The sequence below is a fragment of the Hydra vulgaris genome, chromosome 02, assembly GCF_038396675.1.
Source record: "Hydra vulgaris chromosome 02, alternate assembly HydraT2T_AEP".
In the NCBI taxonomy this organism is placed as follows: domain Eukaryota; kingdom Metazoa; phylum Cnidaria; class Hydrozoa; order Anthoathecata; family Hydridae; genus Hydra; species Hydra vulgaris.
In genome coordinates, this window is record NC_088921.1 from 29,825,760 (window position 1) to 30,077,500 (window position 251,741).

Consider the following 251,741-nt stretch of genomic DNA (forward strand, 5'->3'; position numbering starts at 1 on the left):
CTTGGAAAGAGAAAGATAAAGCAAGTTGAAGAAGCAGTTATTAAGAAGCTTGCAACTGATCTGGATATTACCGAATCCGAACTTGTTGCACCAAAAAATAAAGTTCTAAAGAAAATTCAAACCAAAGCTGGCGATCTAGATTTCCTTGTAGAATGCATGAAAGAAAAACTTAAGGTTTCTAACAGGAGACAGCAACTTCAAATTTTGAGGTTAACCCCAAAATCTTGGTCTATCAGAAAAGCAGCAAATGAGTTTTCAGTTTCTAAAACCAAAAAACAAAATTCAAAATTCAAAGTGTTTACGCGACCAAAAAGGCATCATAGCATACCCTGATGTGGTTAAACGGCATCGAAACAGTAAAGATGTTATAGAACTTGTAAAGCTTTTTTACTGTGACGATGAGTACTCAAGGCAAATGCCAGGTAAAAAAGACTGTGTAAGTGTTGGGTGAAAAAAATACATGTCAAAAAAATTGATTTTGTGTAACTTAAAGGAGCTCTATGTGGCATATAAGAAAAAGTACCCAGGTCATAAAATTGGATTTTCTAAATTTTGCAGTCTTCGGCCTAAATGGTGCATCCTTGCTGGTCCAAAAGGTACACATTCTGTTTGTGTGTGTACAATACACCAAAATGTTAAATTAATGTTGAGTGCTATAGGCCTTGAAACATCTTACCATGAAATTATTGAAAAGATTGTCTGCAGCAGAAAATCTAAAGTTTGCATGATTCACCGATGCAATAGTTGTCCTGGCATACAAGCTGCCCAAAATTATTTCCAGCAGTATCTCGCACAAAATGATGATCCAAAAGAGCAATATGACAGTGATGAAAATGAACAGTCAGTGGATTTCAAACAGTGGACAACGACAGATAGAACTGAATTATTAACAATAAAACTTCCATTAAAAGAATTCATAGAGCTCCTGTGTGAAAAACTTGATAATATTACTTCTCATTCATTTATAACAAAATCACAATCTAGCTATCTAAATTATCTCAAAGAAACAATTAGTATTGATGAGTACAAGACGAGATTCAGAGTAACCATTGGAGCAAGAGTCAATGTTCCCTTCATCCAGTTGTCATCTACTACAATAAAGTGAAATTGGAAATATCTTCTTTTTGTGTAATTTCAGATGATTTAAGTCATGATGTTGGATTTATCAATGAGGTTATGCATAAAACCATTAATCATATTAAAACCCATCTTGTCCCACAATTTAAAAAATTCATTATTTTTCTGATGGCTGTGCAGGGCAGTATAAAAACTGCAAACATTTTTACAATTTATGTCACCACGCTCAAGATTTTTCTGTTTGTTGCATCTGAAATTTCTTTGCAAGCCATGATAAATCTCCATGTGATAGAATAGGTGGCACTGTTAAAAGGCTTGTTGCAACAGCTAGCTTGCAGAGTCCAACCACAGGTCATATATTGTCTTCTCAAGCAATGTTTGAATACTGTCAAAAGTCAATCAGTGGGATTACGTTTGTGTATATCTCTGCTGAAGAAATGGAGCTAGTAAGAAACAAAATTACTGATAGACTTTTAATAGCAACCACTATTCCTGGGACAAGAAATTTCCATCATTTTATACCATCTTCTCATTCAATTATAAAAAGGAAAAGGGTATCCGATGATGATGATTTTGCTCTAACATTTGACTTCCTCAAAAAACAAAAATATGAAATTATTAAAATTGACAATGGTTTGATGCCACAATACCTATTTTGCAAATACGACAATTTTTACTGGCTTGGTATGGTTTCTAAAGTTGATAAAGAGAATGATGATTTTATGGTTAAATTTATGCATCCACATTAGCGGTCACATTTATGCATCCACATTATCGGTCACCACAAGTCGGTCGTACTACTGGCCAAAGCGGAATGATAATTGCTGGGTGCCAAGAATGAATGTTATTTGTCTTGTTAAAACACCTTCAACATCTTCTGGGCGTCAGTACCAAATCTCAAAAGAAAATGAAACTTTGTTTGAACAAGTTTTATCTTTTCAGTGAAAGTTATTTAATTTTTTACTTTCATTGTTTAAATAATATGAATTTCAATTTTAGTAATATTTGGTTATTCCTTTTCATTTTTATTTTTGAGCTTTTTTCAATAAAGCAGGTTTTTAATATTTTTCAAAAAAGTTTGCATTTTAGTTTCTTATTTTCTAACTCAACATTTGAGCATGTAACCTAAAATTTGAGCATGCAACCAATATTTTGAAATAGTATATAATTATTAGAATAATAATAATAAAAAAAATTGTTTAATGTGTTGTATAGTAAATTATATTTCTATGAATACTTTTGAAAAAATAGATAAATATGCCAGTTATGCAAAGCAATATAATTTTATATTTACTTTCACCTAAACTTTAATAAAACCTCTTATTTCACAATGAGAGTAAGGCTACTCCAGAAATAAGTGAAATGCAAGTTATGATTAAAAAAAAAAATGGACTGTTGACATATTAAAATTCAAAAATTATTTTAAAATATTAAGAATTGGGTTAATTTCTCTTCATCTTTGTATTTAACATCTTTAAAAATGGTCAGATACCAATTTGCAGTCATATTTCTCTACAAAAACTTAAATTATTCACACAAAAAGTATCGCTATAAAATCTATAATAGAGAATAGATGCCAAATAAAGAAATTTATTGTCTAAATTTCAAAATAAAGTATCTTTTCTATGCTTTAAGAAACCAAAAACTTCTTTTTTATAAAAATAGCCTAGGATCACCTTCTTCATTTGAAAAAAAAAATCGAATCAATGAGACTTGGGCAACTACGGGAATTAATAAAAGCACAACCCAATTTGACTGGCCATTTTAAAATAAAAAATAACTATCAAAAAATTTAAATTTCACTATTTTATCTACATTTTTGAAGTCAGCACCCTCAAAAATGGTCAGGTACAAATTTTTAGCCTCATTCTTCCACTAGATCTTAAATTATTTAATTATAAGTACAACTACAAAATCTATAATGGTGGAATTTCTAAAAAAATAAATGTTTTAGGCTAAATTTCAAAACATTATAACTTTTGAACCGTTTGGATATGGGAGCTCAAATTTTGCATTTTTTCATGTTTCCTTAATAGGTACCACTGGTAAAAATTTAAAGAGAATCCAAGGGGTGACTGAAATGACTGTCTCACTTTTACATGAAATTACCCATAAACACTTTCAGTAAAAAGTTCCTTTAAATCATTGAGAAAATACTGTATACAAGAAGTAGCATTGTCATAATAATGTTTGTGTGATGTTCCAATAAACACATACATAGCAAAATGTAAATACAAAAAATGATTATAATAGTTTAAAGGAATGATACCTTTAAAAAGAAGAGAGCCTGTATACAGTAAAATTGTTCGAAACTCTGTGGCTTTAAAACAATTTATATTACGAAAAGATCTTATTTTCGTATGAAATTCAAATGGCAAAGCTCCAGACCACAATTTAACTCTTTGTTCTAACAGTTCTTTTAGATTTTCACTTACCCGACAGTTTAACCGGCCATATTTGTTTGAAAAATATGATATTACAAGTCTCCTCATAACACCTAGGCAAACAGTGTGCATATATTCAGAGGGAAAATCACAACTTAAATTTGCAACTTCAGCTAAAGGAGATAAAAATAATTGATTCGATTCAGATAGTGATTTATAATTACAGTCAGTACGCGAAGGATATGTAAAACCAAAAGGAAAAATTACTTTCTTAGTAGCATACACACCTGGAATCCTGCAGTATGGACAAGCATTATACTCTGAGTGACTTTTTACACACTGTCAGAATGATCTTGCTGGCGCATCACATATAATCAAAACATTGGTTATTTTAAAAAAAAATCCAGATACATAAACATAGGATTTAAACAAAACTAACTCTTTGTGTAATTGTTCAATAAACCCAGAAAAATTTGGCTTGCATAAACCAGCATGAACAGCAATAGGAAGAGGTTTATTAAAACCTTCCTTTCTCATAATGAATAAAATTGGCAATATATGTACCGGTGAGTTTTTAAATATTGGAATACCATCAATTCCAATTTTAATTTTAAGATCTACATATTGCGTTTTGAATACCACTAGACTATTTTTAATACAGTAAAATAAATTTTCAAAAATCGATAAGTTACCAAAATTTCCACCGCAGTTATGAGTATTCTTTAACACCTGGACCTTCTTTGCAACTTGAGGTTTTTTAAAAAGATAAATGGAAACAGGAACATTGACTCCTTCCTCAGTTAAAATGGTAAGCAAACAAAGTATTGCACCATTGCTGAGTTTATAAAGTAAACAGAAATATAATAGTTTAGTATGCAGGGACGAGAAATTACTCTTGTATTCCTTGTTACTTTCATGGTTCTCCTCCAATGGAACTTCAACTGAAAAAAAATAGTTCATTTGCTAATCATCTTAGCAATTTATAAAACGTATAAATTGACTGACTGCACTTGATAAAATTACTGAAAAAAATCAATACAGTGTGTGCGTTTACTGAGTGATATTGTCAAACACTATGCATAGTGTTCGACCGAAACCGAAATTTGAGCCGAAACCGAAAGTACCAAAATTTTGGTTCAGTGAAGCCGTAGCTGAAACCGAAACCGAAATTTCGGCCGAAATTTGAAAATGAATGTTTAAAATCCCTGAACCTTTTATGATCACCGAATTAAAGCAAAAAATTTTTTACATATATGTAGCCAATCACCATGTAACATAGTTTGATAAAAACTCTAATATGTCAAGACATTTCAATAATTAAAGGTAATAATTGAAGTATTTTCTCTGCGAAATACATATTTTTTCATGTTTTCTGGCAAAAGTCTGTTTCTTTCATTTAAAAGAATTTCTCCAGCAGTTAAAAACAACCTTTTAACTTCGGCAGATGTTGGTGGAGGTCTAAGGAATCTCTTTGCTACTTTTGCCAAATCAAATATTGCTTTTAATGTTGTTTTCTAATATAAATCTATGAAACTTTTTTTTTTTTGTTATTTAGGTGCCCAAAGAAGACCTATAGGTCTTGTCACAGAGCACCACGGAAGTGCATTTAACCAGGAAGTTCACGCCTCCTTCATTACCGTGACGCAAAAATATATCCAAAGCTCGTTTTGAGCCTGAATCTCCTGCTTAAAAGGCAAGCGCTCTAACCACTGCGCCACGGTCGCACAAGAAAATGCAGACCTTCTTTGAAGTTTGAATCAATTTTTGAGATATATAGGACTGCCGGTAGTTGTATTGCTTTTTCAGTTAAGAGATTTTTTAGAGTAAACCACTTCTTAAATGTGATGAAAGTCCGCTAAGTGATTGAAGTTTTGGATTGTGCAATCCACGAGATATTTTCAAATTGCAAGTTCCGTATTTGAAATCACTAACTGTCACCGTAAAATGATTCCATAAAACAGTTTTTTATCGATTATTTTCCATTGTAAAATTTAGCACTGAGAAACTTTTGATGAAACTATTGGTTTGGGTTGCTTTACTTAAATGTTAATTCATTTTAAGAATGATTTGATAATAGTAACTTAAAACTATTATGTAACGTAATTTCAATTAAAATTTTTACAATTGTTATAATTAAAAATTGATTTACTAACAAACGATTACAATTAGGAAACTGTCATGATCCCACTCTATATTAAAACTAAAAAAAATCTTTTAAAAGTTTCGGTTTATTTCGGTTACGGTTTGAACCGAAATTTCGGCCGAAACAGTAAAAGTAAAAAAATTGTTAAAGCAGAAATTTCGGTTTCGGTTTCGGCCAAAACTTCGGCGGAAATTTCGGCAGAAGCCGAAAGTTTCCGTTCACTAACTATGCACACATTGTGCAAAAATTGCAACAAACAATTGATCTGTTTAAATTAAGAAATTACTTTCATTATTTTCATCCTCAGTTGAATCACATATTCCAGTCACCTTATCAAAAATAGAAGATAAACTTTCATCATCATAGTCATCTTTGCCAGTTGTGATATTTTCTTCTTCTGCTACAGTTTCAAACTGCGTTAAATAATTGTCAGTTTCTCCTAAAATAAATATGTAAAACATAAAATATTTCAAACTTGATAATTTAAAATTCGAATTTTAAATAATAAAGAATTAAAATAATAAAGAATTTTAAATACAGTAATAATAAATTAGCAGAATATTCTGCTATGTAGAATATCTTTCTAATCTCTGTTAAAAGATAATCTTTTAATAGAGATTAAAAAAAAAACATACTATAAAGACTTTAAAAGATTTCCTTTATATGATTATGAAGATTAAAAAATTATACACTGGATATAGAAAAACATTTTATTGTTAATTTTTGAAAACCAATAGTATTATTTAAAACACGATATTAGATATATTAAAATTGTAATCATATAATAACTACAAATATATGACTTAATTGTGGTCTTTTAGCGTATTTGTTTCCAAAGAAGTTCAAAAAACCATGCTTTCAAAATCTTACCTAATCATTCCGTAAAATATTTTTTTCCGAGTTTTAAAATTACAGAAAGTTCTAGTCGACTTATAGGTAAGGGCTAGCCCTGACTTTGCACTAACCGATCCCTTTTTGGAATCTGCCCTAAACACACCCTAACGTTTAAGAATTACTAAATATACACTATATTAAGGCAAAAAATTATATAAAGTATTATTTATGTGTTTTGTTGAAAAAAATCTAATAAAAAAAATAACCCTTAACACACCCTTAACCGTTAAGGGACCCGTAAGGGTCCCTTAAGTCATTTTAAGGCGGGTAACGACTTCAATTTAGGATATTTTTTTATTAACAACGTGATTATTAAAGCTGTTTTATCATTTGCTTTATTATTTTTATTGATTCTGATATTAAGGAATTATTTATAGGAGCTTACACCTTAAGTTTCTTGTTTTTTAGCCTTATTTTGCATAATTTTTTAATTTTTATGTAAATTACATTTTCGTTTTATATCATTTAATCATTTTTATTTACATCTTTTTGCATACTTTTTTTAATTTCAGATCCCAAAATGAAACGTGTTCAGTTAAGTAGTGCACAAAAGAGAAAACAAGCTAAAGAAAAAGAGCACACTATTTCGGTTGTGAAAGCTACGAGCAGAAAATTAACAAGTTATTTAGTTTAAGATCAGCAACAGGCAAAAAAGGATTTTACTAACACTATCGGCCCTCTTGATAAGTCTACCATAGGCTGTTCTGCAAATCCATACACTGCAGTAGAGCTTGATAATGAAATTTGTTGTAAGTATAACCCTCTTCAATCTGCTGAAGATGATGATAAAGATGCAGATGATAAAGATGAAAATGATAAAATTAATCAAGCAATAGATCCAGGGCTGTAGATTGACTTTTCCGCTTATGATGTGGCTTACTGGGTTGACTGGGACCTACTAACTGTCAGCATCATTTTGGTCCCTTTGATGAATCTTGCCGTATTTATGCTGGAGGAAAAATAACAAGATAATGTTTCCAAAAACTTTTCTATGGCACAAAAGCGAATGGTGAGCAGTACAGGAGAGAGTGGTTACTGTATTCACCATCCACGGGATCTGTGTACTGGTTTGTTTGTAAACTTTTTGCATCTACAGGTTCCACAAATTTTGCTGATAAAAATGGGTTCAGTGACTGGAAAAATAACATTTATGTTGATAATCACGAACAAAGCGCTACTCATAAAAACTGCATGTTAGTATACCTAACTCGTCGGCTCCGGTGTACTACAAAAGCTAGAAGAGCAAATAAATGAAGAGTATAGCTACTGGTAACATGTTTTGAGGCGAGCGAGAGCGGTTATTTGCACTATAGCTGGTCTGGCTTTCAGAGGAACAAATGAAAAATTTGGATCTTTTTAAAATGGAAATTATTTAGGGATGCTAGAGTTGGTCAGTCAGTTTGATCCATTTTTAGCATCAGACATTGCGAAATATGGAAATTCTGGAAAGGGAATCCCTTCTTATTTATCCAAAACTATATATGAAGAACTGATCGAAATTATGTCCAAAAAAGTCCGTGAAGTAATTGTAGATAAAGTAAAGGCTTCCGGTTATTTCAGCTTGTCAGTAGACTCAGCACCCAATATTTCACATATAGATCAGTTAAGCGTTGTTCTTCGATATGTAGCAGATGCCCATTGAACGCTTTTTGACTTTCTTGGAGTTGCAAAATCACACTGGTGAAGGTACGGCTAAGCAAATACTGCAGTAGTTACGTGAAGTTTGCAATATTGATCTTTCGAAATGCAGAGGTTAACCCTACGATAATGCAGCTAATATGTCCGGGTGCTACCAGGGCATGCAAAAAAAAATTCTAGAGGAAAATGAGTTTGCTATATACATACCCTGTGCTGCCCATTCACTAAATCTTGTAGGCAGAAGTGCCGTTGACTCCTGTTTAGAGGCAGTAAACTTCTTCCATACAGTGCAACTGATCTATACTTTTTTCTCAGCTTCAATCAGCAGATGGAAGATTCTGAAAGGATGCCTTGTGAATGAAACGCTGGTAAAGTCTCTTTCCGATACCAGATGGGATGCACATGCTGTTGCAACTGAAGCTCTCCTAAAGTCTCATCCTCAGATTTTAAAAGCATTAGAATGTATACAAGAAGATCAGTCACAGAAAAGAGACACCAGAAGATAAGCAGAAAACATTGCAAAGAAGATGCAAAAATTAGAATTTGCTTTCATGCTTGTTTTTTGGAAAGAGATATTACAGCATTTTTAAAGGGTAAGTCAGGCTCTCCAAAAAGAGCATGTGAACTTAAAAACGTGTGCTAATTTGTATTCTTTACTAGCAGATCACTTGCATAAATCTTGAAATGAATTTGAAAGATTTGAAGAAGCTGCAAAAATAATGACACCAGGTGTAGATTATAAGTCAACTTTGACCCGTAATCGTAAACGAAAGACAGTGTTCAATGATGGTGATGCCCCTGAAGTATCTCTGAATGCCAGAGGCAAATTTCTTATATCTGCATTCTACGCCATTGTTGACAAACTTGAGGCAGAAATGAGTAGACGAAGACGAGCATATAATGATGTGGCAGTTTGCTTTTCTTGTTTGGTCGATGGATCATTATCACAAACATCTCAGTGTTGTAAAGTACTAATAAATGCTTATCCTAAAGATCGAACAATAATTTATATACTGAACTACAACAGTTTCATTCATATATTTGACACAAGTTTCCAGCTGCATCAAAATCGGAAAACAACACGTTCAATCATGGAGAATTATACCAAGTAATAGTTAGAGACAATGCTGAGTGTGCCTTTCCAAATGTTGAAATCGCCTTCCGCATATTTTTAACATTAATGGTTACTAACTGTTCAACTGAGCGTTCTTTTTCTCAGTTGAAACGTAGAAAAAATCCAAATAGATAAACAATGAAACAAGAAAGGCTCAATTCCTTATCTCTGCTTATGATTGAGGCAGATATGTTGCGCAAAATTAACTTTGACGATATACTCAAAGACTTTGGTAGATGTAAATCTAGAAAAAAAAACTTTAAAATGTAAATGACAATATCTTTTTGATTTTTTCATCTAATAAAAAATACAGTTTGTCTATTATTATTTCAAAATTTATTAACTATTAATTTTAATACAGAAATACTTTATTGTAGATTTTATATTAGTGATCGTAGTATAAACTACAAACATATTTGTTAACAACTGTTTTCTTTGCATAATATTGAACATACCAGCGGTCACAGTCAGCAAAAAATCAGGGGCCCCGGGCAGAAGGGGTACCAATGTGGGTTTGCGCCTTGGGCACTAAAAAGGCTTAATCCGGCCCTGGGTATGTAATATGCATGATACATACTATATACTACAAGTGAGTAGTGTGTGCAAATTTTTTTTTCAAACATCAGTAAAATACGCAACTGCTAATACTTAAATCAAAATCTTTATTTGATTTTTTTTTTATTTAAACTTAAAATTATTTGTCAAACAGTTTTGTATTTTGTGTTTCAATATATCTAAATTTTTAATTCTAAAATTTCATTGTTTTTTCATAGTCACTAAAGAAATCTACGTGGATTAAGTGTAATTGGATTGCGAAATTAAAACATAATATATTTTGTAAAATATTGTTTCAAAATAATGTTGTTCATTAAATATTTTATTATGTAGATCTATCCTCAGAAATGCTTTTTACAAGATGCTATCAGAACTCGTCGCGTTGGTTTGACAAGGTTTTCACTGAAGTTTTTTCATTAGGAGAATTTAGGAAAAAATCTTCTATTTTTTTTAATGTTTAATTAAAATTTTTTATATTATTGTTTTTTGATTTGTTTGTGTATTCTTTTTTTGATTAATGCATAAAAACACGTAAATGAATAAAAAATAACCATTTAAATATTTTTATTTAGACATTAAAAAAAGAAAGATTTATTTGCTATTCTCCTAACATTAAAAAAATCAGAACCCGTCAAACCAACGCGACGAACTTATAAAATAAAACAGAAATACCAAACTACCCCTTTGCTGCAATCCATTTAAAAACGATATCCCCAAATAAACTCGGGGTTTTTCACTAATAGAAAATATGAAATGACCATAAAGTTATAACATAAAACGATAAAGAAATTAAAATAAATACTTTAAAATCAAAAAAACATAAAAAAACAAAACAAAAAATATTATAGCAAAGTAATAACATATCCTGTTGAGGGAATACCCATTTAGAGAAATAAAAACGCATTATTTAGGGAAGCCAAACATTTTTAAAACACCAGAGCTCTGGATAATAGATTAAAGCTCTGAATCCTTAACATATCCCATATGTTGAAAATTGTCAGGATTTAGCCAAAGGATGGTAATAAAAAAAAAATGTTTAATATAAATGTAATATTTTATAAGCATAAAGATTCTTCTGAAAAGGGGTTTCCTTATCTGGAAAATAAATAAAATCTTTAGATTGTAGAAATATAATGGACATTGAAGAATTGTTAAATGTACTAGGTTCTGATAAAAGAATTTCAAGCACTAGACAACAGTATAGCGAACAATAATCCAAGAAGGCCTAAATAATAAGACTCAAAAATATGGTTGATTTATTAATACAGGAATGTCAACATAAGGGCGGTAGTTATTTGCACTAAATAACTGAGTTTTGTTAAAATTCACAAGGCACTGCAAGCCCCATAATGTTGCAAAAGTAGAATCAAATTCAAGATTGGCTGCCTATTCTAAGGGGTTTAAAAGAAAAGGTTTTTCGTCAAGACAGGAGTATATAGTTGAGTCTTCAGTCAATAGAGCCAATTGAGATCTAAGATTGTCAGGAAGATCATTTATGCTCTGTAAAAAAGGCTATTTACCCCAAAATTTTCTCAATCTTTTTATCAATAAAATTGAAATAAAAAAACTTTTTATTACAAAATTTTTATGAATGTTTCTCAACAAGAACATTACATGGAAACCACATTTGACTATATCTTTTCAAATTTAAAAGGAACGGAGTATATATTTATTTATGGAGACAAATAAACTAGTACTTACGAACTCAAACGTTTATAACGTTTTATGCTTTACATATATGTGGAAAAACAATTTAACATTACTCATCTTTAAAGACCTTTAAACCTAATTAATCAATATATTCTTAAAAATAACAAATTTGCGTATGAACCAATTTGCAGAACAAAGTTTAACAGATTTTGCATTATATTTTGTGCACTATATCTCCGAAATAAAAATGTTATATCTATTTTAAATACATTCAATACTTTTCTAATCTTTAAAATCAAACTTAAAAGTTTTATTCTATCTATTGATGATATATTTAAATACTTTTTATAATTATTGCTTATTTGTTATTTTAATTGTAAGGCTTTTATTGCACTTTCTCTTTCTTATTATAAAACGATACCTAACCTTGACAAAGTAAATGCAGTATACTGTATTTACTTTGTATATATATTTACATATTGTAATTGTGTGATATTTGCGCTTTTATAGGTTCTAATAATAAATGTAACTTTTTTTTTCATATATAACATTTGGAATTTTTTTTAGATTTAGAGGTGAGTTGCCATAATTGGAACAGCGCCTTAATTGGAACACTTCCATTTATTTTTGAAAAAAAAGTGAATTATGGCCATATTTTGCATTTTTTTAGTAAAACGGCTTATTTCTACGTTTTGACACATTTTGAAAGTTATTCCTCACAAAATGCATGTGTACTATTGGTTTAAAGTTTTTTTGCGTCATTTTTTTTTGGTAATCTAATTTTGTGATAAATATGTTAATTGCGCTGGGTAAACTATACTGCTCTAAGTAATAGGGGTTTTTTGTGTTTAATTCAATGGGATTTAAAATGCATGATGTATGATGTTGCAGTGATATAACAAAATAATCCAAAGTTTCCTTGACTGGAAATAAAAAGTTTTCCATACTTAATTCGCATTAAATTCAAAGAGTTTTAGAAATAGTTCAAGCTTAATTTACTTAATAGCAACCATTAACCTTAATTAAGTCATCAAAACATAAAATATTTGTTTAAAAACAATAAGTATTTGTTTGAATACTATAGAAAAAAACTTTACGAATACAAAACAAAAACCAAAAATTTTTAAGTGTTTCAAAAGTAAATTTAATCAAAAGGTTGATATTAAATAATACTATTGAGTGCAGCTTTGGCATGATCCAACTTTTGTCTACCATTCGATTTCGCTGGTACTCATGAGTAAAAAGAAACATTCTCGCCTTTTCTCTTCTGAATGTACTTTGTTAATAAGTTGTTGAACTAATTTGACTGTTCTTTCTGAACAATCACTCACAACATCAAGGTTTATGATGGTTGTTCAAATTCTCAATAGAAATCATTTAAAATATCATACTCTGGAGGAAGCTTTATCCATTAAACCTCAGCTTTTCCATGATCAAGCATAGACCTCTCTGTAACTAGTGGAACTAAACTGGGAGGCTCATCCTGTAAAAAGTTTAAGATCATCAGAGTGTCTTTACCCAACACCAGTCTTTCTAAAGAATATAGGGGTTCTTTTAGACCAAATAGTCTCTTAGCCTTGTTGCCGCGTTCTTTAAATTTCTGATCTGCAATTGCTATAATGACTAAATATGGGTCAAGGTACCAAGCATGTTGCATTATGGATATGGAAACAGCTTGAGCCCCAGCTTTATTCGATTTCTTAAACCTTTTCATCTGCCAGTGTGCTTATATATCCTAATAGTTAAGGCTTAGATTTATCAATGTTTAATTTAAAAATAAAGAATATACCTATTTTATGTATTTATTTAAAATTATACCTTTATTTTAAAACAATTATTTAGACAGTGTACCTGCGTTGGTGCAGCTAAACTTAGCTCCGCTCTAAGAAACCAGTCAGTAACCAAAAATTGGAAAGGAACTTTGTCATTTCAGTGGTTTCATCCCTGTTCTCTTCATCAATTTCAGAGATTTTTAATAAATAAACTTTTACCCATAATTCTGGCATGATGAACAGCTCCAGAGTGTGAAGTTAAAATCTCTCGATGTGTGACAGTATCATCAATATAAGTTCAGCCAATTTCTGATCTTTACGAAATTTTCCATACAAAGTTTTTTCCTAAGTTATAATAACTTAAGTAACTTACTACAAAATTATAAAACTGGAAAGTTATAAATAAAGTACTACTTTACAATACTATTTTTTTGGAAAAAGTAAGAGATAATCAGATTTAATTGAATTAACTTATAAAGGTTATATTACTCACCATCTTAAAAACTTTAGTGCCCATTATGTAACTACAAAACTGAATAAAACTTAGTCTTTGTTCATTAATCCAGGAATCAGTAGGAGTTGATAATCTTTTTAAATCTTGATTTTCAGTATCTAGATCATTCCAATGGTTCTTAAGAACTTTAAATAATTTATTTTCTGGTCCTGAAATATGACCGCTTGGATAAAGCTCCGAAAAATGGGTAACATGACGCTCAAAAACATAGCGCCGACATGCAGTTAATAACATAGGGCGCTGTAAGTGCACAATGATTCTGCTACAAGGTTCTTTTGCTTTACATGTGTTAGCGCTAGTGGTATCAAAGCAAAGACACCGAAATTTATTCTCTAAGGCAAAGTTAGAAATAAGTTCTTCCATTTTGGTGTTCTCCAGAACCTGAGTCAATTCCTGGAATTTTAGGTTTTCAGTTCTCAATTGCTGGAATTTTAGTTTGAAATAAGTTCTTCTTTTTGGTGTTCTCCAGAACACCAAAAAGAAGAACTTATTTTAAACTAAAATTTTTAGAATTTTAGGTAACTCGGTTTGTCCTTTAATTCTAGCAAGAACAGCTAACCTATATTTTAAAAACTGTTTTCCTTCAGTAATTTCTTTCACAATTTTTCCATCAAAGTGAACTATAATTAGAGAATTATATGGTCTCTGATTGTAATTTGCACCCATTAACACAACGTTCTCTGCTGCTCTGTATGATAAGGAGTTAGAGCATACAAACATCCATCCATCCATATCAACATGCATCCATCCAGAATTGACAATAATGCTGCAAATAATATTGCTGTATGTTGATGTAGAGTTACACCCTCTCCAACTACCTTCTAAGCCTTATGGTAAGCCTCCTTCCTTACCGTAACGCAAATATATGTCCAGAGTTGTAATTACTTCAAATCCACCACATGTACATGGAAATACAAGTTTAGGTATTATGCCGCAATGTAACTTACTGGTAGGACAATTTGGCGAGAATGATACACTTTTGTTTGGACATTCTACAATAAAACCCAGTTTAACTTCACGTTTAAATTTTTTCGGAAAGTTTTAGTGTTGAAGAATTTCTCGTGTAGTCGCAGATTTGTTGTTGGGAATAGTAGAATTTATTTTTCTCACTTAAAAAATAACATCAACTCTTTCAATTTTCTTTTTGGGTGGCATCATATAAATTATAATTATTTTATGCTAATCTAAAATTAAATGTTTACATAAAAGTGTGTTAGATAAAAAAATTATGTAAGATTAAATTTTAATTTTAAAAATAATTTTTTTTTTTAATTTAAAACCTTTTTTTTTTCAAATCAAAAATTGTTCAGCAAAAAAAGTTTGTTTTCAAATATAAAATTGTACACAAAAATTGAAATGTAAGATATTTTGAAAATACCCACTAAAAATCCGCTTTTTGTTGAAAAAAACAAATACTTTGAATGTTTGTTTATGAAAAGAGCCCCTTAAACTTAAGTTGTAAAACTCATTACCTGATTATTGGATTTTTTTTTTAATTTGGCTGAAATTTAATGATCCCACTAGCGGGGTAAATTTTTCGTAAAAATTGACCCTTTTGCCCTCTGCGGGGACCTTTCCAATGATCAAAAAAATTTTTTTAAATATTTTAAGTACTAATTTGGGGTCAGGGCAGATCATAAACTAGGGCTCTTTTCAAATTTTTGACATGACCTATTTTTGAATAACCCTAATATAAACACACATGCACATAACACACACACACACAAATATATATATATATATATATATATATATATATATATATATATATATATATATATATATATATATATATATATATATATATATATGTTTGTGAACAATAACAGAACTAAATTTTTTTTTTTCTTGCTCTCACGATTGACTTTTTTATACGTGAATAAAATATATATAGTCAAAGCATATATTTTATAACTTTAAATATTTTCTTTAAGCACTTTAAAAATAAATATGTTTTTTAACGATAAGAAAAAAAATATCATAAGTTTATGAAAGTTAACAAATATTTTACTTACTTAAAAAATATTTTAAATTTTTTTAATTATTTATTTTTTTAATTATTTATTTATTTAATTATTTATTTTTAATATAATAAAATTAATTTTTAAAATTAAGTTTGTCAAAGTGGAAAGTGTTCCAACTATTAACATAAAAGTTTTTGTTCAAGACTATTTAAACCACAAAAGCTTTGCAGAAGTTTTTTCTCGCTCCTTGATTCTCTATTTTTGTCTTCACACGATATAAGGCATGTATTGTAATCAATAGCTAGGTTATTTTAAAAAAATATGTATAGAATACATTTACCATACTCTTTTACATAAAGTCAATAAAGCAAGCATAAAAACTTGATGCAATAAAAATTATAGCATCTAAAGCTCTTGTTCGGACATAATACGTTGACAGAATCATGCTAGTTCTAAATAAAATAATTCAAATTACTAATAAATCGCCTTAACTACAATGAGGGTTTGATTGTTTTAGTTTGACGTCAAAGCGACTTTATCTATAGAAAATTTTTATCATATTCTTTTACATAAAGACAATAACAAACTAACCTTAAAAAAGTAAAATCATTTTCACATGATTATTAGCAACGGTACTTACTAAACATTTAATTGAAGTGTCATTTTTCGTATTATGAGTTTTTCACACTCGATGGTAAAAATCATTGTATTTTTAAAAATCAAACACTTTGTAATTTCGACAAATAAAAACATCTAAACAAATCAAGGTTTGTTTTTCAGATATTAAATACTTCATATATATTCATTTTTTAAAGTTGATAACGTATATTCTAATAAACTCAAATGTTAAAAAACTATTTGTATATAAATATATGTATATACACTAGTGGCCATAGGAATGGACACCCCTTCAAAATATATGAAAACTTCACTTTGGAGTGTTTTTTAAAAGAAAATAACCATATTTATGCGGTTTTCTATATTGATTATTATTTTTTGATGTGTTTAGATTTAAAAAAAAACGAACATTTTGATTAAAAGTCACAATTTTAATATAAAAATATAACAATTTAATGACAAAGTGGCAAACTATGGTAAATTTACGTTTTACAGCTTACAAAACATGTTATTAGAAAAATGGCTTATAAAAAAAAAACTTAATATTTTGTTGGATATCCATTATTTTTTATTACTGCAGCAATCCTACGAGGCATTGAGTCCACTAAATTGCCCATATCTTCAGTGCTGATTACGTGAAACCAGGACTTGATTATGGCCTCTATTGATTGTCGCTTGTTCCCAGGTTTTTCTTTCCTTACAAGTTTTTTCAGTTGAGATCACAGGTTTTCTATCGGATTCAGGTCCTGACTGTTCCAGGCCACTTTAAAACGTTTATCTTTTTGGCTTTAAACCAATTTTTGACAGTTTTTGCGGTGTGGCATATACACACAGGTTTCTGTTTTGCCCTCAAAAAAAACATCAATAAATTGGAGTAATTGGCTTCTAATATGTTTTCTTGGTATTTTTTGGCGTTTAAAATACCATCCACAATGCGGATACGACCCACAGCATCTCTGGTCATGCACCCCCACACCATTACACTTATGGGATGCTTTATTGTAACCAATGTGCACTCAGGTAAATGATCTACACCGAGCCTTCTTCTCACATAATTGATTCCATAACTTCCAAAAATGGAAATCTTGCTTTCATCACTCCAAATAACTCTTGCCAGTCTTCCTTTGTCCACTCCTTGTGTTCTTTTGCCCAAATCAAAGGGTTCTTTCGTTGTTTTTTGCTTAAATATGGTTTTTTTCTGGGTCTTCTTAATTTTTTCTATTGTTTAGCATATTTTTGATGGTATTGGTTGCCTTAAACCTTTCGCACACCTTCCTCACTCCAGATTTTGTTGCTCCGTTTCCCAACTTTTCGGCGATTTCCATGTACAAATAACCTTCTCCACGTAATGTAACAGCTTTGCATCGCTTTTTAGGTGACCGATATCCTTTCGCCATTGTAAATAAAAGTACAATTTTAAAAAACACACTAAATCTTCAAGAGCACTGTCGACTTTTCACCAACTATTGTTGAAACTGAACTAAATGACTACAAAACAATGATCTTGTATTTATAGCTTAAAGGATTTATGGATAAAAATGTTAATTAATAACGTAATTAACTATTAGTCATAACAATAAATAGACTAATTTTCACAAAAGCACAAAAATAATGAGACATTCACCTTTTACTAGAGAAACCCATTAGGAGAGCAATGACTCATTTTTGACACCAATTAACAATAATAATCCATAATTATGTTTAAAATTGATATAAATAATTAATATTTGCAATTTCCTATAAGCCAAATAATAGATGACGTGGTTTAAATATAAAAATAAATAATTGAATCCAGCAAATGTCAACTTTTCTATGAAAAATGGTAAAAATTACAGGGGTGTCCATTCCTATGGCCACTAGTGTACATATAAAGTTTTTTCTCAGATATAAAGTTTTTTTATACAAAATTGTTTGTGAAGATTAAAAACAGAAGATCTTTCGTTTTGTGTGGTTTAAAATGTAATTTTCTATTTCTATCTGTAAATAATCTTTGTTATTTTCAGATTTGATATAGTTTTTTTTTATTTTTCATTATTATTATATTTTTTCAATTAATTTTATAATATTTATCCATAGTTTATACTATTTTTTAGAACAACTGCTGTTCAAAACTTAATGAAACCAAATCAAGGAGATTGCAATAAAAGTAGTTCTTTGGAAGGTAATATTTTATATAAAATGATTTTACTATGATACTAGTAGTAGTAGTAGTAGTAGTAGTTGTAGTAGTAGTAGTAGTAGTAGTAGTTGTTGTAGTAGTAGTAGTAGCAGTAGTAGTAGTAGTAGTAGTAGTAGTAGTAGTAGTAGTAGTAGTAGTAGTAGTAGTAGTAGTAGTAATAGTAGTAGTAGTAGTAGCGGTGGTGGTGGTGGTTGTAGTAGTAGTAGTTGTTATTGTTATTGTAGTAACGTTTTTAATTCTTGTGAAAGCAATGGTTTTTAGTTTATGCGTTTCATGGTGATCAATACTGTTTTTTAACTGCTCAAATTTATGATTTAAAAACTAATAACGACTTTGATTAAATCAAAATGACGTAATAGTGGTAAACTCAACTATTTTAGGGTCATATATATATTAAAATAAAAATATTTTATATATATATATATATAAAAAAAACAGCAGAAAGAAAGAAGAAGAAAAAAAGAAAAAAAAACAAACAAAGCGTTTAATTACATTTTTTTATGTTTTTAAATGAAAAACAAAAATAATTTAAAAAGATTGATGTCTGATTCGGATTTCTCGGGTGAAACGACCAGCAAAAGTATCTTTGGTATACTTGTGTCGACCAGGCACTAATAAAATGTTACAATTCATGCAAAATGTTAGCAATAATATCTATGCAAAAGTTTATTTGGACACATTAACCAAAGTAGCGATATTTATTAGAGCTGGGAATTCATCTCTTGTCAAATTTAGATTTTAAAAACTCTAAAAGACGCGCTTCTGTTTACCTACTACATTTTAGGGGTTAATTTTTTTTACATGAACCATATTAACTCTTAACATTATTAAAACCAAATGGATTCTTTTGCATTCGCTTTATAAAAAAAAGGCTATTTACAAATATTTATATTGGTGAAACTGAAATAGAAGAGATTTTTGTTACGAAATTTTTAGAAGTAGTTCACAATGAGACAATACCTGGAAACCACATATTCACTAAATCTCAGATAACATATCGGCAACGGGCTGACATAGGCGCGACATCTAAAATAAATATATAAAAATTACACGAAGAGATGTAATTTTTACATACTTTTGATGGGCGACTGCTTATCGGCAGGATGTAAACAGAGACGTCAAAATAAATAGAGTGCTGCTATATTTACTGACTTATACCTGCCACAACCAAACCCCTTAGTAGATGTAGCAGCATTTCCTTGTATGTTCTATCTAAATCAACCAATGTAGCAGCGCTCTTTTACATACTTTCGTTGTACCCTAGCATGGTGTAATTGAGCACCTTTTTAATCGCTTTTTTCAAAATAAAATAAAAACTTGTAGCTTATTTTAGAAAAGTGAGATATGTTTTTTTAGTACTACATTAAATCTTTCTTAGAGGTATATTGGATTTAAGAAAAATATAAAACGAAGAACTTATGTTAAAATTATACGGGTGCGCATTAACCCACAATTTGGGGGTAAACGAGCACCTAATTATTTTTATGATAAAAATATCGAATTTTTATATATATGTGCATATATATATATATATATATATATATATATATATATATATATATATATATATATATATATATATATATATATATATATATATATATATATATATATATATATATAGAACCCTTAGATGTTGTCCGAAAGTTTTTTCGATATTTTGTTGACAAAAAGTAAAAATTAAAATGCAAGACCGGAATTTTTTTTTTTTAATAATGATAGACTGCCTGCCCCAACCAAACCCTCAGTCGATGTAGCAGCACTCCCTTGCGGGTCAGGCTATTTGTCAGTCGATGTAGCAGCACTCCCTTGCGAGTCAGGCTATTTGTCAGTCGATGTAGCAGCACTCCCTTGCGAGTCAGGCTATTTGTCAGTCGATGTAGCAGCACTCCCTTGCGAGTCAGGCTATAAGATAGTCGATGTAGCAACACTCCGCGCATGATTTACAGTAAAAAAAAAAAAAAAAAAAAACATTTTATTAAAAAAAATAAAAATAAAAACATTTTATTAAAAAAAATAAAAATAAAAACATTGTTTATATTGTTAAAAACATTCAAAATGTTATAAAAACATTCAGAATGTTTTTAAAAACATTCTGGTCAATTAAATTTGCGTTTTTGTGGTTTTTTTAAAAAACGATTAATTTGTAATTAAATTAATGGTTTTTACTTTCGTCCAACACGGAAATGTTGGACGAAAGTCAAAAGTAATTAAAAGTGACGTATGTGTTGGCGTAAGAATCACTTTTTTCCTTCCGCTCTTCCTAAAGCCAACAAACTATAGAACTATATATATATATATATATATATATATATATATATATATATATATTTGTGTGTGTGTGTATACATACATATTTGATAAATATACAATAAGAGCTGAATTAATCAATAAGCTAATGCCAAATAAAACCATAAATAAAATTATCAATAGGCCAGACTAGGCCTTGGCATTGGCCCCGAAGATCTCCTAAAATTGGATTTCTACAAATTTTTAAATCTTATTATTTTTATATATGTATATATATATATATATATATATATATATATATAAATTATAATATTTAAAAAAAACATATAAATATATGAAACACACTAACATAATATTAACGCATATACAAGTTACCAATAGTTTCTTTCAAAAAAGGTATTTTGTTTTTTTCATATAGGGGACACGGAAGATGTTTTATGATTGATTTTCTTTCTTGACAAAGTAATTAAGAACTTGTGCTTCTTTGGAGGAGATGATTCTTGGATTATTAGTGAAGCATCAAAATCTCGTCTAAAGTATTTAATATTCCAACTGTTATCTTTTTCTATATTTACAACTTGGCCTACAAAATGATATGGTGTCTTTTTTCCTTCAAATCTTACAACAACATAAGAGCTCTCTGCTAGTAAATATTCAGAGGCTGCAACCACTCCAGGATTACATATTCTTTTAGAGCAAAGAGATTCTAATGCGTAAGTGCTTTCATTTGAGTCGTTTTCCATCAAAAACAAGCACACATGCAAAAATTTTTTTTGCATGTGTGCTTGTTTTTGATGGAAAAGCGAATCTTCAAAGTCATAATCATCATCATATAAAACACTTTTTTCAGTAAATAAATCTTTTTTTTTAACATTTCACTTTTTTCTTTCTGTATACGACCAGATTTTTTATCAGAAGCTTTTTTTTGGAGCTCAATATACATTTTGGAGCTTAAAGTTATATTATAATCAATCATTTTGAAGTTCTACAAGATGTTCAAGGACTAATGAGGATACTAAGTTCTTAGAAGATTTAGATATACCTGTTTTTAAAATCTTGTTAATAATTTTTTTTCTGTTTAGTGGGTAGATACCAGACGTTTTGGACCCATTTACAGCAAACTTTTGTATGTGATTCATATTAGTCAAGAGATTAAGGAACAATCTTGCAAAAACATATTTTAGTAAGGATGTATGAAATCTTCCTTTACCAATTTTCCATTCACTAATTACTTTTCTCCATGTTAATTTCATAGGTCCATAAACTGCAAGGTCAAGAATTGTAGCTAATGCGTACAATTAGGAGGTAAGAAGACCATTCTAATGTTGTTAGCTTCACAAATTTTGATAACATCAATAGATAAATGGCATGCTAAATTATCACCTATAAGAAGTTTTGGTGTGTTGTTTTCAACATGCCTGAAGTAAGAAATTACTAATGTTTGCATCAAATCTTTAAAACAGTTGCTATCAAACCAACCAGATTTTGTACGGTTATAGCGTGCACCAATTGGACCTCCAAGTATTCAAGTGTCTATTAGACGCTCAGCTTTATACACTGTATATGGAGGAAGAAAAAGATAATCAGCAGAACATGCAAACATTATAGACACTGATAACTTTGATGTATTTATAACTCATTCAGTATGTTTAGTAACTTTCCTTAATATCATTTGTTTTGACTTTGGATCATCAGAAAGATTAGTTTCATCATAGTTTATTATGTTTTGCGGTTGAGCATTTTTTATAGTATCTTCTAAGTTGTTAAGAGTCACATGAAATCGCAGCTTGTTTTCTACAAATATTTTGACATGCTCGATAAGACAAAAGACTTTTATACCGCTCTAAAAATGATCTTACCCAATCATCACCAAGCAAATTTTCTTTAAAACATCGGCAGTCTCATCCATATTTGTTAAGAAAACTTTGTACAAATAATTTGAGGTTTTATCAAATGCATAGCCAAAATCACTAAAAGTTGCAATGTGTTGTTCTCCTCCTCTGGTAGCAATGAACTCTTTCAACCAACCACATTACTCTTGAGTATACCACGTATGTTTAGTAGCCTTGCCACACGTTTACAAGGTTCTCCATCATTAACAAGTTTGATAGCTCTTTTAAGTTCACTATCAGAGTAAGTTTTGGACTGTTTTTGAGTTGATTTTATATAGTTTCTCACCATTTCCACAAATCTGTTTAAAAAAATGAAAAATATAAGCTTAAAAACTCAAATTATTTGTGTCTTTGAGAATTAATTTTATTATCAAAAATATTATAAAAATAAAAATCAGCAAATTCAAAAGGTGCTCATTTACCCATATAAAAGTGCTCAATTAACCCACCTTACTTTAAACACCAATATTTTATGAACAATTCAGTTATAAGACTTGAAAACATATACGAGTTTACTGCAATATATGTATAGTATACTAAAAAAAAGTTCAAAATTCTAAGAAAGTTTTAACTACAAATGCTTACCCTTAGTGTTTCCAGTTAATAGTTTTTACGGAAATCTATGAATCTAAACCGTGATATAATTAACTTGTTCTCGTTTATTTATTTTCTTCCAAAAGAGCTCTAATCAACAACTTATACTTTCTTAAAATTACTTTATGTATTTTTAGCTTGAACATGTACTAAGCATTATTACTAAATGTTTTATTTGTCTATTAAAATGAATATGTCAACGGGTGCGCAATTACCCGGTGAAGTGCTCAATTACCCCACGCTAAGGCATCAATTTAATGTCTGATCTGCGTGTTTCAAAACCCTCAAAACCTCGTTTTGAGCCATACTATCTTTTGCTTACGGTGTCTTTGTTTCCCTAAAAATACACGTATGCAAAATGATAAAGTTTATCATAAATACATAAAGTTTGTGTGTGTGTATATGTATATGTATGTATATATATATACAGTATTGGACAAAACATTTGCAACCAATATCGAACAATGCTAAAAAGTGTTCCTAATTTTACATGTCTTAAAAACGAAACGAACAATACTACCACAGCAATCAGTTCAGGAGTCTGGAGTCATAGCATGCCATGACATGAGCAATCAGCTAACATGTGACAGCACACAGGCAGAATTTCGTTGACAAGTGCCATTTTGCAGCGAACAAAACAAGTGCAACTTTTTTGGTTTGTTTCATTTTCTTAAATCTGGTCTGTGTCAACGTCACGGAAGTTTTTTAATAATTAAAGGAAGTTTCCAGACGCATGCAGAAGCTTCCAGAAGTTTCCAGAAGAAGCATCAGGAAGCATCCAGTAGCATCCAGAAGTATCCAGAAACATTCAGAAGCATCCAGACACATCTAGAAGCTTTCAAAAGCATCGAAAAGAAGCATCTAGAATCTTCCAGAACAGGTTCACACAGGGTCATTTTACTATATAAGAGACATGTAAATCGACATGTAATTCAGTCAGTATATGGAAGTCAATCAGTCAGTATTATCAAGACAGTTTATCGAAGTGAGTTTTATCAAAGAACATCAATACAAGAAGTGAAATACAACAAGTGTTTCATTACATCAATATAGTCCACATCCAACCAAGACGTTGTGTTCTACAGAGCATTATTGTATCATTACAAGGTAAATGTAACACGGTAAGCCTTGAGAAGCGTGATTTTTATTATTTTTATGACATTTTTATGAAGTGCAAAAATGGCTCCCGACAGTCTTGGATTGGAACTAAGAAAGAAAATTATTGGCGATTACGTAAGTGGAATGTCACAAAAAAGTATTTGTGATAAATATCGCGTGAAAAAATGGACCGTATCAAGACTATGTTCCAAATATCGTTCTACGGGCAAGTTGGCAGCAGATAACAAAGGTGGAAGACCGCGTTCCACCACTTCTAGAGAGGATTCTATGATCGTCAGATCCGTCAAGAATGATCCCTGGATATCATCAGTCGAGATACAAAAGCAATTAGAGCTGCCTGTATCGGACCGAACAATCAGACGACGTGCTGTTGAAGCCGGATTGTTTTCTCGACGCCCTGCAAAGAAACCGCTGATTTCACTAAAAAACCAGAAGAAAAGACTCCTGTTTGCTACATCTCATATTGACTGGAATGTGCAGAAATGGCGAACTGTCCTGTTTAGTGATGAATCGAAGTTCAACATCATTGGGAGCGATGGCATTTGCCGTGTACGTCGACCGGCCGGAAAACGCCTCGATTTACTTTACTGCCATAAGACCGTGAAGCATGGTGGAGGCAATGTAATGGTCTGCGGGTGTTTTTCTGTTAACGGTCTAGGTCCAATACATCGAAACGATGGAATAATGGACCGTTTCATGTATAAAAATATCAAGAAAGATGTTATGTTACCTCATGCTGAATGGAATATGCCGATAAAATGGGTTTTTCAGCAAGACAACGATCTGAAACACACTGCAAAAGTAGTCAAGCAGTGGTTTCAAGACAACCACCTATCGGTGATGGATTGGCCGCCTCCGGATCTCAACTCTATCGAGAACCTGTGGGAGATTGTCATCCGCAGAATTAATTGTGAAGGTGTTCGTAATAAGGATCAACTGTTAGAACAAATCCAAAAGGCCTGGGGAGCGAATCCACAAAGTTTCATTGATCACCTGATCGAATCTATGCCTCGAAGATGCAAGGCTGTGATCGACAACAAAGGATTCGCCACGAAATATTGATAGCAAAATACAGCTTGGTCAACATTTTGTCGGGTTGCACTTGTTTTGTCCATAAGGAAATCATCTTTTTTTAATACTTTTGATTAATTTATTAATTTTCGTGTACAAATAATGAGCTTTGTGATGAATAAAACTTGAAGAACTTTGTCTCTAAACAGTTACATAGTTATTTCTCTAAATTGAAAAAATGCAGCACTTTTATATAAAGAAACTAAATTAGCATTATTTGGTTGCACTCGTTTTGTCCGATACTGTATATATATATATATATATATATATATATATATATATATATATATATATATATATATATATATATATATATATATATATATATATATATATATATATATATATATTTAAAAATTTTTTTAAAAAAAAAGCAAAAGTAATCAGTTCTCAAGAATTCTTTTTTCAATAGTGTCAGCATATTCCACAAATGTGTGAAAATTTACAATAGTTAAGACATTTGCGACTTCCTGTAATTTAATTTTTAGTATAAATTAAAGTTTTATTAATTTAATCATTCCTTTCCGATGAGTCTTTATTGATGAAACACAGTGAAAATGTGTTTCATCAATAAAGACTATATAATATAAATATATATATATATATATATATATATATATATATATATATATATATATATATATATATATATATATATATATATATATATATATATATATATATAGAAATATTAACTTTATGAAAGTCCAAACATGTATAACAGATTTAAAATAAATGTTTTAATTCATAAGCCGAAACGTAAGCGCTAAAATTCAGTTAAAAAATAAATATAGCGCAAAGTTGTGAATGATTAAATTGTATTTTTGCTTGTATTCTCCAGAGTAACAATAATTACTTGATGTTTTTTAAATGTTAAGTTAGCGAAGTACATTTCATTAAGTTTTGTTAACGAAACCTTTTTTAAATTTATAAAATTGTTTAAACATAACATATTTTTTGTTTTTAAGCAAGTATACATTTATGATTTTTTAAGCTAATTATTATTAGTCGAATTTTTTTAAATTCGAATAATAATAATTATTCGACTAATAATAATCGACTAATAATAATTATTAGTCGAATTTTTTTTAAATTCGACTAATAATAATACGCTTTAATAAAATACGCTTATAATAGCGTTTGAAAAAAAAAAAGGAAAAAACTTCGTTAAAAATTACAACATTTTATTGAATAAATGATTTAAATTTTTTTTTAATTGAGACAATGATTTCTTATAATTTATTTAACTGTTTTATTTTTAGGTGTTCAACCTTATTCAGAAAACTTATTTTCACGGGAAACACTTCTTCGTGAAATTCAACATTATTTTCTACAAAATGCGAACAAGTCAACTTTAGTGTTATATGGAATGTCAGGTGTCGGAAAGACACATATTGCCAGAAATTTTTGTAAAACTTATTATAGCTTCTACAAAAACTGTGTTTGGATAAATGCAGCGTTTGGAAACATAAAAACTTCAATGAGAAACCAATGTCAAATACTAGGATTCGAAGTTTACGATTCGAAAGGTAATTATTTGAATATAGAAGTGATTGTTGAAAAAATTCACAACTACTATAAAAATGAAAAGACTTTGTATATCTTTGATAATGTCGATGACGAAAGTGTTAAAAATTTATCAATGTACATTTCAAGAAAACCGAATTCATTCACTTTGATTACTTCGCAATGGAGAACGTGGTCGAATTATGTAAATAAAATGCTAGTTGATGTTTTTTCTTTTGAAGAAGCATTCGCTTATGTAAAAAATAGTATTAAAGAAAACAACGATGGAAATATAAAAAATTTAATAAAAGAGCTTGGTTATCATCCGTTCGCTTTAACTCAGGCAATAAAATATATAAATATACATAAAATTTCGATAAAAAACTACTTAGATCGATATAGATCAAAACCATTAGAAATATTAGACAATAATAACCTTCCAAACGAAGAAGATTCAAAGTCTGCAATAAAAACGATTAACTTAGTTTTAATAAAATTAAAAGAAAATAAACCTTTTTTATTTAAAATCTTAAACTGTTTATCTTATTGCGACGGTCAAAACATCAGTAAACAATTTATAATCCAAATTTCAAATCAAATAGAAATAAACGAAGAATATTTAATAGATGAAGCTATTGCAGTATTAATAAGTTATTCTTTACTACACTGTTTTGAAGATAAAAAATATTCAATGCACGAACTGACACAGTTGACGTGTAGATGTTTTCAAAATAGAAATTCAAGTACAAATACATATCTAGATCTAATCGAAAACTATTTTAAAATTGAAATGAGCATTGTGAAAGATCACATGGATTACGGAAATCATTTTGTTTTTCATTTCATCTATATGTTTCGTACTAACGGAGAAAGACTTTCGAAAACCTTCCATAATAAGACAATAGAAATTAAAAAATTTTTAGCATGTAAAGGTTTATTTGAAGAAGCAATCGAAATATTAAAAACTATTCAAAGTTTTAACACGAAAACTTACGGTGAAAATAATAAATTCACGCTTTACGCAAAACTTAGTATTGCAAGCTGTTTGTGCAATATGGGAAAATATAAAGAAGCTTTAGAAATGTATTATTCCGTTTTTAAAATATATTCTAAAATTTTAGGTATCAACCATCCAAATATAATGACAACAAAGCATAATATCGCATTCTGTTTACACAATATGGGAAAATATAACGATGCTATAGAAATTTATTATTCTGTTGATAAAATATATACTGAAATTTTAGGTATCAACCATCCAAATACAATGACAACAAAACATAATATTGCAAGCTGTTTAAACAAAATGGGAAAATATAACGAAGCTTTAGAAATTTATTATTCTGTTGATAAAATACAAACTGAGATTTTAGGTATCAACCATCCAAGTACAATGACAACAAAACATAATATTGCAAGCTGTTTGGACGATATGGGTAAATATAACGAAGCTTTAGAAATTTATTATTCTGTTGATAAAATAAATACTGAAATTTTAGGTATCAACCATCCAAGTACAATGACAACAAAACATAATATTGCACTCTGTTTAAACAATATGGGAAAATATAACGAAGCTTTAGAAATTTATTATTCTGTTGAAAAAATAGATACTGAAATTTTAGGTATCAACCATCCAAGTACAATGACAACAAAACATTATATCGCCCTTTGTTTAAACAATATGGGAAAATATAACGAAGCTTTAGAAATTTATCATTCTGTTGATAAAATACGAACTGAAATTTTAGGTATCAACCATCCGGATACAATGAAAGCAAAACATAATATCGCATTTTGTTTAAACAATATGGGAAAATATAACGAAGCTTTAAAAATTTATTATTCCGTTGATAGAATTCAATCTGAAAATTTAGGTATCAACCATCCTGATACAATCACAACAAAACATAATATCGCAAGCTGTTTAGACAATATGGGAAAATCTAACGAAGCTTTAGAAATTTATTATTCTGTTGATAAAATACGAACTGAAATTTTAGGTATCAACCATCCGGATACAATGACAACAAAACATAATATTGCACTCTGTTTAAACAATATGGGAAAATATAACGAAGCTTTAAAAATTTATTATTCTGTTGATAGAATACAATCTGAAAATTTAGGTATTAACCATCCAGATACAATGACAACAAAACATAATATCGCACTCTGTTTAAACAATATGGGAAAATTTAACGAAGCTTTAGAAATTTATTATTCTGTTGATAAAATACGAACTGGAATTTTTGGTATCAACCATCCAAGTACAATGGCAACAAAACATAATATCGCATTCTGTTTACACAATATGGGAAAATATAACGAAGCTTTAGAAATTTATTATTCTGTTAATGAAACACAAATTGACATTTTAGGAATCAACCATCCAAGTACAATGAGAACAAAACATAATATCGCAAGCTGTTTGGACAATATGGGAAAATATAACAAAGCTTTAGAAATTTATTATTATGTTGATAAAAAACAAACTGACATTTTAGGTATCAACCATCCGGATACAATGAAAGCAAAGCATAATATCGCATTCTGTTTAAACAATATAGGAAAATATAACGAAGCTTTAGAAATTTATTATTCTGTTGATAGAATACAATCTGAAAATTTAGGTATCAACCATCCAGATACAATGACAACAAAACATAATATCGCACTCTGTTTAAACAATATAGGAAAATATAACGAAGCTTTAGAAATTTATTATTCTGTTGATAAAATACGAACTGAAATTTTAGGTATTAACCATCCGGAAACAATGACAACAAAACATAATATCGCACTCTGTTTAAACAATATGGGAAAATATAACGAAGCTTTAGAAATTTATTATTCTGTTGACAAAATACGAACTGAAATTTTAGGTATTAACCATCCGGAAACAATGACAACAAAACATAATATCGCACTCTGTTTTAACAATATGGGAAAATATAACGAAGCTTTAGAAATTTATTATTCTGTTGATAAAATACGAACTGAGATTTTAGGTATCAATCATCCAGATACAATGAGAACAAAACATAATATTGCAAGCTGTTTGGACAATATGGGAAAATATAACGAAGCTTTAGACGTTTATTATTCTGTTGATAAAACACAAACTGAAATTTTGGGTATCAACCATCCGGATTCAATAACAACAAAAAATAATATCGCGAGCTGTTTGAATAACATAAAAAAGCAGCAAACATATTGTTGTATTTTCTAATAAATATTTTAGTTTTAATATATATGCAGTGAATCTATTAATAGAATATAATTGACGAACGTTTTTTTTTTAACGGTTTGAGAACTCCTTTTTTAATTCTTAGAAATAAAATCCTAATTTTTATTAGCATTTTTAAATATGAAGAATAAAGTTCGTTTATTTTATAATTTAAAACTATAAAATTTCTATATTTTTTAAATTATATGTATTATTGATTATAAATTAAAAGATGAAATTAATTTACGGTTTAAAATTAATATATATATATATATATACATATATATATATATATATATATATATATATTTATATATATATATATATATATATATATATATATATATATATATATATATACATATATATATATATATATATATATATATATATATATATATATATATATATATATATATATATATATATATATATATATATATATATATATATATGTATATATATATATATATATATATATATATATATATATATATATATATATATATATATATATATATATATATATTAGTGTGATAACAAAAAAATTTTTTTATGAACCCACTTGCAATCGAGGAAAGTTTATGAGTAATTGAAGAATATAAATTTGATTTGATTGCATTTTTGATTTTTTTAAAAATTTTCCCCCCACACCCATCCTCTTCTGAATAAAAATGTGAAAAAATATTTTTTTTTTTTAAATGGCATGTGTTTCTTGCTTTATTTAAAAGAGTAATAGTAATAACTAAGCAACTTTTATTAACAAATAAGATACAAAACAGCTAGCAATTTGTCCAAAATGTACAAGAAATGTTTAAAAAATAGTTTTCGCTACGAACTTCGCATGAAGTTCCTCCTTCAGTTTTACAGCACGTTCAGCAATTTTGTTAGATCTGGAAATGTCTTAATAATGACTCTTCGACTGACCAATGCGTCTCCAAACACTTAAATGCTTTCTTGCATTTTATCTTCATGAGTGAGGTAAACAGTTCATTGAAGGACGCTTCATTGTAGTGTTGCGAATGGAACCAAGCATTTGCCCATTCGTAGCAGATGAAGTCACATGCTGGAGCGAGGATACTGCGCCACTCTGGTATCAGAAATAATGCTATAATAGCATATATCGCACGTGAGTTCCATCTTGCCTGGTGTAAATTTGGGAGTTTCTTCCAGCTGATTCTAGGCCAACGTGAAGTTGTTTTGTAATGACGATATGCCTGACATAGTTCATATGAGAACTTAAAATCATCTCGCCATCCAGGGTACTCGCCTGTGTTGACATCAGCAACGAGGTGGTAATCAGCCTGAAGAGAGACATAGTTTTCTGTTAATTTGTTAATGAAGGAATAGTTGAGCTCTGGTTTGGTCGTTGGCTCTTGAATAAGAAAATCCATGACATGCTTCAGAAGGAGGAGAAATATATTCACAATATATTGGCTGTCGAGCATATGGTGCTGACAGCCAATATATTGTGGCTTCTGAAAGCACTACCCAGTGAAAAAGCGCATATGGGATACGCATGGATTTTTTCCATATGTAACCCATGTGGGGATTATTATTTTGTCCCATGTGGGTTTCAAATGGTAAATCCCACATGGATTCCATATGGTAAATCCCATATGGGATACGCGTGGGTTTTTACCATGTGTAACCCATATGGGAATTATTATTTTGTCCCATGTGGGTTTCATATGGTAAATCCCACATGAGTTTTATGTGGTAAATCCTACATGGGATATAGGTGGAAAATACTAAACGTTATAGATCTTAAATGCCACATATTTTAATCCAAATGGTATAAAAGTAGTCAATACTAGACAAATGAAAGTCCGAATGCTTCTATGATAATTTTTAAAATTCTTTTAATTTAAAAATTACTTAAATAGTAATTTAAAATTAATCATCGAAGCTTTCAGAGAGGCTTAACTTAATCTGGTATTTGCTACTTTATCCCATTGGGTATTCAAAATGTGTAGCATTTTTGATCTTTTACATGTGATGTTTTCCACCTATAACCTATGTGGGATTTACCTTAAACTATTATGACAAAATTTTATAAAATTAAAAAGCGTGTTGCAAAATGAATTTATTTTAAAATAAATGCTATTAATCAATACACCCAAAATGAATATTAAAAATATTTTTTTTTCTTTTGCGATTTACACGCCGTTTTTTGTCGATTAAATTAATTAAATCGCTTCGGCTTGCATAATACCAAGGTTTTTAGTATCTTCTAACATTCTTCAAACATTTTCTAAAAATAAAATATAAATACAATATTCTACAAATATTCTATAAATATACAAATATTCTATAAATACAAAATTCTAAAAATAAAATATAAATACAAATATATATAAATATATATATATATGTATATGTATATGTATATGTATATGTATATATATATATATATATATATATATATATATATATATATATATATATATATATATATATATATATATATATATATATATATATATATATATATATATATATATATATATAACACATCGCTCAATAAGTCCGTAGGATAGCTAATAAAACAACAACATTTTGACATAATTTGATTTTATTCATCAACATAGTCTCCTTTTAAGGCGATACAGTCATTCCAGCGCTTCTCTAACTTTCAATACCATGTTTGTAGAACGATTTATCTTTTCCTTCAAAATATGCAGTTTCGGCGATGACCTCCTCATTCGATCCAAATCTCTTTCCCTGGAGCATCCTTTTGAGATCTGAGAACAGCCAATAATCGCTGGGGGCCAAATCAGGCGAGTATGGTGGATGGGGCAACAATTCGAAGTGTAATTCATTCATTTTTACCATTGTTTTCATTGACTTGTGACACGGTGCATTGTCTTGATGAAAGAGAATTTCTTTCTTCTTCATGTGCGGTCGCTTTTCGTCAATTACAGCCTTCAATCGTTCCAATAATGCCATGTAATATTCGCTGTTGATCGTTTTACCTTTCTCAAGATAATCAATGAACAATATACCATGGCTATCCCAAAATATGGAGGCCATAACCTTGCCAGCAGAAGTTTGAGCCTTTGGGCGCTTTGGGCGGCTTTCACCCGCTGGTGTCCACTCAGCCGACTGTCGATTTGACTCAGGAGTGAAATGGTGGATCCATGTTTCATCCATTGTGACGTAGCGACGCAAAAAATCCTTTTTATCTCGGTGAAATAGTACCAGACATGCTTCAGAATCATCGATTCGTTGTTGTTTTTGGTCCGGTGTTAGCAAACGCGGCACCCATTTCGAACAAAGCTTTCTCATACCCAAATGTTTGTGTAATATTGTAAACACACTGCCTTCTGATATCTTTATGGCCTCGGCAATCTCCTTCAATTTCAATTTGCGGTCGGATAAGACGATTTTATGGATTTTTTTGATGTTTTCCTCAGCAACTGCCGAATTTGGGCGACCGGAGCGTTCAGCATCATCGGTGTTTGTACGACCACGTTTAAAGTCAGCAAACCACTTTTCAACCATTTGCCTCGATGGAGAGGAGTCCGAATAACACTTATCAAGCCATTGTTTGGTCTGCACCGTGTTTTTTCCCATCAAAAAGCAATGCTTAATGAGCACACGAAATTCTGATTTTTCCATTTTTTTCAATTCACAAAAGTTGATTCAATCGTTCACACACTAACTTGGTAAATAATGGTCCGATTGTCATGAAACTTTGACAGATATCGTTTGAAAGTTGGTACTTTCTAAAAACAATACGGATTCGGTATTTGCGTTGCCATCTATATGTCATCCTACGGACTTATTGAGCGATGTGTTATATATGTATATATGTATATATATATATGTATATATATATGTATATATATATATATATATATATATATATATATATATAATATATATATATATATATATATATATATATATATATATATATATATATATATATATATATATATATATATATGTATATATATATATAGGGGGAGAGGGGGAGAGAGAGAGAGAGAGAGAGAGAGAGAGAGAGAGAGAGAAAGAGAGCAATTTTAATAAGGAATCTTATTAGTCGAGCAATCTTAATTATGAGCCAGGTTGAAGTCATTAACGACTATAATATTTCACAAACAATTATTTCCTAATTTATTACTTACAATGACTAACGTATTACAGGTAATTGAACACATATTATGCGTAATGAGCTTGAACCCATGAGGAGAATCCTGAAAAAAAAATGATCATTTAGGATAAGTAGTTAAACAAAAAAACAAAAACAAAAATGTAAAAACTTACTTTACAATGATGTAGACATTGGGTGCAATAGCCACTGGATGCAAAAGTATCTTTACTTTTTCGTCACACACACGGCCTTCTATAATAACAGGCCTTGACATCGCGCAAAATGCCGTAAAAACTGAAGGCCGACTAAACTTTCACTTTTACTTATATTGATATATTTTTATATTAGGTAGGGTGTAATGGCAGTCTATGTTTTCTAATAATAATCTCTAGTAAAGACGGAAATATAAAAAGAAAACCAAAAAATTGTTAAAAGATAATCATGTTTTTCGTATTTCAAATTTCATTAAGAATATTTATGTAATGTTAAATAGTATCAATAACAAGCAGAACCATAACAAAGTATATATCTATATATTAGAAACATAACTGTATTTTTAATTTTTTTTGCTAAAAATGGTATTAATAAAAATCACCAACAATAAAAAACACCAACAAAAGTTGATTCAAGCAAAAAAAAAAAGTTTTATCAATATATCAGGGTAAATATTTACAAATCCAAACATATTGAGAGACATATAGGCTAATGAGAAAATAAAAAGCATAACAAGTAAATAGCATAATAAATTACAAAACTAATTTTCACATAAATTATGATAGCTTTAGTATTTTGGGAGTGGTAATTAGTGAGTAATTCTTTAGCAGAATTTTAGAATATACTCTGCATTGTTTTTTTGTGATTTTAAATTTATATTTAGCAGCAATGAACTGAAACTGAGTAACACAAAATGTTCTGCATAAAGGGTCAGTAGCACCTTGAAAAAAAAAAGCAAAATATTGACCATTGGACAAGAGTATCAGAACGAATTTCAAGTCCGCCTCTGTTTAGGCTATTCAGATAACTTCCATATTTATAATAATAAATGGTAGAATCATCATAAATTTTTATTTCGCTTTTTTGCACATAGCCAGCTATGTAAACTATAGCCACTAATGTAGATTTATTAACTGAGCTTTCAAGATCATGTATATTATCCAGAAGTTCTTTTTCATCAGTAGAAATATCTCTAAAACATATGTCACAAGTATGACCATCGATACCATCAACAGGAATGTCAAGTTGTAATACCAATTTAGTATGTTGAATATTAATTTTTACAATTACAGATTTAGCGATTATAAAGTAAGTACCTCCAGAACCCTGTTGAAGCTTAGAAAAAGCTTTTTAAAGTGGATCTGTTGAAAACCAACCTAATAAGACATACTTTGCTCCATTACTCAACAAAGTTTCTACGAGATCAATAAAGCCATAACATGAATGCGCTATTGCATTGCTAGTATCTAGAGTAAGCTGTTTTACACGCTTACCTGTAGGTTTCATAAAATTTGACAGTTCAGCAATATCTCGTTATTATAGAAAGTCTTGGTCACACATAATATAAAATTCTAAAACTAATAAACAAACATCTAATTTCTATAAGTAAATTTATTCTTTGATCATTGCCTTCATATCCTATCTAATTTTCATATCATAATCTATTATGGTATTATTTATATAACATATCACAACAATATTATTAAATTTGTGATGTTCAAATATCATATGAACATTCTCTAACATGTTCATAAAATATTTGAATATAGTTCTTAAGTATATTATCTGCAAACAATTAACTGATGCAAGTTCAAATGTTGTCAAAAACCAAGCATGCATGCATGGGACACTGCAGTGTCCCACAAAGAAATGCTGGTTTGAAAGTTAAAGAATTCCCAATTTTCTTTATTAAAAAAATATTGATATAGGGGGGAGATAGGGAGGTTTATGAACCTTATTATATCAAAACTTTTAACTTTAGATACAATAAGGTTCATAAAACTCAAGGGACTTACGAAGTACATTGAGGAACAAAAACAGGATATTTACAGAAAACTTTTCAATTTTTAATCTGGAGTACCACAGTGATATTGGAAATAAAGTGTCTGGGTCCAGTATTTAAAATAATATGATCTAGAGTAATATATAAATTAAATAAAATGCTTTAAAATGCATGCAGTTATACATATAACTCCTGATAGCTAACTATATGTAAAACTAGTTATACATAAAATTTATTATATAAACTTATTTTTTAAGGTTATGCTTGAACAAATTAGTACCAATTAATTCAAATTCAAGATTTAGTTCAAGTTCAAGTTCTTATTTGTTCATTGTTTTTTCACTATTTTATATTTATTTGTTCAAATTTGTTAACTAGTACTAATTCTTACTACAGTAAGAATAATTATCATTGATGAACGTGATTTTATTTGTAACTTAATTTTACTTTCAACATATATTGACAACACCCTTTACATTTTAAATGATGACAGCTTTACTTTTCTATTGATGTTAAATTTATTACGTATCAATAACTCAGATTGAATTTTAACTGAACTATTGTAACCCCATAGCCTAAATACTATAAATATATATATATATATATATATATATATATATATATATATATATATATATATATATATATATATATATATATATATATATATATATATATATAGTATTTAGGCTATGGGGTTACAATAATTCAGTTAAAATTCAATCTGAGTTATTGATATATATATATATATATATATATATATATATATATATATATATATATATATATATATATATATATATATATTATATATATATATATATAGTATTTAGGCTATGGGGTCATCCATAAATGATGCTAGTAGATAGAGGGGCAGTGTGAGTTTAACAATAATTGACAATGGGGAGGGGATGTTGAGACCAAAATAATGTAAATTAAAAAATTGAATTAAAAAAAAAGTAAAATATTTTATTTAAAAAAAAAGTAAAACAATTTATGCTAGCTATGAGGAGGTTTTAGAGATATTTACACCAACAATGTGATCTAAAAACTTCTTGCTTTTGTTGCTTAAAACTGTAGAGGATCATAGGAAAAACAATTTAAATTCAGAAATTAGCTTACTTATCTGAAAGAACAATTTATGTTTGTTTTTTTACTTTTAGTACTGTTGAGAATAAATGTATAATTGAACCAGAAAAAAATCGATGGTATATGCATTTTTTATATTATATTAACAATTCAGATATACCATCATAATATGATAATAAAAACTGACATCATTTTCAATGGGAGATGGCAAAAATTGACTGAGTCTGATAAAGAGTGAAGGTGTTCAATAAACCAGGTCATCATCTGACATCATTATGCATAGATGACCCTATGATTTAGGTAAAATAAGTAATCAATTTGCCATATTTCTCTTTAGAAAGTGTAAGAAAAATGCATTGTTATGCTGAGAACCTACCTATTAAGCAAGCTTTGACCACCTATTTTATAAATTTGAGAGACAGAAGATGACGTGCGAATTGCAAAAGAACTAATAAAAATGCTCCAAATTGATTTTAACTTTGAACACTAACATTAATATAGTATTTAAAAATAATAAATGAAGTTTACATGATTTTTATAATTTTTATTTATTTCCATTAATTATCTGTTGTCAGTCTCTATTTTATAAAATGAGTTAAAAAACTATTTATTTATAGTATAATAATAATACATAAATACTAGTTTCCTAATGCAATTATCATCACAATGTTAATGGTATTCGTTTTAAAGTAAAATTTTGAATCAGTTTTAATGTTATATATATATATATATATATATATATATATATATATATATATATATATATATATATATATATATATATATATATATATATATATATATATAATATTTTTACTTTATTTACAACACCATTTGATATACAACAAACCCCTACAAAGCTTACAATAATTCAGTTAAGATTCAATCTGAGTTATTGAAACGTAATAAATTTAACATCAATAGAAAAGTAAAGCTGTCATCATTTAAAATGTAAAGGGTGTTGTCAAAATATGTTGAAAATAAAATTAAGTTACTAATAAAATCACGTTCAACAATGATAAACATTCTTACTGTAGTAAGAAATAGTACTAATTGATAAATTTGAACAAATAAATACAAAATTAACAATGAATAAATAAGAACTTTAACTTGAACTTTAACTAAATCTTGAATTTGAATTAATTGGTACTAATTTGTTTAAGCATAACTTTAAAAAATAAGTTTTTATAACAAATTATATGTATAACTAGTTATACATATAGTTAACTATCATGAGTTATATGTATAACTATATGCATTTTAAAGCATAATATTTTATTTAAACATTACTTTAGATCATATTATTTTGAAAACCGGACCCAGAGGCTTTATTCCCAATAACACTGTGGTACTCCAGATTAAAATCTGAAAAGTTTCTGTAAATATCTTGTTTTTGTTCCTCAATGTAGTTCGTAAGTCCCTTAAGTCTTAAGGACCTTATTATATCTAAAGTTAAAAGTTTTGGAGAATAAAAAAAGTTACAGAAACCCATCTCCATCCTACTTTTTTCTTTATTTAATAAAGAAAATTGGGAATTTTTTGACTTTCAAACCTGCATTTCTTTGTGGGACACTGCAGTGTCCCATGCATGCAAGATTGGTTTTTGACAACATTTCAACTTGCATCAGTTAATTGTTTGCAAATAATATACTCAAGATCTATATTCAAATAACTATTATATTATCCTAATAATACGTCTATTTGCACAAATCTTAATCTTATTTCTATAAGGAAAGATAAACATTATTCGTGGTACTTACATACTTGCCTGCCATTCTCTATATTAATGTAAAATATTTTCACGCAATATAAATGCAACGCAATGCAATGTCGATTTAAAATTTTTTTTTAGTTTTTTTAAAAAGTTTTTTTTTAGTTTCCAGCCTTCAAATTAATTCCCATGCAAATCCCACAAGAAACCCACGTGGGATTTCCCATGTGTGTAAATACCATATGGTTCCCACATGTAACCCATGTGGGATTACCCACATGGGTTTAAGGTGAAAAATTTCCATACGGATACCACATGGGAAAATCCGTCCCACGTAAATCTCATCAATCTCACACGGAACCCACGTGGAACCCATGTGGGACGCGGTTTTATTTTTCACTGGGCTTGCTCAAGACATCATCCTGTATGAGCTTTACAATCCCGTGCAAACGACCAGTATTTACTGCGGTCGTGTAGCAGATTATCATGCGAATATTTTCCCAAACATCGTATTCATCAATTAGCTGATGTAGTTCCTTGTGAATGGCCGCGGCAGAACCATTCTCACATTTAAGAATACCGAGTTTGATTTCGGTTGTCAAATTTTTCAGCAGAACGACTTGATACTCTTCCCCTTGCATTCTTTTACCATCAAACTGGAGACATTAGGGATCTTTGCTTTGAAGTTTTTGAACAATTTTGGTTATCATTTTCTGTCCTTCAAAGATTACTCGTTTCCAGACACTCGCTTGACTTGCAACCGGCACATCATGACCATGTTCAGCAATGGTTGCAAGAACGTCATGTGCTTTATGTGTAGAAATGTTGTTTTTTAGTACTAGTAAACCCGCTGTTGTAGTGCTTGATCTTTGGTATTTCGGTTTGCATTCAGGAGAAGATGACGTGGAAGAAGAGGTTGGCGACTCGGGTGAAGAACCCGAAGATTTTTAGTCACTTTTATGTGTTTGTGTGGGTTGGGATTGAGAAGAGCGGGGTTGAGGTTGAGTTGTTGATAGTCGGATTTGTTTTCTTGGATGGATTGATTCCAAAGGGGCTTGTTTGACCATTAAATAACCAATCTTTCCTCCACTCTTAACTTGCCTCTGGTAAAGTTCTCTTGCCTCTGGTAGAGTCCTCCGTAATTTCCATTCTCCATTAACGTTAGTGACATCAAATAACTGAGAAAGTGTTGTAGTGAATTTATCAGACGGTTTCTTTTTGTTTTTGTCATATAGATCAATCAGACTATTTAGCTTCTTTCTGATGAGTGCGCTGAATAATAGTGGAAAGTCTAGAGTTTCCCTCCAGAGCAGTTCTATATCCGTAATCATAATTTTGATTTGATCCAGTCGCCGTTTTTCGCTGTTGAACAGAAAAGTGAAGTTTCCAAGAATTTGACGGTTTGCCGGCATCCGTGTGAGATTGGTTAGCTTTTCAACAGATGGAATACTTGGATCCCTTTTCTGTTTAGAAAAGGAGGGTAGATTCTTCTGTTTGACTTTACACTGTTGCTGGAATTTCTATAAGACATTTTATTGACAATCTTGCACTGAAAACAAAAATATTCAAACGAGTTCACACTTCACACGGTATAGCTGGGATCAAAACAAAGATAATAAACAACATCTATTAACAAACTACTAAACTAAAAACCATCTGTAAATGTTTTCTTTATAAACAAATGAAAACAGCTGACTGGAATGTACTTAAAAGCAGTATAGAATGTCATATAAAAAGTCAGTGTGAAATTAAAACCGATGGTCAAACTGTGCGATGTGTGCACAAAAAAAAAATAAAAAGGTGGGGAAACTTTTTTCAATTTTTTTAAAAATTGATGTTGCTACTGTCATCTACCTACAATTGTTCCTCTAATGTAAAGGGTTTCAGTTTCGTAACGAATGTTTCAATGTCATATCTTGTTGTACGTGAATATATATATATATATTTTTTTGAATATAAAGCATAAAATAACAGCTGCGTACAAACTAAATTTATTTTTCGTAATATTTCGATCTGCTTTTGCACAGATCGTCATCAGACGTAAAATATAATACAAAAAAACCGTTACAAATTTACATAAAAACGTCATACTACATAAAAACATCATAAAAACGATTACATAATAACGTAAATATAAAATTAGCAAATATTATTTGATTCCTTTTTTTTTTTTTTGAATAATTTTTTTAAAAAGAGGTCTCCAACTGTTTGTAGAAATTTTAATGCCATTGTCACGGTTGAGAAGTATTGGAGCATGTTTTATTTCTTGATATGTTGAGGCGTAATTAATTTCAAGTGATTCTCTAACTTTACGTTTATCGTACTCTGATTTTATTGCTAGAGTTTTCGGATTTGACCAATCAAACCATGTTCGGTTGCACCAGATGCATCCCATTTACCTTTTAAATAGTTTTTTTGATGTTCAATGCGTCTCGTTAAAATTTTCTTTTTTGTCTCACTAATGTATATACTGCCACAAGAGCATGTGAGTTTAAAGACATCGGGATTGCAATTTGGAATTAACTAAGACTTGTTGTTGCATAAGATGTTTTTAAGGTGGTGTAGTAAATATTATTCTGACGTTGTAAGTTTTAAGTTCTTTTCTTAGTTTTGGACCTAATCTTGGGAGTCATGGAAGTTTAACTGTATATTTAAATGTTTCTGTTTTATTATAATTTATTTTAGAAAGGTTGATTCTTTTCTGAATATAGTTTTTAGCAGTTGTTTCAAGCTTTAATCTATCGTGTCCATTTTCTGCAAATATGTTTACTAAAAACTGTATTTCATCATTAAGATATTTTTTGGAACAAATTTTAACGGCACGAGAAAACGGCAAAACCTTTAAAAACACCCATAACTGTTTTTGAATTAACGTTTGATGTAGGTTTTATTTGTATATTAGTGATAGCCGATTTTCGATGGATTTTGAAGTTATAGTATGAGTTATTAGTATTGGCTACAGTTATATCCAAGAAGTTTAATTCTTTTTTATTGTTTTCTTTTTCCGAAGTTTATTTTATTGCTGGATCTTGTTCATTTAACAACTCCAGAAACTTATCATGATTTTGTATTGAGTCGAATCTTGCATGACTGTCATCTACATACCCTTCTGTAAGTCTTTGGCGAAAAATGACTAACCTCAGCAATAATAAGAGCTTTTGTTTCAAAATGCTGTAAAAACGCTTCAACAGCTACGACCATTAAGGACAGACCTATAGGTCCCGAATTCGGTATAGATCTTATCTCATTTTTGTATAAAAAATAAGATTGGTTAAGGCAGAGTTCGATCATTCCATGTATATCACTAAGAGTTAGTTTGGTTCTTTTTTTAAGATTATCAATATCGTTGTTTAAAATATCGATAATCACAGGAATCGCTCTGTCAATTAGAATGGAGGGATATAACGCCACCACATCAAAAGAGACTTGAATTTCACAATGTATACAAAAACGTTCTAAGTCATAAAAACTATTTTTTCGGGGAAAGAGAAAAAAGTTATTAAACCCAAAATTATTACTTTAATAAATTCAAAAAAAATTCTGGGTGCTTTTTGACATCTTTAAATATTAGATTTGTTAAAATATATATAAAAATTTGTGATATATATATATATGTGTTATACATAGTTAAAGTTGTCTGACTTAGAACCTTTTTGTTTACATTTGTTAAAGATAATAACAAAAAGCTTGTCTTTTATATATTTATTCATTTTTTGTACAAAAAACTATTAAAAATCAAAGTTCAAACTATTACACATGTTAAATCACACAATGTATAAAAGGACCGATTACAAAGCCTTTGTCAGACACCTCACTGGATATCGTGTTCCTCTTCCCCGCCATTCGTCTCGTCGGTTGTTGGCCAGCTCATGAGTTCATCATAAAAACCACTGAACTCATCTGGAACATATTGCATTAGCTTCCTAATATCCTGCAGTTTCACTCTTTTTATTGAAACATTACCCAATGGGTAGCACACATTTTGCGGAAACTCGACGATGCGATCGATGACTTGAGACACCTTGTAAGTTTGGACCATCAGCCCATCAATGAGTGGCCTACAGACAATTAAATAGAACAATATGGAACGTGTTGGATTAGTTTTGTCTAAGACGTTTTTATGAAAACATGTTGCATGGTATGCTATGATAGGTCTAAACAAATTATTAAAAGGCTAATTGGGTATCGAAATTGCAATACAAATCTCACATGTAATCCGTTCCAACAGTAGTAGTAGGTACAGTTCTTCCTTTGTAGTCAATGTACTCTTTACCTTTCACTCTAGCTTCTTTAACAGCATTCCTTTTCCACATAGCCTCATTTTTAACCTTTCTTCCACTGCTAGTACTAGGTTCTTCATCCATTATAAGTCTTTTTCATTAAAACAACGAGATGAATTGTAATAATTATAATTCATAACGCAATTTAATTATTAAATTGCGTGGGAGAAACCCTGTACGGCAGATTTGGCTGACGTAGTTTCCTTGTGGAAATATAAGTATAGTCTAAACGGTTTTTTTATGAGCATATTTGAGGTGTTTTTTAAAGTATAAGTTGAACGAGGAATTTTTGTAGAGGCAGTTTTTTTTAATGAATTAAAAAGATCTGAAATCGAAACATTGTGTTCACTGCGAGAAAACTACATGAATAATAAAATAAGCCCAAATAACCTCAAACTCGTAACCAAAACAAAACAAAAATTGGATTAAAAACATCTGAAAGCTACCAGCAGAACACAGCTGGTTTTCTCAGTGCTGCAAACAAAAACCTTCTAAGTCACTGACCTGGAACCTTTTAGTTTACAGACAATATTTTAGCTCTCTATTTAACGTGTACGGAGAGGTCTGATTTAGAAGTTTTACTATACTATGGTGGAACTGTCTTCAAAGAACAAATTTTTATCAAAAAGTCAAATATTAAAAAAAATGACTAAGAACGTTTTTGTATACATTGATTCAATTAATAACAGGCTAAACCACAACTCCTCTAATGAAAATGTATTCAATTCCTCTAATATTTGAAGATGCCCTTAAAAATAGTTTTGAACTAAAGTTTGACCCTGATAAAAAGAATACAAAAAAGCGAAATAGAACTAGAAATGTAATTTGGTTCAACCCCCCATATAGCAAAAATGTTTCCACAAACATAGGAAAAGTGTTTTTAAAATTGGTCGATAAACATTTCCCGCCCTCTAATAAATTACATAAAATTTTTAATCGAAATACAATTAAAGTTAGCTACAGTTGCACAAAAAATATGGAAAGAATTATAAAAAGTCACACTAATGCTTTGTTAAACGGAAAAGAAATCCTAAATGAAAAAAACTACAGAAACTTGTAATTGTAAACAAAAAAAACAATTGTCCAATGAGTGGAAGTTGTTTAAAAAAATGTGGTATATAAATATGTTATTTCCTCTAAGAATGTACCTGATAAACTATATATTGGCATAACAGAGGGTGAATGGAAAAAACGTTATACCAACCATAAACAATCTTTTAAAAATAAAAAGTATTCAAAAGACACCAAGCTGTCGAAATATATATGGGAATTAAAAGATAAAAATATTGATGATTTTATACTGAATTGGTCCATCCTTTAAACAGCGCCTGCATATAACAATATTTCCAAAAAATGTATACTATGCCTACAAGAAAAATTTGAAATAATTACGCATGCAAACCAAGAATGTTTATTAAACAAAAAATCAGAATTAATTTCTAAATGCAGGCACAAAAATAAGTTTCTCCTAAAAAAAACTATAATGATAAATGAGCTCAAATAATAGTTACATTAAGTCCCCCCTTTTAAAAAATATTTTTCTAAAAATGCACAAGGAATTATTTCCAAAGAATTCTTTTTATAAAAGTGTCAGCGAATTCCACAAATGTGTGAAAATTTACAGTTTTTAAGACATTTGCGACTTCCTGTAATTTAATTTTTGGTATAAATTGAAGTTTTATTAATTTGATCATTCATATAATTCCTAAAAAAAAGTATATATATATATATATATATATATATATATATATATATATATATATATATATATATATATATATATATATATATACTTTTTTTAGGAGTCTTTTAAAAGATAAACCAATAAATTCAATTCAATAATGATATATAGTATGGAATGCTTAAATAAAACATTGTTTAATATAGTTTTTAATTCTTAAGATTATAGTTAACTTTATGCTAGTGAAAATGTTTTTATTCTTAATAATTAAAATTAGAAAACATGTCAATCAACATGTATTATATTAATTTTAAAAAGAATTTTAATAATTAATATATTGTGATCTTAATGAAGTAGTTACACGAATAAAATAGTCTCGACAAAGCAGTGGGGATCTTTATTAAATAGTTTTTGTTTTAAGGCTGTATTTGTTTAAAAAATAAATGTAATATTTTAATGATACAATTTTTTCTAATTTTATTTTTTCGAAATAAGTGTTGCAATAAAGTTATTTGCATATGGATGAGAATTTCGTTAACTTTACAAAAAGAACGCAGAGACTCACGTAAGGTTGTATTTAGTGTTGATAAGCCATCCATAAAGTACTTACTCTGATAGGGGGAGAAGGGGTCTTCAAATAGCGTAGGAAAGCGTACGGAGGAGGAGAGGGAGTGTGGTTTAACATAAAAGTACGTATGCACTTAGAAACGGATCTACGGAAGGAAGGAACGTTAAGAGTGTCATGTTTAAGCATCTTCTCTCCATCGCCCGAAAAAGACTTTTTTAACGAATATGGTCGGATTTTTTACAAATTGAAGGGTGAGTTTTAGTTTTGAGTACTTTTTTTTATTTCGTAAGCAGTCGGGTACTTTTTAAGAATTTGCTTCCCCCTCCCCTTATTTTATTTCTAGAACCGAATCTGTACGCATTAATTAGAAAAAAATTACTTGGTAATGTTTGCTTTTCTTATTTATCACAATTAACTTGTTAATAACTAAATTTGAATAAATAACAACTTTAAAAAATTAATAATAAAACCATACGGTTTCATCTTTGTCCACAAATTGCTATTTAACCCATGGAAAAGTTAATTTTCTGACAAAAGTTCCTTATTTCCCAACATAAAAAGATATATGCATCGGGACGGAGTTGGTATTGTATCCCTCTATGCACACACATGCCTTTCTTTATACACTGACTTTTAGTAAAGCGAACCTGTTTTTCAGTCAACCCCTTTTTTGAGTCCGCAAAAAACAGTTCTTTGGCTTAGTTTTCAATATTACTCTTTTTGTGTGACACGTCGTTTACGGATTTACTAAATGATGTTTGCCTGAAAAAACGGTTGTCCTAAATAAAGTTAATTTATTTGTAAAATAACGAGAACTTTTTTTTTATGATCTTAGTTCGCAAAATATTTTTTTTGGTCTTAATCGGCAAAAGCAGATCCCCCTCCCTCCCTTTTAAGATCTCTTCGGGACGGCCCTAAACTTGACTACAACTTGATCACGGAGCTTTCAGTATAGAATCTCGTGAATTGACCTCTCGCTCAAACTAATCTTTTTAAACTATTTAATTTATATATATATATATATCTATATATATATATATATATTTATATATATATATATATATATATATATATATATATATATATATATATATATATATATATATATATATATATATATATGTATGTATATATATATATATATATATATATATTTATATATATATATATATATATATATATATATATATATATATATATATATATATATATATATATATATATATATACAGTATTGGACAAAACATTTGCAACCAACATCGAACAATGCTAAAAAGTGTTCCTAATTTTACATGTCTTAAAAACGAAACGAACTATACTACCACAGCAAACAGTTCAGGAGTCTAGAGTCATAGCATGCCATGACATGAGCAATCAGCTGACAGGTGACCGCACACAGGCAGAATTTCGTTGACAAGTGCCATTTTGCAGCGGACAAAACAAGTGCAACTTTTTTGGTTTGTTTCATTTTATTAAATCTGGTCCGTGTCAACGTCACGGAAGTTTTTTAATAATGAAAGGAAGTATCCAGAAGTTTCCAGAAGTTTTCAGAAGCATGCAGAAGCTTCCAGAAGTTTCCAGAAGAAGCATCTGGAAGCATCCAGTAGCATCCAGAAATATCCAGAAACATCCAGAAGCTTCCAGAAGCATCGAAAAGAAGCATCTAGAATCTTCCAGAACAGGTTCACACAGGGTCATTTTACTATATAAGAGACATGTAAATCGACATGTAATTCAGTCAGTATATGGAAGTCAATCAGTCAGTATTATCAAGACAGTTTATCGAAGTGAGTTTTATCAAAGAACATCAATACAAGAAGTGAAATACAACAAGTGTTTCATTACATCAATATAGTCCACATCCAACCAAGACGTTGTGTTCTACAGAGCATTATTGTATCATTACAAGGTAAATGTAACACGGTAAGCCTTGAGAAGCGTGATTTTTATTATTTTTATGACATTTTTATGAAGTGCAAAAATGGCTCCCGACAGTCTTGGATTGGAACTAAGAAAGAAAATTATTGGCGATTACGTAAGTGGAATGTCACAAAAAAGTATTTGTGATAAATATCGCGTGAAAAAATGGACCGTATCAAGACTATGTTCCAAATATCGTTCTACGGGCAAGTTGGCAGCAGATAACAAAGGTGGAAGACCGCGTTCCACCACTTCTAGAGAGGATTCTATGATCGTCAGATCCGTCAAGAATGATCCCTGGATATCATCAGTCGAGATACAAAAGCAATTAGAGCTGCCTGTATCGGACCGAACAATCAGACGACGTGCTGTTGAAGCCGGATTGTTTTCTCGACGCCCTGCAAAGAAACCGCTGATTTCACTAAAAAACCAGAAGAAAAGACTCCTGTTTGCTACATCTCATATTGACTGGAATGTGCAGAAATGGCGAACTGTCCTGTTTAGTGATGAATCGAAGTTCAACATCATTGGGAGCGATGGCATTTGCCGTGTACGTCGACCGGCCGGAAAACGCCTCGATTTACTTTACTGCCATAAGACCGTGAAGCATGGTGGAGGCAATGTAATGGTCTGCGGGTGTTTTTCTGTTAACGGTCTAGGTCCAATACATCGAAACGATGGAATAATGGACCGTTTCATGTATAAAAATATCAAGAAAGATGTTATGTTACCTCATGCTGAATGGAATATGCCGATAAAATGGGTTTTTCAGCAAGACAACGATCTGAAACACACTGCAAAAGTAGTCAAGCAGTGGTTTCAAGACAACCACCTATCGGTGATGGATTGGCCGCCTCCGGATCTCAACTCTATCGAGAACCTGTGGGAGATTGTCATCCGCAGAATTAATTGTGAAGGTGTTCGTAATAAGGATCAACTGTTAGAACAAATCCAAAAGGCCTGGGGAGCGAATCCACAAAGTTTCATTGATCACCTGATCGAATCTATGCCTCGAAGATGCAAGGCTGTGATCGACAACAAAGGATTCGCCACGAAATATTGATAGCAAAATACAGCTTGGTCAACATTTTGTCGGGTTGCACTTGTTTTGTCCATAAGGAAATCATCTTTTTTTAATACTTTTGATTAATTTATTAATTTTCGTGTACAAATAATGAGCTTTGTGATGAATAAAACTTGAAGAACTTTGTCTCTAAACAGTTACATAGTTATTTCTCTAAATTGAAAAAATGCAGCACTTTTATATAAAGAAACTAAATTAGCATTATTTGGTTGCACTCGTTTTGTCCGATACTGTATATATATATATATATATATATATATATATATATATATATATATATATATATATATATATATATATATATATATATATATATATATATATATATACATATATATATATATATATATATATATATATATATATATATATATATATATATATATATATATATATATACACATATATATATATATATATATATATATATATACATATATATATATACATATATATATATACATATATATATATACATATATATATATATACATATATATATATATATATATATATATATATATATATATATATATATATATATATATATATATATATATATATATATATATATATATATATATGTATATATGTATATATGTATATATGTATAAGTTAGTAGAAAATCACTTAACAAAAATTTTTCTCATTTTACACTGTGTTTCATCAATAAAGACTCATCAGAAATGCATTGCTGATGAGTCTTTGTTGATGAAACACTGTGTAAAATGAGATAAATTTTTGTTAAGTAATTTTCTATTAATGTATAATTGCTCTGTTCTTTTAAGAACATTGAGCACTTTATTTTGTGGAATACATTTTAAAATTGTTTAAATACAAATTGTATTTTACTATTACATTATCAAAAATAGCAAAACTGTTTGCGGGCTCTAAAAATAATTCAAATTGATGTTAAAACAATAGGAAAAAGTTTTTATCGATATATGATGCCTATGATGACATACTTAACTTTGAAGCTTCATTATTCAGTATCCTGTAAACTAATAATAAAAATTATATGATATGGATACATTCCTTGGTACATTTAGAGCAATAATAACCCTCGGAATTTTCATCAGTTTTTTTTTTTATGTTATTCCTATTTAAAAAAATGCACAAGAATGCCATTAAAGGCAACCACTGCTTCTATGATGGCATTCGGGAGGATGGGGCTGGTTAGGATCAAGGGTAACTTGATGATTTCATTTAATTTTAGATTCTTCCATCAGAAAAACCAGAAATTACTCGGAACCATCCTAATTTACCACTTCATGCTACACAGCAGCATTGTAAGGTTTCGCGCATGCGCATAGGATATATTCCGTTTTATGTATTTTTTAGACAAAAAAAAATCTTTTTTTTGTCTAAAAAATACATAAAAGGAAAGCGGAGCACCGCTTTCTTTTTACTTTTTTTAAAAATAAGTCTTTCTTATAAAAAAAAGAAAAAAGATTTTTCTAACACGTCAATATTGCAACACACCCAACTCGTCAGTATGCCATCATGGGAGGAAGTCATCATTTTCATTAAAACAAGCTGTGTCTCCCTTGCTCAAAAGATAAAATTAAAGTAAGTATTCCACTAAAAGCATAAAATTTGGATAAAAAATGTATGAGAAATTCCCTTTCTGCACAGTAAATAATAAAATCACAATCTTAATTATATGAAGCGAATAATACTACAACAGCACATCCCAAAATCAATTTTTGTTGATTATAAAAACAATATGTGTGCACAAGGGACGTATTTTCACTAAAACTTATGTAAAGTCAGTATGGTCATGTAGGTCTAATCACTTTTTTACCAAAACCAATTTTTATGGATATATGACCGGTATGCCATCATAGGCGCTATGTCATTATAGACGCCTTTCCCCTAGAAGAATTGAAGCATAGCTTAAACTTTCATGAAGAGCTAATCGATGAAAAAGTTAAGAAAGCAAATACTTTCAGTAAAGAAGACAATTTAGATATTACACGCTTCATAAAAAAATTAAGGGAGATGAAAGATCGATCGAGACGTAATAATTTAAGAGTAGATGGAATTAATAAAAATGAAGTTGAAAGCCGGGAGGAAAGCGAACTTTAGATAAAAATATTTTTGAAGAATTACTATCTGTTTAAAATGTCCAAATTAAACGGGCCCATAGAACTGGAAAAAAAAAAAGAATCAAATAAGCCGAGAACAAAAGTGATAAAACTTTTAGATTTTAAGATAAAGTCGAAATTTTGAGCAAGTCAAGCAATCTGAAAGGGAAAAACATGTATGTAAACGAGGATTTTTGTACTGAAACAACGCAAATCGGGAACGGTTTGAGGGAGAAAATGAAAACCGAACGAGCAGCTAATAAGTTTGCATACGTATCATATGATAAATTGATAATTCGCAATTGGGTTGCAAAGAAAACTAAAATTCATTTTTATAATACTTGTCATGAAATAACAGAATTTTGTTTTTACTATTACTTATTTTAAAGCAACCTGTATTAAAGATGGAGGAAACTTTATATTTTCGGATGAAAATGACGTTCTCGGTGATAATGACGCGAATTATTATATATAATAATTCGCGTCATTATCACCGTTTTTCTGTTATGTTTTTTATGTGAATATTTTGTTATTTAATAAAATCACAGTAAAAGTTTGTAAAAATTTAGTAAAAGGGAAACTGGAATAATAATCTTAAGAGAGTCAATTCGAAATAATATTTTTAAATGATTATTATTATTTGCTTAATAAAACAATTATTTAAAATCTCCATATTATAATATCCATATTATAATAATTTATGTATTTATATATTTCAAATCTCCATATTATAACAATTCGGAGATTTGAAACAACATGAACATGCGACAACAGGAATCTCATGTTTATTTGTACATCTAAAAAACATTTATATATTGGACAATGGATTTAACACTAGAAAACATTTTTATTTTTTTTATAATTAAAGACCAAGTCAAATTGGATTGTAAAATAAAATTTATTTTTGTTAATTGTTTGAAAATATTATATTTAAAAAGATAGTTTTTTTTTCTTTATTTTTTTTTTTTTTTTTTTTTTTTAATTAAGGTTTTACAATAAATTGTGTAGGCATAAACTGCCTGTCAACCTAATTATATAATACTTGACAATTACAGAGTTTGTATAACTAATATAAAATAAAATGTGGATTAGTCATAGAGAAGCCATTCATTTTTTAGATGATTGTCTAGAAGCAGTTTAAACGTTTTTAAAGATAACGCTGATACAATGTGATTAGGAAGAGAGTTCCATTTATTTATTATTCTTAGAGAAAAAAAATTCATACGTAAATTTAATCGCGAAGATTGTTTTTTTAGTTTATATATATGACCACGAGTAATAAATTTACTATCTATTTCAAAAAGACTTTTGTCACTATTGTTGTTTTTGCACCATTTGTAGACATTGATTAGGTCTGCACGAAGTAGCCTGTATTTTACAGTTGTCATATTTAATGCCAACAATCTTTGTTCATACGGTAGATCCTGTAATCCATTGATTCGTTTCGAAGCTCTTCTTAACACATTTTCTAGTTGCCGTTTGTCTTTGAGAAGTCCAGGGTTACAGATTGATCCACAGTATTCTAGGTGAGGGCGGACTAGTGCTGAAAATAGTTTTTTGAAGGATAATAAGTCTGGATATGATGTAAATGTTCTTTTTATTATTCCTATTATTTGTGTGGCTTTGTTGACTTGAATAGTTGTGTGTTTGGAAAATAATAAGTTCGAATCTATGTGAACACCTAAATCTCGTTCGCAATTTGTGGTTTTAATGTTTACTCTTATATTTTTTTCTGGATCATGCATATTATAAGTATGGGATTTGTTGTTGTTTCCTAAGTGCATTACAGAACATTTATCAATATTAAATTTCATTCCCCATTTTTGAGACCATGTAACAAGAGCGTCGATGTCATTTTGTAATTCTTGCGCAGATTGAGTATTTTCAATAGAACGGAAGATTTTGGTATCGTCAGCAAAAAGAGCAGCTTTTGATTTGATTACTTCAGGGATATCGTTGACATATATAATAAAAAGTAAAGCTGAAAGGACGGAGCCTTGGGGAACTCCACTTTTAACGGGTACCCAGTTTGAATAATTTCCATTAACAACAACTCTTTGTCTACGGTTTTTCAAAAAGTTTTTAATCCAATATAGTATTGATCCATTTATACCATAAGCTTTAAGTTTCGAAATAAGAAATTTATGTGGAACTTTGTCAAAGGCTTTTTCAAAATCAAGATAAATGTTGTCGATGGGAATATTATTATCAAGTGATGACGTCCAATAATTAATTACAGTTAAAAGGTTAGTTAAACAGGAATGATCTGGACGAAATCCATATTGGTGTGGACTTAATAAGTTATTTTTAATCAGGTGTGTCATAATATGACTTTTTATAATTTTTTCAAAGATTTTTATTAAAGTACAAGTTATACTGATAGGTCTATAATTAAGTGCTTTTGATCTGTCACCTTTTTTGAATATGGGTGTAATTGTTGCGTCTTTCCATATTTGGGGTATTGATCCACTCTCAAGTACTTTGTTAAAAATAGTACATAGATGTTTAGACATTTGAAAGCAAGTTTTCTTAAATATTATTGGGTGTAATGCATCAGGGCCTGGTGATTTATATGAGTTTAGACTTTTGAGGTATGTTTCGATATTTTCCGGACTTAGATCAATATTGTTTGTTAGTGGATTTACATTTTTATATGTTAGGTTAAATGGTGGTGTTGCTGTTATTTTTTTGTTTGAAAAAGTATCAGCAAAAAAAATATTGAATAGATGAGCTTTATCTAGATCAGTAGTTGCAACAATATTATTGTATTGGATGTCAGGGAATGCTTCTTTGTTTTTTCTTTTTGATTTGACATACGAGTAAAATGCTTTTGGATTTTGATCTATGTCTCTCGCCAGTTTTTTTTCAAATTCAATAATTGCTTTTCTGCACGCAGTTTTTGCTTTGTTTCGTGAAATGCGGTACTCATTATATGTTTCTTCATTTCTGTTCAATATATATTGACGATATTTCTCTCGTTTAAATTTAAGTTCGTTGATTATTTGAAAGTCAATCCACTTTGAGCGTTTTTTATTATTAAAGTTAGATTTTGGGATATTATTGTTGATAGTAGTTTTAAGTTTATTGAAAAAGATACTCCATAGTTGGTCTGAGTTGGATGTTGGACAGAGTTTAATATTTGCAAGGTCTTCATTAATTTTGTCATAGTTCCCTTTTGTGTATAAATGCTTTGTATGGTATTGTGGTAAATTTATAATAGATTCAATCGATACAGCAAAGTAGAGTAGTTGATGATGACTTTTGCCAATGGGTGCTAGATGAGTTAAAAAGGAGATCATGTTTTCATCAGAAGTAAATAAGAGGTCAATTGTAGAAGGATTTTATCTTAGTTTAAGGATTTTATTTTAGTTTAAGGATTTATTGCCATATATTGAAATATATGTTAAATATTTAGGAAAGTCATTGTTTACATTTTAATTTTAGCGTTAAGCAACTAGCTTAAATATCTTAAATAATTATTGTTAAATATTAAAAGTCTATTAAATATTTATATATTATATTAATATTTAATAATAAAAAATGTTCAAGAAGTCAAAAAAAGTATCCGTGCAACGTTAGCAACAATGCAAAAATATCGATGAAGAACTATAACGGGTTCTTTAAAGAACCCTTTCAAAGAGTTCTTTGAAGAACCTCTACGGGTACTCCACCAGCGTCAACGCGAAGAACCCTTAAAGGTTCTTTGAAGAACCATTCGGCTTAAAAGTGTAATCACAAAATGTTAGTAAGTAAATATTACTCTGTGAGCAGTGCCCATTATAGTATTTGTAGAAAAGAGAAAGAGAAGCAACATTACGACAATGTGATAATGGTTGGAGGTTGGCTGCAAGAGCAGGTCCAACTATGTTTACAATGCGTTTTTGCACCTAGCCTAAAAGAGAAAAGGCATCATTAGAAGATCCGCCCCAGATATGAAAACAGTATTCCATACAAGGACGGATTTGAGATTTATAGAGATAAAGAAAAGAATCCGGTGTAAGAAAGTGTTGAGCTCAATAAAGAAATGCAACCGTAGCGGATGCTAATTTTGCAACGGATTTGATAAACGGTTTCCAAGAAAGATCGGAAGTAAGAGTTAATCCTAGAAGATAAAGGGTAGATGGCTTATCGTGTACATTACCGTTCATAAATATAGGAAGATCTAAATTATTGCGATAACGATTGGCTGAAAAAAAACTAGTTTTTCTGAATTAAAGTTTACCAGCCACTTTGAGCCCCATGCTGTAGCTAAAGTGAGATCCTTTTCAAGCTCAAATGCCCCCTCCAAGCAATCAGAGAGTGTTGGCATTTTATCATGACAAGAATAAATGGTACTATCATCAGCGAACAGTGCCACTTTAGATGTGAAAATATCTGGAAGATCATTAATGTAAATTAAAAACAGTAAAAGGCTAAGGATTGAACCTTGAGGAACCCCTGAAGTTACAGAATATGAAGAAGAGTGCTGTTCATCGAGGACGACTTTTATACTACGATTGGAAAGGAAGGATTTAATAATCTTAAAGATGTTACCAGATACACCGTAAAAAAAAAGCTTATGGAGAAGACCAGCATGCCAAACTAAGCTAAAAGCTTTAGAAATATCAAGAGCGATGGCCTTAACCTCTCCACCTTTATTTAATGCACGATAAAACCTATCGGTTATTACTGTTAGCAAATCAGCAGTAGAACGCAAAAATCGAAATCCATATTAATGATCAGAAAGTAAGTTATTAGATTTAAGATGGGAGATTAAGTGTTTGTTAATTAAAGATTCAAAAACCTTGCTTATGATAGAAAGAAGACTAATTGAACGGTAGTTAGAAAAATCAGATCGCTCTCCAGAATTTTTGAAAATAGAGATAACAGATGCCGCTTTCCAGCAAGCTGGAAAACAAGACTCGGATAAGCACTTGTTAAATAGTTTTGAAAGTATAGACGACAGATCCGGAAAATAATTCTGCAATAACAGGTATGTTGTTTGAAGCACAAGCTGAGAATAGTCTAGGCAGGAAATCACTTTAGATACAGAAACTGGAGTAATACAGAGGTCAAGCAACGGATCAACCTGTTTGACGGCTAAATTAGGTAGAATGCAACTAGTGGAATCAAGAAATGATATTGATAAAAAGTTCTTAGCAAATAATTCAGCTTTGTCTTTAGGTGAGGTGACAAAGTCTGAACCATACAAGAAAGGTAGAATAACAGGTTTGTCCTTATTATTGATACTGTTAAAGATTCTCCAGAAGTCACGAGAGCCTAACGTTTGTGATGAATTACGAGATTCCATCACGTCAGATTAGCGGGCTTTGGCGTTAGATAAAACCTTTTTACAATGGATTCCCAGCAGTAATAAACAAACGTCTGTTTTCTGGAGAATTGTTTTGCTAATAGGTATGGAAGTAACGGTTTCGATTGGAAAATGAAGCAGCACAATGTCAGGAAAACCATGGGGAAGAGTGAGACTTGACTTGGAATTGTTGAGAGGGAATGAAAGATTCCATGCCAGCCTGAATCCACAAAGAAGCACATTTGTCAGCAGGATGACGAAAGATTTCTACCCAAGGGGCTGTCACGAAGAAAATCACGGAAAGAGTCCCAGTCAGCTTTAAGGTAGTTGTAAGAGGTACAGTTATATGGGGATTCAGTTAATGAAGGAGAATGAGATAATGGTTTTAGAGAGATCAAATTGTGATTAGAAGCACCTAAGGGTGAATGTGGAGAAACTGAGCACTTACTAGGATTAGAAACAAGACAAAAGTTGAGTAGAGAAGGTAAATGATTCGGGTTGTCTGGAAAGCGAGTTGGAAAGTTGACTATTTGAGTTAGAGACTGATAAAGGCAAAAGTTGTGGGCTTTAACGCCTGCAAAGTCACTAACACTTGAGCCAAGCCATTCAGTGTGATGGGCATTAAAGTCACTAACAACAACAATATTGGCTGATAGATAAAGAGAGAGGGCTCGGTCAACTTGATCAGAAATAACACCAAAAAGAGTGCAGTCATGAAATGAAGTAGAGCAATACAGAACAAAGAGAAAGGTAATAGAGTGAAGTGGTGCTAAACAAAAGCACATGAAAGAATAGTCTGTGGATTCAAACTTAGTTTCTCGACAAATGGGTGAATGTCTACAAATGTAAATGCCCGGACCAAGCATGTGACTATTGGAATCTTTACAAAAAAAAGGAATATAACCATCAACACTAATATCACAAGATGAGACAGCTGAACTCAAGTTAGTCTCACAAAGAGCAAGTAGGTCTGGTGAACTTTGCAAGTGATAAGACTCAACGGAAGAAAAGTTACTTTAAGACTACGAATATTAGTGAATGATAGGTTTAGAGAACTTGGTGATGACGATGGTTTTTTGTGTTTTATAGTTTTTGGTACTTTAGTTATTTTTAAATTTGTTAAAGAACTTAACTCAAAGCATAGATAGTACTCAGTACACTGTTTAATATTCCAAGCAATTGCCTCATTACTATTAACAAACCCTTAGCCGTTACAAAGGGCTCCAAATGTGGCCTTGACAATGCACACCAAAAGTACAAACAGAGACACCATCCATGCGCAACTAGGGCACTGCTAGTACTCTGATATTTTTTAGCTGTTGATGGAATCATCCTTCTGTGAGCTACCACAGAGTTCAAAAAATCTGACCACGAACCGGCCTCAGAACTACAAGACTGAGTTTTAGAGCTGTACCCTCATTAGGAGATAATATAATGAGTTGCCTAGTTTTAAAAACAGAGACACAAGCTAAACCCAAGCATTGAGTCAAAAAGATCCAGCATTCAACATCCTAAACTGGAAATAATGTATAATAAATACATCTGCGCCTGCCTAATAGATGAGGAAGGGGTGCGAGGCTAGTCAACAAATAGAATCTGTTTACCCCTTAAGTCTTTGCCTAGGAGGCCTTCTACAAGACAGTAGCCAGATGGATTTAACATCTGCCCAAAATGAGTAATTTTATCGAGACATCATCTCTTGCATTTACTTAACCAAGTGCCCCAAAGCAGGGGGTATTTTGCATAAGTAGTTTATAGTGATCTGTGAAAGGCTTTCCATACCGTAAATCACATACTAATAAAAAAACTTGAAAACAACGAAGTGAAAAATAAAAATTTCCTTTGATTCAAAGGATATTTGACAAACCAAAAGAAATTTTTATATTATGATTAAAATAACACATTTCCATATTCAATAACTTGTGGGATTCCTCAGGGCTCTATTTTAGTACCACTCTTATTTCAATTGTATATAAATGACATATACTTAACAACAAATATTTTAGACCTAATTTTGTTTGCTGATGATTCCAATCTTTTTTTTTCTCACAGAGATGTTAAAACACTTTTTAAAATAGTTAATGAACAATTATGTAAAACTAATGAATGGTTCATAAGTAACAAATTTTCGCTAAATGCGGATAAAACAAAATAATTTCCATAAAGTAAGTAAATCAAAAAACATTCTTCTAAAATTACCAAATCTTATAATTAATAATACTTATATTAAAAGGGAAACATATGTAAACTACTTAGAAGTAAAACTGGATGAAAATTTACTGTGGTGTTCACATATAAATAGTATTAAAACAACACTCTCAAAAAATATCGCAATGATGTTTAAGGCTAAACCTTTTCTAAATGTAACATCTCTGAAAAAATTGTATTTTGTCTTTATTCACAGTTATTTGTCTTATTTTAATATTGTGTGGGCTAGTACTGACCATATAAAACTTAAGAAAATCTACTACAAACAAAAACATGCGAGCAGAATAGTATTTGGAGTCTACAGAATTACTCCTTGCGAACCACTTTTACGTGCGCTCGGTGCTTTAAATGTGTATAAACCCAATTTACACCAAGTTTTATTGTATATATATATATATATATATATATATATATATATATATATATATATATATATATATATATATATATATATATATATATATATATATATATAATGTCTTATATATATATATATATATATATATATATATATATATATATATATATATATATATATATATATATATATATATATATATGTATATATATATATATATATATATATATAAGACATGTATATACACACACTTTTCTGTAATTGCTCTTACAAAGACAAGTTTATGAAAAAATCTATATTTACGGAGATAAAAACACTATTAGGACACTCAGAGGCGTAGAAAGAATTTTTTGGTGTTCGAGATAGGTAACTTCCAGACATGAAGCAAACTCCAAACATTTATATGTTTATACTTATGTCAAATAATGAGGGTTTGCAAAAAATTGCGATGATTGGAGGCTGGGAACAAAAAAGCCCCAAAATTTTCGCCCCCCTGCCCCAAACGTGAGAGCAACAAGTTGATGAAGTATTTTTTGTACTATTCTTAACTAGACTTATATTCATCGATAAATTTCAAGTTTCATAGTATTATCTATTAGCGTTTAAAAATTATTACCATATAAAATTTGCAACCCCCTCAAATTGAGGGGGGTTTAAACTTTATATGTTCATAATTTTTGAACGCTAAAATAATTTAAAATGAAATCTAAAATTTATCGATGAATATAAGTCTAGTTAAGAATAGTACAAAAAATACTTCATCAACTTGTTGCTCTTACGTTTGGGGCAGGGGGGGGGGCGAAACTTTTGGGGCTTTTTTGTTCCCAGCCTCCAATCATCGCAATTTTTTGCAAACCCTCATTATTTGACATAAGTATAAACATATAAATGTTTGGAGTTTGCTCCATGTCTGGAAGTTACCTATCTCGAACACCAAAAAATTCTTTCTACGCCTCTGAGGACACTTGAGTGTCCTCATAATGTTTTTATTTTCTCTCACAAGTTTAGGGGAGAAAAAAAGCAAGAAACTCTGTTCGTTCTATTAAGAAATATTCATGGAAACAAGCTGAGTGCTTAGAAGAAGTTTCGTCATACCCTAATGGTTTTAATATTAATTTTTCTGAATTAGCACGTAAATTTTCTGTGGCAAATAAAAAAATTAATAGCTTTAAATAGCTCTTTTATAGCATTTTATCAAAAACAATATATGAAAATAGTTACACTATTTTAACAGTAATGAGTATAAATAAAAAAACAAGAATTATTAAAAAATATTTTTAAGGTATTACACCTGCTAATGGAGTACTAAAAAAACTTTTAGAACATATGAATTGTAACTTAAAAAGGCTAAATCTACAAAGACAAATGTCCGATATTAGAAACCTTGATAACCAAAATATTAATAATATACAATACAGAAGAAAAAAACGAAGGTATTTATTACCTTTATTTTACTCATTTTTTAAAGATTAAACTTTCCATATTTTATTAACCATTCATAGTTTAACTCATTTATTTAATAAATTTATAGGTTAAACCTTCCATACCTCAGACATATATCTTTGCAATGCAAGCCAACTAATAAAAAAATAAGGAATTTAATGTTTTGGCATGATTGCTCCAGTATCTCTTATCTCACCCACTTTATTGTTACAGTTAGAGTTATGTATTATACAGCCATATTTTTAAGTAACTTTGTATATAAACAAAAGTATAGTGAGTTAATAAATGCAGAGGTTGAAAAGCCCTACTTATACATATTTGGTAGATGTCCTTCCCACACGTCCCGGGAATCATGAGTAACTGTCACAGAAGACTCCGAAAAAATCCTTTGGAGGGAATGATCCTCACACTGTTCTCAAAAATGCAAAAAATGAAATCTTTTATGACCGTCCGAGAAAAAAAAATCAGTCTGGATTTTTTTCATTTATTCTTTAAAATCATGAAATGACAACTCTGACTCTTTTTGCATTTTTACAGCATATCTAAAGAAATTCTACTCAAGCATTCTTTAGATATGGATATTAAGACGAATGTGTACACAATAATCTTTAAAAAGGATTCCTAAATCAAGCCATACAGATTATAAACTCTTGATGACTTTAGACACTCTTGCTGCTAAAGTAAACCATGCATGTATTCTTCAGGTTGTTTAGCTTCTTGAACTCCGAGGCTGATCTTGAGAAAGCCTCCTCCACCATCAATGCCAAGCTTCGACATATTCTGAGTAAATTTTCTTTTGGAGCAGCAGCTGATCAAGAAGGTCTGTTAGTTTGATGCAGTGAACAACAATTTGACTTCTTTGTTCTGTTTTGTCAGTGGTGATCTCAGTTGTAGATTGGGTAAAGTATTCTGCTAAGCTCTTGCCAAGCTCAGCAAACTTTGCGTGAATGTTTGGCTACAAGACTCGAGCCTGGGAGAAGTGGTTAAGTGTGGACACTAGCTTCTTTACAGATTGATTTGACAATCCGGTGTTGGCTTGAAGTTGTACTAAGTCTCGACCGCTCAAAACATCAGCTTCAGAGAAGAGATTTTTGGCACTGGATGGACCTAGGATCACAGAGGAATTCTCATTACTAATTTACAAAAATCTCTTAAGTATTTAAACCACGAAAATAATGTAGCAGTACCTATTAAGAACAATAAGTTTTACCTTTCTTCACTCGCAAAGAGCGCCCACCAGAGGCTTGAGCCAGTTTCATAGTCCCATGTGGAGAGGCTTCCTTGGCAGCAACTACAGATGCTGCAATTTGTTCTCCAACCTTATGGTTTTCAAGTGCAAGTGCTGTCATATTTTCACTGAAGGAGGCATTGCTGCAGTTGTGTGGCACCCCTCTTCCAATGATTGAAAGGCAGTCTGAGCACCTCCGCTGTGTTGCTTGAGGCTGTGCTGAATTTGAAGACGGTGGGTTGTCCAGAGGATGCTTTTCAAGGAACTTCATCAAACAAGCATGTGACTGTCTATCTTACAGATAAGGCAGTCACATGCTTGCTCTCTTGTAACTGGTTTCATCCTGATAGAGGAGAAGCCAAAGACAAGAGAAATGGTGACAGACTCTCCCTTGCTTTTTTCCCAAATGCAAGCCTACATGTGTCACAAATGCCTTTGGGCACTCTTGAGTCACTAAAGTCTATAGGAGTTGGAAAGGTTTCTGGCACAACTTGTATCAAGTGGCCTGTCACCTCTCTGACACACTTCCTCATGCAGAGAAAATAAACTGTTTTCCTGCATTCATCATGGGACTTGACTGAATCATGATCAGTGCTTCAAGGAATCAAGAATCAAGGCTTTGCGATCATGCCTTTTTTTGACAAAAGGCATGATCGCAAAGCAGACCTAAAGAAAATCACTACTTTTATGCATATGATTAGGGCTGTCATTGGTGACTAGCAAAAGTTGACATTGAAAATGTATTTAAAAATTAAAAAGAAAATGAGTTATTGGTCAAGAAACACCTTGTCATCATTAGATTTTTTACCTTTAAAATGGGATCGAAGCAGATAAACTCTCATGCACAGATATGTAGGTATTGCACACTTTATTTTGTCAGTGCTATTTCCCGGAATTCAAAAAAAAAATTTGATTAAAAATATAGCACAAAGCAAGTATTTAAAGATTGGTCCTTTAGACATATTGGGAAGAACCATAGATATATAAATTACTGGATACGGCATAGGCAGAAATAATTGAAGCCGGGCATACTTTACCTTTATGACGTAGAGTGAGGCAGAAAAATATAGTTTAATCAGCGTATATATTGAACAATGTTTACAATTTAATTTCAAGTTATATTTTGTATTGCATATAAACAATAACTTCGAAGAAATTTTAAATTATTTTCTGGTTTATATATATTTCAATTACAGATGATCTAAATAAAATAAATCTTAGTTATAAAATTTTAAAAATCTACAAAAAAAAAAGAAAAAGCTTTTCAAATACTCAATATTAGTATAATACTATTAGTTTAATAGTGCAATGCAAATAAAAGTTTTATTAAAATAATATGTCATGAATTACCTAACTAACTTGTATATGGTTGTATAATGCAAGATTTATATGGAGTTTTAAGAGACTAATATTGAATATAAAATTATACATCTATATTTATGTATAATATATTTATTTATAATATACATATATATTTATGTACAATATATTTAAAGATTTAGTCCTTGTTTTAAAATGGTTAATTCGTGCAGTGCTTTTGGGTGTACAGCTAGATCTGCTAAAGAGGTTTCCAGAAGTTTTCATAGGTAAGAATTAAGTATCTATATAAATTGTTTTGATTTTAAAGATTCAATAGAAATTTAATATATTGATTTTAAAAGACAAACACTGTATGTTTAATAAATTCTAGCTATCCATTTTTAAATAGATTTCCAGTGAATCCAGATAAAAGAGCAGCATGGATTCTTGCAACAAAACGAAAGAATTTTGTCCCCTCTTCCACTAGTTTTATTTGTTCAGATCATTTTTCTAATAATTGCTTTGACGAAAGCAAAACATCAGGTTACTGTTTGAGAAAATATCTGAAACCTGATGCAACACCAACAATTTTTGATTTTCCAAAACATTTTAGAACAACCACTAGTAAAATTCGAAAAGCACCAACAGAAAGAATGCTGAAAAAACAGGTAAAGAAAGAAAAAAATGACACAGTTTTTGAGAATACTTATGAAGAAAAGGTGATTAGTACAAATAAAAAAATGAGTGAAGAAGATTGCATGGAGACTGATTCAGACAATTTGAAAACTGTCAACAAGAAGTTGTCATTTGTATTAAATGTTTATAAATTACAGAAAAAATGTATCAGATATGTAATGCAACAAATGTGATAAATGAATTACAAGAAAAACGTTTAATTAGTGATGAAGCCACAGCAACTTTAAATCGTCTTAATCCTGGTGTTAAAGATTTAATTCAAAGAGAACTGAAACCCAAAAGCAAATTAAAATACTCTCCACCAATGCGAACTTTTGCATTAACATTGCATTTTTATTCAGCAAAAGTATATGATTATGTCAGACAGTCCTTCAATACTTGTCTTCCTCACCCAGACACTTTGAGAAAATGGTATAGTAGTATCAATAGACAGCCAGGCTTTACTCATGAAGCATTCCAAATTTTAAAATTGAAAAATAATGAATCTACCAAAAAAATTGTATGGAATTTGGTGATGGACGAAATGTCAATTCGAAAGCAAATTGATTGGGATGGGCATACATCCTATGGCTTTGTTAATTATGGAACAGGATTTAACGATGACAGTGTTGGTGTTGCTAAAGAAGCTTTTGTTTTATTGTTAGTTGCTGTTAATGGACATTGGAAAATCCCAATAGCTTATTTCTTAACAGATGGACTTAATTCAAAAGAGAAAGCAAACATTATTTGTCTCATTAAAGTTCATGAAACTGGAGTTCAAGTTATTTCTTTAACTTTTGATGGTACAGCTGCAAATTTATCTATGATGAAAATTCTTGGTGCTGACTATAATGATATAAAAAATCTGAAACCGTACTTTAAACATCCAGTAAGTGAAGAACCAGTATTTTTAATTCCTGATGCTTGCCGTATGTTAAAATTAGTTAGAAATTGCTTTGGTGAAAAGAAATTGCTATAAGACAATAACAATGGTATTATTAATTATGCTTTCATTGAACTATTGTATGAGCTTCAATCAAAAGAAGGAATTCATGCTGCTAATAAACTGAAAAAACACCATATTGAATGGAAGCAACAAAAAATGAAAGTGAAATTGGCAGCACAAACATTAAGACAAAGTGTTGCAGATGCTCTTGATTTTTGTGCAAACAAGTTAAAATTAAAAGAGTTTCAAGATTGTGGACCAACTATCAATTTTATTCAGCTTATAGACAAAAGTTTTGATTTATTAAACAGTCGGAATTTTATTGGTAAAAATTATAAAGCTCCTATCTCTTTAAGCAATTTGGAACACTGTACAAATAACACAAGTTCGAAACAAACTAACTAAACTTGTGTTGTTCAAAAATCAGTGAAAGAAATTAATATCCACATTATATATATATATATATATATATATATATATATATATATATATATATATATATATATATATATATATATATATATATATATATATATATATATATATATATATATATATATATATATATATATATATATATATATATATATATATATACTATAAAATAACATATAGTATTTTTATTTTAAGAAAAACACTGAAAAATTACCTTGATCCAACAAAATAAGTACTTTGTCAATGCACGATATTCCAAACATGTATTTTATACATAAATATAGGTATATATTATAATAAATATAATATACATAGATATAGATGTATATAAAAATGAATAGATAGTCTTCAGAAAACACCATTTTTTGAAACCAAATTAATATTCAATAAAAGTATAACGTTAAAATTTAGACTGTATATTTTATTTGCTAGTACAACTTCACTTTAAATAGCTCATTATCAAATCCTCAGGTGCTGCTGATAAACTGTTAATAGCCTCAAGTCATGAGCCTAATTAAAATTATACAAATAAACAAATTCTCTTGAAACTTATTAATATATATTACTTTTAATAAACTTTTTGTAATAGTAATATGCTTTATAATATATTTATATATATAATATATATATTATATATTATATTACATATATAATATATATATATATATATTATATTACATATTACTTTTATTAAACGAACTGTTTTGCCTCACTTACGTCACTTTTTCAACGATAGCTCGGCTTTAAAATATTTTCCAAAATTATATGGTCGGGCATGCCTATGCCGTATCCAGTAATTTATATATCTATGGGAAGAACTTACAAATCCTGTCTAATAAAAAATTACATATCAGGAAATGGTATCATTTACGGCTTGTTAGAATAGATATAAAACTTTAAAAAGGATTTATATTAATATATTTATATTTTACTTATTTTTTCTAAGTAAAGATGTTTTTGGTCAAATTCATCTCAGTATCCATATCTAAAGAGTGCTTGAGTAGAATTTCTTTAGATATGCTGTAAAAATGCAAAAGGAGTCAGAGTTGTCATTTCATGATTTTAAAGAATAAATGAAAAAATTCAAATTTTTTTTTCTCGGACGGTCACAAAAGATTTCATTTTTTGCATTTTTGAGAACAGTAATGTGTGAGGATCATTCCCTCCAAAGGATTTTTTCGGAGTCTTCCGTGACAGTTTCTCATGATTCCCGGGACGTTTGTTCCAATGACCAGCAACTCTTATTTTTTTTGTTTGGTTTTGTTTTGTTTTGTTCTTTATTACAATGTTTAAGATACAAATACAAAGAAGAAATACAAGTGAAGATATTGCAAAAATAAATAAAGAACGCGGATACTCAAAGAAGACCTTTAGGTCTTGTCACAGAGAACCGCTGATGGAGAACTTAAAATTTATACAGAGTATAAAAATTGTTATACAAATAAATGAAATCGTTAAGACTTAAAATTTCTTTTACAACTAGAAAATATAAATAAACAAAAAATATACAAGTATTTGATTCAATAACCAAAAAGAAAGCGGACACTCGCAGAAGACCATCAAGTCCTTATCAAGAACCGCTCACAAATCTAAAAATGTCATAAAAACCAAGTTTATGCATACATGGTTAAGTGTATAAAGCACAAGAAAAATTAAGTGCATTCATATACATATTCAGTTACATCACTGCATGAAAAACAAAAATGTAATTTATTTAATGTTTAAAAATACAAAAATATAACATCAGTAGACAAAATGATTTCCGTTAGCCTTTTTATTGAATAAGAGGTAACTCCATTCCAAAGAAAAATCAAAACGTTTCATAACTATTTTATTCCAAAGAGAAGCTCCACGAAATGAAATGCTTGATTTTCCAAAATTAGTTTGAAATAATGGTAGACGAATTAAATTATCATTTCTTAAGTTGTATTTATTTTTATCTTTCAAGGTATATAAATAATGGAAAGAAACTGATTTATAGTTAGTTTTACATTTGTACATAAAACAAAGAATATTAAAAACATTTAGCTTATATATAGCAAGAATTTTCATTTCAAATAAGAGAGGTTTGGCATGAGTAAATCTATCTTTAAAATCAATAAGACGAGCAACATGCTTTTGTTGACGATAAAGAGGCCTAAGTTTGGATTTATTAGCACTACACCAAGCAATATTTGCATAGTTTAAATGGCAATGGATAAAGGAGTAATTTTATTGAGTTAAATTACTTTTATTTAAAACACTTCTAGCTTTATACAACATTCCTATACTTTTAGCAACTTTATTACACAAGAATTCTAAGTGATATTTCCAAATAAGGTTTTCATTGATATAGATACCCAAAAAGTTTGTATTAATTACTCTTTTTATTAGAATTTTGTCAATAAAAAGTAATGGTAAATCGCAAGGCAGAAGTTTTTTTTTAGAAGCTGCATGAAAAAGTATCCAATTAGTTTTTTCAACATTAAGTGAAAGTTTGTTTATTTTAAACCATTCAGAAATTTTTATTAATTTGAAATAATGATGTAATATTGTTATCAGATAAAAAGAGGTTAGTGTCATCCGCAAACATGACAGCAATCAAGTTCGAAGCTTTATGTAAATCATCGATGTAAATGAGAAAGAGAAGAAGCCCAAGTATAGAACCCTAAGGAATACCACAGGTTATATTTAATAGATTGTGTGGGTCAGTTAAATTACTACAAACTAACTGTTTACGGTTGCTTAAATAGCTTTTAAATAACAGTAAATCACCAGCATTGAAAATTGGAGTCACTTTAGCTATTTTTAGAAAATCAGGAAAAACGCCCTGTTTTATTGAACAATGTAAAACTTTAAATAGAACATCCTTTAGGGGTTCATAAGACTCGATGAAAACATTACCATTTATATTATTATAGCCAGCTGATTTATTACACTTAAGCATCTTAAAAGACTGCTCAAAATCTTCGTAAGATAATTCATAAGATGTTAAGACCAAAGTTATCGGAAAATCATACTCATCTAATTTATTAGCCTTAAGAGGAATTTTATTAGCTAGACTAAGGTTAACAGAAACAAAAAATTTATTTAATTCATTACTTATTACAGTTGGAAAGAGGAAAATTTATCATTAACTTTTATAGTTTTTTGCAGTGAGCACGGTTTTATTTTTTGCATGCATCACTAAGTTCTCAAAGAATTTCCCATGTGCGTTTGCAATTACGTTTGTTCATCTCAAGTAAATTTGAGAAGTACAATTTTTTTGAATTTTTCATTTGTCTTTCAAATTTTTCGGCATAATTTTTAGAAGGAATCTTAATTTCGTTTGTTTTGGTTTTTAAGTATTTGATTTATAATTTTTGCTTAATTTTAGAGGATCTACTAAGATCTTTTGTGATCCATGGTGACATTAAACTCTTGGTTATTTTATTTAATGTACATTTCGGAAAGTTTATGTCTTATATTTTATAAAAAGTTTTGAAGAAAGCGTCATAAATTTGATTGGCGTCTGTAGATACCTTAATTTGACTCCAATGAAGCAGAGATAACTGCTCCTAAAAAGAATTTAAATTTGCTGCGGTAAAAAAGCGTTTTAAAAAACTTATTTTCTGTTGGGATATTTTTTCTGCGGTAGTGTTAATCAAGATAAAAATGGGGAAGTGATCTGAGATGCTGCCTAAAATTATACCTTTTTTTAGAGAATTATTAAAAATATCATTTGCTATGATATTGTCAATTAAAGTAGCTGAATTTGACTCTTGTTGGCTTATTAATTAAAGGAATTGTCCTATATTCAAATACATCATTATAAAATTTATTAATTCCACAATCGCACAGTGATTAAGAAACACTTGAAATTTTGCCAAAATATAGTTTTTTGAGTAGCGAAATTTAAATAATGTTATTAGCTAACTATTTTCTACAGTTTCTTATATTTCCAACGGTATAGAAAAATGAGTACTGAAATAATAGATTTAATTGTTAATTTTTGTTTGAAAATGACCGAAAACAGCTCTTTTTTATCATTACATCGTTAATTTTTTTTATAAAATGAGCTTTTTAAACCTACATTATTTCAAAATGGGCAAATTAGGGCATCTAACTTTTTTAGTTTCTAACAGAATGATACAAACACTCTTTAAAAAAAGAATTGGCTTCACTAAGGAAGTCTAAGGAAAAAGTCCTAGCACTATAAAAATCAGTTTAAACTTATAAAAATTGCATTTTTTTAAATACATTTTTTATAAGATGTATAAATACATATTTACATTTTTTTTATAAATTAAGATAAATTTATCTATTATCTTTGTATATAATAAAAATTAAAATGAAAGGTTTTCTATTTGGGGAGAAAATTAGGTTTTATATAATGATAAAATTTTAATGATAAAAAAGAGCTATTTTCGGTTATTTTCAAACAAAAATTAACAATTAGGTCTATTATTTCAGTACTTATCTTTTTATACCGTTAGAAATATAAAAAACTGTAGAAAATAGTTAGCTAATAACATTGTTTAAATTTCGCTACTCAAAGAACTACATTTTGGCCAAATTTCAGGTGTTTCTACATCACTGTGAATTGGTGTGGAATGGAAAACTTATTTAAAACAAATTAATATCACCTATTAAATAGTATTATTTTTTTCTTAACTGCTTTTTCTTAAAATATCATTAATAAATATATCAAAATTTCCAATTTGACCCGAAGATGGGCGATAGCAACAACTTAAAATTAAGTTTTTGTTTTTTTGTGGTTATGATTTTAATTGTTTAAACCTCTTTGTCGTCATCAGAATTACTCATGTTAGGCCTCATAAATACATCAAAAAATTTTTAATATAAATTACTAAACCATCACCTCGCTTTCTATTTTTACGCTCTAAAGAAATTTTATTAAAACCTTGTAACCAGTTTCTTCGTTAGAACTTACGTCAACTGAGCTACACCAAGTTTCCGACATTCAAATTTAGTTTAAAAAACTAAGAGATTCTTTCATATTTATACAAAAAATTTCAAATTTTTTTGATATGCTTCTTATATTAATGTGCAAAATGTTTAAATTTATGAGTTTTAAGAAATTCTTTCATTTCATTGGAATAATAATCGGAGTAGTTGCTTAGTGAAGCACCGGCTCCGATAAAATAATTTAAATACTGATCCGATTCATGGTTTTGTAAAAAGTTGTCAGTTCAACTAAAACTTTGTTATATATTTTTTAAGAATTGCCATATTTAATAAAAAAAAAAGAAAAAGAAAATTGTAGAAAATATGATAAAAAGCTCATTTAATGGAATTGAAGCAAAAAGCTCTGCAAATTATCGAAAAAGTTTGCTGGTAGTTACAAACTGATTTTCAGATCAAGGTTGATCACTTTTTTTACTCACGTTCTGCAAAATACAAAACATTCTCTATATGACTGAAGATTCCAGATCAACACACAGTATTTTTCGATTATCAAATATCACATTTGTACATGCAATGATAATAAAAGAAAGTTTAGAAACAAATTTAAAAAATAGTTCGCAAAAATTTTTTAAAGCGTATTATCACTTAATCGTATCCTGTGCTCCTCTACATTATAGACTGATTTCAGGTCGTACATCTAATGTTGAAATAGAAGAAGCAATGTTTCAAAACTTGAAACTATCAACAAATACATCTTTTAATTATCATTCAAATAATCCGATTTAATGCAATAATCCGCAACCAAGAAAAAGAAATTTAAAGAAAAGAAAAAAGTTATGCGATAGTATCTCAATACTTCACAAATTCTACCAACCCTAACAAAGTCTTTTTAATGACATAAAAATATAATTTCCTTGGATTAAAAGTAATAGCAGTGATTATCAAAAACTTTTAGAAAAATCAGCTGATTATTTATTAGAAGATACTAATGTATCGTGGAAAGAAGTTGAAGATGGAGTAATATTTTTTGATATAAACTATCCAAATGATTCAAAAGAAAAAAAAAATTTCCCGTTTTCGTTCCTCTTCAATGCAACAACAGTCAGAGTATTTAGAAAAATGCTGGAAACATTGTTTGGAAAACAAAAAAATAATTCCTGCTTACAAAATCACAAATGGTACAAATGTTTTTTATTTAGATACACTACAATACTTCTAAATTTTAAACACTGAAAATATATATAAAGACAGTATTATATCAGTTAGTATAATATTGACTTGATAATATTAAAGCTCTTCAAAATATCATTAAGAATAATTATATCAATGAATCAACTGTATAATAACATTTAATATATAACTAATACTATTATAGTTTATAATATTAACTATAATATTATAGTTTACATGATTTCTTTATATTATAATAACAAATATTTTATTTTAGTATTTATATTGTATTTTATTATGTATTACTTAATTTAATGTTATAATTTATAATTTATAATTTATAACATAATATTACCATATAATAAATGTTATCAATAATGTATAATTTAGTTTTACAAAATTATATTTGATAACATATATATTTTTTTAATACATCTTAATTATGTTAAATCATTAAACAACCGTAGTAAATATGTTGCGGACCGGAAAATTTGTATGTTTGTTGCCACAGAGAACAAGCGAGTCAAAAAATATGAAAACTTGCATTAACACATGGGCTGAAAAGTTCCAGGCCTAACAAAGAAAACACGGTTTTTTTTGTTCATAATTAGCTTTATTCATCAACGTAATCTCCATCAAGAGTAACACAATCATTCCAGCGCCGCTCTAACATTTCAATACCTCATTTGTAGAACGATTTATCTTTTGCTTCAAAATAGGCCTCAGTTTCAGTGATAACCTCTTCATTCGTGCGAAATTTCTTATCACCGAAAATTTTTTTGGGGTCTGCAAACAGCCAGTAGCCGCTGGGAGCCAAATCTGGCGAGTACGGTGATGTGGGAGCAATTCGAAGTTCAATTCATATAGTTTTGCCATTGTTTTGATTGACTTGTGACACGGTGCGTTGTCTTGATGAAACAAAATTTTTTTCTTTGCCATATGCGGTCGTTTTTTTGCAACTTCGGCCTTCAAAAGGCTCCAATAACACTAGATAATATTCACTGTTGATGGTATTTCCTTTTTCAAGATAATCGATGAATATTACACCACGCACATCCCAAAATACCGAAGCCATAACTTTTTCAGCCGATTATTGTGCTTTCGGGCGCTTTGGACGAGGTTCACCAGTTGCTATCCACTCAAATGACAATTGTTTTGATTCAGGAGTGAAGTGATGGATCCATGTTTTATCCATTGTCACATATCGACGCAAAAACTCCGGTTTGTTACGTTTGAACATGGCCAAACACTGCTCAGAATCATCAACACGGTCTTGTTTTTGGTCAACAGTATGCAAACGCGGCACCCACTTTGAACAGAGCTTACTCATAGCCAAATGCTCATGCAATATTAAGCCAACACGTTCATTTGATATATTTACGATGTCAGCTACCTCACGCAACTTTACTTTTCGATCATTCAAAACGATTTTGTGGATTTTTTTTTATGTTTTCTGGTGTTACCGCCTCATTTGGACGTCCACTGCGTTCTGCATCATCGGTGTCTCTACGACCACGTTTGAAGTCAGCAAACCAACGTTTTATTGCTGTTTTTGATGGAGCGGAGTCACCATAACACTTTTCAAGCCATTGCTTCGCTTGAACGGTATTTTTTCCCATCAAGAAGCAGTGTAAAATTAAAACACGAAATTGTATTTGATCCATTGTTCTGAAAATAAAAAAAGTAAAGTTACTATTAGCAAAATAACTCACAAACTAATGAATAGAATATAATGAAATTTTAACAGCTGTCTTTTGAAGGTTAGTATTAACTGAAAAAAAGGTGACTGCAATAAAACTCGCGCTATCTATGTGTTAGGCCCGGGACTTTTCACCCCATGTGTTAAGTGTGTTGTGTAGTAAGAAATAGTAATCTAAATTTAGGTCACATTTTATTATTATTGTGCTATATACATAACACCGCAATAATCGTCAAATGACACCCGTCTAGGTAGTGCAATAGCGGTGCAGCGGTAGTGCGTTCGTCTCATAATCAAGAAGTTCCGAGTTCGATCACCACCATGTCCCTGGTAGTACCGCGTTCAACTTGTTTCTCAGCGCAGCGGCCTTGTTCGTCATGGTTTGTGTTTTGAAGTTATAGAGTTGACAGGTGTTTGTAAATTAAAACACACACACACACAAAAGGCTAGATATCAATAAATAAATTCTCTTCTTTTTGCTGCAAAAACGTTAGAATACTTTCCTTACTAATTATCTGCGTACAATTACTTTTAATCAAAAAAGCAGTTAAAATATTTAGAAATACAGTAAATTTGCTCGTCAGATGTCTATTTTTTAGCTATTTTATTTAATATCATCAAAGCATGTCTGATTTTAGTATATTTATCCACTGGGTGACGTAAGATAAAAAAAGCTTTTTCTTAAAAATATGTTTTTTGTCATACTATAAAGTTAAAAATTCCGACTAGATTATGCACCGTGAGTTAAATATTATTAAAAGTAGTAAATTGACATATCCCCTTATTATTATTTCACGCAATGCATTATGGTGTTTGTGTGTACTGAAAAATCAAAAACTGTTCATAGTTTTTTTAATTTTTCATTATTTCGTGGCTCACTCGTAGTTTTCTCTCTTATAGTTAATTACATTTACGCAAAAATCTTTTACAAACCTCATTATCTCCTCAGGAGAATAAGTGCATTGTAGTATAAAAAAATATTTCAACGCAGTTGTAGTTGAATTTCGTTAGGGAAGCTTGTTTGGCGCTACTGCAGTTTCTTCCCCCCCCCCCCCTCCTTTTTTTTATGATTGATTATGATAGAGAATTTTATGCTGATTAAGAATCGTATAAAAACATAGGTCTGAAAATCAACGAAAAGTGCTCTAATTTGACGTTAAAGTTTAAAAAAATCCCGATATAAACGCTAATATTCGCTATTTTGAAAAGAACTGCTGAAAGATGTTTTAGCCACTATAATTAACTTGTAATTAACGTGGTATTTACGTTAAAAGGTAGTGTTCGGCACAAATTCAAACAGTTTGATCAAATATGCGTCAAATGTTTGAAATGGTCAAATTCAAATCTTCCTATTTTGAATTTAGATCAAATTCAAATCTTTCCAAGATTTGATGTATATTTGAACGTTATTTAACTTATTTCATTTATTAATTTTAGTTATCTGAATCTATAAATTTTATTCATATTGCAGCATTTGTTACTATTTCTCACACATTACAGCTTCTTTTATTCTTTTTAATCCAACCAAGACTTCAAGCACTGGCAAGCTTGAATGGTATCTGCAGAGAGAAGATTTCTTTTGTCAGTAATAAGATTTTTTCCTAATGAGAAGAGCCTTTCTGATGATACAGATGTAGCAGGAATGGCCAGGTAATCTCTGGCCATTCTAGATAGGTTTGGATATTTGTCAGATCGAGATTTCCACCAAAGTAATATGTTGCTATTATTGCCGCCATCTATCTTATTTGTATCATTACAATAGTTTTCAAACTCATTACATGGGTTTGATGAAACACGCGATTTGAACGGGGTATATTTTGAAACGTTTTGAATGCTTGTAGCAGTTGTACCATTGCTTGGGGCATAATTGATTTGATATTCACAATTGACTGTGTCCATAATCTTTGTATACGACTCGCTGTTTGCGCCCTTATCATTTTTGTAATATTCAATACCAAATCTTGGGTCCAGGACAGTGCAGATAGTAAAGCAGTCACTAGTCAAATTATAATATTTTGAAATTTTTGCGAGCGCTGCAACTGTAGAGCGGTGTAGATTATCTTCAGGGTTGGTTTTTGTGGTCATCCATTCAGTAATGTGATCCAAAAGAATATTGAAGAGAGGAACCACCAAAGACAATGTGGAATATGAATCACCACTAATGAGCTGGGTAAATTCCTTGAATGGTTCAAGATACAAAACAATTGTTTCAAACCTGTTCCAAACATCTGCTGAAATTGATAGACAACAGTCTGGATTGTTTGCAGTTGAGTCAAAATCGCAAAAATACGCAATGAAACCAACTTTTAATTCCATTGCTCGTTTAAGCATATCAGCTGTTGAGTTCCATCTTGTAGGGACATCAAGTATTGGTTTTAAGGTGCAATTTGATTGCTGGAAACCTTTGAACCTAGAATATGATTGAGGACTGGATCGGATTTTTTTAATTCCTGTTCTAAGTTTTACAAGATCATCTTTCAAAACATCCAAACCTGCTTGCGCGCCCAAATTCAGCACATGAGCAAAACACCGGATATGCTCAAAGGTGGTTTTAATTTCGTACTTGGAATTTAAAATATCCATAAATGAATTATTATTGGAAGCATTATCTAAGGTAATGCCCATTCCTTTGCTTGTAAGACCGAATTCAATCAAAACTGACAAGAATGCATTAGATAAATTTGAACCTGAATGGGAATCAGGCAAGGATTTGAAATCAAGAGTTTTGGCATGTAGGTTCCAGTCTTTGTCAATGTAATGAGCCGTTATGCCCATAAAACCAATGTTGTTGGGTGATGTCCAGCAGTCAGTGGTGAATGAAACCTTTGAGTCAAGATTCAAAAAAAGGGTCTTTAGCAATTGTTTTTTGGTGTTGTAAGTGTCCATTATCTGGCGTTTTAATTGGCGCGCACTCATGATTGACAAATTTGGTTTCAGTAGAGTGAGTAGTTTACGAAAGTGGCTGGACTCTACCTCATTAAATGATTGATCATTCTTGACAATCCAGCTAACTAAGTATTCATTGAATAGATCTGGAGAATAAACGATTGGTGTCATTATCATGTCATCTAAACGTCGTTGCTTTGGTTCTCTGTCCCCAAGTAATTTGCTTTTGTGTTGAGAATTTAAATGGTTCATTAGATTTGTTGTCCCACCTTTATTGTAAGCATACTTGTTCTTGTGCTTTGGACAATGCTGGCATATGGCCTTGGTTTTGTCATGCTCATCAACTGTGAAATGATCCCATACAATTGATTGTGAACGTTTGGTGGTTTTTGTAACAGAAAAAGATTCGGGTTCTGAATTATCCGACATAATTAGGAATGTAATATATATTTCTGAAATAGATACATTTCAAGGTTGTTTACAAATAGTAAATATACTAATATTAAGTAAACACCTAATGAAAATGATTAAAATAATAATGGTTTAAATAATTAAAATAATATTAATAATAATGATAACAATAATAATAATTATATATAAGTCACTTGTCTTTATAAATACAATAGCTACATAAACAAAGTTAGACAGTTACAAACAGTTAAAACTGATAAAACGTTAAAGTAAACAATGACATATAGCAACTATTATAATGAAAAACAAGGAAAAATAATTAATGAAAATAAGAATAACGAATATTAAAATAAATTTGAATTTGAATACACGACGGAAAATACAAACAATAGACAAACATACAAGACAATATACAAAAACGCACAGAAAATTAATAAAATTAAAAAAAAAAATTCTTTGCTTTCAAGCAAGCCATTATTATATTTTTTTATTATTTTCTTTTTTCGAATGATTGTTTCTTTCAATGAATGTTTTTCGATTCGTTATTGTTTTACTTTTTCCATTTTTATTGTGGTTAAATTGTATTTGCAATTTTTTCTTTTGATTTTTACATATATTTTTTTCTACGTTTTTTCTTTTAATCTTGTACTTTGTTTACATTTCTTTTCTTTTTTTCTTTCTCTATGCTCTTTACTTTCTCTTTAATATTAACAAACTTTAATTAAAAACTCTTTTTTTTTTTTTTTTTTTTCCGTTATTGAAAGGCGACCGCCATTCCGGAAACCACTGCAAAGACCCCGGAATAAAGTGATATATATGTTTGCGGGCCTGTAAAATTTGGCGTTTTTTTTAAAACGCAAAAATTGAGAACAAATTGAATATTTGAAAATCAAATCCAAATCCTCCAGATATTTGTCAAATCAAATTCAAATCTATCCCCTCAAAGAACAGTTCAAATTCAAATCTTTAAAGGTTTGACGTATATTTGATTTTGCCGAACACTATTAAAAGGTAACTAAAATATGTTCATATTGCGAAATTTGCACGCACATTTAAAAAAATTCTTTTGTGCTAGATAACAGAATTTCAAAATTAAATTCTTAAAAAAGAAACTATTGTAAATATACAATGCAATAAAAAAGTAATTAACATATGATGTGTCATTTTTTTTTTTATTTAAATTGTTTTCATAATTAAGCAAGACCAAAGAATAAAATTATTCTAACTAATTGAGATTTTAAAATAATAAATTTTATTAATGAAACATACAACTGAAATGAATGAAACATTCAGTATGTTTATTTCAAATTTTTTTTATGAACATACTTCAATAATGTTCTCTGCAAAAAATGTTTTTAATAAACTTTTGTGGCTATGAAAATAGCCGTTTTTGGTTTACGATGATCCTAGAGTATAAATTATAACGCACGTGATATTTCTTATGCACACAGTAAGCACTACTCTGGTCCCACTAGGTATGCTGTTACAACCTGGTCCCAAAAATGATAAAAACGATGTTCGTTGAATCTTTGCATCCACATGAATTCTGATAAATAATCTGTTATCATTTCACAATTAGTCGAACCCATCATTGATTTGAATTTTGCTTTAGCTCGAGACCACATAGCTTCCACGTGATTTGATGTTACTTCTGTCTGCGGATCCACAAAGTTGTAAGTGTGATTAAAAGTGCCATGTTGATATTAAGGCCCTTACAAACCATTATATGCTGCACACGTATCACTCCAGATAGTAGTGCCAGGTAGGATCACTCATGTATGATTGGAATCAATGTTGCTCCGTCGCGATTTTGCACTGGAAATAAAAATCCATTTTTAGTCGCAGGTTCATAACCACCAAATACCCACTGTTGCAGAAATATGCGACCTACGTGGTTCTTTATTTTACAAAGAAACAAATTCATCTACTTCAACAATGCACCCAGGACTGCCTATTGGGTCAGGGTTATTAAGGAAATACTCGACGCAAATATCTTTGCAAAATTGATTCCAATCAACAATAGTGTGATCAGGCACTATATATTTTATAACTTTTCTATTAGATCAGGGAAATTTTATTATAGCCAGGTAAAAGTCAGGGAAAATGAACATGAAAATTTTCTGGCCACCCTGGCCTTAACTTATAAATATTTTGAAGTTTAATTGCTATTGATACTTTTCTATAGATACTTTCTTACTTTTATAGATCTAATTTCTTAGATATTAGCAGTTGCCAGCAAAGGAGGCCAAACCTTAAAGGAGGCTGTTCAAGGACTGACATTTACGTTGTTTACTAACAATCTTTGCCGTAAATTCAACTAGACTGGCGTGTCAAGAAATGATAATGAAACTTGCAAAACAAAGTCTTAGACTTACAATGTCGCCTTGTGCTCGAGAGTAATTTTAATGATTTAATTAACTTATTTATTTATGAAATAATGTCAAAGTATACTATGTAGCTACTTTTCGTATCGGAAAAAATAAAATAAAACTTATAAATTCATTCTTAGGAGCTGTAAGAAGAAATCCTCCAACAAGTGCAACTTCAGAATCCGGTTTCCAACATGAGGTTTAAGCGTTTTTTACGTAGTGCGACAGACCGAAACGATGGATGCAAATTACGGCAACATCTCAGGAAACAACAGAAAAACAGAAGGCTGCTGTCTAAATCTAGTCTATTAGCATCGTTATATGAAAAGATTTTATTTAGTTCAGAAAAAGAATAATTTATTTTATTTTTCATGTTCGTTTATATGTTTATTTTGTATTCCAATATTTATTATATTTTAGATGTAAAATATGCACTTACGTTATGTGATATAATTAATCATAGTCTTAAAATAATTTTTATTATTTTCTGATTATATTTTGTTCATATTTTTCAGCGGGCTTAAAAGTTGCTAAACGCGTGCGTATATAAGTATAACGTATCATACTTTACGTGCCAATCTTTATGCTTGATCTATTTTGGATGACTACGCGAGAAAGAAAAAATATATATATATAGTACAAAAAAATAATAAGTACATATCTATTTAAACTAAAATATGAAAATAGTAATATTAAATCCGTGCTTGCAAATAATAGAACTGAAGGTCATCAGACCGCAATCGTTCCATCATCGATTTGCCGCCAACGTTCTGTGCTTTGCCGCCCTCAGTCCGCTGTTGAGCCGCCTTCAACTTGCAAACAACAGACCGATATAAATACCATGTGCAAGTCAACACGGCGCCATGTCGGACGGCCGACGTTGGCACGGCATTTGCGCTGACAGCAGCCTGTTGCCGGTCCAACTACTTAATGTTTGCTGGGCCGAGACCTAACGAGGACCTTTTTTTTTTTATGATCTTAGTCCGCAAAATATTTTTATTTGGTCTTAATCGGCAAAAAATAGATACGTCTCCTCCTCTTCCTCCCTACTCTCCTTTAAGATCTCTTCGGGACCGCAGTGGACTTGACTACGACTTGATCACAGAGCCTTCAGTGTAGAATCTCACTAACTGACCTCCTGGCCGAACTAACTTGTTAAACTATTTTATATTTATATATATGTGTGTGTGTGTGTGTGTGTGTGTGTGTGTGTGTGTGTGTGTGTTTGTGTGTGTGTGTGTTTGTGTGTGTGTTTGTGTTTATTATTTATATATAATTTCTTATATTGATTTTCAATCATTTTAGTTGAAGTTGTTTTAATTAATATTTTCTTTTAATAATTTTCATTGTAGTATTTTACTTTATTTGCTTTATTTGATATGATATCAATTTTTATAGATACTTTTATAGAGGTAGTTTACTCTTTGTAAAAGTGGTGGAAAATTCGAGTTTATTAAGTGTTTTATTAGTTGCAACTGAAAGTTTTTTAATGGATATTTATTGCTTTTAATTTTTAACCTTGCATTCTTGACAATTAAGAAGACTTTGTAGCATTTTAATAAGGCTATGCAGCATAAAAGTAATTTATGTTTTCTAGGACAATTTTGACCTTATTCTTCTTCGTGCTTTAAATGCTCAACAATAAAATCGCCTTGTTTTTCAAATCGTTTATAATTGATATGAAATTAAAAAAAAATTTCAATATTTTTTTATATGGTGTGGATATATTTTGATTTTCATATGATTTGATATGATTTTCATTTACACGATGACGTCAAGTAAATGAAAATCACAAGGTCTTTAAATCAAGATAAAAAAAACTGAAATTAAAAAAAAACATAAAATCAAACATTGATGTCTGGCTTTTATGTTTTTTAGTTAAACTATAAATATTGCTACTTATTAAAACCGCTTGTCAAGGGATCCCGCTATTTTACTTATATTTACAACAATCTCTGGTAATTTAAAGACCAGATTTTTAGTTTAATGGTATTATGGCATAATAGGGGTGATGCATATCGCTAAAATATTTAAAACTTGAATTTAGACTTTTAAATAAATCTTAAGAAGGTAAACTTTTAAAGTCTTACCAGCTGTAAGTCAAATTTTGTGTTCATTACATTCAAATTAGTAAAAACTTAAAAAAAAAAGTTACACTTTTGGGTATTTATCGATCTTTCGAAAGCGTTTGAACGATATCTACTCATCTTCTTACATACTTAACTTTGTTTTTTTTGCTGATGATACACAAGTGTTATTTACCACACAAACATCAGCTCATTGTTAATCGGTTATATATATATATATATATATATATATATATATATATATATATATATATATATATATATATATATATATATATATACAGTATGCGGCTAAATTATTAGTTACACTTGCAAAAAATATCATAACAACAAGCTTTCTTACGTTTTCTTATGTTAAATTTTTATATAAATATTAGTGCTACTAGCTTAAATAAGTATATTTTTTTATAAATTAAAACTTTTATTTAAACACTGTTACTATTTTTAAGCATTTATGTATTAAAACTCATAATGCAAAATATTTTTAGTATATCGTGGGGGCGCCTTTTGCATCAATTACTGCTTGTATCCTTCTTGGCATACTTTAGATGCAATTCTTTCTATATGCTTTTAATTCCTGATCATTATGCCAGGGATTATTTTGTAAATCTGTGAGAATTTTTTTGTTGGTTTTAGTATCATGCCCAACTATCCGCTTTAAAAGTTCCCAGGTGTTCTATATTAGGTTTAAGTTGGGAGAATCGCCAGGCCATGGTAAAACAGTAACATTTTTTGACTATAAATATCTTGTCACTGATTTAGCTTTATGGCATTGGGCAGAATCATGCATTAAGATGCATTTGTATGCATCAGGAAACCAATCCTGTAACTGAGGAAATAGTTTGGTAGCTAATACTTTTTTATATTTATCCTTGTTTTTCATCCCTTCAACTATATAAAGAATGCTACTGCCTTTACCACTTACAAGTGATCACACCATCACCTTTAGAGAGTGTTTTACCATCTCCATAACACAGTCTGGGTTATATTTATCATTTTTAGGCACCAAAGTTTAAATATTTTTATATAATCACAAGTTGACGAAAGTTTCGTTTATTACACATGCATTGTCGCGCAATTAGTAATTTTGCAAAGAATATTCAAAAAGACGTATTTCGCAGGTTTTTGCATATTCTAGCTTACCACTGCTAAAAATTGCCACAAAAAAAAAACTGTAACTAATAGTTTGGCTGCCCACTGTGTGTGTGTATATATATATATATATATATATATATATATATATATATATATATATATATATATATATATATATATATATATATATATATATATATATATATATATATATATATATATATATATATATATATATATATATATACATATATATATATATATATATATATATATATATATATATATACGGTATACACGGTTTATCAAGAACTTGAGAAAGGGAATAAATGGTTTAAGGCCAACAAACTCTCCCTAAATATCAAGAAAAGTAAACTTACTCTTTTTACAAAACTATCCGAATTAATCACCCTCCCTATAAAACTATTAATCAATAAAACTAAACTTAAACGAGAATACTCAATCTAGTTTTCGGGCATAATTTTTAATGAATATATTATTGGAGTAATCAGATCAAAGAAGTAGGGAAAAAACTTACTATGTATACTATGTTACTATGTATAAAACAAAGCATCTCATGAGCACAAATTCTTTTAAAAATATTTATTTTGCATTTGTTCATAGCTACATCAATTATTGTAACATAATCAAGTACTTATCCATAGAAGTTAAATGCAATCTTCAAATCTTCAAAATATAAAAACCAAAAAGTTGCTATATATTATATGCAAACAAACACGCTTGTGCCAGACCTCTACTAAGAAAAATTGAAGTGCTCAATGTGTTCCACCTCGAGTTTGGTTTTTACGCAAAGCCGGGTTCGGGTTACCCAGCATGGGGTAGGTACTTCGAGTTTGACACGTATCACGCCAAGTACGGCTATCGAAAGTTTTAAAAATATTTATTTTTGAAAATTGTTGATTTTTTTCAGAAATTTTTTTTTACGGATTCATCCGTAATATAAATTGAAAAAAAAATTTTTTTTGATAGTTAAGGATTTATGATATATTAATTAGACAGATATTTTTTTTTGTCGATGATGGATTAGATAGATAGACAGATTTTTTTTTTTGTCGATGTGCTGTTTTTCTATCTGATAGGAAAAACTGTCTAAAGTACAGTTTATCCTATCGCATTGAAAAATTTGACAATCGACATTTATTGACTTTAATAAATATAGTTAGAATATATTACAAATACATATTTGTAGTATATTACAAAACTAATATACAATACTTTTTATATCATTATAATATTAAACGCAGAGGCGGATTTAAACCCCGTCAAGTGCTACAAGTGACGGGGTAAAAAAAACAAATATAAATATTGGTACTATGACGTCAAACACCCGCTTAATACGAATTGGCGATCTTATATTTTTGTTATATTTTGTTAGAAAATACAATTAGCAAGTTTCATACGGGAAGGTCTGGGTACTAATAATTGAGCTGTAGGGACAAAAAATTTTATTGCGTTTGTTTACATTTATAGCAGTTTAAAGTGCAGCAAAATATAGCTAATATAAATATAAACTAATTTACTATTACTGTTATAAATGGAATTAAATATTAAAGTAGTTAACATTTCAACTGCATCAAGAAAGATTTGTGTTGAATGGCTTGTTAACCACGGACTGGGTGTCACAGGCTCTGTTATAGAATTGCAAGGCAGAATTTTGAAGTTCTTACCATATCCAAAACTAGTTAAGAAACTTTATCTAAAAGCAAAAAAAAACTATTATTCAAAACAAGCTTATATGTAGACGAGATACCACACATGTCTCAAAATTGGACTGGAAGTGAAAACCTCTACCCTTGTGTAAACTCTGAACTTTTTAAAGAATACATACTCAATAAGAGAGAGGGACATTTGGACAACAGCAAAAAGCATACCAAATGTTAACTAGCAGAAAAATTATATCAGTTAAAATACATTCAGATAACAATATAGTATATGTAAGAGCTTTCATAAGAAAATCTTATAGCCATGATGCACGCCCTGCTTATTTACTTTTTGTAGGAGGGACACCTCATAAAGGTTATTGTGAATGCCCCGTTGGTCTTAGTGGGCTTTGTTGTCATGTTTTAGCTATCCTTCTTTACTTAAAGCAATATGATGATACAAAGACAACAATTTTAGAATTAACGTGCACACAAATGATACAGAAATGACATAAAAGATCAAAAAAAGGTTCTATTCCAATGGTCCCACTATCACATATTAAAGTAAAATCAGCAAGAAACAAAAGCACAATTGAAAACTTAAAAATTACTTCAGCAGATCCAGAAAGTTCATCTTTTAAAAGAGGTGTTTTAAAAATGAAGCAAAAAATTAAGAAAGGGTTGAAAAAGGAACCCAATTTTGAAAGACACGTATATGATACTCTTTGTTCAATAGATCTTGGATATGAATCTTCACTAATGGGGCACTTAAGATTTTGATATGACCCTGAAAGTTTTAAATCCCAATTCAATAAGTTAAGTTCTATAAATGCAAAAAGTCGTACTTTAAATAAACAAGCAGTAAACTCACAAAAATGTCAAGATAATTATAGTGAAATACCAACAATATTGCAAATACTAAATCAAAATAAAGTAAACACAGAGGTATCGTAGTTTCGCCTGAACAAGTTATTGTTTTAGAAAAAATTAATAAACAACTTTTAAATGAGGATCCTGTTATTTGCATTGATTTGACAAATCTGATACCATCACAAGAACAATACACAAATCATATTAATGTCAAACAAAATACCCAGGAGTGGATGGACACAAGAAAAGGGAAAATAACAGGGAGTCGATTACCAGCGTTGCTAGGAATATATGGACAGGAAAAATTTACAAATTATTGGAAGTTAGTTAAGGAAGGATTAAATGAAAATGATATTTATAACACACAAAACATAAAAAATTTTGAGTGTGGTCATAAATATGAATTTATTGCACTTCAGCACTTTGCAAAGATGTCAAAATGTTCTCCTGAAATGAAGATTAAGAATTGACCAATCACGTACGCATCCTATGAATCTCTCTACATGAATACGGGTAGAAGCTATATTAAAATTACCAGCTACATCAGCTTGTGGGAACTGATGGCTTGATTTTTGAGATGGTCGATTCAGATATATTCCTTTTGAAGCGCATAAATCTTGAATTGAAAACCCTCTATCTGCCATAACTTCGTGTTCTTTCTCAACTAGTTCTAAAATATGAGGTTGTTCTGTTAATTCATTATCTGTGATCGAACCAGGGTATATGTTTCCAAAACGCAATCCTGACCCATGTGGAGAGTTTTTATACACTTGAAAACATTAAAGAGTTAAGGTCATAATTGGTTGGTTGTTGAAACTTTAATTCTGTAGCATCCACAACAATATCGGTTTCACCATGGCCAGTTTTTTTAAAAACAGAAGGCATCATCAGGGAAATATAAGTGCTTTTGACTTTTAAATTTATCTCTAAAAATATTGTGCTTAGAAATACAACCCATCCAGTGAAAACACGATACATGATGCTTTTAGAAACGCCAGCCATAAATCCAATAACACCAAGATAAAGTGCATGTCTGCACAATGTTAAAACTGAAAACAATTCGGTTTTCTTTTCAAGGAATCTGGTTCCTATACCTTTGCAATCGGGATATTCAATTAAGTGGCAGTATGGTGCTACACAATTATAAAGGAGTTGAAATTGCAGGACAGTTAAACCACATAAATATTTAAACTGCTTTGGTTTGTCTTTAAGTTTGGAATATTTAAACATTCCTTTTTCAAATTTGTCTAGTTCTTTTTTTTAAATTTGATTTCTTACAGATAAAATTAAATATTTTTTATGTAACATATCATTCTTTACTTTGTTTATTTTTTTTTCTTTTTTAAGCTGTTTTATATAATTGTTTGCATTGTTTATTTTTTCTAGAGGAATTTTGTTAGCATCTGCTCCTTTTTTTAATTTAGAAAATAACTGTTGTTTTGTTGGTTTAAGTAATGATAAAGGAGATTTTGTAACATAAGAAGGTCGGTTTGTTGCTTTTTTACGAATAGGACAAGGTTTAGACAAGGATATCATCATACTAAGCTTACGTTTTAACCCTTTCAAATGTTTTTTATCAGCTTCAGTCGTTTTTCTTGATTTAGTTAATTTGGCCAGAGCATTTGCGTATTTTCGTTCCATTATAGCAATTTGGCTTGGTGGTGCAGCTATGTCTGGAATATCAGTGCATAACTCTCTTATTCCAGATGAAAAATGTTCACAACAAATATGCCCATTTCCGAAATTCATTCCCTTTGTATTTAAAACTCGGATATATTCTTTCTGAATAGAAACATCTTTGGGAAGCTTGTAAAACTTTATACGTTCTCCGTTAGTAGTTTTGGTTCTTAAGTTGTTGAAACATAATGCAGCGCCACAAAACCAGTTAACCATTTCTTTTAAGTGATACAATCAATATAATTTGATATCTAATAATGTTTAATATCTTTTTATTAAAATAAATAATAATTACATATCGCTAACTTATTTTATTAGCATATTAAAAAAAATATATTTGTTTTGATTTTTATATATATTTTTGACTCGATTGTATCAAGTACTACGCTATTTTTAGTAGTTTAATCGAGAGAAAAAACTGAATATCGCTTAATCTAGAAACATTATCTGATTGGCTAGAATTTTGTCCCTACAGGCAATATTCGCTTAGTTAAACCGCGTCGTATGACACTTGCTAATTAGGAAAAAGTTCACAGCGAAAACTATGCTTTGCAGAGGTTTCAAAAATTGTTTTATAAAAATAGCTAATGTAAACTATACTTTGCAGGTTATGAAAAAATTATTTTATAAAACTTGCTAATGTAAATTAAACTTTGCAGGATATGAGAAAATCGGATAAGGTTTACGCTATTAAAAGCAGCAATCTGATTCGTTTAAAAATAAAACTTTTTTAAAAATCGTAGTGTAAACAAAACTTTGCAGCATTTTTTGATTGGTTGCAAATATACAACAAAGCAATTCCTTTAAGAGTCATTTTTTGTAAGAATCAGGCAGTCAATGGAAGTGACCTCCTCCAAATTGCTTGAATTTTTTATATATTGATCAGAATATAGAGAAAACCTGTTGGGGAAAAAAAAATTTTCAAAAATGTTTCGTTCACTCGGAATCTGGGCTTAAATTTTTGAGATTTTTTTAAAAATTTTTAGAAATTTAGTTTTTGCCACCTTTGAACCCATTTTTTTGGCAAGGCAAAAAGTTGCACATAGCTTTTGTAGTTAATATCAGACGTAACCCAAAAGCTCTCTCCAAAAAATATAAAAAAGTTGCGTGACACTGTGCGGTTGGCTAATTATCATAGCTCAAAAGTACAAAATCAATCAGTTTTGTCAACTTTTAATCGGAGTTAATTCTAGCGGCGAAGTGTTGCACACAATTTTTCTTTTAGGATTTGAAATTATCAAAGGTATTGAGTCTAAAAATGCAAAGAAAGTTATGTGATACCTAAGGCCTATTAATATATTAAGACTTGAAATTGGAAAAAAATGTTTTAGTATACTTACAAAATGAACCATTACGGCAGAGGCGCTTAGTTTTGTAAAAATGTAAACATATCCAACTGTCAATACAAAAAGGTCCTAACATAATAATAAAAAAAATTCGTGTGATCTTTAGATATTAAGTTAAAAATAAAGGTACAAATTGTTAAAAATGATTAAGTACGAAGAGATATTTTTTTGGACACACAGATGAGGTTTTCGCTCACAATAAAATTTCTATCATCCAAAATTAGCATTTAGCATTACACAAAACATTGCACGTAATGTTAAGAAAAAATTTAAGCGTTTCTGACTATGATATAGAAATCATAACAATTGAAATAAATAATAATAAAAAACAATACATGATCAGAAGTGAATTATTTAAATTTACGTCATAACCAAATAACTTGTGGTGATCGAATGGAAGAAGAATCGCTGATATCACGATTGTGGAGAAACAAGTTAGTGGGCAGTTGTTTACTTTACCATAAAAATGTCTTAACTTTATTTTAACGATCTTTAAAATTTGCATAAATAGAGTAGATATTTTATCATTGCTATTGAGAAATAGGTACTGCATAAATAGAACTTGTTTTTAGTTGAGTATGAAACAAAACAAATATTTTTATGAAAACTGTTGTTGCTTTTCAAAAGGAAATTGTGGATCATTCAAAAAACATAAAATTATAAACAAAATGTTCTACATTCATCAGCTGGGAGATGTTGATGTTAAGAAACACCTCATCAACTTAAAGGTAATTATGTATTTTAAATTTACGCAGACTGTAATATAATTTTTATAATTACATACTTTATAACTTCTCTGCAATAAGATTTTGAGACAAAGTTCTTTAAACAAAAAAAAATAGCTCTTTTAATTAATTCCTCACTCTTTTAATAAATAATCACTAAATTAATCACACTCTTGCAATATTGTATTTTAATAATAAGAACAATGTATTTTAAACTTGTAAACATTTTTCGTGGAGTCAGATTATAAACAATGCTTTAAATGACACACTTAATAATTGTTTAAAAAATTGTTTTTAGGTCATGCGATTAAACGATAATAATATTTGGGAAAAAAATGGACTTATTGCAAATAGACTTAAAAGAAATCTTAAAAAGGATGAACAAATATGTGCTTTTCACCGGTACACGTTTGGTATTGCATGGAGTCCTCCAAAAACATGCTTTCATCCTCACCATCTAAATATAAAAGGAAAAAAATCTCCCGCTTTAAGGGCGTCACCAATACATGTCGTCATATCAATGTCAAAGCGATACAATGAAGTATTTTCAGTTGGTGCAATGCTGTGTTTTACCCATTTAAAGCAAGAAACTGCTTTATCTAGAGTCAACGAAAACACCAATTTATGTACAGAAACACAAACACAACAAGAACAAACATATATGACACCTGCTACTCCAGATGAAGAATTTGATCCCGGTGAAATTAATGTTTCACAGGAGATTTTGGACGAATCTCTAAGAAGCCGTGAGAGTGTAACTGAGGTTCTTAATGCAAGTCCAATAAAATTTAGATTAAAAAGGAAGTTCGAATATCTGGAAGATACTACTAAAGATAAGTTAAAACGCAAGTATGTTCGCCTAGAAAACTTATTAAAGAAAAAAATTTGCGGAAGCTGTTGCTCCTGGACAAGAGGAAACACTTATAGATTTTCTTAACAGTAAAAATGTTGATGAAATAAATAGCCCTCTCCCAATTGAAATTATTCGTGCTCAGAAAGTATATAAGCAAAGTGATTCCATGGGAAAGTTAGTTATCCTCTCATTATTAGACCATACCAAGTATACCAAAAAGTTTATAATGAACACATTTGAGTGTACCAAACATCGTATAGAAACAGCAAGAAAATGGCATGCATCTCATAAAGGGTTAGCATTTCCAGAGAAGAAAGTATTCGTCCGATCTAGTCTTGATCAAACAAAGTGTGAACATTTCTTAGACTTTATATTTACAAGCGGTATTTTGCATGATGTTGCTTATGGAATAACCAAATTAAAATACGACAGCGGTGAAGAACAAAAGATAGTGCATGCAATACTGACGACAAAATATAGCCACGCTATCATGTTCTATCGAAAAAGTTGTAGTGAAAACAGTTATATACCATTATCTGATTCAAGTTTGTGGAAAGTATTGCATGCAATAAAACCTTCAAGTCGAAAAAGCTTAGCTGGATTAGATGATGTTACTGCTTCAGGCATGAATGGTTTTCAAACATTACAAAAATTGGCACAAAGATTTAGTTCTAAATCTCTCGAAGCTGCCCTTGAAAAAGGAAAAAGGTATTTGAAAACAAGTTATCAAACCAATTGTAGTGTCAATGACTCAAACATTTCTTCTCATAGCTCAAAACATGCCTTATCAGATCCATCTGAAAAAAATCTTCAATCCAACACAGAGATATCAGAAGTGGTATGTGCCGATTGCTATGATTTGTGCAAAGCTATCGAGATGATCAAAGAACTAACAATTCAAAATTCTGACGATGCTGATTCTATTTATGATTTGGAAATTGCTGTAAAGGATGTATTCAACTACATAAAACACCTGATGAGAGATTCTCAACAGAAAAAGGCAAAAATCGAAGCTTTTAAGCAATTAAACGATGAAACTGCTTTCTGGCTTAAAGATTTTTGTCAAAAAATTCTTCCGGTTCGATACAGAGAGGGCCAAAGAGAGTATTTTGGCAAGAAAGGAATGAGTTTACATGTGGATATATTCTTCATAAAAACAGCAGGAAAGTTATTCAAACGTGTTTACTTTACTTCAATGTATAGGTGTGATCAGGGAATAGGTGATGTTGTTTCGTTAGCCACTGCAGTTTTAGACCAATTCAGAATTGATCAACCGCATATCAAGAAAATGTTTACCAATTCTGATAATGCCGGCTGCTATCAGGGAAATCTTTCAGCTGAAGCAATCTACAATGTATGCAAAGAGAGAGATATAAAGTTGCTGAGATATGATTATAATGAACCCTGTTGTGGAAAAGATCAATGTGACAGGGAGAGTGCAGTTGTAAAGACAATTTTAAGGAGTTACGTTGACTCTGGTAATAATCTTTTGACTGCTGAAGATATACACAAGGCTATGCATTATAGTTTTGGCGCTAAAGATGCAAAAGTAGCAGTTGCTCAAATTAGCAATGATAAAATGTAGTTACTGGACCAAAGATTAAGAACATTAGCAACTATCACTCATTTGAGTTTGGTGAGAAAAGTATGAAGATGTGGCGTTATTTCAATATCGGTGAGGGAATTGAACAAGAGTATGGAAATCTTAAAATTCAACCCTCGATTAAGTTGTTGTTGCCATATAGCAAAACAGATAATTCAATTAAGCGTAACAAGTCACTTAAGGAAAAACAGAAAAGAAGTGACAGGCAATTATATTCATTAAGATTTTGCACTGAAATGAATTATACTTTATCATTTGAAAGCGATGCTGAGTTAGAAGAACACATGCTATCCGGTCTTCATACAGTTCCGAAATCATTAACATCATTGGATAAAGTTCGCAACTCGTTTGTTCATAAGATGAAAATTACTTCACAACTAAATATGCCAATTTCTTCATCCTCTAACAGTGCTTCCGTAAAAGACAAACCACATTGCATGAACATTTTTCTATTGCAAGGTTGGGCATTACCAGTTCGAAGTTCTTTTAGATTTTCAAATCAGCAGAAAGAACTGTTGTATAAATACTTTATTCGTGGAGAAGAATCAGGTAATAAAATGAGCCCTGAGCAGGTTCACATGCAGCTGAGGAGAGAACTTCCGCCTGATCAATATGTAACTAGCCAACAGATAAGATCTTTATTTTCAAGGTAGGCATTGTTGCTATCAAAACTTTTGCAAATTAGATTATGTTTCTGACTGTTAAATAGTTCTTTTACAAATATGAAATTAAAATTTAGGTGAAAGTTATAATTTTGTGTGTTTGTTTACATATGTTTAAAAATATGTACAATTGATATTGTTATAGATTTAGTAACCTGAAAAGAAAAGGTAAGCTGGTAGAACCGACAACAGAAAATAATGAAAATAGTCAGGTTAACGATAACAAAGAAGTTTATGGCGAAAATGATGACTTTAATCTGGCAGGAGACAATGAAGATGATAATAAATATGAGGAAGACATCGCCAATCTTGCAAAAGAAATTTGTCTTGTATGGAAAGTGAATGATTGGGTTGCTGTTGCATATGAAAAACAATGGAATATTGGATATATTGTGGAGGTAATATTATTCAAAGTATATATTAGTTTCAAGTTTTTATTTTGTTTTACAAAACAGTGCTCTAAAATAAAAGGAATATAAATAAAATGTAAAAATAATTTCAGAATGACATTATATAAGACTTTACAAGTTTTATTGAATGTAAGCAAAATTAAACAAATCATAAACTCTTTATTATATTATTTTAAATGTTGCGCTAATACTTTTAGGTATCTATAACTGGGATCAGAGTTAATTGTATGATTAACGGGCAAGAGAAGAATACTTTTCGCTGGCCAGTTACTACCAAGGAGATAAATAACCAAACTGATAAAATTATCTGTTTAGTAAATGCTCCTTTTCTAATCAGTGGTTGTGGCGATTATTCATTATCCGAAGAAGACTATAATACAGTCATATCATTATTCTTAGAGAAACTTACTGCAGCAGAGTAGAAATTATGTGTGATGTGGTGGATAATGTGTGTAAATGACTCTATTAATAAATGAAAAACTAATTTTTAAATGGAAAAACATTTAAATGTTTGATTTATGTTTTATTTAATTAGCAATATAGTTATCTTGATGTTAGATTTTTGTTCAGTTTTTAATTCATGTTATATCATGCGTGTGACAAAATCACACGAATTTTTTTTATTATTATGTTAGGACCTTTTTGTATTGACAGTTGGATATGTTTACATTTTTACAAAACTAAGCGCCTCTGCCGTAATGGTTCATTTTGTAAGTATACTAAAACATTTTTTTCCAATTTCAAGCCTTAATATATTAATAGGCCTTAGGTATCACATAACTTTCTTTGCATTTTTAGACTCAATACCTTTGATAATTTCAAATCCTAAAAGAAAAATTGTGTGCAACACTTCGCCGCTAGAATTAACTCCGATTAAAAGTTGACAAAACTGATTGATTTTGTACTTTTGAACTATGATAATTAGCCAACCGCACAGTGTCACGCAACTTTTTTATATTTTTTGGAGAGAGCTTTTGGGTTACGTCTGATATTAACTACAAAAGCTATGTGCAACTTTTTGCCTTGCCAAAAAAATGGGTTCAAAGGTGGCAAAAACTAAATTTCTAAAAATTTTTAAAAAAATCTCAAAAATTTAAGCCCAGATTCCGAGTGAACGAAACATTTTTGAAAATTTTTTTTTTCCCCAACAGATTTTCTCTATATTCTGATCAATATATAAAAAATTCAAGCAATTTGGAGGAGGTCACTTCCACAGTTTCAGGAATTTGCCTGATTCTTAGAAAAAACGGCTCTTAAATCGCGAGAATTTTTGAATTTTAATGTCTAAGCATGACCTAAAACTTAATTGAACATGTTATAAAAAGATTAAAAGCCGACGATCTTGTTTGAGGATTATGTAAATTGATGATCTTGTAAATATGTTTCATGAAACTTTTTTGAATAAATTTATTAATAACAATAACAAAAATGGTTACTAATAAAGATCTTTTAAGTCATTTTGTTGATATCAACATCTTCTTATTGAGCCATTATGATGGCACAATAAGAATTTTGCATTCCGTCTTACTTAAAAAACAATAAAAAGCATTGTTATGCTCTGAGGTAAGTCACTTTACTTTTATTATCTTATTTTAATACAATTCGTTAATTTGTATTAATTGTGTAAGCAATTTTAATCTAGATATAAAAAACTGGGTTAAGGATAAGATGAAGCTTCTGTCTCTGAGTATATAAATGGTCTTTCTGCTCAGGTTCTAATTATAAATTCAAAGGCTCTGTATACAAATTGTTATAGCCATTGACTGAACTTATTTCTTTGTGAATCGTGGAATGTTCAATTAGTCTGAAAGGTTTTTTCTAATTATTCAGAATTAATTATTCAGAAAATAGATAAATTTTTTAAAAGCTATAAGAAAAATTATAGAATGTTTTTAGAACTACATGCATTGAGCGTAAAGATAATTTAAACACTTTTCTCGAACATTATTCATCAATTTTCCATGCTTTATGTATCATGGTTTTCCTTGAGAGTTCTGTTAACAAAGACACACAAAATAAATCTTCTACTTTTAAAAATTCCATTAGCACTTTTCAATTTATCTTTACTTTTATTTATTTTTTTAAATTTATCTTTACTTTCGCAACACGTGTCTTTGATTTTACTTTACCTGTTACTCTGTTACTGCAATCAAAAACCATCGATGTCTTAGACGGTTTGCACCTCATTACAGCTCTTCCACAATTTGGTGACTTCCTTGGAAATTTCCGCTATTCGTTCCTTTCTTCCTTTGATTTTTGGTCCAAGGAAATGGTAGCGTCCGATAATTTGCTTTTGTAGAGGCATTCTGCATTTTTCTTTAAGTAAATATTCTTCCAAAGGGACCATTCTTATTCTTTTATAAGTCTTCAAATTTTACCAGATTATTGGTCCAGACATCCTTGTTCTTCTGAATGCTACTATCGCTAGGCTTGTACGTTGCCATGTGTTGCTTCTATAATAACTATAAAATTAGATAAGCAGCTATATGTACACAGTCTAAATTGTTCTAGAATATTCTAAATTGTTCCAGAATGTTCTAAAGTTGTCTAAAATATTCTGGAATTTTCCAAAATGTTCTAAAGTTCTAAAAACTTCTAATCTAATCTATACAAGTTTTAATAGATTTTCACCAAAGCCACAAGTATTAGTAGTTGCAGCAATAATCGCGGGGTGACCTTTTTTAATAACCAAGAGAAATTGAACATGTTTTCAATGTTTTCTAAATAAAAAGTTTATCGATTTATGACATAGGAAATTATTAGGGGAAAGCGGGGCAAGATGGCGAATGGGGTAAGATGACTTTTCATATAGCAACTCAACAAAAAAACTTAAAAATGGGTGAAAACGAAACTATAATTTCACTTTGTATTTTAAAACACCAAATGATTTTTTTAAATACTAATAATGCAATTTTATACGCATAAGTTTACTTTTTTCGTTTCAAAAAAAATACTTTGCTTTTAAGTGTAACTTTTTTAAGAATATTTTTTTTCGACGCGCGTTTATTTTATGTTTCTTTAGTTAGATTAGTTAGTAATTTTTAAATTTTTATAAAGTTGGAGTCAGAAATTGCATTATAAGTCATCTTGCCCTGGTCACGTGACCAGATGACATATTTATGAACTTTTTATTTTTATTTTTATTTCAAGTTTTTTTACTTTTAAACTAAAAATTCATGCCGGCAATGAATCATTATGATAAAATGAACATACTGGCAAAGCATTACTGCTTCATGACTGATAGTTTTGCAATAACTTAGGGCTTTCAAAACATTCGCCATCTTGACCCGCTTTCCCCTACTTTTTTAAAAAGCCTAAAAGTCATCGCAAAAAGTTAAAGCAATGAACAGAAAAATATCATAAATATAGAACATGTTTATCTAAATTTAAAAAAAATAGTTATTGAAATCCTACAGTCAGATTTTTAGAAAATTGATTTCAAATAAATAAACAAATCTATAATTTTCACTGGTTATTTAAAGGTATTAAATAAAAATAAAGTTGAAACACCCTAAGATTTTTGCTTCTTGGAGCACTTAATAAACTAATAAAATAAAAAAAGTAAAAAAATTACCAATCACATTACAGTTTTCTTTCAAAAACTTGAATACTTGAAATCTTGAAAATTTGATATCTCGAACAATATTTTTCGCGGTCGAGCCAATTTCATCTTGTTATCTCAAACTATAAACAATTTTTTTAAATAAATGTTTTGATGACACTCCATTTTTAAAATTCGATTTTTGGAATTTTAAAAATTGAGTTTTATTTTTTTGCATTTTTAAATTTAAATACGCGACTTTAAAATTCCATTTTGAAGTCGCATATTTGAGTTTTGATTTTTTGTTTAAGTTTATATATAAGTTTTATATTTAAATTTTTATTTGTTTAAATTTATTCTAGATTCAGAAAGCATATACCTTTATATGTACTTAAGTATACAATTATATATTACAATTTAATTTTGTTTTGGTATGGCGCAGTCTTTTTAGCTTCTATTACAACAGTCTCAGTAACACAGAACTTTTTTCTTTCGTTAGCTAAAATTATATTTAGTACTCAGTTGATTTTTTAACTTTCAAATATGGTTTCTTATCATAAAGCTTACAGGAGCAGCATGTTTTATAGTTTTTTTGTAAGTTATTTTTTAGTTAAAATATCAGGCTTAGACACTTATATGACACCCGACAAGAATTTGCAATAAAACTACTAAAAAACTTTAAATATTGTATATAGAAGCATTTATTTCATAGTTCTAAACATAAAAAATGTAAAACTTAGATACTTTTTGAAGTTATTTACAGTTATGACCTTTTACCAGATAGAAAAAAGTAATATTTATGACCCTTTTCTGTTTAATAATGATTTAAATGATTTAAAAACACTTTCAGAAAATTATGCGTAATATTAAATGTTTATTAAAACAGGACCTGCGGCTGCTACACCTGACCAATCTAAGATTTTAGAATTTTGAGCAGGTTAGGTTATTTACTAATACTAATTTATTTTTATTTTATTAGATATTTAAAATAAATGTATCTTCGGGTCTGCTCCTCTCCTCGGTATTCCTCTACCTCTAGTAGATTACCCGAGAAAAAAAGACCAGCTAATATTGCTCGGAAACCATCTAACTTCCTAATATTCCTGTTAAGTACGAGCTATTCCAACTAATTATGTTAATTTTTTGTCTAATACGACTAAACTTATTAAGTTCCGATTAATCTGATGATTACCGAGTAATCCTAGTACGTACTTATTAAGCAGACCCATAGCTACCGGTAGGGGGGGGGGGGATGGGGTAGCAGAGGCATTTGCCTTCCCAATGATTTTTCAAATAAATAACTTTAAAGTTAGTTTTAAGAAAAAAGCAAGCGATTCCAAATTAAGAAATAAAATGTCAGAAAGGACTTAATTTGTTAGCCATATTTTCTGCGTTTTTTCCTTTGACAAAATAACTTAGACCAACTGCTTTTCAACCCACCCAGTAGTGTTCTCCCCCCACCCTCTCCCTTATGATTTTTTTTCCTGTGGGCCTGATAAGTACTTATCAGGATCAAAGGAAATATTTAGTAAGTACTTGCTAAGTTTTCAAAACTGATGCAAAATTCTGATTTGATTATACGCCATCTCTTTTTATCAGCTAAATCTAAAACAGCATTTTTGGATACAATATTTTTACTAACTAATATTCGTAATTCTATAGTAGGAAACTTTTTTCACTTAAATCATTAAATAATGATTGCTTGTCAATGTATTTATACTGCTTTTAATATTAATTTTGAAGGTTATAACTCAATATATATTTGACCATTTTTTAGCCAGGCTTTAAAGAATGAACTTTTCAACCTTTATTAATAAAGCCTTTCAGCCTTTCAGTGAACTTTAAATTCACTCTTTTAAAGAGCTTAGAGAAATATATTTTACTGGTAAACATATTGTTGTTTTCACTGATATCTTTTCTTAGAACAAACGATAGGACTATTGAATATTGTTTACGGGTGATGCAGATGTTATCGGACAAAATAAAAGCGTCAATAACTTATTTATAAATAAAAAAACAAACTACTATTACATATTTTTTAAATAAAGCATTTATCTTTTAACAAAAATATATTATTTTTTATATGAAAAAACACCACCATCTGCAATTGATCTCAATTTTGCTCTGACGCCTTTCATATGCGACTGTAAAATGTTTAAATCAATTTCTTGTAGTTTTAGTTTAATGCGATCAATCAAAACTTGCTCTGTTGAAGCTTGCCAATCTCCCTCGTAAACCTTCTGTGCTTAATGTCCCCAAAAATTTTCAATTGGTCGTGCTTGAGGCACATTTGGGGGATTGGATTCTTTATCAACGTAATAGACATATTGGTCCATCCAATTTAGAGAATCTTTAGAATAATGAGAACTTGCTAAATCTGGCCAAAATAAATAGTTAAAGTCTCTATGATACTTGTGAATAAAAGGAAGAAGTCGTTTTTCTAAACATTCATTAATATAGATTGATGAATTGATCGCTACAGCCTTGGAAGTGCAAAACAATGGCTCGGACATACCACGGTCAGATATGGCTATCCACATTAATAATTTTTTTGGAAATTTCTCTTTTCCTATAAAACGAACACTTTCTGGGCATGTCTTTTTGTTGATTGTGTAGTATCCAGAATTTCCAGGCATGTTGTCCCCTGCAAAACAAAAGTATTTTTTGTCATTGATGACTAGAAGCGATTTTGTGTTTAGAGTTGGTTAACTAGTTTCCTGCTTCTTTTCTTTGCCTTTATTTGTTGTTCTATAGTGTATTTTGGAGTCTTTTCTATAGTGTATTTTGGAGTCTTTTTACGATTTTTTTTTTTTATATTAGGTTTATTTACAAAATCATTTTTAGTCGCTTTCGAAAAGATTCTCGCTCAGCTGCATTTAACCTCATTTTATATAATTGTGTTTCAAATAATAAAGTTTATGTTTTATAGAACGTTTATGCCTACGCATAAAACCACAAAAACTAATTATTATGCTCAAATAATGAAATAAGGATTTGTCCGATAACTTCCGCATCACCCGTTATATTTTAACTTAATAATATAACTTATATAATATGTATGTATGTATGTATGTATGTATGTATGTATGTATGTATGTATGTATGTATGTATGTATGTATGTATGTATGTATGTATGTATGTATGTATGTATGTATGTATGTATAAATGTATGTATGTATGTATGTATGTATGTATGTATGTATGTATGTATGTATGTATGTATGTATGTATGTATGTATGTATGTATGTATGTATGTATGTATGTATGTATGTATGTATGTATGTATGTATGTATGTATGTATGTATGTGTGTATGTATGTATGTATGTATGTATGTATGTATGTATGTATGTATGTATGTATGTATGTATGTATGTATGTATGTATGTATGTATGTATGTATGTATGTATGTATGTATGTATGTATGTATGTATGTATGTATGTATGTATGTATGTATGTATGCATTTGTAAAACATACAGTCATGGACAAAAGTTTGCGACCACTGCAATTTTTTACAAAAAACACTCAAAATTTAGAAAAACAAGAAGTAAATTATAAATCAGTACATATATTTCCAATGTTTATTCACACTATACAGGTTAAACAGCATGTCAATTCATATTTTAGTATTTACAATGAAATCCTTTATTTTTGAGAATATTTTCAATACGTCCTGGCATCGATTCACACAGTTTCTTGCAATATTCCGGCGTAATCTCTTGCACCCACACGCGTTTAATCCACTTGATGAGGTCATCTTCAAAACTTGGGCTATGTGCAGCAATCTTCTGCTTCATTACAGTCCAAACATTCTCAATAATATTGAGATCTGGACTGTTGCCTGGCAAAGGTTCCAGTAGCGGGATGTTTTCAGAACGCAGCCAGTCCTTAGCAGCCTTAGTACCATGACAAGGTACGCCATCATGCTGGAAATGAGTGATGCCATGTATTGGTACAAATGGTGGCAGCTTCTCCATCAGTATACTCAAGTAAACAGCACCATTGATCGTTGTATTTTTAGGCATAATCCAAATGCCGGCACAACCGCTACCAGAGGCTGCTCCCCAAACCATAATTTTTGGAACCTGTTTGACTGTTGTTTTAACGTACTTTGGATTATGCCTCTGATTTGGTGGGCGTCTGACATGTCTACAAAATGAGTAGAATTGCGTGAATGTTGTCTCATCTGAAAACATCACTTGTTTCCACTGGGCTGGTGTCCACTGTCTGTACTTCTGACAAAACGCTATGCGATCGCAAATATTCTTTGGTGAAAGCTTCGGCTTCCGTGCTGGTCGGTAAGATTTCAAGCCTGCATCAAATAATTGTCTGCGTATTGTCCGACTGTTTGGTTTCTTGGATGGTGATCCAGGCAGTTTGTCTCTAATGGCACTTGAGGATGCTCTTGGTGATTTTTTTGCTACCTTTATTATAGCATTATCCATACGGTTGCTTGTAACCTTCGGGCGCCCAGCGCGTGAACCGGATTTAAAACTTTTCAGCTCTTGATTTCTCTTTACAGTAGCTACAACAGTGGAATGTGAAATACCGAGCTTTTTGGCTATCTGTCTTATAGAAATGTTCTCTTTGTACAAAATAACGACCTGAGCTCGCTTTTCAGATGTCAGTTCTTTACGGCGTACCATTTTAACTAGTACTGCTTCAAATAAGGTCTCCGTAATATAAAATGTTCCAAAATATTTCAGTTGTATCTGAAAATAAACATGTAAACATCAATTTTAGACTCTGATTGACAATTAGCACAAATTGGTACAAAATTGTAGCACTAAAGTAGCCCAAAAGCAATTCAGAGTAGAATACATTAAAAAATATGCGAAAATTGCAGTGGTCGCAAACTTTTGTCCATGACTGTATACAATGTTTAGCAAAGTTGTGTATGTTGTGACAGACAGTGTATGAAACATGCGCAAAGCATTCACTACAAAAATTCCAAAAGAACCCAGATGTGATGATGATTCATCTGCAGAGGAACTTCACAACGACGTAGGAAATCAAGATCTGTGGGAAGACATTATTGCACCTGACGCAATAACCCAAAATATCAATCAGCTTAACCCAAGACGAGAGGTTACCAGACTAAAATGTTTTGCTCACACCCTACAATTAGCTGTTGGTGATGGTCTCAAAGAAACAAAAGTTTACTCCACTTAAGCTAAAGCTTCCAAAATACGCCCTTTGTTGTATACTATTAAAAGATTTAAAGAGGCTTTTAATAAAACGTTTGATTCCATTCTACTGGTAGACATTCCTCAAGTAAAAGCAACATGGAGCATGCATTGCAAACGCAACATGAGAGCATTCCTCGAGTAAACGCAACATGATGGAATTCCAAATTCCGTCACATATAAATCACTGTCGCTTTGAATGAAAAGAAATTGAAAAACCTAATTGATGATTTAAGTTACCGCAATCTAATACTAAATTAAAGAGAATACCTGCAACAAAGAGAACTCGTTGACTTATTGCAACCATTCCTTGAAGCCACTGATATAACTCAATGTGAAAAAATGTGACATTTTCATAATTAGTTCCCCTTTATTGTTGAGCTGTATAGTCACTTGGAACAATTTAATACAACTTATCTGTCCAGTATGAAAAAGGCATTGTGAAATAGTCTTGAAAAAGATTTTCTGTTATATTTGCAAATGTTGACCTTATCCCATTAATGATGTCTTAATAAATGTTATCACCACAGTTTTGAATCCCAATTTTTGGTTTTTGGACTGAGAAGCTATGTCATGTCAACCCAGGTCAAACAGATAACGAAAAGACAATATTCTTTCAAAAATTGTCAGTTCTGCAACAAGCAGTTTAGTCATAACCATGCAGTCATGGACGGAAAAGTTGTTCCAGAAAATCTTTCCACTAAAAAGCCAAGGATTAATTCATCCTTGTACTTTTATTGCAGAGCTACTCCTGTCAGTCAGACTGGAACTACATCACAACCACCTGTTAAAAGTTTTTATACTTAGATTGTTGGTATGGGGAACTGATCAATGAAGTGTTTGCATCTAATTCTGACATCTTAGACATAGACTCTAATTTTGGAAAATGCATAAGCAAAAATTACCAATTCTTAAATGTGCTGCCATGTATGCTTTTGTGGTACCTGCAAGCAAGGCTCCTGTTGAAAGGGTATTCAGTCAGGGTGGCCTGATTATGCACGCAAGTTTAAATTTTGACATTGTTTTTTAGTTAGTGTTTTTAAAATATAACACAGATTTTACAGAAGTTACTATAAAAATTTTTATAAAAATCAGTATTAGTAATCGTTTTTAAAAGTTAATTAAAGAATCACAATTTTAGTTTATTGGCTTAATAGCTTAAGAAATGTTATTTTACTGTATTATGTATTATGAGTCCTTAACTACTATATTACAGAAGGTTTAGAGTACTTTTACAACTTTGAAGTATTTCTTTAACATAATAAAGTATGCAATTATAATTATTATCATGCCAGTGCTGTATTTTATAATTGCAACTTGACTGGTTGAATGTAAAAAGGGATCTGATCTCAAGTAATAGCCGCTCGTGTATCAAAAGGCCGTCACCATCTTTAAAATTTTAATGTTTGTATTTGACACTTCGCTTGCATATAATAACTTTCCACATCTAAACAACCGTGCATAGCTTGATAAGATTTTGATACCATTCTGATATCATATTAATATTGCGTCTTGTTTGGGAAATGTATCTACAGGTATGTAGTATGTATGATACATACCACATACACAAGTATTTAGTGTGTACAAATTTTTTTTCAAACATCAGTATAATACGTAGTTGCTAATACTTAAATCAAAATCTTTATTTAATTTTTTCAAACATCAGTATAATACGTAGTTGTTAATACTTAAATCAAAATCTTTATTTAATTTTTTCCTTAATCTAAACTTAAAACTATTTGTCGAACAGTTAAGTACTTTATATATTAATATATCTAAACATTAGATTTTCAAATTTCATTTTTTTTTTTTTTTCAGAGTCACTAAAGAAGTGTACGTGGATTTACTGTATGTGGATTGCGAAATTAAAACATATAATATGTAAAAAAACCCTGTTATTTCAAAATATTGTTGTTTATTAAATATTATGTTATGTAGATCTTTCCCCAGAAATGCTTTTTAAGAGATGCTATTTAAGGGCTCGTCGCATTGGATTGACAAGGTCCTAACTGAAATTTTCGCTGCTATGAAGATTTAGAAAAAAATCTTTTAATTTTTTTTTTAATGTTTAATTTAATTTATATTACTTTTTTTTTTATTAGTTTATGTTCTTTTTTTGGTTTATTTATAAAAAAGCATAAATAAATATAAAATGATCATATAAATATTTTTATTTAGGCATTGAAAAAAAAAAGATTTATTTGCTAATCTCTTAATCTAAAAAAAATACCAAACAACGCCATTGCTGCAATCCATACACAGTGGAAAATTAAATGGGCAAAAATTAAAAAAGTGACTTCCTTCAAACATTATGTCTGATAGTGGCTTTTGTTACTAACACCCTCACAAAGAATTTTTCAAATTATGAAGTTCTAAATGTGAAAGGCTCAATGGTAGTGGCTTCTTGAAGTTAGGTTTTTTAAAGACTTTTTAATAAAAGTTCATAAGATGCAGGGTTTTAGTTATTATTATTTTTTTAATATATAAAATTGAAAAATTGACAATAATTGGATAGGTTATAATATAGGCTTTTGAAAATAATTTCGAAAAATCGATGTTTTATAAACAAATAAAAAAATTTTTTAGAATAAAAACAACTTCTTTTTTTTATTCATTACTAAAACTACAAAAAAAAAAATACTTTAAAGCATGAAAAATAAAGTAAATTTGTTTTTGGGTTGTTATTGAAAGGGAAAAAAGTTATTTTTTAATATAATTTCATGTTTTAATGCATTATTAATTTAAGAAAAAATAATTCTAAAGTGCATTTTTGATCGATCAAAAACCACATAAATTTCTCAAAGTTGTTAAAAAGTTTCTTTTTACTTTGCTAGTATATTAATGTGTACTAAGAAATCAATTTAAGAATTTAAGAAAAGTTGCGCAATGCTTTCGGGTTTCGCACTTTCGACATTATCAAATACTTTTGATAATGTTGATGTGTGTTTAAATATATTATTACTAAGAGTCAAATCAGAGAAAAAAAAGTAAGTTTATTAAGAAAGAAATTAAAAGTAACGCTTTCAAGGTATGTTGCATTATACCATGCATAACACCAATAAAAAAAAATTAGATTGTAGAAACCAGGTTTGCCTTAATTCAGTTTTTTAAACAAATGATTTAGTTGAATCACCAGGTAATCAAGAGGATTTAATTAATGAATCAGCAAAAAAAGGTCAACTAACAAAAGAGTTTGACGAATCGAGTTCTCGCACCAAAAGACGATTGGCAAATATATCATTTGATTCAAAAATGGAAGCCGTAGAAAAAGAATAAAGTGGCGTTACAAGGAGGCGACGCAAATGTTTATTGCTTTACACTCAGTTAACCACGTTGCAAGAAAAAACGATGTCTAAAAAAGCTTTTCCATTCTTTTTCCTTTTGCATATTTATTGGATAACAAACTTTCAAAGAGTGTTTATGAAAATGCAGATTTCCATTTTTTCGAGTAACTTTCAAAATAAAAAACGAGTATTTATTTTTAAAATTTATGAATCACACTTCCAAGAAATTTATGAAACTACAGGAAAAGGAAATTTTAAAACAATTTTATAGAAATGACGGTGAAACTCATAAGAGCTGAAACTGAAATTACGTAGAATTTCAGTCATAACACCTAAAAAATTTAACAAGAAGTAAAAACAATAAAGAAAATCTGAGACTTGAGGTTACAATTTAAAGTATTTATCAATGTAGTTGTTAAATTAATTTACGTTTGATGACTCGATGATTTCTTGTGTTAGTACATTCCAGTCATTTGCAACTCTTTTAGTGAAATTTTTTTGTCTGATTGTGTTAAACTTGTCGTTATTTTGTGTTTTTGTTGACTTTTAATTTATGACCTCTTGCTCGACCATTAGTATTAAAATATTCAATTTGGTTATGCAAATTTATTTCGTCAATTCGTCACAACAACATCATCTCTTCGACTATATGTATAATCAGATTCAAACAATATTTTATGGAAAAACATAACGTGTCAGAGTATTAGATTCTGTAGAGCAATTATTCTAGAGTATGTAAAGGAAAATTAAGAAGTGGTATTATTTATTAATGAGGAAATTAAAAAAAAAAATTTAACTTGTATCCTATTAAAGTTTACCTTCCAGGACATAAGTATGGTTTGATCAATTATAATTTTATCCTTTCGATGATTGATGGAGAAATTTTAGTTTACATCTATGGCCGTTCGGAGGGTGGGGTTGTAGAGGAGGTTTGTCTAACCTTGACGAAAATCTAGAATTAGATACAGATTTTGAAGAATAAAGTTCTAAACTGTATAATCTGTATAATGTATAACTTTATATTTATTTGCCTACTATATAAATTTATTAAATATATAAAATAAATATTAAAATAAATTTTTAAAAATATCATTAAAAAAAATTGAAGTGATTTCGCTCAAATCATTAGAGTTTGGAAACAAACATACCCTAAACGTTCATTTATTAGTTGTTTTTATTTAAATATTATTTTTTTTATAATTTTTTTTTTAGTTAAAAACAACAGATTTTAATTCTCAACTAGTAATCTATTAAAGTTTGAAAAGATAAACTGTATAAAGTTTTCACCCAAATGTGAAGGTTGTAAACTTTACTTGATCATAACTTTCAAAGAATTAAAAGGTTATTCAGTGAAATTTAAAATTGTCAATGGATTTAAATTTAGTATAAAATAGCAAAAATCTTTTTTTTAGATTCATTGCATTCATATTTAAGTGGGAGCTATTTCTTTGGGAGTATTTTTGATCCCGGGCTTCAATCACAGCAATTTTTTTACAAAACTTTATATTTCGCATAAACGTAAGTTTGGAGCATTTGGAAAATTGTCCATTGTTTGGACAATGCTCGAAAGTATTGCATATAAAAAATCCAACTAGTGCCCCTAGCGCTCTTCCACATCTCCCTCCCCCTCCTTCACTTTGTTGTGCCAATGAGCTGGTTAAAAACAAAAGTAAAATATATTATCTTAAATCTTTATTTACTCAATCAGGGGTTAATATCCACATAAAAAATATTTTATTATAAAGTTTTTAGAAGTGGTTCTCAACATTAAATGGAAAGCACATATTGACTAAATCTGCTCAAAAACATCTAAAAGTAACAAAACATATGTTTATTTATGGAGGCAAAAATACTAATTTGAGAACTCCAACGTTTATAAGGTTTTATGCTATATACACATGTGGCAAAACAAATTAATATTACCCTTCTTTAAAGACTTTTATTCTCTATACCCAATTAACAAGTATATACTTAGAAATAACAACATTTTATATGAACTAATTTGCAAAACAAAGTTTAACAGATTTTGCATTATATTTCGAGCGCCATATCTCTGGAATAAAACTAATCTTAATATATTCAATGTTTTTCCGATCTTTAAAATCAAACTTAAAAGTGTTATATAACACTTTTAAGAATATAGAATATTCTATCTTTTGATATATATTTAAATACTTTTTATAATTATCACGTCTTCTCTCTTCCTTATTATAAAGAAACGCCTGACCCTGATAAAGTAAATATAGTATACTGTATTTTTGCCATGATGTAAAAAAATTTTAAACTTGTAAAAGATTCTGATTATAAGATCATTATAACCTTCTTTCAGAAACCTTGTTTCTTTGTTTTTTTAAACAAATATAAACAAGTATAAACAAACCAGAAGAAAAAAAAAAAGGGTCATTTATTCTAGAAGCCTCGTAAAGTGAAACTTTTTGAGGCAAGGACTAAGAAATTAATAGTTTATGATAAAACAAGTGAAAAAAGAATATTTGTATTGGTTTAAAAAATGGCGAATCTGGGTGTTTTACCTTGTATATATATATATATATATATATATATATATATATATATATATATATATATATATATATATATTATATATATATATATATATACATAAATATACTGGTTCAAAAACTATTAAAATGTCATAAGCAGTTAAGGCCGGCGCAAAGGGGGTGTAAACCCCTCCACCTCCCCCCATTAATGAATTTGTATATATATATATATATATATTTATATATATATATATATATATATATATATATATATATATATATATATACATACATATATATATATATATATATATATATATACATATATATATATATATATATATATATATATATATATATATATATATATATATATATATATATATATATATATATATATATACATATATATATATATCTTTGGCCATAAGAGATAAATAAAATTGTCATAAAACTGTTACCATCATGTAAATAACATAGCTAAAGCTTCTAGCAATTTCTATGATTATTTCAATGCAAACACATTTACCATATCGTCACCGTCTACTGCCACATCTTGAAATACCGTTTCGTAATCAAGTACTTCTTACAACGTTTCACCATTGTTTGCCTTTCAAATGCCATTTCATTAGTATTTTTTTTCATTTCAACAGCGTTATTTACTGTTTCGATATAGGCTTGTAATGGTGTGACTTTGAAATACTTTTTATTTTATAAATAATTCAGCGATTTTGAGTATTTTAAACTTTAGTTTTTTTTTGTTTTATAATTTTACAAATGTTGTTATAACATATATATATATATATATAAACACACACACACACGCACACACACACACACACACACACACATATATATATATGTTATATATTTTTTAATATATGTTATAAATAGTGAACGATAATAAAACTAAATTTGTCTTTTTCTAGCTCTAACGATTGGTTTTGTTATATGTAAATGATAGATATATATACTCGAGGCACATACTTTATAACTGTAAGTATTTTCATTAAATACTTACTCTATAAATAAATATGTTATTTAACGACAAAAAAAGAATAAAAATATCATATATTTATAAATGTTAACAAATATTTTACTTACTTAAAAAAAGTCGATAATTTTTAAAAGAATTAAAATTAAATTAGTCAAAGTGGAAAGCTTTTCAACTATTAAAATTAAAGTCCATTTAGGGACTTTAATGTTGATAGTTTTATATTTGATCGCAAACGCAGCAGCCAGCTTAGTTTCTTTATTGTTCAAGACTGTAATTTAGTATTTAAACCACAAAAGTTTTCGTTGAAGTTTTTTCTCGCTCCCAGATTCTCTATCTTTATCTTCACGCCATTTAAGGCATATATTATTACCAATAGTTAGGTTATTTTAAAAAAATAAAATTTATATAGAAGGTTTTAGAATATTGTATTTTACAATTTACAACAAGAAGATTTTACAATATTATATAGTTCATCAAAGTACCATAAAGTCAATAACCAACTCTTAACCTTAATATAGTAAATCATTTTCACGTGATATTTATCAACGTGACATACTTAACATTTAATTGAAGTGTCATATTTCGTATCATTTGTTTTTTTCTTAATGGTAAAAATGTTTATATCATTGTTTTTTGAAAAATAAAACACTTTGCAATTTCACCAAATAAAAACATCTAAACAAACAAAGGCTTCTTTTTCAGACAATAAATGCTTTATAAGTATTCAGTTTTTAAAGTTGATAACGTATTTTTCATATAAACTCAAATGTTGAAAAATTATTTACAAATCATCTATACAGATATAAAGTTTATTTTATATATAATTTTTTGTGAAGTTAAAAAATGGTTTTCTTTTGAAGGTAATATTTTTATATAAACGGTCGTTGTTTTAATTCTACTTTTCAATGATATTTAGATTTAGTTTTAGTAGTAGTAGTAGTAGTAGTAGTAGTAGTAGTAGTAGTAGTAGTAGTAGTAGTAGTAGTAGTAGTAGTAGTAGTAGTAGTAGTAGTAGTAGTAGTAGTAGTAGTAGTAGTAGTAGTAGTAGCAGTACTGTTCTCTTTAAAACCTAACTAATGTGTCACCTATTCTAATAGGGGTAAGTTGAGCAGCTTTGAAAAAAATAAATAAAACTAATCTTTCAAACACAAAGACTTTGATAAAAAATTAACTTAAACCCCGCTCTACCCTACTTTTTTTCAGAAATGTAGTTTATGTTTTTAAATGAAATACAAAAATATTTTAAAAAGTTCTGATTTGGATTTTTTGGGTGAAACGAACAGCAGAAGTATCTTCGGTTTATTTGTGTAGATCAGACACTAATAAAATGCTACAAAATATACAAAATGTGCAATTATATGTATACAAAAGTTTATGTGGACAAATCAACCAAAGTAGCGGTATTTTAGAGCTGGGAAACTGGTTTCTTGTCAAAGTTAGATTTTAAAAACTCCAAAAAGGCACGCTTCTGTCTACCTACTATATTTTTTTTTACATAGAACATATTAACTCCTCACATTAATAAAAGCAAATGGATTCTTTTCCCTTTGCTTTCTTAAAAACGCTATTTACAAATAATTATACAGATGAAACTGAAATAAAAAGAGATTTTGTTACAAATTTTAGAAGTGGTTCACGACGAGAACAATACCTGGAAACCACATATTGACTTTATCCCAAATAACACATGGGCATCAGACCGATATTGGCGTGACATCTAAAATAAAAATATAAAAATTACAAAAAGAGATGTATTTTTACATACTTTTGATGGGCGGCTGCTCATCAGCAGCACGTAAACGTGAAAACGTTAAAATAACATCAACCTGACGTCCGCATCCGATCAAAAATGGATATCTGATGGATAAGCAGAAAATAGTATGGCTCAAAATAAGGTTTTGAGTTTTGAAAAAAACGTAGATATCGTTCTGTTTTTGGGAGAAATGTAAGAGAGCGCTGCTACATTGACTACATTGACTAAATACCTGCCCCAACCCAAACCCTCAGTCAATGTAGCAGCATCTCCTTGCATGTTTACCTAAATCATTCGATGTTGCAGCGCTCCCTTACATGTCCTTGTTGTATCAATATAATGTTTGATCTGCGTGTTTTAAAACTCTTAATACCTCATTTTGAGCAATACTATCTTCTGCTTACCATGTATTTGTGCTCCTAAAAATACATGTTGACCAAGTGATAAAATTAATCATAAATATATAAAGTGTTTGTGTGTGTCTATATATATATATATATATATATATATATATATATATATATATATATATATATATATATATATATATATATATATATATATATATATATATATATATATAAACATACATACATATATTTATTCAGTGCTGCTCAAAAGTTTAGCACGCAGCCAAATTAAATTTACTTTTTTTTTTTAAAACCTAAAAAGTTGAAGTTAAAATTAAAGTTTTTCATTATTTTAAATACAAAATATATTTTTTAGAATATAAGGAATATATATATATATAAATAAACAAACAAACAATGAAATAACACTTTTGTTGTTGTTTTTTTGTCAGAAGTTAATCATATATAAAAAAGAAAAAAAAAGCTGCTCATAAGTTTACCATGCTTAGTTTTAAATTCATTTTTAGGCCAAACCTCAATAAGGTATGTGACAATCTCTATTTTTTTATGCATAATGCACATCTTCTTATAGAATCAAAAAGTTTACGACAATATTCAACTGTTAAACCGTTAAATGATAATTTTAAATTTTCTCTTAGATCATTAGCTGAAGTTACTGGTTCTTTAGTAAGTTTTTGGTCCTGCACAGCCCAAACATTTTCAATTGGATTTAGATCAGGTGATCTAGCTGGCCACTGAGGTATTTTGATATTGTTTTGTTCAAACCATCCTGCGACAGATTTTGCTTTATGGTAAAGAGCGTTATCTTGTTGAAACATCCACTCAAGCTCGTTACTAAAAAAATGTCTTTAGTAGGCATTAAATAGTTTTCAAGGGTGTCAATATATCTATGTTGATCCATTCGACCATTGTATAACATTTGTAAACCTGGGCCATCATATGTGATACAACCCCATATACCAACTGAGCCACCTCCACCTTGTAACCTTGTTACTATAAAGCGATAATTATATTTTTCGTTGTGGTGCCTACGGACAATTACTTTATTCTTCGATTTAGGACGGTGTAGTTTGATTCATCGCTAAAAACAATTCTTCTTAATTCATAGTCACTCATTTTTAAAAGTTTTTTACAAAATTTAATTCGTTTTAAACGGTCTGACGGTTTTTTAATGGTTTTTAGCAGCAACATAGCAACAAAGTTTACGATCTATTAGTCTTCTATTAACTGTTTGTCATGATATTTGGCTTTTAAGTGCCAGGTTCATTTCTTGTGCAATCTGTTTTGCTGAGTATTTAGGATTTTTTCAGGCGATTCTATAAATAGAATTGCCATCAGTTGTACTTGTCATTCATTGTCACCCAGAACGCTTTTCGTCAGCAGTACTACCAATTTCGTTAAATTTGGCAATAGTTCTAGTTGTACATGAAGATGAAACACACTTTAAAACTCGATATATTTCAATTTTACAGTAACCTCCCATATTAAGGCCAATAATACCCTATTTGATTTCTTGACTAATTGCTTTTTTTCCCATGGCAAATTTTTATACAAAAACTAAACAAAAAGGATGAATGAATTTAAAACAAACATTCAAAATTTTTATATATTATAACAAAATTTTTATATACAAAATATTACTTTAAACACATCTTTTAGTATATTATTAAAAAGGAGAGTTTAATTTACTATTATGCAACTTTTTTTAGCAATAAAAGATAAAAGCTCTCCTTAAAAGCTTTAAAGAGAGTCAGTATGCTAATCTTATGAGCAGCTTTTTTTAAGTTAAGAATACCAGCTAATGTATGTATTAAAAACGAAGGATGTGCTTAAGCATATCTTTTCAATTTTTTATCTTATTAGGTTTGGTCTAACTAATTGATAATTAAAAAAAAAAAAATTAAAGCTTTCTTGACTTAGAAAATACTTTAAATAAAAAAGATAAATTTAATTCTGCTGCATGCTAAACTTTTGAGCAGCACTGTATATATATATATATATATATATATATATATATATATATATATATATATATATATATATATATATATACATATATATATATATATATATATATATATATATATATATATATATATATATATATATATATATATAAATTAGTAAAAAACATTTATCTAATTTTTTTCTTCAACTTGAAGTTTCACCATTGCTGGATCATCAGGAAGAGTTCTCTTCCTGATGCTCCAGCAATGGTGAAACTTCAAGTTGAAGAAAAAAGTTAGATAAGTGTTTTTTACTAATTTATTATTGCTCTGTTCTTTAAGAACATTGAGCACTCTATTTTTAAAATACACTAACATAATTTAAACACACACACATATATATATGCATATATATATATATATATATATATATATATATATATATATATATATATATATATATATATATATATACATTTATGTTTATTATAAAGTTTGGTAATATATTAATGTTTAAAAAGTTAAATTAAAGTTATTTTTAAGTAAACATTGAAAAGGTTTATTAAGAAATACAAAAATATTAAAATTCAATAAAAAATCGAAATACTGATTGAACTGGTTCATAGTTAAAACAAATATAATCCAAGTGATAAAAACTTAATAAAAAATATAAAGTTCATACTTTCATTTTGGATAATAAAGTTTATTACACTTTAAGTAACTGTACACTTGTAACAATCGGTTCTTCGCAGAAGAACCGATTTGTTTCAAAGATTGTGCGGAAAAAATGAATTTTAAATTTGGATTTCAAACTTTCTTAAAACTATCATTAAAGTGGTATTAAATCAACATCTTTGCTCGAAAGAACTGAGCAATGTTTAATTCCTATCTGGCAGTCGTAAAAATTGAATACTGTGTATTTCTTGACAGTGAAAACTGAGTATGTAAAAAGAATTAGGCTAAGCAGTTAACACAAAACGTTCAACGAACGTTGCAAACATTCAAGAACGTTCTATGAACGTTCGCAATGTTCGTCAGACGTACTTGAACGTTGTGTGGTAGATGGGTGAGCTAATGTTCCTGAAGCTTGTTCAATTAAAGGCTTTTCGATTGATTTAAAAACACTACGTTTACTATAATAATTAGAATATATACGTATATAATTTTTTTATTTTTATTTTTTTTTTCATATATTTTGCAGTTCATGCAATAATATAAAAAATTATTCCATAAAAAAAAAGAAAATATATATATATATATATATAAATATTTATATAAACAGACAGGGGCTCATAGAAGATATGAATGACCAGAGTCACCACAATCTTGTCATAGAGCCCCTATGCGAGCTTTAACAAGTGCAAATAAAATAAAGTTATTATAATGAAATGAAATAAAAAATCAATAGAAAAAAAGCTCCGTTAAAAAAAAAGTCTTCAAAAAAAAAAAAAATTTTGTAAAAAAAAATAAAGAAAAAAAGACAATAAGAGGAATAAATTCCTTTGAATATATCAAAAAAATTAGGCTAAAAACGATAGTGTATATTAAAAAAACGATAGTGTATATGTTAATTTTCAAAGCTGTCATTTGATTTCAAAATTTTTTTTTTATATAAAATTCAAATGAATTTACTGTTTTTACCATATTGATGTGGTTATTTTTAAAACTGTTCTATATCTTTGGCCCTCAGTATGTCATACTAAATTCTTTGTATTTAGTTAGTTTTCGAGGTAGTGTGTATGTGAGCCTCTCGTTTGATTTTAGAGAATAGTTATTGTTTTGATTTATCTTAAGTTTTGTTTCAAAGTTTTTCGGTGTGAGATTTTTTAATTGATAATACATAAAGATAATGTTTTGAAATGTATTTATCTCTTATACATTTATCATTTTCATTTCCCTCATTAAAGAATTTGCATGCTCAAATTTGTTTTTTCTATATATAATTCTGCAAGCATGTTTTTGTACACTAAATATCCTTTTAAGTTTAGAGGATTGTGTGCTTGCCCACGCAATGTTAACATAAAAAGACTGAAGTATATTAATTGAAGACTTTGAGTATTAGTTAAAGGACTAACTCTATTCTTTATACCAATAGTTTTTTAATTTTTGGTTCAATGTATTTTATGTGGGAAAGCCAAGATAAGTTTTCATCTACATAGACTCCTAGGTACTTTAAACATTCTTGTTTTTTAATTTGTTAACTATTTATAAAAAGAAAAGGTAATTTAAGTGGCAGGTTTTCTTCCTGCGTTTTTTTATAAAATAATGTACATTGAGTTTTGTCTACGTTTATTGTTAGTTTATTGGCTCTGAACCATTTATTTACTTTTAACGGCTCAATATTCATTTCACCATATAGCTGATTCATATCACTATTGGACATAAACAAATTAGTGTCATCAACATACATAATTGCATTTAAATTTGCAGATACATTACAGAAATCGTTTATATATATTAAAAAAAGAAGAGGGCTGAGATTTGAACCTTGTGGTACTCCACACTGAATAATTAATGTACCAGAATCTGGATTTATCACATATTGTTTTCGGCCAGTAAGGTAGCTTTTTATCCAAAAAAATCTTTTGTTTGTTACACCATATTAAATTATTTTTTCTAAGAGTATAGGGTGGTCTAGTGTGTCAAATGCTTTTGACAGCTCTATAAAAATTCCTAGTCTTAACTTATCTTTTTATAATGAAGTTCCTAAATAGTGATTTAAAAGGATATTGCCAATCGCAGTTGCTGAACATTGAGTTATTCTAGTTGGTTTATTAATAAGTGGGCATATATTTTATTTAAAAAGCATACCAAAAAACGATTTTGTATTTAGAATTTTTTCACAAGTAAGTGAATTTAAATTTATATCCCCGATAATGCATAGTTTTTTATTATTATTATTAACTTTTTTACCACTTCCTCTTGTTTGACTAATTATGCAGTAATTTTGTAAGATAAAATTTGAATTAGTCATGCCAAGTTTCTGTAATAGCTATGACATCAAATATGTATTTTAAGATATTTAAAAATTCCTTAAGCTTATCAAAATTGTGCTGCATGCTTCGTATATTGATGTGCAATATAGAAATTGAATTAAAACCATTTGATATTTTGAAATCATAAGGATCTATATATGGTGAATTCAGTAAATTCATTTGAGTTTCATGAAAAATATTTAAATTCTCATCAGAAAAACTATTTAAAAAGTTATTAAGGAAGGGATCGTTTTTCAAAACCTTTGTCGTTTAAAGCATGATTGTCGTTTAAAGCATGATCCATGATAATTTAGATAATTATTACAAATAAAAAAAAAACTAAGAAATAAATAAAAGATCGTTTAGGAAATATTCAATCATAAAATGACAATAAAGTTCTATCTCCATAAATCGTTTTAACGTCTCCAGCATAATTGTTCTCTTTTGCTTTCCATTTGCGAATGACCAAATTATCATAAGTAATGAAAGCAAATTTACCAGATTGACGGGCAACTTTGATTTCTTCTCTTAAAGTTTTTCTTATTTTATTTGTTTCAGCACAAAAGTCTTCATTAATATATATTTTTACCTTTTAACATAACAGATGTTTTCAAGATTTTAACTTTATCTTCATAATCCAAAAGTTTTGAAACTATTGTCCTAGGTTTATTTTTCTCCCTAAATCCAGTCCGGTACGCTCGTTCAATTTTTATATCCTTTAAAGCTAAACACTCATCGAATAATTTTTTAACCTTCGTTTCACTTACATTCCAGTTTTCATTTTCTGTTTCCTTTATTCCATTTACACGTAAATTGTTCCTTCTGGACCTGTCTTCATCTCACTTAGCTTTTTTTTTATATCCATATATTCACTGTTGTCTTTATTGGTTCCGTTGCGAAAATTTGTCTCTTTGTCAAATGAAACAAGTTTTTTTTTTTTTTTTTTATCAATAGGTTCTTCGTAAAAGTTTAAACTTTTTTTTATTTTCATTATCTCAGATTCAATCGATTTGATTTTTTGACTATTGTCAATTATATCTTTTTTAACTCTATCCAGTCGCTGGTTTGTCATCTTTGTATTTGCACTTATCATGTTGACGAAATTTATTTCCTATTTTTTCATCATCGTCTCGGTTTTTTTTTTCAATTTCATCAAACATTTCCTTTATAAGCTTTATAAATTCAATTAATGTAACTGCCATACTTAGTAAATCCTGTTGCTGATATATATATATATATATATATATATATATATATATATATATATATATATATATATATATATATATATATATATATATATATATATATATATATATATATATATATGAATATATATATATTATGGGCGGATCCAGCCTTTTTTGATGTTTGAGATTTTTGATATATGAGCTAATTTTCAGACATGGAACAAAACCTAAACATTTATATGTTTATACATATGTCAAATAATAATGCTTTGCAAAAAATTGCGATGGTTGGAACCTGGGAACAAAAAAGCCCTCAAATTTTTGCCACAACTTCCCCAAACGTGAGAGCCAAAAGTTGGTAAACTATTTTATGTACTATTCTTAAATAAATTTATATTCATTGATAAGATTTAAATTATATATATATATATATATATATATATATATATATATATTATATATATATATATATATATATATATATATATATATATATATATATATATATATATATATATATATATATATATATATATATATATATATATATATATATAAATATATATATCACTAGTTATAACAAATATTTAATAGTTAGGTATGGAACTTTGAAAGTTTGAGAAGTCTAAAATACTTCAAATTAAAGTTTACAAACTGAGTTTAAAAAACCTTAATTAAAGATTTTAAATACTATTTCTAACTCAAAATTCAAAGACTAGCCAACTTAATTTCAACTATTAACCTGACGTATTGACGTACTTCATGTACTTAAGTGTTTGAAATGCATCAATACTCGTAATTAGTATATTCTTCATTTCGTTAGGTCTGTACAAAGTAAAAATTCAAAGATTAAGTCTATTTATAGTGTTTGCAAACATCAGACTTATGTCGTTTGCCGATGGAACATCTTTAGTTTATTTTACCTATCGGGCTGACGTCGGCCCAATGAAGTAAAAAGATGCCCATCTAATACTGATATAAAAGGCCGACGTCCATGTGATTTCTGTAATTTACTCAAAATATCTAAAAGTAACGGAGTCTTATATAAATTCAGATCTTATCTGAACAAAAAAACTCAACTTTATTTCTTATTTAATCACATCTATATAAGTTATTTAAATGTAGTTTTGGTTAAAATAACTTAAAGTTATTTTACCGCCTTTAGAGGCATGCGATCTGCTTAATTATTTTTGCGGATTATTTTACTCATTCTAAACCATTATTTATGGAGAGAAAGAGACATAATATTTACAAACTCAATGCTTATGGAATAAGCATTGAGTTTGTATTTAGTTGAGTGAGTATTGTTTTGCGGAATTTTAATCTAAATTTCTTTTGTCTTTCCTAACTAAATCTTAAATAAAGGATTCTTTTATTTGATAATATAATCAGATACTTCTAATATTGTTTGAGTATAAAATACTAGTTCTCTCAACAGAGTTAATCAACTAATATTACTTAAAATTAAAAGCATCTCTTCATCCATTGAAACTAAAATCGGCAAAAACTTTTGCAAAGATATTATTTGACAAGCTATTTTTTGGTTAAAAGATGATTGTTTTCGTATAATGATTGATGAAGCATTTCATTTATTGTATTCATTAAATAAAAGTTTCTCTGATTTTTTTCTTCTTTTTACTACACCTGCTACAGGCTCTCGCATAATGACAATTTGTCCTAACTTAAAAACTCTTTGTTGATAAAAAGATTGTATCTAAAAATTTTAGATTTTAGTAAAATGTAAAATTTATTTTATGTAAAATTAGATTTTAGTAAAATAAAAAATTTTACATTTTAGTAAAATGTAAAATATAGATTAGAAAGTAAAGTAAGTATAGATTTTTGAGTTTTTTTAAAAATACGACAAAAGTTCTTTTGTTATACATGATTCGCTTTTTTTTTTTTTTTTTTTATCTCTCTGTTAATATTAAGCTACCCTTCGAAATGTTTCGAAAGAGTCTCAAAACATATGCTTTGAAACGTGTGACATTCTTACAATAGTTTGGGAGCTAATGAGCCAAGACCCAATAAAATCTTTTTAATTGGATTTCAGCAAGTAAAGCATTTTACTTGAGTAAGTAAAGCATTTTTTATCAACTCAAATAATCCTGTAACAAAGTCAACATAGATTTGATTCAATTTTAGAGCCTGGACTCAAACTAGCTTCTGATTTGTATTGTTCTATTATTTTGTATAAAAATTATATTCATAAAAACAATTATTATAATAAATTGAAATAGCAATTGCTACACTTGCTATACTCTTGATCCGCCTCAACAAACAATGTCTAATGTTTAACATTTAAACGTTGGTCTTGCGTTAACGTTTATAACTAGTTGAAAAACCATCATAACCAGTGGCGGATCCAGCATTTTTTGATCTTTGATATAGCTAACTTCCAGACGTGAAGCTAACTCCAAACATTTATATGTTTATACTTATGTCAAATAATGAGGGTTTGCAAAAAATTGCAATGATTGGAGGCTGGAAACAAAAAAGCCCCAAAATTTTTGCAACACCTGCCCCAAACGTGAGAGCAATAAGTTGATAAAATATTTTTTGTACTTTTCTCAATTAGACTTATATTCATCAATAATTCGTAAGTTTCATAGTATTATCTCTCAGCGTTCAAAAATTATGACCATGTAAAAATTAAACCCCCCTCAATTTGAGGGGGTTGTAATTTTTATATGGTCATAATTTTTATGCCTCCAGCCATCGCAATTTTTTGCAAACCCTCATTATTCGATATAAATATAAACATATAAATGTTTGGAGTTAGCTTCACGTCTGGAAGTTAGCTATCTCAAAGATCAAAAAATGCTGGATCCGCCACTGATAACGATAACGTTGGTCTTGTGTAACAATAGCAATATAAAAAATGTTCAAAATATGCTAAAGCGACGTCTAAGAACTATTACGAATATAATTACAAATTTTATAAATAGATAAAATAGAAAAAATGATTTTATGAAAGTCCGAACACGTATTACAGATCGCTAGATAACACGCATAAAAAAATGTTCCTATTCATAGGCCGAATGAATATTAAACTCCAAAAATCAGTCAAAAATAAAACTTAGTTCAAAGTTAAATTGAACTTTGGCTTGTATTCTCTAGAGTAATTACAACAATTAATTACTTAATGTTTTTAAAATGGTAAGTATACGAAGTAAATTTATTTAATCACATTAAGTTTTGTTAACTTAACTTTTTTTAAATTCATAAAGTTGTTATAGTATAAAATAAAATTTTATTCAAAAAATTTTTTAAAACTTGTATAATTTTATTATAACTTTATTCAAATCGAATAAAAGTAATACGCTTTTAAATACGCTAATAATAACGCTTCGCGTTTGAAAAAAATAAAAATTGTTTAGTTTAAATTTATAACTTTTACTGAATTAATGATTTAAACTTTTAATTGAAACGAAGAGTTTTCATAATTTAACTAACCGTGTGTTTATTTTTAGTTGTTCTACCTTTTTCAGAAAACTTATTTTCACGGGAAACACTGCTTCGCGAAATTCAACATTATTTTCTACAAAATGCGAACAAGTCAACTTTAGTGTTATATGGAATGTCAGGTGTCGGAAAGACACATATTGCCAGAAATTTTTGTAAAACTTATTATAGCTTCTATAAAAACTTTGTTTGGATAAATGCAGCGTTTGGAAACATAAAAACTTCAATGAGAAATCAATGTCAAATACTAGGATTCGAAGTTTATGATTCGAAAGGTGATTATTTGAATACAGAAGTGATTGTTGAAAAAATTCACAGCTACTATAAAAATGAAAAGACTTTGTTTATCTTTGATAATGTCGATGACGAAAGTGTTAAAAATTTATCAATGTACATTTCAAAAAAACCGAATTCATTCACTTTGATTACTTCGCAATGGAGAACGTGGTCGAATTATGTAAATAAAATGCTAGTTGATGTTTTTTCTTTTGAAGAAGCATTCGCTTATGTAAAAAATAGTATTAAAGAAAACAACGATGGAAATATAAAAAATTTAATAAAAGAGCTTGGTTATCATCCGTTCGCTTTAACTCAGGCAATAAAATATATAAATATACATAAAATTTCAATAGAAAACTACGTAGACCGATATAGATCAAAACCATTAGAAATATTAGACAATAACAACCTTCCAACTGAAGAAGAATCGAAGTCTGCAATAAAAGCAATTAACTTAGTTTTGATAAAATTAGAAAAAAATAAACCTTTTCCATTTAAAATGTTAAACTGTTTATCTCATTGCGACGGTCAAAACATCAGTAAACAATTTATAATCCAAATCTCAAATCAAATAGAAATAAACGAAGAATATTTAATAGATGAAGCAATTGCAGTATTAATGAGTTATTCTTTACTAAACTGTTTTGATGATAAAAAATATTCAATGCACGAACTGACACAGTTGACGTGCAGATGTTTTCAAAATAGAAATTCAAGTACAAATACATATCTAGATCTAATCGAAAACTATTTTAAAATTGAAATGAGCATTGTGAAAGATCACATGGATTACGGAAATCATTTTGTTTTTCATTTCATCTATATGTTTCGTACTAACGGAGAAAGACTTTCGAAAACCTTCCATAATAAGACAATAGGAATTGAAAAATTTTTAGCATGTAAAGGTTTATTTGAAGAAACAATCGAAATATTGAAAACTATTCAAAATTTTAATACAGAAACTTACGGTGAAAATAATAAATTCACGCTTGATACAAAACGTTATATTGCAAGCTGTTTGCGCAATATGGGAAAATATAACGAAGCTTTAGAAATTTATTATTCTGTTGATAAAAAACAAACTGAAATTTTAGGTATCAACCATCGAAGTACAATGAGAACAAAACGTAATATCGCACTCTGTTTAAACGATATGGGAAAATATAACGAAGCTTTAGAAATTTATTATTTTGTTGATAAAAATAACATTGAAATTTTAGGTATCAACCATCCAAGTACAATGACAACAAAACGTAATATCGCAAGCTGTTTGCGCATCATGGGAAAATGTAACGAAGCTTTAGAAATTTATTATTCTGTTGATAAAAAACAAACTGAAATTTTAGGTATCAACCATCGAAATACAATGAGAACAAAACGTAATATCGCACTCTGTTTAAACGATATGGGAAAATATAACGAAGCTTTAGAAATTTATTCTTTTGTTGATAAAAATAACATTGAAATTTTAGGTATCAACCATCCAAGTACAATGAGAACAAAACATAATATCGCAAGCTGTTTGCGCAACATGGGAAAATATAACGAAGCTTTAGAAATTTATTATTCTGTTGATAAAAAACAAACTGAAATTTTAGGTATCAACCATCGAAGTACAATGAGAACAAAACGTAATATCGCACTCTGTTTAAACGATATGGGAAAATATAACGAAGCTTTAGAAATTTATTATTTTGTTGATAAAAATAACATTGAAATTTTAGGTATCAACCATCCAAGTACAATGACAACAAAACATAATATCGCAAGCTGTTTGCGCAACATGGGAAAATATAACGAAGCTTTAGAAATTTATTATTCTGTTGATAAAAAACAAACTGAAATTTCAGGTATCAACCATCGAAATACAATGAGAACAAAACATAATATTGCACTCTGTTTAAACGATATGGGAAAATATAACGAAGCTTTAGAAATTTATTATTCTGTTGATAAAAAACAAACTGAAATTTTAGGTATCAACCATCGAAATACAATGAGAACAAAACATAATATCGCACTCTGTTTAAACGATATGGGAAAATATAACGAAGCTTTAGAAATTTATTATTCTGTTGATAAAAAACAAACTGAAATTTTAGGTATCAACCATCGAAGTACAATGAGAACAAAACGTAATATCGCAAGCTGTTTGCGCAACATAGGAAAATATAACGAAGCTTTAGAAATTTATTATTCTGTTGATAAAAAACAAACTGAAATTTTAGGTATCAACCATCGAAATACAATGAGAACAAAACATAATATCGCACTCTGTTTAAACGATATGGGAAAATATAACGAAGCTTTAGAAATTTATTATTTTGTTGATAAAAATAACATTGAAATTTTAGGTATCAACCATCCGAGTACAATGACAACAAAACGTAATATCGCAAGCTGTTTGAATAATTTAAAAAAACAGCAAACAAGCTGATTTATTATTTGATTATTATTATTTTAGTTTAGATATATATATACAGTGTATCTGTTGGTAAAATATAATTGACGAACATTTTTCTATAAAATTTAGAGCTATAAAACTAATTTTTATAAGCATTTTTAAATAAGATAAGTAATGTTCGTTTATTTTATTAAGACAATAAAATTTTTATATTTTAACTTAAAAGTACGTACTTCAATTTTCTAATTTATCACAATTAACCAGCTAATCAATAGAAAAGTTCAAATTTAGACTAAATATCCTAGGTTGCTAATATAAAAAGATGTATGGTATAGGGAGCAGAGGGTATAGTTTCCCTCTATGCATGGGCGCAAATTTTCCAATCCTTCTCCCCCTCCCTTCCCCCTCCTTTCCTCCTTAAAAAAAAAAAAGAGGGGCTTTAAATTTTGCATTGTCATAACTTTTGTAATTTAGAATATTTTTCAACTAACTTTAAAATCTGTCGATAAATTTAAATTTAGTTTAAGATATTAAAGTTGAAAATTTTACTACATTAGTGCTCTTACATTTTTGGTTGTGGGCAAGCATTTCAAGGTTTTTTGTTCTCAGGCCTCCTGGGAACAAAAACCCATACTAATTTTTTGCAAGGCCTCCTCATTTGGCATAGGTATAAACATACTTAAGTTTGAAGTTTGCACAATGTGTGAAAGTGTCCCATGGGGTGATCCATAAAGGACGTCACTTTAAGTTTAACTAATGGCAAGAAGTAGGAGAATGTTGGCTCTCGTGCGCAGAGACTTTAAGACTAATATAGCGCCTTATGTTTGATGAAAATCTCCGCGGAAAGGAGCTAATAAACTTCTACTACTGGTTATTAATTAAATTCTGAATGACGTCCTTTATGGACGACCCCTATCTGGAACATTAAAAAATCCTGCGGGCGCCCATGCACACATGCCACCCCTTATATACTGGCCCTGAGTAAGGCGTATTTCAGGCAATCTATTTTTTGAGTAGACAAAAGACAGGTTTTAGAAGGGCCGTGGCTAATGGGTTTGTGACCCCCCCTCCCCCCCCCCCCCCCCAAAAAGAAAAACGTGTCAAAAAGCTCCTTAAATTAGCAAAAGGGCACAAAATTTGCTGCTCCCCCCCCCCCCCTAACAATTAAGGGGTATGGGTAGACTACCCTCGGCACTGGGTTTTAGGCTTTGTTTTCAATATTAAAGATCTCGCGTATGATTCAGCTTTCGGGTCGTATAAAGTATCTAAGGTACCTCCACCTTTTTTTTTTTAATAACTTTATTATTGATAAAAAAAAGTGAGGGGGGGATTTAAAAAGCATGCATACTTTTTAAGGGGGAGGGGACTAAAAAGTACGCATGGCAACAGGGGGAGGGGGTGTCAAATTTCAAAATTTTTGGCGTACGTACTTTAAGAACGACCCCTTATACAAATTAGGAAATGTCTAACCAAATCAGGAAACGAGCAGCTGATAAAAAAGCTGATATAGCTAATAGAAAAGAGCTTCAAATTGCTGCAAAGAAATGCAAATCGTTAGCTGGATATTTTAAGTAAAAAAGTTATTTTGATCTTCTTTTTATAATAATTAGTTTGATATTGACTAAATATAGATATTAACTAGATATAGATATAGATATTATCTGTACGTTAAATTTTTTTATGATAGTACTTTTGTTATTAATTGTTTTTTATTGTAATGTTTTCGCGAGTTTTTTTAATTTTGGTATAGTTTAAGATTTGAAAGTTTATTATTAATTACTTACGTTTCAAGTGTTTTTTATTATCGTCAGTTCTCAAAATGTAACCGATAAAACGTTACCCGAAGTTGAAGAAAAAGAGGAAGTCATTAAAGATGATAATAAAGGCAAAAGTAATTTTGTAAATATTTTTCTTGTAAAGAAGAATATTTACAAAATGGATTTGTCTACAGCAAAAGTGAAGTCGCAGTCTACATATACTGCACCATATTTCTAAAGCAGAATAAAAAAAATCTTTGGGAGCTTTTGTTAACCGTGGATATAAGGAATGGTACAATGTTTTAGAGAAGCAAAAACTACATATAGGTAATAGATACCATAAAGAAGCTATCAAAAAAGCTAATGGCATTTGTTGTCGTTTTGAAGATCCAAGAAAAACCATTCCATTACAAAGCGATAGCACTTTAAAAAACCGACAACAAATGTACTGGTACATTGTTGAAACATTAGGTAGAATAGTGCATTTGATGGGGAAACAAGGACTTGCATTTCGTCGAACTTATGAAAAGTGTTTGGAAAACTCAGACCAAAAAGGTAATCCTGGGAACTTTCTTGCATTTGTGCAAGAAATAGCTTGCCATAACGCTGAACTTAATGCATATATACAAACACCATTACGCAAAAATGTTAGCTACCTTGGTCCAAGAGTTAAATGAATTAATTGATATAATTGGAAAGAAATGTATACAAGAGCGGCTTATTAATGAAATCAAAGCTGCAAATTACCATTCAATTTCGGCAGACGAGGTAACAACTGCAAATCAACAAATTCTATCAGTATGTATGTGATACGTAAACGGAGAAAAAGAAATTAGAGAAGTGTTTCTTGACTTTTTGAATCTTGACAGGATAACAGGCAAACATACTGCGGAAAGCTTGATGAAATTTTATAGCGAAAGTGGAATTGATCTTAGTTCTTGTTACGATGTCAGTGTTAGTCAGTGTTACGATGGCGCACCAAACATGCAATCTGTAAAAAAAGGTGTTGCCAGCTATATTTTGAAAAGATCACCAAAAGCAATTGTAACACATTGTAGCTCACATAATTTGAATTTATCAATTGCTGCAACATCAAAAATAGCAATGGTTGATAACATTTTGTATCAATAGTTATTATGTACATTTTTGTAGAATTAACGATTCCAAGAATCACTATGAGACAGGCCTACAGAATCACTATGAGACAGGCCTACAGAATCACTATTATACAGGCCTAGAGAAATAACGTTCCTGCAGAAAGTTCCCATGAATATTATAAACGGGCCTTGATTATACCTTTTCTTGACACCATTATTTCAGAAATCAAAATACGATTCTAAAAGACAAATTGCATTGCTGCTAAGGTTTTATGCTTGGTTCCCTCGATAATTTGCAGTGAGGAGATAACTGCTTTCCAGGAGTTAGTTGAAATGTGTAAAAGTGATCTTCCAATCTCAGAAGCAGTACATCAAGAACTCATGTTTTAGAAAAGAAAATGGCCTGTTATTAAACCTGAAAATAGGCCTAATACTTTAGCTAAAGCTAGTAAAATCTGCGATGAAAATCAATATCCTTATCTCTTTGAGCTTCTAAAGATCATATGTACACTATCCGTAACGTCCGCAGAATGTGAGCACAGCTTTTCGGCAATGCTAATTTTGTTATAAATTTACAGCGCTGAGTCAAATTTGTTTAATTTGTTTTATTAAATTATGGCTTAATATAAGCTTTACAGTATTTTTTATAAAATAAAAATATAAAGGCAAAAATATATTGACCGGAGCCAAAATAAAGTACAAAAATAAATTTATTATTAAATGTAAAACTGCAAATTAGATTGTCTAATTTGCAGTTTTACATTTCTAGGTATGGCAAATTATTGGTCCTACTGATAAGCTATCTGCTTTCAATATAGTCTTAACATAGCATTAAATATTTTAGGTAGTTGTGTGTGGTGTTTGACTTCCGCTAATAAAGTTTACATATTTTTGCAAATATTTCCGTACGGTTTCGTCAAAAATGTAATAACCTGTTGACACAATTTTTTAATAAATTAATCGGTTCGTACTATTTCAGTAAAGGTGAATTTCAAGATTGCATAGATTTTACAGTTTTATGAAGCTTTCTGTTTTTGATAAGATTTTACTCTCATTTTACACCTCACACATACATTTAGTTTGTCCAAAATAGATATAAATTAGTTTGAAAAAATAAAAAACTTGCGGAGAAATATAAACATAAAATACGGTGAAGTCTTGTTTTAACGTAAAATACTATTTAAAACACAGTAAAAACACGAAATGACGATTTTATGAAAGAAAACCGCTTAGCCTACTGTAAAAATACCTCGTAATAATAACACCGAAAAAATGGTACCCAGATTCGTAGTCAACTTCTTTCTATCGATTAGATAATCAAACTCTTTTTACTGCATATTCCCCGCAATCTCAAAGATAATTAATCGAGATAATTAAAGCTAATCTGTAACAGTTGTTTCAATATTGAATCATATGCTTTTATGTTTTTAAAAATATGTGACTATGAAAATAGCCGTTATTCAAAAATTTGATAATCTTTATTTCAGCGAAGTGAAGCTTTTTTCATTTCATTTCTCAGTATTCGCACTGCTCCATTATTGTGTTAGTTTCTATAAAAATATTTAAAAAATGAAATAGTAAAAAAGTTTTTTTACTTGCTAAAACTATAAAAAATATTTATTACTTTTTTGTCTGCAGACTTTTTCTTGTATTTACAGCTATTGCAACACCATACATTCGATCTTGGCACTGATTTTAAAGATATACATTTAAAATGAAACCAGTTATCACATGAATCACAGCCTACCATTGTATCACCATTTTCTGACCTTTTAGATTTACAAATACAAAACACATTATCATCTTCATTGATAGTTTAATTTAATATTAAGGCGGGCAACTTCATTCCGGATTCAACTTCTCTTGTTACTAATTCCCTCAAAATAAACATATTCTAAAAAATATCACATTTATTAAACACGTATTGAACCTGACAGCAGATAAAAAATATTTCAAAAAATATCATATTTATTAAACACAGATTCGATAAAACTGCTGTCAGGTTCAATAGGTAAAACTATAAACTCACTGGGTGTTCATATCATAAAATCACAATAACTAACTCAGTAACTCTCATTTCAAGCTAAACCTGGAAAAAATATTTGTAAAAAATATTTCCTATCTGCGTTTACACCAACATAAAAAACATCTTTCAATATTTCTTCGTTCAAAGATTTATGCTTTAAAATATAAGGACATTTAATTTTTAAAAAAGTTTACAAAACAAGAGTTTTTAAGTGTTAAATTATTATACTCAAATGCTCAACAGACACTTACCCAGCCTTATGATTAGGAGATGTGATTCTATATGAACGTCGAACATCACATTTTAAGAACATGTTATCTTGACTTATTTTAATGTGAACAACAGTTGGTACCCAACCTTCTTTAAAGGACTTCCAAGCCTCTAATGACTTGTAGTTTTCCATAGCTTCTGCAAATGATGCCTAAACTATGTTGAAATTTAAAAATAAGCGTAAGCAAACATAAATATTCACAAAGCAAAAATAAATATTCACAAAGCAAATATAAATATTTACAACATCAGCCAATCTAACTAATAGATGTTGGAATTAATTTGACTTTTAAACGGCTATTTAGAAATATTCCTTACATGGAGTCTTAGTCAGGTAATGATAAAGATTATAATAACTTAAAGAAGGCCATTGATTCGGATCTTCTGTCCAAGAATCGGCTGGATACTTATATGGACACTTGTCCAATTTTAAAACATTAAAAATGCTATGTTCTGTCTTCCTTTTTTTTTAACAAAAATAATTTAAAAAAGTAAATTAACAGATAAACTAATCACCTAAAAAACTTTTTGCTGCTTCTTTTGATAAACTTTCAAAATAATTGAAAGACATTATAATAACTTTACGAGCGTTTTCTTATCTTTACGTACCCAGCTACCACAAAACGTTCAAGTACGTTCGACGAACGTTGTGAACGTTCAAACACGTTTCATGAACGTTCTTAAACGTTTGCACCGTTTGTTAAACGTTTTGTGTAAGCTAGGTATAAGATATAATAATTTGTTTTCACTCATTTCAATATGGTTCCTTTTATTGCGCAATTAAGTCACGTGATTCCGACTAGATGGGTGGGTTTCAAATAAATTAACTTTTTTTTCAAAATCATTATTAACTGTTTTTTTTCCGGATAACTTAGATTTGGCAATAAATAATAGTGTGCCACAATTTGAAAGTCTTTTAGGAAGACTTAGTGATTAACTTATTGCATACCACAAAAAAAATTTAGAAAGATAAGATAATACTTTTTTTAAATTCCAATCCCAAACATTAAGTTTGTCGTATGAAATATACGCGTATTGCCAGCTTGTCTTTCGATATTCATTTTTTTCGCGTAGCGTCTTTCGTATAACATTCGTTTCCTTACAGTAATCTTCATATACGAAAATGTTTTTACCTTTTAATTTGGAAAAGTTATTGAGAATTTTAGTTTTATTTTAAAATCCAGAAGTTTTAGGAGTATTGTTCTATGTTTGTTGTAAACTACTTTGCCTATTCTATGTGAACTTTCGATGCTTACACTTTTGACTCCCAATATGTCATTGAATATTTCTTTTGCCTTTTTTCAAATTCACCCCAGCTTTCATTGTCATTTTCAGGAACACCATCGATTCTTAGAATATTACGCCTTGACATATCCTGAATCCCTCTGAGTTTGTTATTTATTTTTATAAGTTCATTGTTGTTATTTTGTATTTTGATGTTTCGCAGATTTTCTTTTGCAAGACAATCAATGGCGGTTTTATTTTTTATTGAAAAGATCTTCATGAAAATTTAAACTTTCTTTGATTTATTTTGGTTGAGTTTTGAAAGATGTTTAGGTGGTACATAGCTATATAAAACTGAAAAAATCAATTTTTGAAAACTATACTTATTTTATTCAAAATTTACTCTAGATTCTATTTATCGTAATATCTTTTAATAAAACCCTCTGTAAAGGCTTAAAAATTTGAATTTTATACTAGTACTTTATTTTAAAATCATAGCAACGCCCTTAGCAACAAAATTTTACCCTGACATTAACCCTATAAAAAGTAGTTTATTTTATTGATTTTGTATTTATTATCCTTTATAAAAACGTAGTGTGTATGTAGCTTTAAATAAAATTATTATATAATGACTAAACAATATAATTTCAAACTACTAATCAACCACGTTTGTTAGTTTTAGAGAAATAGTATTTCTTAAGAACTATTTTTTCTTGGTATAATATTTTTATATGGGTTCTTCTAAAAGAAGAGAAAAAAAAGATCGTCGGTTCGAAAGTATTGGGGACGTAAAAAATCAATAGATATATCTTCTTCAGAAACAGGGTCGTCTCTAGATGTAAACAAAACATCAACACAAATAACAGCACCACTCATCATATCCGCCTTAGCATCAGCCAGGAAGCTGCAATCAGATTCGTCAATTATAAAAGAAACTGAAACTGTAGATGACATTGAATGTTATGTGTTAATTAACACAGATATATTGCAAACAATTGTTAATTATGTCCCAGTTGTCAATCAAAAGTGTGTCTTGCTCATGATATTAAATCTAAAAAAGGGTTGCCACATTTATTTGTTTTGCATTGTGTTGTATGTAAATAGTCAAAAAACTTGTATAGCTCTAAAGAGATTGCCAATCCTGATTCAAAGAGAGGAAGAAAATCAACTGTAGCTTTTCGAGAGATTGGTAAAGGACATAGTGCCATAGAGACATTTTGTAATGTCATGATAATTCCACCACCAATGAGTTTATCATCGTAAAATGATATTGTAGAAAAAATGCACACTGCTTATTTAAAAGCTTGTTCTGAAACAATGTCTGTGGCATCTCTGCATTGTGTTGACAATAGTTTTGCAGGTGATGCATTATTTAACAATGAAGGGAATGAAATAAAAAATGTAACTGTTAGTGTTGACGGAACTTGGCAGCGTCGCGGATTCTCTTCATTAAATGGTGTTGATACTTTAATTTCTAACAATAAATGCATTGACACACAAACCTTAGCTAAAATATGTAAACCTTGTAAATGTTGGGAGTCCAAGAAAGGATCCCCAGAGTACAGTGAATGGTTTGTATCTCATACCTGCTCAATTAATCATTTTGGTAGTTCTGGAGCAATGGAATCTGTCGGAGTGCTTGAAATGTTTAATCGTTCTCTTTCAAAATACAATTTACGCTATATAAAGTATCGAGGTGATAGAGATAGCAAATCTTATAAAGCTATTGTAGATGCTAATCCTTATCCAGGTTATAAAATTGAAAAGACTGAGTGTGTCGGACAGGTGTAAAAACGAGTTGGTGCACGGTTAAGAGCACTTAAGGTTTCATATAAAAGAAAGTTGCTGAGTGATGGCAAAGAAGAAATTGGCAGGTAAAGGTAGAATGACTGACAAAGTTATGAACAGTCTTCAAAATTATTATGGAATATGCATAGGACAGAACAAAAGTTATCTTTATGGTATGAAAAAATCAATTGCAGCACTAATCCATCACTGTTCAGAAAACAATAATGATGACGACCGGCACATATAGTGCCCAAGGGATAACAACACTTGGTGTAAATATCTATTAGATAAACTAATGAAAACATCTAAATATAAAAAATCAATAAACTTACCAAAAGCTGTGAGTGAATTTATTAAACCAATTTTCTCGTGGAAGGATTTAGGTGCTGACAGTTTACTTGAGCGATGTCTAGATGGAGAAACACAAAATGCAAATGAATGGCTAAATAACCTTGAGTGGATGCGAGCCCAAAAAAATATTTATGTTGGTCAGACCATTAGTGACATAGCAGTTGCATCAGCTGTTTTGACATTTAATGATGGAGGAATTGTAATTTTGTCAGTTTTAAAAAACTTAAACGTCTCTGTAGAAGTTTTTGCAACTCGCGGTTTAAATCAGAAAAAAAAAACACGCATTCAGAAAATGAACATTAAAGGTTTATTGACAAAGATAAAAAACAAGGAGAGAGATTGAGAGCAACTAGAAAAGGTTTTGATGACAAAATTAAGAACAAAGAAAGTTTATAGACTAGGAGAATTTTAAATTTAATATTTGTTTTTTGACTTTTGATTTTCTCCACTCAAGATTTTTGGGTCTTTGGAAAGAATTCTGAAATAAGTACTTGAGCTTTCTATCAAATTTGGACTTTAATTTTATATTATTCAATTTTTGTCTTATTTATTGTATACATCTGCGGTGGAGTAGTGTGAAGTAAATATTTTGAGAACCATTTTATTTTTAATTTCAGCACATAAAGTATAGAATTAACTTTGTGAAAGTTTCAGATGCTAACTCTTTTTCGTTTTTTAGTAATCTTTGCCAGAATATAGTTCCATTTTAGCTAAAATTGGCTTTAATTAGTCCTAACTAGATACTTAATTTCTTCTTTATTTAATATCATTTCAAATGTCCAATAACAATTCAGAAACATAAAATATCAAAAAAATACTATAATAAACTAATTCGTTTATTTACCTTTGTACCACCCTAAGTTCAACTCTGTCTGATCGATCATTTAACATTTTTGAGTTGAATTTTGAGAACTATGTTTATAAAAGTATTTTCTTGTTGCTTAAGCATTTCTTCCCTCTCCATCTTAATCTTTTGTAACATATCCGTTCTTAAAGCAGCAAAAAAAGCGTACGTTCACTTCAGCGTTTATTTACACTTGATTTAATTTATTTGATTCGTTTAAACTTACATTTATATTTGATAAATATAAACTTAAATGAGGTCAAACTCGTAACTGACAAGTTACTAGTTTGATCTCATTTAATTTTTAATTTGAATAGAGCTGTTTAAGGGTTTCCGAAGAAAACCCTAAAACAGAATCACGGGCCGTGTATACTACATATTATTATAGATAATCCACGAAAGATTACAGACAGAAGACTATGAGAGATAAGCGATAGCTCGTTGCAAGTATTCGAAGAATGTAATTTTTTTAAAAATCGCTGAAGACAAAGATCGTTTTTGTTTGTTATCTTTTAGACTATTTTTTTTTAAAGAAGCTTTTATCAAATCACCATAAAGATATCTATTTTTTGGTCATATAGGATAGGAAGGTGTAAGGGATAAGGCTCAAAACAAATAAATCCAACGATTACAAGAAGACAATCCACAAATTGTTAAGTTATAAACAAATTTTAACAAAATAAATATTTTCTAAAACGTTGGGCTTTTTAAGCAAAAATATATATATAAAAATATATTTGAAGACTCAGGACAAGAGAATCTACTCAGTACCAAACCGTCATTTATATAACGACAAGTAAAAACTTTAACCCACTAAAAAGGACTACAATTTTACTAAATTATAATCAAAAATATTATCCAGAAAGAAAAATATCAAATTGTATAACTATATATAATGTACAAACGATAGAATTAAACATTTAACGTTTCGTAGAATTTGAATCTGAAAGCGAAAACTAATTTTTAAGTGTTTAAAATAAGACTAATTATTTTTGATTATTTGTTCAATGTAAAATGAATTTACAAATTCATATGTATATTCCATTTTTTTATTGAAAAAAAACAAGAGAAATATGCAACTAATGTACACTAAAAGAAATTTTTAAAAAAAATCTGCATTAATGTAGAAAAAATTCATTGCACAAAAACTGGGAGGAATTTCCCGTTTATTAAAAAAATATATGCAAATATATGCAAGCAAATTAACTTTTTTCTTGCACAACCTCTTCCTCTGGAATGTCGATAGCTAAAGCTTGAACAATCCATGGATCACATTTTGAACCTTCCCTAAATTCCTCCATCGTTAGTTGACCATCAAAATTCTAAAGCACAAAGAACATTTTATTATTATATCAAGCAAAAAATTTCATTTTATTAAAAATTATTTAAAACAGATACACAAATGCAAAAACTTAATGTTATAAGTTTCTCTGTTTTACGGTTTTAGTACTTAAGACTTTAAATACCTTAAAGACTTTAAATAATTTAAGTTTTTAAATACCGCTTTTTTGGGGTTACATTGATAAGCTTTTTAACTAACGTTTCATTGATACTCTATAATATAAAGCGTATGAATGAAACGCTATGTATAAAACCGTTTCATTGATACGCTTTTTATCACTTTAATTGCAATTGGATAACTTTCATCAAAACAGCGCACACTGGAGCAGAATAGCTTTAAAACTAGCCAAGAAACTTATATTATTTTTAACTCAAAAAGAAAAAATTTTTAAGATTAACTTTCTTTAAAAAAAAATATTTTTAAGATAAACTTCCTTTAAAAAAAATTAACAATCGAGAATTATAACGAATAAAAGTTAAAAATTATCATCATCATCATCATCGTAAAAATTCAAATGCAAATAACAGTATCAGTCTTGTTTGCTCTTATGTTTTCTCTAATAGTTCTCTATACTTTTAAAGTATAATCTCTGAAACACGTATCATATATTCATATTATGTAGGGGGCTTACTGTACCACGGATACTTTTCAACAAAGTATCTTGGTGTGTCATGGACACCATCTAAATGTTTTTATTTGCATCATACCCACTGCTATCATAATTGTTTGCATTTTAATAATCAAACCTATTTTTGTATAACAACTTATATCATAATACCATCTTCTGTAGTAACAACTATTGGGTGGCCACAATGCATTTTGGGATGCATGTGCTTAACATTCTTCTGCATCACCTCAAGGCACTAGTTTACATTAATTAAAATTATTTTTAAATACTAAAGCAACAGAATCATTTAAAGTACTAGGTACATTTATTAAACTTACTTAAAAAGACATCAAAACATCCTCATTATTAATATAATGGAAACTCTTTTTTTTGTTAAAACTTTATCCTCATTTGAAATCATATGAACTCATCTTCATCTAAACTCACCAAAAGATGATTCAAAATGTTGATTCAAAATCAGCAACTGATTTAGACAAAAAGTACTCATTCTCACTTAATCTGTTTAGCATTTTTGCTAGCAGGAGAAGGAAATAAAATCTATAATTTTCCAATATATAAAATATGATTACTACATACTGCTTTAAACCAAATTTTAATGTAAAAATAAAAACTCAGTTAAAATAACCAAAATTCTTTATATCAAAATTCAAGTAAAATTGCACAAAACGCTGTATATATGCAATCAAAGGCTATTCTAGACCGTTTTTGACAACACTGTATGTAAAGCTTAAATTTAGTGCACTAAAATAGAACATAAAAAACAAGCATAAAGAATTAGCACCCTAAACTTAACTTCACTAAGTGACAGAATTAAATATGCTGATCTTATCCATAAATCCTAATTTAAAATAAAAGAAACTGCTATATTAAACCTCTATTTATGACCATGCAAATGCTTTCTGGGAAATTGACAACTGCTGGTTCAGAAATCAGCAATCGCTAGACGTTATATAAACGTTACTTTTAAAGAGCTTTGGAATGTTTACATTCTTGAGTAATAAAAAACTAGTTTGCTTCTCAAGTAGAATTACACCTTTATTACAGTCTACTGTTTGTAACTGTTGCAACAAACTCAAGTGCAACAATGGATGCCGTTGATTATCATTTCTCAATAAAGTTCATCACAACATTACATTTGACCAGTTTTATAGGCAAATTTAGAAACGCCAAGCAATTTAGGGATTTTGCATACAAACCAGCTCACTTTTTTTTTCAGTAGCTTGCTTATTTTTTTAATTTCAACAAATTTCTGAAAATTTATTTGTAACACAAGTATCTTCCATTCTGATTAATGACTTTGCTTTGCGAACTGAAGTCGCTCCATCTACAACTAAAGTGCTTTCTAAAAACATGTTGTTGACTAATACTCCACCATCATTTAAATTTTATTAAACAGTTCTATTTTGAGATGTTTTATTGTTATTGAATTGCATCAATGCTATACTTTTTTTCTTTTACACAGAGTTTTCCTCCTTCAGTAATATCTGAAGAAAATTCAGTATCGTCATTGGCTTCATAACTATTAATAATGGTTGAGCAAAAAGATTTTCATTAAGCTGCCAAACAATCTGATCAACACATACCTTCCTGCTTAACTTAATTTGAAATCAGCCTTGTTTTTTTTTTTCTCTTTGAAAGGAATTTTTTTAATAAAGCATTTAATAGTTGTTTTCTTTTTTTTCAAATTATTTGAGAAAATGAATTAAATGAGACAGTCATCCGCCTCATCATTGTTAAACTAGATACACTATTATTCTGAAACTGGAATGTTTATAAGTCTATAATATAAACATGTGGAAAAGAAACTTTTATTGTATATATTTTCTATAACATGTTTGTATATAAACTTTATAAAACTGCAACTGAGCAGCGTAAGAAGCATTGAAAACAATATATTAAACTGTAGCATCTTACTTGAAAACTTTGCAGCAAATATTCAAAAAGACTCCTACGTGCAGAGACAAGCTGCTTTCATATTTTTAGAAAATAAGTTTAGGGTTTATTAAACTTAGAAAACAAATTATTTAAGATACTTCCAAAAAACTTTTTAGTTTTATACTGTTATATTGGTAAAGGAAATATCTGGAATATTTTTTCTTCTTCGAATGCGGTCTGATTTTTTGACATAATAGGCATTGTTGCATTAGTTAAATATTTTAATTTTTAGATTTTTCCTTTTTTTAAAGACAATTAGGTTAAAAAAAAATTATTTTTTAAAGAACTTTAATCATGTCTGCTGAGAAGAGAAAAAAACATTGTAAGAGCAGAAGATAAAATAAATTGTAAAAAGAGGAGTTGAATTAATAAATAGTATTATGGTTAATGTAATTTTTTCTAAAAACTATAAAAGGTTTAAAGATCATAAAATGTGTAATACCTATATAAAAATCATATGATCGCTAAATAAAGTACAAAATAAATAAATTTGGTTTTATTTTAAAAACAAAACTAATACTATATAACAATTCAATTTAAAGATATATAAATTTAAAAATCCAGACAAAAAAATTGTGAATTTTTTAAATAAAAGTAGTTTTTTTTCGAGAAGCTTCATAAAAATTTATTTATTTCATTTTGTAAAAAGTCTACAGTAACATCATAAACTTAAATGACTTGTAAATTAAAATGCAGTGCAAATGTTTTAATTTTCAATTATCACCAAAGAAAAAAAAAAGAAAAATACGTGTTCATGAACTAAATCACTTAAAATATTTTTATATTAATCAAACCAGATATTTTGACAAATAAAAATTTATACAGAATTGTAAGAATTGTATCTCAATAATTGCTCAAATAAAAATGTTATATGAAACTTGTTTCAGCATTCAGGAATCCCTTTAACAAAGAATATTTCCTCTTAAGAATTAAAGACAGACTTAATGATATTATTAAATGCAACTTCATAACATTGAATATATTGGAATGTTTAACTGAATTTTTAACAGATAATATAGTATTTAGTGCAACATGAAAACAACTAAGGGAGACATGTGCAATATAGGGTAAGTTTAATGTAATGACTAAGAACCTTAAAAAAATACTACTAGTTCTCTCTAAACCAGAAAACAAGAACCTTTATTTTATTTTCTTGTTATTTCAAACTTTCTTATTTGAGAAAAATACCTGGTTTTATTTCCTTACTTGTGAAAACTCGCTTTTTGGAAAAAACAACTAGAATAGGTTAAAATCATCACATTTTAGTTTTTTGAGTTAAATTACATTGACAAAAAAATGGTCCATGGTAAATAAGTGTTTTCTACATTAAAAATATTTATACAATTTTTTTCTGATCTATAGATTTAAAATTGTCTATAAATTTGTATATGCAAGATATATCTCGTATAGGAAAGTGAAAGGTATCTCTTAGACATGGATGAGTGAACACTATTTTTAATTTAAAATTTAAAAGAAAGTAATTTTATCAAAAGGGTACAACTTGATATAAACAAACAAATAAACAATAACAATATCAATAAAGCTTTTAAGCTCTTCTTTAATTTACCATATCATACAAAGATTTGATTTTCCTGATCAAATTTTACTTAAATTTATCATGAACTTTTATCATGCAGATAATCATACAGATAATCACATTTTATATAATTTTTAACTATTGATAAAAGTAGTCAAACATTTATTTTAACATGTAAAATAAAGACATATTGAAAATTATGAACCTTGTCAACATAAAACAGCTTTGAATTTAAAAATAATTAAAAAAAAAAGAGTGAAAAGAAAAAAGCATGTTTGGGGTTCAAAAAAATAGTTTGAAACAGCATTTTAACCAATAATATAAAACTGCTTTAATTAAAAAATTTCATATTTTTACCAAATTTGTAGAACCAAAATAAAACTACAGATTTCAAATTAACTAACCGGTAAAACAAAACATTTTTGTGTTTCCAAAACTTGCCAAAAAAACCATTTATTACTTAAACAAGAAATTTAATCTTTCATGGAAAAAAAATTATAAAATATTTTTAAGAAAAAATTTAATTTTTACCTTATCCATTTTCTTGAATATTTTATCAACACGTTTATCAGGTGTATTTTCATCTTCCGGTAAGTCAACCATTTTCCCCTAAAATATATATATACATACATACCGAATATATATACCCATTAAAAAACATATCAAAAAATCGAAAAATTTGAATGATTTTAAATTTTCATTTAGTTTAAAAAAATAGTGGAGTAAAAAGGGGTAAAACTGAACACCAGGGAAAATTGAACACTTATGAAAACAAGTATTCCTAGGAGGCATATGCAATCACATGCCTTGTTTGTCCATGTTTAAAGTAATATTTTTAAACAAAATGACCATATTTTTATATAGTAAGCATTTTAAGAATTTGTGGCAAAATATACGAATAATATACGAAGTAGAAAATCTAAACAAAATTAACTAAAAAAAAATTGAGAATTAAAAAAAGAAAAATTTTGTCAAAAAAATAATATACCAAAATATTTTAGAGCATTGGTTAATTTCCACTACCAAAATAAATACAAGTCAAGAAAGAAAGCAGATAAGAATATAACGAAAATAAAAATATTTTTTGAAACAAAATTTATTCACAACCTTGTCAATCAGTATATTAAGGAAACACTTTATTATTTGCGCTAGAAATATGGACAATTTTGAAATTCATATTTTAAATGTTTTTGTTAAACTTTACTGTTTTTTATCAATGCACAGAAAAGCAAGAAAAGTAATTGCTATTTATTTGTAAAAACATTTTTTTATTTTTATTGAGTTTTTCATGTAAAAAAATAAAGTCATTTATACTAATATTCAAATATAAAATAATTGGTTGGTTTCACTACCCTGATTGAAATAGTCAGCACTTTCGCTGCATTCTCCAAATTGTGCATTTAAACCCGATTTTATTTTCTGATGAAAAATTGTTATTCCAAAAGCTTGTTTATTTTGTTTATAATTAGGGGCTAGTGTTTTGTAATTTATTGAACTTTTTTAACGAAATTTTTAAGAGCCAATTTAAAACATTTTTTTAAGTTTTTAAATACATTTTTTAAAATAGAGCAATTGTTATGATCATTATCTCTAGTACTTCATGTTAACATTGGAAAGTGGGTAATATAAAGCAAACAATTTCAGACAGACATCTAATGTGGTAAATACATTTATAAAGAAATCATGCAATTCTTTTTTTTAATTTTTTTCCGCCATTGCATAATTTATTATTCAAATAATAATTTTTACAAATAAATAACAAACAAACTTATTTTCTTATTATATAAGTATTGAGAAAACATGTCAAATGTCATATATAACAAAAATATTTTTAAAAGCGAAAAAACCTAAAAGCGAAAAAGCATAAGGAAAAAAATTTACAATATTTCTCATAGTTCAAGCATACATAGCAAATTAGTTTCTTAATTATACGAGCTGATAAAAATCGTGAATAAATTGCATATCAAAAATTTCAATTGTTATTAAATTGTTATAAATATATGCTTTTTTCCTCAACTTGTATCAAAATTGGTTGCTAAAAATAACAACCACTCTAAAAAGAAGAAGTTTAAATTTTTTAATTTTCTTTTTTAGGATCATTAAATTTTTCTACTTAATTTAATTTTATATTAAATTTGATACTTCATTACAATTTTAATTCCCTCTATTAGAATTGTTTTTTCTCAGTAGTTAAGTTAAGCTCTTTACCACGAATTATTGAAACGCTTAGAAAGCTAAAAGATGCGAAATGCATTGGTCAGTGTGTCTAAAAAATCACTTTAAACATGGATGAACAAGGCATGCTACTGCAAATGCTTTCCGGGAAGGCATTTGAAAATGCTTTTAATTTTGATTAAATTTGTTTTGAACTAAATTATTTAAAAACTATTTTAGTTCCATATTATGGAGAATTGTGCGCTCTATCTAATGACATAAAAATAAAAAAATGTCAATTAATGATTTTCGTATCTAACTCAGAAGTTTGAGCATGAATATTAAATTTTTTTTAATTTTATTAAAATACCGACAAAAAACTGGAAAATAAAATGAAATAACATTGAAGTAAAAAGATATATTTGCAGTAAAAGTTTATGCTGATTAAGAATCTTTTTTCAGAAATGAATTTGTTATTTCCTGAAAAATTATAACGGAATTACAGAAAAGTAATATTTTTTGGTTAAACTGTAAACACTTAAATATTCACACTTATCTTATTTTAAATTAATATATTTATGTTAATACTAAAATTTTCAGACACACTTATTTGCAATTAATTAACTTTTCAACTCTATTAATAATTATCTATTTTTATCATTATTTCTTATTCTTTACTATAATTTACTTATAACAATTTCCTGTACAAATCTAAATCAATTAAAATCAATTAACAAAACCAAAATCAATTCAAAATGCTAAAACATAAAAAAAAAAACTCAAAAAAATACTGAGGAGCAATATATTATAAGTATATAATACATATATAATATAAATATGGCATTTGAAAGAATAAATAGTGGTGAAGTAAGTTTATGCAAAGCATCTCAAATGTACAATATTTCAAAAGATACCTTGTCAAATGTGTGTAAATAATCGTGTGAATTTACAAGGGTCTAATGCAGTAACAAATCTAAGTAGTGTGGTGGAACACAAAGTTAAACTAAGTATATTGTTGCCGGTTATTTAAAAGTTACAAAACCTGTTTATTTAAAAATGACTGACCTGGAAAAGACTGGTATTATCATTTTATTAACAGATGGAGACACAAATTAAGCATTAGAACTGCAAGCAACATATCAAAACTGAGAGCAGCATCTTGCACTAAAGAAATTGTAGCAAAATATTTCCAAACATGTGAAAAGTGTTGTCTTGAAGAAAATATTAATAAAAATAGTTTGTGCAAACTATAGAATTTCTGTAAAATCAGGTTTTCTGGTGACCAAGGAGGGCAATCAATAATTTGCAGGCATGGTGCTAAACGTCCATTAAAATTGGTTGATAATAATGAAATATTATATTATACTCCTGTAAACTGCATCAATTCAGCTGAAATAAAAGTTATTACATTTATAATATTCAAATCAAAACAACACCTATACAGCAGTTGGTGTTTAGGTAGTCCATGAAACGCTGAATATAAAACTTCGCCGTCAGGATGAATGTAAGATAAACAATTTATGCAATGGCTGAATAAATTATATATACCAAAAATTAAAAATACTCTAGGTACACACGTGTTAGTATTGGATGGTCATGTCACATCAACATATCACACATGTAACATCAAGTTGTACTAATGGGCATTGAGAATAACATCAAGTTAATATGTTTACCAGCTCACTCTTCCCACGTACTTCAACAATTAGATGTGGGAGTATATTATCATGTCAAAAGGTCTGGGGAAAATAATTCTAACAATTTATGCAAGCACATTACACAACAATTTATCAATAGAAAGTTTTGTTCAGCTTCATGACAAACTTTTTAACAGTGTTTAAGTATTTACACCATTACAAGTAATTGGAAGATTTCAAAAGACTGGTTTATTTCCACTTAATATAAAGAAAATTGATAAACCTAAATTACAAATTACTAAAACATTTGAACCACGACAAACTCAACTTACACAAACTAAATCTAATAAAAATCTAAACACAACAGTTTTACCTATTTTTACTCTATTTTTTGACAATTTCCACAAATTATTTTATAATTTCAAAATGAAATTGTAGACCCATTGTTCACAAACCACTTAACTTTTTAGTTAGTAAGTAGCACGTGTCCATCTGTTTTTCAAAAATAACAAAACCGCAAATAATAAAACCATTGCAGTACGCATAATATTTTGAATCTCGCACTGATAACAATTTATTTTAAGAAAACAAATATGGCAAAAATAGTTCAAAAAGAAAGTGAAAAAGGATAATATTTCATGGATGTAAGCTTTTAGTGATTTTTCCATGATTAATTTTATATTTTTTATTATTGATTTATGACCATTACTTTATTCTATATTACTACCATTAATCTATATATGTCATTAAAAAAATAAACAACAAATCTAAATAAATAACAATGTAAAATTGCATTTTAACCCTTAGAGCATGAAGAGCCACAATTGTGGCTTTAAAAAGTGATCTTTGAAACTATGATTTTTTACAGCAAAATATTGCTGTTTGTACATTAAAAATGGTAGCATTGAATAGAGCACACTTTATTCAATCTTTTGGTATATTGTTTCTATATATATTTGGTATTGAAAATGAGCGACAGTGAAGAAAGTTTTATGGATGACAAGAGTTGTACCAGCGAAGAATTTTTAAGTTCCAGCGATGACAGTTTATTTGATGAAGGCGCGATAACTTTAATTTAAAAATTGTATACAATATTATTTAATACAAATATATCACCTAATATGATAATTTAGAGTTTTTTATTTTAATTTTTATATAGACTTCAGTTCTGATGACGATGTTGATCTAGATGATGTTAGTGGTTATAAACCAGTGGGTATTTGTTCTAGGAGATGACCATGGTCCTGATGTTGCTCACTTTAATAGTGAATCAGGACCCAAACACTCAATTTCACCTGAGCCTATTGACTATTTCGACTTGTTTTTTACTTAGGACTTTTTGCAAAATATAGTAAATTTTACTCATAGTTATGCTGATACATGGATTCAAAATAATCAACAACATTTGAGGTACCATCCAACATCAAGAGGTCATGGATGGACTAAACAGGGAAAAACCAATCTTTTAGAGATAAGAGCTATCCTTGGAGTCGTAATCAACATTACGACTTCAAGGTCTTATCAAAAAAACTAACCTTCAACTGTACTGAGATATAAGTTATCCTTGTGCATCTTCTCCCTGTTTTGTTACCAACTTCAATTGTGACCGGTTTCAACTTTTAAAATTTTAAAAATTCAGTTTTTAGTTGAACATTTTAACAAGAAATTTCTTTATTATTATCATCCATAGAGAGACATTTTTAAAGGTGAGAGTATGGTTGGGTACAAAGGAAAGACACCACATCTGCGTCAATATATGCCAAACAAACATCATTCTTGATTTGGGATTAAGTTATGGTGTGTTTCAAACAGCACTAATGTTTATTTGTGTCATTTCGAAATTAACAAGGGAGGAAAAGACCCAGATGTAGCAGCCATTGCCTATGGTATGACTTATAGCTTAGTTTTTTTATCTTTTGCGCTAAACTAACTTCCTCCATCAAGGCCATCAAGGTATTGACAATCATTATACTATTATTAGATCTATATACTCATCAGACCGCTGCAACTATTATTAGATCTATATACTCATCAGACCGCTGCAACAGGCACAGTGAGTCAACAGGAAAGGCCTACCAGAAATCTGCATTAAATCAAAATTAAAAAACAAGGCTTGCCAATATAGACAAGGCCCTTTGTTGTGTGTGGCATACCAAGATGGTTAAAAAAAGCCTATATTACTATCTATTGTTGTCAAAGCACTGAAATACATAACAGAAGAGATACAGTTATGAAACAAATTGCTGTTGTCCTTTACAATAAAACCATGGGCGGTGTAGATTTGGGGGATGCACAGCTCTATGTGTACTTGTCAGAGTGTAAAACAATAAAGTGGACAATTAAAGTTGCTTTTTCTCTATTTGGTCGGGCAATTTTAAATAGCTATTTATTGTATAAGCTCAATACAAATAAAAATAAGCCAATGTCAAAAATAAATTTTATGATGGCAATAATGGAAAGTTTAGCTGGAGGTTATTTTCCAGCAAATGTAATTTCTAAAATCTAGACAGATTGAAGTGGCTAGAAGTATAGTTGTCCCTTACCAACTTCCCCAACATAATGGAAATAACAATCCATTATATGGTCACAATCTTGTGAAAATTGGTGCAGGAAAAAAAATAAAATGTGTAGCTGAACACCAAACTTGAGTCCGCACAAATTGGCAGTGTCATTTATGTGGTGTTGGACAGTGCCCTGCCTATTTTTCTAATTATCACACAACAGTTGTGCATTAAAATCATTAAACTGCTTTTAATTTTATATAACCTACAAAAAAATAAAGTTCAAAAATAGTTGTTTTCTTGTTTGTCTTTTAACAAATGGTTTAGAATGGTTGCTTGTTACTTTTAAATTTCTAATCTTTTAAAATAAAAATAGTGGCGTGTTACATAAAAAATATCATTAAAATTTCTTGAAATGAAAAATAAGACAAGTTAATTTAATTAATAAAAGTTTTTGTTGGTAAAACAAAAAATATGATAGTAAGTTCAAAGATGTGAGCACAAATAGAAGATTTGAGGCATAGCACTATTTTAAATTTTCTGAAAAACTACAGTTTTTAGTTCTAAGTGTAACTCTGTAAAATTTTTCTCAAAGCACCTGGCTCAACAAAAACAGCTATAAAAAAACAAAATGTAAAATTGAAATTTTTAAATGCAATAATCTGGCATCTAAGGCTGCAAAAAACATACCTGCGGCCAAAATAATTAAAATTTTGAGTTGATTAACAGCTATTGATGGATTACTCTTTCACATCATTGCCTAGTGAAACTTTACAATCAGCATTTCATCCTCAGAGATACCAAATTCCTTAAAGTCGTTTAAACCGTTTGCAATCTTGTCATTAAATACTTCAGCACTTCTTGTTTCTCAAAAGTTACAACTTGTTTCAATTAAGAAACAAGTTGTAAGTTTTGAGAAACAAGCTGTAAGCTCATAGAAACAAGTATTAAGTTCATAGAAACAAGTTATAGGTTTTTAGAAACAAGTTACTAGAATCCAAATCTAGTTTTTTCACCTCGATTATTCTGCCTTGGCTTCATGCTTTCCTGAACACAATTTACAGTTTTTAAGTTTCAAATGCTTTTTTTTTACTTTTTAATTCTTTTCTTTCTTTAGATAAATAGCAAATGTAAAAATTATTTTTAAAAATTTACAAATAAACATGAGAATATTTGCAAAAGAAATATTTTCTTTTACACTATTATTTTCCTTTATACTTATACAATATTATGTTTATTTTATTATTCGTAATATATATATATATATATATATATATATATATATATATATATATATATATATATATATATATATATGCAATTTTAATGTTTATGCCTTGAAATTTATATAAAGGCATAAACCTTGAATTATTTCCTTGGCATAAACATTAAAATTAAAAATAATGTGTAGTGTAAAATAACAAATAATAACAAAATAAAAAAATTTAAAGAGTAAGAAAATGTTAGTCTGAACTTTACATAAATATAAAAAAAATATAATTTTCGTTGATGTCATGAAAATTTTACATAAATATTTTAACAGTATTTTTGAACTTTATTTAAATTTCTAAATCTACTTACAACCATTCTGTATATAGATTCAACTATATGTAACATTTCATCCCTTGTAATATATCCATTTTTATCGAGATCGTATAATGAAAATGCCCCTAAATTTTAAGTAAAATAGTAAGAAGTTGCCAATACCTTTATTGTTGTAAAAACATTATCATTATACAAAAATCTTTCAAACAATGAAATATTCTTAAATAATACTAATAGTATATATGATCATATACATTCTAATTTCTCATCTAAAGTTCCTCTGGAAGTAATCGATAAAGCAGTAATGAATTCTTGAAAGTTAATACAACCATCCTAAAAAAACATAATACGAAATTATTATTTAACTGTATTGGGTTTGCAAATTTATAAGGGTATTCTTTGCTTGGGTAAGTAAACTGCAAATATTAAATAAATATATTAAGTAAATTAAATTTTAACTTCGGGTAGTTTGAAATAAAGTGGTAGGTTAAAAAGGTGATCAAACATAAACAGTTTAATTACTTTTCTTAAAACAGAAACAAATGAAAAAAATAAAAAAATAAAAATGTTAAAGAACAAAGCAAACTTTTTATAAATATATTGTATTACATATTATAATATATAGTGTTACCTAATTGTTGCACTTTGTATATTTCAATAAAAAATTTTTAGTAACATTTCCATATAAAATACTGAAAATATGGGAAATCAATTTTAAAAGGTAATTAGTCTATGACACCTTCACAGTGGTGTTTAAATCAGATATATATCCAAAAGTAATGAAAATTTTTTAATAAAACAAATTTCAGATACTTAATTATAAACAAAAAAAACATGTTAACTATTAAAAAAATTAAAATTAAGCTACCAAGCATCATTATTAAGCCAAATATATGGAGGTGACAGTTCAGTTATTATGTATCTACCAAACCAATTCAATAGCAGTTTAGTTATAAAGTGCACACTTTGTAAGCAAGAGATACAGAGTTCAAACCCTCTAAAAATATATATCAAACCTCCCTATAACAAAGGTTTTAAGGAGGTAGATATATATTTTTAAAAAATCTGACCCAGAAAAAGTAGCAAATGACATTGGTCAAAAACAAGAGGCCAATGTCCCAATTTTTAGGTCTAAATAATGTAGACTTAAAATTGACTGAAACTCTTTACAAATGTTGCCAACAGAAACAGGGTAATATTGTAATTAAATTAATATAATGTAAATTTTTCTATTTTGAAATTATTTTAAAGTCCAGACGAATTAAGAAGAATGGCTACTCTATGCACTATTTCTATTAATTTTTTCAATTTTGTGACAAAGTTTTCAGATAGATAAAATCTATCCAGCAGTGTAACCTTATCATTATCTGTTGGTATGGGATAACTAGTCCTTTTACGATTTAAAATAACCTTAAATGTTTTTATTTTCCCTAATATAAAAAATGTTATGCAGTATTAATGATTCTTTAAAGAAAGGTTATAAATAAAACTAAAACATAAAAATAACTTTAAATAAAAAACTGGATAAATTGCTCTTTTTTTAAAATAAATAAATGAAAATATATATATATATATATTTACAATTATGGTTCATAGAATGACTAAAACCATTCACTTACAATACACAATACATGTTTGCAAAATTTTTGAAAATATAAAACCATACAATTTTAAATCGTTTGAACCTTTTTATGGAATCAGAACTGGTAAACAAATACTTAAATCCAAATCAGAGTCAAACCTTTATTTTAAAAAAATGGTAAACAAATACTTAAATCCGAATCAAACCTAAAATTTTTAAAAAGTTGTAAAAGCTCAATTAAAATAATTTACATTTTTTTAGTTTTTTCAACCTTGAAAACTTTCAAAAAATTATTAAAATTTTTTAGGAACACTTTTTATTTCAATTTTAAAAAGAATGAAAAATTGACCTCAGGTTGAAATTCCATATTCTCTTTTTGTTGACGACTTTCTGAGCAATCTACAAGCCATTGAATAATATTTTCAAAATAACATTAGCTTCTTCATTTGGAAAAAAATTATTTTTCATATCTTGAATCTAAAAATGTGGCTAAAATGAGATTTTTGTCATTGAGATATTTTTCAAATCTTTCATTTGTTGATTTTTTACATTCTTTTAAAGTTGTCCTTAATCCAAAAGGGAGACTTTTCAGCTTGAACCAGCATGGTATTTATAACTTGTACAGTTGGAATTATAGCAGATGCAATTGCTTTACCTCACTTAGTAAATTTGAAAAAAAAAAGTTTAGGAAGGAAAAACGAAAAAACAATTGCAATAAAAATGAGCTAAATTTTTTCAAGAACAAATAAAATTTAAATTTTGAACAATATTTATTATTATCTTTAAATAAATTTGACAGTTAAGTTAAACACAAGCATCAACTTTAATTTTAATAAACTTAAATATATCTTTCAAATCAAAATTAAATTATATATTTTTTAAATCTAAATTGAAACATTTTTTTTTATGAGAATAAAATTATACATTTTAATAAACTACTTTTAAATTAAATCATATATTTTTAATCAGAATTTAATTATATTATAATGATATTTGCTTTAAGCTTAAAGTATTACCGTTTTTTAAGCGGAAAAATCAATTATTACAAAAAAAATAAAAACAGAATAAAGATATATTTTTAATTTTATTTGAGTTTTTTTAATTTGTAATTAGCACTTATATCTAACATAATTTGTCATTCAAACTTTGGTAACAAATATTTTTACATAAACATTATTTAAAAGTTAATGTGATATATATATATATATATATATATATATATATATATATATATATATATATATATATATATATATATATATATATATATATACATATATACATATATACATACATACATACACACACACAGGGCCGCCGTGAGGGGGGGGGGTCTACTGGGTTGTTTTGTCCCGGGCACCAGGTCGACAGGGGCGCACGAAGCCGAATATAAATAATTTTTTTTTTCATGTTTATTTAAAAAAAAGACGAAGTACTGGAAAGCAGCGTGGAAAATAAGAAATCAAAAGCAGCCGGTCAATTTGACCAGCTAAAACATATAATAGACGGTCAATGCTTTTTTTGGCCGGTCAATTTTTTTTAGTTTAAATTTTCAACTTTGTTATGAAGTGCTTCATAATTGGACTTTTTAAATAAAAAAAGTAATTAATGCTTTAAAACTAAGAAATTAGCATTACTTTCATAACATTAGTTTTAAATAAAGCGATTCTTTTTATATAGCGGAAACTCGCAAATAAAGTGAATACTAATGATTAATTTAACAACCCGCTGAATTAAATGTTTAAAATAACTTTAGTGCACGGAGATTTTCATTCAATTAAAAACGGAGATTTTTTACTTTATCAAAAAAAGAGATTAGATTAAATCCAAGTAGTTTGATATTGATATAAAATATTAAAACAATTTTATTAAATTTATTTCTCTAATTTTTAAAATCTCTCAAATTTGAAACAATTTTAAAACACGTGATATTGATGTGATAGTCTGATAGACCCAATCAAGAAGAAATTCAAACAGTTCTTTGCTTATGAGCGGATGTTGTTTCAAAAAGAATTAAAACATGTCTGGTTTTAAAAAGAAAGATTCTGGTTGTCAAGTAAGAAAGAATGCTGCTCAAAGAACTGCGAATGAGGAAAAGAACAAACGCACTTTTCAAGACTGTGGTATTACAGTTACAAAAAAAGGAGAAGATGAAAGTCCTACTGCTTCAAACTCTTTCCTGCCAAGTCAATCGATTCAAGTAGTAAATAGTTTTCCCTGTGAAAGGATATTTTCCCATTTGATTAATTCAATGTTATATAAATTTTTAACTTATTTTTATAGGTTGGAACTGAAAACGATGTCACTGACATTTCTGAAAGCTCGGGAGAGCCCCTATCAAAAATCGGAATGGTAGCTGTGAATGAAGAGAATATTTTGGTAAGTTCTACCTCTTTAAAAGAAATGATGTTAATAAACTTTTAAGCTAATAAAATAAGATTTTTTAAAATTTATTCTCAGGAGTTGCCAACAGAAGAACCCATCGCTACCATTCCTTCCAATGATCCTGCTTTGTGGGCAGCACATCTTTCCAAAGTGGAAAGAGATTCTGTGCTTCTACAGGGGCTTCCTTGAAATCCTTCAGCTTTCCCGAAAGATTCTAATAAGAAGAAGGTTCCTGAATCAATTTTCTACGAAACTTCTCTCAACGGGGAGACCAGAAAGGTCTTCAGCCGCTCTTCGAATCGGTCTGCATTTTGCTGCGCATCTTCAACACCATCCCTGTTTCTGTTGCGGAAGGCGAGAGATCTTTTAGTAAGCTTGCTCTAGTTAAGACAGCTTTAAGGTCTACAATGAGCCAAGAACGACTCACCAATCTTCTGGTTATTTCCATTGAGCATGATCTTGCCAAAAAGTTGTGCTACGGTGAAGTGATTTCCAAATTCGCCATGAGTAAAGCTCAAAAGATCAATTTCCTCTGAAGTTGAAACAACAATAGCTGTTGTATTCTAGACAAATTTTTTCTCTTAACATCCAATGATGTTTAATGATTGTCTTTGGTCTGTTTCTACCATGTTCTAGTGTCGACTTTATCATTTTATGTATGAGTGTATAACCAAGTCAAAAGACCATTGCAATTATCTAGAAATAAACTGTTCAAATGTTCATTAATTAAAATTAAAAAATTCTATATTCTTTTATCCTCTTTGATTTGTTATCAAATGGCTTATTATATGTATTGAATTATGGATCATTAGATCAGCTTTCACTTTCAGTAGGGCGCTTGAGAAATCTTGACCCTGGGCGCCGCAAAGGCTCACGGCGGGCCTGCACACACACACAAATATATATATATATATTATATATATATATATATATATATATATATATAAATATATATATATACATATATATATATATATATTATATATATATATACATATATATATATTATATATGTATATATATATATATATATAAATATATATATATACATATATATATATATATATATATATATACATATATATATATATATATATATATATATATAATATATATATATATATATATATATATTATATATATATATATATATATATATATATATATATATATATATATATATATATATATATATATATATATATATATATATATATATATATATATATATATATATATATATATATATTATATATATATATATATATATATATATATATATATATATATATATATATATATATATATATATATATATATATATATATATATATATATATAAAAGAGTACATCATACTTTCAAAGTTTTCAATTTTCAATTCGGCGGATTATTTTTATGGTGCCACTATATGTAAATAATAACTTGGGAAAAAAAAATAATTTTTACCTATGCATGATTGCACTTTTTGGGAAGATGATTTGTTAATTTAGGTACAAACGCAAAGATGGGGGGAGAAGGGTCATACTTTTTAAATCTTTGAAATCTAAAACTGTAAAGTTCTTTTTATGTATTACTATATTTTATGAAATATAAAATTTTTTTTTTTCGAAAAAAAAGTTATTCACGTTTAGCTGGGCAAAGGGCGATAAAAGATGTTTAAAAAAGCATTAAAATATAACACGACATAAAAATTTAAAACGATTATCAAACTTTCATTGTGTTAATGACGTCTTTTAAAGTTCAGACAAAATGACTATGATTGAAAGTATACTTTGTAATAATGATGTTGTCATTATACTTTGGGGTGAAGTTTAAATTAGTTTTAGCCTGTTAAATATTCGTAATGATGGCTTTATGAGTTTATCGTGGTTAACTCTAAACTATATAAAAAGGGTTCAATTTTTTATTTGCAGTCAATAGTGAAATTAATTTCTTATAAAGATAATAAATTAATGACTGCTTCAAAAAACACAAAACTCTCTATGGAAACAAAGTTATCTACTTATTTAGGCGGAAGTAAGGATCTTCTTCCATCAGAAGTGCCAACTTCAAGAGATTTCTTGAGAAAAGGTCTCCAAATCAAGAAACTTTACTCCAAGAAGATGGTAACAGGTAATATCTCAAGACACTGAAAATTTATTATGAAATAAAATATACATCAAAACAGCTTCTTCCTTTTTCTGAAAATTACACATTTTTGCATGATATTAATTATTTTTGTTCTTAGAAGGAATATATCAGTGAGAGACCTCTCTTGGCTGACATTGTTCTTCAGCAGTAGATGAAAGCAAATGTTCTTTTTAAACATTCAGTGGTTGTTAAAGGGAAAACTTTGATGGAGAAAATTGAATTATCTTGGAACACGATCAAGATATAGCACATGAGAAAGCTTCTAAGACACACGTGTCTTCTTGGGAATCAAAACTGGATCAGTTATTAGATACCACATGTCGCAAGTGCGAAATTGTATCATGTAACGAGTATTGTTTAAAAAATTATTCTTGCAGTGATCAAGTACATATTGAGTGTACTTGCATCAAAGAGAAAAAAATTCCCAAGGTTGAATTTTCTTGGCTTATTGCCTAAATGGAAAAAAAAGGATCTATTTCAAAGTATAGATAGGTTTAAATGATATTAAAGCCAGGCAGATTTCACTAGAGGAAAAAAAATGAAAAGGAAGTCTGGAGAAGAAAAAAACTTAGAAATGAAAAAAAAAAAGATAGAAAATAATGTTTTAAGCAAAGTATTTGACACCTTATATGTCTTATTTAGTAGTTGATCCTATGAAAGCAAGAAGAGCAAGGTATGCAATAATGGAAAGAGTAAGAATGTCTGAAGAAAGAATAATTGATGAAGAACCAATTGAAGGTTCTTCATCAATTATTCTTTCTAAATGTAAAGAGCAGCATTTGCTCTTTACATTTAGATGGTTCCAAGGGGAATCAAAGAGTCCTTAGAAATCGTAGAAGGGGATTCTACAAACTCCATAACAGGTTCCGGAAAAGATGAAGGTTTGCTATCAAAGCTGGAACAATTCGTTGGGAGGAAATTATTCTGTTCCATTTGTATACTGCATTGTAATGAATTACCATTGAGACATATAATTGTTGAACTGAATAACCCAACTAATTCAAAGGATGGTTTTACTGGCCCTGTTGGTACGGCTCTATCTAAAATTAATGACATAAAAAGACTTGAAACATTTGAACCTATAGAACAGCTGGAACCTTTGATTGAAATTCCAAATAAAGATCTCAAAACAATGCTAACAGTTGCAGCTCTCTGTTACAAGTTGATACAATGTTTGTCCACAGGCAAGATGGACATACATCTTTCAAATGCAAAGTGTGGAAATATTTTCCTATATTTTATCAAGGTATCATTTTCCTCTATATGAGTGATCACATGTTTACTGGTGATGTTTCTTTTAATCATCAAATGGGTAGCTCAAGTATATTTCCACATGTGGTATGAAATCAAAGTGAAACACAGTATTGTAGATGGCCCAGGTCACATAGTAACACTGTTACGATTGCTAAAAAGACAAGATAATGAAGTTCAAAATATTGCCACACAATACATTCAAAATGGTGATTAATTTGCCCACTCGGAATCCCTGACTTTAACTCTTTTATCAAGCTCAGATGAAGAATCGAGAACATTTGCCATTAAGACAATTAAAGATAAAGATGTTTGGAGACACAACTGTAAGGTCACGAAAAATGGTTCTGCTCAATACAGAAGCTTTATCTATCAAAGAGCTAATAGATTGGGAGAAGGAAATGATATCGGAACCAGTGTTTACTTGCCAAATCTCTACATATGATCTTGACAAATATCTGGTTACCCGTTTTCAAGCTCCGTACTTTCCTCTTCACACAGAACCTTGTGAAAGACCTGTAAAAGAGGTTACTGAAGCAGCAGTTTCAATTTGTGGTTTTGAAAAGAGACTTTATTTGAGTTTAATCCAAAAAAGATTTTAGTAGCCTTATTTTAACAAAATCCTAAACAAAAAAATAAAGATTTCAAATAACAAATTGACTTTTTTAAAAGTATATCAATCCCTATTAGATTGCACTCTACATAAGACAATTGTAATATTTTGAATTATTATTTGTGTTTATCTATTTAGAAATTTGTAAAGCTCAAATAAAAGCAACTAAAAATGTTAAATTTGAATACATAAATTAACATTGAATTGCTTTTTATGATTTTAAGCTAAAAAAGAAAGCAAAGAAAACTGCCAAATCAATGCATTTTGAGTAAAACTATCTTTTTTCAAACGCTCTTTGCCCTGCTGAGATTTTTTTCTTCATAAAAAAATTATTCACGTTTCATAATATATGGTAATATATAAATGTTTCAGATTTTTAAAATTTTAAAAGTATGACCCAAACTTGATTTATGCCTAAAATCAACAACTTTACCTTCCCAAAAAGTGCAATCCCGTATAGGTAAAAATTAATTTTTTTCAAATTTTTTCTCCCAAATTATTATTCACATATAGTGGCACTATAAAAATGATTTGCCGAATTGAAAATCAAAAATTTTGAAAGCATGATGTTCCCTAATATTTTTTTTTTTAATTTTAGGAAGTTCACACCTCCTTATTACCATGACGCGAAAATATGTCCAGAGTTTGTTTTGAACCTGGATCTCCTGCTTCTAAAGCAAGCGCTCTAACCACGACCGCTACTTATACACACATACACACACACATATAACACATATATATATATATATGTGTTATACACACATACATATATATATATATATATATATATATATATATATATATATATATATATATATATATATATATATATATATATATATATATATATATATATATATATATATATCAGGGGCTATTCTAGACCGTTTTTGACAGCGTCAACAGTATTTGGGCACTGCCCAAGTTTTTTTTTTACGGCAAATATTGTTTCTCACAAAAAAAAAACACCTATATTCGGCAATATTCCCGCTAAATTTCTCCAGGACAGAGGGCACCATCACCCAAATTTTTTTCCTAGAAGAGCCCCTGTATACATACAGATATATATATATATATACATATATATATATATATATATAAATATGTGCAATTCCATGAGATTGACAGTCGTAACATTAGACACTCTTTAAGCCAAATGAACCAAAAATGGAAATGACTTAAAATCTTTTAGAAATGTGAAATACTATCATTTAATTTAGTATGCAGAAGTTACAGCATTAAAGTCTTAAACTTTTTTCAAAAATTAATTCTATGTAGCCTGACTGCTGTAACATTTACTTTTTACCACTTCTAAACAAAACAACTTTGTCAGACTTAATGACTGAGTTTGTCAGACTGGGTTTCATAGTTTTTACTTGAAGTTTTGAATTATTTTTTTTGTTGTTGTGACCATCGTAATCGTGACAGTTGTAACGAAAAATCTGATATTAAAAACATCAAATAAAACAATGTAATCAATGATGTATGAAAAAAAGTATAAATGATTACTAAAAATGTCAATTATTTTTAAAAAATGCACTATGACATTATAAAAGTTCTCAATTATGGTTTTACAATTATAAATAAACCTTAAATCACAATTATACAACCTTTACAACTTTAAAACAATGTTATGGCATGATAAAATGATTTTTTGAAATAACTTTTTGGCATAAAAATATTTTTAGGAGTTAATAAAAGAGTTATGGAGTTTAGTATGTGTTTTCATAACTTTATCGCTTTTTTTTTTCTCTTTCTCACAGAAGTGCATATATATATATATAATATATATATATATATATATATATATATATATATATATATATATATATATATATATATATAATATATATATATATATATATATAATATATATATATATATATTATATATATATATATATTATATATATATATGTATTATATATATATATATATATATATATATATATATATATATATATATATATATATATATATATATATATATATATATATATATATATATATATATATATATATATATAGTTTACTAACATTAGCAATATTACTTGTTACAATAAATGAATTAAAGCTTTAAAAAAAATATTAGGATCATTTTAATAAAAAAATAATTACTTTGGTATTTGGAAGTTAAATTCTTTATTTACTTACAGCATTTTTATCAAAAACTTTGAATACAAATGCTGCAAACTTCGATGGGTCACCAAATGGAAAAAACTGTTGGTAGATTCTCTCAAACTCCTAAAAAATGTTAAAATTAATAAAATCCTGTAATACAAATTGGATAACACAGAACTACATCAATCAATAGTATAATGTAAAATTAATAATTTTTTTTATATATTATAACTTTATATATATATATATATATATATATATATATATATATATATATATATATATATATATATATATATGTATATTTATATATACATATATATATATACATATATATATATATATATATATATATATATATATATATATATATATATATATATATATATATATATATATATATATATATACACACATATATATACATATATATATCAGGGCTTGAATTAAGCATATTGCGATTGTGAATCACGATTGCTTTTCACACCTTTGCAATTAGTCTTTTTGTTAAAAAAATATTTTTGCAATTTTTTTTTTTTTTAAAATGGGTGATAACTAAAAAATGAGAATAATTCTAACCCTCTGAAATCAAACCAAGACGTACTAGTTCTATCAAATGCAAGAAAATCTCGGAAAAAAGTTTACTGTGAATCATTTTAAAACCGAAAATGTTCCAGTTTCAACTATTTACCGTATTTTGGCATCCTTAACAACCAATCATAAAAGCCGTAGTGGAAGACCAGCTAAAATAATGAACAAGAAGGGACTTCGCTTGCATCACTGTGCTTTTATCAACAATGATTTAATAAGTCAATAAGATGCTGCAGAAAAGTTCAATTGAACACAGCCTTATATCTGCAAATCATTATAAAAACAAGGAATAGTCAGCAGAAAAAAAAACAAGAGCACCGGAATACATTGAGCAACAAATATCAACCGTGAAATCTCAATGCTACTAGATGACCCGAAATTACTCTGGAAAATGTTTTGTTTTGGACGACGAAAGTTAGTTACTCCCTTTCCAAAACACAAGTTCCAGGTAATGATATTATGTAGATAAAAATTCTACAACACCTACAAAAGTAAAATACAAATATAAACACAAGTTTGAGTAGAAAGTGATGTTGTACATTGCCATATCTGAGAGGGGAATTTCCAAGCCATTGTTCAAGCCAAGTGGTTTGGCTATTAATCAAGAAGTATACCAAAATAAATGTTTGAAGAAAATATTGATTCCATTTCTTCAAAAGTATCATTCAGATGGCAATAACTTGATTTGGCCGGAAAAAGCATCATTGCATTATGCCAAAAAAATACAAGTCTTCTTGGAAAACCAAAACATCCCAAATGTATCAAAAAACCGCAATCCAACAAACTTGCCTGTGTCACATAATTGAAGATTTCTTTAGATATTAGAGTTCGTTAATATACAAAAATAACTGGAGAACTAAGAATTGCAAACAATTGATTATCCGAATCAAAAGATGCATTCGTAAAATTGATATAAATGCTGTACAAAGCTCCTGTTCCAACATCATGACAAAACTACATCGAACTGCTGATGGTAGACCATATTCAAATGTTCATTAATTTTTTCTTAAAGATAAGTGATCTACCTTCAATTAAAATAAATATAATTTTCATTTTCTAAATATTTGTTTTTATTATAATCAAATATGGAAATTCGAATTTTTTTGTTATCACTTATGAGTTTAGCATTTTTTTGGCAATTTTTAAAAGTATTGTTTTTAGTCAAAGTTTATTTAATAGGGTTCATAAAGTACATTATACTAAATTTATCTCTTGAATAGAAGCATGATTATTTGCTCTTTTGTGTGGAGATTTTCATTCAACTTAAAGCTTTTTTGAATTTAAATTCCTTTAAATCTCTGCGTGGAAGCCAATAGTACTTTAAAAGGTTGTTTATGGAAAAAGTTTAAAAGGGAAAATGATGTTAAAGCAAATTTTTTTATTCAAAGCAAATTGCTTTATTCTTTTTTTTAACAAAACAGCCTGGTTTTTCTTTGTTTTTAAAATGTTGCACCAAATTAATTTATTATTAATAATTTAAATTATTTTATCAATTTTATTTTAATAATTTCACTACTTTAAAAATATATATTAAATTTGGTTTTATTTTTAAAAATTTTTAATAGTTAATGTTAATGAAACCAGCAACTTTTTTGCTTCAATGTTTTTTGCTTTAATGACCCTGAACCTTTAAAAGTTATATTTACTTAATTTATTGAATGGATAAAGTACATCACAGTAAATTTACTTATAAACTAAATCAAAACAACCAATTAAGTTACTACAGTAACTTACAGTAAGTAAGTGTATATTCTCGCTTGTCATACTCTAAAAACTTTTTTATTTGTGTAGTTTTTCCCCCAAACTTTAACCCTTTGGAACTCTCTCCAATCTTTATGCTTTCCTGACTCATACAACGCGGTTGCTTGCAACCTTGTTGGGAGTGGAGTCAGAATAATAATAAAACTTGCATTAACTTGTACTATTTTTTATTCTTCTATCTAGTAAACCATTTTATCAGTATTGTCTTATAATTTTTTAAATTGTTTATCAAATAGTTTAAAATGGTTCTTCAATTACTTTTTTTTTTTTTGTTACTACCAGGGACATGCCTAAAAAACAGTTTTTGCTGTTATTGCATACCAATATTTATATGTAGATATACTTATATATTTTTTTTATCATATATACCTTTATTTATATATTATTATTATTATAAAAATAGTTATAACCGAGAATTTATTTATGCTTCAGTTTGCTTATATTTTTAAAGAGTTTTAAAAGTTTTTGTTTCTAATCTATTTGTTCTATTTAAATAAATATTGAGAATAATTTTTTCAGCCTTTTTTATTTTTTCTCTTTTATTTTATATATATATATTTTTTGTGCTTATGACAAAATCAAAAACTTTATTTGTTAATTAATAAATATATTTACGGAAAATTTATAATCATTACTTTATTTGTAATAGATTAAACAATATCTACAAAAGAAATATATATAATTTCTATATATACATATACAAATTTATATATATTTATATATATATATATTTATTATTATTATTAATTTCCCGCTGTCAATTATGTTCATAAAAATAAAACTGATCAAAGCCAGTACAACGCCCATCACTTGTCAATATGAACCTAAAGGATTCTCAAGCACAGGATCTGGTAAAAAAGACTATTTAATATTATCAAACTAGACTATATAATGTTTGCAGAATTTCTAGCTGTAAAAGCACGAATTGCAACTCAAGAAAACAAAGTCTTGACCTTAGAAGTGGAAAACAAAACCTTACAAAAATTTCTTAGCGAACTAAAAAAACCTCAACCAGTATCATTCTCATCACTCTTCAGCAGCAAATCTAACAAAAGTAAAAATGATCAGAATCTATTTCTAAATAAAGTAGCACATGAGCTGAAACAAAGACAGCAAAAAGAATCAAGTGTTATAGTGGTGGGACTAGAGGTCTCAGACAAGTATGACAAAAATAAACAGGCAACCAAGAATTTTTTTAGATCTGTTGGTATCGACACCTCAATTATCGTGAGAGTCAGAGGTTTTAATCATTAAAAAAAACCCAACACAGAACTCAGAAAAACCAAGCTCATGCAGGTCACAGTCAAAGACTCTAAATCGTATGCCTTGATCTTATTGAAAGCCAGGCATCACAGTCTCATCATACCTGAGTACAAAGACGTGTTTGCTAGAGAAGACCGAACGGAGACAACAACATGAATTCAACAAACTGAATTGCAAAAAAAAAGAGAGCAAAATGATGAACTCGCAAATTTAAAGCTGCTCGCCATTTCGTTTTGTCATCCATCAACGCATTTACTGTGTTAAGCTAACTAACGCACAAGAGTCAGCTGCTCACCAAAGATCAGTCTTTTTTAACATCAAGAACGTTGCAGCTGCTATCGCTAATACCTCAAAATCAAAACAAACATCGTTGATGAAACTTAACCCCCCACCCCACCCTAGATAGAACAAACCCTAAATCAGCCTCAACACTCCCAAATGGTACCAACCATCAAGCCTCAATGTTCAAAGAAAACACCCAACTCGACCATCACTATCAACAAGACATTTTACTGTCATATCTCATCAGCCCAAATTATCGAAATCTTGCTCAGTAAAGGTTTTCAATAACATCAATTTCTGGGCAAATAATCCATGTTCACTAAATCAAACGAAAATTGACAATTTGAAAGCCAGAATACAATCAACCACCAAGCATAACCGCCCACACCTTATTTTTCTCGCTGAGACGTGGTTTACTGAGGCTTCAGATACTGCTATTGCAAGATATAACATTTTTTCACAAAACAGGGCCGGGAAGATAGGTGTCGTAGCTATTTATGTAAAAAGCGATATTTAATGCACACTAACAAATATTAAACAACTTAACAAAAATACCATTGAACAGCTGTGGATAAAGCTCAAACTTGAAAATCACTCTTTTTAGAGTGTATCTACCAACCGCCAAATAAAGATTAACTAGCACTCCTTGAATTTACCAAATCAATTCAGACTGCTACAGAGGCCATCACAACAATTGGTTGCAACTCCTTATTACTTTATGGTGACTATTTTAGGCACATTAGCTATGAAAGTATTAATATTGGAGGAGGTGTTTTGACATCAGTCAACATACTGATCAACAGCTTAAATGTTATTCAGTACAAGTCTTATTTAAAGGAAAACCATGTTGTACAACTTGTCACTTTTCCAACCTTTTGAAATTCATGTGTTAAAGAACCAAACTCCATCTTGGACTTTTTATAACCAATTATAACCAATGAGCCAGACATTAATTTTCTTAACTCAAGCTGAACGTTTAGGGTCTACCCTGGAGGAACAAGCTTACCTAACTACTATAGGTTCAATTGCAATAGCAATAACAATGAACCACAAATAACTCCTAGATTATTGTGGAGCAAGGCAAACTACACTTTTATTTCATGTTATATTAGAAGGTATTACTGGGAGACATTATTTAAAAACATATCTGAGGCCAAAAAATATAAACTTTTAATTGAAAAATATAATGAAGCTATTTCACTCTACATACCAAGTACCATAAAACCATACCAGCCAAATAAAAAATCATGGGTTACTAGTGAGGTTATGGAAGCAGTAAAAAAAAGAGTAAACTCTGGGGTAAATGTGTCAGCAGGACCAGGATCACACCAACATATTAGAGCAGATTATAACAAAGCAGCAAAAATCATCACAAACGTGGTGAAAAAAGCAAAACTTGACTACGAAGATGCACTAACTTCTTTGTTTAAAGATAACCCAAAGGGACTTAATTCTTATGTCAAAAGCAAAATAAAAGTTACGATAAAATCCATTTACTTGAAGACAGCAATGGATCGGTGACTGATAACATATTTAACAAGTGTAAGACACTTAATGATTATTTTTATTCTATATTTGAAATAGAGCCACAAAGGACCACTACTTAAATTTTTAAATCTCTAGCTACTTGTGATAAAGGAGTTGATTTTATCACTTATGAAATAGTCAAAAAAATCGCTAAAACCTGATCTTTCAAAAGCAACAAGTCCTGATGGAATCCACCCTAGAGTCTTGAAAAACTGCGTAGAAGCTTTTTCTGTCCCTTTAACCATGTTATTTAGGTCTTATATTTTACCATCCTTTGTTCCAGATCAATGGAGAAAAGCAGAAGTAACACCTATATTCAAAAAAGGAAGTAAAGGCAAGCAATTACAGGCCAGTTTACAAAACCTCGGTACCTTTTAAGGGGTTAGAAGGTTTAATCCAAAATTGTATTATGCAGAAATGTGTCAAAAACAAACTTATTACTTCAGCTCAGCAGGGTTTAGTCAATTACAGGGAGTGCACGACAAACCTATTAGAACCACAGGATATTGTTACAGATGTCATCAATCAGGGTTTTACAGCAGACATAATTTATACAGACTTTTCGAAAGCGTTTGATAACTTACTGCACGAAAGACTCTTCATAAACCGAAGGCATATGGCTTTCACGGTCAACTACATAACTGGATAAAAAATTAGTTGACAAATAGAGAACAACGGATCAAAATAGATAATATATTATTGCTTTGGAGAAAAGTGTTTAGCAAAGTACCTCAGGGTTCGGTTTTAGGTCCGCTCCTTATTGTGCTCTACACTAACAATTTACTGGACTTAATTTTGAGTCATGTAAAAATGTATGCAGACGACAGCAAGATCATAGGTATTATCAAGTCTGAAAAAGATGCACTATGTCTTCAAAAAGATCTTGACACAGCTGTTAAATGGTCTAAAAAATGGCTTATGCCATTTAACATTGAAAAGTTATGCACATGGGCAAAAAAAATAAAAAAGAGCCAAACCATATATATACAATGGAATCACAAAATGGTCATCACAAACAACTTGAAACCATAGCAAAAGAATGCGATTTGGGGGCTATAGTATCTAATAATCTTAAAGTGAAGTTACAAGCTCATTTCATAGGAGATATAAATACAATTGAAAAAATTCAACATCAAACCACAAAATTGTTAAGTCAATAAGTCACCTAAAATACGAGGAACATTTAACACAGCTTAAATTGACTACCCTTGAAAACCACTGCACACGTATGGACCTTATACAGCATTACAAAATAATTAATGGAATTGATTCAATCAACTTTGTGCCGCCACAAACCACACCAGTGTATCAAAGATCTAAGTATAGTTTAAGAAAAAGGAGCCATGTCTTTGAACTAGTCAAAAAAATTTTGAAACATTATGAAAGACATAATTTTTTCACTAATTGAGTAGTTAAAAACTGATATTCCTTATTAACTACCACAGTAAACGCACCATCACTTAACTGTTTTAAATGTAGACTTTAATAGTATAGTTTATTTATGCTTTTCAATTTGGCTGACACAGCTATAATTGCAAATGTTGTCAGAAAAGAAGGGTCCTTGTCTGCCTCACTCCATCAATAAATATACAATGCATTTTACATGAATTCTTACCACTAACTGTTTTTACTGTGCATGATTTTAATAAGTTTGTAAATAATAATTATTGATGACTGAATAAATAAATATAAATATAAAGTTTATTAAAGTAGATCACTAGTTTTTAAAAAAAATATCAAAAATGATTTGAAATATTTAAATTTTTTCTAAAAAATAAATATTTGTATTTGTATTTAAAAATCTAGAATTAACATATTTGTATTTGATTAAATGTATTGAAGAGAATTAATACTAATAACCCTGAGCAGAATTTATACTATTAAAATACCATCACAACATTTTATATTTACTTTGTATGTATACTAATAATTTAACTAAATACTTTACATCATTCAAAAATCAGTAAATGTTTTGGGTAATAATGCATTCGCTTTGAATGTCTAGAAGATTTAGTTTTTTATCTTTTTATTGTATATAAATGTAAAGAGTTTAACTAGTAGAGTTTTGACCAAGACTCTACTAATTAAACTTTTAAATTTAAAACCAAACTACTTATATAATATTTAATTATAGATAAGAGACTTTTTTAAATTATTGATAAATGCACAATAAAAAAACTTTTTAATGGAGTTTTAATACGCAAAAAAACATTACTTCACTTTAAGGAAAATAAGAAAATTTCAAAAAAAAAAGCATGCAAAACTTTATTTATAATGAATTCATTTGCTTTAAACTTTTAATGTAATTGCTAATTACTTAAAGGAAACCATGCTTAAACATTATGATCGCTTTCTTCAATAAAAAAAAAAGCAATCGAAATGTTTAAGCATGGTTTCTTCTGAAGTTTTTGCAAAAGCATTCATTTTAAGTAAAATTTTGCATGCTTTTGTGAGCGCATGCAAAAGCCATGCTAAAACATAATTACTTTCTTCTATAGTGTACTTGGTTATTTTACTTAAAAGTAACGCTTTTGAAAAAAGTAATTATGTTTTGGCATTTGTTTTTAAAAGTCTCTGAAATTAATTGTTTTTTTATTTTAAATATGTGTTTTTTACTATAAATAAAAACTATCAATCGCAAAATTATTTTGAAAAAAAATTGACGAAAGTAATGCGTTCATTTTGAAAAATCTTAATCAAATGCCAACATTTAAATATGCAAAATTTAAGAAATGTGTTTTTTGTTTTTCTGTCTGTCTTTTAACAAATGCGAGCACGTTTGTCGCTTTGTTGCACCCTGTATCATTTTAACTTTTTAATAGTTTAAAATTTGCACCACAAAATTTTATTAAAATTCATGGCACTTTTAAAAGCCTAAGTTACTAACGTTTTAAATATCAATTTCTAAAAAAAAAAAAAATTAATCTGAGAAAAGGATAGGATGGAGGGGGGAGGGAGGGGTAGACGCATGACCCTTTCCCTCACTATGGATCCACCCTTGTATTAGCCAATTTAATCATGGGAGGGAATGATAAAGATTGATAGCGCTGAGACTTTTTTTAACTTTTTTTTTTTAATAATAAATGATTTAACTTTTTCTGGTTTTTCTGCTATTTATTTTGTTATTCTTTAAAATTTTTATTTTTTTAGTTTATTTTTTGTTAATTTAGTTTAATTGTTATTTTTTTAAATTTTATTCACTTTTAAGTTTATGGATTATTGATTTAATTTAAGTTTGGTTTGTTTTTTTAGCGTCTTTTTTAAAAGCGCTAATTGCCAAAACTTGCAAAGAGCCATAGCCAAGTTGTCAAAACAAAGTATTATATGTGTGGTCATATAAGGCGTATGACCGCACGTCTCTTACGCGAAGGCTTGGAGACTTGTGATTTATAGAAAGTGTAGGGAATATAATACTGAGTAAAATGATAAAATCAATTTGCTTAATTTGAACTTAGAACTACAATAAAAAAGAAACAGTAATTTTTTTAAAAGTTAACCTCTTGATGAAGTTTACCAGAAGGACAGTCTTTCATGAAATCTCTATACCTAAAAAAGAAGAAAAAAAAATCAAAAGTTGACAAATCATCATCCTATCATGATCATGACCACGATCATTATCACCATCAAGAATATAAATTTATGAAAAAAACTGATTATCCATTCAAAAGCTAGTTATTACTTGAAACAAAGGTTGTTACATTATTGAAGGTTGTTACACCTAGCTCAACACACAACAACATACAACTGAACTTATTCTCAGTTTAATTAAAATAAAAATTTCTGATACACCCTTAAACTAGAACTAAAAATATAATTATACTAGATGTTATTAAAAAACAAACAAACTAATAATTAAAAAGTACCATTTTTGAAGCTCTTTTTTATCAACTAAAAATAATTAAAAACAGATAAATGTAATAAATAATAAAAAATATTTTTACGAAGAAACATTAGATATAACAAAATAAAATAAAATAAAAAACTAAGTGTTAAATAAACTTTAAAAACACACAACTATTAATAAATTCTTAGAAAGCTAAATAAAAAAATATAAGAGATATATTTCTAATGTGTGTATCTGTGTATAGAAGTTATATATATATATATATATATATATATATATATATATATATATATATATATATATATATATATATATATATATATATATATATATATATATATAATGAACAATTCATATCTAAGGACCAACTTATTAAAGGGATCCCCAAGTGCCGAGACAAGTTGTACTCATATCATAGATAAACATTAAAATAAGTTAAAAGTTAATTAAACTTTCCAAAACAAATTATTGAATGAGATATTAACAAAAAACTTTAATTTTTAACACCATTTTGTTTCTGGCTAAGGAAAGTTCCGGCTCTTTGACTACTTTCATTTTTTAAATCAGGTCTGATTAATGCGCTTATATTAGACATTAATACAAAAAGTTTCTTTCAAAAAACTTAAATCAAGTTTAAATTGCAGGGGTTTACACCTTGGCGGTTAAACAAAAATATAGGATTTAAGTTTTTAATATCAATTTTATATATCTAAAAAATATATATTAGATCATTTTAAAAACAATTTCTTGAGTTAGAAATACAAATTCCTCAATTTATTAAAAAAATAAAGATTTTAAAATCTTTGAAAATTTAACCATGTTGGATTATATTGTACTTGGTGTTGTATATAAAAAAATTGATTACTAATTTTCTTAGAAAATATATTCATCTTGTTTTAATGTTTGCTTTGCCTAAATTACTATTTTTATTATGCTAGTTTATTTAACTCAAACACTTAACGATACGTTGAACAAAAAACAAAAACATGCTACAGCGAAACATTTTTTATAACCACTGCAGTCTAAATATAAAGGGGAAAATCCAATCTGATTGTGTCAAACTGCAGAGTTTTTTGAACTAAGTTTAAAAAACTCTGCGTGAGCAAAAACATTTATTAGATATTACCAGATTTTTTTTTAACAGAAAAGATTATGCAGATTTGAGAGCCTAAAATTAAACTCCAAACCGAAAGTCTAATGGCAAAACAACAAATGCTTTTGTTAATATCTCATTCAATAATTTGTTTTGGAAAGTTTAATTAACTTTTAACTTATTTTCTAATGTTTATCTATGATATAAACACAACTTGTCTTGGCACTTGGGGATCCCTTTAATATCCTTTTTGCGTTCTTATTCTTAAAACATGCACTTTTTTCAGAAAAAGATGGAAAAAAACAAGAATAATAAAAGAAAAGATTGCTGCCCCATGCCAAACCCTTAATCGATGTAGCAGCATATCTTTGCGGCAGCAGGCTAAAAGATAGTCAATGTAGGTACTGAAACCCCCGCAGCTATTTTTTTAGTATGACATCATCAGTGTGCGTCTAATGCTGCATTTATGTGCATATGTATGTATGCACGTATGTAAATATATATATTTTTTTTGTGTTGTAAATATTAATTTATACTAAAAAGAAATTTTTTAAAATTTTGCTGCAACATAAAATCAAAATGTTTGAAGTAAAAAAAAAACCAGACCGAAGATTCTTTTTTTCCTTCTTTTAATCTTCTAAAAACCATGATAGTTTGTTTAGATTTTATATGTGGTTTAGATGAAATGAAAATCATAGTTAAATGTTGATCATAGAAAATCATATGAAATGTTATGATCGTTTATTGGCAGTTTTTGTAGCTATAAGCTCTTTCGTAGTCAGAATTCTTTAACTTTTGTTGAAAAAATTGATAGAAATACTGTACTTTGACTACTATCTTAACATAATTGCTACAGAAAACGTTTAACATTTACCATTTAATATCATTTCATTAATTACTAGGCTTTGAAAGAGCGCATTTTCAAAATGCATGCAGTCATTGGAGAAAGATCTCTTAAGCGAGTTAAAACTTTTTTCCTTTTGAAATTTAATTATTATTTATTAGTTAAGAAATATTACATAAGGAGTCATATTAAGATAAATAATCATCATTAAGATCATATTATAATTGAAATAAGTATAGAAAATAGTTCTATATAACATTTTTATTAGATATAAAGTAGGTCACTCCTATTAATTTTTTAAATTGATTATATTTTGTTTGTTTTAGTTTTTCTTTTTGCTTTATTTTTTTTTTAAGCAGTTTTTATTATTCTATTTTTTAGAAGGAAAATAGGGGTATGGATGAGGCCTAATTATTTTTTATGCAACAAAAAAGTTATACTAATGCTATTTCCGTAATAGGTAATCTTAGGCCAAATAAGATGTTCCGCCGACATATTGTCAACTATACATCTATGATCCACTTGCAGCAGTATTAGAATGCAACAACGGTAATGATCTTTGCTTAAATGATTTAATGTTTCAATTGCAAACTATTATTAGTGAAGAGAACCCATTTGCTCTTGCATTTAATAACATGGTGGAAGTGGAAGATGAAGAAATTTGTCAAGCAGCTCTAGAAGGTTGCTCAGTGTCAGCTGTAAAAATGTCTTTACTTGAAGGGCAAGATAGACATCGCTTCTAGGAGAGTTGGATCAAAAACTAAGCATAAATTATATGATCAGTATAGTTAAATAAATGAAGCATTAATATCTGTGCCTCAGAAGTCATAGGTGGGTTGTCAAGTTTTAGAGATTGTCCAGGAAAAAGGAAATAGTAAAATTCTTTTTTGGCTTATTCTTGATGGTTAGATTTATGTTATTTTTTTCGTGTTTTATTTAATTTGTCTTAAGGCACATGAAATATAATTTTGACAAAAAATAAATAAAAAGTTAAATAAAAAAGGTGAAATGTCATTTCTGGATAACAAGCGTTTTTCCTTTGAACATTGTGGGGACACCAGACGTTTAATATTGACCTAACTTTGTTTGACATCGTCATAGGACAACAGTCTTTTATACTTCTGTAGATACTGAAAAAACTAAAAAGGTCTCATACATAACTCATTTTCAAAAAAACTGGACAACCGACCTTTGTCTTCTGAAGTACAGATATTAGGATTTAAAGTTTAATTTAGTTTATAGTTTTGGTTTAGTTTATTTTTAGTTTACTTTTAGTTAGTTTTAGCTTCAGTTATCTTTTTTCTTACTTTAGACAACTTTATGGAGGAAATGAGGGGAAAAGGTAAAAAAATTATAATTATATATTTATTTATATATAAATATTATTTTATCAATTATTCTGAGGTATGTTTTTTATCTTTAGTGTCTGGTAGAAGCATAACTGGTAGGGCTGTGTTTTAAATTTTATATACTTTGTATGGAGAAATATGTGCAATAGGTGAAAGAATTACTTAATATAAATGACACTTTGAAACTGTTCGCATTTTACTCATATTTTTATTAAAATAAAATTTTTCACACGTTTAACCCTTTTTAATTTACTCTCTTTTTTTTTTTAGCATCCTCTTTATCCTGTGAAAATAGTGAGGTTATGCTTTATATTTTGATTAAATAAAATTGCAAATATTAATCATTTTTATTATATTCTTCTATTTGTAATTTTAGAGTAGGAATGTCGAACCCAATTATTTGTTATTTGGGTATTTGGTGTTTTTAGCACTATTTGGGGTCACCCAAATATTTGTATACAAATAGTACAAAAATTTTTGAATTATTTTTAAGCATTTTTTTAAAAAATAACCGCCACATTTTTAAAAATCTAATTTGTTACGAACCTTTTATTTCAATTTTCGTGAATTTTATATCATAATTAATTCACTACTACTGAAATTTTTTTAAATCTATCTTTGTTTAATTGTGAATTTATTCAAGTAACTATTGAAATTATACAAAGAAGTACTATAAATACTCCTATCAGGTATGAGTCTAATGCATTTTTAGGTTACGTTGACTAAACTAAAATTTTATTTAGAAAATAAGAGTGAAGTGTGGAAACATTTTGTAAAAATCAGGCAAAATGTCAAGTTGGCAACAGTAATGAAGTTTGTAAGATTGTTAATTATGGAACAACGAATTTGATGAACCATTTAAAATTGAAACGTGGCATGGATATATCTCTTAAAAGAAAGAATATTTCAGAATCAACAGAAGGTCCAAGTAATCAAAAAATTCAACGTTCCAATAACAAGTTTTACAATTCCAGAGTCTAGAGAGTTGGTAATATCAAAATGTGCAGCCAAAGATGGATTTTCAATTAATCAAATAATAAATTCTGATGCTACTAAATCATATTTGTCATCACGCAATCATCAAATGCCTAAATCAAGATCAACAGTTTGGAAAGACATTAAAAAATACTACCAAGAAGTTTTTAATGAATTTGTGTTAAAAACTCAAGAGTCTAAAGTCATAGGAAAGAAATTTAGTACAATAATTGATGAGTGGACTGATAATACATTCAAGAGATATTTAAATATCAAAATTCACAACAGCACTGAATCTAAGCAATTTACATTAACTTCTGTTGGATCAGGTAGTTGTAATGCTGAAAAATTGAAAACAATTGTCAGAAAAAAACTCCAGGACATTAAACTTAACATTTCAGAAGATATTGTCTCAACTATAAAGGATGGAGCTTCTGTAATGAAAAAATATGCCACCTTGATGCCATTTGAAAGCCAACTTTGTTACAATCATGGAATAAATTTAGCTATTGTTGACTGTTTATATCAAAAAGATTGTGAAGAGATGGATGAATACAATGATAATGTTGAACTTGATGATGAAGATGAAGATTTTGATGAAAAACTAGATTTTGATGAACAAGAAAGCTCTTTACCAATGGAAAAATCCTACTTTGATGCTATATCAGTTGTTCGAGGATATGTGAGAAAATTTCGAAAATCTCCATTGAAAATTGCTTGCTTTAAAGAAAATGTCCAAGAAACAACAGGAAAAGAGTTAATTCTATTAATTGACTGCAAGACAAGATGGAATAGTGTACTTTCTATGTTGCAGAGATTTTATGAACTGAAAGAATTTGTGAAATCTACAATAATTGAATTTGAAGGTTCATATGATGACAGCATTGAAACTAAAGTTAAAGACATAATAGATTGTTTGATTCCTGTTGAAGAAGTTATTAAAAAATTAAGGTCTAAATGCTGCAATTTGATAGTGGCAGAAGGATCATTTATCTATTTATTCAACACACTCAACATACAGGAAAGTGATATTTCGCAAAAAATGCTAGAAAATTTAAAAACTCAAATTGATTCACGAAGAAATGTTGATATCAACATTGATTGTTCTTTACACTAGTGATTATCCAAAGGAAAATGATTATTTTAAATATTCGTCAAAATTAACTATTAGAAAAGAAATTAAGGAACTCAATACAACACTATTTGCAGAATCATTGTTGGAGGAAAATGAAGATGAAAATGATTCAAATACAACATCCAAGCTTGATGACACTATCAACCGCTTTGTAAACCATCAGAAAACAGTCAAAACTTCGATCAAAAATGAAATTAAGGCGTTTGAAGGAACAAAAGAACGTACAGATAAACTTCAGATGATCTACGATGCCTTATTAACTGTGCAAGCAACATCAACAGACGTTGAAAGAGTCTTTTCTGTAGCTGGAAACTTCAAGACTAAACTTCGTAATAGAATGAAAGAAGAAAAATTGAATATTTAAAATTGTATTTTTAAAATATCACTTCTTAAATAAAAGCTAAAATTTGAATTGAAATCAATTGATTTTTTTCATACATTTTACTATTTGATATTTGCACAAATATTTGGGGGATCACTATTTGGGGTATTTGGTATTGGTACAAATATTGAAAACCCAAATATTTGGCATCCTTATTTTAGAGTCATTATCATTTGAGAGCTTTTGTGATTTTAGATTCATTAACATTTGAGCAGTACAGAAATTATCGCTCCTAACACCCAGGGCCTGTTTTAAAGAGGTCCTTCAATCAGTGGTGTAGTAATAGCGGTATAGATGAGCCCTCTTTCAAATGGAGGGCTCATCTATACCCGGGTGTTGGGAGACACCGAAGAAAAAACGGCATCCAAAAGGTTGTAAATGTCTTCTATCAGTGAAGATATTTATAACTTTTTTGTTGCTGCTTTTTCTTTGCTGACTTATTTTTATTGATTTTTTATTTGTAATTTTTTTTTTTAATTTGTAATTTTTTTTTTTTAAATTTGTAATTTTTTTTGAATAATATGTTCTGTTATATTTGATTTGTTTTGGTCTTTTTCAGTTAAAACTTCTTTGTTTTTCACCAATTAAACTTAAATATAGTTAAACTGATTCATTACCCAATTTTCATAATATAATGACGCTACATTCTAATGTTAAAAATAATTAATTGGTAGTTTAATTTATGGAAAACACTGCTTTTAAAATTTACTATGAGCCAAGACAATATATTTAGCTATATAAATGCAATTTATTTATATCTCAATTTGATTTTTTATCTTTAATGCTTATATTTTGGCTCCTTGAAGTATTTGTTATTTTGCTTTTTAATTAAAATATTTTAAATCTATTGTGATGTCTTTTAAATTAAACTAAAGTTTACTAAAAGCCAACATGAAATAACGTCATAAAACAACACCGACAAGCTGCATGATAACAACTTAAGTATGACAACAGGCTACCGAAAAGGGTTTTTTTTTTCATTTTTTATAAATTGTTTTCCATTTTTGATTTTTTTTCTTTTTTTTTTTCTTTTATGTCTACTTATCTGTTACAATTTTGATTTTAGGTTTGTCATATGACGCATTAATGCAATATAATAGATCAAAGTTTACATGTTTTTTTCAATTTGTTATACACATGTTTGATTGTAAATTAAATTTTTTTTTGTTTCAAACTTATTTGTACTCAATTGCTTAGTTATTTTTAACAAATTTATTTAGTTGTGTGCATTTAACGTTTTAAAGACAAATTTCTTTTATAAAGAAAAATGTATCACGGGGATACCAAAAAATTAATAATTCCCATATAATTTACGTTCACTTATTATTATTTAATTATTATTCAATCTTATAAATTAATTAAAGTTCATGTTATAAAAAACATAACAAGAATTAAGCTTTAGTTTTTCGTCACTTTAAAGCAATATAAAGTGTTATTATTTTGTGTAACTAAAAACGTATTGTGTTGAACTTAGTAATGTCGAGGAAAATGGTTTTACCTTACACACTGATACCTATGTCATTTGTAAATTACTCGAATAATGTTAAATAATTGGTAAATTATCTTACCTCCTCATACTTTTTATGTTAATTTGACAGATGGTTTAATTTTTTCAATTTAAAGGCATTTTTCTAGAAGGGTATTAGTTAATATTTTGCAACTTTGAATTGTGGAAAACAGCCACAACAAATTAATTACGTAACAGACCGACTATAACCCGTATTACAGGTTGCTTTCTGCTAGTATTTAGTTAATACCATAATAGATTAGTTATTAATAAAACTAGGATCTATAGTGGGTTAATGCACTTTTTCAAATTTTTTAAAATTAAGTTAACGCTGTTGAGTAAAATTAAAATAATTTAAAAATTGCCTTAACTATACCAAGTTAAACTATTTATGTCTTACAAAAAACATTATGTTTACATAGTCAAACTTGTTTGTTGCTTTATTGAAAATATCAGAACTTCCCTCAATTTTCACTTTTGGAGATGAACACTGATATGATCTAATGGACTATAAGATCTTTTCACTTTTGTTATAGATGATGTTACTTACAATATGATTGTAGAAATTCTAGTGTAGTTTATGGATTACAAAATGAAAAAAACTTTTAAATCAAATTCTTGTTATTACCATTGGGGCATAACAAAAAAATGAAAACAACTGAAAAAATTTTAAAAAATTAATTCAATGATATCATAGGCTGAATTGGCTTTATTATGTAAAACTATTTTAAAAGTTTAAAATATTTGGTCTGCACCTTAGATGTACCTTACCTTAGTTGTAATTAAGAAGCAACTAATATAGCTGCATTTTAATATTGCTTGTTTGAGTAACTTTCTAGACAACTCTTGTTAGAGAAATTTTTTTACAATTTTTTTAAAATATTTTACTCTTTGACCAAAAAAAAAAAAATATCATAAGAGAAAATTTCTGACTAATGTTATACACATTATGATATGTAATAGAGGTTGGAAGTATAGCACAAAAATGCTAAAATTCATTTAACGCGGACAGATTATTTTATTTTCTTAATTTTTAAGTCATGATGCACAATAAAATGTAAACTAAATTTTTAGAGAGTGATCAATATATTATGTAGTTTAAAAACTCTCATAACTGTATAAAGCTTTAGGCTATGCCAGGTATATCATCAGTGATATTTATAGTAATCCTGCTTTTATGGGACTGTAGAGCTTTTGCGAGAGAAAAGAAAATAAAAAAAACCTAAATAGCTTGTTCAATAAAAACTGAGAATAAACTAGAGTTGTTAACCGGAATGTTTCGTACAATTCCGGAAAAATAAAATTCTTTCGGAAGGATATTGAGAATAAGGAATTTTCTTTTTTCGTACCGAATTTTACGAAACAAAAAAAACCGCCGATGTTCATTTCGCAAATGCTTCTTACGAAATGTAGTCTTCCGCAAGTTGAATTACAAAACAAAACTATTTTGCAACATACGAAAATAGGGCTTACGGAAGTTGCACTTGCGAAATGAGCTTTTCGCTAAACGACGTTTCGGAGTCTATAACAAAATTTTGTTGGCCAAACTGATATAATTGTAAAAATTAAATTTTTTATATACCAAAATGTTTATAATAAAATTTTATTTTCAGTATTGCAACATATGAACATTTTAAGGTTTTATTTTTTGAAATAATGATAAAAAACCAAATTTCTTTCGAAACTCTTTCGCACTGAAACTTGCGAAACAACTTCATTACGGAAAAACACTTACGAAACGCGGCATATTAAAAATATTTAAATACGTTTTATGAATCAAATACGTATGATTAGCTAGGTAACTAAAATACTAATTATTATAATAATTATTGATATGTTTCAGTTAGTAAATTTTTATAAATAAACCTAGACTTTCTTAAGATATACTAAAAATATCTTTCAATGAACAAGAGTTAAATAGTGAACATAACTTGAACAACATAAACTTTCCCATTTTGAGGGAAAAAAGAAAATTTAGAGCATGTAAGTCATTTGTTTGGGATCATGTAGATTTGCCTCAAATAGCAAATCGGTTAAAAAAAAAGGGTCGTTATCGAACTAATTTTTAATGTAAACTTGTCGTTAGCTTAACTCAAAGGCAGTTTTTCTCCTATTCCTTTCTTTATATTCATTACTTACCCGAAGTTGTGAGAGAGCAGTTAATTAGCCCCTGAGTCAGTAAGTTAATGGAAAAAAAGAAACGGTTTTATACGAATAAAAATGCGTGATTGGGAAACAATGCTGTCGTTGAAATCAAAAAAAGATATAGGTCATGTAGTCAATCCTAAAAAATAACTACTCCATAAAGTACGTATGCTTTAAACTTGATCCTCCCCTCCCCCGCAATTTTCAACATCCCAACGTTATTGGAACTATACAACCGCTGAAAGTTTTAAAGCTCTGGCTATTTTGGAGAGCAGTAAAAATTTAGTTGCAAGATTTTGCAGCAAAAAAGCGGGTAAAATACAACCCTTTCCTGAGTCTTTGCCCCGGGCAAAAATTTAAACATAGAAGCTCACCAGGATTATACAAGCGCTGAAAGTTTTAGAGCTGTAGATAGTCTAAAAATTAGTGATAAATTGACATAAAATGTAATGGAACCAAATATTTTACTAAGTTTTTATGTATAAGAATATAAATAGTAAACCTCCATTTCTGAAAAGCCAAAGACAATAAACAACCGAATGTCGGAAGTGAACCAAAGTCGGTACTTGATAAATATTAATGCATGTAAACACTGGTATAGGGACATGTTGCGGAGGAAGCGTTGTCCTTTCCCTCAAAACTAACTTAAAGTTTCAGTTTTTTCTATTTAAATTTTAGCTGCGTAACTTTCTTAACCTTTCTAGGTCACTGTATATATATATATATATATATATATATATATATATATATATATATATATATATATATATATATATATATATATATATATATATATATATATATATATATATATATATATATATATATATAGATATATATATATATATATATATATATATATATATATATATATATATATATATATATATATATATATATATATATATATATATATATATATATATATATAGATATATAGATATATAGATATATATATATATATATATATATAGATATATAGATATATATGTAAAAACTATTGAAGAATCATTTAACAACATTATTTTATTTAAATAATAAATAATAATATTTTTTTGTATAACAGTTTAATGAATACTTTCGAGTTTATTCCGTAAGCGCACATTCCGAAACACTCCTTCCGTAAGGAACTGTTTCGCAAATATTCTTTCGAAATGATTTGTTTCGCAAGTTTCTTTTCATAAAGAGCTATTACGGAATAATTTTTTTTTTTTTTTTTCGTATAACGCATTACGGAAGGTGAATTTGCGAAAGAACAATTTCCGCAATAACAACTTGAAATACGGAAGATAAAAATGCGAAATTTTCATAAGTTTTTGTTTACGGCGAACAACCCTAGAATAAACACCTTTTATTTTAAATGTATTTTATTTTTATATTTTGTAAAACAGACAAGGCTGTTTTACAAAACAACCTTGCAAAATTGTTTTTTTGATATACATATATAAACTTGGCATCTTATTATTTTAGATAACCAATATTACTTTACAGATACGTAATGCAGAATCAAAGAGCATATTCTTCTATCTATGCTAGCATAATCTTCTTTCTTTCCAGGTAACTTTTGAACAATTAGCATTTGTCATCTGATGAAGAAATATTTTATTTCTGTTTTTAAAAGGTATAAAATTTAGTTCACAGCATTAGAAATAAAATTAGATCTATTATTCTATTAGATCGCCTAAAAAATTATGATTTTTTGAAACAAATTTATTTTTAATTGATTTAACATTGATCATAAAAAATACATAATTATAAATAAATAAAAACTGTATAATATTCATTAATATTTTATTTAAAAAACCATTCGTAGTAATTTTATAGGCCTTTCAATAATAATAAACATTATTAAAGACTTAAGTTTTTGTTACAGCTTTCAAAAACATTTACCTATTTTGAATAAAATTTTTTATAAAAAAATATTACATGTAGCCATTTTGAGGCATGCGATCGCCTTCATGAATAAACCTGATGCACCACTATTGCCAATGACCTCTTGCTAATATTTAGGAACAATGGTAAATAATGTTGGTTACCTCAATTTTGCAATGTAAGAATGGTTGTCGTCTTAGAGAAAATAAACAAGTAAAATACACATGGCTTATGCTTGAATGAAAACTAAATATAAGCCATAAAAAGGTCAAAATAGCATTGTTTTTAAAATTTAAACCAAAAAAACCATGGTTTGTTTCTGAAAAAATCCATGATTATTAGTTGTTTTTTTTCAACCCTGATCTGTAAGCATGTAACTGCGGTTTGCAGACAACAAACACATCAAATGCTTGGGTGGTTTAAATGGGCATCTTTACTGCAATAATATTTACAGTAAAACAATAAGTTAGGAAAACTGAAGTTTATTGTATATCAACAATAAAAATAACTCATTTAATTTTTATTGGATAAGTTTATTTATACTTATTATTTAATTAATAACAAAAAGATTTACTTAATAAATGCTCTAAAATTTTCTAATGTTTTTAAGTTTAATGTTTTAAATGGTAAAGTTTTTTATGCTATTTTATGTTAAAATTTTTTGTATGCTAAATTTTAATTTCTAGAAGCTTTGCCGTATTTATTTACTTCTATTATTTATTTAAATGTTTTTGTGTTACAAACATTCTTTATTTTATAATCAACTGATACCATGTGTTACTGGTACATTCTTTACTTGTATCAATAAAAATTTTTAACAATAAACAAATGATTCATTTACTAATACTTAATTCCTTGAAACAAAAAAAACTAAACATAGAATAGAGCATTAAAAACATAAAATAATCACAAACTTAAATTGCTGTCTTCAGGGTTAAAAAAATTATTAGTTTTAAGTACTTAAAAATTAGATTTATAATTAGGGTGGACTTTCGAAAATTAGAATAACTTTTGAAAATAACAATTAACTAATTGGTTTGAAAATAACAACAAAAAATCCATGGCATAAATTCATTTAATTTAAATTTGTTTTGTGGATATTGTGATATACATTGAAAATTATTTTCATAAAGAGTTCTTTTAATAATTCTATAACTTGATTATTACATACAATAATATTTTTATATTTTATATTTTAATTCATTGCAATTGTCTATCAATATTTCTATTTATAATTCAAGCTTTTGTACTTTTTCAACCCTCTTTTACATATTTTTTAGCTTTAAACAAACAAAGCTAGTAAACCTGCCCCTACTTTTATGCTTATAAATATATACAATCAAAAAACATTTTCATTGAAGATACAATTATATTTGTAAATATATGCCCTTATTTTACTTTCCTGTTGAAAATTTCTTAACTTATTTTTTAAAATGGTTTAAACAATAATTTAAACCATTTGGTTTATTCCAAGTAACACTGTTTAGTAGGAATTAATTAGTCTTATATAGTAATGCTTAGTTTGAACAATTTACAGTTAAACATAAAAAACCTGAAAAAGTTAAACTTTTATTTTTTGTTAATCCAAATTATAGTTTCTTAAAGCACTGTCAAAATGGGTTTATTTTTTTAAAATCAAAATTTATGAATAAATTTTTAGGAACAAAATTGTTTAAATGAAATAAATAAAGTTAAAAAAAAAAAAAAAAGTAATAAGAACCATAGATTTAAGTCATTACTAACTACTAAATAAAAAAAAGGCCTAAATTAAAAAATAAAACTGTCGTTTATTGAAATCCTGTCGAAGTAGATCTTATAAAAAAATTAAGTTCTCTAAATAAGAATATCAAAAAGAATTTATAACTCACAAAGTTTTTTGAACTAAATTTAGACTAATAAAATGTTTATGAGTTTTTATTTGAATAAAATTGTCTATAATAGAAAATCTAAAGAGCATAAAAAGACTTTAGTACACAAGTGCACATAGCAAGTTAATGCTTTATTAAAACTTAACATTTGACCAAAAAAATATACATTTGACCATTTGAAACATGCCATATAAACCTTTCTATTTAAATACTGGATATATATTTAAATTATTAAATCAAATTAATTTATAATTAGAAAACATTTTTATTGATTAACATATATATATACATATATATATATATATATATATATATATATATATATATATATATATATATATATATATATATATATATATATATATATATATATATACATATATATATAAATATATATATATATATATATATATATATATACATATATATATAAATATATATATATATATATATATATATATATATATAATGTATATAAATAATACATAATGTATATATTATATATATATATATATATATATATATATATATATATATATATATATATATATATATATATAAATAAAATGTATGTATGCATAACTAAAATAACAGTAAAACATAAATAAAGAATAAACCAAATTTAAAATGTTTTATTGAAATCAAAATGTATGAATCTATAATATATTTGATTCTATTTTAATTTTTTTTTAAACTTTATAACTATGCCAAAAAATGCATAAAAAAAAGTAAAAACTTTTGTCTTTTAATATTTTGTCTTATTAATTTTATTCTTTTGTAAATATTAGTCTTTTTAAAAGCTAAACTTCTTTATTAACTTTTAATTAAAAAGTTATTAGAGTTTTTCTTTTCTTTTTTATTAAATATTAAACCTGTGATATTCAAAAAATCTTAAAAATGTCAAAATTAATTAAATTTTCAACTGCAAATAAGATTTCACAATTTTACTGAAAAAAAGGAGGCTCTACAAACATCTTATCAATAAATTTAAAAAAAATCATTAAGCCTTATTAAGATTTTTTGTTTTCTACAAATTTAATAATTAAAAGGTAACGACACCCAAAAAATACCATTGAAATAAATTAAAGTTTTAAGAAATTACAGTATGTTGCTTTTTGAAGTTCTTTAATTTCTTCTGGAGTAAGCTTTGTTCCCTTTGCACCCATTTTATTGTTGATTATATATATGTTTTCTAAATAAAATTTAAAAATTTCAAAAGATTGCTATCTCATTGTAAATAATTTTGAATCTATAATTATAAAAAAAAATATTTCATTTAAATAAAATGTAAAAAAATAATTTTCAATAAAATCTTTGAAAAAGATCTTTACTATTAAAATGAAAATTAAAAAAAAAATTGTTACTATTTAAAAAAAAACAACCTGAGAGCATCTGTACAGCTGCAGATTTTAAAACAATTTTAAATTATTAAAAAAGGAAATTTAAAACATTTTTAATAGAAATTCAAACAACTTTCAATATATAATTACCAAAAATAATTTTTAATTTAAATAGAATATAAGAAAATAATTTTCAATAAAATCTTTTAGAAAGATCTTTATAATTAAAATAAAAATTAAGAAAAATTTGTTTACTACTTTAAAAAAAATAACAACCCAAAAGCATCTGTACAGATGCAAAGTTTAACAACAGTAAATGACAAAGTATACAGTAATTAAAAAAACTTTGAATATCAAAAATGTAAAAAAAGTTTAACTTGTATATGTATGTACACAAAATATATATATATATATATATATATATACATATATACATATATACATATATACATATATATATATATATATATATATATATATATATATATATATATATATATATATATATAGACACATACATATATATATACATACATACATTTATACATACATACATACATACATACATACATACATACATACATACATACATATATATATATATATATATATATATATATATATATATATATAAACACACACACAAACACACACACACACACACACACACACACACACACACACACACACACACACACACACACACACACACAACAAATAATAACTATCTAAGGAAGTAAATATGCACTAATTTTTAAAGGAAAAAAAAAGAAATATTTTCAAAAAAACAATTATTACATTAACCCAAACACTAAGTCAATGCATTGCCTTCATGTTTTACCTAGATAGCTAGTTAATGTATATACTGAGGCTCATGCGGGTACCTATTTCAGTGAGGTCATCAGTGTCCAATTAATTAAATTCAAAATTGTAATTAATCATAAAAATTGCATCACTAAAATATCAAAGTATCAAAGCGAAATTTCGAAAAAAATTAAATAAATAATAGAAAATTATAATAAAAGCATATAATTCTAGTTACATTTTTATAATATAAAAATTTTCAACACGTTTTTCACCTATGCAATTTTGCTTTTTAAAATATTTACCAATTGCAGTTCAAAATGATTAACATTTAATACAACGTATATAAATTATGTCTTAACTCAGTCAGTGTATGAACTGAAGAGAGTTCATGTGCAGCTAAATATTTTTATATACAAATACATATATATTTATATCATAAATATATACAAGTTTGGATAATTTATATAATGGTGTTTTACATGTATTCTTAATCTTAATTTTTATAAGGACTGTATTTGTAGTTTTTATTTACTCTATATTTAATTGTACTTATGGACCCTGTGTACATGTTGTTTGAATTAAGTACATTAATAAAATAAAAAAATAATTAAAATTAAAATTATAAAAAACAAAAACAAAGAATAATGATAAAAAAATCTTTTTGCATTAACTTAGTCCTTCATACCTAGATAGTAACTACTTAAGGTAAAGCTACAGTTAAACGATCTAAAATAATTTTATTTTTCGCTTGTTGCACTCTCGTCAGAGGAGGCTTTTTTAACATTAGGAATATTAATTGAAATAATAAACGAAAAAAGATTGTTGCCTCATGCCAAACCCTTAGTCGATGTAGCAGCACTTCCTTGTAGCAACAGGCTATAAGATAATTGAGGTAGCAACACTCCCTTGTAGCAACAGGCTATAAGATAGTTGATGTAGCAGCATCCCCTTGTAGAAGCAGGCTATAAGATAGTCGATGTATGTACTGAAGCCAATATTCCTTATGTTTATATTAAAAAGTCACTACGTTGAGCAAGTCTTGACACAAGAGCGCAACAAGCGAAAAAATAAAATTATTTTAGGCCGATTAACTGCAGCTTTATCATTACCCAAACTCTCAGTTAATATATATACTTAACCCTACGCAAATGACTGCATTTCAGAATGACAATATCAAATAAAAGATGTCATATCTTTTATTTATGTATACACAAATATCATTGTGTGTATGTATGTATGTATGTATGTATGTATGTATGTATGTATGTATGTATGTATGTATGCATGTATGTATGTATGTATGTATGTATGTATGTATGTATGTATACACACACTCACACACACACACACACACACACACACACACACACACACACACACACACACACACACACACACATATACATACACACACAAACACATACAAACACATACACACACACTTAAACACGAACACACGTTTATGAGATGAAAATAACAGCAAAAAAAATTTTTCAATTTTATCTTTCTTTTTAAACTAAAAAATTGTCTAAGCATTCTAATATGTTGTTCTAGTATGTTGACCTTGACCTGTTATCTATTGGCACTAAATGCATGAGTACTCAAAATCCTTAAAATATAAAAATACTATTTACATCAACTGTAAAAGACCAAATTATGTAAAACAATACTTTTCATTACCACTGAAAAAAAATGTAATAACTTTTTTACCTTTTTGTGATGCAATTTAAAAAAATATAACAATATTTGAAGATTTTATCACAATTAACACGTTTTACTAAAACACACTGACAATCTTTAATCGGGAATGAAAAATGTAATGAAATGTTAAAAATTAACTTCAAGATTGTATCGCTTTTTTAGAAATAAATAATATTAGTATATTCCCTAAACAGGTTTGTGAATTTTTCTTTTTGAGAATTTTTAATTATACTTGAGCTACAAAGCGTAAAAATTTGCCATCAATTTTTAATAATATAGTTTCATAATTGTTTCGTCAAATTAGAGGGCGACACTGACATCAGCCATTTTAGCAGAAATAAGCTTTTTTAATGTTAAGCATGTCTCTATATCACTGCTCATTTAAACCCGGTACCGTAATTTTTGGGGTGTTATGACAACTGAATCGTTTAAAATTTTGCTCTGAGAGTAATCAGTTAATCTTGCTGGTGTTGAATTTGGTATTAAATATTTTGGTATTACATTATAAGGTTGCTTACAAATAATATAAACTTCTAACATTAAGTAAACACCTAATGACAGTGATTAAAATAGTAATAGCAATAATAATAATAAAAATATTTATAGTAACAATGATAAATAATAATAAATAATAATTATGATAATAATAATAATAACAATAACATGTTACTTTAACAATAGTAATACTAATAATATAGAAATTATAATAAACTAAATAAATCGGTATAATTTTCTATACAACAATCGTTTATACATACAAAGTTACAGTTACAAACAGTAATAAACTGACAAAACGTAACAACTGACAATGACATAAAAACGACTATTGCTAAAAAAGATTATAAATATTTAGTAAATATATTAATCATAGCTCTTATAATATAATAACCAAAATATATTGTAAATAATATGGCTAAATAAATAAATAAAATATAAACAGAAAAACACTGAGAAAATCAAAACAAAACAAAAGTTACAACAAACATTACTAACAAAACAAAAAATTACATTAAGTAATTTTAGCAACAAAAAATAAATAAAAAATAAAAACAACAACCACAACATAAAAATATATAATAATACACGGTAGAATAAAACATATAATAAATGGCTAAAATGAAAATAAAAACAAATAATATATAATTGTATAAAACATTATATGTCACTATTTATGAATAATTAATAGCTAAAAAATAAAACAATAAATGACTAACAAAAAATATCAAGTAAAACTTTGTATGCTAAAAAACTAAAAAAAAATTATTACTACAAGACCGCATAACAGCTTAACTAAAAAATAAATTGTAAATAAGAAACCTAAGAAATATATGAAAGAAAAAGTATATAAAATCTATAAGAAAATATCTAAAGAAATATATGAAATAAAACTAAAGAAAAATATTTTTTGTTTAATTTATAAAGGTTTTCTTTTTTCTTTTTTCCTCTTTTAAAAAAGTTATTTTTATCTGTTAGAAAAAAGTGTTCACCATTTGCAATGTCATTGCAAAGATGAATTGTTAAAGATTTCCGAATATCTTATATCGACATTGTAATTGTTACATCAAAAATGTCTCTGAATAAAAATTATGTTGCTTTAATGCAAATGATATTTTTAATGCTCTTATTTTAAAAATTATTTTTTAAGTTTTAGTAAATTTAAAATTTATGTTATTTTGTAAATTCTGGTATGATAAAGTTTTTTTGTAATTGCAGTATTTAAATGCATTTGAAATTAATTCAAAAAATATTTAAATTATATGAATCACTTTTAATGCGATGTGTTGCAAAAGTGACACAGAATGTATTAGTTTTATTTCCTTTTATATCACATTGACTTTAAATAAAATTGTTTTTTATTATTTTAAAATAATGCATTATTACTTTTTAATAGTTAATTTTTATTTTATTTTTGCATAATTATGTAATTAAAGACTTTCTTTATTTTTATAGTTGTGAGGATTGATTTACCATTTTACTATCTAAAAAAATGAGTATAGATTAGTTACTACAAACAAAAGTTATCAAATACATTTTTTTTAGTTTTAAAAAACCTAATATGATGAAAAAAACTTTTAATGCAGTCTGGTTGTATATCTTTATTTTTGGTGACTAAACTTATCTTGTTTAGTTATGAATCTTTAGAAAAGCGTTTTGATTGTTCATAAATGATATGCAATGGAAGTTACTACATCTCCAAAGAATTCAAATGAACTCACAGAGAAAAATATCAAATTAGCTGAATCCGCCATAGTGCAAAGTAATAAATTAAAATGTTTTAAAAATAGATATAACTCTTCAGCTTTACCATCTTTGAATGAAGATAGTATAGAAGTTAAAAATTATTTTAATCGTATTCAAGCTGATATTAGATCGAGTAGATCTATCATCTCAAAACTCACAGATACTCTCCTTAATGTTGATGAAGAAATAAAATCACTATTAAAGCTTCAAGAAAATGTGGAGAAAGTTCTTGGTCATATTAGAAAAGACTTGCTTTTAAATGAAAAGTCAATTAAAATAAGAAAATTGCGACCCCAAAGTGAAAAGGTGCACTATTTTATTAAGTACCTGTTATATATATATATATATATATATATATATATATATATATATATATATATATATATATATATATATATATATATACTTATCTTAAAAACATAGAGGTTATCTGTTTGTCTGTGGACATTTTTGTTTTCTGCAGTAAACTCGAAAACTATAGTTCTTTTTTACTTTTTTGCTAAACTATGTTTAGCAAAAAAGTAAAAAAGAACTTTTTTCTAATTTAATTAGTGGGTAATCTTGGCGAAAAAAAGTTAAAAAAATTAATTTATGAAGGAGATATGGTTGATTTAGGAAATAAAAAATGTTTTAAATAATTAAAAAAAGCACTATTGTACTTTTGTTTGACATTTTTTGATGTCATTAAACAGTTTTTTGTACCGTTTCATTTTGACATCAAAAGCGTCAAATAAAATTGCGTGTATAACTACTGATTTTACATTTAATTTTACATTGTACTTTACATTATATTTTACATTGTGTTTTATATCATATTTTATAATATTTTTTACATTATATTTTACATTTTATTTTACATTATATTTTATGTTATATTTTAATTTATACTAAATTATATTTATACGTAGTGGCTGGATGTTCAACAGACATTGTAGAAGTTTGGCAACAGGTTACATAGCAGGCTATGTAAGGGGCAGGTAGCCTGCCCCTTACATTTTAATAGTTGTGTAGCAGGCAATGTAACTTGTGATTTAGCGTGTGGTTAACCCGCAGGCTTTGTAATAACTATGAGCAGGATATGAGTTATGTAGCGGGCTATGTATATCGACTTTAAGTTACTTCAAGTAAATAGAAATGATTACATAAAATTTTAAATGTCTTGATTTTTTTTTTAATTAAATAGGATAGAGATGCTGCTGATGATTTTCTTCTCAATGAAAAGAATATTCTTCTGCAAATAAAAAAGTTGTCAGAGTTTCAGCTTAGATCTGTCCAAGTCCATCTTCAGGATCTTAGCAACGCTAGAAAAATATTAAATAATGTTGTTTCAGAATGTAAACATTCTCTTAACATTATTTCTCATGGGGAAACTTTATTGGGGTTTCCAAATAAATTCACACAAAAAAAAGCTAGTTTCAATATAGGTATAATACATTTTAAATTTAGATTAATGTGTTTTATAATTTTTCATTGTATTGCCAAAAAACATAGGCTAACATTTTAGGGTTGAAGAAGGGCTGAAGGTTTCCTTTCTTATATAATTCTAAGGGTATATTTATACATAGTTTTTTTTAGAACTACTATAAAGACAGGGGAATGGGCTACATACATTTATATGTTTCACAAAGTGTCAGCCAATGCTTTAAAGTATAGAGTTTTCATAAATTAATGTAAATACAGTTTTGCCTAATTTTGAAAGAATTAATAATTTCTTTTGACTGTTTAATATATGACTCAAATTTGTCATGTTGACATGATGATTTTTATTTAATCAGTGTGTCTTATTTAAAGTTATAAGAATAATTTTAGTTACTTATTCTGGTATTAACAATGTTGGTGCATACATATCTGAAGCCACACAAGCTATTTCAATGAGCTATGATGCCATTAAGAGTTCACATCAATTAAAGTCTACAGTTGAAATTAAAATGAAAGAAGTTACTGCACTTCAAAACGAAATACATTCAAGTGTTAATGAATTTTTAATGAAAAAAGTAGCAGAATCCGAATCAAAAATGGTAAGCATAAAAGTTTCTTTTAAATATATTTGCTGATTTATTTACTTATAGTTACAAAAAATAAATAAAATTAACAAATAAGCTGTAATGCACATTATAGCGTGTAGAGTCTAACAACAGTACATGTCAGATTGTAACAATTTTTTACAGTTTTGCACATAATTGTCATAAAGGGTTTTGAATATATTTAAATTTTTTGCATCCACAACATCTAGTTGTAAATGGTTCCATTTGTCCTCTATTCTATTTATACAAAAGTTATGTTGACTGTTTGTTTTTTTTCTTTGTTGTCTACATATTCTTTTATTGCGCCCTCTTGTAATTGAATTTTTTATAAATATAGGAGGATTGTACCAATTAGTTACATCTAAGTTATTCATAAAACTGTATAGTTGTACTGTATCATCCTTCAACTTTCTATTTTTCAATGTTGAAAGATTAATTTTATTTAATCTATTTTTGTATGGTAAACCTTTTAAACTATGGATACAAGTTGCTCTTTGTTGGACTTGTTCAATTTTATTGATATATTTTTGTAAATGTAATTTAATGTAGAAATATTAACTTTGATATATAAGGTATATATTTATTTTTCAAGCATGAAATTTCACATAATAAAAATAACACTCTCACATACATTGATGTCAAATATATATTTGTGTAAAAAGTTCTATAAAAATAATAACTCAGCATACAATGTCAATACCAATATTTTTCATTGATGCTAATTAAGATGCCAAAAAAATGGTTCTTCAGGGTCAAATGACAATTCCTTTTAGTTCCAGTTTAATTTTAGGCTAAATATTAATATTAAAGGGAGTATTAGTGGTACGATTTTTTTTTTTTTAATGTTAATTCACCTCCCCAAGGCCATGAAGGCCACTACAATCTAGAAGACTACATTATTTGTGATTACAACCCTCTCTCAACCCTATAACCCTGAAACACAAAGCCTGACGAACAAGGCTACTGCGCGGAGAAACAAGTTGAGCATGGTACTTCCAGGGACTTGGTGGAGATCAAACTCAGAACTTCTTGCTTATAAGGTGAGCACTCTACCACTACCACATAACAAGTGAAATGAAAAAAATACTGATTAACAAGTGAAAAGCCATTAAAGAATTTTTTTAATATATTATACAAATGTTTCATGTTATAAGTTTTATATACTGTTATAATAGAAAATAAATAAATTTTACCCCCATAATGCTATATACTAATATGAAGTTTTGTTCCTTATTATTATTTTTTTTTTTAAACTAACTTCATTTTAAGTTAGGGTTGCCAGATGTCTGGTTTGTACGAAGGAGAACACAATAAAATATTTATTTTTACAAATTTAGCGCTGTATTCTCCCTTATAAAAGAAGGACATCTGGTTACCCTAATTAAGTGATACTTTATTTTTTTAATTTATTGATTTTTTTTTTCTAAGGTTTGAAATTAAACTTTTATGATAATCATTTTTTTATTAATAATATTTTTATATTACAGAAACGTTTGCAACATTGGAATGGAGAAAATCTTATTGCGTTGCATCATGACTCAAGATGTCAGTTTATTACTGATATTGCAAGAGGGCGATCCTTGGTAAAAATCTGTCTTCTTTTTTCAATATTTTGAAATTAATTTTTTTTTAGTTTCAGGTATTTATTTAAATATGAACGTTGGAATTATTTTATATTATTTATAGACCTCAGTAACTTATTATTTATAGGATCTAGTATCTTATTATTTGTAGGGTCCAGTAAATTATACAGATTTAACATTGCCTGAGCGAAGTTGCCCAATTCATAGGAATAGATCAATACCATTACTACCTGAAACTAGGCAGCTTAATGAAAAAAATGCAGCACTAGAAAAGTACTTTAAGGCTATTTCTAAAAACGTAGAGATGCTAAAACTCACTCGGCAAAGATTAAAAAATGACTTATATGATAAAAGGGCTGCAATTCAAGTTGATGCTTGTGTTGTTCGTTATCGAAGACAAAAAATTAATCACTAGAATGATACATCTTTTTTATAAATTTAATATATATATTATATTATAAAATTATTTTTTATACAAAAATAGGTTTGTATCAAACAATAACTTTTTCAATATGTTGATATTATTTTTTTTATGAGTTTTTTTATAAATATTTTTATACATTAAAACATTAATTTTTATATATGATTGACTTGTGAACTTTTGTTTCAAGTATGATTATTTTCTTGTAATAAAATCTTTATTTTTCTAAAATAAATAAATTTTAAATCGAAAACATTTGTATGTGTAAAGAAGAAGAGATAAAGTCAAAAGTGTACATGTTTTCAAAATACTTATAAAGTATATAATGCAACAAGGGGTAAATAAACGAAGCTAAAATAAAAATTTTAGCTTCGTTTATTTTTTTATTATTATTTTTTTTTTCTTTGTATCAAAAATAACCAAAGAGTTTATAAAGTCATAATTTTTTTAAAGAAGTATTTAATTTATTTGTACTGTTTCTTTAAAACGTAATTAAAATCGTTTATTGATTTAACTAAGAATGAACGTTGTAAAAAATGAGTTGCTTGAGTTTGTGTGCGTGCGTGTGTGTGTGAAGCACTTCGGAAGAGCATATAACTAGAAAGTTTATGCCTGCTTCCTTACCAATGTCGCTTATAAGGCGAAAGCCGGCGTTGAGCCAGAACACTAACTACTGCGCCATGGCTGTAATTTTTAACTTTTAAATGAAATTTTTATTTTTTTGAACAATTGTTTAACATTATTTAAAACGAGTATTATATCCTTGTTATTCTATTTAAATTACATAAAATATAAAGAGTTTTAAGTTTTTTATTTAAAAAATATATTAAGTTTTGTAAAGATCTTTACATTTAAAGTGTTAAGTTGCTTAATTAAACTAAAATAAATCTTGCTTTATTTTGACACAATATTGTTTATTTTTACGAATCGAAAAAAATTTAAATCAATTATTATATTTGCCGTTTATATGGAGATACAATTTCCAGAGAAATCATTATTTTATTTACTATCAAAATCATAATGGCGTTTACAAAAACTGTATCGGCTAAGCTTAGTTTAAATTTTTATATTTTTGCCTAAAATATCTTTATTTTTAGACTAGTTAATAGCCATTAACAATCCTATCTCAATGTGTGACGCCTTTTTTTTAGAAAAGTTTATTCATTTTATTATACTTGTGAATCAAAGTGCATTCTTCTTATCAGTTAATGCAACAATATTTGAATATATAGCGCAGACAAGATAAGTTAGAAAGATAAAAAAAAGACAAAAACTTTTCAATATCAAAATTAGGGTAGCTTAAGCACATGTTTAAACGTGTATTCTACTAAATGTTTGAACGTTCATTTTATGGAGTTTAAAAAAGAATGGTTATATTTACTTATAACTCTCACTTTATCCCATTTACTACTTCAATTTGTTTTAGCCCAATTTATTTTTTAAATGACTTTTGCATTTAAATAGAAATTGAAATAACATTCTTGCGGATCAGTTCTTTTTGTGGTTAAGCGTTTACGGTAAAAATGCTGAATGCAAAAACGCTATCGTTTCTGTATCTTTACTAAAATTAAATTGATAGTAGGGTTAGCTTTTATGTTGAAAACTGTGAAAAGCAAGAACACTCTAACGGTAACAGTGTAAATATCAGCAACGTAGTGTTAGTGGCACATATATAGTGTTCTTGCATTCACCGATTAGAAGAATGCACTTTGATTCATAAGAATAATAAGATGAATAAATCTTTCTAAAATAAATATTTTTGTAATAAAGTTTTGGCTCTGAAACCGTCACCAAATCGCTAATATATATTATTGAGCGCTCATATGTACACCGGTCTTATTACACTTCTATTATTATTAAAATTTATTATTTAGATTTTTATCTTTGAGCTTGCGAAATTCGTGTAACCAAAAGCTAGATTTCAGACTCAGCATTATATTGGGCTGACTAAAAGATAATGAGAAATTTTTCTAAAAAGTTCTGACTGCTTTGAAAAGTTTTTCATGATTTAAGTTTATATAAAGGCGTAATTTTGCCTATAATAATAGGTCAATTAAAATTCTTTATGCTATTACAAGCTAAAAAAATAATTAACGCCGGTTTTAATTCTTTTTAAAACTAATAAAATGGAGATAAATTTTCTATCGGCGGATAAACGTTTTCTTTCGTATAACTTAATTCTAATTGAATAACATTAAAAATCATGCGCAGCGCTTCCTCCTTTATAAGTTGCAGTCAGGTTCGATGTGTGGAGCAACTTTCAAGTATCGGCTTCAATGCTTTTCAAACGGCAAGTTAACGTTGTATGATTGACTTAACTAGGGAGATCAAAACCGATATTCCTTTAAAACCGTGGTACCGTCTTAGTCGTACTTGGTAGTAATCCAGCGGCATGTCAAAATAGCGTCTTTGCGTTAAAAAAAGAAAATTTTGAAATGTATTTTGTAAGCTTCGAAAGTTGTAATCAAAGTGAATTATTGTCTTTAAAGTTAATTGGATAAGCTTTTAACAACTGTTCGAACTATCAAGAAGTAATCACAACAAAAATTATGATCTAAAAGTATCTCTACTACTTGTTTAAACTTTTCCTTTTGCTTCCCCGTTTAGCTATAGGTATGGCACGTTCTTAAAGAACGTTTTTTCGACAAGGAACTTATTATATCTCTACTGGATTTTATTTTGTGTTACAGCTTCTGTTGGATTTAAAAACACAAAGCTACATTTTAAAGATAGGAATATAAAATACTTTTTTGAAAATCCGGCCAAAAAAACTACCAATTTTAATTAAGACATTTATTAATTTATTTTTTATCTTGAAATCTATGAACAGTCAATTAAATCAGTAAACATTCTTTACCAATTTTTTAAAAGTTGAATGTGATTGGTTAACTTTAAGTTATGATAACTATGCGGTATTTTATTGAAAACTATTTTACTACACTGACTGTTCCTTGAAAAATGACGTATTTTACTTTGTTTTTTTCCCTGGTGTGTTATACCTCTTCAAAAAAATTTATATTATTAGGATAAGAATATGATTTATTATGAACGTAGGATTTATTTCGCTGATTTGACGTCATCTTTATAGCGTCTTCTTTACGATTTTTAATATAGCTTATTTTGTAATTAAATTAAATTAAAACATCTGTTTACGGTATTTAATATCTTATCTTTAATATCGGTATCTTATCCTTATTAAAAAAATATTATTAATGTACAATATAATATACCATATTTCTAAGGTTTATATATAACCTCGTTATTCAAGTAGTAATAATAATATATTACTTGAATAAAGAAGCTATAAATAACCCCTAGAAATATTTTATATTATATTAAAAATAATTTTTTAACAAGGATTAGCTTAAATACCATAAATAGATGTTTTAATTTAATTACAAAAACTTTTCCAAGATGTTAACTTAAATTTATTGATTTTTAATTTTTATTAGATTATTATATTACTTAGCATTATTATACGCTTATTGACTGTCTGTGCTTATAAATCAAATTAGTCAAGAAAGTTAATATAAAACATGTTTTGAAAGCTTACTTTTATTTTTAATTCAATTGCAATTTTGCCTCTTTTTTTTTTGTTTAAAAAAGATTCGATTAATTTATTCTAATAAGATAGCAATAAAATAAAAAATATTAAAAAAAAAACAAATTTATATTGATTTTTTTATTTAAATAACGGTGGACAAGTAAAGTGATGGCGGTCAAATAAATTATTAAATCTTAAAATAAGATATAATAACTTTACCTTTAACTTTTTGATAAAGTCAAATGAAGTTTGAAATAACAACTAAATCAGTAGCAATTTCTGACTTGAAGAAAATGAAATAGTAACGCAAACCATTTATTTAATAAAAGTTGTGATAAATTTGCTATGCGAGAGCTGAAGCTAAGGCATGCAAATCTGAATCTGAAATCGCTGAATTGTGTAGAAAGCAATATCTTAATAAGCAAAAAATCCCAGAATAGTCAAGCTAAAATTAAAAGATGGTTTGAATGATGACGAGTTGATTGAATTGCGTAGACAGCATTACCATCTCAGAAAAAAGTGACTTTGATTCAGAGTTATTTGTCCAGTGGGATTCGGTATTATAAAGGGTCGATGGATTCATTGAGGAACTAATGACAATTAATGAAAACATAAGACTTTAAAAAAATTGAGCAAAGGAAGTAGTATATCCTTTGCTCGTTTTCTCTTACCAACAATGTTGAAGTTGTTCAAAAAATTGAAAACATTTAACTGGAATTGTTCATTCGTGCTGACAAATTCTTTCAAACTATCGTATAAGATATCAAGATAACAATGTATTAAAACTACGTTCTTCTAAAATTTTTCGCATTTCTTCAATAAAAAAATTCATGTTGTTAAGATCTGTGTAGAACAATCTGTGATAAAAATTCTGGCGCTATTACAATTCGTGGAAGCATCACTTGACCGCCATGTCTCAATCCTCCAATTATACTGATAAACAAATTTTTATTTGTTTATCAGTATAATTGGAGGATTGAGACATGGAAATCTTGTTAACTAGGTAATTTTTTAAGATAAATTAAATATGCTGATTTTAAATATGCAACTCATTTTTTACCATCACGTCAAGTTGTAAAGATATTATGCTTCAAATCTTTAGTATTTGGGGTAATGTCCCTAATATTGTCGAAAAAAAAGTTATTCAAAAGTATGTCAACTTGGGTCTCAAAAGAAGCGTATTTTCATAGAGATTTTAAAAAACATAAATATTTTTTCTTAAAATTTATTGACAAAAAAATTATATGAAAAAATGCCAAAGACTCTTAAAAAAATTTTAACAGAACGTTTAATGTTTAACAGCAATAATACAAAGAGTACTCATTTTTATTACAAACGAATAACATTTTTAAAATCTTTATGAAAGCTTCTTTTGAGACCAATATACGCTTCTTTTGAGACCCAGGTTGACATACTTTTGAATAACTTTTTTTCCGACAATATTAGGGACTTTACCCCAAATACTAAAGATTTGAAGTTTAATATCTTCACAACTTGACGTGATGGTAAAAAATGAGTTGCATATTTGAAATCATCATATTTAACTTGTCTTAAAAAACCACCTAGTTAACAAGATTTCCACAGAAAAATTTTATTTGTTTATCAGTGTTATCGATGCAACAGTTGCCATTGCAAAATTCTTCATCAGCATTTAAATTTATGAGCGTTATATAAATGTAATCTTCCTTTGGAGTCAATAAGATAGCATGCCACTTGGTGTCAGGTTGTGCAAAATGGTCTTGCTGTAACTCAATAATTGTATCTTTGTTATTGCGCACCGCACTACCTATGCTGTAATACGACTTTTTAGTACCATTATTCTTTATGATAATTTTCTCTTTGTACATTCTCAAGTCTTAATTTTTTGGACACAATATAACACTCCTTGAATTATCTTTGAAGTTGAGCTTGGTAATGTCATTACCATAAATTTTAGTTTGTCAATATTTAATTGTTTTCCATTTCCAACTTCTAATACTCAGTGCATTAATTTATATTCTCCGACATTTGCTCGAATGTTTTCTGTTGAGTTTATAGTCTTAAAGTGTTTCCGCGTTTAAAAATATTTTAAAATGCATTATATAATTTTTGTCCCATAAAGACAGAATACCGAAATTAGAATCAATAGCTGTCCATAACATAAGTTATAACATTAACTTATCTTTGGCATTGAAAGCATAAACAGGAATACATTAGTCCTCCATCTACAGAGAATGCATCTTTTTTCATCGCTCATCTTTGCTTCTTTTTTACTTGCTTTTATTTCAGATATAAAGCATTCGTTAAGTCTTTCTTAGCTTTTGGTTGACTTTTCTCTTGATACTGACTTTCTACACAGTTCAGCTAATTCGTTACTAGATTTGCATAACTTCCCAGCAAACATTAAGATTAAAAAAGACGTTTTTAATGTGTATTTTAAACGCACTATACATTTTTTAAACGCATAAAAGACGTCTTTTTTAGACCACATGTTTGCTTGGTTTGTTTTAGCTTTCTATTTTTGCATCAATTCAGCCAATTTTATCTAAGCAACGCTTTGCGGCACCGCAAATACTTTTTTCAACCTGCTCAAAATGAGCTAATGCAAATTTATCTGCCCTCTCTGATTGGAGTATTGGTAACCTATTTGTCTGCTCTATAGCTACAGGTATAAATTGCCATAATGTCAGTTTTCAACTTTAAAACTTACCTTGAAGTTAATAAAGTCAAAGATCTAAAAAACACAGGTTTCGCCTCAATGATTCTTTGATGAAATTTTTGTAGCGATTACCAAAAACAAACACGTACTTTTATATGAAGATTTCTGAATGACAATCTTAATCAAGAACTAAAATAAACGAAACCTTTCACGGCAATCTAAATCAAAAAATTAAAGAAATTTTTCTGCTTAAAAACTTTCTTCATCTTAACTGAGGTTAGTTCGAAATGGAGCCACAAGTCCGAAATTAAGTCTAACAAATCCGAAATAAAGTCTAACAAGTCCGAAATAAAGTCTAAAAAGTCCAAAATAAAGTTTAACAAATCATGTGTATAACTAAAATTTGTACAACTTTCGTTTTTAAGTAAATAAAACTTTTTTTTGTACTAAGACTTTCTTGTTTTAAAAATAGTTCCTCGTCGAGTGCAGTTTTTTTTTTTTTTATGGAATACGCTGACCCACTTTTTATGGAATACGCTGACCCATTTTTTTATGGAATACGTTTTACTGTCATTCTTCTTAATGTAGTGGTTATTATTATTTTTGTTATATAGAATTGGCTAAAATGAAGAAACTTATTTAAAATTGTTTGATTTTTAAATGTTTTTTTGATAAAAGTGAACTAATAATAAAGCAATAGAACAATTCTATTTACAGACGTATTTATATTTATGTTTTGTACATAATATTTAATGATGATGATCATGATGATGATCATGATGATCATGATGGTAATGATGATTATGATGATCATGATGGTAATGATGATTATGATGATCAAGTTTTTTTTCTTCGTTTTTTAGAAAAACGAAGAAAAAAAAAACTATGAAAATAAAAGAGTAAAAAAAAGAATTTTAGAAAAAAGAACTTATAAAAAAAAAAAAAAGACAGAAAAATTATTTTCTCAAAATATTTTTGCGTGTTTTAAATTATAAAATGGCATTTTATAATGCCTATTGGCAGCAAATTTTAATGACAACCTATTTTCAATCTAAACTCTGTATTTCACGATAGCACCTGCTTTAAAGTTCTCAATGAACATCAAATGCAGCTGCAGATTATATCAAAATTGTTACAATCAATGTAAAAGAAAAAAATGAATGCACATTTTGCCTCCGTTAATAATCTCAATGAAGGTTAGCTCATACACACGAAACTATTAATCGTTAAACAAAAATTGATGAGAGAAGTGTTTGTTCCTCGCTGTTGCAACTTTTTAGATTTTATTCCGATTTTTTTATGTTAAGTTACAATTTTAGTTTGAAAAAAGTGTTTAGTTTTTTTCGATAATTTAAACTATTAAACTAAGTCTTGCAAAAATCAGAACTTTTACGTCTTGCAAAACAGTTCTTTAAAAGGAAGAGTAAGTAATTTTTCTTTGTATAGGAACCGCCCTCGCACAAGACTGGACGCCACAAGACCACTCAACAAAACGAAACACCACAGAGTCATGATATTGTACTTACCATCACAGAGTCATAATATCGTACCTTAAACGCACCTACCAAACGTACATATTATTATAATATAACAAAATCTTTAAAATTGTAGATGATTATGTAACGATTTATTTTATGTGTGATGTAAATATAAGTTGTTATGTACTCCAAATGTGCGTTTCCAAATGTTTATATATTTATATGTTTGAAGTTTAAAGATCTTTACTGTGCAAACTTTTCAATTTACAATTAAGAAACAAATGCCTAAATACTCGAGACAAATGCTGTAAACAAATATCTTCATAGTACTCTCTGAAGTATTATCAACTAAGTAAACTTTTCAATTTTATGTGAATATTTTTCAAGTTAATGTAAAACTTCCAAAAGTTTACTATCAAATAAATTATTTAAAAAAAAACGTAAAAATAAATTATAATTATATTTAAATATACAATAATGTTTATAATAATATAAAATAAACTTATTACAATAAATTTAAATATGTTATAAAGTATTTTCCACGATCGGGTTAAAGAATAATTGTAAACATTAAATGCAAAATATAAATTCCTTAAATTCCAATTAGTTTTATAAACTGAAAAATTTTATAGTTTATATCAGAACTTTTTCCATCTTTAAGATTGGAAAGCAATACGAATCTACTATACAAAGGTGTTAAAAAAAAATTAAACTTACTAAGATGGCTTTTCGATTTAATATAAATTGACGTAACTTTTATTTAGGGTGAGATTTTTTTATTACGCAAAACATTTTGCTCACCTTCTTATACAGAACACTTAAAAAAGATAACATGCGCGTAATAAAACGCTGCGTAAAGATGTTAAAGCAAGTAAAACAATGTTTACTACATTGTGAGTATGAACACGTATTGAAACCACTTTAGATACAACAAGAACGTTTTTAATAGTTCGTTCCACTAAACGTCCACACATAGTTTGTATGGGGTTTTATACTTTTGTAAAGTATTTAAAAAATTTAAAAACTACTCTTTTTTTTTCTGTTTTGAGCAACTGTAATTTAACTTTTTTATTTTTTTCTGTTCTCAATTTATTTCTCGGTTTTACATTATTTACAATACTCAAGTATTTTCTTTATCTAAATGCTATTTTAACGGTAGACATTTCAATTGTTTTAACCCCCCAAAAAAAAAAAAAATATATATATATATATATTATAAATTCAGGTTATGAGGTTGGTTATGCTGACATACCATTGTTAGATCTGTTGACATTTATGTGAACAGATCTAACAATGGTATGTCAGCATAATCACTTGATAATAAGTTTAAAAAATACATATCCCTCCAACATGACACCTATTTGTGCTGAAATGTTAAAAATGTTAAGTCAAGAAAACTACTATACAAGCCTCTTGTTTGTCCGCATTTAGAGTTTGTATTTTTTTTGTTGATTTTTAAAAGTTTCTTTAAATGAACTTGTGTCCTTTTTGAATTGAAAGGTTTAACTTTCTTTTCAGTAAATGATTAAAAAAAAAAATCCGAAAAAGCACTACTAGGTTCTTACTGAATCCAACATCGTATATTGGATTTGGTAAGAACTTAGCTTTAAATTAGCAACAACAAACTATTAAACTATTTATTAAAGAAAAGAAAAAATGTACAACCTACAGTTCTATTTTAAATTGAAACTTGCTCATAACTATGAAATAATAAATAGAATAAATAAATAAATGAAATTAACTGTGAAATACAAAATTTCAAGTTTGCAGTTGCTGTTCTAAGTAACTCTTAAAATGGTCATTTAGATTTAATTAGTAAAGACAAATTTTATTAATAAAGACTAACTCCTAAAAATATCGATAAAAAAAGACTCACTGGTCAATAGTAATAAAGATTTGCCACTCCCCCCCCCCCTTTTTTTCCATAGATTTTTTAGACTTGGAGAATAGATAGGTTAGGGTTTGTCAACATTTCTACTTTTTAGTAACGAATGTAACCCAGCAAGCACACAACGTTGAAATAACGTTGAAATAACGTTGATCAACGTTATTTCAATGTTGTTTCAACGTTGTGTGCTTGCTGGGTAAAGGCTGGCGAGATGTACTCTTACACCGTCACATAAGCACTGTTGTTTAACAATAAATTTTTCAAGAAAAAAAATTTATGTTTAAAAATATTTTTCAAAAAAGAATAATAGCTTTTAATTTTAGTTTTTTGATTTTTTTTTAAAGTAATTATTAATGCTGACAAATCAATAAGTCTGCATAATTCATTTGTTAAAACGAATCATAATTATTATCATTATTTTTAAGCACTTTGCAACCACAATTTTTAATTGGTTTGAATTTTTAAATTATAATATCTATATATATAAATATATTCAGAGTATGCCATCAACATTTTATTAGCTTAATATATTGTGTGTCGGTTTGGCCGAATCTGAAATAATCAAAGTTCTATTTTTTTTAAAAAAGATTATTTTCAAGTAATAAGTTGTAATTACTTTCCAGTAATAAGTTGTAACTAGTTTCTAGTCGTAAGTTGTATAAAAAAACTAATACTCCGCTTTTGATGACGTAAAGTTCTGTATGCACTTAAACAATTTCATTCAACTCGGAATACACAATGCAATAATAGACAGTCAGATTAAATTCGGTCAAGCTACACTCTATTTATTAGAAACTTGTCCATAAAAAACTAGTGTAAGAAGCCCAAAAAATCTCAAAAAACATTTAGTACTTAGTTAACTTTTTATAAGAATCATATTTTGTTAAGAGTTCGAGGAATATCTTATAATCTTTTATCTACATATTACATTAACATAACACAGTTAAAAAGCAAAAACAGTTTAAATGCGTATTTAATTTGTACGCGCAATTGAATGGAATTTCTTTTGGTTGCAAATAAAATACGTATATTATAAATAAAGTGAAGCTTAAAAAAAATTTTAATAATAAATTAGGGGTCGTCCAAAAATTGTCACCCTCTGGGGAAGTGGGGGAAGAGAGGTTAGTGGTTTTGCGACTCGTACGGAACTTGCTACTAAAGAGTTACGATGTTACAACTAGCGGGGGAGGGTGAAAAACTGCGTCACGTAATTTATGGATTTTAGGATCCTTAGGAAAGGAGCCTCGGTAAAATAGAACTGTTAAAATAAGAAACTTTCTAGTACTAATCCATTTACCTAGTTTCTTATTAAAAAAAAAATATTTGGATCTAAGTGTAGTTTTGAAGTACGGAATAAATTCCTTGCATATAATTTCTATGCGTGGAGTTTATTCCATGGATTTATATTATAAATAAATGCAAACAAGTTTCACGTATGTTGATTATACCACCAATGATAACTGATCATCGCTAATTAAGAAATAATTAATCTTTTATAGTTTCAAGATTGTATGCAATAGCGATATTAGAAATGAAATATAAACTAAAAAAAAAACGTTTAAAATTGACACAACTCCGATTAAAATATCCAAAATCGAATAGAACTACAGTTTTATTGCGGGACACATAAAATGGAAATAAGATGATACGTAAAAATTATTATGGGTAGGATCGTTAAAAATGCTCAAATAAAAAATTAGGTTTAATAAATTAATTTCAATTTATTATAGTTGTTTTTCAGTGGTGTCGCTGGAGTTGGTGTCACCTTGTGCAGTAAACTCTTGGTTGTCGTTTTTGACCTTTTCTGAGTGTTCTAATACTATAGACCATATACAATCGTTTATAAAATGTTTGTAAAATTAGTCAGAAAGTTAATATGGACATTAGAAAAAAAATTTAATAATTTAACATCAAGACTTTAGGTAAAACATAAATTAAGATAAATATGACAAAGTTCAGTTATTGTTATTTAACATTAAACTTTATTAAAAAGTTTTTCCTGGTATTCAAAGTTAAAAATTTGTCAATCGCATTGTCAAAATTAAAGTCTTTCATCATTAATAATAGAGCCATCATTAATAATAGAGCCAGATTAGAAAACCTTGACTGTTTTATGGTTAATTGCAAACAGTTCTTTATATTCCATCTTTGCAACAATACTACTTGCACAATCCAAAAACTCGTGAGAGCCCTTAGATATTGAACAGGTGTCGACGGAGCCACAATGAAATTTCCATCGTCCCATGGCATAGAGTTTCTTTCAGCATCCCGAGCAAGCAGTAATCGGCAAAAACTGACACAACCTTAATCATCTGAAAAGGATCCTGCAGCATTTACCTCAATGATATTTTTGGCGTATCAGTGGGACTAGTATCCAAGTAAAGGAGCAGACTTATATTTTTCATCAAAGCCCAGTCGCTCTCGCAAGACAAGGTCGCGAGTCTAAAAAGGGAGAGCCACCATTTACGTAAACTTGATGAGTATGGCATTATGCAACTTAACTTAGAAACTCATTTTAATTAGAGGCACTTTCCTTTTCATTCTGATCACCTATTTTATGAGAGTAGCCAAGTATTTCGCGTTGGCAACACTTACCATGCCTTTATTAGTGCAGGCAAGGGGACTAAAGGTAGACAGATACTAATTTATTGGCTCAGACTGTGGGTGTCCTTGACGCAAAGGGATTGTTCTTCCGTCCATCCCTTGCCCACGATTTGCTTGTTAAGATTCGCTAGAGGCCACCTGCCTCTATTGCCCAGTTGCAGCCACGAAGAGGTTAATAACAAGCTTGCTTCCACTCATACCACCGAAAGAGTCTTTCCAGGAGCACTCAATTGCACCCGAGGATCATCATTTTGGATTCAGCAGTTTAGGTTTTGCAATCTCTCATACGAAGCCCCAGACACACAAATCTTAAAAAATTGTTGTAGATTTATTGAGAGTATTGAGACTCACGGAAGTCCCATTCAGCTGCCCGACTAGCAAACTTACGTTGAGCCAACGTATGTAAATACATCGCAAAAGTTGGCTGTTATTTCCGATGCAAATACAACGTTGATCCAATGTTAGTTTTATCTTATTTATATTAATGGAAACTTTAATAATGACGCGATTAAAAATAGTTAGGAATATTACATTGGTCCAACGTATGTAAAAACATCGCAAAAGTTGGTTGTTTTTTCCGATCAAAACCCAACGTTGATCCAATGTATAGGGATCAATGTTGATCCAATGTATATATATATATATTTTGATTAAATGTGTATAACCCCAAATTGATTCAATGTATATGGATTGACGCTGATCCAATGTTTTTAACCCAACGTTAACCCAATGTGTATGGATTAACGTTGGATTATAGACATTGGATCAACGTTGCTTATTTACATTGGAACTACGTTAAATTATATACAGTGGATCAAGTAAAAGCAGGTATACCAATACCCAGCTAACACTCATACATTTAACTAACGTATGTAAAACCAATGCGAACGTCAGCTGTTTTTTCCGATGCAAATCCAATGTTGATCCAATATCATGTTTTTAACAATAATATAGATAAAAGGCTTAATACCGACGCAACGAAAAAACCTAGCACAGATACATTGGGCCAACGTATGTAAAACTTGGTTGTTTTTACAATCTAAACCCAAAGTTGCTCCAATTTAAGTAACCTAACGTTGATTCAATGTATATGGATTAAGGTTGAGCTAATGTATATAACCCAGTATTTATTCAATAAATATGAATCAACGTTGATACATTCTATACAACCCAATGTTGCGAGTGCAAAATTATAAATCTTACATAAAATCTTCCGTAAATAATAAAATGTGAAACCACAAGCAAAATAAACATTATTAATGTGAGGATATAAAATTGCTGAAAAGTTTGCTTCATTTATTACGTCAAACTTTAACTTTTTCCTACTTTATATATAGTTTCTATTTATTTTATATATTTTCTATATATTCTAAAACCATATATAAAAAATTATAAAAAAATACCGACAAAATCAAACTCTGATAAACAATAAATGCAACGTAAAAACAATGCTGTGCCAACTAAAAAATACAACGTTAAATCAACGTAAAATATAAAACTTCGCTAACTTAAAATACAACATAGTGCCAACGTTGGATTTTTGTTGTTTGCGACGTTGCATTTGTAACCAAAAGGATATAAAAACAACTTTGAAGACCAATGTTGTGCCAACCTAACTCGCAACATTGTTCTAAAGTTTTACCAATGTATGTGTGCTAGCTGGGTATGAACCTTGAAACATCAAATGCTGACCATTCTTCGGTTTTGTGGAGATGAGTATTTTCTGCTATCATGTGTCTTCTCAACCTTGGTATTTCTTTTAAAATCTCAACTTTGGATAATTCTTCATAGAAAGTGAACAATTTTGGAATTGAATACAGCAACGTTTTCTCCGTTGCTGATTAAAGACTCTTATTTAAACATTTTCAAATAAATTCACTACTTCCTTGATTGCTGTTGACCTGGTCTAGAATTGAGAATGGAAACAATCAATAGACTCCAGCGTGACCCTATTGTTTACTTTTTGCAGCTCAGTATTCTCTTAGTTATTCCTCTGCAATTTTCTTCTTGAACCTTAATTGTCTCTCAAATCGAATGTTATATTGGTCTGATTTTAAGAGTGTCTGTTCATTTGCATGCTCCACTAAGATAAAGTCTTAATACTTCTAACTTGGTAACCATTTTGTCAAGAGTTAACCCTTAAGTCTGAAGATACTGCTAAACAAGATCAACTTCCTCAAGTACAGCAGCCCAAAAGTACTGGTAGCAGAGAAATGTAAAATCACAGACAGTAGATAAAAAACCATGAGGTGCACATTGTGCGTCCACATTTTTTCAAGGATCTCATAGAGCTTCAATCGCCGCTACACATTGATCATACTTTTTTTCACCGCTTTAACAGTAGCATGATGATCATTCCAGCGTGTTGTGTATAGCTTTTTGACAGTCATTGCAGTGTGTTTAATTAAAATATTCCATCAGTGGGTGGAAGCAGCAAAGATGTAATACATTCTTTCAAGAGTTCCAAATAATGTTATACATGAAACATTTTTAGCAAAAGAGTGTTGATCACACAACGGAAGCAAAAGGTCCACACATCGATAAAAAGTAGCTTTCGTATTCTTTCTTTTCAGAATGACCCAAACACCTCTATAAATTTTAGACATTGTGCCAGCATTACTATATTATGTTAAGTTCATCACTTTCTAGATTTTTTTAAATGTCAGAACAAAGGAAATCAGCTTTTTTGCCCTTTAACGTGAAAAATCTTAGAAATACTTTTCTCACTTCAACTTTCGCGTTGTATATTTTTACAAATTTTATCATCTCAGACGGCTGGTCAGTGTGTGGTACGTTAGGTGTGCTGGCAAACATAATTCCAAAATACCTCTCAGTCTTTATTTCGTTGACAAAAATCTTCTTCACATAGTTTGCAAGGACATTTATAAATTTATTCTGAGTTTTTGGTGAAAGATAAGATACGGATGATTTTGATGTACCTTTCAGCACCGGGTTATATTTAGAAAGCATCTCAACCATCTCAAAAAAGTTTCATTAAGGTTCATTTTCCTTATGACCACGAAATGCCAAACTTTTCTAGCTAGAAACAATGTGAAATCTGTAACCTGTGTAAAAATACCGCTCCATTTTTTCTCTTCCTTTCCATCAGAGCAATACTTTTGGCATCATCATTTTATGCAGCTTAGTTATATAACGTTTTCCATTTTTCAAGCCTGTATAAATGGTTATCCGATATCACATGGTACATAATTTTGGGCTCAACTACCACCACTTCTAAAGCCCAGAGACAAACTTTGATGTTTTTTCTGTTGTATTAACAGCAATGAGTCTGCAGCAAAAGCAGTTCTTTCGAGTGCTTAATACAAGGGAGAGAGGGGGGAATAAAATGAGAAGGAGAAGAGAATTTTAGTCCAGATCTTATAAAAATGGTTGCAATTTTGTATTAAAATTGCAATCGTAATTTGCTCCCTGGCGTATTATAAAACGTGCTGCATAAAATCATTATTTCTAAAACGAATGCTAATTGCTCCTTAGCTGATCGAAGACATTAAAGATTTTCGACACTCAAAAATTATTGTAGTAAAACACTATATAAATTCTTTTAGAAAATTAAACATCAAAAGTAGGTAGTTTTATAATAAACAAACCCAAGATAATAAAATCAAAATCTACAAAACACTATAGTGTCTGTATAGTAAGACATCCGAAAAACAATCTTTTGTAAAAGATATACAAAATGCAATCAATAGTGAAAGGCAAACGAAATACAAGCTCAGTATCTCTCTTTCTCCTATCTTAAATAAAAGACAAAATAAAAACTTTATTTCTCCGATCTTAATAAGACACAAAAAATTTTAGTTTGAAATGGAAAAATATTATTACAGAACATCGAAAAATCAAATGCTGAAAACTATTGGTTTGGTCAAAGACAAAACATAATAAACACGAGCATGAGTAGTTCTGCCACGTTTTTTTATTTTGGTGTCACCTCTCTGTGTCAGGTCGTGATGGTGTCACCCGGTGCGGCCTGTACCCCCGCACCCTCCAAGTGACGCCACGGGTATTTTTACAAATAAGTTGCAGATTTTTACAAATAACTTGCAGATACATATTTTTTGATTATTAACCCGAGCTCTTCAAAAGGCTTCTGCCGCTCGATATTGTCTTCAATCTTATGTAATTCATAATTTTTAATATTGGTAGTATATAAATGTTATGAATATATACCACCTCAGGCCTGGTTGGCGCAGTTGGTTAGCGCGTCAGTCTCATAATCTGAAGGTCGTGAGTTCGACCCTCACACTAGGCATAATTTTGTTGGACAATGGATTTTTACTTAATGTATGCAACCGTGAGTTGCAAATTTTGAGGATTATAAGGTCTGTTTATACCTTTCAGTTATAAAAATGAAAATTAGGGAGAAATTTGTTGTTGAAAACCCTTTCGAACTTAAAAGCAAAAAAATAATAAAAGAAAAACCATAAGACGCGTTGACAATGAATTTTAGCTTATGCATTGATATGGCTCTGCATTTACATTGGTAACGATTTTTTTAAATTTCAAAAACATTTATAGTTAAGTGCTTTTTATTATTGTAAGTTTTTTATATTTATTTTTATACTAGTTTAAGTTCCGGAAAGATTATCTTTACAAACAATAGTAATAATACAAAAACTCTTCCTAAAAAATCAATTGCGTATAAATGATTAAGAATATCTTTACAAAAGATTTGTCTCTCAACTCCTTAACATTAAATGATATCAGCGTGTTTTTAAAATAATGTTCATCGATTAGATTTTATTACTTCGAAGCCGTATAAAGAACTCTGACAACTCAAGCAAATAAATAGCGAAAACACACACATATATTTAAAATATTTAATACAAATATACAATATAATATGCAATATTTCATGAAAATATAAAATAAAATTTAAATTCAACGCAGCATATAATATATGTGAAGTATAAAAAAAATGTTTCTTTTAAACTATTGTTCTGTTAATTTTCTAGATGAGACGATTAAAAAATCACAGCCGTTCCGAAGTGAACTTAAAGGGGACGATGTATCTGTTTTTTTGCCGAGTAAGGCCTAAAAAAATTTTTTGTCAACTAAGATCTGTAAAGAAAAAAAAAAAGATCATTTGCCGATTGCCGAATACAGATGTAATTTTGCCAACTAATTATTTTCCAAGGGGGTTTAACGCTTCCTATGCTCCTCCCTCAGCTCGATACGGCCCTGTAAAAGTTTATTGACCAAATGTTAAATTTAATATATATATATATATTTGAGTATTTTATAAAATATAAAATATTTATTTATCCATTTAGTAAAAAAATAATTTCTATAATATAGGTGAAGTATAAAAAAAGATTTTTTTATACTTCACCTATAAAAAAGTTAAAAAAAGTTTAAAGAAACTTTTTTTAACTTTTTTTAACTTTTAAACTTTTAAATTTTTAATATGCAGTTTATGAGAATTTAGAGTTTTATTTACTTATAAATAAATGTTGCTATAAATTTTGTTATAATCAAAAAATTTAATCGTCAATAAGTAAAAAAAAACTTAAAACATCAAAATAAAAACCTTTTACTCTTCTAAAAAAATTGTATTTAATGTATTTTTTACATAGATAACTCGTATTACCCAAGGAGTCGGAGGCGCGGGACAGATTTCGATATTTGAGATACTTCAAACTTATGTATCCAAATAAATTTACTCTGGCTTTGTTTCATTAAACAATGTAATAATTATATTAACTTATTAAGACTAATATGACTTCAGTAAACATTTAAATAATTATGTCCAAACTGCATTTTTTGAGAACGTTTTTTGTTTTGTTTTGGTTTCTAAATCAGCTTTTAAGTCAGCATGGCAAGTAACTTTTTAATTTTGTTTATAAGCTTTCATCTTTTTATCTTTAAAGGAGGAAACTTTTGATTAAAATCTTTGAGTAAAATCTTTTGATTAATAAAACTGTATGGAAAAAATATTTTCTAAAATCAGATTAGTTATGAACATTTATGCATGCTTAAGCTTCTATAAACTTAAAATCAAACTAAATACATTGCTATCCGCAGAATCGCCCCTGGCTTTCCGTTTAAAGCAGCGGCACTCAACTTGTTGTGTTAAAAACAGAGCTTTTTTGTAAAGCCCTAGAAAATGATTTACCAACAGGAAAGTAATTTTGAGGAAATCTGATTAATGTCCAAAAACAATTGGCTCTGAAAAGAGATTTGTTTTCGTAAAAAAAATGGAATTAATTTAATTTAAAAAAGAAATTATAAATAAATTTATAAAAATCTCTAATTTTTTAATGTTCTATTAAGAAAACTTAGCAACACGTATCAATAGCAAAATAGACAATTTAATAAAATATTTTTTTAATATAATTAATCACATTAAGCATACCTTTTTACATACCACAGTTTGATGCTTAAGAAGAGGTAAAGTGTTTAAACGAGTTTTTTCTTTGATGTAGGAAATTTATTATTATTATTTTTTCCAAGGTGATTGCCTAAAGACTGACAACTACTGACCAATCTCTCTAACCTCAATTGTTTGCCAGCCAATAGAAAGTATTATCAGAGAAACAACAATGAAGCATCTTGTTGACAATAACTAAATAATCAATGTTTAAGATGGCTTCATAAAAACAAAAAGTTCTTAAATTGGAATGAAATTGTTTAAAGTAATTATTACACAGACCGTGCAATGCATTTTGAATTACTGAAAACAAAGAGTAGTTCAAGAAAAATATGTATCAAAATGGGAGACTTCGGAAGGTAGATTACAAAAATCAGTTCTTAGTCCTTCAATTATCTCTTTGAATAGTCGATTATATGAATATAACTATCATTTTGAATGGTCGACTAAATGAATTAAACTATCTCTTTGAATGGTCGACTAAATGTATTCAGCTATCTGTTTGAATGGTCAACTAAATAGCTAAGAAGTTTTAATAGTTAAAAAACACAAGATAATGCAAATAAGCTTGATAACCTGAAAAAGATATTTACAATTAAATGCAATACTACCGCTTTAGGAACCACTAGAAAAGCGCTAAAAAAAGACATCGTTGGAAAGAGACCTTGGTCCAATTCTAATGATTTAAAATAATAACATCGTATTAAGGCTATTTTTAACAAAGCTAATAAAAAATAGGATTATTAAAACACATGCTCAACTATTTTGACGAAAAAACAAATAAGTTACGATACAAAAAACTCGTGGAATCCATACTACTCAAATGACACTATTCTTACGGAATTATTTCGTCAACGAGCAACTACCAAATTTGTTTTCCAAAATGTAACAACTGTAAACAAGGGTTAAAAAAGATGAAAATTTCAAAATTAGTTAATAGAAGGTTACATGGTGATCAAATTCAAATGTTTAGATCACAAAACAGTATAGGGAAGACAGGGCAAGATGGAAAAGTTTTGAAAGCCCTGAATAATTCAAAACTATCAGTCATGAAGCAATAGCGTCGTCAGTATGTTTAAGTTATTATAACAATTCATTACTTGCATGAATTTTCAGTTTGTAAGAAGAAAAATTTATTCAAATAAAAAGTTTAGTTTAATATAAATATTAAAATAAAAAATTATTAATTTGTCATCGAGTCATGTGACCGAGGCAAGATGACTTATGCGATTTCTGCCTCCAATTTTATAGAATTTTAAAAACTCAATTAAATCAACTATCAAACTAAAGTAACACAAAATAAATACGCTTTGCAAAAAAATATTTCTTAAAAAGCTACACCCCAAGGACACAATCTATTATGAATTACCAAAACTGAGGTACAAGCGCAATAAATAAATTTTTGTCCCATTTGCCATTTTACCTTATATAAAAAAACTGGCATGAAGAAGACAAAAGAATAATCATTATCACAAGAGCAGGTGCTTCGTGAAAAGCGTCCTTTTAACAATTTTAGCGGAATTTCTGGATTTCTATAACGAACTCAGTGGTTTTCGATCCTATTATAGACTTGGTAACCATCTGGGATTTGTCTACCCGGTTTTGCTCATCGGTTACTTAGTGGACTATAAGTGGCAGCCGCTGTAAATGGCCAGTTCATAACTTTCCCACATTTAACATGTTGTGGCCGGTCATCGGTTAGCCACTTTGTGCAGCTTCCACTAATGATCCCCTAAGTAAATGATAAGCAAAACTATAGTGGACCGCTCAAAATGCCTATATAGGTCAACTGAAATTTCGCTATAGAAAGTTTGCTTGATAAACACCGGCAGGTTTTGGCGGTTATAACGCATAGATAGCCCCTTCAACATCTAAACGCGTAATATTGATAATCGATAAAACACAGCTTAAGAAAAAAGATTTGGCGTTTTATGCCGGCAAAATAGTTTGAGTTGTATGTTCTTTCCATCGTTCAACTGATGACTTAAAATACAATAACTTTTTATTTGTTTATTGCAAAAAGTAGAACCACAGCTTAACAATAGTACTAAAAATATTTTTTTGATATTTTTATTTGTAGAGATATTTGATTCAAGAATTTAGGTCATTTTATACATAAATATTTTTGAAAGTATTTTGTGTTTTTTTGATTTAAATACAAAATTAATTATAGCATTATATTACCCTAAAAGTGTACATAATTTTGATTAGTAAGCATATTAGTATTACCATTTAATATAATTTTTATAAAGAAGTATTGTTACAGATTTATTGTGTCAAAGGTGGGTCGTTTCCTGGTCATTAAAATTCCAAGTACTATAGTTTTTGTTATTATTATATTCTTAGTTTTGAATAATAACGGTTTTTTGTTTTTTTAATGTTGGCTTTTGTGGTTATCGATAACCACAAAAGCCTCCCGATGTTTTGTTTTGCTAATATTCCACTATGCCCAAGTGGTTGCAGTCATTAGTTTAAAAGTGTTTGCTCATTAAGTTCATATGGTCTTATGAACTTAACGGGCGAACTTCATGGGCGCGTAAGGATTTTTTGATGTTTCAGATAAGACACTTTCACACATTGTGCAAACTCCAAACTCAAGTATGTTCATAAACATGTCAAATGAGGAGCCCTTGCAAAAATTTGGGATGGCGGAGACCTGGAAACAAAAGAGCCCTAAAACGTCTGGCCCCCCTGCCCAAACGCGAGGCCACTAATGAAGTAAAATTTTTAAATTTACTATCATAAATTACAAAAGTTATCACCATGCAAAAATTACATCCCCCTCATTTTGTTAGGTCGGAAAATTTGCATGGTCATAACTTTTGTAATTTACAATATTTTTCGACGAAATTTAAAATCTGTCTATAAATTTAAATTTAGTTTACGATAGTAAATTTAAAAATTTTACTTCATTGGTGCCCTCACGTTTGGGCAGGGGGGCAAGTGTTTTAGGGCTTTTTTGTTCCCAACTCTCCGCCATCCCAAATTTTTGCATGGACTCCTCATTTGGCATATGTATGAACATACTTGAGTTTGGAGTTTGCACAATGTGTGGAAGTGTCTTATCTGAAACATCAAAAAATTCTTCCGGCGCCCATGGCTAACTTTATTTTTTTTTTTGAACTAATAACTGCTACCAGGAACGCACTTGGGTATAGTGGACCCGGGTCTTGTGCATTTCTTTACCATGATGATAAATAAACCTAAAATAAAAGTCTAAATTAAAATCAAAAATCACTTGAAAAAAACTTTCTTATTTCTTTACTTTGTTTTTACCTTAAAAATATTGCAACATCAGGTGTTAAATAAGTTAAGTATAACCTTTAACTGTAAAATTATTATGTATAAAGTAATATAATTTTGAGTAAATACGAGTGTAAAAATGCATATTATTACAACAATTTTAATATTGTAGTAAATAATGCAATTTTTGTAAAAAATAATATTAATTTGGTAAAAACTCTGCCTAGTGTGAGGGTCGAACTCACGACCTTCAGATTATGAGACTGACGCGCTAACCAACTGCGCCAACCAGGCTTGTGTTATCCGTTAAACATATTATTAATAATACTATAATTTTTTATATTTACAAAAGGTAATGCAAAATTAACTATAGTCTGGTCAACATAGATATTTTAATTAACAATAATTCGCATAGAGCTGAAAGTTAGTACACACCTTGGAGACATTATTTTAATAAAATATTAAAAGTCCCCTCCAATCCCACATCTGCAAAAAAAGTTATTTAAGTTCAAAGTTGAAAAAAGGTTTTTCACATTTTTTTGGTAAACAGTAAGTTTTATCATGAGTAGATCAAACAAAGTTTTAGATTATTGTATCATCTACAAATTTTGTACCATTTTAGTTTATCAGAACGTATAACAGTGAAAAATTCTTCAATAAATCCCTGGTTAATGCTTTGGTTCATTAAATACTCAAATTGTAGCATATCATTAAATACTCAAATTGTAGCATATCATTAAATACTCAAATTGTAGCATAAACTTAGCATAAGGAAAATTTACGTAATAAATTTTACGTTGAGCATTATGCCAAAAAATAAACAATTTTCGGATTCACTTATGTTCTGGTACGTGGTGGACAAACTTTGAATGCACTGGCTTGATCCATATTTTGCTGTCCTTTTAATACGACAATAATACTCTTCCGAGTATACATTTAACAGCACTGTTAAATGTATACTCGGAAGAGTATTATTTGAAGAGTAATAACTTACTTTTCAGAAATGGAATCTGTGGAGACTTTTAAAATTTTGTTAGTAATAATGTCTCCAACTTCTGTACTAATTTTCAGCTCGATGAAAGTTATTGTAAACCTACAACTATTTTTTCGACTATTTTGACCGGACTATAATTTTATTATCTTTGCATAAAAAATTGAACGTAAAGTAAATCGCTATTTAAGTATTGTGACAGTTCATCAAACTTTTCATTTATGATAGAAGGAAGACAAAACTTAACATTTAAAACTAAGAGTCGCTATCAAATTGGACCGTGGTTTGTATGGTTTATTAGTAGGGCTATTAAGTTGGTATAACACTAGACGAAATATTTCGAGAAAAAAAAAGGGCTATCTTTCTCACTCGTTGTATTTTCAAGAAATTACCGTCAGTCGGTTATTAGTTTAAACAACCAAGATTCCCGTAAAATATCTGGTCTGTAAGATAAATACTTAGATTGTTTATAGGGAAAACACAAAAAAGCTTACTGGGACTACAAGCAATCTTTCAAAATTTATTTAAAATGTAATATGCCTATCAAAGTTTTATGTTATATAGTTTTAATTATGATATTAGTTATACTCATATTTATATAAATTAATAAATAAGATTCTGTTATATAATTTTGGTATTTTAATACATAATTTTTAAATGAGAACTTTGCTCGGTGTTGGAATTATTTTAACTGTTACATAGACATTTAGACAAAAGAATATTCCTCATTAAGGAACATTTCCATAAAGGAAGAAGAAAAAGAGAATTACCAGCTCAAAATTTTTTTGTTTTCTTTTACTTATTAGATGAAGGACATTAACATTTATAGACTTGAACATTTTGTAAAAGTTCTAGCTCTTTTGATTTATAATCATGTCAAAATTAAGGATGTCTACGTTAAGGACGTTTTTTAATTTTATTTGAAACACTTTAAGTAAACCGACGGAGAAAAATCCTAAAAAAGTTAAAAAAGAAACTTTATATTATTTATCTCATGTCTTAAATACTGTATAAACAAAAAAAACTTTAAGAACTTTTTTCAAACCACAAACAAAAGAAGTTGTATTAAACAAAAATAGATTTTCATTTAAAACCTAAAACTAGAGCAAATGCAGCCCTTTTTAACAGTTTGTTGAAACTAGGATCTATTGAATGCGTCTTTAATAACTTTGCCAAATTTTTATTGAACATTGCCGTTCAATAAAACTACGATCGCCCAACGTGGGGCTCGAACCCACGACCCTGAGATTAAGAGTCTCATGCTCTACCGACTGAGCTAGCCGGGCACGCCTCTAACGTAGATTCATAATTATCAATACATTTACCATAATATAAAATTTAAACGTGATAAACTTTCAGCCTTTTAATTATTATTAGTTCCATATAGTCTCTGTCCTCATTAAACATAAAAAACAGCATTGAACAAATATATTTTTCCTTTTTTTGATTTAGATTGAGCAAAAATGTGATTGGAACACTGCAAAGGGGCCGTCCATAAAGGACGTCACCATTTTTTGACTCCCCCACCTTCTTTGTCACTGCTTGTCCTTTTTTCCTATACCCCCCCCCCTCCTTTAAAAAGGACGTCATAAATTGAGTTCTCCCCTCCCCCTTCCCTATCAGATGATGAATGATATATCATTCAGAATCTGATTAGGTATTTCCACGTACGTTTTTGTTCTTTTGCCTTTCTGAAAAAAAAAAAAATTATTTAATATTACTTTAGTCTTATCCGACATATTAAATTTAATCAAAGTGTGTCATGGGAACTTGTCTCACTTATCATCTATCCAAGAATTTTTTAAGTAATCGTCAATTGTAATGATTGGAATGATTGGAATAGAACAGTCCGGTTCGCCTGAAACAGTTGAATCATTCGGAATATGAAGGCCCTCTGTTTCGATTTCGTCCTCATCGAACCATTCAGCAAAGACCGCGTTCTCTTCTACTACAATTACGACCATTAACTCTCTTTTGCGCTTGGAACATGCCTGACTTGCAAAAGAGTAATAGCCATTCGGTTAATAACATTGGAATGAGTAACTTTGACATGCTTTTTGAGCATGACTTGGGAGGCAAAGTACAAGTTACAATGCTTGCAGATTTTCTGAGATAAACTTGATTGCACAGAGAGACAAAACAGACGTAAGGAGGATGTTTGAATGATTTCAATGATCGAGGAATGGTGCTCTGAATATTGGAAACGATAAGAAAAAATACAGAAGGAAAACGATTCTTGCTGACGACGCTAAAATGGATACAGCTTTCAAGCAATCTTCTGACTGGCTAATTGAAAAAGGTAGAGGCAGAAATCGACCAGGAATAACATGGAAGTAAGAGTTTCTTTTCAAAGCGCAACATCCGGGATCTTCACATTTCACAATTTGCGTGAAATTTTGACTGGTGCGCACATGAGAGGCAAACCAGTCCTGATCCTTTGATAAGAGATAATAATGATCATGAGGTAGGATCAATCCCGCCAACTCTTTACTTAGTGGAGCCATTCTTCTCTCGGCTCGATTGAAAGCACTCCGTCCTGGCGCATTCGTCATGATGAATAAGGCATCCAAATCATTTGTATGGAAATGATGAATTGCTGTAAACAAAATAAACATTTAAATTAGAAGGGACATAATTATATTGATAGATCGCAATAAAAAATTTGAAAATGAAGGCTATACCAGTTTCGATGACTTTAGCGTATCGTGGATTTTCATCTGGTCCACCATCAACACTGAAGACAACCACTGGCTAGACCAACTTGGTCAAAGGCTCTTTTTTGATAGAATGAAACTCTAGCAGAGTCAAAAGTTGTTCAAAGTCCAATCCGTGAGCATACGCTATCAATGATGAATGCTTTCCAGATCGAATAGCAACATAAGTGGGACTGGAATAGGAAACTGTGTCAAATTTTCCAAGCTCATCTGGTTTGATTGCAATACCTGCGTAGACGAACGGGATCAGTTTGCACTTTGCAGCGATAACCCAATCATGATCAGGAAGAGAAACTCGATATTCCATTTGCATCAATATAGGAGCTTATTTGTTGGCAGCGTTGATTCCAATAGGAATCCGAGCTTTACCGTCTTGACTTATAAAGCACACATCCATGGGACCCAAAAAAGAGCAAGCTTCTTCCACATTCTTTATAGTTGCTGTACAAAATGGACCATCCACGTGACTTGAATGGAGGTCATTTTCAGTCCGCATCAACTTGACTGGAACCGTGTGGACGTGTCTCTTTCCTTCAAGCGAATCGCTCCGTTTTGGCAGCAAACGAGTATATAAAGCACTTCTGCTAAGATTGTAATCTCTCTTTTCGAGCTCGGTACCAAGCTCATCCAACGATTTGAGGCACTTTAGAATTAATTAAAAAATTATCAGTGAATAAGTTCAGAGGCTGAAAAGCTATATTGAGACCTAATATAGTCCATTAGAATTTTTTATTATCTAAAGTTGTACTCTCACCCTATACACTTCAGATTGTCTTTTCTCGTGGGCAACAGATCCGTGTTCAGCAAGTTGAATGATGACACGCAATATCTCAGATTGTTCTACCTCAATAGTAGGGTGACCGATTCCGTCACGTACTTTAAGAGCTTTTTTCACTTCCGGGTGCTTAGCGAACACCTACAGTACCGAAAGAATTATAAAAATTAGTTAATGTTCATTTTCTACAATATTATTATTGTAACTTATTATTACCATGATGCGATAAATATTACCTGATTCATGACAGTTTTCTTTTCAGCCCTTGATTTTTGTTTTGACTTCATATTGCCAATCAACTTGTTTAGATTACTCGTGAGCTCCTGGACTTTGGCCTTCTTTTTTTTAATGGTTTCTTCTTCAGCATTGGTATATAGGCCATTTCTTTTTCTGCTCTTCATAGCTTCTCTGCTTTGATTGTGTCTTGAGCCTGAGTCTTGGCATTCTTCGTCTCAATTTGATTTGTGCTTAGGATGTCGTGTCGAAAGGCATCTGACGTGGTATCAATGACATCTAATTGCCTAATAAACTGATCTGAAAAAAGCTGGAACTCTAAAGCGGAAGAACTGACATGGGAAGGAACATATTGCTTGGTTGTTTGATGGGCCCAAAATGATATTAAAGAACCTTTTTGTTTCAAGACCATTGAGGTATACTTTCGAATCAAAGTCTTTACTTGAACCTCCAAATCTTGCTTTTCCTTGATCTCATTCCATATTTTATGAAATTTTTTTTGACTATCGGCTTTTTTCTCGAACGGATGGATGAGCATTATTGTAAGATTTTATAAGCGAATTTAGAAGACTATTTTTATCCATTGTTTAATATACAGACAACAATGATCTTTGACACTTTTGCCACACATTGAAAAAAAAAAAAAAAAAAAAAAAAAATATATATATATATATATATATATATATATATATATATATATATATATATATATATATATATATATATATATATATATATATGCTTTATGTAATGATTGCTGAACAACCAATTCCCTTTGGACAATCATTTGTAATATTCGCTTTAGACAATAATTAATAATTGCTACACAAGCAATTCCCTTCGGACAAATATTTGTTAAACTCTATTTAAAAATCATAAATGATATTAACCCTGTCTTTAGGGACGAATTTCGCAAAAAGAATTAGTACAAAAACCCGTAGCGATCTAACGATATATATGATACGAGAAACTACCAAGGGTAGAGCAATATATAACTAATTGTAATATATTCACTATATACAAAAATAAAATTTAAATAAATATCGACGCGAGTTTTTTTTCTATATTACGATAAATAAAAACATAACATTCCCTTACGTTAACTTCATAAAAAACACATATTTACATAAAAAAATAATATAAAGTGACGTCCTTTTCTGATGACGCCCCCCTCCCCCTTGTCCTTTTATTGTCTTTTTATTCTGTACCCCTCCCCCCTCCCCCTACTTGCATGACGTCCTTAATGGATGGCCCCATACATACTTTATCAAAGCAATAGACTCTTATTTAATAAAAACTAGCGCCCAACGTGGGGCTCGAACCCACGACCCTGAGATTAAGAGTCTCATGCTCTACCGACTGAGCTAGCCGGGCTGTAAATGTGCTTGAAACAATAAAATTAAATACAACAATTTTGAATTTTTTGAGATTTTTATTTTTTAGTCATTTTTTTAGTCAATTTCTTCAAAATTATATATCTGAAAAATTATTGGAGGTAGGTGAAAGGGGGGAAGGGGTAAATGCTCCTGCTGTCCCCCGGTTGCTATGGGCCTGTTATACATATATATTTTTTAATGTTCATCAGTTATGCAAACATATCATGGACAAGTACTCAACCATCAAAATTTAAAAAAATTTTTAGTTACCAAGAAATGCGTGCAGAATTATATACTCTAAAAATAAGCCCGAACACGCTAAACCTATAATGAATGATATGAAAGTGATGGATATTTTTGAAATAAATCTCTATCAGCATTTTTATTTTTATGTATCGATTCAACAATAATCTCTTTCCTGAAAACCTTAACAACAAGTTTAAAATAAATAGAAATTATTAATAAAATTAGAAAAAAACTATTATCTAAGAGCAAATATAAATAATACATATAAACTGCCTCAAAAACATTAATAAATATTCTGAAAATAGGATTGCATATCGAGGTCAAAAAATATGGAGTATCTATCAAAAAGGATTTAAATGTAAGGCAAAGTCACTAAGTTCATTTAAGTTTCAAATCAAAAAAGAAATTTTTTAAGTTTGAGTAACTCTGAAGTTTGTTGATTCTAATTTTTCAGTTTTTTATCTTTATTTGACTTACTGATCAGCACAGCAGTTTTATGTCTATTAGGGTTATTAATATAATATCTATATTCTATTGAAAGTATAGGGGAAGCTGGGATACAGTGGATCGAGGGGCACAGTGAGTAAGAGGCATTTTTTCAAAAATTAGAATTTTGTTCATCTTGATAATGTAATCATTTTATGTGCACATATATTAGCCACCTTTATTTATAGTTGTTTCCACATAACTTTTGTCTACCGGTTTTTAGTAGGTAATTTTTGTTTTTAACTAATTAAAGTTTTCTTACCTTCCATATGCTTTTTACGGAGATCATGGTTAAAATAATTTTAAAAGCTGAAGTTTTTCATTTGGATTATTGATATAATATCAATGATATTTATGTTTCATTTTAGTAGTTTAGCTTTTTTTTAACAACACTCATGTCCCAAAAAATTAGACTTAAACTTAATTTGTCATTGTGGGGCACAGTGAATTGGGGTACAGTGAATAGGTTGATTCACCATGCCTTATCAATGATCTTAAAGATTAAATTTATGCATTTTTAACAAACAAACTACATGAAAATGAATTTATTAGTTTTAAGTTATGAATAATAATATTTAAATAATTTTTTAATATTTTTATTAGAATTGTTATCAATAAATTTTTTTTTTCTTCTCAATTTTCAAAATGTCTATTTTTTCGATTTTATACTAATCTAATAAATAAAAGTATGCCAAAAGTATAGTGTATAGTGTCTTTACTCCATTAGCCTCATAGTTATTTAGCTATGCCTCTATTCACTACAGTTAATTCACACTTGTATTCATTGACTCACTGTGCCCCATTATTGGGGCACAGTGAATAAAGTGACACAACTCACTTTTAATCTTTCTGTGACGCGTTAGATAATAAATATTTAGGTTTTAGTGATTTATTATCATCAAGGACATATATCTCAATCCTTTCGCCTTGAAAAAAATAAAATAAATATTCTAACTTTTGCTCAATTTAAAAAATAAAGAAATCCCATTCACTGTGCCCCAACTTCCTTTATATAAGGGCTCTATGAAAAGATTGTGACGACGAATTGTTATCTTCATCATCTTTGATCCCCTGTCTGTTTAATTCTTTATTTTATAAAGATCATTGTAATAAGAAATAATTATATATTATATTGTATATACAAAAACGATCTTCTTCGTTTTTACGGTCATGTTTTTTCTTTCTTGTATATAATATATACAAAAATAAATTATGTATGTTGATTATTTTTACTAAACAGCAAAATGAATGAAATACAAAAAATAAATGTATATATATATATATATATATATATATATATATATATATATATATATATATATATATATATATATATATATATATATATATATATATATATATATATATATATATATATATATATATATATATATATATATATATATATATAGTTAGTCATGTAAAGAAGCATAACTAGGGATGGCACTTTTACTTATTTTGATGTAAAACGCGAATTACTTTTACGCGTAAATTACTTTACATAACCCATATAAAAATATATAACTTACTTACATTTAAAAGTAATTCGTTTTATTTTTTACATAAATTATATAACGTGTAAAATTTAATTATTTAAGTTAAGTTTTTAAATGAGTAACTGTTACATGAAAAAGTAATTTACTTTTACAAGTAAAAGTTATTTGCATTTTTACTTTTACTTGTAAATAAAACTTGCTTTTAATGGTAAGTCGTGTAAAGTAAATTACTTTGAAAAGTAATTTTGGTTATAATTATGTAAGAAACTTACATTGAAATGTAATTTACTTTTTAAATGTAAAAAAAGTTATTTAGGAAGTAAACTTAAGTAAATATAATATTTAAAAAACGTAACACTTACTTTACAAAGTAAAATAAAACTACATCATAACAACAAATTACTTTTTCGTGTAAAAGTAACTAATTAGCAAAAACAATTTACATAACAGTAATTAGAAAAAAATTGTCATTTACATTTACAAATAAAAGTAAATTTTTTCTTTGAAATTTTATACTTTACTTTGTAAGTAAATAAAATGTAAGTTATATTATTTACTTTCTCAAAGAACAGTCATTTCATGTTGATTTAACATAAATTTTGAGATAGGTAGCGTATTCAAATCCATTGTCTATTTGAGGGCACTTCTGGGTAATACACTGGTTAATACTCTGGTGTATGTGGGCAGTGTTTGTGGTGGGGCATCGGGAAAGGATCTTTTTTCACATATATCATAAAGGGTAGTTCTATTATAATTAGGGACAATATAATATTTTTGGCATCCGCAAGGACATCGACTACTAAAACAGTTTTTAAAAAAATTATAAATCATTTAAACTATCTGATATAATTTATATGATTATAAGAGTGTTTATCTGTCATAATCTTTTATTGCGTTTTATCATACATAATCAATTTGAAAAAAGATAGTAAGGAAAGCTGTTTAATCTTCTACTATAGGTTGTGGGCACCCTAATAACCTCCTTTTTGTTGCGTTGGTGTCCAACCCGCAAAAGGATGATTAGAAAAATAAAATCTTATTTAATTAAAATAGTGCTTTAGAATAAACTTGTAATTTTTTTTCAATCGTCATTTTGACTTCACAAGATGTTTGTCGGCTATCAGTTTTCCCGGAATCTTGCAATTGATTTTTCACTACGTTCCAGATTAGCTAGAGCTCTAAATCTTACAGCATTTGTGTAAATTTAATAAAAGTACATCTTAAAATTGTTTTTAGAGCAAACCGGATAACTCCACTTTTTTGAATCTCTTTTTTTTTTTTGATTTTACTTTATCTTTCAGACTTTATTTTGATTTTACTTTATCTTGACAGCATTTGTGTAGTCCCGATGAACATGCATGTTAAATTTGTTTCCTGGGCAAGGGGGGTCGTACCCTTATTTTTTTCTCTAACTTTTTGTTTTCCTTTGAAGTTGGGGTTTATAACTTTTGAAAAAGAAAGATTTTTTTGCAAAAAAGCTCTGAAAACGGCTTTTTTCGATTTATTTGTTTTAGTATTAAATTTTTGTCAGGAGGAAATAAGTTAGTGGCCCTGATAAAAATTTACCGTAAAGGAGCCGGGCACATTTGTAACTATGATGCTTTTTGATTCTCTTAATCAGCGTGGTTGTTGTTAGGGCCATCCCGAAGAGGTCTCTCATGGAGGGGGGGGGGGATATTCGAATGTGTTTTTTACCGACTATAGAGACACACAGACACAAAAAAAGGTCCTCGATATATGACATTTGCCAACTATACTTCAAAACTTGCCAACTGAAATGCTAAATGTACAAATGCTCTAACCTAAATTCATATACAACAGCTGGGGGAGGAGGGGGTTTCCCCCAAATGAAATAACATCAAGTTCTTTTTTTTTCAGTAAATTTTTTTTACTTTTTTTGCTTTAAATTTTCAAAAATTTAAAGTAAAAAAGTTCACAATATCACAATATTTAAACAAACAGATTCAAATCACAATATTTAAACAACCAGATTCCAATCACATATTTAAAATCAAGCACGTAGCAAGTTTTTTTTTGTTTGTTTGAGAATTTAATTTCATGTTACGACATGGAGCAAACTCCAAACATTTATATATTCATGTTTATTTAAAGCTTTTCAAAAGTATTGCGATAATTGGAGTCTGTTAACAATAAACCCCTAAAATGTTTTTTCCGTTTATGCCATTAGTGTGAGATCGATGATTTTATAACATTTATAAATACATTTTTTTAACATTTTAAACTAAATTTAAGTTAATTAACAAGTCTCTAAGGTCATGCAATAATCTCTTAGTATTCAAAAACTATGACCATATAAATTTTGAGCAACCTCCCAATTATTTAGGGGATTTAAAATATTATTCTTAATTAAGTTATAAGTTCGTCTGACAATCAAATTCTGTTCCTCATTCAAAAGTTCGGAGCGAAAGTTAATTTAACTCTTTTTTCGTGAATAAGTAATCAAATGTCGCGGACTTTAAATTTGTCGAAGAATAACGAAGAATATTATGTTTTTATAAGTGGCTTTAGTCTACAAGATCATTTGTATTTTTTAAAAAATAATATAATATTGTTCAAATTATTCTTATTTTTAAAATTATTAATTTGATAATTATCAGATTAATTTTTTTTCAAATTTTTTTTCATCATTGTTTTTTTATTTTTTTATTATTACATAATGACATTCTTTATTGCAGTGGTTGATTTTTAATTTTTATAATTTTTTATTTTTCTAAATTTGCCGTTACAAATTATTACTTTTCTTTTGTAAAATATACGAACGGCGGGGACAAGAAGAAGACATAAATAGTCTCATTGGCAAGCCCCTAAATATCCGTTCATAATAAAGTCATTAAAAACTTGTCATTAAAAATTGATGACCATGTGTTTTTCTGAAGTTTGAGTTTAATAAGTTTATTTTAGTTGACAATTATAGTATTGTATTTTTTGGGAATATATCTAAAAAATTAATATATATGGAGCTGAAATACCAAATTCTCCTGTTTTAGTATATTTTAGTTATTTTAGAAAAGGATTCATCTTTTAATAAAAAGATGAATCTTTTTCTAAAATAACATACTAAAACAGAAGAAATACTGCATAAATAGCAGAAATTTGGAATAATTTTTTTTAACATTCAAATAAAATGATTTAAAAAAAAATTTATCCATGAAAATATAAATTAAACAAAATACAAGGTTTAATTTAATTTAATTGATTTGATTTAAATACTAGTATTGCGTGGTATTATACCGCGTGAAAATGTAAAAAGGTTTCATAATTTGAAAATGCGGCGATTCTTTTTATCACCAAGCCGATTAGAATTACTTAATCAACAGCATCTTTAACTAATAGTATTAATAATAGTTATGTATAAATGAGGTGTGTTGTTAAAAACAATATTAAACTCATTTAAAGACTTTATGGTAACCGATAATATAATGATGTCTACTTGCGTAAATTTTGAGATGTAATATTATTATAATTATAAAAAACCAATGATTTTAGTTAATAAATATACTTTTGGTAAATAAAACATACTTAAGTGCCAAACTTAAATATGTTTTTGTTTATATCACATTAGAATGTGTAGGAAAACGTTAAAACAAAACTTTATATAATCATAACCTTTGAGATTTTAAAACCTGTCGACTTAAATTTAGTTAATAAAATAAAAAATTAAAGTTACTAATTTGTTGCCTTCACATTTGGGGTAGAGATGGTAAATGTTTTAGGGTATTTTTCTATCCAGGCTAACACCACAACTTTTATTTCTTTATCTAATTTTAAATCGTTTCAACACTACAGCTCGGGTTATATGTACACATTAGATATTACACAGTGGCGTAGCAAAGTATATTTTGTCATAAGACATACGTGGCCAAGGTGCCCAATTTCTGTTTCTCTGGGACAATAACTTTTTTTGAAAAAAAAATTCTTTAAATATATATTTGGGCTCCTAAATCTTGCGGCTCAAGGTTTAGTTGCTTGTGGGACCGTAAATTTTGCTTATACTGACCTTGCAATAATTAGACCACTGATACTACACGCAGATAAAGATATTTACGTGAAAAGTTCTAAAATTTTCATGCTCATATAAAAATACTGTAATTATTTAAACCAAGACTTTTAGAGTCAAAGGATATTCTTGAGCAGATGGACTTTTTTCGTATCAAAGTGGCAAAAAATCTTTACAAAAATAATGCATCTTCTTAAGAAGTTCGGGGCTCCTTAATCTTCAGGGCATGATTCAGAGAATGGTTATTATAAGCTAAAACTATCATGGACCGGAACTAGAGAGGGTTTTAATGATGGGCAGAAACCTATTTTTGATATTTTCAAACTTTACAGGAAAAAAATACCTAAGACCGCGCAAATCAAATGTTGCAGCAAACTAAATGTTAGCGCCTTAAAGTTTTACTTTTTTGCATTACTTTTGTACAAGATCCTATCAAAGTTAATGTAAAATATATAATAACTTTGAAACTTTTATATTATGTAATGTAATTTTCAAAAGTAATTAACTTTTAAATGTAAAAGTAAACAGCTTTTTCATGTGACTTACTTTTACACCTAAAAGTAAATTACTTTTTGATGTGATCTTCTTTTGCATAACTTACTTTTGAAATTAAAAAAACTTACTTTATAAAGTAAAAGTCGTTTCAAGAAAAATTATTTACTAATACGGAAATGTAAATTTACATTAAACGTAAACAAAAAATTAACTTACTCGTGTAACTCGTGTAAACAAAACTCGTGTAAGCAAAAAAAAAGTAAGTAAAAGAGCCATCCTTAAGCATAACAGACAGAGGCATTCCGAGGGGGGGGGCGTAGGGAGGTGTCTACAAATTTTTCTAGTCGACACTATTGGACACTGGAGTCGGCAAAATTAGATCTATAGTCGGTGGCCGGCAAATGCTCAACTAACAAAGGGCCCTCCCCCTCCTTTAAAATCTCTTCGGGACAGATATTCAGGGGATATTAGAGATATTAAGGTATTTTTTGGAAATAAGGAAATAATTTGCTTTACAGATAAGGACCACGATAAGCTATAGATAATTAATACACTGCTCTATTGTTCATTTTATTTCTATCTGTTATAAAAAATGTTAATAATAAATCGTCTTGGAAGAATTCTCATTCTATGTTCAATCATAAACAATATTTTTTGATATATGTTGATTTGGTAAATATTTAACGCATTCAGTAGAACGGCATAGTCTTCTATGTCGAACCCTTATGCCCAATCAATAAATATTTTTAGTACAAAATATTCACTTTCGAAAGGTGAGCTAATGTTATTAACAAGGTCTAAGATGGCATGTTTTGTTAAATTATCTAAATATAGAAAAATCAAAAAGTTTGCAATAACTTATAACAATAAATAACTGAGTTATACTTGCGTTAAATTTCACCAATTGCAACCCTTAAACATTCACAGAATGTTTTTTACATTTTTGATCATTATCTCAATTGTTAGGACTTCACAGTCTAAATTAGAGATTGAGAGATCTTTCATAATTATCGTGGTCATTAAGTAAGTAAACATTCATCATCCTCTTTTTAGTCTTCCAAGAAAGGTAGTTTTTATAGTTAGGAATATGGAAACTTAAGACAAATATTAAACAAATAACTGAATTCTGAAAGAAAGTTTTTATTTTCGTTAATACTTTTAATGTTGATATGTATTGCCATAAATTTTTTTTATTTGTGCTGAATTATTTAAGTATCAAAGTATTGCCAATGAAATTGTATTCCATTAAATAGTTATATATCTACGCCATAAATAGTATTATATTTACGTTATAAAAATCGAAAAACGAAAAGTTTGTTTCGTTTCGAAGTCAATTGTTTCATAAGCCATTGTGCTTGTTTAAGAAAATATTTTTAAAAAGTTGTGTTATCAAAATACTCCTGCAAAATTTTTATTGCATTTGATTATTGCTTATATAACTTATCTTCTTTCCTTGAAAGTCTTTTTAATTTTTCCCTAACCATTTTGCATATTTGTAAGGTTTTATTTGTAATCTTTGTTTATGAATACTCCACTACCTTTTATGGTTTTTGCTAACAATAAGATTTGGGTTTTTTCATGAAAACTAAGATGTTTGAGAACTATAGTTTGCGGCTTATACTCGTTTACTTATCCTACTTGATGGACTCTTTCAATCACCATCTTCTCCACAGTTCCCAACTGGTTTTTAAATATGTTTTTGACTGCGTTTGCGCAGTTGTTTCATATTTAAGAGGGTGATTCGATTACTATGTAAATTTCTCAGTTATTTCATTATATATTTTCCAGAAAATAGTATGGCTTAAAATAAAGTTTTGAGTTTCAAAAAAAATGCAGACCAGATATAGTACAGATTTTAAAAGAACATGTAAAGAAGTGCTGCTACATTGACTGATCAATACTTGCCCAAATCCTTAGTTGCAGAATCCTTAGATGTAGCACCATTCCTCTTCGCGTTCTCCCTAAATGAGTCAATGTTGCAATGCTCCCTTACATATTATTATACATATTCTCTCCTATCAGAGCAAGTCTCTTCTATTTATCAATAAGGTGATCTATATGTCCATTTTCCATAAGAAAGTGACCAGATTTACTAAATGCAACTTTATGTGCTTGAGAGGTAAAGTGTACCTGAAGCTTCTAAAGTTTGTCTTTCCCATAGCTTTTCATCTTATCCCAACATTTATCCGAGCATCTTTAGCTTTTCTCTTCTTTTTAACACTCTCTGGAAAAAAGCAGCTGACAAAAAAAAGGCGTCTTTCTAGGTGCTGCATGTTCTAAATGTTCAAACTCTTTATATCACTGGGGATTAAATGGCCCTAACTGGAGTAAATAGAATTTTTGATTGTCCGTAATTGTATGTAGACTTTAACCTGGATCATAGCTTATCAATGCTGATGCATTTGATTTGTCAATTAAAATATTTTGAGCTTTGATATTGAGTTTTCTAATAAAAACGTTTCCAATTTCCAAAACATTATTTGAAATTTCCACCACAGAACTTGTTTCATTTACAATTTCAATTGCTAACTATTCTTTACAATATCTTTTATAAATGCCCCCATGACCAAAGACCTATTTGTTGTTTCACTGTTTTTTTTGAAGCAAAAGAGGCTACAAAAGGATTCTCTGGGGCTGCCACTATTTGTATATAAATCTTTTATATATATATATATAAATATAAATATATATATATATATATATATACATATATATATATATATATATATATATATATATATATATATATATATATATATATATATATATATATATATATATATATATATATATATATATATATATATATATATATATATATATATATATATATATATATATATATATATATGTATACTGAAATTTTGATTTTTTCTTTTTTGCAGATTTTTAAACATGGATTGTAAAAGTGATTTACTATAGACATAATGCAAAAAAAAGGAAAAGACATATTTATTCCAGGGTACATATTACCTATTAATTCAAATACTTCCATGGATAGATCAATGACTTTGTTGCATAAAAAACGCACTATTGATGAAGAAGACATTATAACAGATGTATCTGAAATAACAAATGAAATCAATAAAATAAGCCAAAGCTTGGAAAATCCAGAGGTAGGACTAAAAGACGCAACTCGATTACTCAAAGAAATAGATGAGCAAATGGAGGTGAGATATTTAATATATAATAATATTTAAGCATAACTAGATGTTTACCAAAACTTTGAAAATCTTGAAGCTTAATTGTATACACCAATACGGTGGTAAAATGTTAAAAATGTTTCTTGTAATTTCTTCTTAAATGTATACCTAGTCTTAAACAAAATCGTTTATTAACTAGTAACGAAAAGCTAACTGTAAAATATAACTGTTGAGTTTCAATCCAAATATTGTTTTTCGTTTTGATGAATAGTTTGTAATCAATTTTGAAGTAATTTGAATTTATCACTTTTCGTATTGTAGGATTTTGCAATCTTTTCTGTTCATTAAGAAATTGTTTTTCTAAAATAAAAAAAGGGTACTGTTGTAGAATTTAAATACTCGAAATGATACATGCATCTCATTATGGATTCATTTATTCTATTTATAAAATATCTAAATCAAATTTGATCTGAATTCATTTCAAAAAAAATTCATTCCTAGTAAGGCAATTGATATTTATATTTTTAAATAGCAGTATCTCATTTTTCTGCTTACCCAGTTTGTGGAAGCTGAAACAAGAGATTATTGTACGTTTGAGACTATAGTAATATTGTTACTAATTTTGTTAACATTGTAATAGATTTATTAAAATGGATATATAATTTTTATAAAAGCTCAGTAGTAAAAGCTAATCCCAGAGAATGATAAAGCTAATCCCAGTAGAAGATTCAGTCACAGTGTTTTATTTATTTATTCATCGATATTTTTATCGATAGATCGATACTTTTATTGATATATCGACATGTTTATGAATACATCAATGTGCTTATTGATATAGAAATGTCAAAAATATTTTAATAACAATTAATGAATCTATGATTGACTGAATGAACAATAGACTGAATGAATGATTGACTGAATAAATGATTGACTTAATGAAAGATTGACTAAGAATAAGTTTTATTCGAGTTAAAATTCACCAGCGTTGTAATGTGACCACACAATGACTCGCTATAATTATTACAATGACAAAAGATCGGGCATCTTCTACAATTTTTCTAGGAGTTTGTCCATTGAAAATGTTGGGAAAAGTCAATTGCAAAAGGCACTTGCATAGAATAGTTTTTTGTTTTTAAACGAAAATAAAATTTTTAAAGTAGCAAATGTTTTGGTTTTTTTTTTAAATTAAATAAGAATTTTAAAATGTTTTGTATTTTGGTGACAATAAGTTCGCTTTTTCAATAGCCGAGTCATTTGGTGTAATGAAACAATATCCAAAACAGTCAAGTTTTAGGAAAGCAGTATCCAGTAGGGGAAAAAAGGAAATGAGGCGGTGGTGGTAGTGGTGAGATACTAAGCAAAAGCATAAAAAAGTGAGACAAGACAGCGAAGTCTTGTCTCACTTTTTTATGCTTTTGCTTAAAAAGCATAAAAACTCATTCTCACTGATGTGTCAACTCATTCTTACTGATGTCACCGAGCACTTATAAAAAGCATTTGATGAGGAAGTTTCACTTTCATTTTCACTTTCATTCTCACTGATATTTTTTCATTTTCACTTTCATTCTCACTGATATTTTTTCATTTTCACTTTCATTCTCACTGATATTTTTTCATTTTCACTTTCATTCTCACTGATATTTTTTCATTTTCACTTTCATTCTCACTGATATTTTTTCATTTTCACTTTTTTTTTTTAGAAGTACATGTAATTAGTAAAGTTATATATCTTTTGGTTTTTTCTTGACTTTTACTATTTATTTCTTACTATTGTTTCCAAGAACAAAATTTCCTAACATTTTTAATCTTAAAGCTTCAAAAATTGTAAATAAATATATTTGATAAAAATCTGTTAGATCTGGTATTCCTATAACACTTTTATCATTTTGTTTATAAAGCTTTTTTTTTTACACTTGAAGATAATTATCTCTTTTTATTTTTTGAACTACAACATTTAACGCATAATTAGTTGCTTTTTCAGATTTTTGACCGACACCAAAAGGTATACTGTTTTAACCCAAAAAGCATTAACCAAAGATTAAATTATTGGCATTTATTATTTATAAACTGACTGTATCCAAGCCATACAATAGATTTTGATGACTTTATTACATTTTTTGACAGTGTAGATTTTACAAACTTACATTTGTTTTGACGAGTGCTTTTAAAATATAAATTAATACTGCATCTTAAAACATGTGTAACTATAATTTATACTCACAAACAGGTTTTAAATTTCACAAAATAAACTTTTTTGAAACTCTACTAGTTTTTATCCAAATATAAAAATATACCATAAATACCCTAAAAAAGTGGTTAACAAAAGTGGTCAGCAAAGTTAATGGTTAATATACTTAAAAGCTTTGGTAAAGAAAATTTTTTTTTCTAACACAGATCTGTGTAAACTTTTTCCACAGTTAAAGATTTCATGTGAATTGTCTTACTTGTTATCTCGTAGTATCTATCATAGATCATTTAATTGAAAATAACTTTTATTTTTAAAGATAACTAAGCATAATGATTATAGTGATGTCAGTAATGGTTTGACAGGTAACATTCAATATCAATGAGAAAATTTGACTATATATATATATATATTTGTGTGTGAGTGTGTATTAAATAACATTTTGGTATTAGTGCAGTGACGTCGCGACACACTAAACGGCCCATAGGAAAAAACTACCTTTTTTACAATTTTTCTGCAATTCCTGCTCCCCTTTTATAAACTCGGTGGCCCTTAATCCTATAATAAACTAGGTGGCCTTTTGGACTTTGTCTACCCTGTCTATCCTGTCGTGACGCCTCTGTGTTAGTAAGAGTTATGAACTTTGTACAGTTTATAATTTTAGACAAGATTTAAAACTTTACATGATCGTATTTTTCAAATATGAAAATTTATTTTATGAGTTAAACATGTTTAAAATTTGCTCTAAAAGAAAAAAATCTACATCTGTTTAACAGTCAAAAACTTTTTCTTTTCTTTGTAGATGTCATTCGAAATTATGGAAGAGCGTCAAAATATGGTGCGTTCGTATTTAATAGAGCGTGAAAAAGAAGAAAGGTCGTACAAAAACAGAGCCGATAAAATAATGGCGGATTTCGCAAACAAAATGGATAAGTTAGACGTGATCACAAGTCAAATACCAATAAAAATTCCTATATGTAAAGCTTCTCAACAACCATACCACGCTTACAGTAAGCTAAACAAATTCTCACAAACTGCCAAAATTTCAGTGGTTGATGAGGAAATTCAAATTACAGCTGATTTTTTTGAAGAAAAAAGTTTAAAAGAAGTTGTCGAAGTCCTGACTGCGGAGTTACAAGAAGTATACAATCGCCAAATAAATTGCGAAAAAAAAAAGATGCACCCAAAGCAAAAGAAAAAAGATTATGATATCAAGCCACTTAGTTTCTTTGAATTTGAGTCGTTGATGTTAGAGACACGTGATGTGACGCACGACGTTAATGCAGAAGAACTTGTTAAAATATTTGTAAATGAAGAAATTTTAAACGAAAAGAACGAGGAGTTTAAAGTTGAAATGGAGAGAGAGAAAAAAGCCATCTGTAAGTTCCTTGTTAACGATGAAGATCATGGCTTACAAATAAAAAATGACGATTTAATATTTAAACTTAAGGAATCCAAAAAAGTATTTAACAAAAAAATCAAAGAAAAAATTTACATGAGCCAACATAAAGATTCCAAAAAAATGAATGAGTTAAGAGTGTCATGTAGACGTTTAGACACAGCAGAAGCAAATTATTTTCAAAAAATAACTAAATTAGCAAACGAATTCACCTTAGACGAAGATGTGTTAAAAAATTTTGCCCAACAACTTGTCCAAAAAAAAGATGAACAAAGAAACATTTACATAGATCAGTTTATTGGCGATTTAAAAAATAATAATGAAAAAGACGAAAATCATATGTTAGAAAATCATTTCAAAGAGCTTTGCTTTTTGTATGAAGAAATGAAACATAACGAAGAAGAGCTTAATAGCTTGCTTTTTTTAAAGTTTACGGATAAAAATAGAGAAACGCTAAGAAACTGTTTAAAAAATATGAAAAATTTTCTTTCGGTAGAGCAAGATTCTGAGTCAGACTCTGGAATTGAAAATCCAGTGCTAAGTAATTACGCTAATTTTAATGGTAGTACCCACAGATTGCAAGATAGCGGAGATAATAGTGAAACTTTTTGTAAAAAAGTTGGAAAAAATTTTGTTGAAGACATTCTCAAATCAAAACATTCATCTTCCAAAGTTTGCGATATAATACATTACCAGGGCAAGTTTATAGAAGACATACTTCAAGACTACTCAGATGAAATGGAAAAAGTAGAAGAAAACCTTTATCAAGTAAGCGCAATAAACGAAGTTAATAAAGTTTTGTTGACGCATGATGTGACACAAGAATCCGCTGACACACTAAAACGTGAACTTATAAATGCCAGCAGTGAACTGAGTATAGTAACAGCGTTAAAAGAAAATCAAAAAACACAACTCGAAACCTTAAAAAATAAAAAGGATGAAAAACAGACACAAAACAGAAAGGTTTTCAAAAACAGAAATAAACTGCGTCTAAGTTTAAAGGCTCTTAACAAAACCATTGCTGGCAAGCTTCTTGCGGAAAAGAGGAGAACAATTTCCGTAGTCAAAGCCAATGTCAGCCAACTGCAAAAGGAAAATGACATTTTAGACAGCGCATCAAAAGACGATGTTTCTAAACCTGAAATACCTGAAAATAGCGAGAATAATATCAAAATGTATGAAAATAGCGGAGATATTGTTAAAAACAATATAAATGAAGAGGTTTATAGACTAAAAAACGATTTAAATAAGTTATCTTTTTATGTGGATCTTAAAGATTCAAAAGAATGTTCTTCACAAAAGGAAGAACCGTTAAATAGCAGTTTTGATTTCAATCACGTTCAAAAAGTTCCTTCATCCACAGAAGTTGAAAAAATTATTGAACAAAGGCTAAAGCTTTCAGAAATGCTCGTAAAAACCGAAGCGAAAATTAATAACCTTTTGATTCAATCAAGTAAGTTTCCTTCCATGAATGAAAGTTCTCAATTAATAGAGAACAGCTCTCTCGGCTCAGTTAACAATAAACTACAACTCGTTAAAAAGCTAACATCTCTTGAGAATCAACTTAGCAACATTAACTACGAAATTTCTTGCGAGAAAACTAATTTTTCCCTTAGTAAAGCAAAGAAGGAGCTTTCTTCAATTAAGAGAGAGATGGCGCGTATTAGAAAAAAACTTAGAGAAAAGCAATTTTCTCAAAAGAAAACCAATTGTAAAAAACAGGCACATGATACAAAATTGGTAATTTATTTTATTTTAGGCGTAACTTATATATGTATATATATATATATATATATATATATATATATATATATATATATATATATATATATATATATATATATATATATATATATATATATATATATATATATATATATATATATATATATGTATATATATATATATATATATATATATATATATATATATGTATATATATATATATATATATATATATATATATATATATATATATATATATATATATATATATATATATATATATATAAATCTCCATTAAACTTTAAATAATGAGTATCTAACAGTAAATTTTACGTAACTAGGCATTGGTCAAAAATTACAGCAATGAAATTATCCGCGATGCAATGCGAGAACTTCTTCAAGAAAAGGAGAGCACAGAAAATATAATTCTGCATCTTAATAAAGATTTAGAAAATCTTAAAGAAATTGACTCAAAGATGAGTCAGTACAAAACATGCGAAGAAAAACTTATATCTGTAGAAAAAGAACTGTTAAAAAAAAAAGAAGATTGCGTTATTAAAATGGTTGCTATGGCAAAAGATGATCATCATTATTTTATCGAATCACTAAAAGGAGAAATTGAAACAAAAATAAATTGTAGGGAAAAAGAAACTCAAAAGTTAACCGCAATCGAAAAGGAGAAACTCCGAAATGAACTTTGTGATATAATAAACGACATGAAACAAACTCGCGAACAACTAAAAGAAATTCACCAGTTTCAGAAAATGGGTCATGCCAAAGATAACACTTTGCTCACAATATTATCGGAGAAAAAAAAAGAATTGTCCCAAACATTGAATGAAGTTAATTCGACGTTAGATAAAGAAACCTTATCACAAGACCATGAACACTCGGTCGTTTCAAAATTAATACAAAAAAAAGAGGGAATTATGTTTCAACTGGAAGATCTTAAAGAACGCATTAACAATCAAGAAGAGGTTTTAAAATTACGCTATAAAAAGTTGCTCGAGGTTAAAAATGAACTTGAATCTAAATTGTTTGATGGGATGAGTGAAAGCGAATTCCGTTTGATTATTTCTGAAATTGAAAACCCTTTAGGCAGTGAGTTTGAATTGACAAATTTGTTTAAAGAAAAAAAACAGGTTCAAGTCGAAATCACAAAGTTGTTAAATGTAAGCCCATTAAACAAAGCAGCACTGCAAGAAGCTTCAAAAACTTATGAAAATATTGATACTTTAATTTGTACACGTTTGGATGAAATGATGGTCAATTTACATGTGGATGATTCTTTGGAAAACAACCACAACTTAAAATGTACCCTTTTATTAAACCCTGAACTTTTTTTTGGAATTGTTCAACATAAAAAAGACCTCGAAAGTACACTACAGTTTGTAATGTCTGACAAAGAGTTTAAAGAAAAAATTTCTGATGAAACTTTGGTTCTTGGTGCTCAAGAAATTCGGCAACTTGAAGATATTAAATTTATTTTGGATGATTTTCATAACCGGAATATAGAATCTAACCATATAACGGATATTATTCGCTTTAAATCTTTGAACAAGGAGAAAATTGAACGCTTAGATGAAAAAATCAAAAAATTAACTGCTGTTCTGGATAATCAAAAAACACAAAATAGTAGCTTTGCACCTAACATGTTTACAGTAAAAAATCAAGATACATTCAGCAAAACAGAAATTCAAAATTTAACAAACAAAAACAACAATAAAAAAACTTTATTACCGAATTTACCACCGACTGATAATATTTCAAATCTTCTTCTTGTTCGTGACGACCTTCTAAACTTACTGTTTTGTGTTGAGAAAAAACTTGAAAGAAAATGTTTATCAACCGACGAATTAAAAGAGTTGTATGCAGAGAAAGCAAAACTTGAAAAGGAAATAGACGAAATTGAACATAAAGTATTGAATGGAGATTTTAATTTCCCAAACAATGATCTCGAGTTTCAATTGTCAAGTCGAAGTTTTTCACCAAAAAGTACTTCGAGTCAAGCTAGCCTTTCCGATGTTTATACCGAAAGAGAACAGTTTACAAAAAACTTATTTAATATAAAAATGAAGGAAAATGAATCGGTCTCCATAAAAAACTGGACAGTGCAAACAAAAGAAGAACTGAAAGGTGATCGGGCTGAAATTTCAACAAAAAAAGATAAAGAAACTATTCAAAAAAAGTTTGACATTGACGTTGAGTTAAACGAACTTTTTGTGGATAACGAAGTCACCTTAGTGGTAGACTACAGCAAAGATTGCATAGAGATGTTATCTGACGATAACGACGAAGTAGAATCTGTTCAAAAAATGGATATTTTAACATTACACGAACAATCAATAGAAAAAACTAATTTGTCTGCTAAAAAAATTTCAAGCACCTCACAAGGTATTCTTATTGATGAGTTTTTATCTTCATTAAGCAATACAGATGACGAGAACTGTATCGAAAACACAAAAAAAAACGAAAGCGACTCTTTTGTACCTATTTGTGTTGAAAAGTTACAATTAAGAGTTTTAGAAAAAAATAAAAAAGAAATCGAGAGCCAAATTAAAGCTCTCAAACATCAGAACAATTCTAAAAAAATTGAAATGCATAGCAAGCCAATGCTTGTAAGTGCAGAAGTAAACTCTCGCTTGATACTTGAAAAATGCCAACTAGAAAATGAAATTGAAAGCACACGGAAAAAAATTGAGGAAAATGAAATTTTTGTGCGAAAAATTGAAGCTTTGACAGAGCTAGAATTTCTAAAAATTGAACAAGAATTTACGCTTGAAGAACATAAAGAAAACAAAGTGTCTTTAGAATTACAAATTTCCATTATAAATAGTTTAATAAAAAACTATGCATGCGTTATTAAAAATGAAATACTTCATTTAGAAAACGGAAACATCGAACAAAAACTCAATTCCAATTTTATAGATCCATTTATAAACGAAAACGCAAATGCATTAAGGTGTTCAAAAGATCATATCAAAGAATTTTGCCAACAGAAAAATGACTTGAATGCAGAAATAAAAACTCCCTTAAAAGAGTTGTTAAAAGAAAGACAAAATTTAGTAAGCAAACTCAAAAATATCGAAAAAGAAGTTAAAAACATTGAAAGTAGCACGGAACTGCAAGAAATCACAAAGGACATCAGAGAATCGTTTAAAGCTTACAAAGAAACGATTAAAAAAGAAAGGTTTTTGCAAGCAAAAATAACAGTTTTTGAAAAAAAAATTGCGGATATTTTAGAAGAAATTCAATGTAACGTTGACGTCGATTGTAAAGAGCTTTGCAGAAAAACGGAGAATGAAAACGAAGAACATCTTTACAAAACAAAAAATGATTTAAAAACAGAAAATATAGCGTTAGAGCTTGAACTAAAAAACTTTAGAGAGCAGTTCGAAAATATAGATAAACTTAAAAAAGAAATATTAAAGTATAAAGAAGAAGCAGAAGCAGATAGAAATTCTGCGCTCCTACTTTATAAAGAAAACAATGAAGTCAAAGCTCAGTTAGAAATATTCAGAAACCATCTTGAAGAAAATAAAGAATACAAAGAGAAACTTCAAAAAGAAGTAGCGGAGCAGATAGACATGAATAGCTACTTATTAGAGGAGAATAAGCTTTTCAAAATGGAACTAAACCATTTAACAAGCCTTATACAACAAGAAAAAGAAAATAAAATTTCAATAAACGATGCAGCCATTCAAGCAAATGATTATAATGATGAAAATGAAAAACTGAAAATTGAAAAAGAAAACAAAGAGCTATTAAGTTTAAATGAAAGGTTAGAAACAAAAGTAAAAGAATTAGAAGAAAACCTTTGGCTTGTGGAAAAAAATAGTGCCAAAAAAAATGAAAAATTAGACCCACAAAAATTAACTACATTAAAGGAATCTATAAATAATGAGAAAACAAATGATCAAAGAACAGTTGTACCAGATAGTTACATCATGGTTACAGCAGCAAACGTTTGTGCATCTTCTGCAGCAAATAATGTTGAGCCAGCAGATATAGTTTTAAAAATGTCGGAACAAAACAATTTAATAAAATTGTTAAATCAAGAAAAAGAAGAGCTAAGTGAATATTTAAATCAACTCGAATGTGATTATGCAAAAAATATAAATCTTTTAGATTCAACCTCCACTCATTTGCGAGAGTTGAAGAGAATGTTAGGCTTAAATTTATTCAACTTGCTTGTAAATAATGGAGATAATGAAACAAGTAGAGCTATTGGTTATTGTGGAGATGAAGCAATAAACAACGAAAAAAATACAGAACAAATTGAAATTCTTTTGCAACAAAATTTGACAATTGAAAATCTATTACATCGTCTTTTACTAGAAGTTGAGACAAAAACCGATGAAGAAATTTGTAATTTTGAAGAAGAAATTTTATTAAAAAATGGTGATATACTGACCATGGAAAACAACTTGTTCGAAGCAAAAGATTATATAAAGAAACTTGAAATAAAAGTTGATGTTATGGAAAAGCAATCAACTCAACTCCATGAAGAATTAGAGAATCGAAACGCAATTGAAAAAGACGCTCATATTAAAATAGTTAATGATCTAGAAAATAATTTAAATTTGGTCTCTGAAGCTAAAAGGCTCGTGGAGGAAGCCTCAGTTAAAGATTGTGAAAAAATTAGTCAGTTAAACCACGAAAACAATATGTTGAAGCAAAGAAATTTTTATTTAGAGGAGAAATTAGATTTGATACAGAAAAAAGAGAAAAAATTATGTTCTGAGATAGAGCAGCTGCACGAAGATCTTCGAAACTCAGAAAAAAAGATAGTAGAAATTACAACGGAAATCAAAAAAATTAATGAAGACTATTTAAAACTTCAAGGTAGGTTAAGTGAACAAATAACCAAAAACAAACAATTGAGGAATGAAACCCCCGGAAACTCTAAAATTGAAATGGCTTCGCCGAAGAAAGAAGTTGCTCTTCAAACACAGAATAGCAATGACACAATTCAATTAGAAAACACATTTAATGGAATGGAACAACACAAACAAGACAATGCTGCCTTAAACAAAACAATAGATCAAAACAAACAACTTTCATTGAATGAATCAACCACTAACATGCAACAAGATAATTTTAAAACAGAAGATCTTGTTTTAAAGATTTCTGAGCAAAATCGTTTTATCGAAAATTTTTTATTAGAAAAAGATCAGCTAATTCAAAACTTGCATCAACTTGAAGATGACCGAGCAGCGATAAACACTCGGTTAGACTTTAATACCACAATTTTGCGCCAATTAAAACAAATTTTAGGGTGGAATTTGTATCACGTGCTCACTAAAGATAAACAAAAAAATAATGAAAAAGATAAATATACGGAACAAATTGAAGTTCTTTTAGAACAAAATTCAACTGTAGAAGATATTTTGCACCTCCTTTTAATAGAAGTTGAAACAAGATCCGCCGAAGCCATTCAGATAAGCAATTTAGAAGCTGAGATTCAGTTAAAAAACGCCAAAATACATTCAACTGAATGTAGTTTGTACGAAGCCAAAGATTTAATAAAAAATCTTGAATTAAATAACGAGACTTTGGAAAAACATTTAAAGCAACTCAATGATAGAGTAGAATATCAAAACGCAAAAGAAAAAGACGTTTATATCAAAATGATTGATGGCCTAGAAAAGCAGCTTAGAATGCTCTCTGCAACTAACGAGTCCATGGAAGAAACATCAGCTAGAGATCACGATAAAATAAATCAACTTAACCATGAAAATAAAATGTTAACATTAAACAACCTTTGTTTAAGCGAGCAAGTAGAATCATTGAAAAAGAAAGAAGAAAATCTATATTCCGATATACAACGGATGCGTAATGATATCCAATGTTTGGAAAATAAAAAAAACAAAACTGCAGAAGAGCAGTTTAAACTTCAGGAAAAGTTAAAAGAAATATCAGAGGAAAACAAACTTTTAAGAAACCAAGTAAGTTCTGCTGAAAACGCCGACGAATCAGCAAAATCAATTGCAAGAAAGCTATCCGTTGAAATGAAAAAAGTTAAGTTGGAACTAGCTGATTCAGCAGCTGATATTAATAGCTTGACACAAGAAAATCAGCAGTTAAAAATCAATAATGACAACTTGTGCAAAAAAATTCAGCATTTGCATAAAAGCAAAAGTGATCTCCAAAGTCGTATTGATGAACAGAACAAAAACCTAGATGCCTTGCGCGAAGAAGTTTTAGTACTTAAAGAAAGTGGAAAGGAATTCAAGTTTGAATTAAGAGATAAAAATGACATTGTCGAAGAAAAAGAGAGAGAAATTACTAAATTGGATAAAACAGTTCAAGATACAGAAAAAAAGATTGGAATGATGCGTCAAGAACTTGTTGAAGCTAAGTTAACACACCAAAATTTATTATCAAAGCATCAAGATGAGTGCGACCGACTAAAAAATGAACTAAGGGTAGAAAAATCAATGGCTGAAGAAATGAGAGCGGAAATCGGAATGTTGACGAGATTAAAAGAAGAGTCTGACACTATTGAAAAAAATCTTAAAAACCAAAACGCTGAAAACAAAAAAGAGCAGCTACAACGCGAAAGTGAACTGTTGATAAACCTTGAATTGGAAAAAAAAAGAAATCAAGAGTTAAAGGATTCATTAGAAGACTATTTAAGAAAAAACGCAAGGCAAGAAGCAAAAATATTAACTTTAAAAGAAGAAAATGATAACTTGATGGAGAAGATCAACAACTTGGACGAAAAGTACGAAGATGAGTTAACTGATCTCAGAAAAACGATGAACGAAAGCTTCAACGCAAACGTTGATAATCTAAACAAAAAACTACGAAAAATGGCATCCGATTATATGCAGTTAGATCAAATCAATGAATCACTTAAAAATGACTCTAAAAAGTTAACAATCGACAACGAGGAACTTTTAAACCGTTTAAACACACAAAGTTTAATGCATAAAGAAATTCAGGCTTTAGATAAAGCTAAAATTGCTTCTCTAACAACTGAAATAGAAGGATTGCGTCTTGAAAACAACGACATCAAAGAAAAAATGGATGAAATGAAGCTATGCCTTAAAAATTATGAAACTTTAAATATAAGAGAACAAGAATTGAGCGAAAAGGAATTAATGCTTAAAAGTGCCTGCCAACAATTAGAAGAGGAAAAATCCCAGTTCACTGAAACTATTGAAAAACAGCTAAAAAAAATTCAGCACGAAAAAATTACTCAAGAGGATATTGAAAAAAGAAACAAAGATAGCCTTTCACTTAGAATGCTAGCTTCTTGCCAAGATCAACGTGATAAACTAAGTGAAGATTTAACGAAGATAAAATATGAATTAAATAATACAAAAATGGAGCTACGAAAAGCAAACTTAACTATTCGAGAAAAAGAGCAGTTTTATGCATCCGAAGAAAAAATGTTGATTAAAAAATACGAAGAAGAAATCCAATCAAAAATTGAAGAATTAAAAAAAAATGCTTCCAATGATAGAGCTTTGTTGATAAAAACACAAAATGAAGAAAGATTAAGATGGGAGGAAGAAATGAAGCTATTGTCTTCTGATCTACACGAAGAAAGTTTAAGAAAACTTGCCGAACAGAAAGTTGATTTTGAAAAGGAATTACAGGATCAAATCTTCAAATTTTTACACGAAAACTCAGATGAAATTACAGAACTCATTGCAAAGAATGAACAGCTTCAAAACGAAAAGAAAAATCTTGAAAAACAAATGAATGAAGAGAAGCTAGCCATGATTCAAGAGCACGCTCGACAACACTTTGTCTGGGAAGATACGGTGAGAAGGTTATTAACAAGTTTAATACAGTTAAAAGAAAAACAATGCACGTGAGTCTCAAATTTTTGCTTATTAGATTAGCTTGTAGCTTGTAGCAATCCGCTTGCAATTCACTTGCAATAGTGATTGAAAATATGTAGAAGTTTAGAATTCCCGTCATCAATTTTATATGTTTTTCCACACAACTCTTTTAGATTAGATCAAAATATATAATGAGCATTGTGTTTGCAATTATTTGCAAACCTTTTTTTTTTTTTACAAAATTGCAGTCTGTTAATTGAAACCAGGTGACGAGATTTTTAATAAGATTCTTAATTTAGTTAGTTGGAGTTATATTATGAGTGTTTTTATTTTTTTCAAGTAATGACAATTATCTTGAAATATATGCCCAAAAATATTTTCTACTCTACAAAAAAACTCTTTGTAATAAGTATTTTACTCTTTTGAACAGCATTTTTCATTATAAAAAAGTCAAGAGAGATGGAAACAAGATTAAAGAGGGTTCAAAGAGATATGGAAACAAGATTGAGAGAGGGCTCAAAGAAAATTTTTTTCACAAAGAGCATTTTTTAGCTAAGCATTTTTTTGTATTTATCTGGTGCTCCAAGAAGTCCTTACGATCTTTCACAGAACACCGCTGAAGAGCATTTAAATAGGAAGTTCACGCCTCCTTCCTTAACAATGTCGCTTATTCTATTAAATAGTTTTTCTACTTAGTTATATATTTACACACCTTTTAAGTTTGGGTTTTATCGATCATTATCAGTCATGTATTTTGCTTATAATCGTAACTTGAGAGTCAACTCGTTATATGAGGTAGAACTTCTTCAGAAATTTTCCTTTATAAAGGTTTTTATTATAATTTTTTGTTATAATATTTACAACCATATTTAGATTTATGGCCAAATATAGTTATAACTATTATGTCCAAAAAAAGATTTAAAAAAAAGTGTATTGCTATTGGTCTGGAGTGTTTAACCAATAATTTTATTAATATATTTTATTCTACTAAATAGTATATTGGAAATCTAATGAGAGCTTTTTTTAAATAGATCAGAGGTCTGTTTAAACAAATAGAGGTCTGTTGAAAATGACTATATTACTAGATAATTCATAGTGTTATCTCCGGGTTTTAGGTAGATTCTAAACTACCTAAAACCCGGAGATAACATTATATCGTTTGATAACGATTTATAATTGGTTTAAAGGTGACTTCGTTTTAGTAATAACTTCGATTATAGACAACATTCATAACGTTTTTCCGTTTTATGTTTTTCACAGTATTGAGCTTTAACGGTTAAAAGCATGAACGCTACCAATGCTGTAGCATTAAATTAAAGGTGTTCTTGCTTTTAATAAAAATTAAAATCTATTTTAGAGAATCAGTATTATTGATATTACTTCTACTAAGTAGTGACAATGAATTGATCTCTTTATTTCCCATTAAAGCATTAATGACGAAAAACGTGTTTTCTTACTACCAAATTTACATTATTTTATTATTTTTTGCAATTACTTTTTAAAATTTTTTTTTAACTTTTATTTTTTTATAAAGTTTTTGTTATAAAGTATCATTTAGGGGCACGAGTTCCATCATTGACATCAGGTTAATATAAAGTATATATCTTTTTGATTTTAGAGGAACTTTTGCCATTGGGGTAAAGTGGGACATGCGTGGATAAAGTGAGACAAGATAGTAATTAAAAACATGTTAACAAAAACTATTATTTAAAAATTAATAAAATGGTAAACCACGTGATTTTCTACTAAATATTTTGGAGGTTTTCATAACAACCACACAACTACACAAAAGTGATGGGGTGAAGAGCGATATCAATTAATTTTTTTTGTCCCATTTCAGCAGTCAAAAACATATTTTAGGGGTTATTTTTTAAAATGCGTTTTTATCGCACGCAGGGAGACAAATCGTTGTCTGCTAAATATAGGGGGGAAAATCTTATTGTTTACATTAATTAACAGTGATTAGAGACTTCTCCTAAATGGAAATTTTGTGCTGTCCCACTTCTCCCGCGTGCAAAAAATGCAAAAAATGCAAAAAAATGGGTTTTTTGCATACTCTACAAACCCATTTATTAGAATAAACTATTTTTCAAATAATGACTTTAATTATGATACTATAATGTGACATTTAAAAAATTTGTAGGCAGTATTTATTTTATTTTTATTGATTGAACTAAAGTAAAGGTTGTTTAATGACTTTAAAATGTTTCGGAAAACTTGCCAGAGATAAACCTGTGCTCATGACGTTTTCCCCTATTTATCTTGGCAGACAACATTTTTGAATTGATAAAGACGTAAACAGATTTGAGAGATATTTCATTATTTTTTTTGTCACTGATATTTAAAGTACCACTAAGTGTATTAAAAGTGTTAAAACCTTTTTTTAATAGTTCTGTTGCTACGATTGCTTTGGAGTGGGTTTAGAGGGTACTTTAGAGGGCTCCTAATTGAGACTGTAAGAGACTGTAGGCTTAACTGCATGAAAGTAAGACAACCAAATATTCATATTTGTTATACTAACTGTATTTAAAGATATCTTTGTAAAAAGTTTGGTTTATTAAACTTCAGATTTGTTTTTAGGTTGCGTTACAAACACCAGAACGAAATCACTGAACTTGAAAATAAAATTACTACTGAAAAAGAACGCCTTGAATGGAGATATTCACAGGAGGTAGACTTTCTAAAAGAAAACTTGCACAATATATATGCTAGTACAATCAATAAGGAAAAACAATTTTTGCAATCTACATTGGAGCAAATTGTAAACGAAATAACAGTTGTAAAATACGGACCGGTGCGAATGCAACCTGAGCGCGATAAACCTATTAAGCAAAAGTTCGAAAAAATTGAAAGTATTTTAAGTTCCGTTGATTTAGATTTTTCTACAGATAATTCAAGTGACATTGCCATTACTGATAGCGATACTCTACATATAACGAGTCCCATATTAACTATGGAACAAAACTCAAAAGATTATGAATCAAAGTTACGCAAAGAAAGCAATTATCTAGTAAAGCGTCTTCTAAAACTTTCGGACGCGATAGAAAAACTTCAACAACCTAACTCTCAAAACCTCTAAAAAAGAAAAAAATTAATGGATTTCGTATTATATTTTTTATCTTAATGACATTATATCTTTGTTTATATAACATAGTGTAAATATCTTAATATATTTTTTTAATTTTTTTTTGTATTTACTTCTGTTTTGTTAGTTATTATATTTTTTTCCAATTAAATTGTTATTTTGTTGTTATAAATAATAAAACAGCCGTGGCGCAATAGCTTGAGTGTTGGCTTTAGAATTAAATGTTCGGAGGTTCGAGGTTCAATGCCTACTTTAGCCATAACTATTCAATTACTGCATAACTAGTTGAATTTTTCTTTTTTTTTAAACCCAAATTGTTTATGATACAGCATATTGTTTACCATTAAATAATTATAAAGTTTGTTATACATAGTACATTCAAGTAATTTCGAAAAGCAAGGTAAGATGGAAATAGGTTTGTAATTTGAAACCTTAGTTTCTTCACCAGACTTAAAGATTGGAGTGATTAATGCAACTTTTAGTTTTTCAGGCACAAAACTCAACTATAGTAAAAGTTCAAAAATATGAAATAACGGTGGTTCAATTATATCAAAAACTATTTTAACAATATTAACGCTATTATTGTCAAATCCATTATTTTCTTATTGCATTGTCAGTATTTTTATTATTTTTTAGACTATTAAAAGCATTCCTCGTCTCGGTAAAATGCAAACCTCTCACACTCTTTTGGAAATGACCTTATTTCTTCTGCTGTTCAATGGTAGGCAGAAGTGTTAGTTTGCTGTTTCTTGCCATTAATAACTTCAGATACAATTGATGGTGATGTGGGGATTTTTTCTGTTTGTTAATCAGATATGTTACTTAAATTGTAAAACTCAGTTGTAGAGTCTGTCTGATTGGATACATTAGTTAGACTAACAGAAAACGTATTTTGGACAGGTTTAGAAGTATTGCTGGACAAACTGGCTGATAAAGTAGAGAAATTTGCGGAAATTGGCCAATCAGATACATAAAAATATAAAAAATCTAAATCACTGAAAACATATGTATCATATGGGAAAATGCCAGCTGCTTTAAAAACATTTTAAATGTTTTGGGAAGTAAAGGCTCTTGCATGAGTTTTGGGAAGTAAAGGCTCTTGCATAAAATAATCCTAAATTTCACGAGCCATACGCTGAACTGTAAAATTTATTTAATAGCCCAAATACTGATCTGTTAAGTAATAAGTTTGTGGTTGCAATGGGGTGGTAATGTCAAAAGTACAGCATTACTTTCCTTAGCTTTATCCATTAATTCAATCTTTTGTGGTTGTTCATTATTAAAAGTAATGGATGATCTTTGCTAGGATGTTTATACTCCACAAAATGATCAAACCAATTTAAAAAAATATTACCTATGTACCTATTGGTGCACTTTTAAGCATGTGGCTATGAAAATGGAAACGAGGAAATATCAAAAACGGTGGAATAGAATTTCAAATGGCATTTCTACAACTTACAATTGTAACTAGGATTCCCCGTTCAGCAAAAGTTACCTGTCCTACTTGTTTTACTCCTTTACCAGCAGTCATTTTTGATGGCTTATGTACAGTTGTAAGAGCAGTTTCATCAATATTGCACTTGCAATCAGCAGAAAACTTAAAGCATTTTTGCACACTGTCAAGGTTTTTGAAGAAAGTATCTACATTTATGCAATTAAAACTAGTTGCTCGACTGAGGCTGGTGGCTTCTGGCATGCGAATTAATAATTTTGTGGGATTTAAGAATAAACATAACCATTCAGTTGCAGCTGTTTCACTCTTTTTGCAGTTTTCTGGTATTTTGATGTCATTTTTAATTGCATATTCATACGCAAGTTGACTTGTTTCTCTAACATTAAATCCATAATGCATACTAGCTTGATGAAGATATATTGAAAGTTCATCTTCTTGTCCCTATATAAATATATTTATGTTGTTCATCAAAGTATAAGTTATTGTACGAAGTTTTTTGTTTACCCTTATTTTCCGCTGTAAACTTAATTTTAAGATTTTATACTCTTGTGCAGCTGCTCGTAATGATAAGCTCCTAGATTCGACAGCCATCACAGCGGCTTTTGTTGTATGAGCATCAGGCTTTAACCAATTTGTCACTCGTTTGTACTTTCTTGGCATCTGAAAAAATATTACACATATTATTATTTCCATAAATAAAAAATTATACTTTTTTAATTGCATTAAATCCGGATTAAGATTAAGATTAATAAAAATATAATAACGCCACAATCGAAAAAATGGTACCATATAAAAAGTACCATCGATATGATATCATGGAGCTTAAAAATAATTATAAAATAAGACAATAAATTTATAATTAGATTAAATTTAAAAAAGGTTTTAGTGAAGACTTTAAAAAAATAATTTAAACTGAACTTAATATATGCCATAAAGTATTTGTCAATAAAACAATACTTATTTAGAAAGATGTCATTAATAATCAGGGCAAAATTTCAACACAAAGAAATCCTATACAGGTATGCGTACCGCAAAAACACCAAAAAAGCACATCTCAATAACTTTTTATGATTTGCTTTTGAGAAAAACTGTTTTGAATGTGTTTAGAGTTGCTTAAAGTTTTGAATGTGTTTAGAGTTGCTTAAAGTTCTTCCCAGCTAGTTTGATTAATTTTTAAGAAATAGTTTAGTTGTTATTGTTAATTGAACTTTTGTTGTTTTTTGTATGTGTACCCCAAAAACCACATTCAATTTATCTATTGTATCTCAGCAGCTAGTGAACCTATGAAGCTGAAATTTGGCGTGTACTAATATTATTTGATCTGCTTTAAATAAAACCAGTTACTGCTAACTTAATCTTGGAGAAAATACCGATGCACTACAAAAACCACAAGATAGGTGTACCTAAAAACAACATTGTTGTTATTAAAATAACATTTTATAGGCTATACATGTGTTCTCGCTTTTTACTATGATTATATTTGATTCTATGTAACCTCTTAAGATGTCATTGCAGTGTTTTAAACAAAGTTTGCATCGTGTTTTTACGTATTAAAAATCAAAAACATTTTTAGAACGTAACAATTGCAAGAATTTATTAAAACTTACTTTGTGTTTGAACTTAGAGCAAAATCTAAATTTTTACTTGAAAGTTGTTTTTTAGTATTTAGATATGTTCTGTAAGCGACTAATGTACTCTAAAATGTTTAACGATAATTTTTTTAATCAAATAGAGTTAGAAATAACATAGATATAGCATAAGAAGGAAGCCAAAAGAAAGAAAGAAGAAACTAAAGAAAAATTTATTAAATGTAAAGTTGAAACAAAGGAAATGCCAAGCTTTTGGTCTAAAGCAATGTCCTAATTGTATTGATGTTTTCCGTTCAATTTGCAGCAAAGTGAGTTGCAGAATTGATGGTGTTAAACCGGTTATGCTTTTACCAGCAAACCAGCACTGATATACGACAATTATAACGAATGCAACGACAATCAATAATCTTTTTTTGAATTAAAGTAATCAGTTAAAGTACTATTTTATTTATCTATGTTATCTTAACATTGTTGTAGTAACCTATTGTTATAATAATTTAATAAAGTCTGCAGCCATTTTAGATGTCTGTGTTATTACTGCTGTGTTCAAATATTGTTTTTAAGAAAAATATAAATTCTTTTCTTAAAAAAAAATCAAATACAACGGTAGTTTATTGTTGTTTTTTTTTATTTCAAAACATAGTCTATAAAGTGAATTCTATAAAATGTACCCCAAAAACAACAATAATACTTCCTTTCTTTATGAGGGTGTTATAAAGATTTATAACTATTTGAGAAAAAATATCTTTTTTCAGTATCTAGTTATAATCCATAGGTAATAGAAAAACTATATTTTGCTAACTTATTCTCTGATACGGCTTCTAGGCTCCTACAAAACAAAAAAAACTACACACTTTTATAATTGAAATTTTTACTCCAGTGCAAATACCAAAGTATTTAACAAATAAAAAAAACCACAAACGCTGCTTTAATTTATAGGCTGACATATTAGCTATCATAATATATCAAGTTTTTTGAATCCTGAATCATTTTCTACATGCTAGGTCGCTTAAGCCAACATTGTGGTTTTTGCGGTACGGTTGTTTTTGCGGTACGTATACCTGTATAATAAATTTTCTTTTTTTCTATGAAAAAAACAACAACACAGTATTATAAAGTAAACATTGAAATCTTATCATAAAATAAACAGAATTTTTCAGTTCAATTGCTTTTTTACAAAAAATTAATTATAAATGTTAAAATATAGTAAATTTAAAAAGTGATGAAATTGAACAGTGTCCCATTTCACCCCAAGTCGCCCCATCACTAGTAGGTGTGAGAAAACCTTAATGTTGTATAGTTCTTTTAACCACCTACTAATTATACTTTTTGAGTAACTAAATTAGGCATTAGTGATTAATTAAAAAATATAAACATAAAAATATATGCAAATATCACAGATATAAAATTGCGTTATTAAATTTTCTGCTGAGTTATTGTCATGTCCCATTTTACCCCATATCCCGATTCATTCCGTTCTCCCCTACTGCTCGACTTAAGATAAAATTTTTTGGTACTTGTTGGAATTTTTTCAGCTATATTTTTCTTATGACAAATCATTTTCCCATCAGAAAAAAGCTTTTAATGAATGTCATTTTTTGCACTTATACTTTTACCGATTCTTTTTTAATTACAGTTCAGTTTTTTTGAGTGTTGGTTTTTTAAAATAAGTTTTTATTGTTATTGCAGTTTATTTTATTTTTATAATTTTAATGTCATAAAGATTTTCATAAAGTTTTTTCATTGATGGTTTACGTAAACCCTCGGTAATCCAGGAGTTTAAAAATGACAGATTTTATAATTATTTTATTAACAGGAAATGCTCTGTCGTATTGTTTACAGAACTGCGCTAAAATATAGTTCATAAGCAGGATTTACTTTTTGAGATTGTAAAATAAGATTCCAATTTTCTGTCAAAAGAGTTCTAAAATAGAATAAGGTGTTTTTATTGATCTGTCGCGTTAAGATTTTGGAATTAGCGGGAGAATTATTTAGAGGTAATCAGTAATTAAGAATGTTGGCAAATAATAATAATTACATTACCAAGTAATGTTGGAATTTATTGTTTGAATCGAAATTGTCGGAATTTATACTGGATAAGAGTATCTAAAAAAATTTCACATTTTTATTAGAAGTTTATTTAAGGTAAGGTCAGCAACTTCTAAAAAGCAGGTTCTAAGCAGGTTCTAAGGGTCAGCAGCTAAGTAAACATGTTTCTGTTTTATACTACTTTTGGTTGAGAAATTGCTTAAAGACGTTTAAAATTTTCTTAAACTTCCATGGAAACTAAAATAATAAAACAGATTGCGAGTCGTTGTGCTTTGAAAAAATTAACAAAACCACCAAAAATATTGTAATTAATTCTATTTATAGACAAAAAGCTGGATCCAGCTGCTTCCCAGCAAACATGCTATAGCGGCTAGCCGATGCAGCAAACATGCTAAATGGCTAGCCGATGATAAGCCCCTATTAAAATGTCGAAAAACTATCGGCTTGCCATTTATAGCGGCTGCCACTAATGGTCCATTAAGTGATGAAGTAACCGATGAGCAAAACTCCAATGAACCGCTAAAAAATGCCTATATAGGTCCATTGCAAATCCAGTAAAACAATGTTTGGTGGGTTGTCTAGAAACAGAATTAGTTAAACTATTTTTTAGCAGCCTTAGTGCAGTGGTTAGCGTGCTTGCCTCAGAAGCTGAAGATCCGTGGTCAGAAGCTGAAGATCCGTGGTCAGAAGCTAAAGATCCGTGGTCAGAAGCTAAAGATCCATGGTTTAAAGCCACTTCTGGGCAAGTTGTATAACAGCGGTAAAGAAGTAGGTGTGAACTTCTTTTCAAATGCTCTTCCTCGTGCTCTGTGATAAAACCATAATGGCGTAAGGGGCACCTGAAATAAAAAAAATAAAAATTATAAGGTTTTTGGTGTTTTTGTTAATTGTTTCAGAGCACAATGACTCACAACCTGTTTTATTAATACGCAATAACGCTGTTTTTTAATTACGTAAAATAAAGTTAATTTATTTGTGGACAAAAATACACTCACCACCACTAGTGTATTATAGGGCGGTTGGTGAGAATTGTTACGTAATATTCAATTCAAAACTTGAATTATTTTCAGTGGTTTTCAGCAAAGTTTCTGTGGAACAAATGCAATAACAGTCTAATGTTATCAAAAATGTTGTTTCGATTGTTTATATTTGATCATATCAAAACAATCATGAAAATAAAGTTATATGTTAAAAACAAAATAAAGTTAATTAAAGTTAAGAGCTAACTATAAAAAATTCTAGTTACGAAAATTTTTTATTTACTTTCTTTAGAAGTCCAAAGCCAAACTATAAACTTAAGTTAATATGGCTCCTTGATGATTAATATTACTTGCTCGCTTTCTTGCTTGCTTAGAACCTGTTTCATCATTAATTACTTAACAAATTGTTTCCAAATTAAAAAATTTGTAAGCGCAAAGTTAAGGTTTGTTCTCAACTATTTTTTCAGATACATGAACATTTTAGAAGAATTGACATGTAGAATGTATGAAAAGACTACTTCATGTTTAAAAGCCACTACGCTCTAGCCTGAAATTGCTTTCTAAATATATAGTTTCCGAATCTTTTTCATTGTGAAACCAAAGACCATTAAAAATTAACAAAACAATTGATTGTCTTGAGTGCATAATAACTTTAAAAAAATAAAAAAAAATCTTTGACATCCAACCTTGTTAAAGACTAAATTTATGGCGGTGTGTATGTTATTTTAGCTTCATCCTTTTGCTTTAACTAAACAAATCAATGGTGGTGGAACATAAAAATCTGCCGCAGAAACTAACGGGTGTGACTAACTTCGTTGATTTTTGTCTACGTTCAAGCTTTGTTAAACCTAATCAATATGTTTTTATGCAACTATTGTTCTAGAAATTTTGTAAACTATTGTTCTAGAAATATATGTGAAATATAATTACACTGTGAAAATATTATTTTGACCAGAAACTTGTTGTAGGTTTAAAAAATAATTTCACGCAAACAAATTTAACCTCACAAAATTAACTACAACTTTTGCTAAGTAATCCAAAACGTAAGTAATCTTTCTTTACAGTGTGATTCAGAAAGCTTTAAAGAATAACGTAATTTTATTCAAAAAGCTTTAAAGAATAACGTAATTTTATTCAGAAAACTTTAAAGAAAAAAAACGTTAAAAAAAAACAAAAAAAAAGTTAATAAGTAGTTATCAGTCACAAGTAATTTATAAGTAAAATAGAGAATTTTTTTTTTTGCATTAAAATAAATTAAAAATATAAATCACGAACAACTGTTCGAGATTTATATTTTCAATTTATTATTTTGAATTTTTTTGAAGTCTTGATGGTAATATTATTTTGATAAAAAATATATATAAGGAAATCCATTTCGCTGTAGTTTTGCTCATCGGTTACTTAGTAGACTATTAGTGGCAGCCACCAAAAGTGGCTAGCTGATAACTAGCCACTATAAAAATGTCGGGAAATTATAGGCTTGCCATTTATAGCGGGTGCCGCTAATGGTTCACTAAGTAACCAAAAAGCAAAATTCTAATGAACCACTAAAAAATGCCTATATAAGTTCACTGCAAATCCACTAAAACAATGTTTGCTAGGTATACCCAGACTATAAGTGTTCTGGCAAAAATCTTAAGACTATAGTCTTAAGACTATGATAGTACCCAGCAAACATTCTATAGCAGATTTTTAGTGGTCCTATATTGGTATTTTGAGCAGACCATTGGGGTTTTGTCCATCGGTTACTTAGTGGAACATTAGTGGCAGCCGACAAAAGTGGCTAGCTGATGACTAGCCAGTAATAACATATCGGAAAGTTACTGGCTGGTCATTTATAGTGGCTACCACAAATGATCCGCTAAGTAACCGATGAGCAAAACTCCAATGAGCCGCTAAAAAATGTTGATATAGGTCCACTGCAAATTCACTTTAACAATTTTTGCTGGGTATTTACACAGATTGTAACTTTGGAAAAATTTTTATTTTTCTTTTGAAAATAGATCTAGTTTTAGAGCTATATTCAACAATAGGTCTTTAAAATATTGTACAGTATATTTTCACTTTATTTGCAAAGATTTAAAAAATTCGGTTCTACAAAAAATTCTCATTTTATATTTTTATGATTTATATGTAAATAAAAAATTTTCTTAAAATTTTCAATTCTTTTATATTATATTTCTTAATTCTGAATTAAGAAATATAATAAAAAAGAATTAAAATTCTTAATCCTATTAATTGAAAACTGTTATATATAACTTTGAATGTTTTTTTCGCTTGTTTGTTTTTTATTTTCGCTTTGTTTTCATTTATTATTGAAAATAAAATTTAGAATTTTTTTTTTTTTTATGTATTTATATTAGACAAGATTTTTAATGACAAGTTTTCAATTTTTAATAATTTATTTACGGATTATTAGGTTCTTGGTGATAAGGTATTTTATCGTTCTCTTGTCCCCGCCATTTGTATGTTTTACAAATACGAATGTTGAAATTATTTTAAACGGCAAATTTATATCATTATTTGTAACAAGACAAAAAAAAAAAGGTTTTTTTTTGTCTTGTTACAATTAAATCTTATTTCTCAATCATTTTAATTTAAGTCTTTTTCCTTGTTGCTGAGCTCCTTTTCCTGTCTTAAATTACCTTGTTGATTAAAATATATTACAGAAACGGCATTTTAAATATTACAGAAACGGCATTTTTACCTTTAATAAATATAAAATGCCGTTTCTGTAATATTTATTCAATATTACAAAAGCGGCAATTTTACATTTAGAATAATCTAAAGTAGTACCACTGTTTTATCTTTCTTAGTTATTCTTTAAACAGCGACGCTTTATCACTTAAACTTAAAGCGCTTTATCTTAAAGCTATATTTTTACTTTATTTTAAAGCAGCAGCCTTTACAAAAAAAGACAACAAAAAAAAAAGTCAAAAAAGCATACAAAAAATGGTTATTCCTAAATAGTTTTGAGTATGAAGTTAAGAAACCATTTTATTTTCGCCATAGAGCAAATAGTTTTTGCAGAGCATAAAAATATTTAGGCTTACAATTAATCTAAGTATGAAAACACATAATGTATATTTTTACAATTTATCAATATATTTAACAATATTTATATGTACTTAACGTTAAAACTAATTCTGATTTGCATAAAATTAAGATGTAAACCCTGTATTGCAATGTACTTACAAAACAACGTAAAAGTTGTTTTGATTAATAATAAAAAAATTCTAAATTAATAAAGTTGTTTATCAAAGCAAACTAAGATTAATACTATAATATTATATCTGATAAATTATTAACAATTGATCCAATTAATTTCCTTAAATTAACACAAAATTAGATAAAGTTTTAAACTTTACTTTAGTACAATTAAGGTAACTGAATCAGTTTTTTTTAAAAAAGGCGAATTTGCTAAAAACTTCTTAAGGAAATTCGCCCTTTTAAAAAACACTGATTCAATTGAGGAAGTAAAACTTTCTTAATAAAAAATTAGAATATAGCATTTTTTGCATAACTAAATGTTCGAGAAAAATTTTTTCTTTTCCATAATGAGAAAAATTTGACTCATGTTGATAGTTTAGGAAGAGTTTTTCTCTAACCAAAAATATCATAGAAGAAAACAATTATAAAACAACGAGTTAAACAATGATACGTCTGTGCACGGAGAAACATGATATGAATAATAACAAAAAATGAAGCAGCCATGTGTGCAGTGGGATTATTGATGTAAAAGTATTATTTGAAAACTAAGACTTTTCTGAACTAGTGCATGATATTTCTCGTAACAATGACAAAATTAGCCAAAGTTATTAACTCATAAGAAATTTGTATTGAAAAATAAAAATACTTAAACAATACGAAAATCTGATACCTTTTAGTTCTCGATATATATATATATATATATATATATATATATATATATATATATATATATATATATATATATATTTATATATATATATATATATATATATATATATATATATATATATATATATATAATTACTGTTATATAAACCTGTAAAAGGTAGCCTAATGACATTTTGGGAATTTCGAGAAATACAGGGAAAACTACTGTTACTTGCTTCTATTAGCCTATGCAAGTACTTTTGATTTGCCTTTAGCATTCTTAGCCACAATATGGCAGCGCTTACTTATAACCAAATGAGTGAAAATTGCAAAACCTAATTTAGCTGCCATGAACTTTTTTCGATAACAATGATTACAATATATTGGTATCTCTTCATTTATGAAATAATTTAAATTATTTGTGTTGAAAATTATATTTGAAATTATTGAACTATATTTGAATTGGTTAATGTTAAAAGGGAAGTCCAACAATGTAAATTTTCAGGAAACTAAAAAAACAACTGCATTTCCCCCGTAGTAAATTTTTGTTAATGGTTTAATAATTTTTTTTAAAAGAATGTTTTTACACCTTTAAAAAACAAAAATTATTAAACTATTAATAGAAGTTTATTACGGGGGGAAATGCAGTTTTCCGCCCTTTTAACATTTACTGATTCTTTCGTGAAATTTTCGCAAATGAAGAGATACTGTTATATTTCTTGATTTTTTTGAAAAGGTGACTTATGCCACTTTCAAAATAAACGGCTCATATATATATATATATATATATATATATATATATATATATATATATATATATATATATATATATATATATACATATATATATATATATATATATATATATATATATATATATATATATATATATATATATATATATATATATATATATATATATATATATGTATACACACACATAACAACAAATAAGCATGCAGATATATAATAACACTTTATTCAAAACATTTATATATAACGATGATCATGTAAATGAATCAGTAATTAAGGTATCAAATTTGAAAAATGTAAATGACTCATATGAAGCTAACATTTGTTGAGTTAATAACCATAAAAAGGTTGCGCATGATGATCATATTTAAAACTCAAGCATAAATTTTTGAATATGACATACAGTAAACCAAAGGATAACACTGCTTCATACTATTGAATGTGGGTATAGATTACCGAGTTGTTCAAGAGGATTCCTTAGTCAGTTTAGATTAAAATTTGTTGTATTTAACTTTTAGGGACTTCGTTGTCTCTTCTTCGTTTAGCAGATGGCTCAGTGTTTTCTAAAGGGTATTGACTCATATTTGGAACAAGTCTGCGAACTATTGCATTGAAATGTTGCTCAAGCTTACGACCCATCTTCCAAATTTCAGTTTCACGCTATTAAGATAAAAAAATGTTAAAAATTAAATAAAACCCCCCGAAATAAAGAAAAAAATCTTTACTTACCAAATTATAAATGTAGCAGTTAGCAAAAATTAATCGAATATCAGAAATGAATTCTTCTAAACTTTTGTAATGTTGAAAATGTTGAGGATTTAATTTTGTAAGTACAGTGTGCAAATCCATCGGTTTATTGATAACCTTGTAATAGTCAGGAGCTTGCTAAAATGCATAAAAACTTGGTACATTTATATCAATGACAAAAAAAGAAAGTATTACATACATTTTTTTATTATTAATTTTTTG

The 251,741-nt window shown here is 28.5% G+C and overlaps 7 protein-coding genes, 1 long non-coding RNA gene and 4 other non-coding genes across 20 annotated transcripts in view; 5 read left to right on the top strand and 7 right to left on the bottom strand.

Annotated features, from left to right (window-relative positions):
* Window positions 1–16,271: 16,271 nt before the first annotated feature.
* LOC136076873 (uncharacterized) lies at window positions 16,272–30,221 on the top strand. The gene is made up of 3 exons (XM_065790532.1): window positions 16,272–16,472; window positions 18,417–18,484; window positions 26,691–30,221. The coding sequence occupies exons 2-3, from the start codon at window positions 18,439–18,441 to the stop codon at window positions 30,164–30,166; spliced, it is 3,522 nt and encodes a 1,173-aa protein (XP_065646604.1). The 5' UTR covers window positions 16,272–16,472; window positions 18,417–18,438; the 3' UTR covers window positions 30,167–30,221.
* A 2,048-nt stretch (window positions 30,222–32,269) lies between these two features.
* Window positions 32,270–36,379, bottom strand: LOC136076874 (uncharacterized). The gene is made up of 3 exons (XR_010636640.1): window positions 34,439–36,379; window positions 34,300–34,368; window positions 32,270–32,417 (listed from the first exon to the last, which is right to left on the bottom strand). It is a non-coding gene; the product is annotated as an uncharacterized LOC136076874 (long non-coding RNA).
* A 47,753-nt stretch (window positions 36,380–84,132) lies between these two features.
* LOC136075992 (uncharacterized) lies at window positions 84,133–84,928 on the bottom strand. Its single transcript, XM_065789449.1, has 2 exons — window positions 84,553–84,928; window positions 84,133–84,467 (listed from the first exon to the last, which is right to left on the bottom strand). The coding sequence occupies exons 1-2, from the start codon at window positions 84,926–84,928 to the stop codon at window positions 84,133–84,135; spliced, it is 711 nt and encodes a 236-aa protein (XP_065645521.1).
* Window positions 84,929–106,133: 21,205 nt separating this feature from the next.
* LOC136076875 (uncharacterized) lies at window positions 106,134–121,095 on the top strand. 4 transcript variants are annotated; one of them, XM_065790535.1, is made up of 3 exons: window positions 106,134–106,176; window positions 106,420–106,486; window positions 118,196–121,095. In XM_065790535.1, exon 3 carries the CDS (start codon window positions 118,303–118,305, stop codon window positions 120,901–120,903), a length of 2,601 nt encoding a protein of 866 aa, XP_065646607.1. In that variant the 5' UTR covers window positions 106,134–106,176; window positions 106,420–106,486; window positions 118,196–118,302; the 3' UTR covers window positions 120,904–121,095. The 4 variants fall into 4 exon arrangements, with proteins under 4 accessions (XP_065646607.1, XP_065646608.1, XP_065646606.1 ...); XM_065790536.1 differs by lacking the exon at window positions 106,134–106,176 and having other exon boundaries at window positions 106,418–106,486; window positions 118,214–121,095; XM_065790534.1 differs by lacking the exons at window positions 106,134–106,176; window positions 106,420–106,486 and adding an exon at window positions 107,107–107,347 and having other exon boundaries at window positions 118,214–121,095.
* Window positions 121,096–130,855: 9,760 nt separating this feature from the next.
* LOC100207296 (neuronal calcium sensor 1) lies at window positions 130,856–194,539 on the bottom strand. The gene is made up of 9 exons (XM_065790543.1): window positions 194,521–194,539; window positions 177,129–177,218; window positions 162,876–162,900; window positions 162,510–162,558; window positions 153,622–153,711; window positions 143,761–143,839; window positions 143,543–143,631; window positions 136,201–136,278; window positions 130,856–131,549 (listed from the first exon to the last, which is right to left on the bottom strand). Exons 2-9 carry the CDS (start codon window positions 177,190–177,192, stop codon window positions 131,430–131,432), a joined length of 594 nt encoding a protein of 197 aa, XP_065646615.1. The 5' UTR covers window positions 177,193–177,218; window positions 194,521–194,539; the 3' UTR covers window positions 130,856–131,429.
* On the top strand, window positions 180,254–186,346 carry LOC101239495 (tektin-like protein 1). 3 transcript variants are annotated; one of them, XM_065790541.1, is made up of 6 exons: window positions 180,254–180,353; window positions 182,017–182,421; window positions 183,299–183,539; window positions 183,925–184,133; window positions 185,627–185,722; window positions 185,874–186,277. In XM_065790541.1, exons 2-6 carry the CDS (start codon window positions 182,050–182,052, stop codon window positions 186,135–186,137), a joined length of 1,182 nt encoding a protein of 393 aa, XP_065646613.1. In that variant the 5' UTR covers window positions 180,254–180,353; window positions 182,017–182,049; the 3' UTR covers window positions 186,138–186,277. The 3 variants fall into 3 exon arrangements, with proteins under 3 accessions (XP_065646613.1, XP_065646614.1, XP_065646612.1); XM_065790542.1 differs by having other exon boundaries at window positions 180,350–180,368; XM_065790540.1 differs by lacking the exon at window positions 180,254–180,353 and having other exon boundaries at window positions 181,915–182,421; window positions 185,874–186,346.
* On the top strand, window positions 193,300–240,241 carry LOC100205217 (golgin subfamily B member 1). Of its 4 annotated transcripts, none has more exons than XR_010636641.1 (6): window positions 193,300–193,748; window positions 223,643–223,927; window positions 226,888–229,224; window positions 229,551–237,034; window positions 239,396–239,490; window positions 239,586–239,708. XR_010636641.1 is itself a non-coding variant. In XM_065790538.1 (6 exons), the coding sequence occupies exons 2-5, from the start codon at window positions 223,685–223,687 to the stop codon at window positions 239,450–239,452; spliced, it is 10,071 nt and encodes a 3,356-aa protein (XP_065646610.1). In that variant the 5' UTR covers window positions 193,300–193,748; window positions 223,643–223,684; the 3' UTR covers window positions 239,453–239,490; window positions 239,586–239,708. The 4 variants fall into 4 exon arrangements, 3 of the variants coding, with proteins under 3 accessions (XP_065646610.1, XP_065646611.1, XP_065646609.1); XM_065790538.1 differs by having other exon boundaries at window positions 229,551–236,984; XM_065790539.1 differs by lacking the exon at window positions 239,396–239,490 and having other exon boundaries at window positions 229,551–236,984; window positions 239,586–240,241.
* trnam-cau (transfer RNA methionine (anticodon CAU)) lies at window positions 202,492–202,565 on the top strand. The gene has a single exon. It is a non-coding gene; the product is annotated as a tRNA-Met (tRNA).
* Window positions 208,147–208,220, bottom strand: trnam-cau (transfer RNA methionine (anticodon CAU)). Its single transcript has one exon. It is a non-coding gene; the product is annotated as a tRNA-Met (tRNA).
* trnak-cuu (transfer RNA lysine (anticodon CUU)) lies at window positions 210,131–210,203 on the bottom strand. Its single transcript has one exon. It is a non-coding gene; the product is annotated as a tRNA-Lys (tRNA).
* trnak-cuu (transfer RNA lysine (anticodon CUU)) lies at window positions 213,942–214,014 on the bottom strand. The gene has a single exon. It is a non-coding gene; the product is annotated as a tRNA-Lys (tRNA).
* A 10,741-nt stretch (window positions 240,242–250,982) lies between the features above and the next one.
* LOC100212270 (transcription intermediary factor 1-alpha) overlaps window positions 250,983–251,741 on the bottom strand; it is an 11,012-nt gene continuing 10,253 nt past the window's right edge. Inside the window, exons 6-7 of the mRNA XM_065790544.1 lie at window positions 251,502–251,657; window positions 250,983–251,432 (exon numbers count right to left, since the gene is read on the bottom strand). Coding sequence (XP_065646616.1) covers window positions 251,280–251,432; window positions 251,502–251,657 — 309 coding nt within the window. The 3' untranslated portion in view covers window positions 250,983–251,279. The remainder of the gene's footprint in view (window positions 251,433–251,501; window positions 251,658–251,741) is intronic.

What these genes read in the sequence shown, in the direction of transcription:
- LOC136076873 (XM_065790532.1), top strand. Translation starts at nt 18,439, where the DNA reads ATGAAACCAAATCAAGGAGATTGCAATAAAAGTAGTTCTTTGGAAG. An exon ending in TAAAAGTAGTTCTTTGGAAG is followed by an intron (nt 18,485 to 26,690) that starts GTAATATTTTAT and finishes TTTTATTTTTAG; the next exon opens with GTGTTCAACCTTATTCAGAA.
- LOC136075992 (XM_065789449.1), bottom strand. Translation starts at nt 84,928, where the DNA reads ATGTTTAAATATTCCAAACTTAAAGACAAACCAAAGCAGTTTAAATAT. An exon ending in TTTTAAAAAAACTGGCCATG is followed by an intron (nt 84,468 to 84,552) that starts GTGAAACCGATA and finishes AATGTTTTCAAG; the next exon opens with TGTATAAAAACTCTCCACAT.
- LOC136076875 (XM_065790533.1), top strand. Translation starts at nt 107,254, where the DNA reads ATGTTGAAAAATTATTTACAAATCATCTATACAGATATAAAGTTTATT. An exon ending in AAAATGGTTTTCTTTTGAAG is followed by an intron (nt 107,348 to 118,195) that starts GTAATATTTTTA and finishes GTTTATTTTTAG; the next exon opens with TTGTTCTACCTTTTTCAGAA.
- LOC100207296 (XM_065790543.1), bottom strand. Translation starts at nt 177,192, where the DNA reads ATGGGTGCAAAGGGAACAAAGCTTACTCCAGAAGAAATTAAAGAACTT. An exon ending in ACTTCAAAAAGCAACATACT is followed by an intron (nt 162,901 to 177,128) that starts GTAATTTCTTAA and finishes AATTATTTTTAG; the next exon opens with TTGATAAAAAAGAGCTTCAA. An exon ending in CTGGTAAACTTCATCAAGAG is followed by an intron (nt 153,712 to 162,509) that starts GTTAACTTTTAA and finishes AACATTTTTTAG; the next exon opens with GAGTTTGAGAGAATCTACCA.
- LOC101239495 (XM_065790541.1), top strand. Translation starts at nt 182,050, where the DNA reads ATGGAAGTTACTACATCTCCAAAGAATTCAAATGAACTCACAGAGAAA. An exon ending in CAGAATCCGAATCAAAAATG is followed by an intron (nt 184,134 to 185,626) that starts GTAAGCATAAAA and finishes TTTATATTACAG; the next exon opens with AAACGTTTGCAACATTGGAA. An exon ending in TTGCAAGAGGGCGATCCTTG is followed by an intron (nt 185,723 to 185,873) that starts GTAAAAATCTGT and finishes TATTATTTGTAG; the next exon opens with GGTCCAGTAAATTATACAGA.
- LOC100205217 (XM_065790537.1), top strand. Translation starts at nt 223,685, where the DNA reads ATGCAAAAAAAAGGAAAAGACATATTTATTCCAGGGTACATATTACCT. An exon ending in AAATAGATGAGCAAATGGAG is followed by an intron (nt 223,928 to 226,887) that starts GTGAGATATTTA and finishes TTTTCTTTGTAG; the next exon opens with ATGTCATTCGAAATTATGGA. An exon ending in TTAAAAGAAAAACAATGCAC is followed by an intron (nt 237,035 to 239,585) that starts GTGAGTCTCAAA and finishes ATTTGTTTTTAG; the next exon opens with GTTGCGTTACAAACACCAGA.